We start from the raw sequence: 223,337 nt of genomic DNA on the forward strand, positions 1-223,337 counted from the left end.
ATGGAGTTTATTAAGCAATAATTAAATGCAGCTTTGATTGGTTCGGGAATTTCCAATGCATTATAATCGCTTGAATGTATCATACTGGTCGGGTCTAGTGCAATTAGCGTCAGTGCATGCGATTTTGTTAAAGTCTCATTGCCCTGTGCCAGTGTCTGAAACAATTTCTTTGAGAACTGGCTGGATTTGAAAAGTCGATCCGATACGGTTCATTTATTTGCACATATAAAGCAACAATCACTGACGGCCATAACTATATTTCCTTATAATGTGAGGTAGGACTCAGTAATACAGATGCTAAAGCAGGAATGAGTAATTTCTCAAGCAAATAAGATTATAAACAACTCTACCTGATCTAGGTCACAATGAGCATTTTCTGAAAATACTATGCCTATTTAGTGGAATTTACCATTCTAGAATATTCTAAGTTGTTAACAAGATAAAATCTGTTAGTAAAATTATAATAAACAGCGTGGTAAACATCAGGTACGACAGGTTCTTCATGCGTAAATTCCAATAACCTGACCAACACCAAGACCCAAATAAACATGATTACCTATATTGATAATGATCTTAATATTTAACCCACTCTCAGAAATATTAGTTATGTATTATTTGTTTACCAAAATCAAAACAATACCAGTGTCTCTAGTCAGGTACACTGTGAACTTGATTTTGGACAAGGTCAAGTCCAAAATACAAATATACATAACATAATCATGGAGAAAAAACAGACAAACAATACAAATAAAATATACATACATCTAACAAACACAAATATTTTCCGGAAATTTTTTTTAAACATTTAAGGTACTTCACTAAACATTATGAGATAACAGAAGCATGCAAAGTGCGAGTAAATTATAAAGATTTTGAAAGAAAATGTAGACAATACAAGTAAGAAATTATTTTACAAACTGAACTAAAATTGCTTCCATATTTCCATACTTTTTATATAACAAGTCGCCACCCTCTCCTGTCCCCGTTGCATGCCATAAACAGGGTTTGTAAACTGAAAACAATTATCTCGTGTGTCATCTTCAAAGAAAAACATCTATAAAGTTTGTTCGCGACGTAATGTATTATGTGTCATTTCGCATACAATTTGTTTTGTAAATTTTGGGATGTACAAGTAATGTTTGGCACAAATATTATTTTGTATATTTTCTTAAACTGAAAATTTCCCCGTGGACACCATTGATGGGGATCAAAAAGCGATGCTCCTCTTGCACATATTTATTACAAGAGCAGCCTATGTACCAAGTTTTTTCAATTTCTGCTCTGTGGATTAAAATCGATAAACCGACAAATAGAGCCAATATTTGATGATCATAATCGGACCAAATGATTAAAGAGTAAACATAATTACAAGAACAATTTTGTTCATGTTTATAGCATCTGCGGTATTCAGATCGTTGTGCCTTGTCCCAAACAGACTACTATTGACATCTTTCATAATATTAGGTACAGTATATCAACCAGATGTTGGATTTTTTTAAATTAACTCTTACATTTATTATCATGCCAGTTTCAGTAACATAATTTAGTCTTTTTGCATTACCTTAACTGGTTCATTGTCACCATCACGTTATTAGTTTAATGGTTTTACTATCATTCCGCAGTTTCTACAGAGCAATATTCTGTGACAAGAAAAAAATAAAATGGGCTTTTGAAACATACTAATAGTTTTTGTGGTATGTAAAGAACTTAGTGAGTTCATAATCAGTTAAATAAAATCAAAGCCAGTGAAGAAATAAGTATAAAAAAGTAATTTCATACCCCAGCCTAAGAAACTACATCTAATTAACTTTAATATTAAAAGATATGTGACACTTGAAACTTCGCGTGCTAATTTAATTTTCATGATTTCGCTGCAGAAAGATGAAGATTTGTATGTAAACTATTCAGATATATATTATATGCTGTAAAGATATCAGAATATGTATTGCTGCCAATGCCTAACATGCACGGAATGTAGCCGAGTTTGTTTTCCATAGAGAATGTTAGCTGAACTTTTCCATTACTGAATGAATGAGCCCATATGACCCGCGTGTGAAAAAAACTGTACCTAGTCAAATATGTTTTGGCATATTTTCGCAGTAAATTTTTTTATTTTTGCAGTATATTGTGTACTAAAATGGGAAATATGTTAGACAGACCTTGTTAAGATGAATTTTTTAATAATCTGTTTGGCAAAGTTATCCGCTATTCATTTTGAGAAATACGTTTATGTACAGGATAGTTTTACATCAATTAAAAAGACAAGTTATTCTGAGTGAATGTATTTGGAGCCATGCAATGAAACTAGACTTACAGTTAAAAGTTGTTGAGGGTTGAGGAGCAAATGCTTGCAATAATGTCATGATGAATGCCATTACATCACTATCAGATGAAACGAAGTAACGAGTCCTTTATAATAACATCTGGAGGAACCAAAACGCAAATCTTCTCAAGTATAAAAACAATGGTCCATGGGAAGAAAAATAACATTTTAGACGGATAACATGTTATCTTGTCAATTTGATTATGCTCGAGATCGGCTTGAGAAGAAAAGTGACAAACACCAATATGAGGTCGTGGGTTTTTTTTTTTACCTTTTCGGGGTCGAAAATTCAACATTCCAGCTGAAAATGTCATGTTAAAAATATACGGTGAAAAGTAAATTTTCAAATCATTCACTTGATTCGGCGAGTGCTGATTCAGGACTGACCGAGTTTTGCATATGTTGTTGAGCTCTCTGGGTGGACATTATTTACATCTTTGTCCCCCTATATTTATCCATACATGGGGATTTGATAAGTTTAGAGATACATCGGCTGTTTGAGATAGGGGAATGTCACATGACTCACTCAAAGTGCAACGCTGTCGACGAGTATTTCTCTCTAATGTCAAGAACATTGCCGACTTTATTGATTAAAAACTTCATACTTTCTACAATATGTATCTTAGCCATTTGTTTTATCAATCTCATACAAGTGCTTACCTTTCACTCTTCAATACTAATAAATGTTTACCAGAGTGAGAACAGACCGGTCTAAATTTATTTATATGCAACTGGTGTCAGAAAGGTCACAGAATGAGTTCCCGAAAAAATGTTTCACATGACTAAATTCGAGTCAGTAACATTAACATTTATATTTCTATGATAACTGGTTGAGCGAAAGTTTATTCTGGGCAAATAACGCATTAGTACTTGCCTCACTGGGTGAAAAAATTTCTTTATTCGTTGGAGATTTGTCAAGCCTTGCTTTACGTTCACCAAGAAATGTGTAAATTTCACACTGATAAAAGGTAAAAATATACAATTCATTAGATATTATTGGCTAATGATAACTGTACCTAATAAGAAAAGCACACTTGCCACGTCATGCCAAAAGGGCCTGAAATTATGTCTAATTATCTTACATGAAACAATCACACAGAACACTGTCTAGCTTGTTGCTGTTGGGTTTCACAGGTGAATATGGCTTTTAAATGCCTGGATTTATACACGGTATGATTGTTTCACTCCTAGTTCAAGTCACTATAAAGCTGATTATTTCCATGAAGGTGAGATTAGCCAAAATTTAAAATAGCATATTCTGATTGTTTTTGTTTCTTCAGAAATGAAAAGATGTGTCAATGGCCAAGGATATTAAGTTCAAGTGATCGTAGCAAGTTATCTTCCCAATAGATGGAGCTACAGAAAAAACATGTCCCAATATAAGTGTTCCTTCAGTAGATTTTATTGTTTGCCAGATAAAATTTTAATTCTTGTCTTAGCCCATAGAATGCATGATTCAGGAAATATGCATCAATGAAAATAAGTAATGTCTGATTTTAATTTGAGGTAAATAAAGATACGTACTACATTAGCACTATAGGACACTAAAATTAAGTTAATAAAAAACAGTATACCTTAATTTAGACTCGTTCTGTTTAAACTTTAACTCCAACCTAGTATATTTAGAAATTTACTGATATTAACTTCATTTTCACATCCACATTTATTACGGACAGAGAAGTTCCAGTTCGCTCGTTCTCCTCTATCAGGTAAACAATTCTACACAGGGATTTACAAATATTTTGAACGTCAAGTTGTCTTGGACAAGCTGACTGGAAACTTACCCTTGCCAAATAAAAGCTTGACCCAAACATAATATCACAACATAAGTAAAACAATAAGACAAAATATGGTAGTTTTTAAGGAAATCGCATTATATTGATTTAAACTTTTGTTTCCTTTGTATCTATGTTGGCTCCTTACAACTTTATGCCGATAGTTAATTTTATCTAAACATATTTTAACCAGACACTCTCATTTAATAACATTTCTTGTATATTGTATCCCTCTCTCAATTTTGCAGACTTGCCCAAGGCTAGTGCTTTGCAAATGTGAGCTCGCCCGAACAGAATTTGAGCTTCTCCCGGGAGTCAGCAAGTGGATTTATAAATCCATGCTATGTAACTTGGAATATGTTAAAAGACTGCTAATCCGGCTAAATATAGAATTCAGCAAGAGCATAGATGTATGGACTTAATATCAAGTCAATAAAACTGTTCTGAATAAAAAGACGCAGTCTTTATAACAAAGATATTAATAGTCTGATAGTCCTACTCTTAAATGTTTTTCAAAATCTCAGCAATAGTTATGTCTCCTGTAACAATATAAAATTCAATAGTCAGCAAGTCTTTTTAAAAAAATCTGCACAAAGGAGAACAAATCGTATAATGGTACATGATTTATATAATTTTAGAGAAATTCGAGTGCAAAAAAATATATATTGAAAATAATAACAAAGGTAATAATGTTAAAATAACACATATTCCATTTTATGTAGATTTAAGAATATCTGATTTTCTATTTCCTACAGTGATTATGCCGAATACATGAATGCCGATCAATTAACTCCATATTTCGTCCAGATAAAGAACATGATCCGTAAAACTGACATTTTTAAAGCAGGATGAAGATGCTATATACTCTTCATTTGATTGTTATACGGTATAAAAGATATATAAGTAATGATGGGCTGCTTAGTTCCGTGCTGCAGCCAATTAAATTAAAGGGCTCTACGCACAATTATTCATCATTGCAGTCCAGTCTGGTACTGGTAATGTTATATTAGCTTATTAAAATTTCTGGGATATACAAGTATTATGTTTGATTGCAAATGGCAGAAGTAATGAAATATTAATGTATGACAGCAAACTGTACATTTCAAGTTTCACCCATTAAAGGGCCAACATGATACAGCAGCTATTGAATGGCAATATACATGGACTATAAAATAATCGGACGGGATATATTTGATACATAATCTGTATAGATAACCCAATTTTAGAAGTAACTACCCACCCTGTCAATGGTATCCTTCCTTTTTATTTTTATATGGCATAATCATACAAAGACATTAACTTAAATCTTATGTGTTGATGATCTAAACAAATTATCTGTGTCGCGGTGTTCAAAATTAGCGGTTGAAAATTTGCCACCCAAATTTAAATTTGCTAATTGGGCTAAACTTTTGGTGTGAAAAGTTTACTTAGACATTGGTGACAGAAGCTACTTTTGACAAATTATCAGCCATTTTCATTCAACAAAAGCGATGACCACTTATGCACAACAGCAATCTGTATATCATCCAATGTGGATAATCTCTTTTCTACAGCGTATATGTATATCAAAATTTTGGCTCAGGCATTACTGTATTTCTATGATATGCTGTTGACATAAGTATAGTGCCAAGATTACCAATTGAGAGCCTTGCTGCATGCACATCTAGATTTCTGCCTAATGTCACGGTTGTTGTTGATATGGACACCTTATGGATTTTCAACAAAATTCCACCGCAGATAGTTTTAATTTAAGTGATACAGTGTAAAATATGGGAAATACCAGAATAGTGAAAAATGCAGTCACATGCTAAATTATTATAGACAAATTAGAAACATATCAAATCATTATGAAACTTTTATGGAATTATTTTCGCAATAAAAGAAAGCCTACAAGTGAGTTTATGCTTCATATCATTTGAGTCACCATTAATTAATCCTATGATGATGTGTGATGTGCAAATGACGTTATTAAGTACACAAGTACAATTATTATATACATTACTGTGAAATATGGACAAATAGTGTTAATAATGTATCTTATTTGTTTTATTCCTATATGCTCACGTGAAAAATACATCCTTATATTTTCAAATGTGAAAATAATTTCTCTATCTATCATGCTATGCGATACTTAGTTATGTGTGCCAACAGAAGTGATATTTGCAGTTGATGTCGTTGTTCTTGTTATGTTTTGGTTTTTACGCAATTTCTCATCGCAATATACTATACATGGCAACCAGTATAACTGGTGGAGAAAAAACCCGGAAAAACCCGGTAAAAACTATTGGCAAGCTTTCCCACATACCCATACTGGCCAAGCCAGAGACTAGAAGCTATGCAGACAGGTGAATGGCAGTGATCGGTAAAGGCGAGCACTTTAAACCACTCTGTCATCTGTGGCCCCTGAGTTCCAGGAGTAGGTAACTATTACACCTTCTAATATTGTCCCTGGACTATCTTAGAGGTCTATTGATATTCGCATATTTAAAATTTCAAACTTATCTTCAAATGGAAGCATTTTGCGAACTTGAACAATAAATGCAAACCGCATTACCTCTTATGCATGGATGTTATTATTTGCTGAGGATATTTTACTTGTCACAATTTACGTCGTTACGAAGTTATGTCCCTTTAGACACCAGTAATGCAACAATATGACAAATCTGATGTTTTGAATTGTATAATCGGTCTTGCTTTTTTGGTCAGTTATAATAACAGTTTACAAAATGTCAAAAATAATATTTATTGCAACTGATCAGTTGAACAGCCAATAATTTCAATTGAAATTGAGATGAACTTGCAGTAATATAGTGTGTGTGTGTGTGTGTGTGTGTGTGTGTGTGTGTGTGCCAAGACAAAAAAAATAAAAAGTCACGTGTCGTACACTGGAGACAATTCTCTATTGGTACTACTTGATCCCTGTAAAAAAGGAAAAATAAGTTCCAGGCCTGTGTTATGATAAACACAATATAAAAAGTGGTCATGCAATACCTCATCCTGTGGGTGGTGGCCATTAAGGTCTAAGTTTAAGCTCTCGTGTTCCTCAATGGGTATGGTATTTACCTATATGCTGTGAAGTCATGTTGTCTCTCTGGCAGGTTATCTCTGCAACAAAAAAGAGGTCCTCAGTACTGAAAAATGCCACAATAATTGAATTTTTCCACCTTAATAACTTTTTACAAATTCGGGATACATGCACTAATTTTATAGTTTCATGGATGATAATCTAAAGATCAGATTACAATTTGTTGTATCAGTTTATTCCATGATACTGCAGATATAAAGATAATAAGTGAATATTTATATTGTATACAATCAACCTGACTTAAATTGTTCAGAGACTGTTCAATATGTTGAAATTACAAATAACAATACTGCTCCTCCCACAAGCACAGTCTGTACATCATCATTGCATCTTCAAACAATAAACTATGCTACCTGAAAAATTCTGGCTGTTCTGTGCAAATCTGGAGTTTAGGACTTGACTGAGAACATTCACTCAAACTGAACAATATCACTGAACGCACCTCGCAATCGTCTTAGTCACTATGCCAATTTTAAATGCATGATTAACATCGTCTTGCTAAGAACTCAGTCTGGTTTCTTATCTTTTTGTTTGTGGTGTCTACATATAATAGAAATGCATTCAATTAATTCAAGACCAGGGAGTAAAATATATAATTCATTAATTTCTTGCGAAAAGCTTTGGTATGGAAAAATATGGTAATCAATCCTTGTTTGTTATGTCAACTTTTTCAAAAGATGAGAACCCAGCAAATCTGAACGCTAATAAATTACCGAGTACAGCTGTGCTTGTAAAACGTAAACCGACAGCAGATTTGATGGTTTACCATTAACAAATTCCCACAACTACACCTTCACACAGTCACAGACTTCCTGCACCATGTCTCTCATATGAAGAGACTAGGAGGGGATGCAACAAGATAACCGGGTGGGATTTCCGCATTCACAACAGAACACTTTTGACGATGATATAAATACAATGTTTAATGATGAATGACTTGAATGGGCAATTAATTATGAATATGTGCGTGTATATATAATCCAAATATTGGATTAATTAACATAAGAACGCACAGACTTAATAATGAAAAACAAATAAATTTCTTTACAAAATACAAAGACAAGGGGTGAATGGTTCACAGTGATTTCACAATGAAATGATGGATATAGTTTACTCAGCTAGTAAACAATGTAAATTTTACTCGTGTAGTAAAATGAATTCACTCAGTGAAATTATGCAAACAAAAAGGGACATATACAAATCATCTTCACAGTCCCAAAAGATACAATGGGTTTAACGAACCCCAAAATCAGCACAGTTTATTTCAGATACACGGCTGCTACAGTTCAGCTTCACAGCTGCTACGGTTAATTCCTGTGGTTGGCTTTACAGCTTGCACCACGTCGACCTCGATCACTCAGATAACTTTGAACGCTCGGGTCACTCTGGTCACTCAGGACACTCTAGCCACTCCAGACACTCTGGACAGCTCTACACAGCTCTGGTCACTCTAGACACTCTAGACAGCTGAAAATATATCCAATACCGTGTACTATACATGACACGGGCATGATAACATAATGACGTTATACACGGTAAGTTATACGGATTACATTACCGGTACAATAATTACAAAACAACAAGTTCAGAAATAAACCTAACCCTGCTCGATAAGAATCCTACTGTACTAAACATTTCCTAAAAATGTAGCTTTATATTACTAATATAAATCCCTTGCTAAGTCGCAAACAAGAATAGAAATGTGTGCATTATACTGCCTAAATCAAAGCTTCATACGTGGTAATACAGTAAGTATAACTTAATACAAGAAATTTATAAACTTACATACCTCTACAGCTTAAGATGTGCAAGTCCTTAAAGTAGACCGCTCACTGACAAGACTATCCGTAATGTAAAGAGTTTTACCTACGGTGAGGTGTTTATACACAGATATCGTCTGTGCACTGAAGGCATTTGGTTCTTCCCATCGAAAGCACTTCGCACATTTGGCATAGGATGAACCGAACTTACTATTTCGAAATGCAACACAATATACATAAATCACCCTCGGGTATCGTTGTACACAAAAACGAAACCCGAGTACATGTATTCAATAAATAAAAGAATTTGTACAATTCCGTGACAGGAGGATGGAGAGTAAAGAATTTCTGAACGCAAAATTTGTTGGGTATATCTGTACACGTGTGTTAATATTCTTCCCAACCTCGACTTATATTACGCTTTTCCTTCTGACATTGTTATTGTTTCTTAAATATTTTCATGTAATCATACTTTGTTATTAAATTTCAAAAGTATGTGGTCTCATCGAGCACTTTTGTCAAAAAAGTCAATTTGAATTTCTGCGAAGAGTTATATTCAAACTTGTTTTACCTCATATCACAAGGGCTCGTATCGTTGTTACTTACAATTTTCAGAGTTGTTGTTTGCTTCACTCCCTTTTCTGTACATGATATTATTATACATGACGGCCAATAAATATGTTGGAGGAAGAACGCAGGAAAATTTGGGGAAGAACAACCGAACCACGGGAAGCTCCTGGCAAGCATTCTCCTATACCTACATAGGCCGAGCCCGAAACTAAATTTGCCTGTAAATTGTATGTCTGCTATATAATAATACATAGTACAAACATCATTTAAATAGTAAATTGTAAGCAACGAAGAGTCCCTGACCGGTACATGATGGCATACAAGCGAATGACTGTTATGCTGCCGACGGAATTGCTACCTGATCATCTAACCACTAAACATCATAGAGATCTACCTACCTTAGTGCATTTCAAGTCTCTTAAAGAATAATTTCAGCTACAAAACACCGCCGTTTAGATGAATTAGGTCAAATAAAATACAACGTGACTTCCCCGCCATGATTTTTGTACATTTTGTGCTCTTTAATATTAAATATTCAGCATCTTGCAACATCTTGAGAAATTCAAAATCTGAGTGAATCTTATAAGTAATTTACTGAAATGTAGATTTGCAACGCTTTCGTGAATTGATTAAGGGGTACTGATCACAGAGTGGTTACCATTATTAAATAATAAACAAATTGACGAAATTAAGACGTCAGATAACTTATATGAAAGAGATATATTACTGACAGTTTCATCATAATCAATCAACAACATTCTTTCAAGTACTAAATCTGCTTTAACTTCATGTCAGCACAATACTGGTTATATGTTGCCGATTTAAGGGTAAGTTCCAAACAAATGTGAAAGGCAATAACAGAAAATGTTGATAAAGACAATGTCTTTCAAATATAAACGTAAACGTAAACAATGTAAAAGAAAAAATGTAAATATGTTATAAATCTGTACAATGTAAAACAAATAGATAATAAAAGTTAAACATGTCAACTAGTACCATATGTGTGTATGTCTGTAATAGTAACCATCACTGGTTTTTATAAGAAAAGTTTTACATACCGACTTGACATTCTCATAACGTAATACTTGCTTTGAACCAACAGCATACAACTGGATATAAGCTCCGTCCTTAAGCAACTATCGCAAGAAACAAGATGAAATTGGGAGGAATTATTAGGATCGATAACTAATCATTGTTGGGATTTTGTTGTTCACACGTACTACGCCTACACCATATGGACGTTTTGTTACAACCAACATGTAGTTGCCATGTTACTACTCTAGAATACAAGACTGTCTGATAAATGCTAATTCCTGATCTGTTGACGAATCCCATGTTATAAGGTAACACACATTAGGTGGGGTGGGGTGGGATGAGGAGATTATACCGTGAGAAGGCAAATAGAATATAAAATGCCTTTTCCAAGGACATCGCTGTAGCTGATGTGCGCTGATCCGATGATGGGAATTCGAACCCACACCTTCTAATTACGTATCCAATTCCTTTAACACTGATTGCATATGTGACCGTTGCATGCCGATCAATTATACTTTTGTCTGCACTTACACATGCACACATTCACGTGACGTGAGTGTGCCAGTCACGGGGGTAGATTTTGGTACTCTGTAATTGTAGAAATATATCTCGCAGAGTGTTCAGAAAAACGTATGGTATCGATCTGTACACACATTGCGAAATCAATGAATGAATGTATTGCATACAGACAAGCTTGTATTACTAATTGTAACTATACTAAGATGAACACACAAAAGCTCTGTATTTATATATTTTTCTTTCCACAGCAATGCTTGCACTGCTGCTACAGCAATGATTTTGTACTGACAAAGAGAGACATATATAGTGGAGTTGTGAAATAGTTTTGTATTGAAGAAATGCCTGTAGTGGTTTATATGCAAAAATGTTGAGTGTTAGCCGGGCCATTGACTCCATAAGTATAGTCAAGGAATTTATGGACAAGGAATTTATGGAGGTTGCAAACAGTCGCACAAACCGTCCAGATGATTGGAATATCAAAAGTGTGACGGATAAACTGAGATCGCTGTCTCGTTTGAATGCACCGTACATGTTTATTAAGGAAGCCGAGAAAATGCTCTATGCATTCTCAGAACCAAATTTAGAGCACATTGATAAGTTGGTTTCCTTGGGTGTGACCTTAGAAATAAAACTAAATAAACTTGGGCAGATTTTTGAGGTAAATGAAACTAAAAAGAATTTCCAGCATAACGTGCATGAAAGAAAAAGAATAATTACTCGACCACTGTGTCTGAAGAGAGTAGCATTTTGGAGTGGTTAGTAAAAAGGAATTCAAATCATGCTTTTTAATACATGATTCTGGGCCATAAATAGAAGAATGGCATCCGAACTCACTAATCAACATTTGTTTTACAGAACAATATACCGCGATGCAGAAGATAGGCAGCGCGAGTATATGAGAAAATTGGCAAACGCAATCACGAAATATAAACCACCCATAAATGTGGCAACATTTACAAATCGTTTGATATTATTGGCTAAGTACGGCATCCTGTCAAACTTCATGTTGGTGCCGTACTCATTGACGGGTCATTTGAGGTTACTGAGGTGGACCGTTTTCTGAAGGAAGTTTTTATTAGGGCAAGAATGAACAGTGTTGCCATCAATAAGATATGTGTATGTGTATGTATAGGAAGCTCCATGACAATGGAACGCAACAAATTATAGCCGTCTGCCTTGGAAAATACGAACTCTGCGGCAGAACATTCCATTCGAGATCTGTAAAACACAAGCGCAAGTATTACATGATGGTTTAGGTGCACGACCCTTTCTTAAATGCGGCATCGGGGTCAATTCACTTAATCGATTTTGTCAGCCTTTTAGATCTGTTCGTGAGTACTACGAAGCACGCAGAAACATTTCAAAACCACAAACACCTGTAGCTCCACAAGCTCAAACAAGTACAACAACTAAATATAATAAAACATAAATAAATTAAATAATAACCAGGAATGAAGCAATTGCGGTTCAGATTCCTGATAAAATGTAAAAAAAATTAATCAAGCCATTTACATAAGTTCCCAGTTAGAAAGACGCTTCACAATCCCCTTAGAATGAATATGCCTTCTGTGCCACTGCTAAAACAGCTCGCACGGCAGCACGAAATATAGATACCAATTAAAATGAGAAAAGCAGACCAAACTTAAATTGTTTAGACTCATATTTGTACTGAATCCACAATCACCACCAGTTGTCATTTCAGCAACAACAGCAGCAGCAACAATAACAACTAAAACATCGGTACAACAACTAAGATAATTGCACATGAGCGTAATATCTAAATACCCTGCGGTGCAAGAAAGGCTGACATACGTGCAGTATTAGACGAGAATGAACACACCCGTCGTGATCGTCTTGTATATGCTATCTTTACCGAAACGTCTATGTTGGCGCAAAAACACAGCTATCGCAAGTACCATAATTGAACTTTTTTAAAGTAGGAGCGAGTTGGAAAATTACGTGGCAATCATCCCATCCACATACACACCAAGCAAACACGCTCGACAACTATTGACAAATATGTTTCATGTGATCGTAGCGATGTTACAAATATGTGGCCACGCTGGGGTTAAAGCAGACATTGATCTTAGTGCACACCTGGTTATGGCGCTTAATCATGACATGGCTGAATATAAAAATGCTACATCTTAAATTCATAGAGGTACCCGCGTAATCCTGAACCATAAAGACAGCAGTGAAATCAATTATAAAATTGAGAGAGAGGCATCGAAACGCTGTATAAACAACCTGGGATAGATTGTACGTGATTGATCCATCGGCTGATGACCATCCGTGCTATGATATTTTCAAAGATTTTCAAAAAGAGTTGAGTAACAAAATATCATTTAGAAGTGGTAACAACGCCATCGTTGATTTATTTTCCACTACTGATGAATCCACTACCATTATTTATTTGGATGCAAACAAAAGCAGTGTGCTTGTATACGACGATGTAATTATTAAAATCAAATCAATTGCGCACAAAAATAGTCTCGCAAGGCCGACACAAAAAGACGTATATCATCTACGTCACTCAACGATACATGCATGTACGAAATGTGATCACAGACAACTGCAACATGTTGGTGATATAATGTCGTATTAATACACATGGTCCTAGAAATATTAATTAGACTTGGTGTGCCGCCGACCACACGTGGGATGAATTTCATATCATATTTGTGCGGATCACCTCGGACACGTATCGTTTTCCCATCATTGACTTGAACGGAACGCGCAGTCGATGGGGGTAAATATCGTGCGGATTTCGACATAAGTGTGTCTCCAATTTAGCACTCTAATGCACAATCATATAACAAATATCAAGCAATGATACTATAGAACAGAATGAGAAGTGACGCTGTGAAGCTACTCAGCAACACCTGGAATTGATACAAAAATACCGTCAAAAATACATTGCAATCGCAACAGACTGTAAAAGAACATCTTTCACCGAGGTTTGAACAAACATTTGCGACGCTGATCAAACCCACAAAAGAAATTGCCGAACGTTCCAAGGATATTTAAAAGACAACAGGTGCAACTTCACAAAAAGTGTCAGCGCTTGTGGGAACAGAAGAAGCCGCTGATCCAGTTCGTAACATGTCAAACGTAGCAGGTTATCAACAAAGCCAGAAGATCAACTGCAGAGGCCATAGCGCGTTCGCCACAAGCAATTGAGGAAGCTGTTGGTTAACTTGATGAGAATATTAGAAAGACACTTGACAAAATACCAGATGTGCCACCTGAGTAAAGGTCGAGGTTGAAAACACCGCTTCAAATCTTAAAGGAACACTTTCGTTGATGATATCTTTGCAAATCCTGTAGTCGTTGCTCTTAGGAGATCTTCCGACTGGACAGACCATATGATAAAACTTCCATCAAAAACACATGATAAATACGTGAATGTTGAATGGCCTAAAATGATATGTAGGGAGTGTACAGGAAAGAAACAAGCTACCGGTGCTCAGTGGGCTTATTTGATCAAATCCTGAATGAATATAGGGGTGAAAGGATTGAATACGATGAAGCATCATGAGAGCTTGTATAAATTTTGGTGCCCACCAGTGATACAAACACAATACGAGGCGAAGCAAAGTCCTATGTCGCGAATAACTCGGTCAATCACTGAAACACAAAAAGACCAAAGTGAATTTCAGGCCTTTACGAGCTGGCCATCACAGCAACATAACGCTAATTCAGTACAGAGGAAAACTATTTAGAGTGTCCTAGACAACAAATAAAACTATTTTACCTGGAAGAACAACAACGCGTTGCATTTGACACTACACCAAAAATGAAAACGTTCTAGCCAAACCTGCACCGAAGCAATAACCCAAACAAAAATGATGTTTACCCAAGCAGACGAATTTGAAGTGTCTGCAACTGAGAAAGCATTGATAAAAAGAGCAATATATCAATAAAAAAATTGAAGATTGTAATGCTGATTTATATCCCATACATCTATTAGTTTTCACATGGAAAGAATACGACAAAATTGCAGGATGAAGCAATAACATGTTTAAAAAATGTTAAAACAAGGAAAGATTCCTGATGGACTCTGCTACCAGATATATATATATATATATATATATATATATATATATATATATATATATATATATATATATATATATATATATATATATATATATATATACAATTTTTCAGTCATATCGCTACGATGTCTGCAATGTGGCAGTTTAAAGTGAAGTCTAGCACTGGGGCATCATGCCGCAGACATGTAGCATGATGTCCCACCCAGTCACATTATCCTGACACCGGGCCGACCAGTCCTAACACTAACCTCTTAATACTGAGCGCCAAGCGAGGCAGCTGTTAGTACCGTTTTTGTAAGTCTTTGGTATGACTCGGCCGAGGATCGAACCCACGACCTCTCGCATCCGAGGCGGACGCTCTAACCACTAGGCCACAGGAGCGGTATATATATATATATATATATATATATATATATATATATATATATATATATATATATATATATATATATATATATATATATATGTGTGTGTGTGTGTGTGTGTGTGTGTGTGTGTGTGTGTGTGTGTGTGTGTGTGTCCAACACCAATGAAGAGTTCTGAAACGATTCAAAAACTTCGTATGGGAAAAGCTCCGCGGCCGCGAAACACTTCGTATTATGCGTGAAATATATGCTGGTATGCAGCAGGAGGTTGCAAATATAGCATAGAGCGTTGCGTCAATGATTGCCGTCTCGTCCACGAAAGCAGGATCCAGTGTAATTTTTTCTGCATCTGTGACCGCGATGGTATCACGCACACTTGAGATTGCCGCTAACATCGCTGCGAGTATATTATAGTTAAACATTTGTTTGTGGCGTTTCAACTTACAAATTGAGACAATGTCTTAACTTACAGTAAAATGACATTTGGCTACATAGAAATTACTGGTGCTTCTTTGCGGTTAAACGGTCATCGGGAACCTTCTAAAGAAATTCGACTTAACTTTAAAACTAAACATATTGCACGTGTTTCTCAGAATCTGTGGACCGTCATCAAAGCATCGGTTTCTCAACATGCTTTATGACATTATTCCCAGTTTGTTACTTTTCACTGGAAGATCTGGAGATGCTCAGACAAACCATTGTTTTTGACATGTATTTCAATGCATTTGTAATTGCCACTGGATGCTATTCGGTGATACTCTCTGACAAGATACAGTTATTGGAGGTGCTGGTGGTCAAATGAGTGTGCGATGCAACTGTGGAAAATTCATATAATTCATAGTTAAACCTGGTACATATTTGAATAATGATGTCCTATCACGATGAGAGGGTCAGCCCTATTAAATTCAACTTACGAAACTAAACAGGCAATCAAAACAATTGCGGGATTACACTGAAACATTCTTCTGCAAACACAGAAACACCTCGTGATATTAATATTATCTAAGACTGAGGAAACACGAATGCATAGGACCGGTGGAATATTTCCATTCCTTGCAGAGATTCCAGCTGTTTTTTAGCAGCAACGGCTTCAGTGGTTTCAAAAGCCGCGACGTTAGGAGGTGTCGAAACTGCATCAGGAATGGCTTTGAAAAAGAAAGCTAGTGATCGTATAAACTTATTCTGATTATGTCCAGTAATATCACGTATTGAGAAGGCGACAGTGATACCTATACTTTTTACACAGTTGTATTATCAACATCAACATCATTATTCATCGAAGATGAAATTCAGTTTGAAGCATTCAGCGTTTATCCTGAGGGATTCTTAATCATCTTAGGTGTTTGTGTTTAAAATTAGATGTTATCATTATTATTTACGTAAAGGAATCTGACCGCGGTGATGTGATTGTGGAATTTACCGACGGAGACTTGGAACAGCTGGCGGTGGATGTTAACATCGATAACAATTTTGCTCAAGTTGTCAAGGAATATCTGCTTCAAATTGGTTTTACCAAACCCTCGTATAAACTGTCACATACTTTTGCTAAGAATCAAGTAGAAATTGCTGGCTGGAACCACCCTGATGTACCACTAAGAACTCGAGGCCAGCTTGTAATCATAGCACGTGCCGTGAAAACACCGAAGCGTTGATCGCAGCACCAGATGCAAAATCTCTCGGGGATTCTTTCTACAACGGCGAAGTGGAATTCACAAAAGTATCCACTCGATTACGTTCATCATCGAATATTTTAAACCAACATTGACTCAGCTTAGAAAATAAAGATCTCAGCTGTTATTCAACACGGATGCACTTGTTCGAGTAAAAGTTATTTAGCAAAGATCATCGTTGGATGTAAAAGTTTCTGGCGTAATCGTTGCTTTTTGGATAAGAGGGGCGACATATTACCAGAACGCACAGTCGCCAGAAATTTAGGGCTTTTTTATATAATTGTATGACAATTGCTGCCAGTACAAATGGGTAATTTGCTAGAAATGCGTGTGTGATGCACCTGTGCGTGCTGATAAGACCGGACAAGGTCTGCCTGTCTTGCAATTAAAATAACCAATTGCATGATTAAAAGAAGAACTATAATTGACCCACAGTCTTACAGGCATGAAATATAATCAAAGCTGGTCAATAGATGCGAGATAAAATTACCAAGAGAACCGCGCTGTATATTGATCACTGCCATACGCTTGCCTAAATAAGTATACTCTGCGATATTTGTTTCTACATTCACAGAGTAGTGTTAAAGACTAATGTTTTGCCCTTTTTGAGAACCCTTTGTGGCTCAAACATTCGTACGAAACTCTACCTCTATGACTGTCTCACTTACCTCATGTTCGTGTGTATATTCGGACAACATTAAAAGTTATCAGTATGAAACGGTGCATATGAGCTAAGAGTCGAGGATGAGTGAAAGGGCAAAAAGGTGAGTAAACGGAAAAACACATACTTCAACACTACTGATATGATGGAAACTGGAATAATCAAAACAAAAAGGGGGAGGGCATATTAGAATATAGAACATGACTGCCACTAAGAATGTCACTTGGTCAATCCCGTGTTTAAAGCAATAAACCCTCGTGCCGCCACTACTCATAATGCCTATTTAAAGAACTGTTTTCCTCTAATGTTGCCAAGTGGATAATACAGTCCTTGTTTTCAGCTCGTGTACATTATACTTCAATAAATCACAATAGTCAAACAGTTCCCTCGAACGAAGGGAATAATATTCCCTACCATCCAGCTACAGGTGTCCAAATTAAGTAATATATTAAATATAAATCTTCTTCCTTGCATAGTTACTGCATATACTGTAATGCCTAACTATTTGCTCTCTGCTCCATTGTCGTTTGGATGCGCCAACGGCAAGCTAATATATTTATTACATTTTAAATGGTTCAATTCAGCGATTCTGAAATTCACAAGAGATGCAAAGAATTTACCACAAATACTTACCTGTTAATTATATCAGTACTCGTGGTCACAATATATGCTGATTACTAGTAGATGTCTTGCGGATTACCATAAAGGAGCGTTCAAAAACATATCGATACGAAATTTTGACATCACCCCAAACTGATGTTCCTAAGTGTTGAATTCGAAAAGCAAAGCTAAAGACAAACTTCAGGAAACAATATTCAAAATATCAAACCTTGGTGTCCACGGTAACGCTCTGATCATTGATGGTCTTGGCAACAGAGTTACAAAGGAGACTGGCAACATTTTAACTGAATCATCCGCTATTAAACAGCACGTATAATATACAGACACAGGACACACAATTAATAATATACAATGGTATAGGGCACATACACCCAACAGTGTAAAGTAAACATCATTTTTGCTGTACAGATACAGCAAGAACTCCATTAAATAATTTACATTGGTATAGGACACATAGACCAACGAGTGCATATAAATATACTTTTGGTGGGTAGACAAGCAGGAACTCATTTACATACTTTAGTATATGACCCACCATTGACATACACATGGTTTAGCTGTACGGACATAGCAAGAACTCTGTTTAATAATGTAATTTGGCATACAACATGTAGACCCACCAGTGACCTACACATGATTTTGCTGGACATACACAGAAGGAACTCTATAATATCCTTTGGCTAGACCCACCAGTAACGTACACATGGTTCGGCTAAGTTAACTGGCTTGATCTATATTTCAGTATAGATTAATGGGATTGGTGCTATATTCTTAGACTGCAGGCGTAGTTTATATTTACAGTACATACTCATTGATTTCTCCAACGAAAATTGATCCTAATATTTCTTCAAGTAGAACGCATCTTCGATTCAAGGGAAACAACTGTTTCTTTCGACAGTATGATCTCTTGGCTGCATGACAGTTTTCCTCCCAGACAAGAATCACATTACGGTTACAGTATATGTATCATTATATTTATACAACATTATTAAACAAGAAAATTACTATAAAACATTTTAATATTTAACGAGGGAGAAACCAATAAAGCTAAAAACGTTTTCTCACTTCCCTTTCACCGCCGTCACTAAAATAATCATTAACAACACCAATATCACTACCTACCTTTAAAAAAAAAGACAAAACAAAAAATCAAACACAAATTTCCTATAACTACCACTGTCAGGGCTTTCATCATTATGTGTCTATTATTATCAAAGATAAAGAAAGACAATGATAAACTTAGGTTGGTAAATAGCATCAAGGTCAACAAACTTTACCACTTAGTTCGGGGAACTGTGTAGTTCATGAGCTGCACGTTTTGTTTCAGATACGACTGTTCCTGAAGATGTAAAGTGTACCATTTTACATTCATAATTGGACGTATCGGGGCTGTTTGCTGAGAATTTACAATAGTTGTACTTGTCGACCTGTATAACAACAGCTTTTCGTTCGAAATAGAAATGAATCCAGCACATGTCCAAATAAATTGGCAACATGAAGATATTGTTGTTGTTGTTGTAGGGTTTAACGCCATTTTTCAGCACACGATAGGCTATACATGGCGGCCAGTATTAATGGTGGAGGAAGAACCCGGGAAAACCAACGGAAAGAACCACCGACCCACGAGAAGCTACTGGCAAGCTTTCTCACATACCCACATTGGCTGAATCCGAGACTCGAACCCACGCAGACAGAGGTGAGATGGCAGTGATCCGTAACGGAGGCAACATGAGGATAACGACGATGATTATATTATCATCATCAAGAAGGATCTGCATGATTTTATCACTAAAACCACTTTTGACAGTAAATCAACGACAATAAACCGTTTTTGACAGCTAGATATTTCTTTACACTAGTATCTGTACTGATAACTAAAATAGTAAATAAAAGATATATATTTAGGGTGGTATATACAGGTACCTATATGCAGGTATTCTTCTTTAAATCAACTTTTACTTTTTATCGGCGTATGACGTGAATTATGCCATAAAGGTCCAACCTCTCCCATTGTCACATAGCAGGAAGATATCGAGGAAACAAATATAAAATGTGCTCACCTGCTGAGGTAACAATCACATTGTATCCGAAGTTTAGGTCTGTAACAAGCCCATGCAATGTTGTTTTAGTCAAACGTGACGGTTGTTTCAAACATAATGAAATATTTGGGGTTGCAGTTTCCTGCGATACAAAATTATAAAACTTAATTTCAGTATCATTCGCTTTTATAGTGATCTAAATTCTGTAACTTCTGTTAAACCCATTTGGTCATTAAGGACGTTATTTTTTCAACTATCTTGAGCAACAAATGTATGAAGTTATATCCCTTTGATTGTCTTTATGTCATAACGATGAGGCATTGCTGTTAGGAAAAGCCACTGTGAACTCAGAAGCGTTTGATATGACTCTTGCTTGGCTTTGATATTTGCATTTTAATGTCTTTCAGGATATTTCCTTTGTACAAAAAAAGAACATCATACCACATAAATTAAATTTTCCATGATCAAAGTGTTTATAAGGGCAGTAAATTAGAGACGACAGTCACTTACAAATATGCACAAGTGGTTATTTTACAGGACACCTTTGCAGCATATATAATGGTCCCTACCATATTGTTTATAAAGAAACATAAAAAAAATATAAAAGCTTATGTTATACTGTGAACAAATACGGTGTCTTGACATTTATCCCGTTATGAAAGTGTAAGTGGGATTGATTATAATACAATCTCTTATATATATATATATATATATATATATATATATATATATATATATATATATATATATATATATATATATATATATATATATATATATATGTGTGTGTGTGTGTGTGTGTGTGTGTGTGTGTGTGTGTGTGTGTGTCACACTGTAACGATTCGATATTTGATAAATGTAAATAACCGAGTTCTCTACTGTTATCCACAAACCTGCAAAAACAGTCGTTTTTCCGCAAGTTGACAAATATATTTTTTGCGAGAATGCACGTACCATAGCCACTTGCTACTGCGAGAATACACGTGCGATAGTCACTTTCTAGCGTAGGATGGTGGCCAGTCTGAGTCAGGAGTATGAAGAAGAGTGGAATGCTATTAGGGCGTGCATAACGCGAGGAACCTTATTAGGCCATGGAGGATAGGTAAAACTGGTCATAGCAGGACAATTTAAACAAATTTCCAGGCCCTATGTACAAAGGAGTGCGAACACACGGACGTCCTTCGTTGGTGCTACTCAGATGTCTAAAAATTAAACCCTGCCTGTACGATATTGGCACGTACACCAACCACATTACGCATTTATGTGAAGATGTATAAATAAACGTTTTGTTGCCTGGAGGTAAAACCGACAGAATTCGTTGTGACTACTAGTCAACCGTTGGCTTCATTGTTTCTGCGCCTTTTCATAATGCCCGTTTCTTACAGTAATACCCATCTTCGGTCTCTTTTGTATTCATTAGTTATTGGAATTGTGGTTGAGAAGAAAATCCGAGATTAGTCAGAAGGTTCTCATTTTCATCCCAATTTTCTCAAGCAGATTATTAGTACATTATAAGGGCCTATTTGAAGTGGTTGAACAGACGAGCCCGGTTGACAAAAAAGTAATATTTGCCGAGATATGATCACGACCTATCATAATATTTTGAAGTCATGGTCTGACCGACCTAAAGAAAGGGAAGCGACAGTGAGCTGAGTGTCCTGTTGATCTCTATCAGTGGTTTGATAAAGAATCTTTTAGATTACCCGCAGAAAGTTATACTAAATGTGAAACTAGCACATACATTTACTCATTGAACAGCGCGTGTATTTGACGCAATTATTCGGAAATTTCAAAGACGTCTTGGTGGATGTACCGAGATAAACTGAGCAATACATCACTCCGAAGTCCGACTCATCACTTTATCAAAGCCCCTATCCATTACCATTTTGAGGTAAGAAAATAAGACTGACAGACTGTATGCAACACCTGTGGTACTAGCGTGTGTGTGTGTGTGTGTGTGTGTGTGTGTGTGTGTGTGTTTTGGATAAAAAAGTGGTTTTAACAATGTTTCAGTCATGTCGCTACGATATCTGCAGTGTGACAGTTTATAGTGAAACAAAAGTTGTGATTTCTAGAAAAGGTTGTACTTTATAAAGAATTATCGAATTCACGTCCTGTAATGAAGAACTGGAACTATTTTATGTTCTACATAATTTTGTACTTAATATGACGTCTGGCGGCTCCTTTACCAAAGCACAGACACTACTTGGAAGGCGAGCTCAAATAGGAATATGCTAGCATGTAAAGTTCCTTTATGAATTTAAATACTTATAAAACAACCTTTGAATCTTTTTACAGACTGATAAACTCTTAAATCTTAAATTAATATTTGGGTCTTTATCACAGCTAAGAGCATAGTACTGGAGGAAATATCCAATTGCTTTTTGATGGGCTGGCGATATGCAAATGTTGTATCGATTGCATTGCAGTAGCATTTATACATGGCGCATCGTATTCACTAAATTCTACTAATGTGTCTTGCTGCAGATGCTGATATTATGATGGTGTACTGGTACCTTTTCGTCACCGGTCACACGCTCTGTACTCGCTGAGCTCACTGTCAAGTGTGGTAGTGTATCTTCGTTTAGAGACTTGCGTCCTTTATTTTATCATAATCTGATTCTGACGTAACATTTACACGGTTATGCAGTGTAGAATATGTTCCATCACCTAGGCTATTGTTGCCTTGAATTGCCATAGCTTGATCATGATTCGATCATTGTATATATGTGTTTTTGCAACTGGCCAAGAGGGAAATCGCTTTGTTGACTTCTCTGGAAAGATTGCACAGGACTGAGCAACATACTACGGAATCCTTTCATTTTATTCAACTTATACAGAAAGTCTTCACTGCGACAATGTACAGTTTGGCCCCTGGATTGCTATGTCTTACTACCTGATCTTGTGACCATAGTCCTTTCACGCTTCCGCAAGTTCTCGCGGTTAATCTCTGTCAATTGCAAAGAATGTGGTCTTCAATACCTTGAGAGTTAATAAACTATATCAAGTATCATAATAGTCTTACTATATATAACCCTACACTGTGCTCACGAACAATATACATGGAATCCACATCGACCTTCATAGTTGACTGTAAATAAAATCTCGCACCACATTAAACCATTTTTTCCTGAACGTTTAATCAAGATCGCAGAATATCAATATTATTTCCTACTTCGAGCTTTGATATGAATTTATTTGTTGGTCAGAATCTTTAATTTATCGACACATTTGCACGAGGAAAACAGGACATGTTTACAAGTTGAAAAAGGACATTTCTTCCGACTTTATAAAAAATGGAGGGCAAGTTTATCATCTATCGAAGCTTATTCAAAATGTTTGATTTCTAGAATGTTTCCACTTGTATTTATATCTGCCTTCGCTTGTTGGCCACAGTTTGAAAACCTCTGTTACTCATGTCATTGTCCTCTAGCACATAAAATTGATTATCCACCAACACAGTAAACTCATTATTTGAAGCCACGAGTAACATCCCAAATGAAACTCAATATTTGTTTCGATATCTTCTTGGCATCCGTCCGTCTACGAGAGACGATGGCATAGCTCCAAAGTACGCTTTTGCTTATCCTTCTTTTTAGCTCTCTTTTCAGCTTGCTTTATTCTTCTCTTTTCCTCTGCGTTTTGAACTCCCTGCCTGACAGCTAGACGCCAGCTGGAACGGTTGTTTGCACAGCTCTCCCAGTCGTTGACATTGATGTTTGCTGTCTTCATATCCTTCTTGCAAACATCTTTGTAGCGCAGATGTGGTCGTCCAGTTGGTCGTGCACCTTCTGCTAACTCCCCATATAACAGGTCCTTGGGGATGCGACCTAGGTCCATTCTCTTGACATGGCCGAGCCAGCGAAGGCGCCTCCCGCTGAGTATGGAGAACATGTTGTTCATGTTGGCGCGTTCTAGAACCTCTGTGTTGGGTACTTTGTCCTGCCACTGGATGTGCAGAATGCGCCGCAGACATCTCAGGTGGAAGCTGTTGAGTTTCCTCTCGTGTCTTGCATAGGTGGTCCATGTTTCGCTGCTGTAGAGAAGTGAGCTGAGCACGCACGCTTGGTAGACACGCAGTTTGGTCTTCTCTGTGAGGTTGGAGTTGTTCCAGACCCTCTGGTTAAGTCTGGCCATCACTGCTGCTGCCTTGGCAATCCTGCCGTCCACCTCAGAATCAATGGAGAGTGAGCTGGAGATGTTAGACCCGAGGTATGTGAAGTTCTCGACAACTTCCAAATTGTACCCATCGATGGAGACAGAGGGAGGGGAGTCTGTGTCCTGTGCCATGACATTCGTTTTCTTCAAACTGATGGTCAGTCCAAATTCCTTACATGCATGGGAGAGGCAGCATACCAGCTGCTGAAGTCCATCTTCCGTGTGTGATGTCAAGGCTGCATCGTCGGCAAAGAGCAATTCACGGATGAGTACCTCTGTGACTTTAGTCTTAGCACGGAGACGGGCGATGTTGAACAGCTTGCCGTCAGCCCTGGTATGGATGTACACTCCCTCGCTGCAGTCCTTGAATGCGTACTGGAGAAGCATGGAGAAGAAGATGGCAAAGAGCGTCGGTGCAAGGACACAGCCTTGTTTGACTCCGTTAATGACTGGGAATGCTTCAGATGTTGCGCCATTGAAGCACACTGTGCTGTTCATGTTCTCGTGGAACGACATAATGACAGCAAGCAGACGTGGGGGGCAGCCAATCTTCTGCAGGAGTCTGAAGAGTCCACTCCGACTAACCATGTCAAACGCCTTCCTCAGGTCTATGAAGGCAATGTAGAGGGGCATCCGCTGATCGCGACACTTCTCCTGCAGCTGACGTAGTGAGAAGATCATGTCTACAGTTGACCTGCCGGCTCGAAATCCACACTGGGATTCTGGGTAGACGCGGGAGGCTAGGATCTGCAAGCGCGCCAAGGCAACAGGGGCGAAGGCCTTTCCGACGATGCTGAGGAGGGAGATGCCCCGATAGTTGTTGCAATCGCTACGGTCTCCTTTGTTTTTGTACAAAGTGACGATGTTGGCGTCACGCATGTCCTGTGGGATGTATCCCTGTTCCCAGCAAAGGCAGAGGAGTGCGTGTAGGGGCTGGAGCAGTGCTGGTTTTCCGCTCTTGCGGACTTCAGGCGGAATGCCGTCGCTTCCAGGAGCCTTCCCACAGGCAAGGCAATCGATGGCTTTTCCGAGCTCTTCCAGGGTGGGCTGTGTGTCTAGCTCCTCCATGACAGGCAGGTCTGGAATGGCGTCCAGGGCAGTTCCAGTGACATTGTTTTGGGTTGCATATAGCTCGAGATAGTGCTCAACCCATCGCTGCAGTTGTTTCCCCTGGTCTGTGATGACATCGCCCGTCTTGGACTTGAGGGGGGCGGTCTTGTAGCTGTGGGGGCCTGTCGCCTTTTTGATACCCTCATACATTCCTCTTGTATCGCCGGTGTCAGCAGCTGTCTGTATACTGTTGCAAAGGTTCAGCCAGTAGGTGTTGGCACAGCGGCGGGCGGTCTTCTGGGCGTTATTCCTTGCAATCCTGAGGGCTTGTAGTGTTCTGGGGCTAGGTGCAGCCTTGTATGCCAGGAGGGCTTTCCTCTTTGCCTCAGTCACGGGCTCCATCTCCTCTCAGTTTGCCTCATACCAGTCGACATTCTTTCGCTCCCTCTTCCTGTAAGCTGTGATGGCTGAATTGTACACAGAGTCATGGATATGGGACCACTTGGAATCAATGGTGTCATCAGGTGTCACTTTGGTGAGGGCTTCCTTCAGTTTGCTGATGAACTGCTGTGTTTTCTCTGGGTTGCTTGCACAGCAGGTGTTGATACGTGGGTGACCCTTCTTCTTGGCGTGGTGCAGCTTCTTGGGTAATATTCGCACCTTGCTGGCCACGAGGGAATGGTCCGTGTCACAATCGGCACTGTGGTAGCTGCGGGTAAGGAGGACACTGGCCAGTTCTGCACGCCTGGTGATGACAAGGTCTAGCTGGTGCCAGTGGCGTGAACGTGGGTGTCTCCACGACACCTGGTGGATCTCCTTGCATTTGAAGAAAGTGTTGGTCACACATAGGCTGTGGGAGCAGCACATCTCCGGCAGTCGCTGACCATTCTCGTTGATCTTGCCCCTTCCGTAAAAGCCGAGACAGGTGGACCAGGCCTCATGCTCAGCTCCCACTCTAGCATTGAAGTCTTCTAGTAAGTAAAGGCTTTCATTGTTGGGGATACTGGATATTGCCTGATCCAGAGCCTCATAAAACTTGTCTTTCTCCTCGTAGGTGGAGTAGAGGGTTGTGGCGTACACACTGAAGATGTTGACTGGGCCTAAGGATGTTGACAGCCGGAGGGCAAGGATTCTCTCAGTACCTCATGATGGAGGTTCAATGAAGGCGATTAGCCTGTTCTTGACGGCAAAGCCTACACCATGCTGCCTAGGTTCATCTAAGGGCTTCCCCTGCCAAAAGAATGTGTAATTGGCTTCCCTGATGGTGCCGCTGTCAGCCAGTCGGGTCTCCTGGAGGCAGGCAATGTCGATGTTCAGTCGGGAGAGTTCTCTGTCAATGACGGCAGTCTTCCGTGCATCGTCGATCTGCTGTAGGTCAGTGGTCAATCCAGGACACATGGTCCTGATGTTCCAGGTTGCAAAACGAAGAGTTGGAGTCTTTTTATTTCTTCTTTTAGTCTTTCCTGGTGCAGAGTTTTGTGGCCCACTTGTCGAGATGGTTCTCTAAGCTCCACGCACCCAGTGAAGCAGGCAGGCCATGGCGGGCAGCACCTTACTGACTGGGGACTGCCCAGGTTGAGGCGGGCGGTAGCTGTCCAGTTAGACCTGATGATCTCTCCCACCGTCAGAAGTAACCCCTGGCGCCAAGCTCTACGCCAATCGAGCTTTGACTTAGAACCGGTAAACAGCTACTTCTCGTGTTGTGCCGATGCCGTACGACAACGCTGGAGTGTCCTCTCCAGTGGAGCTATGAAGCCTGGGCAGGGTGGTATGGAGAATCAGCTGTTGCCCATGCAGCAGATCCCCCCTCTCCACGCAGCGGGTGTGCCCAAGGGAACGACGAATGCCGATACAGCTTGGCACCAACGGCGTCGCAGGAGTTGCCGGAATGACGTTGAAGTCAATGTCATACCGCCTTAGGGACTCCATCTCCGGATTTTCTGTCGGGGTTTACTCCCTTGGCCTTTCCCATGAGTGGGTATAGCCACAAGGCAGCAGAGGTTTGGAATCGGAGTTTTCCTTCTCCTAGATGAGCTACCATCCAAGGTTTACGAGTCCCATCTACCCGAAGCAACTGGTTTTAAGGCGCCAGTGGGCCGCCTTCACCCCTTCTCCTGTTAGTAGAAAACATGGTCTGCCGGGCTTCAAATCTAAGCCACTCGCGAAGGCCAGGAACTGGATTTTAATTGACAGAGGCAGTAAGAGACGCAGGCCGTATGGGGCATTTTGGAGGATTGGGGCGCTTGTCTCCCACTCCCACCCCGGGCAATGTCAACCTTAGACCACAACTTTAGATGTTAGATAGATGTATTGGGGAAAACCCAGATACACCTGTTGAAATTTCGGTTTGCAATAAACACTCATCAATACCTGGTTTCTTCATCGTTTTCATCGATCCGTTTGTTGTGGAGTGTAGAAGGTATACTACATTGTACTGGTAACATGAGATATCGAATAGCAATAGGTCATGTAAGTTCAGCACCCATAATAATATTCATGATTCATGTCAAATAATAATTTTAAGCAGGCAATAACTGAAGCTTACCTTTTGTTGTTCGAAGTTCGTTTTTAGGTATATTTTGACAGCGACTCCTTATTGATTCTAGACATGCATAGCAGATGGTCTTCAATCTCAACACATTGATCCGGATCAGAAAAAGAATATCATAAGAAAATAATATTGTCATAAATATGGAATTACTGGTTTGCATTCAAGATACAAGGGCAAAGATGGTCTTAATTCGTTGGCGAGAGCGAGACTACCCAAGAAATATTACCTTATTAAGTGTGACTTCTCAATAATCACACCACTAAGCAGAGTAGATAATATTTCACGTTCGCGGATGAAAAAGTGGGCTATAAACAAACCAACGTCCCTTGGACAAAGCTAAAACGTCTGCAGTAGAAAGTAGCTCTAACTTACTTCATCACATTGATAATGCCTCATTTGCTGCTTTACTGTATCGTAGCTCTATCAAAGACGGGAATTATTTAATGTATAATGTAACTTCGTCAACCTGACTTCTCTCTCCGTCCAGAAGAAAATCGATATTTGTTAATATAACAAACGTGTTCATTGTAATACTAGATCGATGGTCTCCTAACATTGTGAAAGGTTATTTAATTGGCTGATTATATGAAGCGACTTACTATGTCATTGCAGCTATGATATGAGGTCACGTTTCGAGTAAAAATGGACAGTTTTATTGTATGATTGAGACACGCCTTATTTATAGGCATCGTTTGCACAGTGCTGTTTTATGAGATTTTGATTAAGATTCAAATAGAATTTTGGCTTCAATGATTGCTTGCCTGATTGCAGAAAGTTTGTCTTGACAAATTCTGAGTTAATGAGAAATATCTTTGCAGTTTTCCTTCTTCTACAATGTTTGAACGCAAAGCATTCTACAGGCAGTTGAAATCACTAAGCACGGCCTTGATTTCATGCACAACGGCTTAAGTCTTTTGTCATGTCATGAAAAGAAAACGCTTAAACAAGTTTAATTATCGCAATAGCTTTCCAGTGCAAACATGCAATGAAGTCACGGAAAGGTATATGAAATTTTGGGAAATCACAAGTGATTTACAACCTTCAATAAATCGACCGCACATCCTTTATACTGCAGACAATCATGATTCCCATAAATGTGTCGCACCTAAAATTTTCATGAACGAACAAAAACTTTGTTGTGTACTTGATAATAAGAGTTTGTGATCTTCAGCATGTGCAATGTCACCGGGTACTTATTCCTCATATTAGTATATGTAATGACCTGAGATATATATATATATATTAAACTAATATAAACTATGATCACAAGACTATGCATGCCGATCTATACATTTTAAAGTGATTTTAAATTTATTAGATCCTTAGCTGTGTAAAAAGCCATAATGTTGTCAAATACTCGAGTATTTCACAAACGATCATACTGAAATGGAAAAGTATTTAATAATAAAAGGAGTATTTCTTAAATTCTAAAATACAACTATTTGACAAATACTGACGACTATGACATCCTGTCATTAAAATAAGAGGATAGCGGTGTCCCAATCAAAAAGCTATTTTGGTGTCGTATGGGATAGGATAACACTAAGGTGAGGTGCCATGAAAAAACATGTACATTATTCCACGCTGAAAAATATTACCATACACACAAGGCAATGACATAATATTAAGTTTGATATATATTTCATTCAGGCAGCTATTTTTGTGTTTTGGTCCATGACCCTGAAGCAGAGATAAAGAAGGCTGAAATACAATGAAACATATTTGACTGCTTTTTCCTGGTCTGGATCTAACTTGACCTCAGCTAGTAAGAACTGTCCTTGAGAGGAAGAATAATGCGGCTACTGTTACAACTTTCTAGCATTAAACTAAGTAACAGAAAGAAGCGAAACCAACAAGTGGTTTAAAATTCAATAAATAATTTAATTATCTAAGTTATAAATGAACATTTAAGAGGAACTTACGGAATTATATATGAAATCCAAACTAATTCTAAAATGTTCCATCACAATTCAAAAACGAATATAACGTGCCGAATCAATTCTATGTCCTGAATGTGTTGATATACTAATATCCTTGAAGATACTAGAGTGTCAGCAGCTTTGATGTATCACAATGACATTGTTCAAACACTCCTTTGAATGAATTCAAAATAATCATGCAATACTGCATTAGTCCAGTCTTATGAGCACTTTGTAATTCATTGAAAAATTATAATAAACAGTTCATCTCTAACACGTCATTCAATATATTTGCAGAATGAATCTTAAAAATAACATATGAAATAAGAGTGAAATAAGTATCCATAGCTTCATACTTTTATACACCCTTACATATATATTATATACGTTCGATTAAACCAATATAGCAAAATAACGTTTTGACAGTATATATACATTTTTCTCATGAATCCTATAAAATCATATCCATATAAATATTTCATGAAACTAATTTTTTCACATGTTTTAAAAGTGATAACATTTTATTAATTTATATATATATATATATATATATATATATATATATATATATATATATATATATATATATATATATATATATTCTACACAGATATTAGTTGCAGACAATACGTTTATTCCGATAAGAGAACGGCTGTAGTTGGAAATTGTCGTTCCTTCCAATCGTTGGTATAAGCCAGTCAGTGAATAACACAAGTGCAAAGTCTCTGAAGTCTTAACTCCTCCCTGTGCACGTGCATCCTAGAACCTTTTTGCTTTGCACTGTTGCAATTCAAACATGTTATAATGAATGTCGTTATCTCATGAAATGAAACTAGTCAGTTTTCTAATCAATACTGCAGGTACGTTGTCACTATATTTTTCCTCACAACAAATGACTCCTAATTCATTACGTTACTTATAAATTTGATCCAAGAATATGTTGTTGTTTTTGTGTTTTTTTGTTGTTGTTATTTTTGTTTTTTTTTTTAAAAAAAAACATTTCTTGATATCGATTTATATTGATTGTCGATTAAATATCATCACATATTGAACACTTGTCAACTTTGGTTCGTTCAGGCACGACTGTCTCTACAACAAGGTTATGTAGGTCATTATTCAGCCCCTAGCCATCGTATACTTCTTATCTGAATTCCTCTTTCATGAATACACACAATCTCGTAAGCTACATATAATAGGTTTCATAATACACTCATGATCTAACTGACGTCACCGTGGTCTAATCATGTAGCCCATAAATACGTTTCAAAGGCGTTCCTGTAGAGTTCATTAGTTTTCTATTATCTAGAACTTTAATATCACCAATTCCAATATGGTCCATTTCTTTCACTCACTTTTATTCCAACCTTTCGTCTTTATGATGACAAAGTATGTATGTGTTTCGAACTGAGGGGCGGCATTTAAATGGTAACTGGATGTTGTTATTTCGAAAGGTCCTCAAAACATGTGATCGAATAGCTCAAAAGCGCAATGTGAAAGCTACCACTGGTGAGAAGATAGAAGAACTCTCTTTTTCGGAACCTTTGCTTTTTTGCGTTATCTATGACGTTACAACTTCTGTTATATGAACATGTGCAAGCAGCACTTCAGGCAGATTGACGACGTACGAAGGTTTCAGTTAGAATATGTTTAAATCATTTTGATCGTGTTCTCATAGACCGACTATTTATACCGACGTTTTCTTTTGTTTATTTATACATTCACGCGATTTTAAAAGTATTTTGACCTGCAGCGTATTCGAAATAATACAAATCTACCGACCAACAGGCTGGGTAAATCTAAACGAAATTTACAATTTAAAATTACTCTTGCAAATTGATATATGGTTGGCGTATACAAACTTTAGTGTAAAACGATCTTCATAAAATCGAGATCTATATAGATATGCTTTTCAATTGATTGTATGATTCACCAATCAAATTAAAACATTTCTTACAGAGAGAAACGTCATTTGGGACCTGTTGTCAATAACAATATCTCTCACTAATACAAAATACAATAAATCATCTAATAAACGTTATACACGATATCTAACAACGAGACAGAAATTTATGTTCCTTTCTAAAAAAAAACTATGATTCGCCGTGCTGTTTTGAGTGAGTCACCGAGATCTTAATAATTTGCAATTTCCAACCCAAGTGGTTCTTTTGCATTTGATGGGTGGCAAGGCAAATATCACAAACTTAAGCTGCTGTATCGGAACCCTGATCAATCATCACCTTGGAGTGTCTGTTATAAAGACACTTTACCGATTGTATTATAGACGAGTTTTATTATATATTATCAAATTACGTATGTTTTAATTTTTTCACTGATCTTCTTATAGCAAAGAGGACAGATAGATGATTTGTCAGAGCAATTCGAACACAGGCAGAGGTGCGTGCAAGGTAACAACAAAATATCTCTTTTGGCCACTCTACACTCAACACAATGCATACTTTGCCGAAGTCTTTGATTCTCTTCGATGAGACTTCTCTTAGAATCTGCAATGAACAACGCAAAATTATGTTACGTTCTGATAAACACACTTAATAAGGCCTACACATTTCGTAATATTGAATGAATTACCAATTATTTCATCCTTCTGAGCGAGACAGAACATGGAATCAAACTGATACTTTTTTAAGACAAATATATGACAGTCGGGTTGGACTGATTGTAAAACTAGAAGCTGTAAAGAAATGCAATGCTAGATGCATCGATTATTATGATCACGTAATGAAAAATCAAATTTTAAATATTCCGTTTCCAAAGAATGAAAGACGAACCAAAGTTTCCACACAATATAAATAAGTGAATGGTCATAGTGAGGAAAACCATTGAATCAAAGACAATATTAAAATCAAATAATCAAATCTATGCCTTCAATTACTTTAACATTTAAATCGAAAACGTTGAAAACACCCGGAAATATCAATTAAACATCTCGAAAAAGCAATGGAAAGGAACATGAATGGAAATTTTGAAGATAAATATATGTCTTATTTTCATTTATGTTGCATAATGTACAAACCATATTAATTATGACACCACTAAAATTTTAAATCCATATACATTCTGAATATGAACTTTAATTAGAATATTAGACTTTCTTTACATATGACGTTCGACCTGGCATCATATTATGAAGCCTCTTTCCTTTTTTCCTCAAATTAGTATTGGAAATAAATCTGTCGAACCCCTTGATAGAGTAAGTGATCTTAAATGTGTACTCATTTCTGGAAAAACAGGATGCCAACAATTTCTGAGCCAATCATCCGTACACTGACATAATTATAGGGTTACATGATATGTCTTCAGTTATGAAGTTAGTAGTTATATGGTTTGCTAATGATTCGATGTGGAATGACACCACGTCAGTGGGAAGTGTACCAAACGAGGCGCTTGACCCAAGCCCAAGAAAAGCTTGAACTGACTCAGTGTCGTTCCTTACCGGGTTGCTATCAAACCGTGCTACGAATTTTGCACATTTATTATTATCATTTTCATCTAGATCTATGGCAAAGAAACGATAGGCGATTTCATGACACCACTGAAATTCTTGATGTCATATTAGTGTGACATGATTTGGTTCCTTCTAATTTCGTATGGTCTCAAAATATTTCATGAATCACTTTCATCGATGCAAATGCAAGAAACTGGGCGAAACGTGGAGCAAAACTGCACAAATGCATTAGACAGACAAGTATACACATGTCAAAAAATGGTGTACTTTATTTTAGAAATTTTAAACTATTTCGCGTCACTTCTTTTAGCAAAGATTATTTTTCGTTACCAAAACCCGGGATGTTTCCAAAGTAAAACTTACATGAACTGAAATTATCAATCAAAGTAATTGTGTAAGAGGCCATAGGTTTTTGTACTCTTAGCTGTCAAATTCTGACGAGTTTTAGAAAAACATAAATTGGCTAATTTATAACAATTTAAATACAACCAAACATAGAAAAACATTAACGTTACATATCTCGAAACGTTGTATTGAATATATGAAACACCATAAAATAATGCACGATATATATATATATATATATATATATATATATATATATATATATATATATATATATATATATACAATAGCGTACAAAACAAATGCTTCAGGCACTTTAACAATAATGGCAATACTGCAGATTTTTTCACCAAACGTTTCAAACTTGTTTCAAAATATGTAATATTTATAAATATAATTCAATCAAGGAAATATTTATAATTATATGAAGACGGTCTGATTCTTCATTAAAGAACTGAACACTATAATTTGACGTTGTACATTGATTCTAAGTACAGTAAATTATATATTATGTGATTTGGATTTTTAACGTAGCTTTAACAATTAACAATTAATACTAACCTCTTAACGCTGAGCGCCAAGCGAGGCAGCTGTTTGTTCCATTTTTTAAAGTCTTTGGTATGACTCGGGCGGGAATCGACCTCTCGCATTCGAGGCGGCGGACTCTCCAACCACTAGGCCACCAGAGCGGTCCATTAAATTAGATAAATATTTAAAGATCAACGATCTTTTTACACTTCTGTACTATGATGATTTAAGTGTCTCAAGGTACATGCACTATTGATTGTCTCATTCCACAAAGTATTATACTTTATCAACTAACTGTTTCATTTTTCTATTATATTTTGTATTTTCCATATATCTAAGGCCAGGTATCAGTTTACAGGTCAATCCCATTTATAAAGTCGAAACTATGACCTAGAAATTTGTGTTAAAAATAGCAAAAGGAAAAGTCATAGCTTGAGGGTACATCATGTACTTATTATTTGTATTAATAGCATGGTCGTATCAGCAAGATATGTCATGTATGACGTTTACTCATTATATTAGGACTGTAATTCTACGGCCATTAAAGGTAGTTTAATTGATTTAATGTTTATATACACTTCGAAATGTATAATTTATTTTTAAGGTATGTTCATCAAGATGTAAGATCATAGATCATCATTATTTATTTTTACGTCTGTCGTCTAGCTCTTAAATTCCCAAGGATAGTAAGACAAACGCCAATTGTTATTGATGCATAGAACACTTTTATGATGTCATTTGAATTATCAATGTTGTTTTTAATGTTTGATTATAGTTCACAAACCATTCAAGCAATGAAATTAAAATATCGCAAATGGTGTGTCTTGTACCACAATTAAGATTCTGTCTGCAAAGTTAAAGTAACATCCATCTCATGATCATTTTCCTGTAATGCATCTTTTTCTGTAATTTAAAGCAATTAATAGTATTATCCAACTTTTCAATTTAACCTATTGACTTTCTACAACTTTCATAATTATAGCAATAGAGTTAGTCATATGCAGATATACATATATGTCCTGACAAGTCTTGAACTAAACACCCATATGTAAAGAGATGAAAAACTGAGGATGTTGATATCAGTGATAGTCTGACAGTGTTGTATACACCACTATTATGTTTCTATCTTAAACCTTAGCGTGTTCCATTGTTTTATCCATGCTGTAGCTATGAAGCTGTTTAAGATATTCGGAATAATGTAAGTACAGTTAATAAAGAAAGTGTGGTGCATGCCATGTTCTATGTCAATTTACAAGATCAAGGTAAAACCAACACGTGTGGTGTCATGTTTTTAAACTAACGAAACGTAAATTAGTTATATATCATAATTAGCGTTATCACATCCATTATCATTTGACTTGATGCATTTGTGCTTCAACTGTCTTATGTTAGGCATATTATATTGACACATTTTCATTCCGTGCCTCTATTAAGCGTTTTGTCTAACCAGTTACTTTTGGACAGCTGGATAGATATCGTACAACTGTGCTCATGTACACATCGTAACTTTCTGGTGTCTCACATGCCATATACAGGCCCACTGCACTAGGTTACGTTCACTGCAAGGTGAACTCGTAATTATGTAATTTTGTATATTTCCTGGGGGATAATTTTTAAACTAATGAAACGTAAATTAGTTATATATCATAATTAGCGTTATCACATCTATAACTTTAGTCTCAAGCTTAAAGTCACAGTTAAAGAAAATATAAATCAGCATTCTCTACCCATGTACAGATATAATGTTCGAACCAAGGAAGGTATTTTCATTTAACTTTGCCTGTTCTAGACTTGATGGTGTCTCTTGTATTCATAGTCATATCCTCTGCCCCAAAGGTTAAGGTAAAAAAACAAGGCAAGTCAGTTGCTTGTTTCCTTATCTAGGCTGTCACTTTTTTAACAACTTTAAATATTTTGATGAAATTGTATCCAGTTTCACACTCAAATGTTGCTGGCAGGACTGTAACTTTAAAATCAAGGTCATTGGTAGGGAAAGTGCACTGAATAAGCATATAATGTGCTGTGTGGTACTCTTGTTACTTAAAACCTTAATGTTGTGTAACATCTCATTGCTTGCTTGATGCCATCTTCAAGATCGTACTGGAAGCCGTTAGCTCGAACTAGTGGGTACTTTGGGTATGGGCACCTTATCTACATCTGCTATTGAATTTGTATCATTGCTGCGTTTTCTGAAGATTTCGATGTTAAAAGAACATTAGCTATTAATTTCAATATGACACAAAGAAAGGCACCAAAAAATCTTCACCCTGACATTTTTGTGAAATAGGCTTAGGAAATATGAGGAGAGTTTATGGTTCTTCATATAGAAAAAAAATGACACCTATATGATCATACATTATTCATTTAAGACCTATCCTACATGAACTTATAAAATAACTAAATTTTAGTTCCAGTAACGACCACATTAAAAATATACTTTGGCGTCTAAAAGAAAAAGCTATATCTCTTTAAACATTCGTTTGTATTTAAGGCAATGCTATTTTTGACAGCTCCAATAGCAACCATTAAAACTCCATAGCAACCACTTAGAAAACAGAAGTTATCACATCTCCACCAAAAACACAGAGTGTTATGATTGGAAAAAAATATTTCATATACCATAATCTAAAACAAGTGTGTGTATTTTGGTCTCCAAAACAGCTTCGTGAGAAACATAACTTTTACACCTTCAAAACCATTTCATTTAATGTTGCCAAACGTTCCAGGAATGTTCGAAACGACGTGTTTTACTTATTATTGTTTCGTACATCCTCGAAAGCAACCAAACATCTTTCACATCAGCCAGGTAGAAACTGGTTTTATTATTTTTTAAACTGCTGTGGTAATTTAAGTAAAACTTTACAAATAAAAGAAATATATTTTAAACTTGCTACAGTTGCTGTACGTATGGAGTATAAGCAGCTGTTTGATAAGGGACCAACCAATAATTTAGCAATACCCTGTCTGAAGGCTGGAAACTTGTAGTTTTCGGGATTAAGTACTCCAGTTCCTAAAACCGAAAATTAAATGCGCACTTAATACAACCATGAGCAAAATCTCTTAACAAAGTTTATTTTGCAGAGCGCTATTTGTTTTTAACCGTTTGTTCGCCCTAAGCCTAGTGAACATTATTTGATTATTTAAAGTATCTATCGTATATCCATTGATAATCCAATTCATTTATTGACAAGAAGTCATAGTTTTAAGACCTGTTCAACATATTTCCATTTATATTAACAAACAATTAGTTGGCAGTATATGAGACTTACTTTGTCTATATATGCATCGTCACGTCCGAACATTAAACTTGCACTACGGGTGAATTTAGAAGGAGTATGTTTGTGAAAAATATAAGTAAACATAATGAAATGTAGCCTTTTATTTTAAGAGAGAGAGAGAGAGAGAGAGAGAGAGAGATGTTATAACATAAACTTCAAATGGTAACATATGGAGATGAATCACGTGATCCCATTAACATCAAATTGCTTGTTATGTCCACTGCACTAGACCGACATATAAAACTGATTTACTTCCAGGAGGGCAGATTGCTACATCCCATCGGCGACAACAGTAAATAGTTTGTATTATCACAGAAATATATTTGAGGGTATCAACATCCACTTTCATGCCGTTTGCACTTGATTACTATCTTGATTTGTAACGTGCCCATATTAGTCACGTTGTATTTATATGCAAAGAATGACATACGTTCTTCCAAGTTTGTCTGTCTTTAAATGCGATTTTCGTCTTATTTTATTTGAACAAAATTTTAATTTCATTATTTCTCAACATTTTCAATGGAAAGGATTGAATGCAAGGTACTGTGTATGCACAATTACGCAGAGGATACCATTTTAGAGGCGGAAAGGATGGGAAGTGTTAGACATTTTAAAAACCAAAAGATTATCTTTTCAAGTAATTTATGTTCTCCTTTCCCTGCAGAATGACTTCTAGTAAGATATTAAAGAAGGCTCCAAAAGTACCGTGATAAAAATGTCAGCTTTATGACCATATTCTTTGTGGATCTATTTAATTCAAATCTGAACTTTTCCTATAGCTTTTATATTATATTAGGAAGAGAAAACAATTGTAGTAAACATAATAAATAATACACCTGCAGACGGTTTGGCAAAAGCATGCCAACATCAGGAAATCTGGCTAAAAAAGTACAACAACTAACCATTCATCTGAGTACTAGGTCCTGGCATTACTGGCGGATTCATTTTCCCGTGAGCTCCAATGGTACGTTCATATATTTCCTTTTTCTCAAGAATTAAATCCATTATATCTTTGGATGTATAGTCCGATTTCCCTGTAATTACACAAAATGGCAATAATAGTGAACCCACAACATAAATCGTATAGCATTAGTAACATCTAAATAATACGCATCTAGGAAGGACATGCCAATGCTATTCGTATGACATTCCAACTCGTTTGTCATTAAGGTGGGTATTCAAAGTGTAGTTTCGAGCCTTCTAGACCATCTCTATGTGCTTTTAGTTCAGTCCAATTCGGAATAATATACTTTTAATGTGGGATTGTCCTCTTTTATGAGTTTGAACAAGTGACTTTAATATATGGAGCTTTTTTTGGTATTTAAAACCAATTATGTCGAACTTTAGAAGCTGCTTTTAAGTTTGTATCTCCGTTGTTTCTTACATTCGTTCAACAATGTGAAATTGGACTTGTCAAGGTTACAGGAAGCTCTGTTTTCATCAGAGGTTTGCATTTTCTATTGTTGCGTTAAATTTTGTATTTCTTGCTTAGAAAAGCCCTGACTTGTATCTTAGAGAGCGTGGTACTCATGTGACCTGGAATGATGGCTGCTATAGCAATGCGGAACATGTTCTCAGGATCGAGAGTTTTAAGATTCAGCTCTAATGTTGATATTCGGTCTGATGCTAATTTGTTTTTGGAAGCTGAGATGCTCTGATGGATCTGTACCGATAATTGTCATATGTATCCCTCCTCGATCTCTTCCCTGCAGTAGGACAGGTGTAGATTTATTTCTGGACATCACAAACTGATCTTTAAAAAACATTCTTGCATGCTTGCTTTCATAGTTAAGATTGACGTACATTTTGCACTTTCTAGCTATGCATTATTTCCACAGTATATACAGAAAATACAAATTATTACTAAAAATACGATATTACTGAGGACGAATACTGCTTTTGTAGGTACGGGAGTATGAAACCGTCTTAAAACAGAGTAACATTTAAATTATGTCCCTCAAAAAATATTTAGTCGAACTACAACACAAATCAATAGTGCACGTTTTACTGCTACAGTTCGAAGACATTGCTTCGATTGTCAAACATCTCCCTTTTATCTTCGTCTTCTATGTCTTCTTTTCCTCATTGTTGCTTTTGGTAAAATATGACTAACATTTTTCTCAATTGTTTGTATGTGCAACAAGTATGTTTCTTTTATCGAGTGAAATAGCGATAATGTATGTAATTCGTAATACTTAGGATAATTACTGTAGACTGAAATTATTTAGAATTTGAATATGTCAATTACTGTCGTGTTATTGTCTTCAAGGAAAGTAAAACATGTTGTTGTAATAGTATATATTTGCTACAGTCTTGTTACCTTTGGTAAGCAATTCATTGATTGTTCTCGCTACTATATCCTTCGAGTAACCTACATTCAAAGCATGTTTTGCTGCATCTGTTTCAAGAACACTTTCGGCATATCCTGCAAATATACAAATGTAGATTTGAATATGTTTACTTGTGTTTGTATAGACATTTCAGAGTGACTCGGACCATTCGTAAATCAACACTTTAGGCATTTAATGCTGTCAAATTTGTTTTTAGTTTTCTGAATGTTGTCAACACAAATACAAAGCACAACCCTTATAATTCTAATTTCTCTTGTTCTCATACATGATAAATTACATATATAGAATCTCTGTTTTTATTTCTATCACATTTTAATGTCACACAAAATATCTAATGAGATAATGTCCAAACGTCTGAACTGTAAGTTTGCAATATTCAGAAAACACTACAAAAACCAAGTAAAATGTACCATACGATTAAATCTATTCGTCTAAAAATCTGAAATGATTAGTTTCTCTTTAATGACAAAACTTACTGATTTCAGTTCATCGAACGGAAAGAATCTGCCGTGATCTTCGCAAGCAAACAAAGTACAGTGGGATAACTAAAGTATTCTGCTTTTCATACAGTTCAAAGCAAACATATATCTTAAGTTATGCATTGATTTAGCATACGTTATGAAGGTTTCACCACACCATACGAAGTAAGTTCCAACACATATTTTACCAGTTGTTTAAAGACAAGTAACATACGTATTATATAAACAACTGTCCATTTGCTTCCAAATCCATACTACCAAGGCAACCAATAATAACCTGTGTAAGTATTACATTAGTGAAACTAAACGCGCACACACACACACACACACACACACACACACACACATATATATATATATATATATATATATATATATATATATATATATATATATATATATATATATATATATATATAATTAAGAATATCAGCTTACCTTGCTCAAGTTGAGAATTCAACTCATTATTCAAGCTCGGTGCAACTGCCATCGGATTATTTGGTTGAAATGTTGAATGAACTACTGCATCCTCCTCCTATGAATTATTTACGATTAAGTATATTTACGATTATATATATATATATATATATATATATATATATATATATATATATATAATGTTAATTATGTACAGGCACAGCTTTTAGCGAAAATAGTTTTATTCTTCTTGTGCATCAACACGGAGTACAGATTCAATAACTCCATCTAAGCACTGTCAGTTATACCGAAATGTGTCTATATATATATATATATATATATATATATATATATATATATATATATATATATATATATATATATATATCACCAGTTTTCTCTATATGTTTGTATGAATGTGCCTGTATGTATGCATATACAAAATATACGTATATATGTTTAGTAAAAAATATTTTACATTAATTGTCAAATCTTATACAGATTCCTTGTGAGACACATTTTAAAATGCAGATTGTAAATCAGACAACAAAACAGAAATGTCCTTTTGAAATGTTGTATATGGGAGCAAGGTGGAATACAGGGAAATGAGTTTCCTATACCTCATCTGAATCTTCCGTCATTCTCCTTACAAGATCGATGAATTCTTGCCCTTTTACACGTTTTACAAAAGGACACTGTGGGAACCAGCGTGCATGTTCAATCCAAGGATCATCCTCGGGATCCCAATTTTTAAGTCCACCATCACAGGCAAAACAGCGGACTACATCTTGCAAACCTAATTTAAAGCAAAACAATATAGTTTCATTCTGGTACTGTCTGACAGTATTTTAGTTGGTTTGACAGTATTACTGGAAAATATAATCTACAAAAAATAAATACACTATAGAGGAAACTCTTTACGGAAACATGTAGAAAGCTGTATTTTTCAATCAATCGAATTATATTTTAGATTCCTGAACCATATTTCCATAGTCGGATAATCGGAGATGCATCTCATTTTTGGTAGTATTTGACCGATTCATGAATCTCAAAGATTTATTCATTTCTGAGTCATATTTCATACAGACAGAAGTACTATTTCACTATATCAGCTTTTCTAGAGTGTTATATAAAATTTATCAACCAACTGAAGCATAATAATAAATACCTTAAACAACAATCCTGTTAAATATGTTCACATTGGACAATTTCTCATATAACGTTCAATTTATACTTTTGTAGATGAAATGCAATGTAAAATATTTCACCATTGTTTTTTTTCTGTAAACTCTCTGGAAACTACCTTAAATCAGTTGGTTCGTGACTATCTCTGCCGATACCACACAGAAAAGAAAAACAAACAAGACTTATAATGAAAAGAGAAGCAGAAATGCATACCAGAGGCTTATACGAATTAATTTAATATCAATTTAAGTAAATGTCATCATGCAAAACCTCCTCAAATTAAATGTATTCCACCTTGATAAATAAAGCCTGATAAACAAGACCGATTATACCACGTATAACTTTACCTCAAACGCCAAATAAGCTATCAAGGATTCTATCTCAACTATTTCAAAAGAGTTAAAATGTTATCACCTTTCTTCCACTAATGGGCTTTACTCTGTACAAATACTAATAACTATCCACGAAGATATTTAATCTTCTTACCAAATTAAATTTTAAATCGTCATATATTGACTAGTCGATATGCTAGCCACCTAGTCTTTTCAGGGCAGTCAACGTATTTGTAATGTTCTTCAACAAACATAAATATATATTTTTATTAAACGTAATTATGCATTTTACGTTAAAAATAAGAAAAACAAGGCAACATATTTTCTTTATAGAAGATAAAGGCCGCAAGAGACTCTTTATATGTAGAACTTAACTTTAATTATTAGTTTCGACCTTCTTCAGGTGGGTCTTTTTTCCCCAGTGACTCACTCAACCCCCTCTCTTCTCGAAGACTAAATGGGTTAAGTAGCTCTCACACAGTAAATTTCTTCATTCATGCATAACTCCATCAGACAGTGCATCATGTTTTAATTCTTACGTTCAAAGGCAAACCCGACTCTTATTTTTAGGAAGCACGACTATCCAATGGATAATTTTCTTTAAAAAGTAATTTACCAAACTACGAACAATCATCACATCCTTAGTAGCTAGGTTCTAAACTCTTTGCACAGTATTTTGCAAAGGAAATTGTTTTCATCGTGAAATGTACTTAGACAAATTATATGTATTTAATATACACATACATACATAATGAAAACATGTATTCAGTCTGGCAAAACAAATGAAGTGAAGTAATAAATAATATAAATCGTGTCCCTTAGTGACTGATGCTAAATAATTATTAATAATAATATTTGTTTTGTATTAATCACACGCTAGCGTCAACATTCTTTATATGAATAAATAGGAACATATTATACACAGTGATGATTACATCACATTTTTTAGTATATCATTAAGATGAATAATTCTTATACTGTCTAGCTACTTTTTAAAGATCATTCGAAGATCTACAAAAACAAATCATAGCAATTTTATAATACATTTCCGAAAAGCATTTATATTCTTTTTCGACATTACACTGCTTTAAAAACTGACTATAGATGCACAGCATTTGGTGAATATAAAAAATTATCGAGTAATCATAGCTTGAAAAATTATTATATTTCCATTCTCGACACCTGTCTTATTATACATATCCACTTGGTATCTACAACATTTACCAAAATCAATACAAAGATTAATTCATAATAAAATCAATCAATTCAAGGTGGCATAAGAGACTTGACTTGAACTTGACTTGCTCTTTCTTGAGTGAATTATGATTATCATTCTAATACAAGAGTAACACAAATAATTTATCTTTTATCGGATGGGACTAAGGTTGTTGATTGCTAGTACATGCCTTCCGGCAAACTAGTGGAGATTTTGTCAAAATATACATCCAAGTTAGAATGGTCTGGATGATTCCACGTTATAATTGTTGATGAACAAGTTATTTCAGGAACATTTGTGAATATCAATTCATTATTACAGGGGGAGAGCAAACCCCACCATAGGGGAAGAGTGGAAAAATTGCACTATGAAACTCAAACACCCCATGTTCTAAACATGATGGATTAGATTCTCGGTATAACGCATATATGAAAACGTGTAATACCTGTATAATAGAAGCCAGCATCTGCCACTTGTTCTGGTCTTTGCCTGATGTCACTCGGCCAGCGGGCAAACGAAGACAATCTGATGCTGTAAGCCTGATACTGAGGGCTTCGGATACGGTCAGATGCACTCCATGATCCTGGATTTCGAGAAGTTACTCTAGATGGATCATCTTCAAAACCTGACATATGAACACAAAGGCAAGGTAAAGAGAGGAAGTGGAGGGGGAGCAAATGAGAGAGAAAAGCGTAGTCTGTGCAATTGATAAATGTGAAATTTGATTAATATCGTCATATCATGAAGGTGCAGACCATATTTGTTTTCACTGCGTGAAGTTGATCAAAAGTTTTGGATCAAGAAGACAATTCGTGATATACAGTAAAGACGAACTTGACGCTCTCTTATAATGGTATTCTCGTCGAGATAGGTGTTGCATGATAATCTAATTAGACATATCTCTGGATAAAAGGTTTTGTTCAGATATCTCCTGAAATTCAAAAGTTGTATATTGTAACTGTGATATGAACAAATCATCCAGAAGTGATGCATATCGGTGTAGAGTTTTATCAAAAGCTGGGCATGGAAAAAGTTAGATTAGCCTTTGCCCTGACTTAGAACAGGAAGTAAGATACATGACGCTGATATGCTAGATAGCATTAGTGAATATATCCAAACACATTTTCATGAAGATATCTTCTGGTATTCAAACGTTGCTGTCTGGGCACGAAAACAGGTCACACGTTACCTTCCCCTGCAAAAAACATAGTCATGTGATAATGTACCTCTGGCAAATGTTTTTCGACTTTGTTCATCAAATTTAGCTTAGACAAGGTAATGGGTAACATATTAAAATATGTCCTTGTTATGACCTTGACACAGACTTAGGAAATATGACATACAGTCTAGCCAAGAATTACACCTTTCTTAACTGTCGTGAAAAATCTACTGTGCTTCAACGTTTACAGCCCTGACCTAAGAAATATGAAAGGAGCTTTACGTTCATTCAGTCGAATGACAATCAGCATATATATAAGCAAGGCTGAATATCTTGAGCTGAGACGCATCAGCTAAATTCGCAAATATCTTTCAGTTGATGCCACTAAAACACTTGTGTGTTCATTAGTACTTTCAAGACTGAACTATTGTAATTCAGTTCTGTCTGGTTCATCTCAATATCTACTCCAAAAACTTCACGAAGTTCAAAACACAGCTGCTCGGATCATACTTAGTGTACCACAATCAGAGCACACCTCCCCGCTCCTCTGTAACCTACACTGGCTATCCATTCGATCCAGAATCAAACACAACATTTGTTCTCTGTGCTACTTTTCACAGACGGACTCTAGTCCAGCATACCTATCCGACCTCAAAAATGTGTACACACCAGCAAGATACTTACGCTCCTCTTCTGACAATCGTATACTCATTATTCCCACTATGAAAACAAAGTCATACGGACAGCGTTCTTTTGCATATCAGGGCCCAGCAACGTGGAATGAATTGCCCACTGAACTTAGACACAGTGATCACATTCAAGAGTGCTCTCAAAACTCACTTATTTCGACTGGAAGAACAAACTTAAAGACTTAATGTTTTTTTTCTTCTTCTCTGTTTTCTAATTTCATGGTGTTTGTGTATTGTAATCATATCAGTATGTATGTTTTTATCTTATAGGTGTTGTCTAATGTTAAAGCGCTTAGAGCTTCTTAAGATTAGGCGCTCTACAAAGTCTTATTATATATATACAATTTATTAACAAATAGAGATAAACAGTTTTAGTAATATTAGTTTTATGTATAATACACGCTTATTAGAAGAAAAGAAAATAAATTACAAACAGAAAAAAATAAAACAAAAATAAAATATAATTACAAAGATAAATGTAATGAACACATGTACTAGTATAATCTTTATAGCTGTTAAAGTGGTTATCAGAACTCAAAATATTTAATAAAAATATAATAAAAATATGGTGTGCATTACGGTTACTATCAAGTATTTTATAAATAATTAATCATATTATAATGATAATTAATTACAAATTCAATTTCATTTTTAAAGAATTAGTAAACTTATTTTTATGTTATTAGATTATACTTTTACCAATTAAGATTTTCTGCAAAGTAAAATAATATGAAATATTCATATCTAATTGTAAACAGGGGACATAATTCAGAAAAAATAATAAAAAATTAATAAAAAATTACTAAATGTCATATAGTGTTTTTGAATTTAGACCTTTTGGATATACCGTATTCAGACGGTGAATCCAATAGGTTTCCTTTAGTAGACGTTCCATTTCAGAATCAGCTTTAACAATAGGTTGGAAGGAGAAATCTTGCAATGTATGGGAAATTTTGTTAAAATGTGCGGCAACATGAGATGAAAATGATTGATCGATATAATTTTTTATATCTGATCTATGTTGGTTCATACGTTTAGATATTTGTTGACTGGTTTGTCCAACATATTGGATGCCACATTTTTTGCACGTTATCAAATAAATAACATTTGATGTTGCACAATTAATGTCACAACGCATATTAAAAATTTCTTTCGTATTATTACTATTGAAAGAAGTATTTTCATTAATAAATGAATAGTGTGAACATCTAGGTCTATTACATTTAGTTGATGATCCTATTTTATATGATGGTTTTTCTAATTTGGAATTAGTTAGGAAATCTTTAAGATTTTTAGTCCTTTTATAAGCAAGTGTGGGTTTGCTTTCGTGTAGCGATTTAACACTTGCTTTACATGATAAGTTTAATAAATCCCAATATTTATTGATAATCTTACCTGTATTAGGCAAACTTGGATTATATTCAATAACAAAAGGAATGATATCTTCATTTCTATTTTTGATTTTATATTGTAAAGATTCAAGCTGTGTAAGAGAAGATACCTTTTGGAAAGCAGTATTAATGATGTCAATAGGGTAATTTCTATTTAAAAAATGCTGACCTAGCTCTGTCAAAGATGATTTAAAAACAGCATCATCCGAAATAATTCTTCTGTATCTTTTTGCTTGACTATATGGTATCCCATTTTTACATGATTTAGGATGGCATGAAGAATATTCAACATATTGATGAATATTCGTGTTTTTAACATGAACTATGGTAGTAATTTCATTATTTTCATTTTTCATGACATCAACGTCCAAGAATGAAACTTTAGTTTTAGAGACATTGAATGTAAATTTTATTGTTGGATGTAATTTGTTTAAACTGTCTATAAAGTAATAAAGGTCTTCTAATGAATAACTCCAAATCATAAAAATATCGTCTAAAAACCTTAACCATACATCCGGTTTTAAGAGGCATTTATTTAGAAAATCAGTTTCTATTTTTCCCATAAATAAAGATGCATAAGCAGGTGCCATAGGACTACCCATTGCTGTTCCCATTTTTTGGAGATAGTTTGTATTACCAAATTGAAAAAAGTTATTTTCGAGCACAAGTTTTATCAAATCACAAATATGTTCTTTTGATAGTTTATATGTAAATTCGTTATCTTCAAGATAATATTTACACGCTTCGACAGCATCATTGTGTGGTATATTCGTGTAGAGTGAAACCACATCAAGTGTAACAAGGAATGAATTTTCCGTTAGTTTCGGTAAAGATTTCAATTTGTTAATGAAATCAAAAGTATCTTTGACGTATGAAGGTAGTGATTTCATTAGTGGTTGTAAAATGTGATCAATATATTGCGATATATTATTTGTAACTGAGTTGTATGTAGTTTTCTTCGCCCCATGAATCCACAAGAATCCAACAGAACGGTTATAGCAACAATACAAAGTCTAATGGAAACCCTCAAGGATCTGTTGAAAACTACACAAACAGAAGAAAGAATAGGAGATTCATTAGAATACAAAAAAAAAGAACAGATGGAGGAAAGAAAAGAAAAGAATAAAGGAAATCGAAAGAGGAAAAGAAACTGTGTTAAACCTTTCTAAACGAATTCTAACTAATAGTGATTACATTCTTCTAGGTAAGGGATTATCATATTGTCCTAGAACCAAAGTGCATGATAATATTAATTTAGCAGTAGCATTTTTTAAATACACAAGATCGTTAAAATTAAAAGAACTTTTCTCACAATCATATACATCTTCACAGTATGAAAATAGTTTCCGTCTACAAAATAAGCCCTTTTACAATAAAAAAGAATCAACATTTACACCTTCTAGTGGACGATATTTTTATGATTTGGAGTTATTCATTAGAAGACCTTTATTACTTTATAGACAGTTTAAACAAATTACATCCAACAATAAAATTTACATTCAATGTCTCTAAAACTAAAGTTTCATTCTTGGACGTTGATGTCATGAAAAATGAAAATAATGAAATTACTACCATAGTTCATGTTAAAAACACGAATATTCATCAATATGTTGAATATTCTTCATGCCATCCTAAATCATGTAAAAATGGGATACCATATAGTCAAGCAAAAAGATACAGAAGAATTATTTCGGATGATGCTGTTTTTAAATTATCTTTGACAGAGCTAGGTCAGCATTTTTTAAATAGAAATTACCCTATTGATATCATTAATACTGCTTTCCAAAAGGTATCTTCTCTTACACAGCTTGAATCTTTACAATATAAAATCAAAAATAGAAATGAAGATATCATTCCTTTTGTTATTGAATATAATCCAAGTTTGCCTAATATAGGTAAGATTATCAATAAATATTGGGATTTATTAAACTTATCATGTAAAGCAAGTGTTAAATCGCTACACGAAAGCAAACCCACACTTGCTTATAAAAAGACTAAAAATCTTAAAGATTTCCTAACTAATTCCAAATTAGAAAAAACATCATATAAAATAGGATCATCAACTAAATGTAATAGACCTAGATGTTCACACTGTTCATTTATTAATGAAAATACTTCTTTCAATAGTAATAATACGAAAGAAACTTTTAATATGCGTTGTGACATTAATTGTGCAACATCAAATGTTATTTATTTGATAACGTGCAAAAAATGTGGCATCCAATATGTTGGACAAACCAGTCAACAAATATCTAAACGTATGAACCAACGTAGATCAGATATAAAAAATTATATCGATCAATCATTTTCATCTCATGTTGCCGCACATTTTAACAAAATTTCCCATACATTGCAAGATTTCTCCTTCCAACCTATTGTTAAAGCTGATTCTGAAATGGAACGTCTACTAAAGGAAACCTATTGGATTCACCGTCTGAATACGGTATATCCAAAAGGTCTAAATTCAAAAACACTATATGACATTTAGTAATTTTTTATTAATTTTTTATTATTTTTTCTGAATTATGTCCCCTGTTTACAATTAGATATGAATATTTCATATTATTTTACTTTGCAGAAAATCTTAATTGGTAAAAGTATAATCTAATAACATAAAAATAAGTTTACTAATTCTTTAAAAATGAAATTGAATTTGTCATTAATTATCATTATAATATGATTAATTATTTATAAAATACTTGATAGTAACCGTAATGCACACCATATTTTTATTATATTTTTATTAAATAAATTGAGTTCTGATAACCACTTAAACAGCTATAAAGATTATACTAGTATATATGTTTATTACATTTATCTTTGTAATTTTTTTTTTTTTTCTGTTTGTGATTTATTTTCTTTTCTTCTAATAAGCGTGTATTATACATAATATTACTAAAACTGTTTATCTCTATTTGTTAATAAATTGCGTATATAGTTTTCAGTAGAGATATATGTATCTTTAAGATCCAGTTTTATATATATTTATGTATTAAGATATCATTAATCTTTGCTGTATATGCACATCTCCATGTAAATTATTCGTTAAAGTATTAGATAATTACGTTAAAAATGTAAGCTATGACGTCATCTTGTTTATATCATTGTTTATTTCATTGATCACTTAGAAACAACATATTTAATGACGTAAGCAATGATATTGAATTCAGTTTGAATTCAGTCTGATGAAGCATTAAAGCGAAACCGGTCACACATTCTACGTGTTGGTGTTGTTTATTTTATAATTTTTATATATATATATATATATATAAGTACAATTAAGGATGAATAAACAGAAAGGTTTTTACCTACCATTTGTTACCTGAGAGTCTATAGGTCCATTACGAGTTCGAGCCTGAAAAATGACGGTTTTTCATTATGCTTTATTAAAATACTAAGCAGAAGCACGTGCCATCAAATCATTTCCCTATATTACAACCAACACATACACAAGTAGGAAACAGAGCCATAGAAAACAAAATTGAAATAAAATTAAGGATGATAGATACTTTAAAACTATCAAAAACATTTCAGGCCGATATCATTAAGTTTATAAAAGATTGAAAGGTGATAAACATATGTAAAGCATTTAACCTATTAATTACCAGACACGATATTTATGTACACAATGTTGTAGCCTTTAGAAATTTCGCAAAATCCGTAATCATCATGAAATTGATATGAATTGGTACTCAAAACGTGATTTAATGCATTTCTTTCCGATTTTCTTATTTCTATAAAATATTTAACATTTTATGCATATCTTTACTGTTTGTTTCTTTTTTCCTTTCGACGACTAATCGGCGTAAATTCTTGAAGAAGAGATATATAACATTACTGTAAAAGAATGCTTTATCCATGATTTTTCTCAAAATTATATGACAAAATTAAAAATCGTCCAACAACCTGAATATAAGCAATGAAAGTCAAAACCAATTTAGTACACGATGGTGAAAATCTATAATTTAGAACATCCAGAGAGATATCTAAAAATGGTTGGGGATGTTTTGTCTAATAACTAAAGCGTGGAAAACAGAAGTACGTAGAAACATCTGGATAAAAACCAAACAAAGACACATCTGGCTCATTGTGTGCGCAAGCAAGTTATTCACATTTCAATATCACTCCTATATGTACCCATAGATAGGCATGATAACACAAGCCTCACCTTATCTTCAAAAAGAATGAGTTATGAAAATAACGACTATATATATATATATATATATATATATATATATATATATATATATATATATATATATATATAATTTACAAATGTACCTGATAGTCTGCAATCATCCTAGGTCCAAGATTACTCCTCAGATATCCGCAAGAAGGTAACTTCCGGACGTGTTCAACCAAAGGATCATCATTTGGTGAAAGATTGGCAAGTTCTGTACCGCAAAAGAAGCACCTGACTATGGTACCCTCTCCTTCAAATTGAAAGAAGAAACTTTGTATAATACGTAAATAAAACATTTACATGGCAAAAGTGAATTCCGTCAGACTTAATTTATATTAACAAAGCATTTCCGGAGAAAAGGTGGCACACATTTAGCTTTATCAATAAACGAGTGGCGGTACTCATACCTTGGTTCCTGGAGTTCATTAAATATTCTTCAGCAATATTCCGACCCAACTATAACAATGTCATCTTCAAGAATAGTGTGCATTCCGTATTACTTTATATCACCGCAAAGACAACCATGTTGTAGGTCTGATAGCAATATTCGTTTAAATCAGTCATATTCCAATGTCGGAGAGACGTTACAGACTCCATTAACCAAGTTATCGTGCTTGTGATGAGACGTTTTTGTAATGGCTGTCATACTAAACCTGTTCAGTTCAATGACGACAGACTGGTATTTAAAGACAATGTAAGTTATAAACATTTAATGAAAATATTACCAAAGTCCCAAGAGGGAATATAAAAAACGAATTCGAAATGACAAACATTTAGGTCAGGTTTCATTTAAATGTATGTAATACGTAATTGTTCAGCCGGTATTTATTATACTGGACTTGCATGATGATGTAGGCATTAATATCAAGAATACCGACAAAAAAAAAACTAAATCTAACATTGGACCCTTATCAGTTTTATTACGCTATTTTCTTTTAAATATTTAAATTCACTCAATGTATGCGTCAATATCTATTTTCAAAGAGTAATAATGAAAAGAATATGACACCCATTTCCCAGTGACCTTGTCTGATTGCAGTTAGACACAATTCAAAAGCTGCATTCCTTCGCAGATACAATTTTGATAATGGTATAACAAACTTTTGTTGCTCTCCCAGTGTAAAGTGGTGAAAATATTTTGAATAAAGGTACACCAACGAGAATGAAGAAAGGAAGCGCGAGCCTAAACTTGCCTTCGGTGAATACATCGTCATATCGCCCTAAAACAATACCAATACAGTTATAATGATGTCAGATGCAGTGCCCCGTATTTGTCAGATACATCGATATTACAGTGAGAGCGAGAGAGAGAGAGAGAGAGATAGAGAGAGAATTCCCGAAGTTTAATCATTTAGCAAATAATATGATTGTCATTTTCAACTGCATCATCTTATGTCGGCCATTTTCGTACGTATCCCCGTATTAAGAATTGGATGGTCCAGTTATAAATAGAATCCTTGGGTAACATTTTAAGTCAGCTGGTACCAGTGTATATAAAAGCCGAAGATGAGCTGGTTGGGGTTTCTGATGCGTATCGTATTAAGAGCTAGGAGATCAGAGGGAAGCGAGAAACCCAAGATAATAGTGAGGTAATTATTATAATAAGTAGGTTTGGGGTGAAGTGATTGATGAAGCTTTACACTATTCTAACCATGATAAAGATGATAAAGGGACTCTTTGGTTTGTTATCGTGTTCACTTAGTTTCCAGGGTTCGAGAGGAATTATTGAGCTCCGATACCAGTCTTTGAGTAAAACCAGTGTACAGACAGCAAGGGGCAAGATTCTCTACCAAAGCTGTAAATATTCGTTTACGTAAGCCCACTATCATGCAACAGGATGAAATGTAGACAATGCAAACTACCCGTATTTATTGTGCAGTCCTATATATGTGAACAAAGACAGAGATGATTACAATACAAAAAGAAGAAACTTAATCAAGAGTGAATGTATTTTCGAAATCGATACGAAGGATAAATTGAAATGGCGCATAATGAAAATATATGGCAGCTATTGTGCCAGTCTGTACATAGACAATGAATAAAAACATCGAGTTGTGAAGTGTCAAAAGTTAATCGACACGATAAAACAATGAAAAACAACTAAGCTTCGTATCCTCTGCTCCACGAATTTAATTATTTAATACTCAGTTCTAGTTTCGTCCTATCTAAAGTTTGATATTTTGTGGCAATATGTTGCTGGTATAAAGTCTTCAAACCTTCTTCCAATATTATATCAATATGACAGCATGTAGTATTTCCAAGTAAAGTTCAGTTAGACTATTTAAAAATCTTGCACTTTCAATTAATTTTTTTATATCAGCAGACACAATAATTTCAGCTTTTCATCTGCATGGGGAAGTTATCAGCATAAAGTCAAATTTACATTTCACCTGTCCACAATTGTTCCTTCATGGTCCAAAACATCAATAAAATGATGTAGAATATTATTTTCTTTATCATAGCACTGTCCAATGTTTACCTCCAAATACCGAATGTTTTGATTATAATTGTACTCATGGGAGCAATCGAAAATGATAGGCTACAATTATCTTGATATATGATGCAACATCCTTTAAAAAAAGGGACGCGTTGCGAAGAAGAGAAAAGTGCGACCTGGGTGAAAAAATAAAATAGATGATCATACAAAAATCGGAATGAAAACCGCGTTACACAATAAATCAATTAAACTATATTCTTTGGTTAGATTTCTATTGAGATCGTATGGTGGAGTATTCAGATGGTACTCCCGGAGAAAACTCGAGAGCTAAAGCGCCCTAGATTTATCAGCCAATATGATATTTGTTACCCCATCGTGATATCTCTGGTATCCAGGTCGCGCATATCGGCTAATAATCCTGCATTAATATATCATGTTGATGCAGGTGGCTGAGTGGTTTTAAACATTGCCTCTTATAATGCTGTCGAATATAAAAGGACGTAGTTGTTTGGAAACCCGGCTTTAGCAACTACATGTTCCCACTCAAAATATATTATTTTAGTTTACATAATTCAATATTTGTAAGTCTTTCAGGAGGACATGCTTTTAAAGGTTATTAATAAATGTTTTCTAGCAGAGAAATGTTCTTCGTCTTATTGACTCTACGTTATTTTATCGGCGAACTGCTCCTTTGGATATTAACCTAGTGCACGCGAGTTTAGCGGGTTAGGAAGATCACCAGTCAAAAGAACCATAATGTAATTAAAACTCGAGGAATTTCAAAGCAACCAACACGCACTCGATTTTCCCATGCGAACGTTGACGATGATTTGTGCAAGATATAAAATCGTGTAAGACACAATACATAATCAAGAGATTCATCGGAACTTAGTGCTAGATTACCACTAAAGGAAAGTAAGCCTCGCTATCAAATCCCCGACATCACTCGGGGTATGCAATGCTCTTTTATATCACAACATATCGATTTCCCGAAAAAGAAACAACCCACCCTGGATGATTCTGTTCACTTGTGTGGCAAAATCCAATATTTTATTTTAAAAGATCGCTTTATGTGAAGGAATGCATCTTTACTTTATTACACTTGGAAATAAAACACCCTTATTATTAATAATGCTGACGAGAAACTAAATCCGAGTGAAGCAAAGAAAAGATCACAGAATATTTCAACTAGACCAGTTTCGTTTGAGACACATTATAGTTAGGAAATGCACAATTGGCTTTGAAGTAAGTCTGACTGATTGTTAACCATGTGTATTACAGGATTTATTGAAATTCTGAATTGAACTACTTTGTCAATGTGAAGAGAAAGATAATGTTACGTTGAATTGACAAGGTCTATATCTTAAACTCGATGAACAACAGTGATAAAAGTATCATGATTGTGAGCACAGTACCAATATCCAGAGTTGTAGTGGGACTAAGTATCATGTATAGCTGACTAAACGATGATCGAAAAGCTAATAAAACATTATCAACATTATTTTTCTATTTAGTTTCGAATACAGACATGTTGTTTATCTGAACGCGTTGTAGTAATTTTGAAAAAGCAATATGTTGCATATTTGTGTAAAATCTGTTTTAAAGCAAATTACAAATACTGTCTTCGAAATAGCGCCTGACCCTTCATATTTTATAGATATCAACATATGATCATTCACAACTAGTAAAATCGATAACAATACAGCGAAGCTGCAAACCCTAAATAGTATGCTTTTATGTCAATTGCAGCTGTATTGTCAAAGATGTTATAGTTCGTATTCAGTAACACAGACCCATCAAGTCTAATAGTTTGATCCCTTTCAGAGCTAGACACACGGGATTTGCTCTACTGTTTTAAGAGATCTTTTCCGTCTGCTTTCTATAGTTGACTTTCTGGCAACCATGGCCTCGGCGGGAAGGTTCGTCCCAAGTTTATGAGGCGGTTTAGAAAATTTCCAAGGATATATCTCATTTGTAGTGACTACACAGGGAGTGGACCATTACACGATTGGCATACGACGATGGATGGCGACAGAACCTTCAAGCAAACAGTCTATCACGTTATAAGTAAGGAACAATAGCCATATTGCAACATGTATATGCTAGACCCTGAGGCTATTCATTCGCTTCATAAATGTTGCGAGTGTCAGCCTTGCGAACAATCAGTGTCAAAACGATGTGTACACAGCTGGCCGGCCGGCTTATGTTAAGATAGTGTAAGCCGACATCAAAGGACGGATGGGAAGCCAGTTGTATATAACATGAGCATAGGAACCTGTTACTGGTGCCTTATTTGGCTGCGTGCGATTCACAGGTAAGTGGCATGAATTGCCCGTGTTGGGTTCAAAGGAACATCAAGTGGGGGTCGTAAATCCAACCTTGGCAGACTGCCGGGGAGGGGGCAATGTCTGCTAATTGTGTAGACCATGGGTGAATCGACATACACTCGGAATTAAGCAAGGCGTGGCCACCATTGGAATCGCAAGTTTAAATCTAGTGTCTTGAAACTAAAAGTCAGTAATCGCTAAACCATCTTGCGAGAATTACATAAGGAAGTTATAAGCTACTCCGACGTCATTCGAAATTGGCTGGAAACATTGTTATTTTGGGAATTACAAAAGAGCTTCGGACAGGTCAGTGACTCATTTGCTCAATTGTCGCAATCTATTACTGCAGGGTAATTGTACTTTAATTACGTGCAGTACGTATACTTCATTACTAGAATCGTTAGTACGTACAATTACCATCTGTAGGGTTTGATTCATTTGTAGTGTTTGATCTACATGCATATTTTGAGATATGAGCAATGTTTATGTAAATAATTAATATTGTAATTCGCTATTTGGTTAATTTGTAGTAACCTCGTGCATTTATTCGTGTGATATTCTAGATTTGCAAATGTTGAATTGAATTATAACTTTGTATAACGGTTGCAGTGCGCAACATTAGTTAATAAGGGTATTTGACTATTTGTTTATACTTGTAGGAGCATAATGTGTAAGGATATATCAGCGCATAGATATGTGGATATCTGTGTACACTTTGCAGAAATGTAATGTAAAGAAATGCGTCTGATTATGTGATATTGTTCTGTATAATAAGATTGAGAATCTATATATACCTATGTGATGAAATCTATTGATATATGCATAACAAGCAGTTGATACCGTGTAGACCATACCAGAAAGTATGGGTATTTCGATGTCCATGAATGCGTGACCAAAGAAGGTAATGGTTTATCTGATGATAGATTGTCGTTTAGTGTGAGACTGGATAGCTATAGGAATATACTAATGTCCTTGTTTGTGTTCGGACAGGAAGATTTTAGGGACCGGGGTAGCTGTAGGAGACAGAGAAGGAAAATACCCTGGTACAGTTGGTCCCGAGTCTCTGGGAGACAAGAAAAAGAGAGAACGGAAGTGGAAGAAGTGGAAGGGTGAACGACGTGGTTATTGGGCTGAATGGATAATGGGTACCAGTCAAGAAATACTACAGATGAGTAGAAACACAGGACAGGAGGAAAATCTATCACACTAAGTCAGATGATGAAACAGGCCGTTAATTGGTCGAGTGAAAGACGAGTGATTGGGTTTTGAATATTGAATTTCATTTGAAGAAGGACTATCTGTTATTGAATGGCATTAAACTTGTTGTTTCTTTGAGTTTCACCTTTTGTGTAGTCAGTAATTTAACTGTCGGCATCGCTGACTGGGAGCTCGGAGCTTTGCATCTCTATCACTACTTCAATTTCTAACAAAAACCAGCCAGAGTGTGTCTTCTGTAATAATTAAAAATAATACTTGGAGCACCCAACCGCAACCTAAGGTAATCTACGAGACCTTTACACCGTCTTTGTTCCCTACCGACAGCAAGATAATACCTGACATTTTTATCAATTTACCTATGTAATAAAGTCCAGCACCAGCCAACGCATCAATATTGAAGAGCGCAAACTGCTGCCAAGTAGCAAAGGATGCTTGGCGGCTGTTGTACTCCACAAAACCGGGGTGTCGAGGTTGTTGCGAGTGCTCTGTGTCGGATTCACCATTGGATGACACGGTAACTGCTCCAGAATAATGCAATGTTGCTGCATCGATTTGTGGTGAATATAGCAATGAATTTTCTGATTGGTGGTTACCAAAAGAGTTTTGTCGAAAGCTGGAAATTGATTGTCTAGGACTGGATTGACTAGAACCCCCTCCATCCGAATGTACATCTACTCTAGATTGGATTCTACCATTCGGTTGAACCACATTTGCTATACAGTACTGAAGTGGGTACATTTCATTCATATATTCATTGTCGCCTATCATGTAAGTCTTCTCTGACCATGGCTTTAAAGGAATTGTTACTGAATCGCTTTTTAGTGGTCCAGGGTAAACAAGACGAGTTACCCTTTTTCTGGCATTCGTGATAAATGTCTGATGATTCTGAAGATTTCTAAATCTGTAAGAATAGCACTGATCACTGTTGTAAACCGCTGTCGTTCTTCATTTTATATTATTACGTTTGACTTGTCTTCCCTTGGGTTTCTCTTTGGTTAATGTCTAGTTACACGATATAATAATAATAACGTTGATATCAACATGGCTACTTCGGAAACATCCAGTTAGCATTTGTGATGCCGCCCCTCAAAAGATCTCTTTCGCTACATTCCAAACATTTGCAAGCGAGCCCCTAACTTCAAAACTTTCTTGATATCTGATATGCACGTTCCACATCTCCTTGCCATATTCAAACTTTGTAAGATTCTGAAATCAAAAAAGGAGCAAATGTATGTGACGAACCAAGCCGTACTTGCGAGTGCAAAAAGTAACTAGAACATATGTTAATAGAACAAGAATGCTCTGCCTAAAATGTCTTGTACAAATTGTTACCAAATATAAATAAACAACTTAGCAGAAGACAAATTGTTGACAATCAAACTGGCATGAAATTTAAGTCACTGTGACCTACTTTAGTTAGTCTGGAGTTGTAATTATCATAGAATCTAATCTATGTGACCAACAATGTCTGTGAAGCTGGCCTAAATGAAAATTTTCGCCGAAGCTACTGAAGAGTGAAATAATAATAACAATAATGAGGACTTTGTATACCGCCTAATCTTTAGAATCTCAAAGCGCTTTACAACTATAGATAACACCTATAAGATAAGAAACATAATAATATTATTACAAAAACAAACAACATGGAATTAGAAAAACATCAAAAAAATAAAATAAAAAACATGCTGAGAATATTTCAGGTAGGAAACATTATTAGGTCTTTAAGTTTGTTCTTGCTGTCGAAATAAGTGAGTTTTGAGAGCACTCTTGAATGTGATCACTGTGTCTTTGTGTCTAAGTTCAGTGGGCAATTCATTCCACATTGCTGGGCCCTGGTATGCAAAAGAACGTTGTCCATATGACTTTGTTTTCTTGCTTGGAATAATGAGTATACGATTGTCAGAAGAGGAGCGTAAGTATCTTGCTGGTGTGTACACATGGGTGAGGTCAGATAGGTATGTTGGACTAGAGTCCGACAGTGGAACGTAGCACAGAGAACAAATTTTTTGTTTTATTCTGGATCGAATGGATAGCCACTGTAGGGTACAGAACAGCGGGGAGGTGTGCTCTGATCGTGGTACTTTAAGTATCATCCGAGCAGCTGTGTTTTGAACTTTTTGAAGTTTCTGGAGTAGATATTGAGATGAACCAGACAGAACTGAGTTACATTAGTCCAGTCTTGAAAGTACTAATGAACACACAAGTGTTTTAGTGGCATCAACTGAAAGATATTTGCGAATTGAGATGATGTTTTAATTAAGACATAGGAACAGTTTCCTACATTTGGTAAAAACAAATGTTGTACTCATCACGATACATCAACATACCAAGCAGAGCGATTATATGGCCAGTAAGAGATAAGAAACGGACCTAAAAATAAAACTTACTAGAAGTTACATTAGCACGAATGTAGGCTCTAGTAATCTAATTTTGGCAGGATTGCGTTGCTCCTAATATGACGCATCTAACAGAAATTAGCCTCAGCTGAATACATAAACAATATGTGAGAGGAAAACGTTCTAGCGTGATAAATTGTAGCGTATCTGCATCTGAGAATTAGCAGTCATATTGATAAGTAATAATGAAATTATATAACAGCGGATAGGCGGAATGGAAACGTTGGTCGTGCGAATTTGCATCGGTAGAATAAAAGATCCACCGGCCCACATCAAATTGGTGATTTTTCTGTTAATGTGTCTGTTAAAATTCAGTGGAACTTTCCATGGAATTTCAGCTAATGAGCTTTTCAAAATAACTTCAGCGTTGCATTCTACAGTTTTAGTGGAGATGAAGCCGTTGGCAAGCGCCTTTGTAGCGAAAGTGCGGTGGAATTCCTGCGGTACCATGCTGTTAAGCGAAACAGTCAGTTTAACTGAAGTATACATTTTAAGAGGAGTTGAAACAGTTCATCAGTTTTAAAGAAGCGCTGTAGTGGTTTAACATGGAGCATAATTGAAACGATGAATTCAGCGGAGTTTAGGCTTAAATCGTCTTTGAACTTGAAGTGTGTTAGCGGTTTTGAAGTGGAAAAACATAGTAATTGCAGCTTGAGCCGATTTCGAACTTATGCTTCTAAGAATAACTCCAAATCGAAAACATACATCAACCAAGATAATTAACATATTTGTTTAAAGGTTATAGCTACAAGCGAATATTGTATCTGATAATCATGGCCGGCGCCAGACCCGGCCAGACTATCTGGCGCCCTAGGCAAGGTTAGATTATGCCCCCCCCCCCACCGGAAAATATCAATTTCCAAATTTATAAACAACAAAAAAATATTTAAAAAATGCGCTCCCCTGAAATCAGCGCCCTAGGCGGCTGCCTAGTTTGCCTATATGGTAGCGCCGGCCCTGCTGATAATATATATTGAAAGGTACAAAGGAATTTCAATATCAACCTGACAGTATCAAACATAACAAACAAAATATAATTACAAGTGAAATTTGCCAATGAATACAGCTGACATTCGTGAAATGAAAAAGCCTATATTCGCACATACTGTTACGTTGCCAAAATGACCAACATGTTTTCTTCAGTAAATACAATATGAAATTCAACCATAACATGAATTAAAATGCAAAAGAAATTGACTCTCACACAACGGTCATGAATTTAATAAAATGCGATGATTACCAGATTTCCTTCACCACAACTATAAGCTCATAAATAACACATGCTTTCATAAATAACACTTGCTTTCATAAATAACACTTGCTTTCATAAATAACACTTGCTCTCCTTTAAACACATTTTTGCAAAAACAAGCCATAGCAAGCAGTCTAAAATATTACATCTTTTAGAATGTAATATTCCTTCAGCTTGAACTGTTTGTCCCACTCTCTTGTAGTTTATGCAGCCCTATAACATAGCAAATAACATCGAATTCCTTTCTGTGTCACCATATATGCCTAAACTCACTAAAAACAATTTCTCTTTAGCTCTCCTGCAAACAGTACTTTTTTATTTGCCCATATGCATATCTGAGTATAATATCAGACTGTCACATCAGACTAATGATTTGCAACATTTAGTGATTTAGAAACGATTTGCATTGTGAATGGTACTGTGCTTTAAAATGACTTGTTTTGAAAATCATATGTGATGCTATCTCTCTGCGCTTTTCGGAAAAATATTCGTATTGGTGTTAAAGCGAGATATTAAGTCACTAAGGGTTTGTATCCGGTTTTCTCTTTCCCGTGCGAATCTGTTGTTTTGTTTCTTTTTCTCTTAGATTCAATTCAAAGCATGATTTCTACTGAACTTTTTCACCGCGTCGCTTCAAAAATCCCGAGATGGTTCTCGAAAAGCGATAATTTGGTAGATACTGTGTCCGTCCTGAGATAATTATGAAATCAATTATCTTTTGCCAAAGTTCATGTATTTATCTCTTGAGACCATATTTACATGGATGCGTATTGCACAGATACGTTATTAGATCATACTTGTTTGAATTTTACGGTTTCTATAAAGCAGTAATGTTGAATGCGTTACCATTTACTAGCACTTGTTTAGAAAGTATAATTATAATGCAATTTGTCATTAATGCGTCGTTTAGTTGGGGGGTTTTTATATTTTAATTCCGCACTAGAAATGTATTTACAAAAATATTGATCAGGCACCTAAGCATTGCATATAGGTCCATAAAACATTTCGGAAAAGTTTGAAACACTCTTAACATACAGAAAGTATAAAAATAGGATCAAAAGCAAGGGCAAAAATGAATGTTTTATGTCATTACTTCCGGTAACGTAAGACTCATGAATGAGTCGTGAAGTAAAATGATCAAAATATGATACATATCAGTTGCTACGTTTACTTTGATCTTAAACTAAGTAACGAAAAAAGAAGAAAATCAACAGGTTTTGTAAAACTTAACAAATAATTTAATTCTCTAAATCATAAAATGAAAATTTAAAATGCACTTACATCATTATGAATTAAATCCAAAATAATCCTAAACGTAATATCACAATTCCAAAAGAACAGAATGTTCCGAATTAAGTACAGGTCTTGAATGTAATGATACCACCAATCTTGACGAGTCACAATGACATTGTCCAGAATGTCTTAGAATGAATTCACAATAATCCCCAAGCAATATTATAGTGCAAAGTCAATGAACACTTCGAATTTCTAATCAATAATCCAGACAAATGTTTCCTCTCTAACACGTCAATAAATACTGCTGCAGAATGAAAAAAAGAAAAAGAAAAGGAATAATTGTCATTTCTCTCCTTGTATACATGTCCACAACTATATTTTTCAATATATCGCCATTCTATATGTTTCATAGATTTCACAGTACTTCAATCATCTAATCAGAATATTACTCCAAAATGGTAAACAATTTCTTTCTATTAAAACCATCTAAGGTCATACTCTAGAACTCTTACCCAAGTTAACACCCTAATTATAGCTCATTATCCTACAACAGAATCTACACTCATGAACAAACATTAGCTATGAAATTGTTTATAAATGATCATTACAATCTATATTCATGGACAAACATTAGCTTTATAATATCTTGTTTATAAATGATCATTACAATCTATATTCATGGACAAACATTAGCTTTATAATATCTTGTTTATAAATGATCATTATAATTTAAGCTCTTGGACAAAAATTAAACATAGCTATACATAATAAAAAGAAGTGAAAAGACCGCAATGTGATACATATCACTGAAGTAATAGAGATCAAAATGTGATAAGTCAGTGAAAATCTTTCTTTTATATATTGGATAACTCTTACTACAGTATATTTCTGGCTAACGGGAACGTAAGACACTTGAAGAGAGTGGTGAAGTGTAAAATCGGATAAACCTTCACCACTAATGCTTAATATGTAGGACAACAGAAACAGTAATGAATGAGTAATATATATTCCCGAAATGTAAAACAAACTACTATTGAAATTGGAAAACTGAACGAGTATCTAAACACTGAAAAATTTTCATCGACAAGCATTCCAAATGTCGAAACGTTTGGTGTACATTTAACGGTATACAACATTGATAACAGGCTTTTGTCTATTTTAATCAAGATATATATATATATATATATATATATATATATATATATATATATATGGTATAACGGTACCAATTGCGCAAGTCCAGGTGGGCGGAGCTTAAGGTGTATGGAACATTGTATTCAGAATTAAAGAACAACACTAGCTGTGATTGGTGCATTATGTAAGAGTTGTACTTTCTGTTTGGCTTAAAAAAAAGTTGAGCCTCTTGGCAACATGTGAGTTTGTGTTAATTTCTATCTAGATCATATTTTGTATTTTTTATGATTTTTTTAAAATATGGTACACATGGCTGAAAATGTGCTTGTTGTGACTAGATAACTCTTACCCCTGTCTAGTTCCAGTAGAGTTATCTCTCTTAAATGCAATGGAGTACCTGGTTATGTCATTGCCAAATTGACAATCTAGCATTTTTCTATATGACAGTGTGTGACATGCATGCCCAAGTAGGACAGAAAGTATATTTATTTCACAAAACATTAGCATTGAGGTATATGGAAAAACAATTGGTACCGTGATACCTAAAGGAAAGAATAGCCTCACAGTGTATCCATAGAAACGCATACATGTGGGCGGCATTTATGAACTATACTAGTTTGATGTAGGAAAACAAATGTGTGCTGAACAGTTTTGGTCAAATATTGAAAGTTCTTTAAGAATAAAATGTATGAAATCTTCAGAAAATAGCACAAGACGGCTTTGGATGGGGACTTTTGATAACTATAGCTATGATATATATAGACTTGTGTTACCTGATGCCTTTATGTATGTGCTGTTACCTCCTAGATTTGAATGCATGCAACAAAATAAGTTATGTGAACATAATATAGTTGATTTTGGCTAAATATTGGCTATTTTACCTGCAAAAGATGAAAAATCATGTGTACAAAAACAGCTATCTTGTTCTTGTAAGGCATGCCATAAACAAGGATAGAGAACACTCTAAGTACACATGTAGATAGATCACTTGTACCATGTGGGATGTTCTGGCATGAGTAATTTTTAGGTAATTTATTAAGGATATGGTATCCCTTCCCACTTTGATTTGAATTGTCCTGCTCTAATTGTCCTTTTTTTATTATAAACTTTCCAGCTTTGAAATTGTTCATGTAGTTAGTTCAGTTCTCTTGCATTCCCTTTTGTTGAAGTAGCAGTGAACACCAACAAACAAGAACAGTTTCCTTAAGTCATCATTTCCCATTGGCACTTGTTTAAGCCCAATTATAATCTACTATTGACTTTCAATTAATCCTATTTCTTTCTGTCAAGCTGCTCTTGTGGAATTTCCATGTTTGGTCCAACATTACAGAATGATAACCATTTTAGTCACACAGTGTGTATTCATTCCATAAAAATCCACACTGTTCTTGAAACTTTGCATCCCATCGCAAGAATCCAAATTGGCATGAGATGATATCTGCATGGTTATGGAAGGCTGCACTCTACATGCCAGCATTGTAGAAAATATGAACTATGTGATATGAAAGAGCTGCATCATCTTAGAAATTAAAATTACATGACTCTTGAGGTCTCCACTAAATATAGGAGTTTAAATGTTAGGTTCTCACTTTATCAGTAATGTATTTTGAGATAATTTAATTACAATGAAGTTAATACAGGTTGTTGATGAACTCATCTATATTACATGGATAATGTATTAGAGGTTACCACACCTTATGTATATCATTCAGTTATCTCCCTTACACCAGTCATAACATTTCAAGGAAATAAAATCTCACATTTTCAGTGACTGGTTATGAAAATAAAGAGAAGATTTGTGAAGTATTATATTAGCCCTCAATCTTGATGCAAATGTAAGTAGAATCAATTTAATAATTTCTCACAGTAAAGTTTACAGGTTTAAAAACTGATAAGGTATGTTCTGCTTGGATTTGAGATCAGTTTCTCTCTATCTTATGCCAATTATTATTAAATTCCTATGTAGAAGAAATATACTTTATATGTATCTATATTATTTAAATTATTCACCCTTTTATATTAGATGGAAATGAACACAACTTCACTTGAAATGTGGGTACCTGTAAGGGATGTGATAGCACAGTTGCCTTTGGGCTGTCCTTGGACCTGTTGGGCCCTGCCCCATATATTTGTCCAAGGTAAGGTCATCAAACTTTCACTTCTCATTTTTTGCATTGCCGATTTTGCCTCCTTTAATTCCTTTATCATAAGCTACCTCTCCCTTTTAGATAAACACTTTCCTCCTGTTTTTAACTCCATTTGATGTGCTATACTTAGTGTTTATATTTGGCATTTTTTTGTATTTTATTCCCCTAATTTCACCCCCAAATCCAACATAACCACTTAGAAGCTGTGATTTACTATATTTTGTGACTGATTGGCTTATTGAAACAATTTTATTCACATTACAAAGGAGGGAAGCTTACTATCTGTGTTACAAAGAGGATGGGTAGGTGGACCTTCGTGTGAGGACTGGTGGTTAGTGACCTCTTATATCTGCAGATAGTGTAAAGTGGTCAAAGCTTATACTTTATAATAAGATTGGGTCATGTCCACCTGTCTCTGATGTTAAGTTCTGCACCTACCAAACAAATATAAATTCCTTTCTTTTAGGTGAATTGTACATTTTGAAGTAGGACAGGTACATACTATTTGGTACATTGACCTTTGACCTAGTTATTACATAATATGACATAATGTGATTTATCCCATATCACCTATGTGAAGTTCAATAAGTGCTGATAAGAATAAGATACAACTCATAGTTGAAAGAATTCATTTTATTTCAAAAGATGATTTTGATGGTGAAGCAAAAGTTAGAAAACAATAGTTCAAACAGCTCAATGACATTTCTATACACATTCATATAAGACATAGGTTAGTACCTCATCAAATTGTTTTTCACAAGTGAGACTAAGTATATTTGTTACTTATACAGTCCTGAACTATTCCGCAGATTATTGGAAAAATTAAGGTTTGCTATAGGTATAACGGTACCAATTGCGCAAGTCCAGGTGGGCGGAGCTTAAGGTGTATGGAACATTGTATTCAGAATTAAAGAACAACACTAGCTGTGATTGGTGCATTATGTAAGAGTTGTACTTTCTGTTTGGCTTAAAAAAAAGTTGAGCCTCTTGGCAACATGTGAGTTTGTGTTAATTTCTATCTAGATCATATTTTGTATTTTTTATGATTTTTTTAAAATATGGTACACATGGCTGAAAATGTGCTTGTTGTGACTAGATAACTCTTACCCCTGTCTAGTTCCAGTAGAGTTATCTCTCTTAAATGCAATGGAGTACCTGGTTATGTCATTGTCAAATTGACAATCTAGCATTGTTCTATATGACAGTGTGTGACATGCATGCCCAAGTAGGACAGAAGGTATATTTATTTCACAAAACATTAGCATTGAGGTATATGGAAAAACAATTGGTACCGTAATACCATATATATATATATATATATATATATATATATATATATATATATATATATATATATATATATATATATATATATATAGCATTATATTAACACAAAATATTAACGTAATTAATTTTAAACTTTTTCAGTGTTTTAATTATTTTTCTCATAAACGATAGACAGATGTTTTTCAATTATCACTCTGAATCGATTGAGTCCGCCTGAAGCACCAATGCTGCGTCTGCCATAACATTACTGCGAAGCACCGTAAACAAACTGAAATTTACACTGAACAGTGAAATGTATGAAATATGGAGTTTTATGCCTGATGTATTTTGCAATATAAATGAATGGACTGACGACATGAAAGAGTGGCCAAATCTCGTGTACGATGACATTTACAGCTAGTTAATCTCATCGAAATCAGTAGATGGAAAAAAATGAAGAACATAAAAAGCTTACAAAGTTATGATTACTTTCAGAGCTTAAATGTGGTTTCATATTGTAATTCAACGAGCTTAAGAAAGAAATTATCATGAAAGGAGAAATACGATTTAAATAATCGATTAAAAAAAGGGTAAACAAAGCTTACGTTATTTATACCATGGAGGAGCTTGTTGAGAATGGGTGGTGTACATGTCTGGTGGGAAAAGGACACTCGTGCAGTCATGTCGCTGATTTGTTGTGGAAAACTGAACATGCTGTGAGACCCAATTTTACTAGGGTTAGTTATACTGATAAGGCAACTAAGTGGAGTAGAGTTACGAAGAGAAATGTTGAACCGAAATCCCTTGCAAATATTAAATTCAAAAAGCCAAAAGTGTTGTCAACCCCACTCAAGATTACAGAAGTAGTACCTGTTGCCTGAATTACACCATTTTATTTGACAAATGCAGAGTTTAAAACCGCTTTTGACAATTCACCACTTAAAGTGCCCCAACAGTGTATCTACATTTATTCAGTTTATTTCTTGGTAAAAGAGATTATATATTCAAAACACGAATGTAAAAAATCCGATTGAAAAAATTTCAATAATAACTGCGTGGGAGCCTACCTAATATCGCGTTTGCACCTGTTTACGATCATAACCGAAGGCAACCGCCGACCACTTCCGGTATTTAGTGAAAATAAAGCGTGACGTCACGTTATGAACGCTTGTTGTAAACAAAGGCTCAGTTGGTATCGTCACCTAAATTAATCCGTACCAGTTTTAACCCTATATTTCCAATACCGAACAATCCGAAGTTGCAGATGAAGATAACGAAGAAGAAAGACAAGATAGATTGACAGACAATTCATGGTAATTGTTTTCTGAACATGTCTACGGCCTAAGTTACGATAAATATGTATATCCGACGATATTGACAGTTTCCTGTTCCTTTACAAATTTGGATTTTTTCTCACCTGTAATAAAGGCTGCACAAGTGTATAGCATTTCATGGGTAGAGACGTATCTATACGTTGATAAGTAAAAGGTACATCGGATCACAGTTGTAAGCTTTGAAAACCTGTGAACAAGTTGATATGATTTAGAAGTACTTAAGATTTCTAGGAGAGGAGGTCCGCTTTTTTCACAACTATTGAAATAGGCAGGATATTACCCTCATGACATTAAAATTGAATTCATATTCTGTACGCTTCTATTATAAGTTAAAATTTCGAATTTCTTATATGTATGCTAATAGTTGATTTTGATAAACTATGAAATAAACCTTTTTTGTCCGTGGTAAGCATCTTCTTGCAACTTCTGTTTTCTTTCATATCTAATTTAATTTTACAGTGCTGTACTAAACGTTTTATCTGTTCCTGACTTTAGTCAGTTTTTGTCATTGTACTGTGCTACTGATGTGTTCATAAATATGAGATTAAATTTGACAGCACAGCACAATGCATTAAAGAAGAAAACTCTATTTTACGTGTAATTGTGGACATTGTTTGTTAATGCCTACAGCAAGGGAATGTGTATGTTGTTGTGACATAGAGAAGGTCACAAGTATCCACAATGAATACCAGGGGATACAGTGTATAGCACACCATCCAGGGTTCATTGCAGTTTGTCTCGACATCCATGTTTTAAAAGTTGCATACTACCAGTATAGACAACAATCTGGAGAATATCCAGAACAAGGAAATGAGTAAGTAAAATGTCTGAGTAATTTTTCATTTTCTTTTGTTTTCATAAAGTTTGCTTTCATGATCTATGCATGACAGCACAGTACTGGTGTTATTAATACAGCAAATAAATAAACCACTTTTTCAAGTCATTTTATGACATCTTCTTGGATTGAACCCCATGTTCTGGAGGCCTACACTGTCTAACCTTTATACCAGTGATACTGGTGAATCATGCCAAAAAACAACACATATACATGTAAAAATATTGTTTTATTTCATTTTTTGTGTTGCAAAATAAGATGGTCACACACACACACACACACACACACACACACACACATATATATATATATATATATATATATATATATATATATATATATATATATATATATATATATATATATATATATATATATATATATATATATGTATGCATGCATGCACAGATTATACTGGAATCATTTAACTTTATTGATATACAAAATAATGATAAATCACACTGGGTCACTACTAATACTATCTACTAAAACTTTTGATTTTCAAATTTGATCTAATGCATAAAGCATATTTTATTTCAACTCAATTTTCAAATATTATTTCAGAAGACATCGGTATACAGCATATAGACAATTTGCTCTGTGGTGTTGGCACTTCATGGGCAAGGAAGTGAGGGTCATCATTCTATCATGTGTTCTTCAGAGGATCCGTACTGCCTTTCCTGATCAAAACCTGAACCACACTGGCTTTCATGAGGATGACAGCAATTAAACCTGCTAGGAAGATTTTGAGTAGCAATATCCTTGTCAGGCCTCTCATACAGACTACATAATGGTGGTGATACATCTACCATAAGTTTTACTCCTTCATCAATCATGTGAGACACCTGTCCAATTGTGAATGCTGTTTTCATCAGACATTTGACATAATCTGCAAATTAAATGTAATATGCATTGTATTGTACAAGCCAAAAACTGCAACCTTTTGTTGAAGTTAATACATGAATTAAAAGTATTTGTCTTTACCATTGTTTGTATATTTTTACTATTTTACCACAGGGAAAATTCATGACCTTTAAAATTAAAGGAGTGTCAACTTTAACAAATAGTTTGCCTTTACTGTTTGAATTTAATAATTAAAAAAAAATAATGTTGGTACATACACTTGGTACAACAGTATTTATATTTTCTAAGTGATATATGCCTTTGTGTTCATTAATTACTAATGTATATTCTTGCCATATGTTGAATCGACAAGGATTTTCCTGACAGTGTATTGTCCTTTCTTGTACTTTGGATACAGTATTTTATATCTGGCTCTCACATCCTTAGTGCATGCTTTCTCTCTTTGGCTGTTTTATTAAAATGCAATGCAGCTAGCTAAAGCCTATTTCAAAGTAAATAAAGATGCAAAATACAGAATATCATTCTATCAGAATACAGATAATTTATTTTTATAGATACTTTATTTGCAAACATTCCAAAACACTAAAAACTGTTATATAATTTTGCATTGTAGGATATCAAAAGATCAGATCTTGATATATATGATTTAATTTGAATATGAATATACTGGACTTTAAATAAAACACAAAAAGCCTGAATCAGAATTTTTGTGTGTGCAATAATGTAAGCTATACCTTGAAAGCACTCCATGATAGGAGAAACCAGTCATCTTTCGTGCAAAATAATTGATCACAGAGTTGTATCCCTGAAGCTTGTTGTCCAGATGACAGCATTGGTACATATTTTCTCATTTGTCTGCTGTCACAATCTCTTCAAGCTTGTCAAATACTTTAGATCCTATAAGTTATAAAGTATATTCACCAAAGCTTGGTTTTATGCTATTTTGCATGAAAATTAAAGTGTGCACTAACAAAAATGTATCTGAATTCAATAAATTACTAGACCAATACAGTTAAATCAAAGTCACATACCTATATGACATGTGCTCCATAAAGATGCTTTTGCATACCAAATATCATTGATCAATAAGAAATAAATCTACTAATTGAAAAACTTGATGGACTTAAACGATTGTTGCCAAGATACGACTGAAAAATTGTTGAACATGACAATATCACCACCGCTGAAAAAAATCATAACACAATATTGTACAATTTCTACTGCATTTTGTGTTATTCAGGTTTTTATTCATTGCGGATGGGAATAAACCTCGTCACGTTTGTAAATATCTATATGTAATCTGATTCACACATTTGTCCGACAATGAAAAATATATGTAGGCCTTCTAAATCTACCAGCAGAAAGATTTTTCTATTCACATGGTCAAACAAAGTTGAAGGCAACATGAAAATTGTGACTATTTATCCACTGTTTATATCTCAGTTCTTGATTGATTAGATATTTAATGCATTTGTTTTGAAAACTATGAAAAAACGTTCTATAGGGTAGAAATGCAAATGTTGCAGTGACTGATCTGTTGAACATCATATATATAATATGGTACATGTCATTAAAAACTCACCCTTGCAACTTCTCTCTTTGAATAGCCCCTTCTTACTTTCTTTGGTGGTGACACTTAACAAGTTACTAACTCTGTTGATGACAAGATTTCAAGCCTACACAGTTGATGCTTTGGTGTTGAAGTTTCTGATACATTTGCAGTTACCTTGGCTTGGTTGTCAGTTTCCTTCACTCATTGGAATGACGGAGCAGCAGCATCATTGAGTTTGACTTTCTTTTGGTGCCCTACCCGTATGCTCAACATCAAATTTATACCTAAATGGGAAGCATTCTGGTGTGAACTGAAAGAAGTAGAGCCTAGAGGGCAGAAAACTCAGTCGGACCATCCCAGTTTGCTCTTTTGATTGTAACAAAATCTGTCCACCTACGACGAAGTGCTTGGTCTTTCGGAAAGGAATGCATGGAAAACCCATCAGCATTTGAATTCCAACAATCTGCTGTAACACACCTGACCCCGCTGCCCTTGCTTGTATCTCCACGATCTCCTCTTGGCATGACTGTGATGATAAAACTTTTCAAACTAGCTAGTATGGAACGGAACAAGTGCTTTGTTTCTGTTTCGATAGAAACGGAAGTAATGTGTGTGTTCAAAATGTGACGTCAGGCGATCTACACACTCCGGAAATTACCGAGCGATAAAATTGGTCAGATGTGTATTATTTTCGAAAACACACCTGAGCGTATTTCTCAGTTATTATGGCGAATTTTTTCATCGGGTTTTTTATACCGCTTCCAGACTTGATTTTCTATTCAAATAATATTGAATTGTATTTACGTTATATACACTGGTATGGCTCTGCTTTACTTCAAATTAAAGGAACAACAATGAATAAAAGTTTCACAAGTGAATATTCGAACTGGACAGGTGATACATCACTTCATTATCACAGCGGTCATGAAAGCTTATCTTCTTGTGGGAAATGTTTAACATTTTTTTCAGAAGTATGCACGCCTGGATGCAGATCATATTAATAAACTGCAAAATGAAACTGTCAGTCATTGTAATTGTCATTTGTGAAGAGGCTCACGAAAACTGAGAATTACAGCTAGCAGTACGCACAAAGTACGCATTAAAGAGACACCTAATTGCATAAATTTCAAAAGGGATCATTTACATTCAAAATTTATTGGCAACAAATTTACAAAACATGGACGGGACAGTGAGGTTAAAGCAAAACAATTTTTATATTTGAATGGATATACTGTAAGTGACTGGATTGTACGTGTCAGTGGAGGTTATTGTTATTGATATTATTGTAGGGTTTAACGCCATTTTTCAGCACACGATAGGCTATGCATGGCGGCCAGTATTAATGGTGGAGGAAGAATCCGGCAAAACCCCGGGAAGAACCACCGACCCACGAGAAGCTACTGGCATGCTTTCTTACATATCCACATTTGCCGAATCCTGGACTCGAACCCACGCAGACAGAGGTGAGATGGCAGTGATCCGTAACGGAGAGCGCTTTAGACCACTCGGCCACCCGGGGCCCCTGTCAGTGGAGGAGAAATCGTTTTGTGCAAGTCCTGATGCGATTTTAAATTGAGGTACTCCTTTAGAACTTAAAAGTCCATTTCCTAATTCTAAATGGACAGTGTTAAAACAACTCTTTGCTAATGGCAAATATGACGTAAGGAGTGAAAATGGAAATATGTTTAAATTTAAAGGAGGCAGAGGGTTTTATCTACAAGTTCAATTATCTATGTTTTGCCCAAGATTGAGAAAGTGAAAACTTTTTATATGGCAGAACTAAGATGACCACAGATTTGTAGATGTTCAGTATGACGACCACTTTGTGAAAAATCAGATATTGCGGCTATTACAAGAAGGTGATGAACTAAACACGCGCATTTACTGAGGATTTGTCTGTGAGTTTCACATAAGGATTCTTTCTATATATTTATCTTGATTGAGTTGTTTGTACATCCAATGACTGCACAGGAAGTTCCACTGCCTGTTTTATACTTTGCTTTTATATTCATCATAAAAGCATGAATACATGTACAGTCGAGAAACACTACATGTAAACGCAAAACAGCTGATACTGCGAGAGACGAATTCGCAGTAGTATAATGGCTGATGTATACCACCACATCACAGAGAATGGCGGCGCCCATGAGAATTGGATCAGCGCCAGATAAACCTTTCTATATAAGTGTATCGAGGCAGCCACCGCCAACTCCAATGACCCCTGTGCCACTGACAGCATTAAGATCATACCTCGAATCGACTAGGGCACATCAACGACATCAGGTACCACAAACAACATCAGCAGCGAACAGAGAGAGTTATTATTGATCCGAAGCGCGTGACAACAAATAGGCTGCATAATTTTACCGCCTTACAGCGTTATTTAAATCTTGTCACATCTGATTCGCAATGTTGAAATGTTTTGCATTTTTTGCTCAATAAATGCTGTCTCCCCTTAAAATGCATAATAGGTATCCTCTGTTCTTTTCATAAAGTTGACCATTTGACTATTGTGTTGCGTTTATTTGTCAATAGTGTTTGCGCATGGTTGATGTATATGTGTATGCTTCTTTACATTTTCTTATGTGATTGTTTTCGTTTTGCTTTAGCTTAAACAGCCGTTTGTATTATTTCCAGTTTGCTTGTTTCGTTTTTATTTTGTGTGTGTTTCTTTTGACGTTTTGTGATGCATTTGAACATTCTTTATTATGTCTGAGTATTAACCTTATTCGCTGAGCTCTAATTATTTTATATTTCACATACACTTGCTTTATTTTAACTATTCTTGGTCTATTATATATTTTGTTTAAATTTCATATTTTGGCAACGATGGCTTTCCATACATATTTAAGTAGGATTGAAAGTACTCTACTTCATCAAATATTAGCAATGTGGGCTATATAAACTGGTAAAACAATTAGTCTACTTTCAGCACGAGATTATCATCAAGTTGTCGCCAATCCCCGCCCACCCCCACCCCCGTCTGATACGATCTGGAATCTAAGTAAGTTAATTCCGTTTTTTTAAAAAATTTCCTTTCCAATGTTTAACCCACACACTTATAAACTTGACAATGAAATAATTACAGCGTTATACGAGGGAATATATGGCCTCATCACGATATTGCTCGCGCATTAACATTGTATGAATTTAATTCGTTGTGCGAGACAATTTGGTATTTTGTGTTTACGGAACATTTTGGAGTTATTGAATAAAAAAAAGAATAAACTGCTGCTGATAATATTCCACAACACTTTATGGTCTGCATTTCCTTATATTTCTCAAAAAGTAAGGTATGATAAATATATGCATTATATGTTCCAAATACGCGATAACTTATTAACAGTATGTAAATATGTTCCAGTTTAATTTGAGACATAAAGAATGTATGTGAACCGTAAGATACTCAAGCTTTTTTTGCGTGTGTGTGTGTGTGTGTGTGTGTGTGTGTGTTAAATTAACCACGTCAGAATACAATCAAAAATGCCATATTTGTTTTGCAGTTTTCACTTTATAACCAAACTTTCTGAACAAAACAAAGTGTAGGTTAAAAGCTAAAAGCTAAATTCTAAAAATGTTAATAAAGAATTGAAACATATTTACGAAGACAAACACTTACAAATAAACATGAAGAAATGCAAGATGAATAATTGGTAAATATGTTACAATTTTTTAAAATTTATATAAAATAAAATATAACGACAAAAATACAAAATCCTTAAAATATATGGTCACAGGTTGTTACCTAAAATGCTTTCTCACAAAACGTTCATTATTTTATACGGTGGTACATATCATAAAGTTTTTTAACTGAGGTTACGTAAAAGAAATGTGTGTCTCACATGGCAGAAATCGATACACTCAACAAGAATAAAGTCCATTATCAGTGATGTTTTCAAGACTTTATCCATGTTATCTTTACCTTTCGATATATATATATATATATATATATATATATATATATATATATATATATATAATGTTCACATCTTTGCGTTTTATTTTTATGCAATTCATATTTTATTTTGAAACTTTACCTTTTAGCCACTATTGTGCTGATGTGTCATCTAACGCTAAAACATACATAATCCAGGGCATGTACACTGGTCAATGTTAATCCTTCAGGAGGTACATTCCTGCAAGTACCTTTTTTTAAATTCTGAGAGAAAGGAGAGACTTTGTTCTGCGCGATATTTAGAAAAAGAAACTCGTGATTGAACGGCTGAACAGTTTTCTGAGGTTGTCTCCCTGTTGTATGCAGTGGTAATTTGCTATAGAACTCCTGTCCTAATTCAGTTCCCAAAGTAAACCTATGTAAATACCATGATATTAAAAATTCAATAACTTAAAATTTCTGAGTGCTCATGATCAAATCTATATTATCGGTATAGTTGAAACCTGAATGTCAGCTTCTGTGTAGAGGAAAGGATATGAGCAGCGGCATGTTCTGGACCTGCATGTGTTTAAAACATGTGCTTTCTATTCCGCACCAAAGAGTCGGGTGCTAATTTCAGTAATGAGTATTCCAGACTCAAGACTGTTAAAGGATTAAAATTACATCAATAAAACAACGTCTCTAATTTTTATTTCACTTACATCTAGGATAAGCTCTCAAAAGATTCTTTTTCCTAAAATATAACTTACTTTATTAACCAATCCTGGCCAGCCAAACCCATATATACTCTATTCACCCATTTCCAGGCTGGTTCCCATTTTTCATACAATTAGTACCGTGTGTCCTATATTGGAATGTAAGTCCTCTCAAAGTGCTACAGTGCATAAACCATTATATCTCAACAATATTGCCAAAATATTAAATATCAGAATCTGAAAATAAATACTGGTTTGACGCCACCATTAATAATAATAACAAGAAGAAGAAGTAGATGAAACAGAAGAAGTGAATCATTTTTCGTGCAAAGCTTGAAAATAATAATATAATAATATCAAGGCAGTTCCCTTCTGATTTTCCTTTGGTGATATCAGACAAAATAAACGACCCATCTTTTCAGACCTTTGTTTTTAAAGACTCCATTTCTGTATTTAAGAAAGGTGTTGGCAGTTCACATATTCATTCCGAATTTATCATATTCTATCAGACCTATCTGTGTTGGCCAGCACCTTCTAAGGCCTATCTAAATGTATTCGTTATTTAGCCCATAGGTCCGTCGATCTGCAATTCTTTTCAGCTTCGTTTACATTTAGTATGCCAGGCTCTTGGCATTTTTCTAACATCTAAGTGTCTGACTCGCAAATATAGAAGGGTGCGTGTTTGTATCATGCCCAATCAATGTCGGCTCGTACCGCTCTTGTGTGACTCTGGCAAGACACTTTACTTCCATTGACTCTCCACGATAGAAACTTTCATGTGTTGATGTGCAGTCAAACAGTAATCAATCGAAGTCAAACTCATATTATATCTGCCACCCTCGCCTTGTCCAATTGTTTATATTTTAAAATTTTAAAAATAATGTAACCAACATAACATTTTGGGCATTTAGTCAAAATGGTGAATTCATTTGTATTGTAACAAACAAGGGGTATGAAAGCACCTGGCTACTGTGCGAAACATCCAGTGTCGAGCACTTGTGTGAGACTGACTTCAGGAGACTGACGTCAGGTTTATGTTTCCCTTATTTCTAATGACATCAAGATAAGAGTTTTATCAGTTTAAATGTTCTTATACACGATAATACCACAGATAATTGTCCTCTAATCAAATTAGCAATCAAGCATTCGTGAGACTCTAATTTCCAGACCTTTTTATATCTAAGATTACTAAACGCACAAATGAGAGAATATCCCGAAAATTCATTATATTAAGAAATTAAGGAGTCATTTTACGAAGCTTATTCGTGCTTTCATAAATGTCTCATGAATAGTATACATGATATCAGCAGCTGCTAGTAAGCGGCTAATTACTCGATTTGCAATATATATATATATATATATATATATATATATATATATATATATATATATATATATATATATATATTCCGAACGCAGATTCCCATAATGAAACAAATAATCACTCAAATGTAATAAGGATATAAATGAATCCGTAAATGCAAATAGCATATACCCTAGGTTTGCTGCAGTATATTTTCATGTTTGACTAATTCTGCGATTGCTTTACGAATTCTTTGTGTCTGTAAACAGTTAACTCTAATCCTCATAGTAATAATGGTGTGACAGTTCAAGGCAGAAGGAAAGTCCAGTGTTGGAGCAGAATACAAAACTATGATTTTTTTGTTTAAGTAGGATATTGTTTGCATTTACACCAGTGAATTTATGGGATAAAAACTACTGATAAAAAGCTGCTAATCAACATTTGTTATGGTTCACAAACCTGCCTGCCAGGCAACCTGTATACAAACCTACCAATCCGTCTCTAATATGATAATGCTTTTCCATGTCCTGCCCTTCTTTCCATATTAAACTGAGTGTTCATCCCTGTCTCTAATTGTTTCTTGGTATGTACGATCTATTCTTGTTAATGCATTAATAAACTTAAGCTACAGGAATATTTTAGCTTATACTCGAAAACATGCACCAACGTATATATATATATATATATATATATATATATATATATATATATATATATATATATGCAGCCTTGATGTATCTGACTTTTTATTTCACAGCTAATCATGCATGATTAGTAATATACATTACTGATTAAAAAAACACATTATAAATAATCGAATATATGCCTGTTTGTTAAGGGTATTGATTATTCTTTTCATGAATATATTTTAAAAAGGTCGTGTTGCTTCATATCGCAACGACAATGGTGGCGGAAACGTGTGTAGTCAGCACATACATTTTAATCTCTTTTATGAAAAAGAAGGAGTCGGAGATTGTCCGTTCAGCATGTAATGTTAGACTAGATATCATCTGCCTGAGGAATATCTCTGTATAAATGCAAACGGAGGTCAGATGAAGTCCGGATATTCGTAAATAAACCTAACCTTTCCCTAGAGTTCAGTTGGTTATTAATATTTGTGTGAAGAAGAAAAAAACTCATTGTCTTGATATTTATATCTATGTGGAAACATGTATTTTCTGGAAGCTACATGATTTTAATTTTACAAAATTAACTCATTCAACTTGTGCATAAAAACAGGCCCCTGCCACCTTATAAGCATTGACAAGACCTCAGAGGTTACACTCTGGCTGCAGTCGCAGGTAGTCAAGTGCATGTTCACATCTGTGCTGAGGCTATGACTGAAGTTTAGTTACCGTGAACTTTGAAGTAAGATAGTTGGTGGCACAATCAATCCAAATGTTCCACGCTGAGGCCGTTCATATTTAAAACATCAGCAACAATTTTAATCTATATGTATTTGCGACCTGTAAAGTGAGAAGCGCGTATGTAACAGTACTCACAACACATAGCACATTGGTTTTATGTTGGGAAGCACAAGGTTTATTGCGATCAACATAATCTTTTCTTACATTTACATGAAGAACATATAGTGTCGGCTCTTGAGGTAAAGTCTGTTGGAATATTGTTCCAAATTGGTCTTTTGTTTGTAAGTTGAACTTAATGGATCTTGTTCCACAAAGAGTTCGTTTGAGACCCACAAAATTGTCTGCCAGAGGCGGATTGGAATGATGGCGGTAGGAGCCGGAACGTTTACCAGAAAATGTTTCTTTACAGTTGGATGGTTAAAATGTTGTCCTTGAAATGCTTAATATCAAGGAGTTTATGGAGCTTTCAACTTGTTTACGTTCCCCCTAAACGATATTTCTGGATCCGCCCTTAAATGTCGAGAAGACAAAATCTTTCAATATATTTTGTATTATTTACCTGCAAATATACGAAATGGAATACAATGTAAAATTCGGCTCTTAGTGATATTCAAACAGAGCATCAAATAAGTAATTTTGTTCATTTTCTGGGATTTATTGAGAATTTTCTCCCACTCTGTAGAGACACTTACCATAAAGCACACAGAAAAACAACTGCATTTTATTATAAGAAAATCTCATACTTAAGATACTTTAATTTCAAGAATCGTCTGAACCCTAAAATGTTAATGTCACCTTTTGACCACAACTGAGTATGTGGTTTCATATTGAGTACTAATGTTTTTCACCACAGTTAGCATAGCATATGGTGAATAAATGGTCATGTGATAAAGGTAGTCGAGGTATGCAAAAGTAAGTTCAAGTAGGTTCTTGTGGGGAATACGATCCTTGAACGAAACGAAACGTTGCTTCCTGTTCCAATAGGCTTAATAAATGTTGTTGTGGTTTTTTCTCGTTTCGTTAAAGAATAATACTTCAACGTAACCTAATTTCGGCAATCCCGGCTTCCATCGCCTTCCAGCCAGCTGAAATGTAGGCCAAAGAAACTTGAAAATAGGTCCATTCATTTGTGTGAGAATTTACATTTCTTATGAGAAAGACATCAGAGTAAGTAAAGTCTGACTAATACATATAACTTTAATTTGTAGGAAAGCGCCGATATTGGCTGCCGATTGTGTTAAAAATTTTACTTTCTTTACGATGTCAGTCGACATCAAAAATACTACACAGCGCCGTCATTTAGGCAGTAAGACCTCCACGCCCAAAACATAAATATCAAGGATAAGGTCTTACATTGTAGGACATGGGGAAAACGGCACTCATCGGTTATACATGAATAGGCTTGAACAGTACTCCACACAATCCAGGCTATATGTAGTGCTAAACGTTGATGAGATGAAGGAGACTGTTATAAATTATCTCCGCGGGTATGGCAGACAAATTGAATAAAAGAGATCTTTTGCGTGGAAAAAGAATCTGATGAATAATTATACTAGAACCAGTCCTAGAGTACGAAACATGGCAAAAGCAGAATAAAATCTACCACAATTCATTTAAAACGTCAAAGAACTGTTAAACTGTCTAGACAAAACATCAGGCCTAAACGATTAAAAAAGTTTGAACGCAATGTGCGACATTACAAGCAATGAAGAAAACGTTTTAAATACTTCAGTAACGATCAGACGCAGATGGGGGGATGTATACTTTAAGTAATAAGAAGATTAAAACTCTTCTCTTCCAAACCTTTATGTATCAAATGAGTTTCCCACACCACTGAAAGATTTCGTAACAATAGCAAAGTAAAACCTAACACTGAGCCAACAATTGTTCAAACCAGTCATGGAGAGAATCTTTGTAGATACATCCCACCTTCACCAATAATGAAAAATGAAGAGCTTATGAACATTTAGTGCCGCTATGTTGATTATTTCACATACCTTGCTGTTTTGAATGAAAACATATACTCACTCAATACTGAAGCAGTTACGTTCCATACCGTCAGGTGCCATCTCTGTAACATAACCTCAACATAAGAGTAAAGATTTATAACCGTCTACACGGCAATCACTACTATATCGCTAGGAACTGAACAAGGATTGGGCGGACCTGAAGATAAAATTGTATTTGCATTTAAATTTGAGGTCATTAAGATATGCATGCACACGTGATTAAGCAGAGAGGGCTTAATACTAAACACAGAGGTTAATGTTATGAAAGATTCAATGCAATGAATCAAAAGAAGACGGGTTTTATCTACCCTCCGCAAATAAGGGTCAGAACAAAAATGTATTAATTACTAGCTAACGGCACTATAGTCCGTGAGATCAAAACGCTGACGTTCCAGCACAAATCGTGTCTACCACCGTTGGTCTCCATTACTGATAAAACGTACAGCTGTGCGTTTTCAGAGTCTTATAAAGTCGTATTTACTCGTTTTCTTTTTTATTTATAACATTATTTTTTATACTCCGTAAATATGATACTATAAGTGCCCACTTTACTGATATAAACCAACTTTACCTCAATACAGCGTGAATATATTTTATACACATTTCATTCCTATGCGAATGCCGGGAACATTAGTGCCAGTGAACTGGTTTATATTATTATATTTCTTTAGGTTCAAACTGGTATAAACAAACGTTTAAAATGGCCTACCCAATTAGATTGCCCGAAATGCTAATGAAGAAGTGAGGATTTCAATAATGAAATATCACAATAAAATAGTTCATACCATAGCCCTTGAGTTGTATGAAAAAACAAAGAAATTAACAATCGCCAAGCTATACTGATGTCGGATGATATAGGCCACTTGTCGGATATGGAGGAGGATTACCGCCATAATTATATGCGTGTAGTATTATCTATTAGCATATGCTGTATATTTCTTGTATGCATTAATTTTTAGTTTCCATTTTCAGTGTGTGTAAGATGTATGCTCAAGATTGCATATTTATATCTGCCATTAGTTCTTTCTAAATTTGATAAGCGTCATACTGGAATACTGCAATTTCATATCTTCAAATTTCATATGCATATTTTCAATATTACACACACGGACATTCTTTATTGCATTATTCCATTTCTAAGCTTACTCGTTGCATTCTGACAGTTTATTTTATTACATATTAATCGCCATAACGGTAAAAATACATAACATTGTACAAGTCACAATGTAGCACAGTGCATGTTACAACATGTTAGCTTATTACAATGTAGCACAGTGCATGTTACAACATGTTAGCTTATTACAATGTAGCACAGTGCATGTTACAACATGTTAGCATATTGCAATGTAGCACAGTGAAAGTTACAACTAATATGTTAGCAGAATGCAAGTTGCAATATTGTAATCAACGCAATCTGTTGCCACAATGGGGCATTACTGTATTGACGAATTATGACAACAGATGGAGCTGTTAGATCCATCCCTGAATAGTCAGAAGTGTCCTGGGTCCTGTATATTGCAGATTATATGCATGGAATATACAGGAAAGGTACCCATATTCAACCAACAAACATTGTTTACGTTGTCATATCTGGCAAGAGAGAGAGAGAGATGCGTTCTTATTTATTATTGATCGTTCTACCTTTCCTTACAACCCTATTTATTTATTGATTTATTTATTTATTTATTTATTAGGCTGATCGGAAATCAGGGATGGTTCATTGCAATCTTACTGAAATCGGATAATTATCAGATATAGATACTCGTGTAAAACGTGGTCTAGAAGACGCTTCAGTGTCAGGAGATGTAATGATTCTCACCTTCTGTCTGTCCGCACATTCTGTAAATTCTAAATTACTGTTGGAACTTCACCAGACTTATTTTAATTGCTGCTGCAAATACATCTAAGACGAAGTTTGCTTTCCGTCCATGGAATTCTAAATGGATTTGGATATTTATTTAGCTAGGTGATTTCCCACGTTTCGATTTGGAACAGGGAAATATTTAAGAAAACGCGTAGGATTTGCTATACCGATCTAACAAAGTTGAACAAATAGCCTAGGTATATCTGGTCGATAAAAAAACCCAGGAAGCACCAACTACCCACGGGAAGCTACTGGAAATTTGTTTTCGTATACCCATGTTGGCCGAGCCCAAGTCTCGAACCCACACAGAATGGGGTGAGATATCAGTGATCGGTAAAGGTGAGCGTAGTAGACCACTCTGTCACCCGTGACCACAACACAATATGTAAACGAGAGAGAGAGAGAGAGAGAGAGAGAGAGAGCTTGAACTTTATAACTTTGAGAATTTGGGAGTACGTTGAAATTTTAAAACCGGAGATTATGTAAACTAATGATACAAGGTGATGAATGGTTTCTTCTCAATTCTTCACCTGTAAAACAAACCTGATTAAACCTACCAAATACTCTGAAAGAAGGAAGCATTTATAATGTCTTACTATTCAACAAATACTATGTTCCTGTTTAGACACTGTTGGTTGGTTTTGTTGTTTAGTCATATATAATCAGAATGTGCATTATAGCTGAACCGCGTAGCTACTTTCATTCGGATATCACAGCGCTCTTTGTTGCAACAGTGGGACACTAATCTATATTGCATCTTGCTTCTTGTTAACAGACAACTTACAGCTTTCACTTTGTACTGCATTGTAACTTTCAGTACGTGAATCATTCACCAGTGTAAAACCTTTACAGTGTGTTATACAATGATAATAAGTCAGCTGCAGAGAGAAAATTTAGAGCTGCAAAGACAACTAAGAATGTTAACGTGTCTAATATTAAACGTACACATACAATCTGATGATACGAATCTGCTATATTGTACAATCATACGTACCAAACTCAGTAATAAATACTGGCAAATGTTAAGATGCAATCTAGAATGTGCACCGTACACATAAAGACAATGCAAAATAGAATAATACAATTTATAATATTCAGCATAGAGCGAATATAAAATTTAAAGAAATAATCAGAATAGAATCTGCAGCATGTAATAATAAAAATACCTGAAAATAATTAAAATGATTGCTTAGAATTATGAAGCTAATCCACCTCTATTGTCCGAAAGCTGTTCTCCGATTCGTCCAAAATTGCAAACAGTATGGGGGCATAGCCTAACTTATAATGTCATCATATCTCAATGGTCATACAGAATAATTGTGCAAATTTACCATTCAGTAAGGTAGAGCATCCCTAGATCTGTTATGTTTCCTATTATAGTATCGTCTTTTTTGTTTATTGACCTTGAAGCGCATTCCATATTTTCTATAAAGCATGGTAAATAATGGTCATTTCAAAATGAGAAATTTGAGTTTGCTATTATCTGTCCTAGCAAATGGATGAGCACCTGTCACAATAAATCTAGAACATAGCACTTGTCATTGCTCCTTTAGTGCAGACACCTTTATACATTTAAAAAAGCATATTGCAATTTGTCGCAAAAATCACGAAAGCTAACTTGTTTCACTAGCCCTGGACATAACTGTATAAGCTGCAATGACCCAAGTTAACCATTGTTTAAACTTTGCTGTCTAAAATCCGTCAGTTTCATTTTTACAATTTATCTAAAGAATTAATTTTCGTTGAAATTTAGCTTTCTAAATTTAAAGTTTTATTAAAAATTCTATTAAATTTAATTTTTCAATGTTTAATATTTCAAATATACATGCAAATGGCAATTATCTTGTATTGCAGTGACGGTTTTATTTATTTAAAAAAAAGCAATAAAAAAAACCTCTCTTAATCAAGGAAGATATAGCAATTCAATCTCGTATACTCAGAAGTACTTGGTTCAAAATTTGCACCATTTGGAACACCACCAACACACACTTTCTGACAGTTCTCGCATACCTTTCTAGTAAAAATGAAATAGGCGTGGGATGCAAATATGTGTCTGACTAAAACTGGTCAAAGGTAAGTAGGCCTGACATGATCTCTGGGTCAGTACCCACGAATGTAGCCCCATGGTATATAGAGAGCCCTTTTCCTCTCTCATTTTGGAAGAGATCCTTGAGAGAGAATTAGCAATGCATGACATTGATTTAAAGCAAATCGTTGATTCCTTAGAATATGAGCAGTACTATGTGTTGATCTCTGTCTCTGTATATGTGTGTATGTGTGTGTGTTTGTGTGTCGTTATGTATTTGAAATTTAATTATTTGTCTGTTTGTTTCAAAAACAATTTAGGCCATTACATGCCACTGTAATATGATTTTGTTTACTGGATTTGATATTGTCCAGAACAGAGTTCAGTTCTGACTGATTTTTGTTTATTTTCGACGTGAACAACCAATAAATGAAACATTGTACCTAGTTGCTCACCTTGATTCACAATCAATGACAGTTTTGGTAAGCACCATTTTTATAATTTTTAAATTCTTTCTCAGAGTAAGAATCTTTAATCTGAGTCAAGATAACGGCTGGTAGACGTGATGTGTATCATGTAACATCTTAACAAGTTTCGATTTCTTTCTAGAAACTTGAACACTTGACCATCATCCGGGAATCTGTTTTGCGTTGTAGTTAGTTTTATAGCTGATGTTATGATAAGAATTTGAGCAGTTGTGCTTTAGCACCTGAAACGTCAAGTAGTTTTATGTTGTGACCAGTTTGTGCTATTGTTGAAATTTAAAATGATTATTTCCGGGAAATATATATGTGCTCTAATAATTCTTGGACACAGATATTCCTTGCAAATTATACAGATTTTTTTTAAAAATGGAATAATATTGTATGTGATTCAAGAAGAGACTGTTGACGCATCAGAACAACCCTGGCTATTACAGACGTCATCGCCTTCCATCTTGGATTTCATCGGGATTTGACCGCTGATTCACTTAGAACTTTTCAATGATATGACTTGTGTTTGTGAATTCCTGGATTATGTTTGATTTGATTAGTAATACCGTATGTTCCTTTTCTTTTTTTTCACTCGTAACAGTGTGTGTGTGTGTGTGTGTGTGTGCGCACGCGCGCGTAGGCGACAGTACACAGTGAGTAATGAGACATTGTTGCTAGTCTGAATGTGAATTTTGTGATCCATTGCATGTTGTTTTGTTAACACTCCAGCCTCTCACAAAATGCAAGATGACCTATGACAAGAACTTCACCATGAATTTATCTTGAAAGATTTGCATATGATTTGTTAGGATTTGGACACAATAGAATCTTAAGTCATAACAAAAATAAATATAGGGACGATGCATAAAATATAATTGTGATCTGAATAAATCAAGCTGAAGCCACACATCCAGCCAAGTTAAGTTTATTTGTTCTTCCTGAATATAATATATATCTATTATAAAAAGACGGAGACAACCGTTCCCCATGTCTTGTACCATTGTTAGCGGCGTTACTAGTGTTGGTTTCACCCAGTGCGTTACATCATGGTGTCACCCCCATGGAACCCCTTCTTGCACAATAATCCAAAACTTGTATAGATAGTCATGTGCGGTAACTCATGGTGTCACCTCCAAGGACCTCTTTCCTTGAAAAAAATCAAAATTTTTATAGACAGTCATTTTAGTGTCACCCCCTCTGATGGTGTCAGCCAGTATGGTCCGCACCCCCTTAATGACGCCAATGACCATTGTGAAAATAATCTAATTCACCAATCAAGCATTTTGACTTACCTCTGGATTTGTCTCCTTTCTACATGCATTTGGTAACGCGTATAAGTCTAGCCTTTGTTTCACACTTCATCAGTTAAAAGCGTAGTACGTCACTAACTATATATTCAAATGACGGTCTTAAACAGGCTGTAAAAGTGGACAATGATTTATTTTCACTTGCTTTCAGTGAGGGTAAGAAGTATGCATGGATATGAAAGGGCAGTTCTTACTGATTCTGCATTTTAAATACTAATACTTATCCCTCCCAAGGTGTGAATTTCATGATGATACCAAAACAAATTAAACGGAAAACTTTTGAATAATTAACTAAAATCTTCATAATTTATTTTGAAATTCATTTATGATCCATTTAAAAGTCACGTAAGCAACGATTCTGGCACTGGTTTTAACCACATTACCCTAGAACTGGGTTAAAATGCACGCCTAGTTTACATAGTTCGAGAATACAACTTAAATAGTTCGATAATTTGTTAGTGTTGAAATATATAATTTTTGTATTTCTCCCGTGCGTTTTAAAGACTTTAAGTCTAACCTAATAAAATATAATTGGGCAAATTGAAATAATGTTTCAAAGACAAATCCATTTCTTCAGTGGCGTCGCTAGAGGGGGGGTGAGGGGGGTACGGACCGCACCGGGTGACACTATCTCAGAGGGGTGACACCAAAATGACTGTCTATACAATTTTTGAATTATTGTGCTGGAAGGAGGTCCATGGGGGTGACACCACGAGTTACCGCACTGGGTGACACCAACCCTAATGACGCCACTGCATTTCTTTAAATATCACGGTTCATCAAAACTAATAAAAACAGAGATTTATACATGTGTGCACTGTGATTACGTTATATGATTCACAAGTGCCTAAAACCTGGGAACTCACATCTTTATAAGTGAACAATGAGAGAATGCATCCTTTTAGATACTTGCATTCATAACTATTAAAAGAAACATAGCTTGTATTATTGCAGAAATCTAGTGTAGTATATGCTGGACTACCAGAACGAGGAGACACAATTTTAGTTTTGTTATTTCATTCGGATGTTCAGATACCCCCACCCCCCACCCACCCCACCCCAAAAAATGGAGAGCGATAGAGAATTACAAATGTACACCAGCCCGAACGGAAAGTACTATCCCTGGATTCTACATGAGAATGCTTGACAACACTAGGCAGAAATAATATTTAATACAAATAATATTATCATACAGGTCAGAGAAGATTTAATTCTTCTTCTACGGAGATTCGAACACAGGTCCACGAGTAAACAGAACCCAATGCCCTACTTACGCGCGCCAGTCCATATCCCATCACAACTAAGCACACATTACCAAGATATGATGCTAATGAGCGGCGTTATGTGCACTAATGCGTAGCAGACACCATCGCATGCCGACCTACTAATTAATTTAATCTCGGATTTGGATCAATACTAAATACTTGGGGTAAGCGTACAAATAAGAAAAATATGCAGCGTATTTCATGACGTAAACAGCTATTATCTCTTGTTAACTTACGAGAACCGCTTCATTTGATGCAGCGAATGACCTGATTTTACCTGCATATATTTAACGATTTTTACAGAAAATTCAAGTCACTACATTCCCGCGATAGTTTTGATTTACTTTGAAGAAAATATCTTCATTAGTACATGTTGAACATTATTTAAGTGTACAATACAGTCAGGATTACAAACATTATGTTGTAAACTTGATGACAGGGGGATAAAGGAAGTTTTCACCTCAACTGAATCCGGGATCATTTCAAAATACCCACATGTAAAAACAAAAACAAAATGTCAGAGTCAGTAGGAAAACAATACTATACCGGAATAGGTCAGAAACTAAAGGGGTATTCGAAAAATACTTTAAATTTCAAGATAACCAATAACTTTAATTTCGTGATGGACTACAATTCTGCATAAAATGGATTTTAAAAAGATTATGTGTACGGAAAATCTTCATATATGGTTTAAGCATCATGTTGCTTATCTCATTTAACGTGTAACAGAGATGACAATAAAACGTTCATTTATGGCAAGTTTAGTTCATTTTCGTTCTGTAGTATCATTAAGTATCGATAGTATCAGTCTGTATCGTGACACACTATTGTCAGAGAAAGTATAATGACTTCACGAAGCACTGTTTACACCGGACCGCCCCCAAAAAGTAGCAATACAGAGTTGTTTTCTTTTGCCATATGCTTACGTAATGAAGCACACAATTATATAAACTGAAATTTAAACACAATACCATAAGCGAAAAAATCCACTACTTTCCTTGCAGAGCTAGACACAGTTTATAAAAGTCGGCCTTATCCCAGCGTAAGCTTATTGGAAAATTAAACTTGCTATTGGAAGGTTTATTTTTTCCGGAAATATCATACCATAATATGGCAGAAAGTTAAAAATGGCAAAATAAATTACGACCTTTTCGAAATTGTTTTATTAATTTTACAAATAAACTGTTTATTTTAATTTATATTTTTCTTTTATTTCACATAAACACTTATGCCCATAACTAAAGTTCTCAAAAAGATAGTTAAAGTAGTGCATGTTGATTAATTTTATACATGAGAAGAAAGAAAATGACTGTTGAGATGATGGCTGAAGAAAAGAATGAATGCATATATTAAGAAGGGCAAAGAGAGTTATTTATCAGAATCGTCTCGTTGACTGCATTAATAATAATATGAACATAAGTTGGAAATAGCATTGGTTTTGTATAGATTTATTTATTTACACGCCTGAATGATCTGACAACACATATTTTTACCTTTTAGTTATTTGCCAGCACTTACCGTTCTCCTGTAATTACTATGTCAATAATATATGATAACACGGCTTTTGTGTTTACCGATTACAAATTTGAACGAGAGCTTTTGCTTTTAACCAATGAAGTAAGTATCATGGGAGACTTTAGTTTAGTATTGCTTTCATCTACGATACCAACTGCACGACCATAAAGTTAAAACAAGAGTATCAGCCTGTACGTGTACCCTGATCAACCACATATACACCACCCATCCTGACAATCTTTACGAGATTAAAGTACCCTGTTTCTCTATTAGTGATCACTATTCCATGCGTGCAACTCTTAAGCAACAAAGCGCAATGAAAAGCAATGCACACTTCTACATGCAACATTCATGCTTCGAAGAAAATTATTGAAAATGAATTTCTCTCTTAACTAGTTGTTCATGAACATTTTCTTATACAGACAAGGATTATAATTTGTCGGTCTGTAACCAGTAATTTCTTATTATGCAAACAATATTGCTCCATCACAAATCAAAGAAGTAAACGACGAAAACAACCAGATTGGTATAATAATGAAATCGCCTAGGAACGAAGTAAACGAAAAATATATCATAAATGTAAAGAATAAGCAAACAAGCATTCATGGCGGAACAAAGTCATTGTAAAACTCAAACGCTCCTGTTTTAATGAAGACATCGCTTCAGACTCTGATAACAGATTCGTCTGGAAACACTTATGAGAACTCGCTTCAACGAAACTAGTACTTCTAAGTCCATGTGAACTTATAGTTAATGACACCTATTATACTGTAGATCACGATAGTACAACCAAGTGAACGTCTTTTGACTAATATTTCCAAAACGCTTGACATGTCTAATTTTACAGAGACTGACATATACAAACGTACTCCCTTTATGCCTGATCGTGTTATTTTAAATATCCAGCTAACTACAACAACTGATATTATTAATATTATCAATAATATAGACATTAACGAATCAACGGGTCTAGATGAAAATCAACCGAAAACTCTGAAATGTCGGCTTTATAAATGTACGAGTCTTTGAAAGAAGTAACTAACTGTAGTGCCACTACCAGTAGATGTCCTCAGTCATTGAAATTCACAAAAGTATTCGCAATTCATAAGGAAAATGAAACGAATGACCATCCAAGTATTGACCCATATTTGTTCTATATGTACGTGTAAAAGAATAATTTTCAACACATGTTAGAAAACATCTTTTGGGATATCTTAACATCTACCAACTCCTCCATAAATCACAATCAGCTTTCCGACAGAAACATTCATGTTAAACTGAACTGACGAAATGTATAGACCGGTGGCTACTAGCGATAGAATCCTGCGAAATCAGTGGCACAATCTCCATTGATCTTAACAAAGCATTCGATTTGGTAGTCTATTTGGCGTTGATTGAAACAAGCGTACATTCTTATTTCAAACTCAAATACTTATTTCCCATCGTATCTCACTAACAGAGCCCAGGTTGTTTTCACGGATAAATATATTTCCGACTTAACACATATTTTAAGTGGTGTTACTTCAGGATCTATATTAGGGCCTCTTCTTTTTCTAATGATTATCAATGACATAGCCTTGTATCCAATCCACTCTAACACATATCTTTTCGCTGATGAATCTCCACTGCATTCATTTGGTAAATCTCTTGACTCCATTGAAAATAAATCGATCTCAGCAATATATCAGTTCGGTGTCAAAAAAAGAGAATATATAGTAATGTCTCCGAAACGAAACGTATGACAATCGGAGCAAGGCAGTGCACAACCACTAACACGGATTAACTTAAAAATCATAAAATACTTCGTATCTACATTGGAATACATTTATCGATCACACATGTGCAATGGTTGTCAAAAGGATAACTCTTTAAAAATTACTGTAGACATTTCTACATTCCCAGTCACTTGAACTTTATTTTTCGAGATTTTAACTACCACCGATAGACTACAGCTGTATCATACCGGGAACGCATCCAATTATAATCAATCCAGAATTGGTAAACTCCAGTAAAACGGAAGTCCAAATGATTCTGGAACTTCTTATTACGATTTCCTCAAATTGTTTTCACGTCTACAATGACCACTTATATAAAAACGTATTCTTTATTCTAAGAGAATCACGACCTATATAAATTGAAACAATCTTTCACCAGACTATGTATCTAACCTAACTGAACTAATATCATCAAATGCTGAGCGTAATCGCCGATCAACAACTACCAATGAGCACCAGAGCATGTGGTCTAAAGCCAACCTTTTCAAAATCTCTGTTACTATATCAGCACCTATGTTTAGAAACTCCTTACCCCAGCGGATACGTAATTATAATTCCTTAGCTTAGCTTAGAACTCATTAAAGGTATTCTACTTGATCAGCTGGAATGGTAAATTAAAGCCTCCCAGTTGAGAATTTTATCATGTGTCAGAAATAATATGTGCAAGTCTTACTCGACATAAGTATATACGACTTCGGACATGCTGAAATGTGTATATCTTTGTATATTATATTGTTCATATATGTATCTGTTGACAACGATAGTTACAGTCATCAATTCATTTTAAAGGTCACCGGCTCTAGTCAAACATTTTTCTTTTTACATCAGATTTGCATTCCATGATTAAAAGTAACAACAAAAAAACATCACGTGTAAAGAAGAATCAATACATTAATTACTCGAAATAGAAGTATACAACGCTATTACTTCCCCTCAGCAAAGTTTTCCCACCTACAGAGGACGACAACCGGAAGTGACGTATATTTATCCTCATAACGTCGTACATGCTTCTTGTTGTAAAAAATAAAACATAATAAACTATGGATTGGGAACATTTAGATGAAACTATTGAAAACTAATTTACTAAACATCCTTATATCGATAAGCGTGTACACGATGCATCAGATCGTGTCGCTTTCAAAACTATTCGATGTTTCAATTTATTTTCGAAATTCCCGTTAATACAAGTAAAAACGAAACAATGCTGGCTTCCCTATGTCAGCCGACTTTGTAAAAAAAAATACAAAAAAAATCGGCACACATAAAAGAATCCAGTGGAAACAAAGCTGGTTTCCTTATGTCGGCCGGCTTCATTAAAACAAATAAGCACACTTAAAAGAATCTAAAGTCAGTATCACGGGTTCGCTTACTTTGTAATAAAATAAATTTGTATTTGATATCCTGTCGATAAGTTTAAGCAATGTGTTTATTGCTCGCTGCCAGTTGTGCTTATTCATCACCAGGGCTTTTAATTGTTTGCCATCTGTAATCATAACTGATACAAGCTGGCATTGATGCATACATGGTAAATAGTATATACAGCAATAACTTGCTTTAACAATAGTTTTGCAGCCAATGATATCGAAAATATTATCATTTCCACTCACAGTGAATGTATTTTCAAATAATGATTTTCAGTTGCGAGATACCATCGTATATTTAACCTGGATACAATATGGTCTTGGTCATTTTGTACCGTTTGACGTATTATTCATGAACTACAGGTGCCTTCTGTGTGATATTCCCGTCTCTTTTGCGATTTTGTTATCTGACATAAGTGACACACACTACAGCAAGGATGCCTAAACCAGCCGGCATCCGCTACATGTACGGAGTTAGTGGATATATTTTTTCTTTAATAAATTTCGCATGATGAAAAAGGAAGAAATAAATGATAACAATGCCAGGTTAGTTTCTTTCATTTTATTTATCAAATAAGTGTTTTGATTATCTATTTTTATTGTACCATGCAGTGGGGGGGGCACAAATTCAACACAAACTTATTTCGTTTCTAAGCCTTGAGACTTATATCTAAATGAAAAAATGTCACCATAAGTTCTGAGACAGGAAATTAATAATTATTTTATCGTGTCCCGATATATCGGTAAATAAAGTGTAAATATATCTAGGGTTTAACGCAGTTTTGCAGCACAAGATACATGGCGGCCAGTATAACTAGTGGCGGAAGAACCCTGGAAAACCCAGGGAAGAACCACCGACCCACGAGAAGCTATTGGCAGGCTTTCCCACGTACCCACGCTAGCCGAGCCTTGGACTCGAACCCACGCAGACAGAGGTGAGATGGCAGTGATCCGGAACGGTGATCGCTTTAGACCACCTGGCCACTCAGGGCCCGCTATATATATATATATATATATATATATATATATATATATATATATATATATATATATATATATATATATATATATGACTGATTCTACAGACTTGAACACCTATACATGATAAACGTCCCAGAGTAATACCTAATATTCTTTATTTTCAAAATCCTTTTGAATTCATATTGGTTATAATAATGCTAAATAACAAGTTTTATCAACGTCTACACTCTGCACGTTCAAGAAGTATTATGATTATTTTAAACATTAATATTTTACATCTGCAGTAACATTACTGCACTGTAATCTTTATTTAATATGTTTTACTGACGCTCTTTCTATCCCGCTTCCCATATGCATCATAAAGCTTTCTACGGGATTTAGGAAATCCAAACTTCTTGCGTGACGGAAGGGATTTTTTCTTATATTTGACAGTCTTTGGGAAAATTGCAGGCACTGCTGTCTTTAACAAATTCAATTTCATTTGTGCACCAATGGATTTCATCACAGAAATAGGGTGTTAAAAGTAATTGTCCTCAAAATGCCGTGTGCACAAATGTGATGTTGCTGTTGGCATATATGTAGTCCTATAATGTAAGACCTCGTCCTTGATATTTATGTTTTTGCGTCGAGAAGAAAAACATAAATAACGTGTGACATGTCTTACATTATAGGACTAACATAAATGGTAGAAATTTCCCATCCCTCACCCTATTCGATCCCACAGCTTCAATCGACTTTTTGTTCTGGTAATCAGGATATTTCGAGAAAAGAAAGTCCCTTTTGCCCCATCATCACTCTTTTGGTTACATCGATATGAAACACAGTGCACCATATTAGCTGTAGAAAAGCACGATCGTAAGATATAGCACGTAGACATTTACGTGGGGAAATTAAGCACGGCTAGGCTGAATAAAAAGGATAAATCTACGTCATATGCGTTTTAGGCACGTGGAAACTACCGATTGTTTACCGAGATTGCCGAATAATTTGTTCATTTAAAGAAAGCGTATTTTTAAGTCTAATTAAACATTTTTATGGTGTGCATACATAACAAATGCGTTGTTTTAGGACTATAATAATATCACACGTTTTTACAATATATGTGGCCAGTGACCTTAATATCTGTGTGAGTTCGTATACGAGCATACTTGTGTGTAAGTGATGTTTTAAAACGTTTTTATAACAAAACATGTTACAAAGTTGATAACTACATGAGAAACGTATCTTTCATGTCCAAATGTGTTATCCTCGTTAAATAATAATAATAATAATAATAATAATAATAATAATAATAATAATAACAATTATTATTATTATTATTATTATTATTATTATTATTATTATTTGATGGATGTTTCTCACATTGATTGTGCTTGCAGATAACCAAATGCAAGAGAACCAAATGCTAATGGTAGAATTGAATTACAGGTACATGATACAACCAGGTATTTTTTGCCATGTGAGGCTTTTATTGAGGTTGTTGGTGAAATTGAGAGAGTTATTCCTGATCCTGGTCCACCTACTGTTAGAACATTTGCAGAAAATTTTAAAATCGGATTCGTCAATAATGGTATTATGGCGCTATTCAAGAGCGCCATGTACATGGTTGATGGAAAAGAAATTGAGTCAGTTAATGATAACGTTGATGTTGCCACAACAGTTATTGGCCTAGCAAGATACTCAGATGACTTTATCAGATCAGCCGGTCCCAGCATGATGTTTGCAAAAGATAATGAAGCTGATCATGAGCAATTTATTATAAGACAGCCAGTAGATCGTGCTGCTCCTCCAGTTATTCTTCCTAATCTCGAGGACATGATCATAAATTATAATACCAATTATAACCTCGGATTTGCTACACGTAAAAGTATGTTATCAGATGATGAGAGAAGATTTTCATGTGTAATTCCATTTTCACTTATTTTTGGATTTTGTAGAGATTCTAGAAAAGTTATTTTTGGAGCTAAACACACTATTGTCTTTTATCGAAAATCTGAAAGTAACGATGCTCTCTGGAGACAAAGAGATGGTGATGATGGTAAAGTAATATTAAGAAAACTAACGCTGTGGATGCCATCAATGACTCCATCATTACCTGAAGAAGATAAATTAATGTCTTTTATGGACCAGGGTGGTAAGTCAGTGATATTTTGGTTATCAACCGTTGCTGATGTTTCTTCTCCCACTAATGTCAGAGGTAATTTTACTTGGCATATAGCATCACAGCAGGGTGTTTCTGCACCGAGACATATCTTTATTGCTCTTCAAAATACTAATCGGTTGGGTGATCAAACTAGAAGTCATATGATATTTGATGATATTGGAGTCGCCGAGGTTTCACTGAGAATAAATGGACACCAAGAACCAACTGAGGATATACATTTGGATTTTGAAAATAACTCAATAGCACGCTGCTATCACAGCTTATGGAGTTATTTAGGACGAGATCAAAATATTGATACTGGATTGCAGATATCTCAGTTGGATTTTAAAAATTTATATCCTATCTATTACTTTTCACTGGAACATCTTGACCTGATGAAACAGTCTGTTGTTGATATACATTTTAAGGCTAGAATAGGCAATCCATTAAATATTAGTTACAGAGTAGTTGCTGTTATACTTAGCGAGAGAACTATGCTTCTCGAGGGTATTAGTGGTCGCATGAGAATAGTTGACGCCCTTCTTGAGAAAATGTAATTTAAATCAATCAGTTTATTTATAAAAAATGCCATACGAAACGTTAGCGTGACTCTGACTCCGGGTCAGATGAAAAAACTACAATCGAGTACAACAATAACCTGCGGGACAAAATCAACACTGAAAAATAATCAAATTCAGGGTGGACCAAATAAACTATCTCTAACTAAAACTCAGCATGCACGTTTCAATAAAGCTAAGTCAGGTAACACAGGAATCCAAGTTAATTTATCTGCTGGTGCCATTAAAGATATGGTTAAAACAGGTGGAATTTTTCCACTATTAGCTGCGATACCAGCACTACTCGCAGCAAAAGCCGCTGCGTTACCCGCGTTAGCCGCGACGGCCGCACCAGCTCTGGCAAAAGCCTCTGCGTTAGGCGCTGCTGGATCACTAGGAGGATTAGCAGTAAATAAGATAGTCGGCGGACGATACGGCAAAAAAAAGGTCGAGGACTTTATCTGAGAAGATACCCATACGGAGGTCTTCGATTAGCAAGACCTCCACGGTAACACCGATGTCGAATTTAGATCTAATTAACGCTGCTAAAAGACAAAAAATAAAATTTTTCAGAGGTGTATTTATGCGAGATCAATTACCAGCTCGTCCAAATAAATATGAAACAGGAATCATAAATCTCGATAAAAGCATCGGACCAGGTACTCAATGGGTTGCTTATGCGATAAATCCGTATGAGGTTATCTATGCGGACTCATACGGATTAGCTCCTCCTCGTGAGTTTCTTAATTATGTATCTCAGTTAAATATACCAACGTGGTATTCTACGCTACCAACACAAACACTAACTGATCCTCCGATCTGCGGCGATGAATCAATTAATATACTCGATGCGATATCTAAATCTAACAAACCATATCATAAAATAGTCCACGAGTACACGTCAGGCAAATTAGATCAATCAAATAATAAACAATAGTTGATATTTACGGCAGATCTCTTATATCACGTATGAAAAAAGAATCTGTTGATGTTGATTTATCTAAATATGCAGCAAAGGATTACATAAATAATCTTTTGTCGATAACGGAGGCAGATCCTGACGAGGTTGTTATTTTTCAGGATCAGTACGGAAAACTAAAAGCCAGCAACATTAAGATAGGCGATATAATCAAACGAGACGAATATAACACTCACGTAGATGATTTTAATACCATCAGTGATAATATCAAAAAAAATAATGATGTTATCAAAAAGGCCAATGAAAATATTGGAGTTTTAAATAATTTAACAGAAATTATAAATAATTTAGTGCGTCAAAAAATCGATATAGCATTATACGATGGAGAAATTCGCGATATTAATGTAAAAATTAATAATCGTGTAAAAATCACCGGCGATACAATGTTGGGAGAACTTAACATGGGTAATAATCAAATATCTTCACTGGGAGATCCAATATCAAATGAAGATGCCGCAACAAAAAAATACGTCGACGGCGTAAATTATAAATTAGGTATTTTACGTGAAGAATATGATCAACACCTAAATACATTCGCAGCTTTTACGAGTTTTAGAAGAAATACTCTAGAACTAAACAAAGTAACTATTGAATATTTTGGAAAACCACCTGTAGTTAGTATAAAACTCGCAGAAATTAAAAAATTACTTGATGATGTAGTTCGTGTGGTGGCATCATCTTCATCTGCAACGTGGACCGAAACAGATAATTCAATAAAATATACTCCAGCTGTTGATGGTATATACAGATTAACAGTACTTAGTCTGATGAAATTTAAAATAATTATAGCTGGACTATCAATTGAATCTCCTCACCCGGTAACAGTTGTATTACAAAAAGACATCGAAGCAGTATTTGAATTACAATCTGATGATAATAATTTATCTAGAGCATCTTACTCATACGTGTTAGAATTTCTAGTTAAAACATCCTAATTAATATAAAATGAGTGCGTCAAAATACAAATATGATCAGGCTGGTCCGTGGCAGGAGTCTTTAAAAAACTTAATCGATATATACCAAATAAAAATAAAAGAATACCAGCGCAGGTTAGTCGTAATTGATGCTGCCGTTTACTCTGTATCTGCTGTTGTTGTTGGTACCGGAATAATATTATCCGCGTTAACGATGATAGCGCCGGTAGCGAGAACTATCGTTGTTTCTGTGACTACTGCGCTGTCTGGTGTGTTCGGTATAATAACAAAAAAAATATCCTCATGTACTAGCGTCAAATTAACCGAATACAAAGATAAATTAAACATAGCGACGGCGGCGTATTCAAAATTATCCTCGATGTTATCAGAGAGCCTCAATGATGGTATTGTATCTGACGCTGAGTTCTCACTGATGACTAAAATTTATAATCAAACGATTAAAGACGTCAATATAAATAATGACAGAGTTACTGCAACAGATAGCGACGAACACAGTACCGCAAAAAACAACGATGATATCGGCAAGCTCAACTAAACCCGAATTCATTATTATTTTTCCGACACCTATTTCTATTAGTGAAATAGCACTAGAGCAGTTAAGAGTTTATTACAGCTGGCCTAATATCAGATCTAAATCATTTGGAAACCTACGGTCGAATAATTCTCTTGTTTTTGCTAATAAAAATAAACCCGATGGAACACCAAATTGGACTGTAGTTGGATTACCAACAGGCAGTTATGAAATCGATCAGATCAGTGACGAGTTAACATGGAGAATAAAAAATATAACCGGAGAGGATCCCGGAATAAAAATATCGGTGCATGAGTCAACACTAACCTCGGTTATCGAAGTGAGTTCAAATTACAAAGTAGATATATACGCGAGTTCAATAAGAACCATACTAGGTTGGCCTGAGGTAAAACCACCAACACCACAAGCACCATCAGAACCTAAGAGAGAGGATTTTGATGTTAGCAAAGGAATCGTTTTTCCTGATATTAAAGAATACAATACACTCATGGGTAGATTAGTAACAACACCAGATATAATTTTTATCTTTAGAAAAAAGATGATATGATATGGATTATTCCCGATTATTGTAATTTTGAATTTAGTGATCTTATCAACATGTTTAATGATATTGAGCAAAAGCACAGAGATCAAATACAACTACTGCGAAATCTTTTTCAGGAGTGTATATTTGATGTATCGGGTTCATGTGATAAAATTATTAATCAAATAGAAAAATTAACTGCTATTGTTGCGTTTATAGACGGCATTACATTTCATTTAATCGCGAAGATAAAGAAATCAGATGATAAACAAAAGTTTTTGGACGCGTACTCGATAACTGATGTTGTGTTACCAGGTTATATTTCAACTAATGAATTAAGAAAAATTCTCAAAGATACTATTGATGAAATGTTTTCTAAATTACACGCTGCATGGAGAAAAAGACTACCACCATCATCCATTCTTAAGCGCGATAACGCACCAGATGGTACCGGACGGCATATTTCACCTAGTGTAGTAAATATAACTAATGTTGTCGCAGTTAATCTCAATTGTGATATCGTCGAGAACAGCTACAGCGCAGACGCGTCTGTATCTGATCAGGCCAAACAAGGGTTTGTTTTATATTCGTTTTCACCAAAAGAACCACCAGGATATTTAATTATACAAGAACCAATTAATCCTATTTATCTTCGGTGTCATAACAAATTATTATCGCAGGTAAATTTCTCACTAACTGATCAGTCTGGGAATTTATTAGATATATGTGGTGAGACTCTGAATATAAATTTATTAATAAAATCTTAATCTTGTCATTATAGCAGCAAAAAAAAATATATACTTTTTTCTGCTAAATATTTTCACTAGCACTCCATTAGCTTTCTCAGCTGCCTCGCACGAGTATCAATCATTTTTTAGACTCATACTTGTCAGACAGCACTGATCGAATTCTTTCAACAGCTCGTGCTAATGGAGTAAAATCTGATACCTGTGTATCGTCGATGTTAATTAATGATTTATACATCGCAGATTGTATCTTTTTGATAAATCTGTATTCGGACGATAAACTATATCGACCTTCTTGTTTGTTTTGCATTAGTGTCTCGAAATCCATGGTGATTTTATCAGCATCTAGTTCATCTGATAGTGGTATTTCTTTAATCTTCAACACCTCAATAGATTTAATTATATCGTTAATATTTTCTTGATTCATTTTTATTTATATTAGCTTAATTTTATTTATCTAATATGAGAGGATAATAACTAAATTTGACCCACACTCCAAATTTGTATGAAAAAGTTGAATTAATGATCTCATTTGCAACTCTGTATATTGAAGCTCGATTAATATCAAAGTATTTGCCAGCTGAATATGTTGATTGAAAATACAATTCTTCGCCGGTATCTACATTTATTGATTTTACTGCTTTAGAAACTCTATATCCACCAGTATCACCTTTTGCAGAGTTCTCAATGGGCGCTATCGCCTGAAGGTTAGATAAATTATTGTTGAGTATGTTTCCATCGATATAATCAATTACTAATCCGTATCCAATAGGTCCGTTAAAGCACTCAAATATAAATCTGTGGGTGAGATAAGATTTCTTTCCAGAATTAAATATGAGATAACCATGATTATTAACTCTACTGACTGTTTTCTTTATTCTAACATGTCTAACTGTTCCATCACATGATGCTTCGTAGTTAACATAGATAGGATGTCTTCTGAATATAGGATTCATTATATAATATTCATTTGTCTAAATCAAAGTTTGTCCAAAAATCTATTTATATAATCTTCTTCACACCTGATAGCGAGATCACTATCTGAAGATTTTTTATTGTAATATCTTTTTAGCTCTCTGTACCTTTTCAGTCTAAACAAATACGTGTTTTTCCCCGTACTCCAACATCACATCTGATGCATCTTGTTTGTCCTGATCCACCTCGTCGTATATAAGTTAAATGTATTCCACAGTATTCTTTTCGACATGACCTGTTATAACAATTTAACGATCCGATCATCAACCATTTGCATGTATTCATTTTATTTATTAAACATTTGTCTAAAATATAATAATGAAGATATTCGACCTCGATGATACTGAGTATGATATTCATGAGACAAATAGCGCTAAGAAGGAATTCTACGATGATGGAGCAGCTCATGTATGGTCCACATGGAGAACAAACGACATCGATAATACGATGAATGATGCACGAGCTAAAAAATTAATCAGTCTACTCGGTGACGAAAAATACATGCTCAGAATAAAATTTATAGTATATATCGAAAACGACGTATGGATTACTCGTGACAAACGTGATCTACAGGATCACGTTTGTCACGAGTAATCCATACGTCGTTTTCGTTATATACGATAAATTTTATTCTGAGTATGTATTTATCGTCACCGAGTAGACTGATTAATTTTTACAGATCAGCGGAAAAAAATCTGCAACAATAAGTAAAAACTCTAAAAGCGGATTACTAACAGGAATAGACAAACCATACTACGTGCGGGCTTATCCTGTTACAGCTGTTGTTTTTGGCATATATAAATTAAATAAACCTACCGTCGAGAATCTCGATAAGATGAAAATGTCGGCAAGATAAATTGTGTAGCTGAGCGAGTACTAGAACATTTTACAAAAGTAAAACGCGGTAACGGCTTAACAGATCTACGAAGAGAAAAAATAAATACCTGGACTGAGTCACTTGCTGATGGAGCATCAGTAAGTGGCGTCGCTGCTTTATCAGTAAAATTAAAATTTCCTATTACAGTAAAAACTATATCAGGTGAGATTTTATACTCATCTGCGTATAAATCCAGAGGAGCACCTATCGAAATAATTGATCATAATTCTCATGCATGGAGTAACGCGGTAAACATTTTTCCTAGAAATCGTATTGTTAAATTTTACAGTGGGTATATATTTGATTTTATTCATGAAATAAGTAAATCTGACCCGGTATCTGTTTGGTTATTCTCTAGTGATCAGCGATATGATCAGTTCGTACTGCCTAATGGAGAATTATATCGAAGTGAATCTTTACATAATTCTATGAAAGCGATTGCAGAAAAATACTCAGCGAATAAAGAATCATTAGTTAATTGTTTTACGATTCCATCTGTTGTTGCCCACGCAGCAAGAAAGAAAAACTCATGGAAGCCAACTCGACGTGAATTTCTTAAAGATATTCAACAGAGTTGCATCGAGTACGACCACGGCGGATTGTTGAATACTGAATATAATTTTATCAAGATGATTTCATTTGACATGATAGCATGTTATCCTGGTAGTTTTCTCGGATTAGGCAAGTGCAGTAAATATTTTAATCAATTTGGTCATCCCTGCGATGAGATGACTCGTGTGTCGATTAATGGTCCTCTGCCAAATTTTCCCTTGACAGGATTCGCTCGTGTTGTATCGTTTAAATTTAATAGTGGTTTACATAAAATATGTTACGTTTGGTTTGGTAAACATTTTTCAGAACAACAATGGGTTCCAATAGTGTTATTGAGATATATGCTTGATTCTGCGATGTTAACGTCGTTGACGGTCAGCGAGGCTATTATATCATATAAAAAACAAACCGACGTTTGGCTACCAACTGAACATGATGATGCAAAAGATTTGGGTAGAAAAATAATTGGTAAGTTTACTCAGGGTGGCGCGTGTAATCATCAGCGACATCACTGTAGATTAATCATGGATGAAGCTGAATTAGATTTTATAATTACTGATACCGCTAGGAGACGTATATTCTGTGACAGAGAAAATGTTTATTTATCAAATGGAACAAAAGTAGGTACTGTAGTTAGCTATCTCGAAGGAGAGCCACCGCAGTATACTCATTTAAGATCAACGATGTTGGCGTATGCGAGTATAAATTTATTATCGATGATAAATAGATTTCCCAATGACGCTGTTAGAGTAGCTACTGACTCGTTTTATATCGATGACAAATATCTGCCAGAGTTAGAAAAATTAACCGGTGATGGTTCATGGGGTACGTGGCGCGTAAAAGACGAAAACATGTTATGGTATTGTGAAAACGCCGATGTACCTGTTGAGGATAATTATTATTCAGATAGTGTATCAGAAATATCAGTGCATGATCCTACGTCGAGATATAAAACGGCATATATAAATGGACCAGGTGGATCAGGTAAGACAACTCGAATTATAGAATTATTTAAGAATTCTGATGTAATTGTGTTGACGCCAACACATAGACTAGCACGAGAAATGAGACAACGCGGCGTTAACTCATGCACATATCACAGCTTTTTCAAGTATTATAGTGGTATATGGAATCCATCTCGGATGGGAAAAAAATATATAAATAAAATAATTATATGAGGTGAGATCTGCACTGTATTCGTTAAAACGCTGAAAATGTTTCTGGATTGGTTGTTAACACAAAATACTGCTATAATCATGTGTGGTGATCACGGCCAACTAAATCCTATTGATGGAGAATCACCTCATGAGTGGCTAAAGAATTATGTTGACTATTATGAGGAGGTCAACACCGATTATAGATCTCTTGATGGTAGATTAAGCGAGTTCAAAAGATTAATTCGATTACAGTCAAATAAAACTCAGTGTAGTGTGATGCGAGAAATAATTCCAAAAGCATCAATGGAAGATTTCTTATCAACGTGGACTCCAAATGACTTAATTGTAGCTAGCAGAAAAATAATACGTGACGTACTTCAACAAAGATTATTTAAGTTACATCAAGAAAAAGTTCCGTTGATACCTGTACCGCTATGTTACAGACCAGCTGGTACCAGATTGCAAAATATTGATGTTGATATACCAGGGCAAGAGAAACAAAATGATATAGTTGTCGTTGATATCAACGCTGTCAATGATATGCTGAATGCAGAAAAATCTCCATGGACGCTAGGTTATGCTATGACTATTCACTCATCACAGGGACTAACTATAACCGATACTCGAGTTTGGATTGTTGATGACCACATAGAATGGTCTAATCTGGTATATTTAACTGTATCTAGAGTCAGAAAAATAAGTCAACTAGGACGAATTGTTTTAGATAGAATAATTATTAACGGTGAAATTGACGAGTACGTGATTTAAAAAAAATTAATCAACTATAAACAGATTGATTAAAAAAAAATCATGAATTCGATTTAGATGTCGAATTTATTTTATCGCTGAAAGAGAAACAAAAAAATCATTGTGCCGGTTGTAATTGCATAATGACATCGAGTTATCAAAAAAATGACTCCAGACAGTTTACCGTAGATAGAATAAATAATAATTTGGGTCACAATCGCGACAACGTTACTCTGACGTGTTTAGAGTGTAATCGACTCGGAGTTGATTATCTAAGCGACTGAGGCGGCAATTGAGTATCAGCTGGTATTACTTGTAATTCTTCACGAGTAAAACCTCGCTGAGGCGCTAATGAATCGAGTATATAAATTGCTGGTCTACCTGATGATCTTGTCACGGATACTATTATATGTGTTATCGTGCTCCAGATTGGATCTGTCGCTCTTTTTCTGCCGCCCTCAGCCTCACCTGGTTTGTATAGATATCTAACGATAACACTACCAAGAACAGGTCGAGCTGAAAAGTCACGTCGTTTTATCGATATAAAATCTTTCTGTATGGCAATTGCTGGTTTCATCGATATAGCTCTTGTTGTCTCATTATTTATCGCAGATATAACACCGGGTAACCTAACAACCCAATCATTAGATCGTTTATCCTGAATAAACTCCATCGCGTATTGATAACCAAATAACTGCTCAGCTAATGTTTGTTGAATCTCTCAAAAATTGCCTGATCATTGTGAATATTAACTTTACCGCGTCTTATTTTTGTATTTTTTTGTTTCATTAATGAAGTAACCGCACCAAGAAATTCCCGTCCGGGATCAACTTGAAGTAAAATTGGCCAGATTAGTGGTCCTCGCTGATATATTTTTTTAAATGCACTAGCTACCTCAGCAGTGTTTTCTTAGTTAATGGCTCAGCTTCTTTGTATCTGCTAGCAATATCTACTACGGTTAGTACATATTTATAGATTTTACCATCAACAGTATCGTGTGGTAAAAACATTATATCAGCCTGATGAACTTCATTTGGCACGCTGACGTCAAAATGTGCGTATTCAATTCGTTTAGGTGGTGGTAGATAAATTTGCCATATAGCCTGTTTAGATAACCAAGCAGCAGCTGTTGATGGGTTTACTCGAGCAGCTTTTGCGAGTTTCTTGATAGCTGGTTTGCCACGACAAAATCCAGCAGGAGAATAATAAATCGCTTCCATATTAATTACCAGCACCAAAAACTAATTTACCTTTAGTGTATTTTTAATTAGCCATGAATCTAGTCTCTCCCTGATAGATTTATTTTTTATAGAATTTATTGCGTGAATTAAATTTATATCAGCGAGATGTCGCTGCTGAATATCTTTACTTCGATATGCTATATCATGAGCTAGACATGCTTGGTCAATTGCATTAATCGGTTCCTCGCCTGAATTAGGTTGATCCTGATTATTTAATCTGATATCGAGTCTGGTACCTGGCCCACAGTAACTGTATCCTGGTAGGTATTTTTCTCCGGAGTATTTAGCCCAGGGGAATCCTGGTAGCGATGATAACTTTGAGGTGATGTCACCTCCGTGGATTCTTTTTTTTATCTGATGAGGTGAATCTGAATTTTTTTGTACCGCATTTTTCACATTTACTGGTAACGGCTGATCTGTTATTACGTGTAACAACCGTAGTTAGATCTACCGTTGGAGTTCGTGTTTTACACTTAACACAATATAAATCCATATTATTTATTATACCATGAATGTAAGTGATTTTTCAGCTACAAAAAAATCTGTCCCTGTTAAACATCATGCTGCATTACCTAATTCGATTAGAATGATAATAATAATTGGTCTATCAGGTTGTGGAAAAACTCAATTATTATTGAATTTGATAATGAGATGGTTGAAGTGGGATAAGTTATATTTGGTTGCACCATCTGTTGATGATCAACGATGTTATCAGGTATTAAGAGAGTTTAATGATAACGCGGCGTTGCTACATGACGGTAACGGTATTATTGATTTTATTACCGACATCGAAGAGGCTCCTTCAGTTGATGATCTAGATGGATCAGTTAATAATTTAGTAGTATATGACGATGTAATGCTAGATAAACAAACTAATCCTGCTAGAATATTCTCCCGTGGTCGACACAAAAACACTGATGCCATTTACGTAACTCAGAGGTATACTCAGATACCTAAAGTAATCAGAGATAACTGTAATGTTTTAGTTGTTTTTTAACGGCGTCGATGCTCATACACTGAGAAATATTCATCAGACCTGGTGCGGTGGCGACATGGATATAAATAAATTCAGAAACTTTTTCTCACGAGCTCAATCTACTCCATATGGATTTGTAACAGTAAATCTATCTGATCCCAGGTCAAGATATCGAGTAGGTCTAGATAAAATCTTCTAACAATACTATTTATCTCTGATATAAATTTCTGACTGTAATTTTCTGCGTAAGTTTCTAATTATAACTATTTTCAATTAGACGATAGCAGCAGGGAGGGCAGCTACCTAAAGTCGGTCGTATATATAGAATGAAAAAAATTAAAATTCAACGTGGAGAATATTTTTTTCAGCTATCTCTTCAAACTAAGGTTTCGTTAATGGAACGGAGTTCAATAACGAGTAAGATTCTCCAGGAAGCTTTTATTTGGAATCTAGACCCTTCTACGGGAAAGTTTTATGTAGAAGATTTATTTTTTGTCGAAAACCCTAGGTATGTTTGCCCTCCCTGCTGCTGACCTTTCCCACCCAATTTTAGATATTGGACAGGCATGTTCATGTATGAGGTCAAGCTCATCTACTATATAATAAAAATGGAATTCGCCTTAACTATGCGATAGTGGCATAGGGTAGTCCCTTCCCATGGCCTTTCGAGCCCTAACTATTCGTCTCTTCGATAAGCCGACATACAGGCCAAACACACGGTATTCACAAAATAAAACTCGTACAGGGCTATTTCTCACATTGCTTAGTCAATTGACCCCAAATCAAGCGACCTATATTCTCTTGAAGCCTGAGGTAAAACATTTGCGTGACCCTAATAATTTATTTGAGAAAAGACTGATGATAAATTTGAGAACTTTCAACAATGTTGATAAATTGTCTCGTCCTTTGACTTCATAAAGTCATTAATCTATATTTTACGTGTTATGTCTGAGAAAATAGTATAATTCAGGCAGGTAGGGTTCCATATAAGGTCGTTCAGTCTTAATTATATCATCCCCTGTGAATAATAACTATCCAACATTTTCCATAAGGGACGCACTCTTGTCATCAACTACCGAAATAACCTTTCAAATAATAAACAGGAAATGGTAACACTCTGATTAAACATATTTCTAGATACACGACAATGTGTAATGTTGGGAAGTGTACTAGATTTAAATGTCAAAAGTGCGAAACGTTTAAAAAATTCTGAAACATTATATATTGGAGTTATATAGCATTAAAGAATAAACATTAAAATACAAATATAATATAAAGTTCCAGAATAAAAACTTATTTCCAATTAAAATATAACTCGATTCAGTCCATCCTCTGGACAAGAAATGCTGGTTTCTAGAGATTACGCATTTCTAAATGTGAATCCCTTCTTAAAACTAATATATTTTGTGGGATAGAAATATTAAAATGTATACAAAATCGATAAAAACGTGTTGAAGTACCCGCACGGACCTTCGAAACGGTTACATCTTAATCTGAACAATCTTTTTAGTCAACAGACACAGTGTTAGCATATATGATTGGTACACTGAACGAAACATTCTCTGAAAATTTATGCATATTAGATTTTCATGTGATTATAGTCAAATTCTCTAAAGGCCGATACATAGAAAATTACCTTTTAACAAAGGTTTAAAAAAAAATTATAATTGTATGTCTTGTTGTTGGACAGTATATTGGTACCTATCTGGACTTAAGTATATTTATATTGTTTTTGAGCAAACTTTTATCCGTAAAATTATTGCATTCAGATATGAAATAACAAAGACATTTACCATCAGGTATGCTTTGGCATCTACCAATTTTATAATGATTAGGTTTCGTGGATGGCTGAGTGGTCTAATGCGCTCGGTTATACAGATTACTGACATCTCACCTCTCTGCGTGTGGGTCCGAGTCTCACCTTGGCCAACATGGGAATGTGATAAAGCTTGCCAGTAGCTTTCAGTGAGTAGGTGGTTCTTCCCAGGGTTTTCTGCTTTATTCTTCCCCAAAACTATACTGATCGCCAGGTATAGCCTATCATGTGTTGTAAAATGGCTTTAAATCCGCAAAACACAGACACAACAAATGATTACTTGTTCTAACTTTGATCTCCTTTCTCTCTTTTTTTGTTGTTGCTGATAAGCAAATGCAGTCATTCCCTAAAGCATTATCAAACTTAAATATTTTATAATTCAAACTTCTTCCTGTATTACTTATCTGATCATTACATTCTTGATCAAAACAGGATTTTTTAATAGTCTCTTAGAGTCTAGCAATCTATAATGGACTAAGTGTAAAATTATCGTACGTAAGACAATAGTGCATCATCAAGTACTTTCTTAACCTTATTTATCCGTATACTGTGATAGACATGACAATCGAATAATGCGGGATCTGTACCTGGCCACATTACTTAGTCAATTTATTATCTTCACTTTGCATGATCTTTTTTTTTCAGAAAGAGAACGGGCGAGTTATTAAAAATATTTAAATTGATACTCAACCCAGTTCTCCAGTTACCATAACAAAAAGATCGTCTCACATCCAATATTATCATTTTTTAAATTTAAAAAGAACTTTTAATTATGGCATATACAAACTTCATATTTAACATTCAATTAACAAATCATCAGTTATATTAATTTAATTCCAAAATGAGCCAAGATCCAATGCCTGATAAAATCACACACTCCTGAACTGAACTGATTACGCTAATTGCACAGTCCTACCGTTGCATATATTTAGTGAATTTTAATGTTATGCCCTTGACTGATGCAAGTAGTGAAGGGTGGCGATTGAGTGACACTGGGACTTTCATGTTACAAACGTAGCATCGCACGGATCTTCTTCTCTTCTTCAAACTTTGTCTGACCTCTGGACAGTAGATTAAGACTCTCTGCATGCAACCTTGTCTCTCCACATAGATCCTTAGTTTCCTAACGGCTGTTTCTGTGATCTGCGTAATTGTCCATGATGATATGACATACAGTGGACGATTCTACGTTAGTCCACATCTTGTGACAAGAACAGGAGAATGGAATGAAGTGAACAGCGGTTATTTATAGTGGAAGAGCGGATCGAAATTATTGAGATTTTTCACCAATTGTAACACGTGTTACAAAATTCAGTCACAAGGCGGAGTTTGTCCTTCAATCCGAAGACAGCTACATGTCACGACACATTCCAGGTATAGGTGAACTAGCGTCTGTTTGCGACATAATTAAAGTTTGACGGAAACAAAGAAGATAATGAATTGTGGTGCACCGGTTGTGGAGACAAGGAGTGATGGCATATCAGCGGCTACTAAAACAACCACAATCCTACTTCCAGAAGAGAACGACTTTAATTTGGATTTAACGGATTTTCTCTCTTCACAAGAATTTGTTCCGGTACCAGTATATTTGCTGCTTTCTCCTTCCTTGCCGTACGTCAAGGGTTTTAAACAGGGACAGAGAGAAAAACTGGAGAAATTTTTTCAGCAGCAGAAAGAAGAGGAATAATTCTTTTTCATTCAGCAGCAGCAGCGTGAATACGAAGAGGTAAGAAGTAAACGACAAGATGAAGAAGCAGAGGAGAAACAATGACTAGAAGAGGAGGACAGTGAAAGTCAAACGGTCACTGTAATCATATATTTTGGCAGAGTTGAGTAGTCTGAAAGAAATGTATCAGACTTTTTTAATACAACCCAAGAGAAAAAGACCTTCTCGAGCGAAATATTCCAACTCTGTTCACAGCCCCACTACGCATGAGATACCAACCCTAGTGAGTTCTACCAAATTATCGACAGTAACAGGTCCAGAGGTAGGTCTTGGCTGAGACCAAAGGGTAAGGCACATAAAACTCATTACTTCCCGTTCCTGACTTTGATTTTTTTTATAAAAAAGAATAAACACTCAACGGTCTTTTTCAGGGCCTCCCGTCTCTCTCGAAAAGAGATAGTATTCATTTGCCAAAATCTATTAAAACTCAAATACCTTTTTTTCTCCATGATGGACGTGTGAGTGCGTAAGTGTAGGTCTTTATTATATAAAAAAATCAAAACCAAGAGAGACTTACGTTTTTCTTTCTGTTATATTCTCTTTAAAATTTTACAATTCAATGTCACAACACAACACTTTAAAACGTTCATAGACTTCTTCTTTGTCTATCACTCTCTCCTTTTGTTTGGAATTTCTTTACTGTCACGGGTTGTTCCTCTTCTTCCTCACTTTCTTCTCGTCGTCTTGTATTCTTTTTCTGGACGTGTCCGTGTTCTTCCTTTTCGGAGTGTACTTCTTCTTCTTCCTGTTCCGAATCCCTCTTCACCTCCTGCTCCTGTTGTTTCTTAGGGCAGTCTGAAAACCAATGTTTTTTCTCTTGACAATGAAGACATGTATCTTGACCTTGGTCATTCTTACTACCTGTCTTGCTTTGAAACTGTGGACATTATGAACACCAATGCCCTTTATTCTTACAGATATAGCAAGTATCTTGACTTTGATCTCGAAAGGAGGGAGACTAGCGCGTTGGCTTCTCTGAAGAAAACCTCCGTATGACACCTCACAAAGCTCTGATCCGAAGTTTCATCTGTGTTGGCTCTTCCATATTTCTGGTATGATTGAGAGTGAAATTAATACTTGTAGGGTAGACAATGACCCTTTATATAGGGAAGATACTGGTCTTACACGGATATTAAGGAGGCCATGACGTTTAAAATGTGGTCATTTGACGTTTTGTTATCAACATGAAACGGCTGCATCATTTTGTAAAGGAAGGAAAAAAAAGTAAGAGACAGAAACGTGACATATCGCCTCGCACAGTAGGTGAAGTCTTGGCTCAAATCCATGACAGCGATTTCGAAGATGACATGAGTAAGTCCGAATCCTGACCCAGAGCGTCAAAGTCAAACCAGAGGACACCCCTAGTAAGCCCTGAAAACTACTACCACATCTGAGAGACAGATAAGCGCTCCTCTAGAATATTTAGAACCACAGACTACAAGCACACGGTGAAATTAAAAGATTTCAAGTGAAAAACAGAGAACATACTTATTACTCATGGAGCTGAACAACAACCAACAAAAAGTAGCATTCATGTGGATACCATCCCACATCGATATCAAAGGAAATGGACTAGCTAACCAAGTAGCTATCCTCAGGACCCAAATTCTACAAACATTAAATACAGTGTTAGTGAATTACTCAGCATTGCTAAAACTTATATCAGCAACAAATGGCAGTAACACTGGAATCAGAACACCCAATGTCGCAAACAATTTGCCATTCAAAAGGATATCGACAGAACCAGAAAACCAACAAACGTAATAGCTCTAATCATAACATTATTAATCGAATTATCACAGGAAAAACAAAGCTAGATAGCAGCTTTATGGTGCATTTAGGACCCCAACCATACAATTCAATTGCTTCCACTGCCAAGTTCCTGAAGAATTACATCACACCTTCAACAGCTGCCACAAATTCAAGAAAGAAAAAGCTAAATTCAAAAGCGATCAAAACAAAATTGGAAACCCTGACACATACTCAGAATTCCTAGCGAATACAAACCCCAACATAAACATTACGTACCAAAAACATCATCAACTTTATTCATGTTCAAGTAGCCTGTTCCTCAATCACAATACTATCGGTACAGTTACAGAAATAAAGTAGTTCGAATACATTAAGGTTTCTTTTTATGCAGACATTTCCGGTGAATAAAATGTATGACTAGTCTGTAAATTCTCGATAACATTAGCAATCATACTCCCTAGTGACAGCAATTTACACAATACCTAAGCACAGTTTGCATGATTCAACAATGAAAATTTAATTTATTCAGAGTGGTTTACTCCGGTGTGTAGTCGTAGTTGTAAAAAGTCATAACATAACCAGTTGTACATATTTTTACTGCCTGAAAGTAAATGGACGCTACACCGGAGATGCTCATCTAGAATCTTGCAGTCTCTCGAAATGCTCACTTCCACAGAAATAAATATTTACTATTTTTATTTTCCTTGGGTCACATAGTCCTTCGTGACTGGCTACGATTACTTTTTATATTTCTTCTATGTAGTATGATCTTTTCTATTGCCTGTTTTAAATTAAAAAAGGAAATGAAATAGATAATGTATTACTGTGTTAAATCTTGTCTGAAAAAATATTTAATACCCATTAGCCCTAGAAACTAAAACAAAGAACAACAACATTGAACATGAGATTTTGTTTCAAATAATCACAACCGGTATTACTTGTGAAAAATTGCTTCTGATTGGCTGAAAGTGGAAACACAATTTGAGACTCAAGCACGGAGTTCTATAATCTCCAGGCTGAGCCGCCTAGTCAAGATACTGTAAGAAAACAAACAAAGCCTTCCTTCCTTATGCGACACTTGGATTTACCATAATAGTGTTATATGAGATGAGATAAGCAAAACGTATCCCAGGAGGACGACGAAACACACCTTTGAAAGTTCATGAAATAGAGACAGGGAAGTATTTTTAGGCTTCTGAGGTCTACACCCTTGGAAAAGCACGCGTAATGGATCTAATTCCCACACCCAATCGCATGACAGAACAACAATTAGACAATTGATACGATTGAAGAGATTGCGCCATAAAATATTTAGTGAGAAACTGCGTTTTAAACTGAGCACTAAAGTACATGAATCAGTGTTGAGAAATAATGATGCACCGCACAAAAATTTTACAGTAGCATTAGTGGAGATACCACGGGTTTTCCTGTCTAAGTAGCTTTGATATTTTACAAAATAATGCGGTCGATTGTTATTCACTCTAAAGATTCTCATTTAATGGATTTAATTATCTTTTTTCTTAAGCCTTACTTACTGTGTTCGGAACACTATCCAAAAAATAAACGCTTCGAAATCATGAGTTTGACCAGTTCGTCCCACAGGTTAATTTAATAAGTTTATTGTTTGTTTTTTTTTTTTTTGTTAGGCACCATCTTTCTTCAGCATATCAATGTATATAAGTATGTGTGCGTTCCAGCAAATAGTTTTATTTCAAACGTACATAATAAAATGAATTAATTTCACTGTTAAGGGTTGAATGGGCTCTTTTTAGAGTCGCTGAATTGTTATGAAAGGCTATCTATGTTAAATAGTAGTATCACATGTGATATATAAAGATACGAGGGTTGATTTTTAAGTTATTTTGGATATGCGGGACATATATATGTCAATATATTCAAACTGGTGATCTCATTTATTATCGAAAATATGCCAAAGGAACAGGCTCATATATTAAGAGATATAGAAAGCTGGGGCACTCTACAACAAAGTAGAATAACACCATGTGAGAGAAATAAAGAATCATATATGACTGCTCATTCAAATGATGTTTATCTGGGGGGTGGAGGGTGGACATACATTAATGGCTGTATCATGCCGAGTAAGTTGGAAACGAGATTATTAATTTCTGTTTTTCCGTGAGTTTTAACAACGAAAACGTTGAAATTATTCGACGGCTTTAGTAAATTTAATTTGAAATGAGCACAACTGCAAGAGTTGTGTTGCTATTATGATAAACTCCCTGCGGGCTAATTGTTCTAGACTAGGCCCAATGCATCATGTCGCAACATGCTACTGAGTGGAGGCAACATGTTTACCTAGTGTTGCGTTGCGTGTCGTTGATGAAGTGAGTCTGAGAGTTGTGTAAAGGAGACGCCGAAGGTTGCCAGTAAAATGAATACACTACTTTGGTTTCAACTTCAGTTAGACGGATTGTTATGATAGCCCGGTCTCATCGATCGACTAGTTACGCCAAGCTTTAGGGGCAAAGTTAAAGATAGTCCTTTTATCTGTTTTGCATGTAGTTTAAAAGCTACCTTCGTGATTAATCAACATGGTGTTGTTATCTATCCCGTACAAATGCGCTGACAAGGGTCAATTAAGTACAGTTTGTACTTTGCTTGATTATATCACCATGTGTAGCTCTGATATGGGAAACGCAACAATGAGAGAAGGTCTTTGTTGCCTTGTTAATCTCTGAGGCGTATGGAGACCACAAGTAACGAAATAATTAGCTTGTCGTTTGGGAAAACCAACCAGACTTCAAAATAGGGTCACACTTGGCCTCAAAATGGTCAGACATAATTATACCAGTAACTCGTATGAGGAAACTCGAATGAAATTGGCCAATATTTATTATCAATGGTTCCAACGATGAGAATCAAAAACTAACCAAGCTAATACCTTTCACGATAGCCAAAGCAATTCATTGCTTCATTGAAGAGCCAAGAAGTACAAAATAAAACTTAGTTCGGGCCAAATATTTATGGAGTGTAGCTGTAAAGCTCACTCGCATAATTTACTATGCTCAATGTGGTTTGTGGAGATGCTTAATAAGATATTTGCACACGAATCTCTAAACTCGTGACGAGATATTGTTCGATATAGATCAGGCCGAGATGGAAAAATTTACCAGCTCTCACAGCATCTCACGTGTGAAACGAATCAATATTTGCCGCAACGGCAAGTTGATGCCCACAAACTCTTATATACTAAAGTTCAACTGTGCCACTTTTCCTAGAATGAGATCAAAGCTCGTTTCTTAAATATCCCTGTCGACTCCTTCATTTCGAATCCATTACGGCGTCTCAGTTGCCAGAAACATTGCCACGAACAAGATGGCTGTGAGTAGAAACCAGTCTGTCCCAGATCCTGGTAGAAGGTCACGATGGACTGTCCTGCTGAGAAAATCTCTTTGCGAATTGCCGAGAGAAAAATATATCATACGCTAGAGAATGTCAAACATGGAAACTACGAGTGAAACAGAAGAATATCAGCTTTCCTGCGACGGGGGAATTTGTGGAAACCACAACTGGTCTAAACACAGCTGGAAAAGTTTACGTAAGTGCAGCTAAAGGGAAGAAGTAACCTTCCGCAAACGCTGCCTGTACCCAGACAGACATTACATGGTCACAAGGTGAACTCAAATTGACAATCTTGACGCTACCGAAACGGACAGTGCGGTATAATACTCAAATAATCAGTGTGATAATATAATAATTAGGGCACGAAATGCTACAAAATAAAACCCAACAAATAACCACTGGCCCAGTGGATGTAGAATCAGTGATTTCCAACTCTCCTACCCAGAAACCAGAAAAGCCCGTATACCAAAAGAGCAGCAGATCCCTCACTCGAGTAGTAATGTATATTCTAAACTAAACATGAAGAGAATTAAAGAATCTATTTGACTTCAGAAAGGATCTTACAATCGTATCAAGCACTTTAAATAAAATTGAGACTCCAGAGAGTATGGACACTGGATAGCTGCATTAATATTTCACCAGGGTAAGCTTCCAGAAGTCGTATACTTCCACCCTTTTTATAAAGATGTAGGTCGCATAATACAATAGAATTAAAGACAACGGTTGATGAAATTAGGCTTCTACTTAACGAACATGATCGAATGTATGCTTTTCTTTATGAAAATTTTTTAAAACAGAACAATAGGGTTAGTTAGAGTTAATCATTAAAGAAAAACTTCACTACGTGCAGCAGCATTTCAGGAAGGACTGATAAGGCTGCTGAAGGAGTGTACATCATCATAAACAATAAAATCTCTCATCAAAATCCATCTTAATACAACTTTATAGGAAATAGCCGCTCGTGTGTCTTTACATAAAACTCCTCTTCATTTAAAGGACCTCCCTTGAAGCATAGCTTTCCAGTCAATCAATCTGATCCCGAATTTCTTATTGAACAGTTGCAGACTCCTTTTGTTTTCATTGGTGTCTTAAACGGCCATTATACACTTTAGAGTTGTAAAGATATTAACGATAGAGGGAAGAAGATATAAGGGATTATATAATGTAGCAACCTGGATCGTGTACATGATTCTATTCGTCCTTAGATATGAATGCCTTCAGGCAATCTCCTTTCTCGACTTCTCTTGGGAGAAATTGGAGACGTCCTATATAATATGAATCACCATCCGCTATATTTAAGAAGTAATATTTCCAAAATTTAAGGGCTTGCTAAGAGATAAAAATCTAACATTTGAGACTTTGGAAATTATTCAATCATTCATCGATTCAAACCTAAGAGATGAACGTTTTGACAATGTAGTGGATCCAATACTCCAATTTACAAAAATACTCCAGAACGATCATGGGTATACAATACCAAAACGTTTGGCGATACCTAAACGTGTAAGAAAGCCATGGTTTGGTGATGCATTCAAAGACGCCATAATGCGACAGAACAATGACATCCAACATTTCAAGTCCTATCCAACAACTGCGCATCTGTAAAATACCGTATATAATACAGAGCCAAAGCTCGTCATGCTAAATAAAGAAGCGGAAAATATGAAGATGCTAGGTTTCTAGGTTGAAAACTATCTCCTCTATTAAATCAGTGCGGAACATGGTGCGAAAAACCATTTGCAAAATTAGATGCGACTGTATCAAGCATTTAAAGAAATCTAATGAAATGATTGCAACTGTAAAGAAATATCAAATACATTGGGTGAAATATTCTCCAAGACCTCCACAAAGGAGAATAATTCTGATATTAACTTCCGCAGTATCAAAACCTAAAAGAAAATGTTCCTCTGAATTTTAAATCTGATAATGCTGAAGATGACACGTTTCACTCTGTGTTATAGACTCTATCGATCGAGATCATGACACCTAAGCAGACCCAATCAACTTAAATTACCTGACACAGCTCTCAATACACTGCAAAACAATTTCAATAAAATATTTGAAACTGGTCACTTCCCGCCGTCTTGGAGAGAAGCAAAGCTACTCTTCCAACTATAGTTAAACGCCATTAACAATATGTATCTGCACAAACACGGAACGGATGATAACTGATAAACTATGCTATTATCTCTAATCTAAGAAACAACTAAACTTCAATGCAAATTCAGAAGCCAAAGAAACACAATAGACCATTCTGACAGACTGTAAGGATTTCTTAAACACGCTTTTGGAAAGAAAAAGACATAGTTGCCTTCTTTTTCTACTTTGAGAATGCTTCGGACACCACATGGAAGTACAGCATAAAGCCTGGCCTATTCAATCTAGTTCTATAAGGCCGCCTACCTGACTTTATGTCCAGTACATAGACGCCATGAAAGTAGTAAGAGGATGAAACTCACGACTCAGTAATTAATAAACTATAGAAAACTGAATTACCAACTGTGGAAGAATAGTTAGATGTACATATAGACATGTGAGCAGAAAGTATGAAATTATTCCATACTAATCATTTTTGGGATCGTCATAATATTAGTTATTGCAAATGTGTCATTGTTATTACTACAAAATGCATGTGCCGTTCTGTCTTTGTCTTCATCATAGAATGCTGCTTGACCAGTACAAGCCGCTCTACCTTATTTTAGGAACTACTGTCAATGTTGTTTAGGAATGATAAATTTCCATTTAATTTCCAAACAGTATATGTAGAAAATATCCTATATTCAACGTCTCCAAATTGTAAACAATCCACTTCTCCTTATCACGTCTTTTCGACTTTATACAAGTGACATATTGCTGTGCATATTTCATGGGTAGTACGTGTTGTAACCTTTGTGGTGACTACAGTCAACTATCCCAAGATTTTGAGCAAGTGGGTTTCATATCTGTCACATTCTCTGGTCGGTACTTGTACATGAAGCTGAACATTTACGTAGCAATTGTACGGAATCTCGCATTAAGTGATAGTGATTCAAGCACAAAGGCTCGAAACTCACGCAATGGTTGTATTGATCAGTACTTCCAAAACTGCCTAATGGCTATTGTCAAGGCTTTCTCCAGATCTCCTCTGAATGTTCCCCTCCAGATTGAGACATGTTAGGACTGGACGAGACCAACGCACATGGGTAACACTCTATGTCCACGTCACAGAGATATGGCGGAGAAGAAAATAAACGGATCACGTGAAGGTTTGACCACTCTCGTAAAAATAAAATCCAGGCAGCTTGATGTTTGATAATTAGATTGATCAATGTGAGCAATAGTCAAGTACTTGCTTGAGTTTGTAAACATATTAGTTTGGGCTCGTATTAAAGCGACATAATATGTTTCTCTCTATCTGACCGAGACGTAAACAAAAAATGGTATTAACTGATTTCAATTAGGTATGGTTCAATACCAGATCTCTTGTTTGTTCTAGCCCATGTAAAAAGTAATTACCCAACACTGCTCTGATCTCACAAACGTCATACGGTTCTACCTTTGCACATCTTTATTGCATTTTGTTGAATTATATAATATTTCTACTCTTGAAAACTGTGCAATACAAGGTTATACTCCACACTGTCAACAATATATGAATAGCGTTAGTATTTACGAGATCAATAATCAGGTCATAATTTCTACGTGTTGAGAATTCAGAGCTACCCAATCCGTAATTTAGCTTCCCTTGATATTGTTTTGTAAATATAATCAATGGCAGTGTGCACCAAAACAGAGTGATGGTTTTGTGATATATATATATGGCTACAAAGTATCACACTGTGTAAAAAGTATTGAAGCCCAACCGAGAAGATATAGGGGTGTAGGTTAACTAAAAGTAAATTACATATTCATGAATAGGACACGAATGCTCCAGATGCAGCAGACTAATCTTCCAAATTATATACATTTTGTAATACGTTAGGTATCTCTAAACCGTTTATTGTGCAATAAGGACAAAGCTACCTCGGGCAGCTAGCACTACAATGGGCGAATCATGCATGTCTTTATGCAATAGGCTCTGTTAAACCTAAATTTTGATTAAGGGTGTTTATTAAGAATAAATATTTTCATAATTTGTTTGGTATTTTCACTGCAAATATTTATATTTGTTTTGTATCAGATAACGAATTATTTTATTATTACACAATCACCCTTGTACAGTACTATATATTACTCTGTAAATGACCAGAAAGAGCGTACGAAAACAATATAAATCAAAAGCCTTTCTGAAACGTACTGAGTAATCAAAATTCAGTTTAATGTAAGCTTTGCCTTTTCAAGTGGTCTTTTTGATTAACGGCATGGCGAAATATATGTTTACTCAACCGACCGCTGATTATCTCAACACGGCACTAAACTAACCTGCAAATCATATAGGTAGTTTATTGTTATATCAACCAGAAATTCACATGTCCGTGCATAGAAAATTAACAACAACCCATTTCTATCAAAACACAACTCTCAAAATCTAGACGACAACAAAGTCACTATCAAAGTGAACTGATGTCGTTGCAATAAGCAGAAAGTCGACTTGTAAACAAAGCTGACAAAAGAATCAGGAAGTGATGGCAACTCCTAGCATTTCGAAAAACACCGAGGAGGGCATAGTTAAACTTGACAAGCTCCATATTTATCAAAACTGATCACTTCCATTTAGGCACCAGGAGATTGCAGACTACATGCAAGATTCGCTTACCGCCAAACTAGAAAAGCTTGGCAAACATGCAACGTTACGCACCTTCCGAAACCCAATAAAAAACAATATAAGTGTTGCAATGAACATAGGCAATATTATGTTACATAATATTAAAACATTTAGAACGAATTGCACTTGTAGCTAAAATCAAGACATACACTGCATAGCAAGTCATTACATCAAAAGAAATTAAAGCCGCCACATAACTGAAACTATTTTGTTAAGCTCTTAAAATCCATACATGTGTACCAAGCTCGTCAAAGCATGGGTAATATCCTAATTTGGACAGTAGATCTCCAGAGAATAACTCTTAGCAGCGATGGTGCGTTGCGAGAATTTAAATTTAAACAAGGGCCATAAGTCTATTAATGTTTTCTGAAATCAGTATAAGTTGAAATTGATCGAACCTTTTAATGACAAGCCTATTTGGTTACAATCCATAAAGTTCTTCATGAATTACTATCAGGATCGTCACTCGCGACCTGGCATGACGGGACGGGGCGAATGGACGTGAGTAACATTATACGTTTACCTCATAGATATGGCGGTACGTTAGAGTAAATGGAAAAAGTACTGAAGTATCATCAAAACCCTTGACGTGTGACTAAGTAATGTAGGGCTATCCTTTTCATCAAAACGTCCTTAATCTAGTTCATCAATGCATACATTTCGTTTCTTTAGTTCCAGGTGAATGGAGACTGAGCAACGCTAAGCACATTAAAACTGCAACACAAGGAATATACGAACGATTACGAAATGTAATATCTTGTTCACAGTAGCAACTTTACTCCCCAGTGACACACGTTTACATAAAACCCAAGTTTACGTGCATAAACGCTGAAAATTTAAGCTAATCCGGAGCAGTTTACTTCTGTATGAATATGTAGTTTCACACAGGAATAATAACACATATCACATATTTCTGCCGTATGCACATGAATCGAAGTGACACCGAGTTTCTTCTCTGGAATCTTGCACAGCTTCACAAAATGCTCATATCTTTAGAAATGAAAAAGTATCCCATGTGTTTGTGTTTGCGACATATAGTCCTTCTAAACTAATTAGGATTACTTGTTATATTTCTGATACCTAGACAGATCCATCTATTGCTTTAGCAGCAGAGAGGGTGAACAGACCACTTAAGGGAGTGGTCACCCTTGTGTTTGACCAAAACAAAATAGTGACCCTTCATAGAGGTCAATACCACGTCTACGATTATTGTTTGTCCCAAACAGAATTGTAGACGCCCCTCTCTGCTGCTATCCATGTTGTAAAAGAAATTTTAAATTTGATGAATATTTTTCTTTTCATCTGAAACTTCGGAATCTTCATCTGTTTCATCTTTATTTGTTCTATGTTTCAAGTAATATTCAAGTTCTGATGGTGGTTTTTCTATTTTTGAATTTATGTTCTTTCTGTGTTTATAATATATCATCAAACTTCTGTATCGATCTCCACCGCAATTTTTGCAAATCTGATATAATCCTCTAACACCGTTGTTACATCCAACACATCTTCGTGGACCAGCATGAGGGTTTTTCTTTATAAGATAATTATGTTTCTTGCAATATTCTCCACGACACCTTTTGTTGCATTTATCTGTTGTTCCTTGACGTAACCACGCACAGTTGTTCATTATATTAATGATATCTTTTTAATTAAATTTAATTTAATCATCACCCCTGTTACCCAAATATTTTATCAAGACCCACACGATATCTTGTTCTTGGATCATGTAGATTTATTGTTATAAATCCATGTGGAGTAGCTTGCGCTCGTGAGAAGAAATTTTTGAATTTAATTATATCCATGTCACCGCTGCACCAAGTTTGATGAATATTTCTAAGTGTGTGTGTGTCTACGCCATTAAACACAACTAAAATATTGCAATTGTCTCTAATCACCTTCGGAATTTGTGTATATCGTTGAGTAACATAGATCACGTCTGTATTTTTATGTCTACCTCGGGAAAATATTCTGGCTGGATTTGATTGTTTATCTAGCATCACATCGTCGTATACAACTAAATTATTAATAAATCCGTCTATGGAATCTACGGATGGTGCTTCATCAATATCGGTTATAAGCTCTATAACATCATTACCTTCATCCAGTAATCGTGCGTTTTCATTGAAATCTTTAAGTACATCATAACATCGTTGATCATCAGCGGATGGTGCTACTAAATACAATTTATCCCATTTCAACCATCTCATTATCAAATTAAGTAATAACTGCGTCTTACCCGATCCAGATGGTCCTATGATAATCATTCTGATGGAGTTCGGTAGCGCAGGATGATGTTTAACTGGCTCTCGTTTTCTTGTTGCTGAGAAATCAATTATATCCATATATATTATGTCATGAATTTATATTGTTTACGCTGTAAAGTTAAAACTCCAACTACTGATTTAGCTACGGTTACAACAAAAAATAAAAAAAATAGCGTATGGTGGAAAATGTTCTATATGCGGTAGAAAGAAATTTTCGTTTTTACCTAATAAGCGCGGTGGTGATATTGCTAATTTGATGTCAAAGTTTCCAGGTGCTCCATGGGCTAAATACAGCGGAGAAAAACATCTACCGGGATATAATTATTGCGGTCCTGGTACCAGACTTGATCTCAGGCTCGATAATCAAGATCAACCAAAACCAGGCGAGGAACCAATAAACGCTATTGATCGAGCTTGTCATGTTCATGATGTAGCTTATAAGAGTAAAATCTACAAGATAGGCATATTGCAGATGTGAAATTAATTCATGCATTAAATTCTATAAAAAATAAAAATATCAGAGAATCATTAGCTAATTGGTTAGTAAGATCTGCGATGAAAGGTAAATTAGCGCTAGGGGCTGGTAATTAATAATGGAATCGATTTATTATTCACCAAGAGGATACTGGAAGGGTAAAGCAGCAATTGGTAAACTCGCTGATGCAGCAGCGGTTAAACATTCTACTGCTAGCGCGTGGTTGTCCAGGCAGGCAATATGGCAAATTTATCTACCACGTCCTAAACAAATTCAGTACGCGTATTTCGATGTCAGTGTTCCTAATGAAGTTCATCAAGCTGATATTTTATTTTTACCATATGATACTGTACGTGGAAAAACGTACAAATACGCGCTAACCGTTGTTGATGTTGCAAGTAGATATAAAGAAGCAGAACCGTTAGCGACTAAAACAGCTGCTGAAGTAGCCGACGCATTTAAACGAATTTATCAACGAGGACTCGGACCACAAGGTGGTCTGCGATGGCCACAGCTGCTACAGGTTGATCCTGGCAAGGAATTTCTTGGTCCAGTATCATCGTTGATGAAACAACATAATACCAAAATACGACGAGGGCATACTGCAATTCATCGTGATCAGGCAATTGTTGAGCGATTTAATCGAACACTCGCTGAGCGGTTATTTGGATATCAATACGCGAAGGAATTGATTCAGGATAAAAGATCTCGTGAATGGGTGGCAAGATTACCAGGCGTGATAGCTGCATTAAATAATGAGATTACACGAACAACCAACATGAAACCCATTAGCGCAGTCACAAAAAAAAATATACCAGCACAACGAAAAGATATTGAAAAACAAAAAATATTGGGTGATGTTACAGTTAGATATTTATGGTATCACGGTACCAATTGTTTTTCCATATACCTCAATGCTAATGTTTTGTGAAATAAATATACTTTCTGTCCTACTTGGGCATGCATGTCACACGCTGTCATATAGAACAATGCTAGATTGTCAATTTGACAATGACATAACCAGGTACTCCATTGCATTTAAGAGAGATAACTCTACTGGAACTAGACAGGGGTAAGAGTTATCTAGTCACAACAAGCACATTTTCAGTCATGTGTACCATATTTTAAAAAAATCATAAAAAATACAAAATATGATCTAGATAGAAATTAACACAAACTCACATGTTGCCAAGAGGCTCAACTTTTTTTTAAGCCAAACAGAAAGTACAAGTCTTACATAATGCACCAATCACAGCTAGTTTTGTTCTTTAATTCTGAATACAATGTTCCATACACCTTAAGCTCCGCCCACCTGGACTTGCGCAATTGGTACCGTTATACCTATAGCAAACCTTAATTTTTCCAATAATCTGTGAAATAGTTCGGGACTGTATAAGTAATAAATATACTTAGTCTCACTTGTGAAAAACAATTTGATGAGGTACTAACCTATATCTTATATGAATGTGTAAAGAAATGTCATTGAGCTGTTTGAACTATTGTTTTCATACTTTTGCTTCACTATCAAAATCATCTTTTGAAATAAAATGAATTCTTTCAACTATGAGTTGTATCTTATTCATATCAGCAATTATTGAACTTCACATAGGTGATATGGGATAAATCACATTATATCATATTATGTAATAACTAGGTCAAAGGTCAATGTACCAAATAGTATGCACCTGTCCTACTTCAAAATGTACAATTCACCTAAAAGAAAGGAATTTATATTTGTTTGGTAGGTGCAGAACTTAACATCAGAGACAGGTGGACATGACCCAATCTTATTATAAAGTATAAGCTTTGACCACTTTACACTATCTACAGATACAAGAGGTCACTAACCACCAGTCCTCACACAAAGGTCCACCTACCCATCCTCTTTGTAACACAGATAGTAAGCTTTCCTCCTTTGTAATGTGAATAAAATTGTTTCAATAAGCCAGTCAGTCACCAAATATAGTAAATCGCAGCTTCTAAGTGGTTATGTTTGGATTGGGAGGTGAAATTAGGGGAATAAAATACAGAAAAATGCCAAATATAAACACTAAGTATAGCACATCAAATGGAGTTAAAAACAGGAGGAAAGTGTTTATCTAAAAGGGAGAGGTAGCTTATGATAAAGGAATTAAAGGTGGCAAAATCAGCAATGCGAAAAATGAGAAGTGAAAGTTTGATGACCTTACCTTGGACAAATATATGGGGCAGGGCCCAACAGGTCCAAGGACAGCCCAAAGGCAACTGTGCTATAACATCCCTTACAGGACCCAAATTTCAAGTGAAGTTGTGTTCATTTCCATCTAATATAAAAGGGTGAATACTTTAGATAATATAGATACATATAAAGTATATTTCTTCTACATAAGAATTTAATAATAATTGGCATAAGATAGAGAGAAACTTATCTCAGAGCCAAGCAGAACATACCTTATCAGTTTTTAAACTTGTAAACTTTACTGTGAGAAATTATCAAATTGCTTCTACTTACATTTGCGTCAAGATTGAGGGCTAATATAATACTTCACAAATCTTCTCTTTATTTTCATAATCAGTCACTGAAAATGTGAGATTTTATTTCCTTGAAATGTTATGACTGGTGTAAGGGAGATAACTGAATGATATACATAAGGTGTGGTAACCTTGAATACATTATCCATGTAATATAGATGAGTTCATCAACAACCTGTATTAACTTCATTGCAATTAAATTATCTCAAAATACATTACTGACAAAGTGAGAACCTAACATTTAGACTCCTATGTTTAGTGGAGACCTCAAGAGTCATGTAATTTTAATTTCTAAGATGACGCAGCTCTTTCATATCACATAGTTCATATTTTCTACAATGCCGGCATGTAGAGTGCAGCCTTCCATAACCATGCAGATATCATCTCATGCCAATTTGGATTCTTGCGATGGGATGCAAAGTTTCAAGAACAGTGTGGATTTGAATGGAATGAATATGCACTGTGTGACTAAAATGGTTATCATTCTTGTAATGTTGGACCAAACATGGAAATTCCACAGGAGCAGCTTGACAGAAAGAAATAGGATTAATTGAAAGTCAATAGTAGATTATAATTGGGCTTATACAAGTGCCAATGGGAAATGCTGACTTAAGGAAACTGTTCTTGTTTGTTGGTATTCACTGCTACTTCAACAAAAGGGAATGCAAGAGAACTGAACTAACTACATGAACAATTTCAAAGCAGGAGAGTGTAAAAAAAAAAGGGACAATTAGAGCAGGACAATTAAAATCAAAATGGGAAGGAATACCAAATCCTTAATAAATTACCTAAAAATTACTCATGCCAGAACATCCCACATGGTACAAGTGATCTATCTACAAGTGTACTTAGAGTGTTCTCTATCCTGGTTTATGGCATGCCTTACAAGAATAAGATAGTTGTTTTTGTACACATGATTTTTCATCTTTTGCAGGTACAATAGCCAATATTTGGCCAAAATCAACTATATTATGTTTACATAACTTATTTTGTTGCATGCATTCCAATCTAGGAGGTAACAGCACATACATAAAGGCATCAGGTAACACAAGTCTATATCTATCATAGCTATAGTTATCAAAAGTCCCCATCCAAAGCCATCTTGTGCTATTTTCTAAAGATTTTATACATTTTATTCTTAAAGAACTTTCAATATTTGACCAAAAGTGTTCAGCACACATTTGTTTTCCTACATCAAACTAGTATAGTTCATAAATGCCGCCCACATGTATGCGTTTCTATGGAAACACTGTGAGGCTATTCTTTCCTTTAGGTATCACGGTACCAATTGTTTTTCCATATACCTCAATGCTAATGTTTTGTGAAATAAATATACTTTCTGTCCTACTTGGGCATGCATGTCACACGCTGTCATATAGAACAATGCTAGATTGTCAATTTGACAATGACATAACCAGGTACTCCATTGCATTTAAGAGAGATAACTCTACTGGAACTAGACAGGGGTAAGAGTTATCTAGTCACAACAAGCACATTTTCAGTCATGTGTACCATATTTTAAAAAAATCATAAAAAATACAAAATATGATCTAGATAGAAATTAACACAAACTCACATGTTGCCAAGAGGCTCAACTTTTTTTTAAGCCAAACAGAAAGTACAAGTCTTACATAATGCACCAATCACAGCTAGTTTTGTTCTTTAATTCTGAATACAATGTTCCATACACCTTAAGCTCCGCCCACCTGGACTTGCGCAATTGGTACCGTTATACCTTATATGAGCCCGGCGAACTTGAAGGCGGTAGCGCGAGAGCGACTGATCCTATTTGGAGTGTTACCACGCATAAGATATCCACCGTAACTAGATCCACTGGGAGAAACGCAAGCGTTTCCAGACCCGCAATCTACAGACTAGATTCGGCTGCTCCTCAACGCGGATTTGTACGTGAACAATTACAAGTAATCCCCACGGATACACAACTACCGCCAAAATCACTTCAGTGATTTCGATCACTTAACTAGCACTGGTGCCTGCACCCCGACGTCGATTACATTCAAGACAGGTCAACATGATATTTTCTCGTGTATGACCAAGATTGTTATTTTTTCTATCTACGGTAAATTGTCTTGGATCATTTTTCAGATACCGCCATGACATTATACAATTACAACTTGCACAATGATTATTCTGCTGCTGTTTTAACTCAATAATAAATTCAACATCAAGATCAAAGTCACGTTTATTTTTTTTATCAGATTGTTTGTATCCGATTAGTTTTTTTCTTATTATATCATCATCGATGATGTTAAATTTATCAACGATTTCAGGAATTATAATTCTACGTAATTGAGATATATTTCTGACCCTCGATACCGCTAAATAGACTAAATTTGACCACTCGATGCGATCGTCTACAATCCAGACTCGTGTGTCAGAAATAGTTAATCCCTGAGACGAGTGGATCGTCATAGCGTATCCCAACACCCATGGAGATTTGTCAGCGTGTAATGCATCTTCGACCACACTGATATCAACAGCGACAATATCATTTAATACGAGATTTTGCTTCTCAGACTGTCCTGGAATATCAACATTAATATTCTGTTTTTGTGTATCTGATGGTCTATAACACAACGGTACGGGTAATTCTGAGTATTTTTCTTTATGCAGCTGAAATAACTGCTGTTGTAAATCGTCTCTGATTATTTTTCTGCTTGCTACGATCAAATCGTTGGGTCTCCATAAATTGAAAAAATCACTCATTGAGGTCTCTGAGATCACTCCACGTATTATTTCACACTGAATTTTGTTTGATTGTAATCTGATTAATTTTTTTAATTCCTTTAAATTTGCATCAAGAGCTCTATGATCATCATCTATTTCTTCGTAATAATCAACGATATTTTTTAACCAATCATGTGGAGATGGTCCAACAAAAGGCGGCGGTTGACCATGATCGCCACACATTATTATAGCGGTATTTTTCGTCAACAACCAATCAAGAAACATTTTTAATGTATCCAATGACACCGTGCATATCTCATCCCAAATAATTATTTTAGGTATATATTTTTCTCCCATCCGTTCAGGAGTCCATGTATCCCCGCGCCACCGAAAGAAACTATGATACGTGCACGATTGTACTTGCCGCTGTTTCATCTCACGTGCGAGTCTATGTGTGGGTGTCAGCACGATCATATCCGAATTTCTAAAAACATTAATCGCTCGAGTCGTTTTGCCGCATCCACCAGGTCCATTGAGATATACTGTCTTATATCTGGTTATTGGATCACTCAACGATGGTGCTTTCGACATTTCTGATATTTTATTACCCTTACGATAAAAATCTCTCATTGGAACATCTGCTGATTCTGTATAATTGTGTAATATTTCCTTTTTTATTCTCCACGAACCCCATCGTTCATCATTACTTGTAAATTTCATAACAGGTTCTAAATATTTACTTGAAATATAAAATGAGTCTGTTGCGACTCTGACTGCGGTCTTGGGAAATTTATTAATCATCGATAATAAATTTATGGAAACATAAGCCAACATGGAAGATCTTAGATGAGTATATTGTGGGGAGACGTCATTTATGTAACTAACGATCGTGCCCAATTTTGTTCCGTCGGATAAATAAACACCTTCTCGATTTACAAATATATTTCTCGCTGTTGTATCAGCGATTATAAAATCGTACTCGGCATCATCTAAAATTAATCGTGCGTGATGTCTTTTATAATCATATGCACCACCTTGAGTAAATTTACCTATAATTTTTCTACCGAGATCTTTTGCGGTTTTGAGTTTATTAGGAATATCATCTTCGGAAACATCCTTAAACTCGCTAATAACTTCAGAATCTGACATGGGCAACCAAACTTTCGTCTGTGCATGATATGATATAATCGCCTCACTGACCACCAACGATGTCAGTATCATACAATCTAGCATATATCGTAACAAAACTATAGGTGCCCAACGTTTTTCACAAAAATGTTTACCAAACCAAACATAACAAATCTTGTGAATATTTTCGTTAAACTCGAATGACTCGATACGAGCAAATCCAGTCAGATCAAATTCAGGTAATGGTCCATTAATTGCCACTCGCGTCATCTCGTTTGTTGGGTGACCAAATCTTTCAAAGTACACAGAACAATCTCCGTATCCAAGAAAACTTCCCGGATAACACGCAACCATATCAACCGAAATAACATCATTGTAATTATATTTGGTATTCCATAATCCGCCATGTCCGTATTCGACGCAACTTGCGCGTACGTCCTCGAGTAAATCAAATCGTGTTGGTTTCCATGAATTTCTTTCTCTAGCAAAATGAGCCGCAACAGATGGAACGGTAAAACAATTAGTTAGTAATTTGTCAGTATTTTCCGCGTGCTTGCACTCTAAAAACTTCGCGAGATTTTTCATTTCGTCATGGAGGGATTCTGTTCGATATATTTCACCATTTGGTTTGACAAACTGATCAAATTCACCTTCCTCATTACTTTTAAATAACCATACCGATACAGGATCTGTTTTACTTATTTCGTTAATAAAATCAAACATGCATCCGGAGTAAAATCTAACAGTTCGATCACGTGGAAATATTGTTACTGCGTTAGTCCATGCATGCGCGTTATGATCGATAATATTTATTGGAGCTCCTTTCGATTTATATTTCGAGTCGTACAGTACTTCTCCCGTTATTGTCGCTACGGTTATTGTAAATTTTAATAGTTTTCCTAGTTCAGCAACATCTTTTATTGTAGCACCTGTATCCTTAACTGAATCAGCCCACGAGTTTATTTTTTCACGTCTTAAATCAGTTAATCCATTTCCACGCATCGCGTTTGTAAAATGTTCTATTACTCGTTCAGCTACACAATTTAACCTTGAAAATTTCATGGGTGCCAGTTTATCAACGTTGGGTTTTTTATTTATCTCATAGATTCCATAAATAACCGCTGTTACAGGATACGCTCGCTCATAATACGGCTTGTCAATACCCGTCAGTAGACCCGGTCTGGAATTTTTACTTAATATGACAGTTTTATTATTGCCAAGGACAGGATCATATTTGTCACGGATAATCCAACTACCTGTTTCTGTTAATACAATAAATTTTACTCTGAAGAAATATTTTTGATTGCCCTCGTATTCAGCGATGTAGTTAATGATAGTTGCCGCTCGTTTGTCATTCATTGTGGCGTCCGTGACAGTATTGCGTATAATCTTGAACGTTGACCATGTATGAGATGCACCATCCGTGTAAAATTCCGTCGTGAATTTTCGAGATCAGACTTTTATTTTTCGGATCAACCAGATCTCGTACTGGTAAGTCAGAAGATAATCTGTCGAGGTTGAATTTATATTTAACAGGCCTAGTTTGGGATAATCTCTCAAACTCATTCATATAATTAAAACAAATATTTAAATAAAGAAAATTATATATATACAATGTCTCAATGCAAATGGTTGATGATTGGCTCAGTAAATCGATGCAACAAATCCTGCAGAAGGGAATTTTGTTGGATGCACTCACAAAGCATACGACGAGGAAGTCTAGGACCAATACCATGTCTGCGGTGTGGTATTGGAGTGCGAGGAAAAACAGGATTGTGCGGAAAGTGCGGGGGGAAACGGTTCAGAGAACTTAAAAGATATTATGACAAAAAAAATAATAATAGTGAAAACGCTATAAAATCCTTGGAGGATTATATATCAAGATTTCAGACAAACAATGATTTAAACAAATAATATTATTATAATGGAGCAAAATAAATTTGTCCCACATCCCACAATAACAAATTACGAATCAAATCGTAATGGAATGATTAGAAATTGTATGCTTAAAAGACCGGTTGGTTTTGTCATTAATACTGGTTATCTAATGTTTACTGCTGGAAGGAAAAATTATCTCTGTCATCGTTTCACATACGAGTGTTTCAACGGATTGATCGAAGATGGTTTTGTTATTGATCATCTTGACGGGGATCCTCAGAACAACTCCTTATCCAACCTTCGTGTTGTCACGCAAAGCGTGAACTCTGCACGTGGTAATACTGGAAGATGTAAGACAGTTTCTAGAAGGGTAGTAAAGTCTACAAACATAGAAACCGGTGAAGAAATTACATTTCAGTCTATGAACGCGGCTGCGAAATATTTTGATATTAACATGCGTGTGGTAAAATACGTCGCAGAAAATATAACCAAATCTACTTTCTCAAAAGTATATAAACAGAAAATCACCTTTCAATATTGTTAACTATCATCACCACCTCGAATTATATTTAACCACATTGAATTATATTAGTCGCTGTATGTCCCCCTTATACTACTGAATTTTTAATTATGCAAAGGGAGATTACTTTGTAATATATAGTTTTCTTCGTAAATTTCCGATTTTTACGGTCAGATTAACCATTTACGTCGCAATTAATTACTCGTAGAAGTATATTTATGGTTTCTAACTTACAAAATAGAAATTTCCCATCATACAACATAGCGAGAAACTGAGGTAACTTGACCGTTGTTATTGATCCGCACGTAGCTGTATATGCTGCATTTACAAACCGTTGTTATGCACAAATCGATATGCAGTGATTCATACCGCACGCAGGTTTGTATTTACAGTCTGTTACGAAAAACGCTGTTATATTCAGAAACCGTTGTTATATTCAGAAACCGTTATTTTAATGTAGAAACTATTCCGCTGTTTTAATGCAGAAATGCTGTAGCTATATATTTTCCGAAACATATGTTTGTAATAAGATTTGATAGCTCAATCCGTATCGTATTGGACTGTGACGCTCGCGGTCCAGGATCGAATCCCATGACTGACAATTGGTCGGTGGTTACGCATATTAGCGATTTTTATAATTAATTGGGGCACCGCCAGCCTCTCTCCGCTCTCAAAACCATCCAAACCACGTATCACCGGTGGTTAATACATGTTTTGTATTACCTACGGGTTGATTATTGGGGTAGGTGGTTCTGTTGAGCGGAGAAAATGGCCGTTCATTCATTTCATTCATTACATTCATTCATTCATTACAGTCATTCATTCATTACATCTCATTACATATTTACTGAACCTGCTAAAAGACTCGAATAGAGGTTCATTCATAATATATGTTTGTGCCGTCCCCCTTCTTGGGCCTCTAGACCGTTGTTTGACGGGTTAGAAGCTCTCGTAGAAGGAATAATTCATGTACCTGGTGAACTTGATAGAATGCGATGGCAAGCTATGAGTTATTGGCTGTACTGTCTTTCATTCATTTCATAATATATGTTTGTGCTGTCCTTGAAACATCCCGACGAACTCGCTAAACACTCGCTAGGGGTTCTCTATAGGGATAATTTTTTTATTTTAAATATATATATACTAAATAATGAACTACGAAAATATCAATGATGTAATTGTTGCTATCAAAAAACTAGAAGAAAACAGAATTAATATATCTGATGAACTAAATCCTGAAAAAATGATTTCTGATTTTGAGATTTTACAAGAACGTAAAAACCAAGGAATACACACACTATCATCTGAATATAAGCTCACGAAACGGATTCAGGCGGCAATGTTTCAGTCGCTAGCTACCGTAGAAGATGATCAGGTGAAGGAGTTCGTTCCTCTCTCTGCCGCAGTGGAAAAATTAGATCGCTGTTATCCCGCGAGTACGAGGCAAAGAAAACGATTAGTACTCGTATAAGACAATTAAGAAAAATTATGTCAGAGAGTAACCCCGTCCAAAGTAGTAATTCCGATGAAGATGACTGAGATCTTTGATGGGTGAGTTGGTACTTAGATTTATGCAATTTTGATGGGTGAGTTGGTACTCAGATTTATGCAATTTTGATGGGTGAGTTGGTACTCAGAATTATTATTTTATTTCTGAATTATTATTTTATTTCTGAATTATTATTTTATTTCTGAATTATTATTTTATTTATTCTGGAATTGATGGGTTAGTTGGTACTCTGAATCATGCAAACCAATCAATTTTGTAATTTTGATGGGTTAGTTGGTACTTGGATTTATGTAAAATGATCAATTTCGTAATTTTGATAGGTTAGTTGGTAGTCAGATTTATTATTTATTTTATTTTTTCTTAATTATTTTATTTATTCTGAATTATTATTTTTTTCTGAATTATTATTATTTATTCTGAATTATTATTTATTTCTGAAATTGATGGGTTAGTTGGTACTCAGATTTATGTAAAATGATCAAATTTTCAGAAAAAAAATAAAATATTTCAACATTTGTCAGTGAAAATTGATGAATTTCCATTATCATTCAGGTCAAACCTCAAGCGGTTTTATCGATAAATCAGTAAAATTAGCTCAAAAAATGAGACTTTTCATGCGATTTTTGTTAATTTTTTCTGGTAGTTTTCGAAAAAAATGAGGGTTTTTGACGATTTATCGATAAAACCGCTTGAGGTTTGACCTGACGACAAACTGTAATTTGACAAATTTTCCCTGACAAATCGACTAAAATACCCATCAAAAACACGAAATTTGTTGATTTTTCACTGAAATTCAGAAAAAAAAAATATTTCTGATGAAATAAAATATTTCCTAATCCGCTCCTTATTTTATTCATTCTGGAATATTATTTTTTTAAGTTGATCGACTTTAATGCAGGAATGTGCCTGACTCTGCTACAGATCTCTCTCGACGGAGTTCATTGTGTTAATAAGAAATCTCGTTTCCGTGGCTAAATTGCTCCATGTTTTGTGAAAACGCGCGTTTTCAAGTGTATAAAAACCCTCACGTGCTGGATCTTTCTACGATTTCACATACAGATTTATTACAAGCTCTTCTCCACGTAGGTCAATTAAGCGATTAAGGTGGTCTGTGAGTTTGAAATTTATTCGTGACAAATACTGATTATGTGTGCGTAGATAAACAGGATTGGTTGGTACTTGTACGATCAAATCGCCAGGGGGGACTTGTGGTGTGAACGTGTATAGGATGTATCCTTGTTGAGCCTGATTTGATTTTCCAAGATCTATTTGATAACTGCCTTCGATTACGTCACAAACTAGATTAACCGCGATCGTCGATGTTATATTAACGATTCCCGGAGATATGTGTCTCCCGCCGCCATGTGGATCATTATTATGTCTGAGAACAGTTGCTGGTGGGGCTATTTTTTTCCATGCATCATGTATTTTAGGAAAGTTTTTCGCGACCAGATCATTAAGTGATCTTATCAATTCGCCAGTTTCAAATCCTGGTAGTGTAAAATTTAATAAATCTGCTTCAGTTATTTTATAATGATCAATGTATGCTTGTTTGATACTATTTTTTTTCTCCTGAATTTATATAATCATTAGCATTTATTACCTCAATAATGGTCTGATTAAAATATTTAAGATCTAATACAATTTGATTTAAATGTTGTATCGTTGCAATGATCTGATGTCTTAGATCGTCATTAGGATACTCCAGGATATAGTTTTTAAACAACTGTGCTAGTGTCGTTAATGTAGTTGTGTATTCAGTTTTAATTTTGCTAGCCATTGATCTGAAATCTCTTTCATAAACAATATTAGTTGATGTTTTCACATCAAAATCATAGATAGAAAACGAAGTAAAAGGATAATATTCTTCATCACCACGAATAATACGAAAATCCCTACCAGTCCATGGATACAAATTTCGGTATTTTGGAGTTGTTATAAACCCGGCATTGTCAGTGATAAAATCAATTAATTTTGGTTCTGGTGGTCCTTCATACACTGGCGCAATATCAGGCCATCCTAGCACGGATCTTATCGTGGACTGATAAATATCAACGACGTAATCAGGAGAGTTTATTTCAATCGTCGAGGACAGCGTCGGCTCATGAACATTAATCGATATTTTTGTTTCTTTTCCTGTTATTGATTTTATTCTACGAGCAAATTCATCATTGATTTGTTCGACCTCATAACTACCAGTTGGTATTCCAACAACAACCCAGTCAGGTGTTCCATCGGGTTTGTTTTTATCAGCAAACACAAGCGAATTATTTGCTGGTGTACCATTAAATGATCTCGATCTGATGTTTGGCCAGCTGTAATATACTCGTAATTGTGCTAGTGCAATTTCATTCGCGCGAATTGCTGTTGGAAAATTGATGTTAAATTCAGGATTAATCGAGCTTACCGAGATCATCGTTATCTTTGGTGGAGTTGTGTTGGTCACGATCTGCTGGAGTAATTCTGTCATTATTAATACTTGTATCTTTAATACCGATACCCTCGTCGTATATTTTAGTCATCATTGAAAACTCGAAATCAGATATAATTCCATCATTGAGACTCGCTGATAACAACGAGGATAATTTCGAGTATGCTATCGTCGCTGTGTGTAATTTTATTATGTAATCGGATAATTTTTCATTCGTGCAAGTACATATTTTTTTTGCAACGATATTAAGCACACCTGCAATTGTCGTAGTTGCACAAACACAAATAGTCACAGCTACTGGTGCCATCATTGTCAACGCTGATAATATGACACCGGTTCCGGCAACAACAGCGGATACCGAATAAACAACAACGTCGATGATAACTAATCGTCGTTGATACATTTTTATTTTTACTGTATATTGTTCGACTCGATCTTTCAACGCTGCCTGCCATTCACGCGCTTGATTGTACCTAAATCCCTGAACGTCGATAGCACTCATTATATTTTATGCCGTAACCAACTGAGGTGTTTCAGCTACAAATTCCAAACACCACCAGTAAGATGTTGCGGTTAATTTTTTATCAGCTGCTTCCAGAATAAATATTTCTTCAGTTCCGCTATTTAATATAACAGATACAACCCCGGAAAACCTGTCGGTGGAATGACGCCATGGAAACGTTGTAAATATTTCAAATTTTGCAGCACTAAACACAGACAGCCTGTACACGCCAGTGACTGTTGCGGTATATTTGATAGTATTATTTTGCTGCGACCATGTTGCAAATCCCGATGATACCGTGCATACGATGTTGGTAATGTGCCCGGAAGTTATTCCGGCTGTGATTTTAATCAGACTGGTTTTATTACCGATTTCAGGAATTCCCGCCACGATGTTTTGCTGTGTTTGTCTGATCGTGTCTAGGTTAGTTTTGATATCAACGAGTTTCATGTCAACGGCGTGCGGAGTGCCGAAGAATTTATATGTGGATTCGTTGGTTTTTTGAAAATTTCTTCGAAATCTTCCAAAAGCGCCTACGTGAACATCATACTCGGCCCGCAACGTGGATAATTTACCATCTACGGTGTCAACATAATTTTTCGTTGCAGCATCTTCACCGGATGTTGGATCTCCTAAAACTACTATTTTATTTCCGTTCATGCTAAGTTCACCTGTCATTGTGTCACCGGTATTTTTTACGCGATTAGCGGCAGCTGCCGTAATTTGATTTCTGATGGTTGTAAACGATATACTTGAATCCCTGATTTTGCCGCTGTCAGTAAACACGGGTATATTATCCGTAACTGCACCAAGTACTCGTCGAACGATATCATCCCATCTGATATTGCTCGTTTTTAGTTTACCATGTCGATCTTGAAAAATAACAACCTCACCTGGATCAACTCCAGCCAGGTTCATAATATCAGCGAGGTCATCCTTAGTCGCGTACTTCGATAGATCAACGTCGCCGGGCTTTTTCTTAACACGTGAAGAAGATCTTCCGTAAATATCAACCATTAAAATAAGACCTGTTGTTTAAAACGCTTTACGCGCAACGAATCTGTTACTTGTATAATCATGCACGACTTTATGTGGCGGCCTGGATGATTTTGATATAGCGTCGAGTACATTAATTACTTCACGGCCGCATATTGGCGGATCTGTCATTGTTTGTGTGGGTAGCGTTGAATACCAAACTTTTTTATGAAGTGGTGCGACATACTTGATAAATTCAACGGGTGGAGCTAACCCATACGAATCAAAATAAACGATTCCACGTGGATCAACCGCGTATGATATCCAATGAGTACCGGGTCCAGAACGTTCGTCGAGATTAATAATACCTGTTTCGAGTTTGTTTGGTTGTTTTAGTAATTGATCTCGCATGAAAACACCTCTGAAATTTTTTATTTTTAATCGTTTAGCGGCATCAAGTAAATCAAAATTTGATGCTGGAACGTCTAACGTGGAAGCCTCAGGCCTCTTCCCCAACGAGATCCTGGCAATCTTAAGCCGCGTCCCTTTTTTTGTATCCTTGCCCTGTTGCTTTCTTTAGAGCCATTCCAGCAGCTGTTCCAACAGCACCTAACGCGGCTGCTTTTGCTACGGCTGGCGCGGCAGCAGCTATTAACGCTGGAATAGCCGCAAGAAGTGGAAATATACCGCCTGTTTTAATTGAGTCTTTAACCGCACCCGCAGAGAGATTGAGTTTGACGCCTGTTTTTGATTGTTTAGCGCGGTTGAAATGTTTAAGCTGGCGTTCTGATAATGATAGTTTATTTTGACCACCCGTGATCTGATCTCGCTTTAGTGATATTTTCATTCCGCAATTTTTTGCTGAATTTGATTGAAGGTTTTTAATCTGACCGTGAGTCAGACTGACACTAACGTGTTGATATGGCATTTTATGATAATACTCGTGTTTTTAAATAACACGATTAAAGATTTTCCACTGGTGCATCAACGACTCTCATTCGACCACTACCACCTTCAAGTAACATGGCTTTATCGCTAAGTATAACCGCGATTGCTCTATAATCAACACCACCTGTATCTAATGTTGCTTTAAGATGTATATCAACGACAGATTGTTTTGATAGATCAAGATGCTCCAGTGAGAAATAATAAATCGGATACAAGGTTCTGAAATCATATTGTGATATTTGCAACCCAGTACCTACATTTTGATCATGTCCCATAAATGACATCAAACGATGATATGCACGTCCTACATGATTTTGTGCATAATTTAGTTGTATATTTTCTGTTGGTTCTTGTTGTCCGTTTATCCGTAAGGAAATATTTGTGAGACCTAGTTGGTTAAATATCATATGAGAGTGAGTTTGTGAGTTTAAACGATTAGTTTCCTGAAACGCAATAAAAATATGCCGTGGTGCAGAAACACCTTGTTGTGATGCTATATGCCATGTAAACTGACCGTTAACGTTAGTTTGCATACTATCTGTGCTTGTTATCAACCATGACAACAAGGATTTACCACCTGTGTCCATGAAAGAAATCAATTTTTGTTCTTCTGCAATCGTTGGAGTCATTACCGGCATCCACAGTGAAAATTTCGATAATATTACTTTACCAGCATCACCAACAGGTCTCCACAGAGCGCCGTTATCATTAACTTTTCTTACAAGAGCAACCGTGTGTCTAGCTCCAAAAATAACCCTTTTAACATTCCTACAAAATCCAAAAATGTGCGATAGTGGAATTGTACACGAAAAACTTCTGTTGTCTCCTGACAACATATTTCTACGCGTTGCAAATCCCAAGTTGAAATTTGGGTTAGCACCATGAACCACTGGCCACACATCGGCATCCGCGTTATCGGCATTATTTCTTGGTCGTCTTATATTATACGGATCGCTTTCAGGGTTATTGGAGTTATCTTTCACAAACATCATTGTGGGGCCTGCTGATCTTGTATAATCATCAGAATATCTTGCTAGACCAATTATTGTTGTAGCAACGTCTACATCTTTCTCAATCGATTCAATATTTTTTCCATCAATCATATACGTGGCACTATCAAATAATGCCATGATCCCGTTGTTGACAAAACCAACCTTTACTGCACCTGCGTAATTAGTATCATCCGTTTTTATAATTGTACCTTCTACCTCAATAAAGGCCTCAGCGGGTAAAAAGTATCTACTTGTGTCATGAACTTGCAGTTCAATTCTTCCACGTTGATCTGGTACTCGTGCGTCATAGGAATAAAATTGATAATCACGTACCGATTCATCTTTAAGGACAGGTGCTTCCATGTCAAATGCTGTGTCGGATACGCGCTTGAACATTTTATTATAATTATTTCGTCTAACACGTTGATTACCGCGTTCGGAAAATTCCACCTCGGGAAGTTCCACTTCGGGAAGTTCCACTTCGGGAAGTTCCACTTCCTGATATCAAACTTGAGATATTATTTCCCGATTCACCGAGTCCCTGATCTGCCAACGCTGCTAGTTTTTGATTTGCAGCTTGATTTATTATTTTACCTACGTCTGCGGGCATAATATCAGTACTTGCCAGTTTCACTGGTGGTTGTCGTTTTCGTCGCAATAATCGTGCTAGTCTATCTTTGATCGCCGAGAATGCCTTACCAGCAACATTGACAATTGCTCCAGGAGCTTTTTCACGAACAATATCGATAGCTTTCATCGATAATTGTTTTGCAATAGGTGCTGCTTTTGGAGCTATCCTTGTGAATAATCCCCAAATGACATCACCAAGTCCATCTCCGTAAATAACCCTATAGATTGGTAATCGTGAGTTTACCGCTCTGACCTGTACGGATTTACGATGATTATTATGTATGATCATCTTATTTTATTTACCATTTATCTAATCGCGGTGACTAATCATCAACGAGCTCATCAATAAGTTCTCGGTAAACGCCGATATCCATGATACCACCTTGAAATAATCGCCGGCAAATATCAGCTGCTTCATTGGTTATTTCTGTTGAGTTATTTCCTGCACGTTTTCCACCTATGAGAACCTCTAACCGTGACACATCATTAATGATATTATCAGGACATAAACCAGATCCTGTTTTAGGTTCATCTTGAGGTGTTTTAAATACTGGTGGTTGCATTACCGGAGAAAGTACTTCAGTGGCGACCGGGGAGTCACTTCTTCGAAATCCATGTGGTGAATCTATCGGTGTAAATGTCATTTCCGGCGCAGAAATTATTTTACGTAAATATGGAGGAAGTTTCCGCTGGGAGGGTTGTTCTTGTTTTAGTTGTTTCATTCTCTCTTTATAAAGTTTTTTTACTTCTTCATGAAGACTTTCGTATTCTGGACCTCTAGCTTGTTTTTTGTTGTAATATACGCGATATATCCATTTAATAAAATTATCATCATTTACTTTTTCATGACGTGGTTTTAAAATACTAGATTTATTAAATATACCAAATAATATCATTTCAGGTAATTTTTCTTTTTCAGTATTTCTAATATCTTCAACAATTCCTTCGTTAAATCTTGCAATCAATTCTAAGTTTTCTCCTACTGGTTTGGATTCAGATGCATGTTTTTTTCTCACGTCGGCGACTTCAGTGCGAAGTTTTTCAATACCTTCAAGTATTTCTTCACCGACAGGTGGAGGTTGAGCTGCAGCTATATCAGTTGGAAGATCTCGTAAAATCTTTTTTGTCTGTTTAGTTCTTCTTGCTATTTTTTCAGTCTGCGCCGCAGTTTGTTTTGATACCGGAAGAAGATCTTCTTTGATGACTGTTGTAACTTTCTCAGTAGCTGCAGTGACGGGCTTAAACAGTTTTTTAGTTTCCTCTTCGTACTCAACTTGAGCTTCTTGCTGCGCTTGTAGATTTTTTCTAAATGAATCTCTAACAGGAAGAAATTTTTTAATTGCTTCTAATCGTTCTCGAGCTATCCTTGCAGTATGAGATTCCGGATGTACCATTTTATCATAACATAATGATTTAATTATTATAACAGCAGAAGGGGTGATGATTAAATTAAATTTAATTAAAAAGATATCATTAATATAATGAACAACTGTGCGTGGTTACGTCAAGGAACAACAGATAAATGCAACAAAAGGTGTCGTGGAGAATATTGCAAGAAACATAATTATCTTATAAAGAAAAACCCTCATGCTGGTCCACGAAGATGTGTTGGATGTAACAACGGTGTTAGAGAATTATATCAGATTTGCAAAAATTGCGGTGGAGATCGATACAGAAGTTTGATGATATATTATAAACACAGAAAGAACATAAATTCAAAAATAGAAAAACCACCATCAGAACTTGAATATTACTTGAAACATAGAACAAATAAAGATGAAACAGATGAAGATGAAACAGATGAAGATTCCGAAGATTCCGAAGTTTCAGATGAAAAGAAAAATATTCATCAAATTTAAAATTTCTTTTACAACATGGATAGCAGCAGAGAGGGGCGTCTACAATTCTGTTTGGGACAAACAATAATCGTAGACGTGGTATTGACCTCTATGAAGGGTCACTATTTTGTTTTGGTCAAACACAAGGGTGACCACTCCCTTAAGTGGTCTGTTCACCCTCTCTGCTGCTGCTTTTTTAATGTAAAAGAGAAATTAAATGGAGATATTGATCGCTACGTCATGTCTTATGTTAATAATCAGTAATGTATGTGATCATCCGGATAACCATCTAACAACGTACGTATAATATATAAAATGAAAACAAAAAAAGGGAAAAACGGAAACAATGCATTTAATTTTCGTGGCCTGTGTGAGCATAAGTTTATTTAAGAAATACATTTATAATTATCCCCATGTATTTGCATAACATTTTCCCTAAAGGCCCCAAAACACTTATATTGAAAGTAGCCAGTCAGATTTTTTTCACGTTAGCACGTGGTTTAAAAATTGGAAGTCCACCGGTATGAGATGTTGCTATACATGTATACGTAATTTAATTTTCTTTATAAATCGAGTGAATAATACTAGTGTGAAAGAGCTTACAAGAAGACACGTTTAAAATAAGAGGACAGAAATCGAGGCTTGAAAAATTTCTATAAGGAACTTTTGATCAAGGAGGTGCGTGAATTTTCTCTAACGCATAACCCGGACATAGCTAATGGGTTTTTTTTAATATTATTTGGATGATACCATCATTTTGTACAAGGAAATATATGCGGAAGAAACTTACGAGTGTATTTATGCGTCATATAAATAGCAGACTATCCTCTAATACTGCGAACCTCAAGTAAACGTGCTATTTTACAAAGACCATAAGAATTTTCTTTCCAGGCCGTTTATTATCTGATCCTTTGTAATATAAACAAACAAAAGCGACTTTAGACTGACCCCATTTAAGATGAGCGATTCGGTAGTGGACAGAATATGGGTAACGTTTAATACATTTTCTTGCCGACCTCAGATACCTGCCAAACATTACATGAATATCAACCTAGTATAGTACTAAGTTTTAAACAGAACACGTAATAATTAACAGAACAACCTTACAAAACGTCCTACCGTGTAAATGTTTACAACGATTTTTCACAAAAGGGTATAATACTACCTAACCTTCAAGAACACTTGTTTTACTACAAAAGTTTAAACCAAATAATACGGTTTACATCGTTTTTTAAACAACTTTTATTTGGCAACAGCTGTTTTATTTGTTCATGTTATTTTATATTTTTGCAAAACGTTTACATGGGAACACTTAAAGATATTAGGCAATATTTTATTGTGTTGTGGCTTCTCTCTATTCAGCGGCAGTTTTCCACTACTAAGACAAAAAAAGATTCCAGTAGTTCGAACTCAGGCTCTAATTGATATAGAAAGGAACATGCCTATAGTTGCTGCAGGAAGTTGGTATATTATCTACAGGTGTTCATCTGCATATTGTTTCCTAATAGGCGTATCTCTATGTGCAAAGTATCATTGATGTCCTTTGTAACAGCAGACCTATGTTATGTTACATACATGTATACAGGGAGAGAGAGAGCATTTTCAAAAGATAGGGTTTTGTCTTGTTAGTGGGTACGAGTTGGAGCCTCTCCTTCTCGCTCTTTATCATCACATCTATTCGTCGTTTTAAATAAGGCAAACAATACACATAAAGATCTGGATTCAAAAAAATATTTTAAATCTTACCTGGACGAATTAATGACGCAGACAGAATGAACAATTATGACGGCACAAAGATCCATGTTCATTTCCATCATTCTTTGCGAATAATCAAACTATTCCCACAATAAGGAAGATATGAATATCGACGTTTGGGGACTTTTTGCGCATTATGAAACCACCACTGTTCCTGTTCCTGAACTGAAGTATCTGTGACACTTTCACGAAACATGAAACCTGTGCAAAGTTTAAACTGATCCGCATGAATAAAATATCACATTCTCTTACTTTTGAAATAATCTCATTTTGAAACTTCTGGCCAGAGAACATTTTGTACCAAACAAAATATGTATAAAACTAGAGCTTCCAAGAGATGATATTTATAACCGAATTCCTAAACAATGAGAATTTGTAACAATGTTTTCATTCTGGAAACGTAACGTAGAGATTTCTTTGTGAATTTGTTATCTAATAAGTGGCGGAAAACTGGTAAACCAGCTTTAATAAAGCTACATTGACAGAAATTGATGTCGGTTTCCTTGCAGTTCGCAATCTCAAAGTTTCCAACGTCGACAGCAAGACTTTCTGGATCAAAAGGAGAATAAAAGATATGTTGCAAATATCGTTGACATTAATTGGGATCGATCTTATCGAACCAAACGAAATAGAATATGCAACATTTCAATAATGCTATTCACAGGTAAGCAGCCATTCAAATTACTATATGTAAATTGGTAATGTTTTTATCTTGAAAGAGAGATTTGCTTATAATTCTTCATTTTTTTTCTTTTATAACCTGTAGTTTCCTTTCTTAACAATCTTCCATTAGGAAAAGGGGAATTCTCTAGCCAAATCCTCGTCATAAATTCAAGTAAGTCCCTTGAATGCATAGTATTTCCCACGTTTAAGCTAACCATCCATTCTTTACAATGGAATAAGCCTAATATGTGTTCTTCCTGAAAAGATAAAAGAGAAAATAACGTAACACATATTACAACAAAAACAATCATTTGTTTCAAATTATTCTTAAAATGAATGTATGCAAAACGTATGGTCAGAAACTATTAAGACACCTATATTCGATGTTTGTTTATGAAACATGTCAATAAAGATCATTCTGATGGGTACATCCTGAACGTTAATTGCTACAAAATACGGTCTTTTGTTAATTGGAAAATCATTTTGGTATACTAATATCAATTTAGGCAAGCAACTGTCACACACATTTCAAAGTGCGGCACAAATTATTACTAAAATAACCATCTGATGGTTTAGAGACATGTACGTCTATAATTTATTGTGACCATTAGCCTTAAGGTCGAAACGGTAGTGCTACGATGCATCAACTCCTGCACTTGTTTGTACGACTGATTTGGTGATGTTAGAACAATCACACGCATGTATGGATTTGGAGTCTCATCACAAACATATTCGTGTCCAAAGACAATGGTGAAATCAGGCATTGATGACATTCGGTTGCATCCGATATTGCGTGACAATCGAAATTTGGGTACAGCGTCCGTTACTGAAGTAAAATGCAATCTTGCCAGCATACAAAAATTCAGGTCTGAATGCAGAAATAAACAAAAAATAGGAACTAAAATTCCTGCAAGTTAATTCACAATCAGTAAAATATGTTATTCAATGATGTTATGATCTGACGTATGTTGGACTGTTCTGTCTTGGTTCTACAGTTTAAACCCCCACAACAGCAATATTTACAATATCAATCCGCGTAAGAAAAGTGTCTTCGTTTTGGTATGAAATAAGTCATCAATTGGGCAAGCTACACCTTTTGAAGCATTAAATTTACAACCTAAAATTGTAAATTATCATAACATTGTGGAACGTCTTCCTATTGAGATGGTAATGCAGCCGTTAATGACATTGACACAGAACGGAGAAACAAATATACGCAAATAGAAGCTTTTGTCCTAAAATATATAATAAAAAGAAAATCTACATTTTAGTTTATATAATTACATATTTCACTGGTGTGCATACAATGGGTCCACTTTATGCTCCACCCCCATTGCCATAAACAACAGCGCACACGTGCACGAAAATGTTTAAGTTATACACTGATTCGAGGAGTTACCAATTATTTTCTTTTTAAGATTGATTCTAAAGGATTCATGTCAAATCAGAACCTATTGTTTAGATAATAAAAACCAGCTTATGGCACACAATGCCAAGTAAGTACCGGTCTTAGTAACGGTTTAAACTGCTGGGTTATTTTTAAACATATTACGGATGTATTGATTAAACAGTTCATTATCATAAGCATTTCCATGTTTATATAATACATATTATAAATACTGCATGGTAATCAAATATGAAATGTACAACTTTAAACATAAATTTAAAACAGTGATCGTCAAGAGCCTGACAGGAGGAGATTGACAAATATAAACAATTTTTAATGAATTACTCAAAAGATAATAAACAATTTCTTATTTTAAACTCTTCATAAATAAACTTTGCAAGTTAAGATATTATTTTATCCCTAATATAAATAACAATTAAATGTACTTGTGCATTAATATTTTATTCTAGAATTACTTTCGACTTAGATATATAAGCAAGCCAGTATAATCAGGGAATACTAAAATAAAATAGTATTCATTTTCAATATCATGGTTGGAAAGTAACATACTATATCTTTCACTTCTGTGGATTATATTGCTTCCATATCTCCCAGTTTTAATTCTCAGATTATCGGAAAGCACTCGGAGTTTTGTCAAAGTTTGATCGATGTATATGATTCAACATTCACTTGAAATAATTTTCAAAGCCGAGGTCGGATTTTATATATTTATATACAGATAGTTTGTTATAATTTAGCAATTTGTTTCCAGTTTTATTGAAAAGCATACGTAACGCATTGTTTAAGAATTGTAATAAACATTGACCATTTTACAAAATCAGGAAACATCCACACTTTACCAATACAATCGGTTTAAAGTCTTTTACGAATTAACCCAGTTAATAATATTATTTGATTCATTTGCGATACATAACAGTGTATATGCAGTGCTCAGTATAGCATTTGCAGAATGAATAATTATAAACCAATAGCTAATTGACTTAACCAGCCATAAATATTTAAATAGATTGTTTTATACTTAAAACATATCTCATAAATCTTTACTGTATATGTAGCGGTGGCCTCGTCAAAATTTCAAACCTCTGATGCATAATTAAAAACTGCAACAATATAAATATCAAAACGTTTACAACATCCATTTCAATTACAAATAAACACATTTACTGTATTTAGGGTTTTATTAGCCAACGTTTGTTGAGCTTTTAAAGAAATTTCCGTTGCTCGAGAAAACAAGACCAAGCCAATTAAACGTCTCCACTAAATAGATATTCCTATCGGCAATATTCCATAACTCGTTCAGTCTTAATGAACAACCTGTTATAAAGACCACAACGTTACTTTCATCAAGATTATATGCACAACATATTATATATATATATATATATATATATATATATATATATATATATATATATATATATATATATATATATATATATATATATATATATGCGCGAAGTGGAGACGGAGGTACCTTCAGTGCGACAGCTGACAAATTCTAACGCCACGTGGACCATACAACTCCTGAAAATTACGTTTTAGGTATCAGCGCAACATTGCTCCACCATTTTATTGTTACAATAAGTTTCGTCATAGAAAATGCACATTCTACTGAAATATCTTAGTGGAGCAAGACTGCTCTCTTATTGAATTGGGATTATGCCCAATCCATAATCCATTCTACAATTTCCATCATCAGCCCATGTTCAAGTGTCGTTTTCAGCATAGTATATACCTCTATAAACATAATGAATATAGAAGAGTTTCCTTTGTATCTTGAATAAAAACAATTAGACAAAGAGTCAAGTAATGCAACAAAATTATTTTTAAATAAATCGGGGACAACAACAAAACCCTTTATATTCAAGAAAACAAAAGTAAAAGTGAGTAACCCCAGGCCATTGAAGTTATAGGCTCTGAAAATATGAATTACTAATGATTACTTAGGAATTTTAAATTAGAGTCAACAATAATAATTGAACAAATGTCTTTCCTGAATTTAAATTGGCAGCTATTATCTACGCCCGAGCAAGAAAATTAAGGGATATGATTAGTGTCGGCACAAAGGTACACTTTAAACAGTAACCAACCTATCCTCACAGCCGTCACCACCGAGCAACCCACCCCTCAAATATCAGTATATATTATGCTGTTCAAGTATACTGTCCCCAACTATACAGATTATTTCATAATATGCCATGTATATCGTAACCAAATACTTATTAAACATGCAACAAGCCTCAGTGGGAGATATTAGTAGCTCACCCAAGAATGAAGTAGTGTCTGATACAATTTGTTTTCAGTCTTTACATTTTTTAATGTGAACCTAATAATGAGCTGACTTAATTTTTAAGTTATTCTGAGACATAATCCTGGCAGACAATCTCAGGGACGAGTAGATACAATGACTGGAAACTCTCTTCTCGTATTATAACGCGTTCGCCATTGCTCTTGCTTGAAATTACCTGGGCAAGTGCATTATGGTACTTGTTACATACCGCTCATTCTTTACATCAGTTATGCCCAACCTACAGCTGGCGGGCAGCTTTCAGCCTGAGGCTTGATTTTATTTGCTTGCTTACATTACATGATGTAGCTTTAAAAATCACTTATCAGGCCCGCGCCCTGTAGGAAGTTGCATGTCAGCCACGTCGACATCTTTAAAACTCTATAGCATAAATATTCCATTTCGATCTCGTTTTGGCTTTTCAACTAATGAACAGGATCTGGTGTCTATATTTACATTTGATAGATTATATCCAATAACATGGAGTGACATAAATGACTTACATGGGGAAATTTCGTTTCCTTTTGACTAATTTTAACCAAATCTCAAAAGTCAATTACAAGGAACCTATACCAATGATCCCTATAGAACTTTCAATGAAAGGGACAAAAATTTGTCCCTATTTAAATGTAATCACTTTCGTCTTAAAACGCAGTATAAGCCCTCTTCACTTTCTGTCCACTCCTTTGACATCCTGAGATTTTATAGTTGCACGCTATCTCGTCGGGTATTTACGATATTTATTGGGAGTATCCAATCCCTATATTGATAAGACTCTGCCCCTACATATCTTTGAAATAAGCGCAAGTCCGAACCCTTAAGCCAGTGTTTGTGGTTTGTACTTTACCACAACTATCTTCACTGGTGTTGACCTTCAGAACATGCAAACAGGGCAAAATTGAGGACACCTTTTTCATATTTGATCTGCAGATTCCTAGCACCGTCAAGACATATATCAACATGACAAAAATGTCTTCATGACACTTGAAGTGGAGACAATTATAAAAGAGGAATCAGCAGGATTTACAGCTGATGTTGAATCAAATATACGTGGTTAAAAAACCAAAAAGCAATCTTCTTATTGACGGAGACATCTATGTCAGGAGAACCAGAATTAAGCAGTGATGAGTCAGACGGTCATAGTTCCGAGAGTGATGGAAATGTTGATTATGAAATGGATATGTCAGACGAAGTTGTTAATCCTAGGATAGTTTCTTTTATAACGGAGCAAATAAAAAGAAAACTACAGTAGCTTGAAGAAATAATCATGAAGAATGCTCCTGTATAATTTTTCCATAATTTGTTTGTAGTTATAATGTTTACCTAATACTTCAGTATTTAAAAAACAAGCACTTTTCAGAAGACATCTGTTATTATAAGTTACTGCAGTTGTATGGGAAAATATGAACTAGTTTCTGAATAATACTACACAACCTTGTGAGTGCAGTATTACTCCGAAAAACAACGAGTTCACCTAAGGATTAACAATAAAAAGAATACACTAAAAAAGGTAATTGAATTTAAACTGTATTCTAAAATAAATATACAACCGCAGATTCATCAATTCACATTAACAATATTAATGCACACATAGCACCGCCCAGCGATCTTTGAACTTCGATATTATTTATTTTTTTAGATTCTTATTTTGGTCTACTTAAAAATTAAATTTTCAGTCAAATTGTGAATGAATGCGCATTACAACAACCTTTCCAGCTGGTCTGGAATGGATAGATTTTATTTTTGCTGTCGATCCAACTCAACACCGCTTGTCTGCTTATGATGGACTGGATTTGTGATTTGGGTCAATTCTGTACAATGTATTGATGTGATCTGAGTGGGCCTAGTGGATGGATCTGCGTTGATTGGTTGAATCAATTGGACCTCTGTTTCTGTTCTGTCATTGATTCTTGGGAATCATAATGTGGAAATAATGTTAATTCTTTTAATTAAAATTATCAAAAAGACGCGATAGAATATCACATTCATTTCGTTTTGAGCTCCGTAAGGAGAATATGATTTCTGTTGGAAATGTAGCCCAAATTTCGCGCAATGTACCAAATTATGTTAGAACCCATGACATGGATCGGGTAATTCTGATTTGTAGACCTAACTAAGAGAGTAGATTTTGAGGAAAATCAAGATGCAAACGTTTAAGTACATTTATTGACATTCTTATTACCAGCCAAAGAAAATATATGTTTATGTCCTGTATCTTGCATGCTCTTTGTTTGAGAGACATCTGGTATAAAAATCTGGTATATACATGGCCTGTACGATCTTATATCGCTAGCCTAACATTGTATCAAAATTGTTAAGCGGGATAAATTCCTAAGTAGCTGCTTTGTGACAGTCGATTTAGCCAGCGGAAATAAGACTGCGCCGTCGTCTTGACATATTGGCTCTGGGACTCTTAATTTTCTACCAAAACCTTCAGTTGCATTGTTTGATAGATACTTTATATCTCTTGGCCTCAATATGCTCTTCTTTAATATTTTAGACCTTAGAAAGCACTGGTAAAAGTCTGAAACACTCTATTTGTATTAACTTACGAACATTTTTCCTAAATAACTGTTCAATGATCAGAATGATATTTTCAATACTGCATGTCTCACGTTTCTACTAGATATTTCGAATACAACGTTCATTTGTTTGTTTGGTTGAAAGTTTATTTTCTGACTCATTGAACCCATCCATCTTTACCATCTCTTCTTTCAAATGGAGGAAACAGATCAATTAGTTCCCTCACTAATAAATCTAATAAACTGAAGCTAAAACGTCCGTTACAAGAGCGTACATTGTTTGTTTACGAACAAATTAGTTCTTAATACACGTATCATTTATACATACGTGTCGTGCGATCAAACCCCACCCATATGACAAAATACTGCATTATTCTGAAAATGTAATTTTAACCGAGAAAAATATGAGCATGTAATAATATGGTATATTTCAGAGCACAACGACATTATGGGATCGGTTGCCACCCAAGATTAATTTGCCATGACGTGCAGAAGATCGTGTTGCTGCCATGTTTATTGCACGAACTAATCCATAGAAAGCAAACAATACCCGAGTTGGTAGTATAAATATATCCACGGATACATTAAAGTTGTTTGATCTGACGTGTACTTTTCACACGTTTCCAATTTCATGGGCACTTAGGGTAAGGCAAAAATTTAAAATCGAAATTTGACGGGTGAGTCATAAACTCAAAGAAGAAATGTTGACTGTATGAATTATTCAAACAAAATATAATTTGAATCCCAATAATAGGCATGTTCATGCAGTTCTATACCATTTTGTAATGTCCAAATCAAGGTTTTACAAATGCAAACAATTCGTCATAAATTATGAAATAAACCTAAACCTCTTCTAATACAGAAAGAATCGATAAACCAGTTGGTTATCTGGTATCGATAATGGCTATTTTGAACAGCATTATACCTCTCGTTGTCTTGTTTGGGGGTTTTAGGGGTTTTTTCCTGTGTTTTTTTTTTTTCGTTTTTTATTTTTTGTTGCTTTTGTCACCTTTTTAAGTTTTAATCAATCATATATATAATACAATTTGTTTTTCATGAATGTGACCAATATGGTCAAGGAGGTATGAAGTGTAAACTCTGTGGTTAAAAAAGGTGAGATAACTTGACAAGTGCTACTCAGGTAAAAGTACAAGCTGTCCAGTCTTAATACAAATGAATATCAAGTTTCATGAAAAAATTTCAAACGTTTCAGGAGATGTGAAGAAACCAAAAGTGAGAAAAACGGACGTACATACTGACTCCAGTACACCCCAACCGACCTTCATCAAAAACAGCAAAATCGAGGACGGGGTATAATAACAATTTACCTTCACTTGACTTACTCCTTGTACATATGCATATTATATAAGACATTGTATAGAGACTACGGCAATGTAAATCAACTCAGATTCACTAAATGGGTGTATATCCTTGTGACACGCAAAAGTTGTTCCTTTCGAAAAGTCTTGCGTCCCTAATTTCACCTCAAATCAGTACCGTGAGTTTTTCACAAATTCGACGTTCCTTTTACTCTTCCTAATGAAAAAACCTTCTTCATTCTGAAAATCTTTGACATTGCTAAGATGTGGTTTTTTTTTCTCTAGGACACACTGTCCTCCAAACTTCTCCGTGGTAATTCTCACAAAAATATTTTTTGCTATATCTTTTTTTTTGTTTCTTGAAATAAAAAACTACAAGGTTGGTGTGTTAATTTCAAAATCTTTCAAAAACACTGATCTAATTTATGCTGTATTTAATTTCTTTTTAGTAACAATAACTTTTTCTATACCTACTTCAGTAACAATCATCGCGCTTGCTAAGGTTTCTTCTACAGAGAGTGAATGAACGTACCGACTTTAACTTGCATTCCAGACGAAGCTTTTACATCAAATCTGTTCTTACTGAAATTTTAAACCACCGTATACATGTTTCGCTACCAACACATTTAACAAAGTCTTACCGTATTTATATGTCTTAGAGAGAATTGTAACTTCTAACCGTCTCAAACATATTGATGCAGATATTTATTTTGGCAGACCAGTTGGGTTCGATAATGTCACTGAGGTTTCTCTCTCAGTTTTCATACGAATCGTATGAATCTGTACCTTATGGTATTGTATCTCGGCGATAACGCCATAGAAACGGCTCTAATGCCTTCAAACCAGTCAGAAGAGGTGCTTCCTTCCCTGGTTTGGCAACATCAATTGATGTTGTCGTGTTGTTCATTATATGCATGTTGAAATGACAAAAGAGTCAAAGTGTCAGAGCGAATGCTCGACACCGAGTTTCCCGTGACGCATGGCCCTCATAAGACACGCGCAGCTAGTGGTCTACATACGGCCAACTTCTGTATCAAGTTTGTTTGAGACGATAACGGCGATATATTCTCTTTCATACGTCGCAGGTAACTTCGGTAATACACGCTCATGTCACGGTTGCACTGGACCAGACCAAACCAGTTTTACGATTTTAATGATATTGTCACTTATTTCTCTTAGGTTAGTTAAGATGCAATTTCTATTTCATATACGCGCAGGTCAAAAGTGAACAGATGTCATGAGTATTAGGGTAGGACTAACACAACACTAACATTTTCACTTTCCTTACTCTTGGTTAATACCAAATTATTGCGACATTCTCTTCGCAACCATGTTTACTTCAATGTTGTTGGTATTTCTTTGTTGATATTATGTATGCAATAGGAAGATAAACTCAATATCGGCTCATTAGCACTATCCAGAAAAATGAGAATTCTTTTCACCACACTTGGCTTAAGCAAAATAATAGCCTTAGCCACCCATAAATATGTTATGCTGTTGTTGTACAAAATAAATTTAAAAAATAACAAAAAAAGTAAACTAACATACAAAAAAAATAAAGAAAACAAAAACTGCATGCTGATATTAATGTTATAATTATTTGACAAGCCCAGTCGTAAAATTAGATTGCGTAGAATTGTATTGATATATTTTGAAACCGTTTGGGTCACTGTATTCTTTCAATTTTAATTTGATGTCGTGCCATGCTCTTTTCATTATATTTTTGAATCTTATTTAATGTCGTGAAGTGTTTTTTCGTTGTATTTTTGGGAATTTTACTAAATATTTAGCAATGTACTCTTCGTTGTATTTTTATTTTTTATTTTACTGAGTATGTTGCAGTGTTTTCTCATTGTATTTTTGAACCTTACAAAATGTCTCGCAATTTTTTATCATTGTATTTTTTATCTTTCACCTTTTGCCTTCTTTTTATGAATGAAATGTTTTTCCTCAAGCCTCGAGGACTCGGCTAAAATGACCCGGAGGGTATTATTAGGACATAATTGATTTTAGTAAAAGTAATAAGATTGAAATTTTCTCTAAATTTTATTAAAAGTAATTTTTCATTAAATTATATTGAAAGTAATTTTCTACTAAAATATATTGAGATTAAATTCATTTATTTCGGTATTACAATGATATACTATGTAATAACGATTGCGCCCTTTTGAGCAAAAAGGTGAAACTCTCTTGCACAATATATTTCGCTTGTATCGTAAATTCAGCAAAAACTACACTCGGTAAGTTGTGTAGGTAGATGAACTAACTATTCCAAAAATTCCCTCTGAGTGGATAAATAAGCTGATGTGGCAAAATTGTCTGTCTAATGACGCGCATAGACCCAGACGATAGTCTGTACGAAAGTATGAAGCCTCACTTTGAGATTCTGGCAAAACTAAAGAACTAGACGTATGGCCATATTTGGCTGCGTACTAAGAAATTGTGTATAAAAGCGAGGAGATTTGTTTGACGAATTAGTCAATTCGTCGGAATCTCAAAGAGGCTTGTATGATACCGTCTGTGAACAATTTTTATATAGTATAGGGATTTTTGGTGTTAAGATGTTAATCTAACATCGGTACGTTTGAACATTGGATTATTTTAATATTTGTTTACTATTCGTTAATATAATGTATTGGAAAGTTAATTTTTTGAATAACTTTTATTTACTTGTAATTATATTTTTGATTATAGTAAAAAAAACTAACGACGTTCGCTACCAACTTCATACTCAGTAGTAGTTAATTCAGAAATAAAATACTCTTTAAATAATAGGGTTTGATATGTTGACAGTTTAGATTAAATTCAGTAAGATATATTTCGATTAAATGATTGCGGTATTAGTCTGAAATATTGAATTTTAGATTCCTTAGCTATCGTGAATTTATTCGATATTTAATTATCTGTATTATATTCTAAAAGGCAAAAATTATACAACTGTATGATGTTGGTAAGTGAAGGAATATCGTAATGGTATATGTATATCTTATATCCGTAATTTAAGTTTATGTAGACTGATATTGGAATGTAATTGTATATGTTGAGTATTTCAATAAAATTAGTCCGTTCGTCGGAATCTCAAAGGGACTTGTATCCTTACAGGATTCACGTACCTCCGCTTGCCATATTCCCCAAGATGCAGCCATATCTACAACTTCATAAATGACACCCCTTTTAAGAGTGCTTGAACTTCTTCTTCTTCTTCTTCTTCTTCTTCTCTCTCTCTCTCTCTCTCTCTCTCTCTCTCTCTCTTCAACTTAATATTGAAATATCTTACCAGCCTTGTCATATTATGTAATAAATGAGTAAACGTTCAAGGTAACCATGTATATGAGCATGTATTATTACATAAAAGGATATTTAAATGACAGAAATTACCTAAAATTCCCCCAGAACACATATATAAAACTAAAGTAAGGTAGGCATAATTCCATTAAAATAAAAATATGAAGTTTCAAAACCTTTAGTGAAAGACATCAGTGGGAAGCAAAGTAATGAGAGGTCATCACCATTATACATGGTGGTAGAGAGACCTAAGTGATCATATCGGAAGCATAACGTTTCAAACACTACTAGAAAAATCATATTGCTTACCATAATCACTCTATAAATGGTAAATTTTATAATCTTTTTCCATACAATTAGTACCGTGTGTCCTGTAAGCTTATGCGCACATTTACAAATATACAAATGGATTTACCCGTACTTCCCGACGAGAATAGTTTAAAACGTAACCCTTTGGTACACGACATCGAATGCCTTTCTTGCATCATAAAAAGCAGCAAAAATACGTGAACCAACGTTTACTTTATATTGAACTCATTGCAAGAGAAAATAACTCTCTTGTGTGCATCCTATACCCTTTTGTTAACCATGTTGCTATAAACTATGAATATTAAAAATAAAATCGTTGAACCAAGGGACCAGATGTCAATGAATAATTTTCTCGAAACATTAAAGTCAAGTAATAAACCTGTAACTTTTGGGGGAGTTCTTTGATTTTAAATTACCTTTGTACAATAGTATTACTAATCCTATAATCCAAGTTTGATCTAAATCGGATACGAAATATGGACTCCGTAGTGGTTGTTCAGCCAATCCGATGCAAGATAACATCACTGACCTTGTTTAAAATCGAACCAGTCTGAGATAATATGTGCTGAGATCTTGATGATACAAGTGTATATTCCATCTTTAATAAACATTAGATCAGAAAAATGTTCTCTCTAGTGGTAAAAATGTCAGCCAAACAGATGCAAGATCTCTTCATTAGTATTAGAGCTATTTGAACATATTGATGATATAAATCCATACTTCAAACTAGATCAAAATCGTATAAAAAATATGGCCTCCAGAGAGTTAATAACCAAGTGTTTACGGAAGCACAAACGACGCCAGACACATGGCCACACCACCAACTCACCAGACTTTACAGCCAAGTGGGCTACAAAAGACTCTATAATCATCTCATCCATACTTTACTTCTTGATCCATCATATATTTTTCCAAGAAAGGTATAAAAGGTTACGACTGGCGGGGTAATAAAGTGTTTTTATCTTATCTGAAGGATCTCGTTCTGTGATTGAGATAAAACGGGACAAAATGCAATAAGTTACAAAAAGGACATAAACATTACTGCGCGAACTAAAAGAGCACCATAACACTTGATAACATCTTTGCTAGTCAAGTGCGATCATTCCATTTCGTTCTACATCAACTCGTTGAATATGTGACTGGTTGAGGGTTTCAATCGTTCCACTATCTAACTGGATGCAGCTGAAAGAAACTAATCCAGTCAAATTGCTCGTTACTGATCCAATCAAACTGCTCTCTACATTTACCAAGGTAGATAATAATCATTGCAGCCTCCGTAGACAGCAACACCTGTCACTTGTCAGTTTCTCTTATTTAAAATTTTTTATATTTAGTCATGACATGTGTATATAAGTTGGAAATAAAAATGCAATTATCCTCAAGATAACTATCCCAGCCCGACCCACGCACCCGCCCCACATACACACGTGACCTTGGAAACTTAATCAGTCGATTCTAGCACGTGTAAAGATAGTACTAATATTAGTAGCCTTACTCGTATCTCGTGGACAGGGTACTAACATCAGCATATACGTGTTAATGGAGCAAGCCGGGTGTGATTCACACCCGGCGCTCTTTTAGCCTAATAATAACACTTTAAACATATTCCTTTCACATAATCCAATAAATTGAGTAGTTCTATTATTTAATACCGGAAGTATCGAAAATCATTGTAGAAATAGTTGTAAAATGTCGTTTACCTTTTTTAGCCGATATTCTCGTTTAGATCGTCCGCCATATCATTTCAAATAATGATTACTTCCGTTCTCAGCCTCGTTTGTTTGTGTGCCATATAAGGACATTGACGCCTTATTTGGAAATGTAAACAAATCGTAGTGAAAATTTGGCGCCGTTTGGGTCAGAAATTCTGCGCATTAAAAGTAAATACCGTTTATCGGCAACTTTGAAATTCCACCAAGAAACGATTATTCGCACTTGATTGATAATAATATAGCGTAGAATATCCAAAATATGGTCTGGCAAGCCTTACGCAGAAAAAAGGTCACGGCGAGAGTCTCGCGTTATCTGTCATGGCGGACAGGATAAGGTTAGAGTAACCATGCCGATTTATTTTATCGTGTAAGGGCTTAATAAATTCAAAATAAGCCAAACTTCTTTCACAACATGATTATACTTATGTAGTTAATTTATACACTGTTTGTTTTTCTGACTTTAGTGATGATTTTTTTTGTGCTCCATTACATGATATGGGATCAGTTCGTAACCTCAACCACAACAAATCAAGTTGAGGCTACGACATCGTAGCTAGTGTAAAGAGAGCTTGTTCGTCAGTCAGTTGATTTCACTCACTACGGGGAGCAACTCCTTCGTCCGCGAGAGGGTAATTATCCAAATACTACCTAGGTTCACGACACATACCAAGGGGGTCGTTGTAACAAGAAGTCAATCGACTACCTTTGACTGCAAAAATGATGCGGTCATGTTTCCACTTTCCATGTTCTTTAGGCCAAACATCATCGTCGCTGGTAACGGGCGAACATTCGGTACGCTCCTTTATCAGGAATGTACCGTATTATTCTCCGTGGCTTGCGACGATGTCCATCCAGAAGCAATTGCAAATAATCAAGTCAGTTTCTGATAAACGTTTATATTTAGTAACGAATGGTATCTTTTAAATATGTACATACCATTATCTTCAAATCGCCAGACAAAAATAAAATTCGTTCCATGTGTGCTAACGATTGCATGCTCAGCGGAAAAAAGAAAAATACCACATTATTGGATAGATTGATAGAGCAGAGCTGGATTAAAGGTGGCACTGGTGGCAGGTGCCTCGAGCTACCCTGTCATGCCATCCAACCGCATCCCACCCGTCAACCCCTTTACCGAGGATAACATTACATGTTTTTAAATAAACCATAGATAGGTCTAAACCGGACAGTACTTAACCCAATATAACTTAAATAACTATACACTATAAAGAACAGTTAGCGACTGCTTTTGGGTGCATGTGTAGATCTATAGGCGCCCACCCCAGTATAAGTGTAACATGGCCAACAACGCCCTAATCGATACCTGAGATACTCCGCCAAACGAAATGCAGTTTTGTATAATACATAAGTACAGGGAGACGTATGATCGGTTTATTATTATATTGTCGTTTATTCAGTAACAAGAACATCATGACATTCTAAATAATTAGCATATCAAAATAGTGTTCACAAATTTTATGTTAGGTAAAAAACCTAATCAAGGATGTTATGTAACATTGAAAATGCGACGCTAATTATGTGGTGTTTATTGTCCAGAATTGACATTCTTTGTTAGTTTGCGCTCTCAAGTGTTCATATTTGACATACATACAATTCTTTCCTTTTTTAAGTGAGTAGGGTATGCCTGGCATGCCGTCTCCTTCATGGAAGATTAGAGATTCCATGAATATTTATGACCTCGTCGCGGAATGGTGTGACTTATTTATATCGACATTGCATACTACCTACTCATCTAATACAAAAAGCAGTTGTATAGACTGTAGGACAGAACATGACTAGCACGATGGTTATTTGATGTACTTAAGTATTTTGAGTTGGAATAGAACCTAATATCATTCACCTTCCCTACGAAATACATATTAAGTACTGCGATTAACATAATTGCTTTAGGTTGCGGGTTTCGAGATCATTTCTTCTAAATCTTGCATGGCTTTCTTCTGGATCTGTATCATCAAAGTAACAATAAAACGCTAGCAGTTTCAATGCTCCTACACATTTAGAATTTATTTACGATTTGAAGGATATCACAAAACATACTCTAAAGCTTAATATATATATAGCCTCGTAAAGCTTAATATATATACTCTCGCAAAGCTTAATGTATATAGCCTCGTAAAACATATTCTGAACATAAAAATAAAACTGCAGGAATCAAAGAGCTTCATCAAGATGAGCTCTTTTCGTAATTTCCTGATATAGTATGATACATGACTTTATACCGACACACTACGGTAACCTATCCGGCCGTGTCAGGGTAGGATTATAACCCAGTTGTATAATTATTGTACCGACTGGTAAGGTTTGACACAATTAATGTATCACCGTATAATAGTCAAACTCAAACACTTGCCCATACCTATGGACTCAGACCAATAATATAGCTGGGAAAGGTGTAAGGCATGATTAAAACCCGAACCCCTAACCAAAACTCGTATGGTTGCAAGTTTGGCACGCTAACCACTGAGAAAGAATAGTCTGCTCTAGAACTGGGCATTTTATAAATATTAGAGAAATTTCATGAAATAATAATGGTTGAGTGTGTAACAATTATGCGTGATTTCGGCTCATTGGGTTGATCTTTCGGCGCAATTGTAGAAATCAATGAGTTTACCCATCATCTGTCCTAGAATAGACCCTGACGGAACCACCGCAGTAATTTCTGCGAACTTGGAATAGCATTTCAATAACGGCGCTTCAGTAAAACAGTTGACACAGCGTTAGACACAATGGTCACCGCATCCATACCCGCCCAAACCAAGCTATGTCTATTACCTCAAAGTGTCTTTGGGAAAGGCTTTTACCTACCATTAGCTCGGTAATAATGTTGAAACAGAGACTCGTTAATAGCTATAAAGCAAAGAAAGAATGCTATAAATGCTTTAAGAGGACGCTGTTTATCAACATATTGCACTAGTCCTATCCAACCGATATGAAAGAGGGCGCAGATGTTCAAGGAGTGCATGAATGTATTTACATAATGATAACGTTGGCAAATGCAAGCAAATCATTGTGTTGCATGGCAGAAACAAAATTATATTTGTATTTCAATTCAATACTGTATTGCTATACGCATGCACATGCACACAGAGTACTGTAACAGAAACTCTAAAAGGGTAATCAACAAAACGTGATAGCTAAAACAGGGACGAATAAGAATAATCATCATAACAAATTACTGTAATAATCCTTATTATTTTAAACGCTGCAAAAACAAATTTGGTTGATGTACAAATTGTTTTCATATTAAATGAAGATAACAACTGAATGCACATGCACGTGGATTGTTTGTTCCAGAAGTACCTTTGAATTTAAGTTTATAAGTTCGGCTAGGTTTTATGTTTATGGCATAACAACACAAATAGGCCAAAGTGCTTTGCCCAAGGACCCACCACGATCTGATCGAACCCTTAAATCTTTGGTCGCGAGTCTGTGACACTTACCAACGTGCCACCTCTGTTCATATGTTTACATGAAAATTAGGACTGGTATATAACAAACATGATAATAATAAAAATTTCTAATCCTCATCAATGTAACGGTTGTCACACATCATACAATACATTTCATTTATATTGATTCGATTCTTTTCACGCCTCACAGCTTCAATCCTCAAATTATTAGAAGATATTGAAAGTTTTGTCACAACCAGTCAGTGTTTATTGTTATACATGAATATGAAATAATCATCGAGGTCAAAATCAGTTTAAATATGTTTTAGAAGTTCATCCAAAAAAAATCGCACAGTCATGCCTGCACTCCATCACTCACCTCTAAACAACCAAACAAGGCTAATGCAGGGTTACATAAATTACTGCATTTGCTTCGACAATATATTTCACCAGATGTTATTGATGGTCATGGCCACAATATGTATGAGCATGGGATCTCATTAACAATGGACACGATTTTGATATTTAAACGATTGAAATACATAGAGAGCAAGAACAATCAATGATAAAACAATATGCATCGGAAACACACTTACTGCTAAGAAAATCGGTACTTTTGTACAAAATAAAATAAGACCGAGTAACATACGTTGCTCGTATCACTGATATGACCCGATCTCACACTCCTCCCATGTCTATAATGCTACATAAGGACCGATGTTTCTTGGATAGTGAAGACGTAGGTCGGTATTCTGGTGCTATGTGAAGAGGCTAATGACAGAAGACTACATGCCAAACTCAAATGTTGTGCAGACGGAATCCGCTGATTTGACGAAATAAAGGGGGAAACTAGAATTATAAGAATGCAATGACCCTGTTTCGGCATATATAAATTACACCTAATCACTCACAAAGTAAAAAAGGTCTTTAAAATTATCATGATCGGGTATTTTTTATTTGTACATTTTGTCTAATCAATCACAACATTCGGCAGTGGAAAAATTGCTTATTTATGAGTCCATTCCAGTTGTTTGCTCTGTCTGCGTGGGTTCGAGTCTCGGGCTCTGCCAGTGTGGGTACGTGAGAAAGCTTGCCAGTAGCTTCTCGTGTGTCGTTGTTCATTCAGGGGGTTTTCCCAGGTTCTTCCTCCACCATTTATACTGGCTGCCATGTATAGCATACCTTGTGATGAAATCAATAGCGTTAAACCGTATAACAACAACCACCAGTTTTGTGCTGACCTTGTCTCCATCTTATAGGTACAGTGTTCAAATTTGAATAACTTGATTTTGATTGGATGCGGTAGCTTGCTGCCACTTTGAATGAAATTCACAGACCGCAAGCAAATACATATCTGAACGATCTGCCAACGATCAAGTTGTAGATAGGGTTAACACAACGGAATCATGGATAGCGAAATTGTACCATGGTATTATTTTGTTTAACAATACTTAATGATTTCGCGCGAAATCCTCTGTTTACGCCGATAATTAGTAATGATAAAATATAGCTACAGGTCTGCACAAATTTGTCGATTTCAAGTATGTCTTTAAAATTATTAACTTAATAAAAATGCACTTTCAGCTAAAAGTGCCTTCTGTAGGAATGCAATTACTTTCTGGAATTTAATGAAAATTACATACAATATAATAATGCACCAATAGGTAATTTATTTTATGATTTCCTGTAAATCAAGACGCAGTACTCAGAAAAAGAGGAAATTCATACCAAGCTCTACTTTGACATCTTACGTTGATTGATAACATTCATGCACAAAAGACGTGCAATTACCTCCAAGTTTTAAAGATGATGTAAATCTAACTGGATAAAGGCAGGTTGCAGTATGTAACTTGATATGTGTTCAACTGACACCATGAAAGCTTTCTTTGTGTAGTCATGTGACTACAAATGCAAATGGCAAGGATCAGGTCAAATTTCATCAACGCTGTACTTTCTACTCGTCTGTCAAAGGATTAAAGATACAACGAATACTATGCTCGCTATTTATGAGAAAATAAATCAAATTCCTAACGATTGTATGCAAGTACGTCTCGATGAAAATTCGTTCATGTTTGCTCGGTCAGCTATTAAGCGGCTACCCTATGCCGACACCAAACGATGTCAGCCAATTCCAAATTTTCGATAGGCAGTGGACTCTGACCTTACACCCCAAATGTCAAAATATCAAATACAGAGTGGCAAGGGTCAGAGAAAACTCGGACTATCTACTGCACTGGTTTTAAAATTAGGAATGATTAGTATATATAACGTACTAAGCGCTTCCTGTAATAAGCTAAACTAGCACAATTAGATGCACAAATCAATTTCGGGATTATTTATTTTCTTAACCTGGTGGAAAAAGTGCTAGGGTCGGCTACTAAAAACAGACGGTCGGCCGACAGGAAACACTTTTTGGGTTTTGTTTAATTTGTTTTTGCTGTTTTATTTGGGGGGGGTGGGGTGGGATTTGTTTTGTTCTTTTCTTTTTTAGATAAAATTTTTTGCCTTAGATTCTGCTGATCTTGTCGTTCACCAATCAAATCACAAATTTCACATTTCTGAAAGTCTCAAAACTTCATTCAGAAAATATATCTAAATAACAGCGAATCTCCATGGCACAAGTTTCCAAACTTTTCATTGATAGGATACTAAAAATAAGTGGACTGGGAATTCTAAAGGTCATCAGAACATGGACTTTTATCTGTCAGACCTGCACGTTGAAATCTGGTTTGAATCAGACTGGTGCAACTACCTCCATTGCGCAGGACAGATAACCAGTTTTAAAGCTGATGTAAATATAACTGGAGAAAAACGGGTCGGCACATGGCTGACACTCCTTGAACTTGATAGTGCATTCAAACTTAACGAGAATTTCAAGTGTATTTATATACACAAACCTCTTACCTCTTATCAGATATCGACAAACTTATTTACGGATTCCAGGAATCTTTACCAAAAGGAACTGAAACATTATTAACCCCATTCAACACAGTAACAATGCATTATGAACTAACTGATAAGCATCAATTCGAAACAGTCTAGATTACTATGATATATTAGCTTGTGTTAGGGAAAAGACGTAATCGTATATAAATTGGCAGCTGCGACTTGCTTGGTTATTCCCTTGAAAAAACACACTACATATAGAACACGCCTAAATATATAAAAAAGCCACTCTTCACCGGCACTGACTGAGCTCCTAAGTAAACGAATGACAACATCATTATATTAAAACTTCAGAAATCTAAAATGTATAAATGATCATGATCAAGCGGTTATTTCACAGTATAGACCCATCCTTTATGCAAACTTCTTCGTGGTGAATACCAAATGAGCCGCGGCATTGTCTGATCAACAGATGCATTAAACACGTGTTATCCATTCCTCACCTAATGATTTAGGTGCTACTTTTATTATCGAGTGTTCCAAGGCAATGTCTGTAAACAATACTATAATTGCATCAATCGAATCTTGTCTCTAAAAAAAAAATTCAATTGCAGATAGGATTGTATATATGGCTGAAGATGTCCACATTTATTTTTTTACTAACGAAAGTTTGACATAAGATCAAAAACTGAGGTCTAAAGCTGCGTTGCGATTTGTTTTAATTCTGCTTATCCATTTATTTTGTAGTTTCTTTTTTTTTTTCTTCAAATTTAGCGATGTCATTTGACTGCTATTATTTAACCTAATATCTCATAAACTACATAACAGCACAGACGTACATAATTTAGGAATGTTAATCCTACGTCCACTCACTAATTGTTATATTTGTACAATCGTTTTATGATCTCGGTGTTTTATCTTGAAGGATTGCAACTTTAGATTTATCTTAAAAGGGATTTATCTACCTAACGTTTTTCACCTTGATATTTTAGAACAAACTTTTAATAGACATTATAAAGATAGGATTATGCTGACGTGTCGTTATACCCACTACATACATTTACATGCACATGGTTATGTCTTTCGTACCTACATAAAATCAAGCTATTGCTTCTCTCGTAATTTTCTTCGTCTGTGTAAAAATTACAAACAAAAAGGACCTGGCACAGGAAAGTAACGGGATGAAGATGTGATAAGATAAAAACTTACAATTAAAACAAATGTTACATGCGAGCACTTGTGTTTTGGTCTCGTTGAATAACTGAAATTCTTAGCTGTTACTTATAGCTATATATTCGTCGGTAAACATTGTTGTCACTGACAGTTGTACCCAGTCCCAATCAGAGGGGTGTGGGGGTGGGCGTGCGCCTCAACCTATAAGGGACCTCGAAAAGCGATTTTTAAATAAACAATTCTGAAGAATATAATATATATATATATATATATATATATATATATATATATATATATATATATATATATATATATATATATATATATATATATATATATATATATATATATATTTCGTCGAGTTTCAGTATGAGTTTGTTTTGGCATTCCAAATGTTAATATAATCAGGGTCTAGGTTGTCGCAAGCTGTGGACGTGACCCGAAATTACGGATTACCAAATAGGCAGGGTAAGCACTGACTACGGGCCCCGCGACAACAGAACAAATTAATATTGATAAAACGTATTAGGAGATAATTTGCGAGAGGGGGGAGCCCAAAATTTCAACTGTCTAAGGGCTAAAGGCCTCCACAGGGTTTTCCTCCTAAGGTCCTGATTGCAGCAAACCCCCTTAATACGTATAGCCAGTCATATACGACCATTACAAGGATTTATAAATAGAACTCGATTTATTACTAAATAAGGCTTGGCGGCATTGATGTTGTCACGCGTATGGAAGAGTGATTAACTTGTGGGGAAACCCACTATTAGTCTGCACACATCTAGTGATAACCTAGAATGCTGAGTAATACTTGATTACATGCGACCTTCATCGACTTCCATCTCATATACATACATGTAGTCATTAACGAAATACTAATGTGTTCATGGAATACAGATGCCCCACCACAGTGCCAGTAATGACCTAAACCTAATATTATCCGCATAATTCACTTTTAATAGCAAAAGAACTGTAAAAATATTTTCTTTTGCAATAATATGTTTAGATATAGTAGTAGCAGTAGTAGTAATAGCTAAACATAAACGAACAAAAACTATGCTAGAAATCAATGAAAATATTCCTGTAAAAATTAGCAATATGTCCTAACTAAAGAAAATCAAATTGAAAATTACTCCAAACATTACCAACATTAAGCATAAAAGTACTACCAAGAGTCACCATAAAAAGAAAACTGTCGAACATCACTCACTATCCTTCTTTTGTTTTTAACCATCGGCTCCCTGCATATAATCTCCAAAGTCATATTCATGAAAAGAGCCAAACGTCGGTGAAATCCTTGAATGTATGCATATGTCATTGACAATATCAGTGACGTTATCATAGACGTGGCAATCCTAATTCATGTAGAGCCTACATGTCCTGCCCTATGCATAACGGTAGATAGACTAAACTGCGCCATGAACATAAACTGGCACATTTCTGTACGACCAATATATGACATGAATTTGCAACTTTTGTCCAAGGATGAACTGATATTGTGTTACTCGTTAATGGCACAGTTAAAACAATGCTGATACACGTTAAAAGACTTATAGGATTAGAAGTTATGCCTACCTGACCTTGGTCGATGATGGGTCGCTCTAAAGTGTGCAGGACACGTTTCCTCTTACGTTTCCTCCCGGTTCTTAAATAAACAAAATTGGATGAAGTAGTCTTGTGCAAGGTTTTCTATTTCTTTTTTTTTTTCTTCTTCTTCATCTGAAGCGGCTTTTAAGCCTGGTTCGCTTTAACGCCCAAATACAATCACATATATCAATGCAGATTTTCTAGCTGTAGTGTATGTCAGATGTACGATTTAGCTGAATACACCGATGGTTGTTTTAACACCAATATAAGCACAATCAGAACTCACATGTTTCTTAACTTAAGGTAATTTTCAGAAATATTAAAGTGGCCTTCTCGTTCGATATAATGACAACATTGATGTTATGCTGAATATGGCAAAATCTTTGGACTGGAAGCAATAGCTCATTTGTACATGTACTTTAAATTACCTGTAACTCGTACATACACATGGATGTTTTGCGCGAAATTGCTTGTGATCTAGTTTTCCACTAAATCAGCAGAAGAGCTAATTATGGATGCCCTGTTACATATCGTGAGTCATTCAAGCGCTATTTTCCAAGCCGTTATGGGTCGTGGTAAAGAGACTGTAAGTCTCATATGTCATTAGCGAGATATTACTATTGCGTCAAGCATCGTTTCTTCGCAGTAAATGGCCGTTCGTTGTAAATGTTAACTATAACGTACTAGTAGATTCATCATGTGTTGCAGCGAGAGTAAAAGAAATGTGTGCACGTAATATTGTATAGTAATTACTAATATGTAGTACAGAGGATCCTCGACCTTAACATTCAGTTGTTCAAAAGGTGTTTTCTGAAGATAAAAAAGACACAAGCAAACAATACACCGAACTTTATGAAGTACTGGAAGACACTTAATTTCAACTGGACTTACTATATATTCATAGTTAAAATAAAGTTGAATAAGAATCAGCAGAAGAATTATATTGATTGAAGCCGATGATAATAGTAATGATAAGAAATAAAAAATAGATGATAACAACAATGAGAATGTACTAATCGTGTTATGCTTGATATCACAGCTGCTACTGGTGACTAAGTGACATAAGGACAAGAGGACGTTACAGTTAACGCTGCTGCTGCTGATGATGATGATGGTGGTGGTGGTGGTGATGATGATGATGGTCAAATATTTACATGTTATGTCTTTGAATATAAGTAGTGAAGGGGGCCACCCTAGCGACAATGGGAATTAGCATTACAGAGACCCCTGGGCCACTCTAGCGACAATGGAAATTTAACATGGAGAAAAATCGTGGGCCACTCTAGCGACAAGGGGAATTAACATGGGAAAAAACCCTGGGCTTGTCTAGCGACAAGGGAAATTTAACATGGGATTTTTTTTTTAAATTTTTTTTAAAAAAATTTTTTTAAAAAGGGGTAGGCAATTGAAAGGCTATCTCTTTTCGAGAAATATGGCTGGCCCTGAAAAGGGCCTTTGGGTTTTCTTCTTCTTCTAATTTCTTCTTTTCCTCCACCAACTTCTTATTTTAGCTCCAACACTCTTTCTCTTCTTTTTTTTCTCCTTCTCTTCTTTCTTCTCTTCCTCCTCTTCTTCTTTCTTCCTCTTCTCATTTTCCTCTTCTTTTTCAATTTTTTCGTTCCATGTTCTTATTCTTATCTTTTCCTCTTCATCCTCCTTCTCCTCCTTGATCTCTTTCATGACACCACTAATCTTGTCCTTTGCTTTCCTTAAATTGTTAATTTCCATCTTCACACGATGGGGACTATAGGAATAATGGTCTTCAACCAGTCTTATTAGCATCTGTTCCATTATTCCTAAGTTGTCTAAAACGTCTTGCAAGGTTTGTAATTTGTCCATTTGGTTTGACGCCATCTTCTTTGTATTCTTTGCAGAATGGTTTGAACAACTAATACTGTGGGTTCTTATACGAAAAGCGCGAACGTGAAGGAAAACATCCCCCTAAAACATAAAATGGATCTTACCTAGATGATGACCAACATCGCGCGTACGTGAAGGAAAACATCCCCCTACTTTCTCATTTTATATAATATAACCCTAACTATACTCTCCACATTTGCTAAGAAACCCATAATCTACTATTCACACTAACATACCTGAGCTCTTACAAACACAAACACACTAACACACAAACGCATACCCTCACACTATCTTAAAAAAGAGTTAGTGTTTATATACACACTACTCTACCTACACACATTGGCAAATCTATCGTTATTTCTTTTCTAGAGTATTGGGTAGCCCTGAAAAGGGCTGTTTTTTTTTTGGAACTTCATGGGCACCTGGTTAATGGTGGCACCTTCCAGGCCTGGCGCCACATACACATCTTATCCCCCAATTACTTTTTACCTTTTGGGGGGAGAGAGCAGAGGCAGGATATGTCGCTTCAGAATCCCAATTTTCACTCTCTGGGATTCTGAAATTTTTTCTTCTCTCCTTTTCCTCCTCCTCTTCTTTGTATCTTCTCTCCTCCTCTTTATATCTTCTTTCCTCTTCTTCTTTATATCTTCTCTCCTCCTCTTCTTTGTTTCTTCTTTCCTCCTCTCTTATCCTTCCCTCCTCGACAATGGCTTCAGCGGCCAGTTCATTTAATATGCGCCTGGCATATTCCAGATGCACATGAAGTTCCAACAGTTTCTCCAGTCTCGTGTTCATTTTTGGTGTTGATCAATCAACAAGGGTAGCTTGACTGCCCAGCGAGTTTCAATTTATACTGAAAGCGCGTACGTGATGGAAAACATCCCCTAAAAACATAAAATTCATCTTACCTAGATCATGACCAAAAAAAACCAACAACGCGCGGACCTAAAAGAAACACTCACTCACTTTTTTATGCTACCCATCACTATTGTAAAATTTTTATAAATCACTTCAATAGACTATCCACATACGCAAAGCAATCCAATCTAACCCCAAATATATACCTCTAACAGCCCAAAAAAACAAACATCATTTTAATCTACTATCCACACCAACCTATTTTTTCACTTACAAACACAATCACACAAACACATACCCTCATATTTTTTGAAAAAGAGTTAGTGTTTATTTTCACACTACTCTACCTACACACATTGGCAAATTAATAGTTATTTCTTTTCTAGAGTATTGGGTAGCCCTGAAAAGGGCTGTTTTTTTGTTTTGCTATGGCATTCTTTTTTAGTTTCTAAGAATGCGATGTCCTCTGAGGATAGACTTTCTGGCGATAGGTCTGCTTCTTCGGAAAGAGAAGAAGAATTCTTTGGTGTCGATACGACAATCGACAAAGCCTCTGTCAGCTTCAGGTTGCTGCTGCTGTTGCTGCTGTTGTTGTTGCTGCTGTCTCTGAAGTCTGTACTTCTCTGTCCATTCTTCTTTCTCCCTGTTCATTTCTTCTCTGAAGAGCTCTTCTATCAGGTCTTCAGTGATTTTTAACATTCTCACATTCTCTATTTCTTCTGGCTTCGGTATCAGACTGTGTCTGACCCTATGCAAATTCACGTAGGCTTCGTTGAGCTTAGCTAGTTTGGAGCACATCTTCTTAGGAGGATGAGTCGACAATGGATGGCTAGACTGGGAACAACCCGGTTCTTAAAGTGAAAGCGCGGACGTGAAGGAAAACATCCCCCACACGGTTTTCGAGCCGCAACGTTCATGAGAGGGATAGTAAGAAATGAAAGAGCATCAATCCAACATTCTTCTAGCTAAACAAAAGACAAAGGCATTTTTTTCTAAACACAACATTTTTTATTCAAAAAATCACTTAACACTAAACAACAACATTTTTAACAATAATCCAACACTATAACATCAAACAATTTTTTTCAAATCACAAACATTTTTTTCTTCAAACACAATCTACTTTAAACAAGGCTGACAACGTTGTGAATGAAATTGTGATTTCCACTGTTGGAAATCATTAGGCCATTGATGGACACTACGTTTCCTAGCTTGAGACAAAAGATAAGCATAATGGTCACAAAACCATCGATCTACTTTCACATCGTTTCTAGCAGAAGAACGAGGATCAAAATGAGTCACTAAATGTTCTAAGGAATAGCCCAGGCTGCGATGATGCAGAAAATACACACAATATTGTCCACACACCAAGGAATCTGTGCCTTGTAATTTCACGTTATTGAATCGGGTGGTTTGAGCATTTCTTCTCATAAAGTCGATGATATCGTCTTCCAAAGGGGGCAATCCGTACGAATCGAAATATTCCACACAGCCTTCTTGAGGAAAGTAGACGGCTACCCAGTGGGTTCCTGGGAGATGACTATCGTCCGTGTTGATCACGTAAGCTTGATGGTCTTTAGGTTTGCGATGAGGGAGTTCATCTTTAGCACAGACGACAGGATTCCAAGAAGACGTATACGAACTGTGGTTCAAAAGGTAATAAAGTTCCCAGGTATCCATTGTTTTTGTGTTTGTTTTCTTCTTCACAGGTAATAATACGTCGTCAATTCGATCCTGACTTTTTGCTTGAAAATGTCTGACGAATAAACGGTTATTCGTTCTGTTTCCTCACTCTGATTCAGGAGAGCTTCGATGCGATGGATCTCTTGAGTGGTTAATGCTGGACAAGAATGTTCACGCAAGTCTTTATACCACTGGTGCAACACGTCTTTGTTCGAGATGAGACTCCAAGCTTCGTCCAGATACTCGTCCAATTTTTCTTCTTGACTCAACATCAGGCATTTATCGTGTTGAATTTGACTGGGATGATCGTTTTGACATCCATAGCAATTTTTCTTGATCAATTCTGTTATTTTGTCGACCAAGTGTTTGGCAAAACAGGAGACTAAATGGGCTTCTTGTTCTGGCCATCTCGACTTCATCATGATATCTTCTTCTCCTTCCACGGTCTCCTTACATTCCATCTCCAAAGTTTCTTCACTAGGTAAAGAGGGACAACAGTCTTCCATGGCTTTCTAGTAATCTAGGATGACTTCTCTCAAACTGTTGATTTCTATGGTATTATCGAATTCTGCATACAGGATGACGTTCACCGTTACATCAGGGTCTCGGTTTGCAAACTGAATTTCCACACGAATCTGGCCTGATTTTATAGGGTGGAAATGTCCCTCGTCGCTGCCTTGGTCTGGAGTGAAATCGAAAGCCCACAAAGCATAGCCTCCTACATAATCCTCGTACGTAATACCGTGACTGGTGTTGGTTCCTAACTGACCGGTGGCTTCGTACAGGGACAAGTACGATCTCAAGTAATTCTTCTTCTCAAAGTTAGGCTCAAAGGGTCGGGTACACAAGGTCTTGCCATCTCGACTGACTTCGATCTTGGACACGCCAAAGTGTTGAAAGTAGAAAGGATTTTTAGCCAAAGCTCCGTTGAAGGCTTCATTTTCGACGATACCAATGATTAAACGCTTGGGTAGCTGTCCTTGGAACAGATGATCTTCGATCATGGATCGTTGTCCCTTGGGAATGGTGAAGGTTTTCACTTCCACTCTTCGTATGGGATACTTGGCTGTCGTTCTGCTCAACGTTTGACTGATGTCGTTACCCACTTTAGGTAACACTTCCACACGACGTACGTAGAGCCTGGCTTCCTCGATGACAGTTTTGCAAACAGTATTACCTATCAAATGGAAAGCGGCACTGCTCCGATTCAGTCTCAGGCGGACATTGACCCCGTTTAGTAAATATTTCTCTTGCAACCACATGTCCAGATGTAAACGATCCATCAGTTCTAAACTCTGTCCATCTTTGATTCTCTTTCTTCGTTCTATAAATCCGTCATTGTTTTCTTTCTTTTCATCAGTTTCTAAATTTTCAAACTTTTCAGCTTCGTCAGCTTCCCATACCACACAGGCATTGAGATGAGTGTTCTTGGCGTCTATTCCGTACGTCAAGAGATTTTCCAGGTACGCTCGATAAGGGTAAGTATCCATGCTGCTGCTGACCAGTTTGTTGTTCAAGTACAAGTCCACTCCGCTAAACAAGGAATGCATGAAATTGTTGACGGGAGCTATTACCTCATCGCCATCTAGGGTCGAATTGTCCTCATCGACAAGTTTGACTTTCAAGTACAAGTAACTGCTATTCAGATCGATGTAATCTTCGGGCTGTCCTTTGATTTCAAACTCGATGGGAGCTGAGGCTGTCAATGAGGAGACGGGGTGAAATTCCACCCATTGGGATTCTTGCATGGTCATCATGGTGGGGGGCATGGCAAACAGATCCAGTTCCGTCTTGGAACAGGCGCAAGATTCTCGGTGCATCATTTTTTGTCTCTTTTCTCAATAATCGAAAACGTCTAAGTCTCGTACGGTTCTTCTTTTCTTGGCCTTTCTCGCTTGAAGTCTGGTGAAGGGGTGTTTTCTTCTTCGTCTCTTTCTGCCTTGTCCTTGCTGAATGCTTGACTCGGTATCGTGCAGGGCATTTATAGGTGTGTCTCGTCGGCCCAAAATGTCTTTACCCGTTTGCAGCAAGACATTTTTGCCTGCCCTCATGAAGGCTTCTTTAGGGTTTTGTTTGTCGATGATGACATTTTGGAGAAATTCTTTGCCTTGTGTCAGTGCCGCATCTTTCAAGGCGTGCAATCCGCGTGTCACCATCGGTTTCAACACCGGGGCCACCGAACGAAAGGCCGATTTTAACATGTCTCCTAAACCGTGTCCTCGCTGTCGAGCAACCCCTCGGTACACTGGATACATGACTTACTTACGAATCGTGAGAGAACCGTTTTTGAAAATGGAGTTTCACCGTGACTTTTCCTTTGGTGAATGGAATATTTTGTCCCAAATCTCCTTTTATAGCAATGTTGACCGTGTCCAAATACGACTTGCTGACGGGCAAATAGTGAGGATGGACAAATTCGCGGTGGACGTGATAAGTGTTTCCACCTTCTTCGTCAGCGTTCGTGGCAGAATCCACTTTGAAAGGAATGACACGCAGTAACGGTACGGAGGTGTGTCCCACCACGTTGTACTCCACCACATCGGAGTACACGAACATCAAATTCAGTCCTTGGTTCAGTTCTACCGGGGCACGAAATAACTTGCTAAAAGACTCGTTGTCGTAAACGATGGGTAATTCGTTTTTCTTGAGCATGGCCTTTCTCATGTCCATGTCTCCGCCCAACATGTCAAACAATTCAGGACAAAATAAAATGGACAGGATTTTACTTCTTTCAAATTTCATCAAGAAGCGACGAGCTGCTTTGTGATACTCCATGGTGACACTTTTGTTGACATGCTCCAAAGCTTTCAGAAACACGACATTAAACCTGGAGGTTATGGTGCTGACCAAATGTTGACCACTAAAATAATAGCCTGGGGGAATGAACAAGTGATAGGTGGTGTACTTTTGTGTACGGGTTTTCTTGTCATATTTGACATTGCTATCCATCCACTGTTGCATTTGCTCGTCATGAACTTCCACATCAAAAAAATTTTGATTGGGAAGGACATTGAGGACTTGGGTCGGGTGAATCATTTCTACTAAAGCCACTTCCCAATGGGCTTCGTGATCTAAGGGGATGGCTTGAGGTAATTTGGCCGTGTAACAGCACAACGTGTTGTTGGGAAACACCTCCATGGAACTGTCACTGGGTAAGGTTAAGTAAAACTGGTTTTGGTGACTCATAATTCCAGAGTTCTGTGGCTGTCCGAGGGAATATTAGTGGATGTCAGAGGTGTGTCTCCGCCCAAAATGGGGTTCTGATTGTGGTTGGACTGGTGACTGGCACTGGCACTGGACACAACGTTCCCGTTCGAGGAGAATTTCAGGGAGGGATTGGGAAGTAGGTAACCGATGCAACTGCTCAATAAAATGGTCCACAATTGTTTGTCTCCTTGTTGCAAACTCAAATTGGCGATGGCTGCCCCGATGACACAATACACCACGAAGATTTGGCAGAAAAAGACGATTTGCGTTTTAGGCACACGTTCTCCACACCACACCCACAAGGGTTGTTTTTGTAAATCTTGCACAGAAGAACTAGGGGAAGAAGGACTGGTCGACGTAGCTGCGTCTGCTGCTGTGTGAAAGGGCATGATGGTCACTTCTTCTTTTTATAGTCGATGACTTGCGAAGCGTCGATCCAAGAATCGAAACTGGGTGGATATCCTTTCCAACGTACTTTGACTTCTTTGACACGTCGTTTGCCCACTTTACGGGTTCTGCGTTCCAGAATGCTTTCGATGTCGTAGACGTCGTCTTCTTTTTTGGTGACACGTTGTAACTCGGGCAAATAAAACGTTCCTTTGAGTACTTCTCCGTTCATGTCTTCCAATTTATAGACGGCAGGATGACGACCATGCACTCGTCCAGTGACGCGAAACAATTCGGTCGTCCAGTTAGGTAAGTAACCTTTGTCGAAAGTGCGTTTGGTTTTGCCAATGCGCACCCAATCTCCTACGGTCAACTCTCCACTTTTCTTGGGGACAGCCCTCGTCGGGGACGTACCAAACAGGCGCTCAAACACCAGCACTTCGTTCTCGGGAGTCACGTCTTGCGGGGCACGTCCGATGCTTCGATGGTAAGATTGGTTGTATGCTTGCACCAGGTGAGGTAAGATGTCGATGTACTTCAGAGTGTGGTGATGCGTAAAATATTTCCACATGCGTTCTTTCAAAGTGCGTTGAAAACGTTCCACGATGCTGGCTTTGGTTTCGGGATTCTCGGTGGTAAAAAAATGAATGTCACGTTTCTTTAATTCTTTTTGGAAAGCTTGGTTCAGAAATTCGGTGCCTTTGTCCGTTTGCCATCGAAGAGGGTGACGACCGCTTTGTTTCAACACCCGTTGCAGGGCTCGCACTAACTCGCTGCTGGATTTGGAAGTCAAAGGCACGACCCAGGCAAATTTGGAAAAGACGTCGATGACACAAAACAAATATTTGTAGCCACGATTGTAGCTGGCTAAATGAGAGACATCAGCTAAATCGGCTTGCCATTGATGATCGATGCCTTCCACTTGGGTGCGACTTCTGGCAAACTTGCGTCGAATGGGTTTGTGTAAAGTGTAGGTAGCTTGTTCTTGTAACCATTGTTGCACTTGAGGTAAACGGAGACTTTTCAGTCGCGTTTTGGCAGCACGATACAATTTTTGAACTCCTGCGTAACCTGCAGGATGGGAGGGATCGTAGTAAATGCTGGCTAAGACTTTTTCCATTTTTTATTTTGTGTTGGTGTGTTAATAAGGCACCCACTCTTGGAAGAGGCTACTCTTTTTCTCTTGGGGTATTTTCTTGGATTGCAAGGCTTTGCGTGTGCGGCCAGCAATAGGTGTCGAAGAGGAGGATGTCTGAGCGGGGGATATCGGTTCTTGTTTCACTTCTGTCTTCACTTCTGTCTTCACTTTCTTTTTCTCTTGTGAGGAAGAAGGGGTGGCCATCATCTTTTTAATCCATCCAATTCTGGAGGTAGGTGGTGTTGTTAACTTGCGTACTTTTTCTGGTGGAGTTTGAAACCCTTCTTCTTCTTCTTCTTTTCCTTTTTCTGTCTTGGTCACGGGTACTGGTGGTACTGGTACTGGTACTGGTGATGGTGCTGGACTTTTCATCAAGGTCTTAAAATCTTTCAAAGTGGGTAGAGCTGTTTCGTCTAAAGCTTTCTGGTGAAAGAGTTGCAGTCGTTGCAAGAGTTGACCGTACTTTTGCGATTTTTCTGTTTCGGACAAATCTTGGCGATCCAGCAAGGATTGCAATTCGTGTTGTAACTGGGACATCTCGCTCAAATTGGGATTGGGAGGTAAATGTGGGGTGCGTTGTTCTTGCCACCGATGGTATTCCATCCATCGTTTGTAAGGCACTAAAGCTAGTTTTCGTCCTTCCATGGGGTTGTCAGGGGTGAATTCTGAGATCTTGGGACTTCCGAAGGCCTTTTTATCTTGCTCCCATCAGTCCTCCCAACATGGTTCCCAAGACTCCTTTCAGTATGGGGCCTAACAAGAGAGGTAAAATGCCTCCACGTTGGACCAACATCTTCTTTTTTTGACGAATGGGAATTTTCTTTTGAACCATTTTCCGAAGAACGTGACGATGTTTGCCTAAGCATTGTTTCTGGTGTTTGGACAAAGGGATCGTGCCTTTCAAAACGTTCAAACAACATTCGCACACGGTATCGATGACCTCTTTGGAGGCTGTTTGAATGAGTTTTTTTCGTAGGGGTGGAGAAGCTTTGGACAGGACAGATAACAGGTCCCCATGTTTGGCTAAACGTGGTGGCAGTCCTTTCCTTTTCTTTCCTTGGGGTTTTCTGGAGGGTGACATCTTTGAGTCTTTAGGAGCACCTAAAAAACACTGATACCCTACTCGGTCACAGGCCTTTTTTATACTGGAACGCGTCGCCACTGATTGTCTTTACGTTTTATCAGTTTGAGGACAGGCATGACACGTCGTGCAGGGGTACGTAACGGACTAAATCGAGCCAGTTCTTGCTTGGACAAATCCAGTAAACTTTGTAACATGCCCGATCTTTCATGGACTTTGATTTTGGGAGAAGGTACTTTGTGAGCAGCAGCCACTGCCGCTAAATTGGAAGGTCCTGCCACTGGGGAAGTTCTTTTGGGGGTCATCAACGGAGAAGTTCTTGGTGTGATCAACGTCTCCAAGTACTCTTCAGTTCCTGGTGACATCAACGGAGAAGTGGACAAACGTGAGGCTGCCGGAGACGATGTGACAGGTCGTGGTTTGCGAGTGTAAGGTTGCGTCCTGGCCGAAGTGCCTCTCTTGCGACTAGTTTTCTTCTGTGGACTTTTCTTTTTCTGAGGACTTTTTCTCTGTTTCTTTTTCTGGGGGCTTCTTTTCTTTTTCCGGGGTGGTGTCTGGTAAGAGGAGGGTCCTGCCACTGGAGAAGTTATTCTTCTTGGGGACTTGGTCTTTTTCTTTTTCTTCTTGGGGCTTCGTTGAACTTTTGTCTTGGGGATAACTTTGGGGGCATTAGGATCCCATCTTAAGAGTGAGCGAATGATGACCCCTCCTAGAGTACCGCTCCCTCCAGGTTTCAAAATGATTTGTTTTTTGGTTTGAGTGTCGATGCGGGGATCGGCCAGTTGGACCAAAGCGACTTTGTTTCGATCGAAAAAGCGTTGGGTTTGATGAGGAATCTGAATGATTCCTTGGAGTAATTGACGTGCCGTCACCGTGAACCATCGTAAGACTTCTTTGAGACTAGCTTCTAAGACACGGGCTCGTGTTTGTGGATCTTTTTCTCGGCTGATGCCATACAAGGCACGAATCAATTTGACGGGAAGATGTGACTGAAGGGACGTCATGTTCACACTGTGTGAGACAGACGAAAAAGGGTCCGAGGTTTTTATAGATTTTTTTCATGGGAGGAGTGAAATGAAGTCGAGGACGGAGACGTGTACAGGACAGGTCCTCCGTCTTGGCACCAGTGGTGAAACAAGTGGGTACGAAATCGCAAATCCTCGGGGGTCGTAGGTTTCAAATCGACGAGCAAATAGGCGTGTGGAGTTTGAGTGGCATCGTCGTACGCCTGAGTCAGCCAAGGCGTTCCTAACTGTTTGGCTAAGACTTGCACTTGCGATTTATCTCGAGGGCTTTTAAACAAGACCACGTAATGTGCATTGAGACTGATGGTGCGATGGGCTTTACTTTGTTGAAACAAATTTTGGGTGATGTAAACGACACTGGCATTACGGTGATGCCCTTTGCGCGTGAACCACAGTTTAATTTCTTCTTCGTCTTCTCCTAACATGTCGTCGAAAATGACCAAATGGGTTAGACGGGAGTCAGAGACGATGCCATCGTCTTCTTTAGGAATGCCTTCCACAAACACGATGGAATCGCCTTGACTTTCTCGCAAGAGGTTGTACGCCGATTGCCACTCTTTGTAACACCACACGATCCGTTGAGGGGGCCGATCGATCAAATGATGTTTATGTTCGATCAAACGTTTGACGAATTCGGTTTTGCCCGAACCGCTAGGTCCAGCAATGAGCATGTTAAAGGGATGGCGAAGATACAAAGCCTCCCAACTGGCACGATCTAAGTGTTCGTCGATGACTTTGACAGTAGAGGAAGAGGGAGCAGAGACAGCAGAGGTAGCCATGGTATGAGAAATGTCACTTGTGACACGAAAAAACAAACAAGACAAGAGTTTATATACTTTTTCAGAACACGTTTATTGAATGTTTCAAATATGAACACGAAAGACAAAAATACATACAACCCAAATAGTGATGTACAGGAATATAAAACACAGCAAAGTGATCAAAGTGGAATATAAACAAGTGTCTGTACAACATGTTTTGGTTAACCAAGATGTCCTAGGGACAGTGTGTAATGTTCTTACAGTCTCTACATGAGGTATTGTCACACAAGTGTCCTCCCGGAATGACCTTTCAGGCATGTCCATGACAGTCCTGTCCTGAAGCGAGTGGTTGTTCTCGGTGACGGGTTCTTCTGGCACCGTCACTAACACGGGTTGAAAAGTAACTTTTTTCCTTGAACAACTCTTGTGCATACTGGGCCACTTCTTGGGTCCAAGCCTCAAAACCCCCCTTTTTCCAATCACGAACATCTGTCCAATGAGGGTGTAAGTCACAAGCTACACACACATCGTCATACACGTCTTGGGTCGCTAAAAGTTGACGAATCTTTTTTTCCTGTTGAGGTCGAGAAGTATCCAGATGAAAACGCAAGGCTTTGAGCAAAAGGAGTTTTTCGTGACCATTTAAGGCCATGGAGGTGGTAAGTACTGATCGTAAAGAGTCCACAAAGAATCGGCTGGTAAACGAAATCCCAGAAAACAAGTCACTAAGACACACACCACTTGTCGTCCAAAATTGAATGGATACAGTTCTTGTAATAATTGATGGTAATGATCCACGGTTTGAATATGGTCATTGAGTTCCTTCCACGGAATCTGTTGGATGACATGTGACATAAACCGTGGCATGGCAGCCTCTTTTTATATTCTCTTTTTTTCGGATGCAATAGACGTACTTTCTAGCCAGAGATCTTCGTTCTCCAGTAGGGAATCTAAATCTTGCATACTGTAACCGAAACGTCAGAGTTCGTTTAGGTGTTTCCTCTTCCTCTAAGTAGATTCCACGTAAAATATGTTGGTAATCCTTTAACTTGTCTTCCTCAATGTATTGCTGTAGGTGAATCTCGAAGTAACCATAATCATGAACATGTCGATCATTAGCGACCTCAAAGTTTTGAACAATGTCTGACCATTGAAAGAATTTCTGACGAATCAGTTCTTTTATACCATTCAAGTACCAGTGGTTAAAGATCTGGTGACGTATCGGATGCAATTGTTCTTTACGTTTCACTTGTATTTTCACCAGCTCTCGGTAAATGCGTTCTCTCAACTCCACAGGCAAAGCACGAATGTTCTCTTGTAAAGTATCCATGAATAGGTCATACTAAATCCTCTTTGGTCTGACACAAGAAATGTACTCTTTGCACAAACATGGTTTCACTTCAGTGTCGAATTTAAATCGTTGAGTCACTAATCTACACATTACAATTCGTTCAGAAGTTTCCTCTTTCACCAAGTTGACATTGTGTGAAAGATGTTGGTAATTCGTTAACTCTTCCTCTGGAATTCGATGCAATACGTTTACAATGTAGTAAATAGAATCGTCAATACCAAACCATTCCTTTTTATAACCAGGAGGTCGTTGATCAATGTCTGTCCAATGGAACACTTTCAATTGAATCAGTCCTTGTATAGCCTTCAGGTACCAGTGGTTCAAACACCGGTGACGTATCGGATGCAATTGTTCTTTACGTTTCACTTGTATTTTGACCAGCTCTCGGTAAATGCGTTCTCTCAACTCCACAGGCAAAGCACGAATGTTCTCTTGTAAAGTATCCATGAACAGATGATTATGGTAAGAAGTTACTTCAATGTCTCGGTCCCACTAAGGGTAAGTAATGACAATTCGGTGACCATCGAGCATGTTCTACGTAGGCCGAATCTTGCGGTTCCCAGTGGTGAAGTGACACACCGCAACTGAAGCACTTGACTTTATCTCCTTCGCCCAAGTAGAAAAATCCGGCTCTGGCTAATTCTTCGGGGGTCGGTCCTCCCAGATACTTTGGCCATTTTCCTTTGAACGATTGAAGACGATTTTCAAAGTCGCAGTATTCCGACGAACGCACAGGAAACGAATATTCGTTTTTCACAGGTTCGTTTCGATGAGGGTTGAGTGAAATGGGTAGGAGTTTGCTCAGGGCTGGATGACATCCGTAGGGAGGTAAACGTGAAGGTCGACATTCCCCTTTAAAACGAAACCCAGTAAAATGTCCAAGAGGACGAGCAGCATCGCTTTCGCATCCCACAGGTTTGACACGCACAGCATCACTTTCCATGACAGGGGTAGGGGTACTAAAGTTCCCATGATGCTTTACGGCATCGCTCAGGTCACAAGGTACAGCATCGGTCCCATCGCAAGGCTCACAATCGCACTCGTCTGCAAACTCCGTTACGCAATTACAATGGTAACCACATGGACAATCGCAGTTTCCTTCCGGACATTTTCCGTCGCAATGCATGGGTCTTATCCATCCAATATTAGTCACACTAGAGGAAGATACAACTTTTTTACAATCCCCAAACTGGAACGATGTCTTTTTCAAAGTATTCATCTTGTTCGCTCGGTCTTGGTAGTCACAATGAACTATCGATCTTGACCATAGCCCCTTTTTTATACTAGTCGCAATGCAGTCTCCAGCTTGTAGATCTTTCCTTTTTTACGTTTTTTATGTCTTGTTTCGGAAGGTACCGTCTCTAAGGTACCGTCAACATTGTACCGTAGTGTAATGGGTGGAAAGGCCATAGAAAGGTAAGGGCAGTGAGGAGACCATCGAGTATGTTCCAGAATAGCTGAATCTTTATAGATACATAGATCCATTCGTAACTTCAGTCCGCAAGCGAAACACTGTACCTCGTATCCCAATCCTGACTCAGGTCCCAAGTAGACAAATCCTGTTCTAGCTAAAACATGCGAAGAAGGTAATCCTTCCCTATCCGTAGGCCATTTCTGAAACGTGTCCAATCGACGGGCACAATCACAATAGTCAGGTAAGAAGACTGGAAAATGGTAGGGTTTGAACTTGGAGTTCTCATCGGGTTTCTCACTCGATTCTTGCTGTGGCGAAGTCATCTTTCTGGTGGGGTAACTATCCTCTTACAACCAATGTTTTATACCAACGTGTCCATACGGTAAGGTGAAATGATTGGGAAGTCGAACTCGCTTCTGGTACACGATTTGATAAACTTTTTCCAAAGGTCGACTGACGATGTGGTGAGTGGGTAAACGTACAATCTTGTTCGGTTGGTGAGTGGTCACTTTAAAGTTTCCATCCTCTCCCGATTGCAAGGCTTCTTTCAATACCCCAAAGTTGACCACTCGACTGGTACGATAATTCAGAGTCAGTCCTTTCACTTTGCACGTCGTGTGCACTTCTCCTTGTTTGTCCCGGTATTCGTAGCCGTAATTTTTGGGACCGCCACTGACGAAACTTAGAATCTTGTCGTCGGGATGTTCGTCTGTCCAGGCTCCTAAACGGTCTCCTTCGATGTTAGGGTGATGTTGAATCGGGTGATGGATGTAAATGCAACTGTCCGTGTCAAAGTACAGGACGCGTTCTTCTAACAGTTCTAAAGCTTCGTACAATTTTAAGCGAGCATGGGCTGTCACGTAAGCCGCAATGATGACATTTCCAAAAGGGTCGTCTTGCACAAAGTCCAGATCTTCTTCGTAATTGACCAAGATCAAATTCTCTCGAACGACGTCCACGTGTTTCATGTATTTGGTTTTGTCGTGAATCATCTCGAAGTAGCGGGAAGGTTCTGTCAAATATTCCGTCTTGGGTAAACACGGTCGTTGTGCCATTTTACCCCACAAGCAATTTAACATCACTTTGGCAAACGATCGCCTGCCTTCGTTTTTCTCGATGTGGTCTAAAGTGATACCTTCTTGTTCGTAATATTTCTCTTTGAATTGTATTTGGTCTTCGGGAGTGTGACACCAGGAAGGATAGCCGCTGGCTTCTTGTTTCAGTTTCAAAAAGGCATCCACGTAGTCGGCGAAAATGCCTTTCTGCGTGGGGTCACCCTTGCGGTATTGTTGTGTCTTGGGAAAGTGGCAAATTTCGTACACTTCTAACAGTTGGTATCCCATGTCCAGAGCTTTGAACAATTCTACGCTGACCCAGGTTCCCGTCAAGGCCCGTTCTTCCTGGCTGTGATGGCAAGGTTGATCTTGGTTGCACGTTTCGGCACAAGTACGGCACAAGGGAAACATCAGTTTGCCTTGACAATGGTGAGGTAAGACGGGATGGTATAGGTTCGTGGGAGGTAAAACTTTACACTTAATCAAGCCTTCGTATTGTCGAATGTTTTTCAGGTCGATGTGTTCCGTCAGCAATTGCGGGTGCCCTACAGGAAAGCGACAATATTTGCACACGTAGGGATACAGCGAACACACGTCCAAGTATTTGATTTCTTCTCCTTTCTCTTCGTCGGCTTGGTACAGCAAACAGGTGGCATTGGTCCTTCCTCCGTACAAACTATCCCTCGGGTTCAGCGGGTCCATGAACTGGTAACTTTCCACGAGGCGTTTAAACTCGGGATCAGTTTTCATACGGTGATCGTACTCGTGTTCCCACATTTCCACCACTTGGTATCCTTGCTGTTCTAACTTTAGGCGTCGCTGACAAGTGTCCTGGTACAAGTCTTCCATGGTTCGTTGCAAAAACTGATTTTTAGTGCCACGGTCAGGGTAACAGACGGGACATCCGTGAAATAAACAACCGTTAAACTCGTACACGATCTTGGGGTTTTCTAAGTCCCAGCCATCGACCGAATACGTTCCGATGGTCTTTTCGCCTCCTCCGTTGCGGGCATGCTGAATCCACTTGTCTTCCTTGTCGCACAAGTAATGTAACCAACGTAGGGCTTTGACCGAGTATTGACGTTTGACAAAGTGGGTCGTTTGAGGGCTGATGACAGCCACAGTGTTTTCAGGCATGAATCGTTGTCGATACACTAAGGAACACGCTTTGGCAATGGTGCAAGCTTCTTTCAAAGGATCGACCCCTCCGTGTTCCATGAACAGTTCTCGAAATTTTCCACAGCAACGTCGTAAAATGTCCACGTCGGAACGACAATACTTTAGCATTTCTTCCTGAAAGTCGAAAGGGTCCGAGGCGTGAGCCTGGTACCAAGCGTAGAAAGCTTCTCGTTGTTCGGTACGCATGTTGTCGGGGTCGTAATAGTGAGCCTCTGGTAAATGGGGTAGAACGGCGTGTTGATTGGCTTCCGTATTGAAAAAGTGTGGAAAGTACCCTTTAGCCATTTCTGTCATTCCAAACGTTTTAGGCATTCGACTCAAAGGCATGGCCAAATAGCTCATCGAATCTTTAAACTGCACTTGTCCCACTTGCATGAAAATGATTTTGGCTCCGTTCAAAGTCACTTTAGGACGCTCGGTGCCTTGTTCCGTATAGTATCTGAGAAGAAACTGTCCATCGTATCCGGAGAAATTGTGAGCCATCACCGTGGCATGACGATGACAATCTCCGTAACGTTCGATGTCCTCTTGGCTCCACGTCTTTTCGACGGGGTCTAAGACCCATTGGGCAAAATCGGCTAACGTGTTAGGTCCCCGAAAGATTTTTTCACGCCCTCCGGGAATCTTGCTGCAGTGAGGGCAATGACTGAAGATAGGTTCTTGAATGCACTTCTCGCACGCTCGATGAGCCACGCAGAAATTAGGAATGTGAATGCCGGTCTCTTGCATGCATTCGAAATCGAAAAAGATGAAATTGCCTTTCTTCTTGTGACCGTCCTCTTTCTCTGGTGGGGGTTGGTATTTTTGCACGTAACATTGGTGTTCCAAGTCCACGATGTGGTGACAAATGTGACATTTTTTCTTTCCTGAACATACGTGTGCCTTGGTATTATTGGTACGTATGACTTGTTCACACGTAGGGCACAATCTCAGGAGTTGACAAGCGCATTTCTTCTGTGAACCTTGCGTTTTCAGATGTTGTTGGTAACAGGTAGGGCTGACAAACGTGCGCAGACAAGTGGAACAAGGCACTGGTTCTTCGCTCAGACAGGGTGAAGAGGCCAAACATCCTGAGCATTTCGATCCACAATGCTTGTGTTGCTCTCGATTGTTATAACCATGGTCACATTTCTCACAGTAATATCTGTATCTCAGGAATCCGGTGATACTGGTAATGGTATCGAAATGTTCATCGTGATGATAAAGGTGAATGTATTTTCCGTCCTTAAAATCTTGGCCTCGAAACAACAGAGGTCCGCGCACTTCTTGAGGGTGCACTTTCAAGGTGTATCGTGGAGCTAGGGTATCTTGCAATTTTTGCATCTCAGGAATGCCACAGGGTGTGTCTTTGGACAGTCCGGCTTGTTGTAACAGGAGTTCTGCTTCGCTTCGTTGTTTGGCTCGATCGGATCGTTGAATAGTTTTCCAGGTTCTTTTCCATTCTACCGTGTCGTTCTTGTTGGCATAGGTTCGTCCCACCACGATGGCACGAGCTAAACACATCTGGTCATGAGGGTTGTTAATTCGGACGAGACTCGTTTTGGTGTTGCGAAGGTCGTCCACCAATAACATCTTTTTGCGTCCTGTCCCTTGAGGAGGAGAGACGTGGGTCATGTCCAGTGTGGCTTTACCATCGGTGATGTCAAACTGATCATTAGATTGTTGTACGTGTTGAATCTTGTCCATGACTTTGGAAGCAGTCAATTCTGCAGGGGTGCTAAACTCGATCCAAACAGGGGATTTCAAACCGTCGTGTTGTATGGAAAGTCTCAAGCGATCGTCTTCTTTGGGTTGACATTGTCGCTTGAGTGCAGTGAGCAAAGAATCCCACACCTCGGTGATGAACACTTCTGCTTTCTCTAACGGCACTTGAGCCTTGAAATCTTTAAACTTCACCGTGTATTTGTAAGCCGTGGTTCTAAATTTTCTAGAGGAGCGCTTTTCCGTCTCTCGAATGGAATAGTACTTTTCAGGGTTGACTAAGGGTGGTGAACTTGGTTTAGAGGGTTCGGATTCTGGTTCACTCATGTCCTCTTCAAAATCACTGGCATGAATTTGTGCCAAGATCTCAGCCCTGGTACGAGGCGATAGATCACGTTTCTGCCTCTTACTTTCTTCTTTCTTCTCGAATGAATGGGATCGTTTCATCTTGAAAGCAAAAAGTCAAATGACTCAAGTTCAAACACCATAAACTACTTTATAGTCATAGCAGACCAGCGTATATAAAAGGGTGTGTGTCTTGTCCTTTCACTATTCATTTCACTCTCGAGCCGAGCACAACGATGGAAGAGACTGACCAGATGGAACGTTTCGTCAGAGCTTTGCGAGGGGTCATTAGAAAATTCTCTTCAGACCAGCCTACGGACTACTCTCCTTCCTTTAGAGATAAAAGTCAAGATACTTGCTATATCTGCCAGAAGAAAGGGCATTGGTCTTCAGAGTGTCCAGACCGTCAAAAAAGAAAAAAAGGGGTTAGAAGAGACAAAAGTCAAGATACCTGTTATCATTGTAAAGAAAAAGGACATTGGTCTCCAGATTGCCCAAAAAAGAAACAAGAGGAGTCAGAAGAAAAGAGGAATTCTTCAGAAGAAGAGAGGGATTCTTCAGAGGAAGAGAGGGATTCTTCTGAGGAAGAGAGGGATTCTTCTGAGGAAGAAAGAAGACAGGTGAAGAAAAAGAAACAGGAGAAAAAAAGAAGAAGGGACGAAAGCGAGGAGGAAGAAGAGGAAAAGAGTGTGACGGTGAAGAAATTCAAAAAACGGAGAGACTAAACAAGGAGAAAAGAAGAAATCAATGAACTTTTTATTAAAGTGTTGTGTTGATAATTGTGAATTGGATTGTAAAAAATGGAGAAAAGAATAAATGAATGATATAAGGTAAGAGTCTTTGAGTTTTGATTTTAAAATAAGAAGCTACACTCACGCACTCATACACAGACACGTACTTTTTTTGAGTTATTGGCAAATTGAAATTGTATTTCTTTTCGAGAAATGTGGGTGGCCCTGAAAAGGGCCTTTTTCTTTATGGTGCAGGGGTGAGTTTAAGCAATCAATTTTAACTGCCTTAAGCCTTTGCCACGGCCAAGGCCTACTTCTGGACTGCGTAATGATGATAATGATTGAGTTGAAATCACTAAGGGTGGTACGGTAGGCTTAGTCACAGGGTTAACGTGTTTGGCTCGGGAAGGTCGTATTCTCTTCGGTCGTGATAAAGAAGTCTGATACATTTGTTTCAGACTCCTTAACTCCGCTAAAATGTCCAACAGTACCGTGACCGTTTGATTTTCACCCTCTTGTTTCTTTGCTGCTACTTCTTCTTGCTGTTGTTGCTGTTGTTTTTTTCTTACCTCTTCTTCTTGTTGCTGTTGCTGTAGGAGAAAAGTCTGTTCCGCTTCCTTTTGTCGTTGTATAAATTTCTCCAATTCTTCTTTCTGTCTCTGTCTAAAATTCTCCACTTGCGGTAATGAAGAAAGTAACGAAGGTTCCGGAACAAATTCTTGCGAGGAGAGAAAATCCACAAAATCCCAATTCACCTCTTCTGAAAGTAAGTCCGGGTTCCCTTGGGCAGTCTCCCCTGCTGGTGCACCCCACTGGATCGTTTTCTGAGTTTCCGTCATGTTGAATCACTGTCGCATAGATTGACTGCACACAAGCGCTAGCGAATCTATATTGACTACGTGACGTCACAGACTGCTCTCTTCGGATTGGATGCGAGCTGACTGAATTCTGTAACGCGTGTTCGGATTGGTAAATGAACTCAATCCGTTTCAATCCTTTCCGCCCCTATAAATAAGCGCCGTTCACTGCATTGATTCACCTATTCTAAGAGCCTCAACATGTGGACAGACGTTGAATCTTCAACCCTTGTGTCAACGATGATGTTCAGGACGGACATGCTCATGTATGTCCGATCCAAGTGGACCGTTGTCAACAGGACCGACACGAGCCTATGGATACGTAGAATTTACGTGGAGAGGCAAGGATGCCTGAAAAGAGTTTTAGTTTATGGACCTACCATTCGACGAAGCCTAAGAAGAAGAAGAAGATGTTGCAGATGCCCTTTATGTTAAGGGCATATTAACATAAACCCAAAGGCCCTTTTCAGGGCCAGCCATATTTCTCGAAAAGAGATAGCCTTTCAATTGCCTACCCCTTTTTAAAAAAATTTTTTTTTAAAAAAATTTTAAAAAAAAATCCCATGTTAAATTTCCCTTGTCGCTAGACAAGCCCAGGGTTTTTTCCCATGTTAATTCCCCTTGTCGCTAGAGTGGCCCACGATTTTTCTCCATGTTAAATTTCCATTGTCGCTAGAGTGGCCCAGGGGTCTCTGTAATGCTAATTCCCATTGTCGCTAGGGTGGCCCCCTTCACTACTAATATAGCAGTGAATGAGAAATCTACGTTTGCAATAATATGGCTATATTTAATTATATTATACATATTAAATTCTGGTAAAATGGTAACAGGCAGACAAAGTTTACGTTGAAATTTATATTTTTAAAAAGCAAGTTCTAGTTATGTTTCTAAGTTCGCGTTGTGCATACGTTTCGGCAGAATCACTCCGACACACACACACACACACACACACACACACACACACACACACACACACACATACCCACACACATCATACCAATACATGGTGTTTGAGAAGTCTCTTGATCGCTGAAAACGGCAAAGATGACGACGACCATGGCGTTGATAGCGGTGATGATGAATATGTTGACGTTGACGATTGGGATGCTACTATAAATGATGATGATGATATGGATGGTAAGGATGTTGTTATTTAAGATGATAATGATGATTACGTGTGATCAAGCGCGAGAAAAGATTATGATGCTTCTGTTAAAACTATAAGTTAACGAACGGCCATGTCTCGAATTAAGTACAAAATGTTTTTGTATGCAACTGGCGTGGGACAAATTGCAACAGCAAGCATACAAATGTATTCATCAACGAAAAAGATGAGAATGTCTTACTTTCTTTAGATAATGATGAGGAATTCATTTGTCTTGACCATTAGCTCATATATCCACAAACAAGAGGCCAAAGTGAGCCTGATATCGCTCACCTGCATAACATTTCTCTAATTCCCAAACGCTAGTCATATTGGCCAAAAAATCTGGGACAGTATGATTCTGTATAAGTTTACTTAAAATCTATTTATCGCATGTGTTATGAAAACAGCTGTTTCTAAATGTTCATATTTCTTAGTATCTTCAACAATATTTGAAGGCATGCTAGTAGCTTCCCGTGGGTTGGTGGTTCTTCCATTAGTCTCCACGGGTTTTTCCTTCGCTAAATATACTACACGCCGGTATAGCCTATCATTTGCTTAAACAAATGGTGTTAAACCCACAAGACCATGACCAAACCATATTTGAAGGCATATCAGTATCATGTATCTAATATTGAAAGGATTTTGTGACAGAAAGCTTGCTGTCAAAATTAGTCAAAATCTTTACATCCGTTTTATAAAATAAAAATGTTTTTCTCTATTTTGCAAACAGCGAACACATTTGTTAACTGATTAACATCATTTGTTCAAAATGAAAAGTTCTTAATGCCATGATGTTTTCTATCAAATTTGATTGAATTATGTGGAATGGTTGTTAAGAAGAAATCATTTAAAGATTTTTCTGTTTTTAATAAATGTAGCCACTTTTGAGTACAATCAACACCATTTATAAGCAAATGAAAGTTCTTTATTCCAGATTACTTTCTGTTAAATTTTATTTAAAGGTTACTCTGTCTTTGGTAAGGACAGCCATATTGAAGATGGATCAGCGTCATTTATTTAAATTATAAACAACTTCAAACCAGGATGCTTTCTACACAGTTTAGTTTTTGGCCCATTTAAGAAATGAAGTTATGTTGTTGTTGCTATGGGTTTAACGCCATTTTTCAGCACAAGATAGGCTATACATGGAGGCCAGTAATAATGGTGGAGAAAGAACCCGGGAAAACCCCGAAAGAACCACCTACCGACGAGAAGCTACCGGCAATCTTTCTCACATATCCACATTGGCCTAGCCCAAGACTCGAACCTATGCAGACAGAGGTGAGATGGCAGTGATCCTTAACGATGAGCGCTTTAGACCACTCGGCCACTCAGGGCCCCAAAGAGAAGAAGTCATTAAAAGCTTTTTTTCTGATAGTTTTGGTAAAGACGGTCACATCTGATAGTGGATTGGCATTATTTAGCTAATCTGAAAGCCTTGTCCGTCACAAGGCATTCTATTAAATTTGTTATATCCTGTTAAGCCGTTTTTTTAGAAGAAATTGATAGAAAGTGACATTGTTTCGGCATCATTTGTGCAAATCTTAAAACTACCTGTGCCAGAATAATTGTTCTTAATCTTGGTAAAAGTCTGTTTCTGAGAATAATTATTTTAATGGTCTATACATTTTCAGCAACGACGGTCGTTTTTAAGGTGGATCGCAATCATTTTGTACACACCTGAAAGGCCTCTATGTCCAGATGCTCACTGCCAAATTCAATTGAAATCTATCCAGTGGTTTTGAAGACTAAATTTTACGTTGCAGACTATGCACACCTGATGCAATGCAATACCACGATCTCAGTATCATCGGTTTCTAAATGGTTGTAGTTCATTCTGAAGTAAAATATACAGAGTAAAATATACACAGTAAAATATAAATAGTAAAATATACATAGTAAAATATAAATAGTAAAATATACACAGTAAAATATAAATAGTAAAATATACATAGTAAAATATACACAGTAAAACATAAATAGTAAAATATACATAGTAAAATATACAAAATATACATAGTAAAATATAGATAGTAAAATATAAATAGTAAAATATATATATAGTAAAATATAAATAGTAATATATATATATATATATATATATATATATATATATATATATATATGTTAAAATATACATAGTGAAATATACATAGTAAAATATGTATAGCAAAATATACATAGTAAAATAATATACATAGTAAAATATACATAGTAAAATATAAATAGCGCTCTGCTCTCCTTCTTCAAATACAATCATTATTGTTCTTAGCATAGCATTTATATATATATATATATATATATATATATATATATATATATATATATATATATATATATATATATATATATATATATATATATATCTTTTTGGTGTTCTTGAGCTATTAATTCTCTCTTGCAAAACCGTAACTAGATGAACAACCTATGAACGATGTTTTCTTGAATTTTCACATAGACAGAGTAAGAGACACACTGACAGAACGGTGACTTATTTTGCCCTTATTCATCAATTCCATGGCTTTCCTTTCTTAATACGGGATAGACGACATGCAATCAAAAACCTATACTAATATGTGTGTCCGATCATCTTTAATTAATTCTTGAAAATTATTGAACGTGCATAACCAACATAATACCCACTGATAACATAAGAAAGGTATGCTCACGGAGTTTTCTTCGATAAATTTGACAGAGTTGTGTCCCTTTTGTACAATGGAAATCCAACTGGAAATGTCCAATCCGAGGTTAATGGTACTTTTCATCAGGATTTCTTAACAGCGTGAAAGATTATTACTTTCTTTAAGTCATGTTTTCTTTGTTTTCGTTTTAGAGTTGATATTATTGTGTTGTGTATGTATTCTGTTTTCATTTCATTATTCATTCCTTTCTTCAGCTGATTACCTTGGTAATAAATTATTTCACCTACATGTTATTATAATATGGCCAAATTCTAATAACATGTAGGTGAAATCATTTCTGGTGACTTTTCATTTTGAAAGGGGAGCCTGGGGTGGCCGAGTGGTCTAAAGCGCTCTCCGTTACGGATCACTGCCATCTCACCTTTGTTGTTTGCTCTGTCTGTGTGGGTTCGAGTCTCGGATTCAGCCAATGTTGGTATGTGAGAAAGCTTGCCAGTAGCTTCTCGTGAGTCGGTGGTTCTTTTCAAGGTTTCCTGGGTTCTTCCTCCACCATTAATACTGGCCGCCATGTATAACCTATCGTGTGCTGAAAAATGGCGTTAAACCCCACAACAACAACAATCATTTTGAAAGAGTAGCAATAACAAAATTTCCAGGATGAGTGCCATGGTGGCCGTCTTACTGGATGCTAGATCGGGACCATTTTCACTTTGTACCGATAAAACATCATACGAATTCCTCTGGTGAAAACCCAATGAATTTTCAAATTAGCCACTGTGTAGGCCATATCGCACATTAAATAGGCGCAACTTTCAATGGAAATCAACAAGACACAACAAGAAGTATAAAGGTGCAACCCTCATGTTGATATGATAATCCATTCAGGTAGAGTCGCGATATGGTGGATGTGGTGACCATACTGGACGTACGGGCGGCACTGTTTTAATCTTGGACAAAAGGGACAAAATCTGAAATCTCCTGGAAATGACATCATGCTGACATGACTTTCCATCCACGAGGACTAAGCTCCACTCTACAGTTATTATTTACTGGGGGGGGAGGGGTACAAGTTGAAATTATTTACAATAGCTACTTGCACAGCAAAGAGGATGTTGGCATACCTCTATGCTTCTTTCATGTACAATGACTGATTTCTTTTACATGTAATAATTATGGGAAATATGCACTAAAACAGCTATCAAAATCGCTTCTCCCATATGCTAGAATAATGAGTATTAATTAGTCCAACGTATACTAACTTTATCAGTTGTTAAAAGAGGGAGATTAATTTTGCCAGAGTAGATTATACCAGCTTCTACGTGTGTAATAAATGAATTAAAACATATGTAAAAAGTATATAAGTTATCGAATAATTTCTTTCAAATTACTTGCGCACCTGAAGTAAACTCAACATTTGTACTCTATAATCGAAATTACACCCATCATCAAGCATATACCAAAATAAAAGTAATTAAAGGTTAAAGGTTTTTAAATAACCAAAATAACCATATATTATCGGAATTTTTGCCTTTTTCTCAACACGTCTCAAAATTACGGGACTTGTCCTAAAATACGGAACCTGACCTGGAATGCGGGACTTGTCATAAAATAAGGAATCTTGTCTGGAATGTGGAATTTGTCTAATGATGCAGAACCTGGCCTGGAATTTATCAAATTCGACAAATTAAAGACTGGTAAATGGAATTTGGTAGTTAGAAATAAAACTTCCAAAAGAAAAGAATGTCTTAAAAATTTTGGAATAGTTTACACTAACAAAATACGGAGAAGTAAAGATTTCATAAAGATATTGTTAAATGTTTGGAGATATTTCAGTTCAGTTCAGCCACTCATATAAGTCGAACTTGTAATTTGTATTTGTAAAACAAATTAGCAAGACAAAAAGCTATGATTACCAGAAAATCCCGTCCAATCTTACAATTTTCTAAATTTGATGACCAAGAAGAAGATGAAGATGACAATTTTTACAAAAACTATGGGAAGAAACATAACAAAAACGACGGTCACGATCACGAAATCTACAATGATGATCATGATGGAAAATATAATAATGGTGAGGAATGTCGATAACACGACGATGAGAAAGATAGATGATGACAATGATGACCGAGGACGAGAATATTTATCCTTATAATAATTATTGGTAGTAGTAGTAGTAGTAATAGTAGTATAGTGGTGAATATGATGACAACTTATGACATTCGACCGTCGACAAATTTGACATAGGTAATGGTTACGCATCGATTTGCAAACATGACTGGAACAGAAAGCATGAGCGACCGAAGACGGTGGTAAGATTGTTTTCCAGACAGACCGTGCAAGATGGTGTAAAGCTATTTTAAACCGCCAGATAATAATAATAATAATAATAATGGAACATAAAAGGCACCTTACAACTATGTGTAGCAACAGTAAGCTTCACAAAAGGTTAAGAAAATGTTAACAAACAGTCGGAAGTGTACGTAGTTACCCAATTTGTAAAGTTCTGTTCTCACCGTTTAAACGCCATATGAAATACAAATATATACTATATTCCAAAGAATTTCATGACCAAAAACAAATACCCTATATATGTCTATTATCTATCTTTAACAATTCGAATATACCGTTCAGTGATATCTGGCACTTATATCACCTGTAAAAATGTCATACGAGTATTGTGTATTCCTTTAATTTATCTGAAGCTGAAGTATTCAAACAGTTCATGTCAACTTCTTATGTACACGCAAGCGCAAGGTGCTGCCTCTACCGTACACATTATAGAAGGTGCAGTAACCATAAATAATGTTACAGCTGCGTCCAAATATCCAAGTAATGACGCATATGCCGGCAAGTTGGTCTGTGACTGGTCCATGGAATATATAGTTTTGATGCAATTGTGTAGGTAATGTAATCCATCGTGAAACTCGTGTTCTCTGAAATACAAAACAATGACACCCTACTTCGATACAGTTTTGTTTTCGAGTTCTATTGGTCTGAAATTGCCGCAACTTTGGAAATGCCATAGAATAATACATATTCAGGACAAATCAACGAACAATATACAAAGGATGTCTAAAGTAATATGTTACCTGTTCAGGTGTCTGAAAATTTACTTTTACACAAATGTTTAAAACATTTAAAACATGTTATAGTTCCTTAAAATACACAATTACGATATATACTACTTCGGTCATGCTTTCTTTTTCCTTTCTTAATTCTTTTTTTATTGTTGGTTGGTTGGTTTATTGGTTGGATTTAACTGACTAATTTAAATTGTTTAAATGTTAAATTTTCCTGTAATTGTTACTGGCTTAGTGGGTTGTGATTGCATTGGCATCCTTACTATCAGTCTTAATACTAATGTCCCTTAAGACTATCTAAGTAAGACTATCTGAGTGTGATTATGTTTGAATTCGAGACACGGTTAGTTATTTTTTAATCTATTTTAAATAGTTTAGGATGACTGTCTACCAATAACTAAATACTTTAGGATGACTGTACACCAAGCACTAAATACATTAGGATGACTATACACCAAACACCAAATACATTAGGATGACTGTACACCAAGAACTAAATACTTAAAGATGATTGTACACCAAGAACTAAATACTTTAGGATGACTGTACACCAAGAACTAAATACTTAAGGATGATTGTACACCAAGAACTAAATACTTTAGGTTGATTGATTGATTGATTGATTGATTGATTCTATTTTTAACGGCGCATCAGCACTGTAAGGCTATTTAGCGCCAAACAAAATGTTATATGTATAATCTTTTAAAAATGATAAAAAGTCTCATATCGACCAGCGATATAAAAAACAAATAGTTGAAATTAGATTAGGAAATTAGGATGACTGTACACCAAGAACTAAATACTTTAGGATGACTGTACACCAAGAACTAAATACTTAAGGATGATTGTACACCAAGAACTAAATACTTTAGATTGACTGTACACAAAGAAAGAACAATTACGTTGCACATTTTGGCGCAGGCTTAAATGGTTCATGAGTAGGACGCAAACAGGAAAAATCCGGAGAAAATCACAGAGAAAAAGAAATTGTTCAATGACATGCACGAGAAAAAGACTTCGTATTAACAAGCGGTCAGAAACAAAATCGTTATCTTCCACAATTTTCAAAATTGCTCGACACCTCCGACACTCTATTCGACCTCCCCCAGATATGTAAGTAGTAAATATATGTCAACTCGTATAGGGGATACCAGTGGCATAAATGTAAACAGCGCATTAGTGTACAAAACCCAACAAACATCTATAGAAATTTGAAAAACAATGTCCAAACTTCCTAGCCCAGTATTATGTAAACTGGCACGCACATACACACACACACACACACACACACACACACACACACACATAAATAATCCATATTCTCTAGCACAGACATACTATTAATAGATCGTAATAGGGGCCCCGACGGACAAGGCTTTCAGATTAGCTAAATAATGCCAATCCACTATCAGATGTGACCGTCTTTACCAAAATTATAAGAAAAAAACTTTTAATGACTTCTTCTCTTTGGGGCCCTGAGTGGCCAAGTGGTCTAAAGCGCTCACCGTTACGGATCATTGCCATCTCACCTCTACGTGGGTTCGAGTCTCAGGTAGGTACGGCCAGTGTGTGTACGTGGGTCGGCGGTTCCCTCGGGGGTTTTTCTCGGGTTCTTCCTATATCATTTATACTGGCCTCCATGTATAGCATATCTCGTGCTGAAAAATGGTGTTAAACCCTGCAACAACAATAAATCGTAATAAAATAATGTGTCTGAAAAATCACCAAATCCTATTTATTTAAGGTAAAATTTATAGATCATTTGCTTCAACTTTAGCCAAATGTCATCTGCTAATATGCAGATGAAGCATATTTTACAGACATGCGTGTACATTTTTAAAGGTGCCAACAGCAAAGATTAATAAATTATTGAGTCTTATATCTTTATTTGCAAATTATGCAATTTTTTTCTGCGAAAGCTCAAGTGAACTTAACCATCAGACTTATCAACGACTTATGCAGGGATGAGAGAAAGCTGAGTACAGAATTTTGGACCACAGAACAGGACCTATAAATATATAAATGAGAGGTGAAATGGATAAGGCATTGATCGTTTATTGGGCATGTCACAATCATAATTTGAGCAGGTAAATAAGATACAGTAAAGGATGGGCGCATGACATGGTTTAATATTTAATATCTTACATAGGTATAGACAACCCAAAGGAAACGAATAAACATATTTGTCTAAATGGTCTAAAATAACCATAATATTCACTGCATTAACGAACAATACCGATAATTAATGGATGTTGTTGATGTTCTTGTTGTTGTTCTTGTTGTTGTTCTTGTTGTTGTTGTTGTTTTATCCCGTGGAATAAATTTCAAATAATCACCACGAATCCTAAGAGACAATAAAAATAGAATTTTGATAGAGTCAATCACTGGTCGAAAATAATCAAATACAAAATGTTAAAATGAATTTCGATATTATCTGTTTAATGTTGACGAAATCCCTGAACCATGTTACGTAATACTGGTTTGAATAACTCAAATACAATGAAAAAGACATGTTGACAGATTTATTAGATTTCAATATGATACTCTAATGACTAAAGACGGAACGAACCATTTACGCCAGAATATAATATTTTTATAAGATTTGCATCCACACAAATAAACAGACACGACAAGAAAAAATACTTGTGTAGTTTCTGCGTGTAAAGGACACATGTCCAGAGAGAACAAAATGCATATCCTTTAGATGTTCTATAAAGGAAGGTTTCAACATGGGTCACTATCATCATATGAAAACATCTAAACATCGCAAATTTGCGCTGGAGGAAACGGCGCCCTCCACTCTGCAAAAACTTGCGCAAACTCCGCGAAATGGCACTCCTCTCTCCCCCAACCCCCGCGATCGCCAGTCCCTTACGACGACCCTGTATCTAAAATACCCGATATGTTTGCAAAACGTTCTCGCAGGTATTGTAAAATATTAAAATAAATGTGTGAGCTCTATAACTAAATATCCTTCTCTTAAACAGTGCACGTGAGATCAATTTTCTCGTGTAGTGGAATATTGTTTCATATGCCTGTATATCTTGGCATATCACCTAATAGTTGTGCAATCATGTAAGTTTACTGAGCGGAAAATAAATGTAACCGTACATAAATATGTACTTTCTATTATAAAACAATGATTAGGATTATCAACAGAGGTATCGCCATCAATATAGTCCTTAAATTCAAACCTCCACAAATTGTTGCCCATTTCTTTGAAAAACACATCTGATATGACGTCTTCTTTGTTTCGCCTTTTCCGCGACCGAGTCATACCAAAAACGTTTTAAAATGGTACTAACAACTGCCTCATTGGCGCTTAGCATTAGGAGGTTAGTGTTAGGACTGGCCGCCTGATGCGAAAATTAATAATAATAATAATAATAACGGGAGCATAAAATGCAAAGAAACTGTACTTGGCGACGGTAAATAGAGCTTTCCATAGGATAAACAACATGATAAAACAATATGTAACCCCTCTTTATAAAATTAAATTCCTGCATACAGTTCTGTTTTTGGTTGTATAATAACAGAAATGCTAAAACTGATTATATCCAGGGCTGACTTTGTGTTCTTGGCACCCCAGGTTAACAATGACTTATGACTTGAAACTATTTTAGGTTGACTGTACACCAAGTACTAACTGTTTTAGTTTGACTGTACACCAAGAACTATTTCAGATTGACTGTGCACTAAGTACTAAACAAGAACTAAATGTGTTAGGTCGACTGTACACCAAGTACTATTTTAGGCTTACTGTACACTAAGCACTAACACATTTTATTAAGCATTCTTGGAGATTAAATTGAGGTTTAAATGTTTTATGGCACCGGAAAAATGCAGAGGACTCCAACGAAAACAGTAATCATTTTAAATCATTTACACGAGAAGAAATTTGTGTAAACAAGGAGTTGGGGGCAAAATCATCATCATTTGCATTTTTGAAAATGGATCGATACCTCTGACTCTCTATTTCAATTCCTCACAGATATGTAAATAGAAAATACACGAGGATGCCATGGCACCAGACAAACAAAATTCCCAAATGTCAAGTGCACTAGCGTAAAAAAAAAACAAAAAAAAAAACAACTTATATACAAATTCGACAACATTAAGATGAAATGTCCATACTTTCTAGTGCATTAATATAGGCACACAATAAAAAATAATCTAAATTCACAAGCACAGATCTATGTTTGAAATCTCAATACAATAATGTGGTATGAAACAAAAATCACTAAACCCTATTCATTTAAGGTACACTTAGTAAATCATTTGCTTCACCTTTAACCAAATATAGCCTGCTAATATGCAAGTAAAGCTTATATAATTTAGTTTACATGAATGTCAACGCGTATGATTTAACGGTGCAGTGAGTCAAGATTTGTATGATTTTTGCATGACAGTCATTATTAGCAAAATCTACGACCTATTTCTTTGAAAGCTACATTAAACTAAACCATCAGACCTGTCATCGACCTACATGGGAAGGAGAAAATATTGAGTACAGAACTTTTGACTTCTAAATATAGTAAACAGAGGCGAAATGGATAATGTTGTTCATCGTTAGTAGTATATGGGGCCACCCTAGCGACAATGGGAATTAGCATTACAGAACCCCTTGGGCCACTCTAGCGACAAGGGAAATTTAACATGGAGAAAAACCCTGGGTCACTCTAGCGACAAGGGGAATTGAACATGGAAATTGAACATGGGAATGTCACCTGGGGATCAGTGGGAATTAAACATTGGTAACGTCATAGGTTTATAGGGTCAAAACCTTTTATAGGGTGAAATGTATTTGTAGGGACAAAGGGTTGATAGGGACAAACATAGACATACAGAAACAAACAAATACACATTCAAACACACAGAAAAGAGGACAGAAATATTCTAAAGAAAGACTCACAGATAGAATAGAGACTCGATAAAGAAAAGTCTGTTGTATGGGTTCAAAACATTTATTCAAGTACATATATACATGGGCTCTCTGGCCTGTGCTTTGGTCTAAGCACTATCCATTAAATACATAAACATTTGAACATAAAAGAAACATATTTACGAGTTGTTTAGTTACTGACTCTAGTAAACTAATGTTTAAAATTAACGTTCACTCCTTTCTAAAATCACTTCATATGCAACGAATTTACATTAAATGTTCGTTTATAAGAAAAAGTTAAAACAAAACAAGTAACAAACAATCAAATAAGAGAAAGTTCGTGTTTGTCTCTCTATCCGTTACACACATTGTTTAAAATCTGGTCAGCTACCACTTGTGTCCCAGCACAGATGTTTCCGATCTCGTATTCCCTGCCAGTCGTAAATCTGCTGTTACGCCCATCGTGCTGGATACACTTATCGGTAAGCAGATCAAGAGCAGTGATCGTCTTCTTCCCATGGAGGTACAACATATGCCATATGAATAGTCACTTTTCCATCGGTGATGTCAAATTTTTCTCTCACCGACCGCACGTCTTCAATAGCCCTCAAAAGTTTGGAAGAAGTTATTTCTGCAGGTGTGCTAAATCCGAGACATACAGGCGAGTTCAAACTGTCGTGATACATAGATAGGCTCAAACGACCTTCATCTTTGACTTGGCAATGACATTTGAGTTCCTCTAACAGTGAGTCAAGTAGATCCATAATGAAACCTGATACTTCCTCGGCTGGAACGTCAGACGCGAAGTCTTTAAATTTCACCGTGTAGGTGTAAGTTGTCGTTCTAAATTTTCTCGAGGTCGCTGTCTGGGTCATTTGGATGCTAAAATACTCCTTTAGGTCTATTGAATCCTTTCCCTTCTTGAACGCACTTTGCTGTGACGGTATGGTGGTGAAAGAGGTCAGTGATGTTTGTTCCTTCTCTTTTTTTTCTTCTGCGTAGAGTTATTCATCTTTCTCGTCGCTTGTCCTTGCAATGAAGTGTCGTTCTTGGAAGTCGTCCCTTTTTATACTGGGTGATATCAGCATGTCCATAAGGTAAAGTTTTGTGGTCTGGAAGTTTCACTGGTTGCACGTAGTTTGTCATGGCATTAGTACATAACAACTAAGATGTGGTATTGCATTGGTGATGTGATCTTGAGGCATAGAATCACACCCGAGTCTCTCGTTGGACTTGAGTCTTACGCTCTATACTTGCTGTTTGAAAGGATTCATTTTTGTCGATTGGTCTTGGTAGTGACAATGAACTATTGGTCTTGGACGTTGTCCCTTTTTATATGCTGACCAATATCGATGTGACCGTACGGCAACGTAAAGTGATTGGGAAGTCTCACTCGCTTCTGGTACACGATTTGATAGATTTTTTCCAGGGGTCGACTGACGATGTGGTGAGTGGGTAAACGTACAATCTTGTTCGGTTGGTGAGTGGTCACTTTAAAGTTTCCATCCTCTCCCGATTGCAAGGCTTCTTTCAATACCCCAAAGTTGACCACACGACTGGTACGATAATTCAGAGTCAGTCCTTTCACTTTGCACTCCGTGTGCACTTCTCCTTGTTTGTCCCGGTATTGGTAGCCGTAATTTTTAGGACCGCCACTCGCGAAACTTAGAATCTTGTCGTCGGGGTGTTCGTCTGTCCAGGCTCCTAAACGGTTTTCTTCGATGTTAGGGTGTTGCTGACCCGGTCGATCGATGTAGATGCAACTGTCCGTGTCAAAGTACAGGACGCGTTCCCCTAACAGTTCTAAAGCTTCGTACAATTTTAAGCGAGCATGAGCTGTCACGTAAGCCGCAATGATGACATTTCCAAAAGGGTCGTCTTGTACAAAGTCCAAATCTTCTTCGTAATTGACCAAGATCAAATTCTCTCGAACGACGTCCACGTGTTTCATGTATTTGGTTTTGTCGTGAATCATCTGGAAGTAGCGGGAAGGTTCTGTCAAATATTCCGTCTTGGGTAAACACGGTCGTTGTGCTATTTTACCCCACAAGCAATTTAACATCACTTTGGCAAACGATCGCCTGCCTTCGTTTTTCTCGATGTGGTCTAAAGAGATGCCTTCTTGTTCATAGTATTTCTCTTTGAATTGTATTTGGTCTTCGGGAGTGTGACACCAGGAAGGATAGCCACTGGCTTCTTGTTTCAGTTTCAAAAAGGCATCCACGTAGTCAGCGAAAATGCTTTTCTGACTGGGATCACCCTTGTGGTATTGTTGTGTCTTGGGAAAGTGGCAAATTTCGTACACTTCTAACAGTTGGTATCCCATGTCCAGAGCTTTGAACAATTCTACGCTGACCCAGGTTCCCGTCAAGGCACGTTCTTCCTGGGTGTGCTGACAAGGTTGGTCTTGGTTGCACGTTTCGGCACAAGTACGGCACAATGGAAACATCAGTTTGCCTTGACAATGGTGAGGTAAGACGGGATGGTATAGGTTCGTGGGAGGCAAAACTTTACACTTGATCAAGCCTTCGTATTGTCGAATGTTTTTCAGGTCGATGTGTTCCGTTAACAATTGCGGGTGCCCTACAGGAAAGCGACAATATTTGCACACGTAGGGATACAGCGAACACACGTCCAAGTATTTGATTTCTTCTCCTTTCTCTTCGTCGGCTTGGTACAGCAAACAGGTGGCATTGGTCCTTCCTCCGTACAAACTATCCCTCGGGTTCAGCGGGTCCATGAACTGGTAACTTTCCACGAGGCGTTTAAACTCGGGATCGGTTTTCATACGGTGATCGTACTCGTGTTCCCACATTTCCACCACTTGGTATCCTTCCTGTTCCAACTTTAGGCGCCGCTGACAAGTGTCCTGGTACAAGTCTTCCATGGTTCGTTGTAAAAACTGATTTTTAGTGCTACGATCAGGGTAACAGACGGGACATCCGTGAAATAAGCAACCGTTAAACTCGTACACGATCTTTGGGTTTTCTAAGTCCCAGCCATCTACCGAATACGTTCCGATGGTCTTTTCACCCCCTCCGTTGCGGGCATGCTGAATCCATTTGTTTTCCTTGTCGCACAAGTAATGTAACCAACGTAGGGCTTTGACCGAGTATTGACGTTTGACAAAGTTGGTCGTTTGAGGGCTGATGACAGCCACGGTGTTTTCAGGCATGAATCGTTGTCGATACACTAAGGAACACTCTTTGGCAATGGTGCGAGCTTCTTTCAAAAGATCGACCCCTCCGTGTTCCATGAACAGTTCTCGAAATTTTCCACAGCAACGCCGTAAAATGTCCACGTCGGAACGACAATACTTTAGCATTTCTTCCTGAAAGTCGAAAGGGTCCGAGGCGTGAGCCTGGTACCAAGCGTAGTTCTCGTTGTTCGGTACGCATGTTGTCGGGTCGTAATAGTGAGCCTCAGGTAAATGGGGTAGAACGGCGTGTTGATTGGCTTCCGTATTGAAAAAGTGTGGAAAGTACCCTTTAGCCATTTCTGTCATTCTAAACGTTTTAGGCATTCGACTCAAAGGCATGGCCAAATAGCTCATTGAATCTTTAAACTGTACTTGTCCCACTTGCATGAAAATGATTTTGGCTCCGTTCAAAGTCACTTTAGGACGTTCGGTGCCATGTTCCGTATAGTATCTGAGAAGAAACTGTCCATCGTATCCGGAGAAATTGTGAGCCAACACCGTGGCATGACGATGACAATCTCCGTAACGTTCGATGTCCTCTTGGCTCCACGTCTTGTCGATGGGGTCTAAGACCCATCGAGCGAAATCGGCTAGCGTGTTCGGTCCCCGAAAGATTTTTTCACGTCCTCCAGGAATCTTGCTGCAGTGAGGGCAATGACTGAAGATAGGTTCTTGAATGCACTTCTCGCACGCTCGATGAGCCACGCAGAAATTAGGAATGTGAATGCCAGTCTCTTGCATGCATTCGAAATCGAAAAAGATGAAATTGCTTTTCTTCTTGTGACCATCCTCTTTCTCTGGTTGGGGTTGGTATTTTTGCACGTAGCATTGGTGTTTCAAGTCCACGATGTGATGACAAATGTGACATTTTTTTTTCCTGAACATACGTGTGCCTTGGTACTATTGGTACGTATGCCTTGTCTACACGTAGGGCACAATCTCAGGAGTTGACAAGCACATTTCTGCTGTGAACCTTGCGTCTTCAGATGTTGTTGGTAACAGGCAGGGCTGACAAACGTGCGCAGACAAGCAGGACAATGCAATGGTTTTTGCCCTTCGCTCAGACAGGGTGGAGAGGCCAAACATCCTGGGCATTTCGATCCACAACGTTTGTGTCACATTTCTCACAGTAATATCTGTATCCCAGGAATCCGGGGATGGCGGTAATGGTATCGAAATGTTTAACGTGATAATAGACATGAATGTATTTTCCGTCCTTAAAGTCTTGGCCTCGAAACAACAGAGGTCCGCGCATTTCTTGAGGGTGCACTTTCAAGGTGTATCGTGGAGCTAGGGCATCTTGCAATTTTTGCATCTCAGGAATGCCACAGGGTGTGTCTTTGGACAGTCCGGCTTGTTGTAACAGGAGTTCTGCTTCATTTCGTTGTTTGGCTCGATCGGATCGTTGAATAGTTTTCCAGGTTCTTTTCCATTCTACCGTGTCGTTCTTGTTGGCATAGGTTCGTCCCACCACGATGGCACGGGCTAAACACATCTGGTCTTGAGGGTTGTTAATTCGGACGAGACTTGTTTTGGTGTTGCGAAGGTCGTCCACCAATAAGACCTTTTTGCGTCCAGTCCCTTGAGGAAGAGAGACGTGGGCCATTTTCAGTGTGGCTTTACCATCGGTGATGTCAAACTGATCATTAGATTGTTGTACGTGTTGAATCTTGTCCATGACTTTGGAAGGGGTTAGTTCTGCGGGTCTGCTAAACTCGATCCAAACAGGGGATTTCAAGCTGTCGTGATCTATGGATAGTGTCAAGAAATCGTCTTCTTTGGGTTGACATTGTCGCTTTATTGTGGTGAGCAAAGAATCCCACATCTCGGTGATAAACCCTTCTGATTTCTCAAACGGTACGTCGGACTTGAAATCTTTAAACTTCACCGTGTAGGTGTAAGTCGTGGTTCTAAATTTTCTAGAGGGTCGCTTTTCCGTCTCTCGAATGTGATAGTACTTTTCAGGGTTAACTGGTAGACTTTGGTTTGGAGTGGGCTCTCCATGTCTGGTCGCAGACGTGGAAGGTGTTGGTTCAAGTTTGCTCATGTCTTCGTTTTGAGCGAACACTTCTTTTCGTGTGTGAGGAGGCGATACGTCAATTCGCTGCCTCTCACGTTCTTCTTCTCTCTCACTGAAATCGTGCGATCGTTTCATCTCGATTGCTGATTCAGAAATGATTTAACCAAGTTCATTCTCTCCATATATACCCTCTCTACCTCTTGTTGTCACAATGACTTGGTATATTTCACAAGGGCAAGTGAAAGCCAAGCATATAGGAGCCCAACGACAGCGGTGCGTCTTAAACACCTCATGCATCTTGATGACCCTTCGATTCAAACCCTACCACGAAAGAAAAAAGTTGCAAGAAAAAAAACCCAGACAGTTGGTGTCTTCAAGAGAGCTAGAGACGCCGGCACTGTGTCGCTGGGACACGTACGTACTCCAGAAAACTACGCCACTCGACAACGTTGTCTCCTTCTCTCAGTCACTTCTACTTTGTCGCTGAATACATTCTACCAACCCTGTTTTAACACACGTTTCTTCATCTGATATTTTTAAAAAATATACTAAACGCATTTTTAAAAGAACTACCCTTTTTCGACAGCAGTGATGGCGTCTCCTCCTGCTGTTACCACTGTTGCTGCACAAGATGATCTTTCCTTAAGATCAAAATATGAGACAGAGCAAGTAAGTTGTGAAGTTGAGCGGAGGTGTCTAAACAACAACTGTCAAGCCCCTATGTTCCATTTCTGTTTGTGATAATAACTTGTGATACTTCACATTTTCTAAAGTGGAAATCTTTACAAACCGTACAAAAGTTATATGACTTTGGCTTCTGACAGTTGTACAGACTCTTCACTTTATAAGTGTCACGAGAAAATAGTGTATCCAAGTTTTACCATTTTCCAAAACACCCACACACTTGCAACGTGACCAGAATCTGTACTTCTTTATTTGTGGATATCCAACAGACCCTTCCCAACATATATAGCTGGTTAAGAACTGTAGGAATATCACCTCATTTTTTTTCAGAAATACCAAAGCTTTTATGTGTATCTTCCCTGTTCCACCCTTTATTAGTGCTTAGGTATATTCCCTAAAAACACAAACAAGTTGGAACAAAATTAAATTTCGAATTAAGGTTTCTCTCTGTTTATACATTTTTTTTTCAAGTTGTTGGTACATGGCATATGACATCCAAATACTTTCTCAAACTGAGAGACATTTCTACACATGTCATTGCCTTTGTTAAATTCGGTTTTGTTGGTTAGTCATCGTTAATCTTTAATTCTATTTTTATGATGTATTTCTTTTTTGCTAGAAGATTTAATTTATTTATGTTGTTTAGTCTGTTGCTGCAAAAAAGAAAATGCATGTATCCATAGCAAAGTGTTTAAGTTTGTTCAGTTTTTTATTTCAAGCTCTACAAAAGGTACCAAGTTTGTCTTGCAAGGGGATTGAAACTTTAAGTTACGCGGACGTGAAGGAAAACATACCTTTGTTACTACAATTTGCTGTCTTTGTGTTCGTTCTAATCATGCTTGCCTTATATCTTTTTGTTTTAGGATCATATTTCTTCTGATGTAAATACATACATCAATGGATAGACAGCTTGGGTTATCATCCTTGAGGTTCACTGTACTTTTAGTGTCTTTACTTCATACAAACCCCAAAATCACTAGCTTGAAGGGAAAAAAATAACAAAAAACTGACACCTGGTACTGTAACACATCTGTCTCTGTTGATGTGAGTGTGCTTGACAAAATGTTTAAGTAAGATTAAAAATGTTTGTCAGTTTCAATACTCGAACCAGTACTGTGGCCGTTTAATATTTTCATGTGGCAAGAAGAAATGGTACGATACGCAACAAAGGGATTGTACATTTACAGTCCAATCTGTCTGCACTGCAATGGTAACAACGCTCTTACGTTGACATTATTTTGCCACACTACCTAAGAAAAAACAATTCATCACTCATCATAAACGATTTCATTGGCTATACATATTTTCTTACCGCTTTCGCTTCGAATTGACTTCAGTACCTTTTCGCACAGTGACAAGATCGGACGTGTTTTTTGTTTTGTTTTTTGTTTTATTCTGCGTCTGGTCGCTACACTACTTGCTCTGAATTTACAACCAAACATTGTGTTACGCATTGTAAGTGACTTCATTGGCCAACCGATATTTTACACTTCTGTCTCTATTCATGTGAGTGTGCTTGTCAAAATTTTTGAGTAAGATTAAAAATGTTTGTCAGTTTCAAAACGCGAACCAGTACTGTGGCCGTTTAGTATTTGATCTGGCAAGAAGAAATGGTACAATACGCAAGAAAGGGTTTGTACGTTTACACTCTCCAGTCTGTCTGCACTGCAATGGTAACAACGCTCTTGCGTTGGCATTATTTTGCCACACTACCTATGAAAAAAACAATGCATCACTCATCATAAACGATTTCATTGGCTATACTTATTTTCTTACCGCTTTCGCTTCGAATTGACTTCAGTACCGTTTCGCACAGTGACAAGATCGGACGTGTTTTTTTTTTTTTTTTTTTTTTTTTTCTGCGGCTGGTCGCTACTCTACTTGCCCTGAATTTACAACCAAACAATGTGTTGCACATTGTAAGTGACTTCATTGGTCAGTCGATATTTTCCACCGCCTTAGCTTCAAATTGGTTTCACTTGTTATTCGCACCGCGAGATGATCGGACGCGTTTTTCTGTACCTGACCATTAGTCACTTCACAAACAATAAAACTAACACACAAATGATCACGCCATGGGCGACTCATGGAAATTATGTTAGTCATGTTACGAAATATATCACGACTTGTTTGGATGTACTTTTCTGTGGTCACTCTTTAATCACATGCGTCTTCAGTTCACTCTTGTGATATTTTTTAAAGGGTGTATTTTTTCTATGGATGTGATTGTTATGTTCTATATGTTCTTTTATGTTTTCAGTGATTTTACTTTATATCTGTATTTTAATTTAGATGTATAGACTATGTAGTCTGAAATAAAGAATTCTTATCTTATCTTATGTAAGTGGAATGAGTGTTTCTTTGAAACTTTCATAAGGAAAATATACCGCAAAAAAAACAAACGTACGTGTCGTGATATTTTTAAAGTAGGAATACATGCTTTCTCTCTCTCTCTCTCTCTCTCTCTCTCTCTCTGTGGTTTTGATTTATACCCTAATGAAATATGTTCCCGTTTGAAGATACCTCTCCAAAATTGTGATCAGTGGTCACCATAATTACGCGAACTGTTCCGTATGTCATTTTTTTTTTTTTCAAAAGTTTACACTCTAAAAATTGTAGAACGATTTTTTTTCTTCCATCAGTAAATCTTTGGATAAAATAAAAACTTGAGTTTGCACAATTCTGGTATCTTAACTTTATCCTATTTTGGAACTGCAACATGTCACGGAATTTTTTATCTTCTAACATTAGATTTACAGTTTTTCAGAAAAAAGACAATCACACGGCTTTTTCAAGAATGAAGCAAGCGACATTGCACTGTATAACCCTGCCTATGGTTAACTCTGAATTCTAAAGTCAAAACATGGGTTCAGGAAAAAATGTAACAATGTTCGTCCTATCCTCCTAAGCGAACATTGTTACAATTTTTTCCTGAACCAATGTTGTCCCTATCAACCCTTTGTCCCTACAAATACATTTCACCCTATAAAAGGTTTTGACCCTATAAACCTATTACGTTACCAATGTTTAATTCCCACTGATCCCCAGGTGAAATTCCCATGTTCAATTTCCATGTTCAATTCCCCTTGTCGCTAGAGTGACCCAGGGTTTTTCTCCATGTTAAATTTCCCTTGTCGCTAGAGTGGCCCAAGGGGTTCTGTAATGCTAATTCCCATTGTCGCTAGGGTGGCCCCATTTACTACTATCGATTATTATAAAATTTACATTCCCAGCAGTGATGTGCTTGATATGTATGTCAAATAGTATAGTAGCAGTGAAATATTTGTGGACAATTTTCTCTCTTCTGTGCTTTATTTATTTATTTATTTATTATTTTATTTCGTGGACAAAATCAAATTTCCCTGCTAGTCATACTGTCTCAATCATCAAATTAGTGGAATCTAACACATGGGGTAATGTTTTGCTTGGATTAGTTTTTGCGGCACAGCGATACACATAGGTTATTTAGTGCCCGGGGCAATTGGAGTAAAGTGCCTTGTCTGATGACAAACCATGGTGGCTGACCAAAGCTAGTTCGATGAGTCGAACCAGTGCCCTTCAGTCGCTATTTCGCAACGCTAACCAATTAGCCACCGCTGTTTTTAAGTGACTATGTAAATAAATTAATATAGTAGAATTTTAAAGTAAACATAATATCACAATTAAATATTACACTTACGAAAGTAGATTTATGTTCCATACTGGATATACGCCTTAGCTGATCTGCATGGAATTTGCTAAAGAATACGAGTAACTGGCAACTGCTTCCTGTTATACGAGACAAGCAGGGTCTTGTTTCTACCTATAGCGGTGAAAAGCAGAATTATTTCCTACTTCCACGAAGGCTTATGTCATAATGAGACACGTGTAAACCGTATCACTGTCAGCTACTCAAAATAAAGTAAGGCAAATTTAGAGCAGCCGAGTATGACCCAAGTTTAATCTCTTCTTGCCCTGGAATGCATATATCACAATATGTATTCCAAAGATCGTGATATAAGACATACATTGTGGAAACTCCCTGCGTACATTAAGTGATTCTTGCATATTAATGTAAAACATTTTACTTCAGAAGCGCACCAACAAATTCTCGTAACCACCTCCAGCTCAAGATAATTACCCCTTGCGTCGCCCCCCCCCCCCCGCAAAAAATGTTTGATAGAAATTTTGAAAATTGCGCCTGTCCCTTCCCTCCTCGTCCCGTCCACTCGAGAGGGGTGTCCTGCGAGGTTCTTATTCTACTGCGTGTTTCCACTGATACATTGACATATGTAATAGCCATGCATCGATTTGCAAGGAAGTCTGGAAAAGGATGCATGTGTGTCCGTAGACCGTGATATAATTATTTCCCCACGTACAAATAATAATAATAATAATAATAATAATAGCAATAAGGGAGCATACAATCGTACCGTGGAAGCAGAGACTAAATAATTCCACAGGGTAAGTAACATGATATAATATAAAAATACGAGCCTATATACTCAGTTTGTAAAATTTACATTCCTGGATACAGTTCTGCTATTGCCTTTATAATAGTGCAAATACTACAATGGATTATAACACTGGACAACAAATTTTTACAAAAGTCATGTTACTGAAATAAAATTAGTCAATTCTTATCAATTTTTATGTGCTGAACACGAATATGACAGTCAAATTGCAAAATTGGCTCTAGTTTTTTTGTAATCTGCAAGAAATTAATGTTTACATAACGAAATGCATTCCAATAGTAAAAGGTCAACTGTAATAGCCTACCTATAAAAAAATCAAGTCATTGACTACATCTTAGATTTCTTCGCCTGTCTCTTGTACAGCTGTTCGGGAGCATCTCTGAGGAGTGTCCAGCAGTAGTCAGCCAGCATTGTAGTGGACCATTTTCCCTGGTATCTTTGTTCCATTGTTGCGATATCTTGATGAAAACGTTCGCCGTGTTCATCACTAACAATACCACAGTTGCTAGGAAAGAAATCCAAATGGGAATGAAGGAAGTGAATCTTTAGAGACATATTGCAGCCAAGTTTCTTATACTTCATCAACATGTCTTCTACTAGTTCCTTATAGTTTTCTGCCCTAACATTTCCGAGGAAGTTTGTAGAAACTAGGCGAAAAGCATTCCATGCTTGTTTCGCGTCACCTTCCAGCAAGTTGTTGAACCGGTCATCTTTGAAAAGCTCTCGAATCTGAGGACCCACAAAAACTCCCTCTTTAATCTTTGCTTCGCTGAGTCGAGGGAATTTTTCATGCAGGTATCGGAATGCTGGCAAAGTCCGGTCAATGGCTTTCACGAAGTTCTTCATCAAACCTAGTTTGATGTGAAGGGGTGGTAGCAAGATTTTCTGAGCCTCAACCAGAGCTGGGTGTTGGATATTCTTCTCTCCAATGGCTACATTCTGCCTGTGAGTCCATTCCTTCCTCATGTAGTGCATTTCCCTTGCTCGGCTATCCCACTCGCATAAGAAACACATGTATTTTGTATATCCTTGCTGCAGTCCCATTAAAAGGGCAACTACCTTCAAATCACCACAGAGGTGCCAGCTGTACTTGTTATACTCAATGGAATTCAGTAGCTGCCTTAAGTTATCGTATGTCTCTTTCATGTGGACAGCATACGCTACTGGAATAGATGGAAGAATGTTTCCATTGTGCAAAAGCACAGCCTTGAGACTCAGTTTCGAAGAGTCCACAAATAGTCTCCATTCTTGTGGGTCATGAGTGATTTTTAAAGCATTCATGAGGCCCTCAATATCGGAACAGAATATCAGATTACTTTCCTTTCTGAAGAAAGGCTCCAATTGCTGGTGGCGCTTTCGATATGCAGTAATTGTGACATCTTCTTCTAGAAGATTCCATTGTTGGAGTCTTGATCCTAGCAATTCTGCCTTGTTCTTTGATAAGTCCAAATCATGAATCAGGTCATTTAGTTCTTCCTGTGTTATTCTGTGTGGGGTTGATGATGCACCACAGTGAAAATCTGGATCACTGCATGCTGATGGACCAGGAGAAGAACAGGTCGACTCACCTTTGTCTTCGTCAGATGAATCAAGAGAATATTCTGCTGGAGGTTCTGGAATAGGAAGTCCCTCACCATGTGGAACTGGTCTCAATGCAGACGGAATGTTTGGGTAGACTATTCTCGACTTCTTTCGCTTCGTTATTCGCCGGAAAGAGGAGGAACCAAGCAGAAGTAACAGTCATTTAGGTGGTTGCTTGGCTCTCTCCACACCATTGGGACTGCAAACGGCATTGATGACCTTTTGCAATTCAACCACTGTGAAAGCTGTGTTGTACATGTAGCACAGCATATATGCAGAGCCCAAGGCTTGTCTTGGTCACCAACCTTGCATCCGAAGTAAAGATGATATGCCTTCTTCACTTGAGAATTGATACTTTTCTTCTGGTTGGCAAATGTCACTTCCCCACAAATATAGCAAAAATTGTCCGCGGTATTAACACACTTTCGAGGCATTACTGTTCTTTATTGTACGTAAATGGATAAAATAATAAGTTTTATGTAACAGTAGCTTGAACTGTCTCGCACAACGTCTAAAATATTTTAAATGCTGAACCTATCTGATTGGGCTTTATATAGTACACTGCTTACGTCAGCTTCAGCAGCCGCCTGGCATTAGTATAATAGGCCTACACATGTATAGTACACTGCTGACGTCAACTTACTTCAGCAGCCGCATGGCATTAGTATTGCATTGCATCAGAAAATGATGCAATCAACTGTGGATGATGTGAGCATGATGGTATTATGCAATGTTACATCATTATTCCGGATGTTGCTGCAGTCCTACTGGAGAAATTTACACAGTGAAACATAGAAAATGAGGTATATGAATATCTTCAAAACGAGAGCCAATACAAATTTTTCACGGTTATATTCGTGTTCGGCACACCAAAATACTACAGATTAGGGCCTTTTCAAGTCAGTAATGATTTCACTGTTGACCAGTGTAACCGATGGCGGCCAACGGTTGTAGGGACCCTAGGCAATCTATGACTTCGACTCCACATCCCCCATGGAGAAATAAAAGGTAAATTAACTTCCGTCTTATTTGGCGCCCTAGACGACCATTGGTTAGCCCATATGATAGGTATGGCCCGGAGTATATCCCACAAATGTGTTGTCACAGAACCATATCTATCTACCTGTCTACATATCTATCTATCTATCTATCTATCTATCTATCTATCTATCTATCTATCTATCTATCTATCACACAATATACAGTTAAATGATAGTCGGCATCGTTAACCACTTGAAGGATAAAAATGTCTTACGAGGATTGTGCATTGTTTCGCTTCATTTCAGGCTGAACTATTTTACAATTTAAGAAGACCTCCTCTTCTGTATACACATCGGGCTGCAGCAACTTGCAACACCTTACACTAGGATCAAAATTAGACATTGTCCTAGTGGGAAAAAACAAGATTTTAAATCGTGCAGATCATCTACTACTATTAATCAATTATCAAGACATTTGTTGATACCGATAAAGCTCTCTCTCTCTCTCCCTTTCTCTCTCTCTCTCTCTCTCTCTCTCTCTCTCTCTCTCTCTCTCGTTATATACTTACCCATCCTCATAAGAAAACACGTCATAAATATATACAAAGAATATACTTTAGCATCCTAAATCCAGGTGACAACCACAAATATATTCGCTCCTCGACCTGTGACCAGCCAATGGAATACATTATTTTAATCTGGTTTTGCCATTTATGTCATATAACAAAATCGCAATGTCCAGTTCCATGAGATACAAAATTATGACACTGTTTGCTATTCGTTTCGATTTTAATTATGCCGCAACTAGGGAAAAACCATTAACATATAAATGGAGGTAATCTCACCAGCTGGCTTGATAATCATGCATTGAGTTATGTCCCTTTCATCACCTTAAGTGCAGTATGGGACATGGTGTTGTGTAGAAAATCCAAACGGAACTCTGAAACCTTATTCCTATCTGACATCAACTTTCCTTCGGTATTTCCAGTACAAGTCCATTCAACATATTGTTTTCTGTGAAAACATTTGACTCACATTACAGTTTCCATCGTCGATGTCTTTTCAACACATCTCACGAGAATGGACTGTTTGATAGTATAGCGACGATAATGTTTCATTCAATTTACACCAGAGGTTTACAATAATAATAATAATAATAATAATAATGAGGACGTTGTAAAGCGCCTAATCTTTAGAAGCTCTAAGCGCATTTCAACATTAGACAACATCTGTAACATAAAAACATGTAATGATATGATTACAAAACACAAACAATATGAAATTAGAAAACATAAAAAACATGATGAAAATATTTAAAGTTGGAAACATTATTGGGTCTTTAAGTTTGTTCATGCAGTCGAAATAAGCGAGTTTTTTAAGAGCACTCTTGAATGGGATCACTGTGTCTTTGTAGCGGCGTCGCTAGGGTTGGTGTCACTCAGTGCGGTAAACTCATGGTGTCACCCTTCCAGACTTCCACCATGGATTTCTTCTTCTTAAAATAACTCCAAATTTTGCTCCGACCAGCTCTGAATCTCATTCAAATAAGCAACAGACGCTCTGAAGACTGCATTGTGGCACCCTGTGCCTGCTAGTCATGTATTTAACTATGATCGGTTATCCGCTTATCAAATCCGATCTGACCGAGCAGTGTGTGCTCTGTAAAATTTGCAATTTTTCATTTTGGTGTCACCCCTCTGAGATGGTGTCACCCGGTGCGGTCCGCACCCCCCGCACCTCCCTAGCGACGCCACTGTGTCTTTGTGTCTAAGTACAGTGGGCAATTCATTACAGGTTGATGATCCCTAGTATGCAGAAGGACGTGGACCGTATGACTTCGTTTTCATAGCGGGAATAATGTGTATACGATTGTCAGAAGAGGAGCGTAAGTATCTTGCTGGTGTGCACACATGGATGAAGTCGGATAGGTATGTTGGACTGGAGTCCATCAGTGAAACGTAGCACAGAGAATAAATGTTGTTTTTAATTATGGATCGAATGGATTGCCAGTGTAGGGTACAGAGCAGTTGGGAGGTATGCTCTGATCGTGGTGCTCTAAGTATGATTCGAGCAGCTGTGTTTTGAACTTTTTGAAGTTTCTGGAGTAGATATTGAGATGAAGCAGACATAACTGTATGGTGACGACGAGTCAATTGAAATTGTGGTGTCAAGCTTATCTCTAATGGTTTGTACTTTGTCAAGGAAAAAATTTGCAAACATATCCGGAAGGTCGACTGGAGAGAAGGTAGTTGGAAGTGGTGTTGATTTGTTCCTTGACATTAGCTTGTTAGTAATCTCGAAGAGCTCTTTGCAGCTGGAACGTTTCATGATCTTAGTAGTGTAGTGGACTGATTTCGCTGCATGGACTATATTTGTGACATTCTTCTTAGCGACTTCATAGATTTGCTTATGAATAGTGAGTCTGGTGGAAAGCCAGAGCCTCTCAGCTTTACGGCGGTCTCTTTTAGCAGTGCGAAGCTGGTCCCTAACACTGGTAGACCATGGAAAACACTTTTTAATTGATACTCTGCACTTGGTAGCTGGGGCATGTTTGTCAAGTGATGAACGCAGACAGTTATCGAGTTGTTCTGCGGTAGGAGGTAAGCAAGTTGTTATGTTAGCTTGGATGTCGTGCATTAATTTGGTTCTATTTAGCATACGGAGGTTTCTCTTAGTAGCAGATAAAGGTGGAGGGTTAGGGACTGATACGTCAAGATGGCATATAATGCAGAGATGATCTGATGCAAGTTATTGGGATACCAGGGAGGACCTAGAATTAGCATTACAGGATGTACCAAAAGATAGCTGCATGTATAATGATATCTGCCTTCGTTTCAAATAAATGTATAAAACCAAGGAATTTTTAAAATAACTTTCAAGCGAATTATTACGGTATCTTCCCATTTGCACTAATTCACGACTAACGGTGACAGTGAAACAACGAAATACTTGTAAATTCAATTTTTCACATGGGAATTCTCTCGGTTTATTGGCAAAGGGAAATATGTACATGAGCAGCAGAGAGACTGAGCCCACCAACTATTTCGTCCAACAGGACCATCTATCGAAAACTTTTCTGATAGAAGGTCTTATTTCACAAAAATAACCCTTCTATTCAGAAACTATGATGACTAAATCCTCTTTTCTGGCTAGAAGGGTTATTTCGACAAAGATAACTCACTATGAAAAATATTTCTTCACGTGGTGACGTCGACGACGACGTTGGCGGCCCAGTCTCTCTGCTGCTAACGATGTAAAATATTTTAGGATTTCTGTTGTGAATTAAAAATTTAAGTTAACAATAATGGCCAACATTGGAGAATCACATTCCGCCAGACTAGCTCGAGAGCGACTAGAAGCAATAAAAAAATTTCTTCCTGTTCGTGATAGTGTTAGAGAAAAATTACAAGCACGGCAGCAGGCACAAGTTGAATTTGCAACAGGTGTAGAAGAATTATTTAAACCCGTTACAACAGCTACTGAAAAGGCTGCGGTGGTCACAGAAAGAGCTTTACTAGGAGAACCTAAGGATGATATCAAAGAGGAGGAGGAACGAAGAAAGGGTATTCTTCCATTGTTACAAAAAACCGCTAAACGAGCCAAACAAACAAAAAAACTTTTACGAGATCTTCCAGCTGGTACAGCTGCAGTTCAACCACCCGTCGTCAAAGAAATACTTGAAGGTATTGGGCAAATTCGTGCTAACTCGCGTCCAAACCAATAAAGGAAAATATTGGACTGATTGCAAAATTTAGGGAGGGTTTTGCTGAAGATATTAAAAATACTCCAAGAGAAGAATTGCCCAGAAAAATATTAATTGGTATGTTTAATAAATCTAGTATCTTAAAACCCGGTTTTGAAAAAGTGAATGATGATAATTTTATTAAATGGATATATCGCGTATATAAAACAAAAAACAAGCCAGAGACAATGATTTAGAATACAGAGGTCTCCTTGAAGAAGTAAAGAGAGTTTATAACGAACAGGTAAAACAACTAGAATTCCCCCAGCAGAAACCTTCTGCACCTTTACAACAACAACGGCGGAGGATAAAAGATACTGACCTAGTCCCGTTAAGTGAATATGAGGTTGCATCTGAACAAAGTCCACGTCGTCAAAAATCCGAGCCAACTAGGTCGCCGATAATTGGTTTAACAACATCTCCTGAAAGTTTACCGCAAGATGTTTTAGCCCCAAGAATTGTAGAACAACAACCAAAAACCGGATCTGGTCTAGCTGTTTGTCCTGATAATGTTCTCAATGATGTATCACGACTAGAAGTTCTCATCGGAGGAAAACGTGCTGGAAATAACTCACCAGAAATAATTAATGAAGCGGCTGATATCTGTCAGCGATTATTTCGCGGCGGCATCATGGATTCTCATATCTATCGAGAACTTATTCATAAGCTCATCGACGATTAGAGAAATAACTAATTAAATAAAATGATCATACATGACTCTCATCATATGACCCGACGAGAGAGAGTGGTAAATTCGCGATATCCTGTTTACAGTGCATATTATGGAGATGGACTTGGAAATGTTATTCAAGGATTGTTTACAAGAATAGCTCCAAAGGCGGGGCCAATTGCAAAACAATTATCGTCAAAAGCTATTGATGTTATTAGAGATAAAGCTTCTGGTGTAATCGGTGATGCTGCCGGCAAAGTGTTCACGGCGATCAAGGACAGACTAGCACGATTAATACGCAGAAAGCCTCCGCCGGTAAAATTACCAAGCACTGCGGATATGCCTGCAAATGTTAGCAAAATAATAAATGAAACTGCGAATCAAAAACTAGCGTCACTGATACCTTCCAAAGAAATAGAAAAAATATAGCTTCAAGTTTAGCAGCGGGAAGTGGTCTTCGTTTTATATAATAATGTATTACAATAAGATGTTTCAGCGCATATCCAACGTAGCATTTGATATGGTTAAACCAGTCAGAAAGGATGAATCCTTGCGCGATTATCAATTTTATTCTTATGATGCAAAAACACCTAACGCGCCGGGGAGAATTGAGTTTCAAATTCATGATACAAGTAGATATTTTCTGCCTTGTGAGGCTTTTATTGAAGTCACAGGTAGAATCTTAAAAGCGGATGGTACTGGATACGGAATAGGCGATCGTGTTGGTTTTGTTAATAATGGTGTGATGGCGTTATTTAGCAAAGCCACATACTCGATTGATGGAAACGATATTGAGTCGTGTTTGGATAATGTTGATGTTGCCACGACGATACTTGGTCTTGCAAGATATTCTGATGATTACACAAGATCAGCTGGTCCAACAATGATGTTTGTAAAGGACACATCTGATCATCCCGAAAATAGAAATGTAACGATGAACGCGGCCGGGAATGCAGTTGAAGCCATGAATGAAAATTTCAACTTGGGTTTTGCCATGCGTCGGTCAATGCTGAACGGCGACGAAGAGTTTTCCTGTGCTATTCCACTATCTCATATTTTTGGATTTTGCAGAAGTGTCCGAAAGGTTATATTTGGTGCCAAACACACAGTAACGCTTGTCAGAAAAAAAACTCTGATAATGATGCAATATGGCGAGCTGCTGGAGTTGATCCTGGTAAAGTAGAGTTAAGAACACTATCTCTGTGGATGCCAACAATGACTCCATCAATCGCTGAAGAACAACGGTTACTTTCTTTTATGGATCAAGGTGGAAAATCGTTGTTATCATGGTCAGCAATGACAACAGATAGCACTTCTATCAACGCTCCTGGACCGTTTACGTGGCAATTGGGATCACAACAGGGAATATCAGCAGCGCGACATATATTTATCGCGTTTCAAGCAAATTCTAGAATAAATAACCAGGAAGCAAGTCCAATGATATTTGACACACTTGGAGTTTCTGAGGTTTCATTAAGAATAAACGGACATCAAGAACCCGCTGCGGATATCAAACTAAATTTTGAACAAAATGATGTTGCACGGGCATATTATCAATTGATGTCTTATGATGGGCGTGATCAAAACGTTGACACTGGGCTGCAGATATCCCAGCGTGATTTTACAACGTTGTATCCGATCTATTACTTTTCGTTGGAACATTTGGATTTATTCAGAAAATCTGTCGTTGATATAGTTATTCGGGCTCGCCTGGCTCGAGTGCCAGATGCGGTAGCTGGTCCACCAGCAGTTCCTGGAGGTGTTAGAGCAATCGCGGTCATACTTTCCGATAAAGCAATGTTACTTGAAGGTGCTGGCGGTCGAATGAGAGTCATTGATGCACCAGTGGAAAACTTGTAACATTGTTTTAACAATGCAATTAGATCAACATCGTATTAAATAAAATGTCATACAGTCATGTTAATGTCACACTGACTCCTGGTCAGGTGAAGAAATTACAATCGAAGAACGCGTGCACATGTGGGACATCAATAACACTAAAACACAATCAGCTAGCGGGCGGTCCAAACAAACTGTCATTGACTAAAACCCAACAAAAACATTTCAATAAAGCGAAACAAGCAACGACTGGAGTTCGACTTGATCTCTCTCCGGCCGCGGTCAAAGATATGATTAAAACAGGAGGTATATTTCCTCTTCTCGCCGCGATACCAGCACTGATAGCTGCTGCTGCTCCCGCAGTCGCAAAAGCAACCGCGTTAGGAGCAGTTGGAACCGCTGCTGGAATGGCACTAAAGAAAGCCACTGGGCGAGGATACAAAAAAAGGGATCCGGTCTCAGACTACCGGGAACTCCGGCGTCATGGTACCCAAAAAAGTTCTAAGTGTTTTGAAAAACGCTAGCGTTTTCACACCGATGTTGAAGCTTCCAGCTTCTAATTTTGATTTGCTTGATGCTGTTAAACAATTACGTATAAAGAATTTCAGAGGTGTATTTATGCGAGATGAATTACCAGCACGACCGAATAGCACAGAAACCGACCTCAACAAGGAAGGTCCTGGAACTCACTGGGTTGCTTACGCGATCGATCCACGTGGAATTATCTATTTCGATTCGTACGGGCTAGCACCACCAGTTGAGTTTTTCAGGTACGTCCAAAGATTTTCCAACATTCCAGTTTGGCAGTCAACGTTACCAACACAAACACTGATTGATCCTCCGATATGCGGTCGTGAAGTATTAAATGTTCTTGATGCGATCTCGAAATCAGCGAGTCCTCCTCACAAAGTCGTGCATGAATACACCACAGATGTGATTTCCAAATTTAAACAACCCCATAACTAATAATGGTTGATATTTACGGAAGATCACGCAGAACAAAGGAAGAAAAAAAAATATTGATTTATCAGCGTATGCGACCAAAGATGAAATTTATGATCTTTTAAATCTATCCGGAGTAGACCCAGATGAGGTTGTTATTTTTCAAGACCGACACGGCAAATTAAGAACCAGTAACATTAAGTGGAATGACATAATTCGCAGAGTTCTTGGAGCTGTCACGGACAACATCGTTGTATTCACTGACAGCGGCAGAATCAGAGATTCGTCGATATCAATTGCAGCTCTCCGAGATGATATGCAAAAACTAGCCCGTGTAGCGAAGACCGGTGATACAATGACAGGTGAACTCAGCATGAACGGTAACAAAATAACCGTTTTAAGAGATCCGGAAGGTCCCGAAGATGCCACCAACAAAAAATATGTAGACACCATTGACGGTAAACTAGCCACGTTGCGGGCAGATTATGATGTTCACGTGAACGCGTTTACAAGACTTCGAAGAAACTTCGCAAAGGCTGATGAGTCCATTGATAAGTTCTTTGGGGTTCCTCCAGTCATCGACATAAAACTTTCTGAAATCAAGACCGACATTGACACGATCAAACAAACACAGCAGGATATCGTATCGGGAATTCCTGAGATCGTTAACAAAACCAGTTTGATTAAAGTCCCCACTGGAGTTACCCCCGGGCATATCACTAACATCGTATTCACGGTATCATCGGGATTCGCAACATGGTCCCGACAAAATAATACTATCAAATACACAGCAACAGCCACTGGCGTGTACAGGTTGTCTGTGTTTTCCGCCGCTAAATTTGAAATCTTCACAACGTTTCCATGGCGTCATTCCACCGACAGGTTTTCCGGGGTTGTAACTGTAATACTAAACAGCGGAACCGAAGAAATATTTATACTTGAAGCCGCAGACAAGAAATTAACCGCAACATCTTACTGGTGGTGTTTGGAATTCGTCGCAGAAACACCTCAATTGGTTACCCTGTGATTTAGTCACAACGTAAATAATAATAAAAATGAAATCAGCATCAACGACAACATTAGACGCTCAGCAATACCGGTATGATCAGGTACGCGAATGGCAGTCAACGTTGAAAAACACTATTGACAAATGCGTAACAAAATTAAAAAAATACAAACGGCGTGTGACCGCGCTAGACACAATAGTGTATTCGGTATCCGCGTTAGTTGCATCCACGGGTGTGCTATTATCAGCGCTGACACCAGTGACAACTGCAATCGCGATCACAATCACAATTTCAGCATCAACGACGATCGCAGGAGTTGCTAATATAATAACAAAAAAAATATCCTCGTGCGCGATAACAAAATTACACGAGTATGAGCGGCTAAACAGTGCGGCCAACAGCGCCTACTCGAAATTGTCCTCGTTGATATCATCCAGCCTTGACGACACAACAATATCAGATTCCGAATTCACGTTGATGTCTGGCATATACAACGATTACGAGCGTGCAAAGAATTTTAATTTGAAAACGATGAAGATAAATAATGACGGATATACTTCAAGAGATAGCCGCAAATACAACTCCGGTAAGGACCACAATGATATCAATATCCTCGACGCAACCAGAATTTAATGTTAATTTTCCAACTGCAATTCCAGTTACCGAAATAGCGCTGGCACAATTACGAGTATATCACAGTTGGCCCAATATCAGGTCGACATCATTTCACGGACAGTTGCCAGATAATTCATTTGTATTTTCATATCAGAATAAACCTGACGGCACACCAGATTGGAATACTATTACACTTCCCACTGGGAGTTATCAGATAGAAGAAATCAACAAAGAAATACAGCGTCAAATAAAACGTATCACCGGAAAAGAAGCAAAAATATCAATCACTGCACACGAGCCAACGCTGTCCACGATCATCGAAATCTCAACACCGGGTTACGCCGTTGATATCTATAACAGTTCAATCAGAACCGTGTTGGGATGGCCTGAAAATCCACCATCAATATCACCGATACTACCAGAACCTAAAAAGTCTGATTATATCACCGATAAACAATCATATCACGGAATTACACCGCAATACAAACGACGTCTTGATGATCTAAAAGAAGCAACGTCGCCTGCTGGCTTGATCCCCAACCCCCTTGGAGATGACAGAGATCTTATGTGGTATTTTTTCCCCCCAGACCTTAACGGTGAGACGCGGTTGGGATTTCGTGTTCGTATAAGCGAAATTACTGAATATTTTAAAATTGTTAATGTGTTTCACCGAGCGCAACTGGCGCATCTACGACAACGCTTCCAAGAACATCTTTCCGATGTAACAGGTTCACGTGAAGAAATTATTAAACGAATTGAGATATTAAATCAGATTGCCCACGATATGGAATATTATAACCAGCTAATGATTCAGGCAATAATTGACAGTAAACCCAGCGATAAACGAATATTTCTAAATAGGTTCTCGCAGACCGAAGCTGAACTACCGAATTTTAAATTACCAGGATACGTTTCCCCGGCCACGCTACGAAAACACGTCACTGATATCGTCGATGATTACTTCGATGACAGACTTGCACAATGGAAAGAAACACTACCAGAACCCGTTCTCTTAGCACACAATAATTCCACAGCGAGCGATGGCCGACATATTTCTCCGGGAATCGTAAATATCACTGATGTCGTCGCGGTCAATCTTGTATGTGACGTAATCGATGGCAGCTACAACATAGACACAACAATATCAAATCAAGCCCAGCAAGGGTTTATACTATACTCATTTACTCCTAAAGAACCACCTGGATTTTTGATTGTGCAAGAGCCAATCAATCCTGTATTTCTGCGGTGTCATAACCCGATGCTGACAAGGATAAATTTTAAAGTCACTGACCAGCAGGTAGACTTTTGGACCTACGTGGCGAGACTGTTAGTATTAATTTGCTGGTAAAGTCTTAAGACTTTCATCCTAAAGGATTTTTAATGGAAATTCAGGGAATTTCAGAAACGATTTTAAGACTTTAAATTAATAATATCATCATAATAATGTCCAAAAAATCTTCGAATTACCAGAAGTATGATGATGATGATGATGATGAAAATTTCTCTGACAGTTCTGACGCTAGCGTAACAACACAAGGTGTTTGTGAATCACAAAGTGATTCTGACAGTGATTTTGTTGTCAGTGATGAAGATCTCTCTGACAGTGATTTTATTGACAGTGACAACGACGACGATGATAGCACTGTGGGAAGCGCTAACGACATCACCATCAATGACAGCACTGTCATAATAAATTATATTAAATGAACGCGAAAATAATAGTATGTATCAGCACGTGAAATGTTCCATCGTTGACAAGCGCGCGCTTGAAGAATTCATCCGAAAAATATTTACCGGAAATCATTTACCGGGTTATGTTAAAATAATCATCGATAAGTACGGCAATGATGATTTTTTACTGACAGAATTTCAGCTGAAGCAATTCCGCGAAAACAATATCACGATGATTACTTGTGACGCAGACCAAATCCTCAACGTTGTTCACTCTTGCATTTCACGGGATCATCTTGATAAGATACTGCAGTGAAAATCCGTTAGGATTTTTAAAAATATCGAAGATATTTCCATCCTTTAGGATTTTTAAAAATGTCTTTGAAAATATTTTACTTTGTATATATTTTTTTTACCACTGACAATTTCGCTGATTTTCATAGGGTATTTGCTAGTAAAAACCAGAGAAATTGTCCATTTCGCTGATTTTGATAGGGTAATTGCTAGTAAAAACCAGAGAAACAGTCCAAAGTCACAGATTCATAGGGGTAATTGCTAGTAAAAATCAAAGAAATTGTCCATTTTCCTCGATTTGATAGAGGTTTTGCTATGAAAACCAACGAAATCGGACAGTTGCATAATTTACACAGTAAAAAAAAGTAATATTTTTTTTTTACTTTCGATTTCACTTCCAAGTAATGCAATCAAGGTGAATTATTTACTTCCCCTTGACTTCGTCAAGGTGACTGACTTCGTCATCCGTGACGAAGCTATCATTGCTTTCATCCTTGACTTCATCAGCAGACATACAATGCTTTAATTTTCTGACCCGATTATTAATTATCTTCTTTGTTTCATACTCAGCTGCCAGTGCCAGCCTGATCTTTTCGATTGCACGAGACAGTGGAACAAATTCATTTATTTGTGTCTCCGCTACGCTGGCCAGCGATTTATACAAATTATTTTGAATCATCTTTATGAATCGATATTGAGCAGGAAGAATATAACGCCCTGCACATTTAGCTTCGTATAATGATTCAAAATCAGACAGAATAGTTTCAACATTTAGTAATATATTAAATCCTTGTTTTTCTAATTTTTTAATAGCATCAATCACATTATTGATATTTTCTCGATTCATATTTATGTATATTTTTATATCTTTAAAATAAAAAAAAATAAACAGCAGTCATTGATGAGCGGTTAGTCTTATACTGGCTTATGGGTCTCCACGAGGTCCTTTCAGACTAGATTTTTTACTTCCTTGACGCTGTCAAGGTGATTTTTTTTTATTTTTCAGATCTTTTTTTATCTCAGTCTTACAGAGCTTTTCCATAGCTTCTCGGCATCCTCGTGATCGGTTCTTTTAGCCATTTTGTTTTTTGACCGTAGAGCTTATACATCCAATGACTGCTGTTTATTTTTGGGAGCTCCATGTGCATATATCCCGCCCCCACAAATCGAATCCCAGGGGTAAAACGTACCTCCACGATTCGACGCGGAGGAGGGTAATGCACACAAAGCCCCTACTGGAGCCCCCAACTATTATAAAAAAAACCTATAAATCGGGCCCGTCGAACAATATGTATGTAACGAGGTTTCGAACAATGGCGTTTGATAGCGTCGGGACGAAAGTCAAACGCGTTACCATTGTGCCACTTTCCAATCTGATAATACAGGGTTTAAAAAATATCATATACTGATCTACCTGTGAAATTTATACAGGCAGTTATTTACTTCCTTGTGCAGAAAATCGTCTGCTCGCTGTGTTACCTATAAAATACCTGTAGCGGTAAGTTAACAAATTCTGAATTGAAACACTGCTCTGATTTATGAAAATACTGACAAATGCGAGACTGCATACAGTTAAAAAAATACCGCACTGGATAAATTTACTTGTAAAATGCGGAAGTGTTATAACGCGCTGTCATCCTTGACGCTGTCAAGGTAACAACGGGTGAATAATTGTATCATTGACTTTCACACAGTCGCTGCAGAGTTATCTGCATAAGAAAATATGATCCAGCTATCAAACTTAATTGAAAAAGTTGATTTGATAATATTTTCTGCAACACGTTGAACCGAACACGGTTTAATACCAAAAGACTTCGCAGCTAAATCCATTGAGCGAAATATATTTTCTTTATTAGTATTTTTATTGAGAGATCTGACAGCTCTTGGAATTTTTGCAAATTTACCAGTGCCACCTCGTGCAGAATTCTCGCTTTGAGTAATGGCTTGCAAATTCTGAAGAGAGTTATTAAGTTTATTATTATCCTTGTGATCAATTACAAGACCTTTTTTGATCTCACCGTTAAATACCTCAAACATAAACCTGTGAATATAATAGTTTTTACCCCCAGAAACCTTAAATTGGAGATAACCAGCATTAGTAACAACACCACCTGGTTTTTTCAACCTGCAATGTCTCACTATTCCCTCGCGAGATGCTTCATAATTCTTAATGGTTGGATGTGAGACAAATTCTTGATTCATTTATACTATAATATATTTGTCTAATTTATAATTTGTCTCAAAACCTAGTGATATAATCACTTTCGGATTTTAGCGCGTCTCCATTATTTTTTTTATT

The 223,337-nt window shown here is 36.6% G+C and overlaps 1 protein-coding gene and 3 long non-coding RNA genes across 6 annotated transcripts; 2 read left to right on the top strand and 2 right to left on the bottom strand.

Annotated features, from left to right (window-relative positions):
* Nucleotides 1-30,100: 30,100 nt before the first annotated feature.
* Nucleotides 30,101-142,525, bottom strand: LOC149786517 (putative inhibitor of apoptosis). 3 transcript variants are annotated; one of them, XM_089977021.1, is made up of 11 exons: nt 142,387-142,525; nt 57,514-58,363; nt 51,274-51,425; nt 50,305-50,347; nt 44,199-44,378; nt 41,641-41,816; nt 41,042-41,138; nt 40,094-40,198; nt 38,676-38,807; nt 37,455-37,505; nt 30,101-32,660 (listed from the first exon to the last, which is right to left on the bottom strand). In XM_089977021.1, the coding sequence occupies exons 2-11, from the start codon at nt 57,923-57,925 to the stop codon at nt 32,461-32,463; spliced, it is 1,548 nt and encodes a 515-aa protein (XP_089833147.1). In that variant the 5' UTR covers nt 57,926-58,363; nt 142,387-142,525; the 3' UTR covers nt 30,101-32,460. The 3 variants fall into 3 exon arrangements, with proteins under 3 accessions (XP_089833147.1, XP_089833148.1, XP_089833149.1); XM_089977022.1 differs by lacking the exon at nt 142,387-142,525 and adding an exon at nt 80,431-80,449; XM_089977023.1 differs by lacking the exon at nt 142,387-142,525 and adding an exon at nt 68,006-68,556.
* LOC149786518 (uncharacterized) lies at nt 67,791-69,459 on the top strand. The gene is made up of 3 exons (XR_016424953.1): nt 67,791-67,901; nt 68,553-68,736; nt 69,322-69,459. It is a non-coding gene; the product is annotated as an uncharacterized LOC149786518 (long non-coding RNA).
* LOC149786519 (uncharacterized) lies at nt 68,970-80,599 on the bottom strand. Its single transcript, XR_016424951.1, has 4 exons — nt 80,462-80,599; nt 71,204-78,992; nt 70,356-70,518; nt 68,970-69,646 (listed from the first exon to the last, which is right to left on the bottom strand). It is a non-coding gene; the product is annotated as an uncharacterized LOC149786519 (long non-coding RNA).
* A 399-nt stretch (nt 142,526-142,924) lies between the features above and the next one.
* Nucleotides 142,925-153,677, top strand: LOC149786520 (uncharacterized). Its single transcript, XR_016424952.1, has 2 exons — nt 142,925-143,059; nt 150,489-153,677. It is a non-coding gene; the product is annotated as an uncharacterized LOC149786520 (long non-coding RNA).
* Nucleotides 153,678-223,337: the final 69,660 nt, after the last annotated feature.

This window comes from Sinohyriopsis cumingii, chromosome 12 (assembly GCF_028554795.1).
Source record: "Sinohyriopsis cumingii isolate HCF-2022 chromosome 12, ASM2855479v2, whole genome shotgun sequence".
Taxonomy (NCBI): domain Eukaryota; kingdom Metazoa; phylum Mollusca; class Bivalvia; order Unionida; family Unionidae; genus Sinohyriopsis; species Sinohyriopsis cumingii.

Coding starts and splice junctions, on each gene's coding strand:
- LOC149786517 (XM_089977021.1), bottom strand. CDS start 57,925: ATGATAGGCGACAATGAATATATGAATGAAATGTACCCACTTCAGTAC. Junction 44,379..50,304: donor AGACTCTCAGGTAACAAATG/GTAGGTAAAAAC, acceptor TTCATATGTCAG/GTTTTGAAGATGATCCATCT. Junction 32,661..37,454: donor GTTTCCAGCCTTCAGACAGG/GTATTGCTAAAT, acceptor TGTTCATTGCAG/ATTCTAAGAGAAGTCTCATC.